General features: G+C 32.0%; 3 protein-coding genes, 2 long non-coding RNA genes and 2 pseudogenes across 5 annotated transcripts; 4 read left to right on the forward strand and 3 right to left on the reverse strand.

Moving 5' to 3' along the window:
- Positions 1-16,592: 16,592 nt before the first annotated feature.
- On the forward strand, positions 16,593-43,321 carry LOC143071211 (alpha-L-fucosidase-like). Its single transcript, XM_076245382.1, has 8 exons — positions 16,593-16,957; positions 24,341-24,447; positions 31,916-32,046; positions 35,331-35,464; positions 38,696-38,793; positions 39,326-39,458; positions 41,253-41,423; positions 42,235-43,321. Exons 1-8 carry the CDS (start codon positions 16,617-16,619, stop codon positions 42,491-42,493), a joined length of 1,374 nt encoding a protein of 457 aa, XP_076101497.1. The 5' UTR covers positions 16,593-16,616; the 3' UTR covers positions 42,494-43,321.
- A 6,748-nt stretch (positions 43,322-50,069) lies between these two features.
- Positions 50,070-60,888, reverse strand: LOC143074205 (uncharacterized). The gene is made up of 5 exons (XR_012977750.1): positions 60,385-60,888; positions 59,407-59,535; positions 57,720-57,794; positions 55,111-55,246; positions 50,070-52,647 (listed from the first exon to the last, which is right to left on the reverse strand). It is a non-coding gene; the product is annotated as an uncharacterized LOC143074205 (long non-coding RNA).
- A 31,606-nt stretch (positions 60,889-92,494) lies between these two features.
- Positions 92,495-124,129, reverse strand: LOC143076016 (putative ATP-dependent DNA helicase RecS; annotated as a pseudogene).
- A 2,332-nt stretch (positions 124,130-126,461) lies between these two features.
- LOC143071219 (putative methyltransferase-like protein 24) lies at positions 126,462-220,993 on the reverse strand. The gene is made up of 13 exons (XM_076245394.1): positions 220,887-220,993; positions 219,356-219,421; positions 217,970-218,067; positions 213,478-213,603; positions 203,015-203,089; positions 199,582-199,687; positions 186,814-187,083; positions 178,118-178,171; positions 161,649-161,731; positions 160,430-160,558; positions 144,439-144,513; positions 143,775-143,910; positions 126,462-126,804 (listed from the first exon to the last, which is right to left on the reverse strand). Exons 6-13 carry the CDS (start codon positions 199,681-199,683, stop codon positions 126,529-126,531), a joined length of 1,125 nt encoding a protein of 374 aa, XP_076101509.1. The 5' UTR covers positions 199,684-199,687; positions 203,015-203,089; positions 213,478-213,603; positions 217,970-218,067; positions 219,356-219,421; positions 220,887-220,993; the 3' UTR covers positions 126,462-126,528.
- LOC143058759 (uncharacterized) lies at positions 170,399-173,426 on the forward strand. The gene is made up of 3 exons (XM_076232238.1): positions 170,399-170,493; positions 172,383-172,576; positions 173,077-173,426. The coding sequence occupies exons 1-3, from the start codon at positions 170,432-170,434 to the stop codon at positions 173,424-173,426; spliced, it is 606 nt and encodes a 201-aa protein (XP_076088353.1). The 5' UTR covers positions 170,399-170,431.
- Positions 220,994-237,834: 16,841 nt separating the features above from the next.
- On the forward strand, positions 237,835-240,317 carry LOC143074279 (uncharacterized; annotated as a pseudogene).
- Positions 240,318-246,354: 6,037 nt separating this feature from the next.
- On the forward strand, positions 246,355-248,279 carry LOC143071224 (uncharacterized). The gene is made up of 3 exons (XR_012976824.1): positions 246,355-246,393; positions 247,187-247,314; positions 247,912-248,279. It is a non-coding gene; the product is annotated as an uncharacterized LOC143071224 (long non-coding RNA).
- Positions 248,280-284,339: the final 36,060 nt, after the last annotated feature.

A 284,339-nucleotide genomic window follows, 5' to 3' on the forward strand; every position in this document is an offset into this window, starting at 1 on the left:
ACATAAATTTCTCTCGTTATAATCTAAAACATTGTTACATACACGAGCGAATCGTACAAGTTGGGATATATAAGCACCGTAAGATGGTGAAAAGCGAACTTCACCATCTAAAAATGAATAATTAACGATAGGAAATAAAAAATCATATCTTTTATCATAAATTTTAGTATTAAGCTTTCCGTTACTGATATAGATATCAAGATCGAGGAAAGGGCGGTAGTAATTGTTAGTATTAGCTTTATTTAAAGTAAGTTCAACAGGATAAATTTCTTTAGTATACATACTGAAGTCGTCATTATTGAGCGCCAAAATATCATCCAAATATCTAAAAGTATTATTAAATTTGTTTATCAGATGTTGTTTCGAAGGGTCTTTGATGATTTTTTTTTCATAAATTGTAACTCATAGCAATACAAAACCAGGTCCGCAATAAGTGGTGCACAGTTGGTCCCCATTGGAATTCCGATAACCTGACGATATACGGAATCTCCAAAGCGAACAAAAATATTATCTAGTAAAAAATGGAATGTACATGGTTTACATTTTTGCTATGAAGACAATGGTTTTATGAATTCTGTAAATACATACGAAATTCTGTTTTATGTGAAACTGGGTTGCAAGAAAAAAATATTATAGAAATAGAAGGTTTTGTGAAACTTATATGTTTGAATAGAAATGTTACAAGAGGTACTCGAAGTGAAGGTTGATTATTTTTTGTAAATTAAAGTTATCAGATGGTATTTCTATATATAGAGAGATATACTGTGGTATTATTATAATTAAACTAAATCATGAATTTTTTAATACTGCAAATGATATCTACATGTGTTTTTCCTATATTCCAAATGAAAAATCAAACTCTTTAATGACCTGACAACAGTATCGTAACTATATCCCTTCTTAATAAGTTTAATAAAGGATTTATTAGTTTCTGAGGTGAATACTGACATTTTTGTGCTTTATACAGAATATTTCCATAAATATTGGATGTGAAATACCTGAACGTATAAGAAGTCTGCATGTTGAGCAATATTTACGAATGATGTCCTTATACCGATGATAACATTTAGTAAATATTTTGACTAGTTTGTGATATCAAAAAACCTGGTGTAAAAGTTTTTCAGTAATACATAAATTTCTCTCGTTATAATCTAAAACATTGTTACATACACGAGCGAATCGTACAAGTTGGGATATATAAACACCGTAAGATGGTGAAAAGCGAACTTCACCATCTAAAAATGAATAATTAACGATAGGAAATAAAAAATCATATCTTTTATCATAAATTTTAGTATTAAGCTTTCCGTTACTGATATAGATATCAAGATCGAGGAAAGGGCGGTAGTAATTGTTAGTATTAGCTTTATTTAAAGTAAGTTCAACAGGATAAATTTCTTTAGTATACATACTGAAGTCGTCATTATTGAGCGCCAAAATATCATCCAAATATCTAAAAGTATTATTAAATTTGTTTATCAGATGTTGTTTCGAAGGGTCTTTGATGATTTTTTTTTCATAAATTGTAACTCATAGCAATACAAAACCAGGTCCGCAATAAGTGGTGCACAGTTGGTCCCCATTGGAATTCCGATAACCTGACGATATACGGAATCTCCAAAGCGAACAAAAATATTATCTAGTAAAAAATGGAATGTACATGGTTTACATTTTTGCTATGAAGACAATGGTTTTATGAATTCTGTAAATACATACGAAAGTCTGTTTTATGTGAAACTGGGTTGCAAGAAAAAAATATTTTAGAAATAGAAGGTTTTGTGAAACTTATATGTTTGAATAGAAATGTTACAAGAGGTACTCGAAGTGAAGGTTGATTATTTTTTGTAAATTAAAGTTATCAGATGGTATTTCTATATATAGAGAGATATACTGTGGTATTATTATAATTAAACTAAATCATGAATTTTTTAATACTGCAAATGATATCTACATGTGTTTTTCCTATATTCCAAATGAAAAATCAAACTTTTATAACAAATGTGATGTTGAATTTTATGATATTATAGAACGTATTTGTTTAGAGTATAAATGAAAAGGTTCATTTTTAGTGTGTGGCGACCTTAATAGTCGTATTGGTGAAATTGCTAATTTTTTATCAAATGATAACTTAGATCTGTATTTGGAAAATTCACATTCTGTACAATGAATAACAGGAGTTTCAACGACTACCTACTTGTTTCCCCTAGCGATTATAAACTTATTAAGCATTTTGATGTGCGGAATTTCAACGAATTTTCTGATCACACACCATTATTATTTGAACTTGAATTCCTAAATTTTAGACAAGAGTTGTCGTTTCCAAAGATTCGCAATTACATAAAGTGGGATATAAAAAGATTTAATGAATATATAGATATTAAACAACAAGAACAAAAAAAAAATATTGTCTATAGTGAATAACATATTTACCAATACAAATAACTTAAATCAAGCTGTTAAGGAATTTACAAACATCTTATTTGATAGTTCTAATTAAGATTTTGGTAGATTCTTGTTAATACGCCAAGATGAAAGTAAAGTTAGGCCGAACAACGAGTGGTTCGATAACAATTGTGCGATTGCACGTAAAGATTTTCAAGTGGCTAGAGATCTTTTCCAACATCACCCGTCAGACTTCAACCGAAAGGCATACTTTATTTCACGAAACAACTAAAATGAAATGAAACGAAAAGCACAATATAAACGTGAAAATGGTATCAAACTCTGCGACTTAGCTAGTACCGAACCGCGAAAGTTCTGGTCGTCATTTAAACGAAAAATGAACAACAAGTGCAAAATTGATAACGAAACCATGATGAAACATTTAAAGTCAATACTAGGAGATAATTCGCAGGATCTATGTGAAGAAGTTCGTAATCTCATAGACAATACGGTATTTGGCGATATAAATGTTACACAGTTAAACTCTGATATAACTGTAGACGAAGTAGTAGCATTAATAAAAAAAATGAAGTCCGCTAAAAGTTCAGGTAACGATGGACTTATAAGTGAAATGTTTTCTGCCTGTCCTGACGTATTTGCGCCAATATTAAAGACTCTATATAACTACATGTCTAGTTCGGGAATATACCCCGATTCATGGTCAGAATGTCTAGTAGTTGCTGTCCCAAAGAGTGGTGATCTATCCGATCCTAATAATTATCGTCCGATTGTATTGATCAGTGTTTTATCGAAGCTTTATACTACTAATTTGACATATCGTTTACTCAGCAGGTCCGAAAAAGAAGACAAATTGATCGATAACCAATTTGAATTTAGACCCAGCAAGTCAACTTTTGACGCTATTTTTATGTTACTTGTAATAATTTCGCATACACTTCAAAATAAACAAAAACATTTTTTCTTCGTGGATTTCCGTAAAGCGTTCAACAAAATTAGCAGGAGGATTTTCATTTATAAACTATTATTGAGTGGTGTTAGCTCAAAGTTTGTAACTATTGTAAGATCAGTATATGCATCTGTAAAAATGAGTGTCAAAACTACCGATTTACTCTCCGACTCATTCGAAAATTTTCTTGGTGTAAAACAAGGGGAACCCTTATTACCTCTACTGTTTTTATTTTGTTGTAATTGACTTGATTGAAGACATCAATGTTAGTCCTTCAGCTGACATGGTTAATATTAATGAAGTTCTGATATTCTTAATACTATTTGCAGACGATATTATATTATTTTGGAAATCTCCTGAAATTCTACAGGAACTAATTGAAAAACTACTTATTTATTGTAATAAATGGGATATAGAAAAAAATATTAACAAAACGAAAGTTGTTGTATTCAAAAAAGGCTGGCAACCCGTAACTGCAAAATTGTTCTACAACAACGAAGAACTTGAAATTATTGAGTCGTATATATATCTTGGTATGCTGATACACTGTAATGGAAAACATTTTAAAAACACAGAAGCGATTAGCCTTACAAGGTTCACGATCTTTGGCAGCTCTAAATAATTCTTCAAATGGTTTATACTTGACGAAGAAAAAAAAATGTGATTTTTTCTGTAGTATGGTTGCGTCTGTGATAAATTATGCTTCTGAAATTTGGGGTTTCCATCGTGGAAATGATGTTGAAAATTATCTATAACCGTTTTTGTCGATCTATTTTGAAACTGGGTAAAAAAACGCCAAATGTATTTTTATATGGCGAACTAGGGCGTTTGCCAATGAATGCAATTAGAAAACATTTTTTGTTAGATACTGGTAACACATTGTAACTCATAAACCACTTATTGTGTATGATATCTATATATTGTTTCTCAGAGATGCAAATACTGGTAAAACTATTTGGGTTTCTTATGTTCGGGAACTTTTGTTTAGTATTGGTTTAAACTGTGTATGGTATCAGCAGTCTGGTATCAATATATCATTAGATGTAAGAAAAAATAGGTTAAAAGATCAATATATTCAAAGCTGGTTTGCATCTATACAGAATTGTGAGAAACTAACTATGTACAGAATTTTAAAATAAGATTTTTGTTTTGAAGATTATGTAGATTATAACTATAATTCACATTTTTTTACAAAGCTACGTAGTGGTACTATGAAGTTTAATGTTGATGTGGGGCGTTATACAAATATACTAAGAGAAAACAGATTATGTATTTGCAGTTTTTACCAAATATTACTGTTCGTGGCTAAATGTGACAAAACGTATGTATTTGTATTAAACAAAATATAGATCTTTAGTAGGATAATTATGCAATTATTTGAAATCTGCCTTGCAGATTACATCACATCTTTTAAATCGATCATTTGTCTATCGTAATATCTTATTATATTATTCTCTGTTGTTTATTGTATGTCACCATGTTACTATGTTTGTGTTGTTATAGCATGTATCTACTGCTTTGCAAATAAAGAATTTATAAATTTAAGTCGGCTAGACGAGGGGACAATTTGTTTTTATTGAAATGCCGACAGTTTGTTGAAAAACACGTCCCCCGAACGTAACACTTATGTACTGACTTTTCAGAATTATAGCTTAAAGGAAAACACTGCATATACTTTGAGTTTTCTTTTACCGTACATTGTATACGCCCTCCCCTGTTTGAATTTGAAAACAAGACTTTATTTATTGCCAGCTTACTCTATTTGCATGTTTTAAGATATAAAATGCCTAGAACTGGTTTAAAACTCTTCTGATAACATATTTGAAAGCATTTTAGAACACGGTAAGTGAAATGTTGATCAGTCAATCATTCCAACATTCAAGATTAGCACATTATCCAATCCTGTCCCTGTCTCTAGTCCACATCTTACTGTATGCCTATTTGTCAATAAAATTCTTGGCACGGCAGTGTCATATGTTACCATATATTTGACACAATTTAGTAAATATACGTACTAGAAGTGTTAAAACAAAGCCATATGCGCAATAGTTGTATGAATGCAGATACCAGTCTGATGTATAGAAATGCACCTAAAATGTTACAGACATTAGTTCTAACATCTGCGTTTTGCATAACCTCCATGCACAATTATTGTTTTTCTATATAAAGACCTTTAAAATCATAAAATCATAGCATTTACAAGTTAATTATTTGTTTTATGACCCAGTCGGTAGGGAATTTGTGTTTGTTTCCCCCTGGGACCTCAAATTTCATAAATTGTTCTGCTGTTTCTAGCAATACTCATGATATAATGCTGAGATATTTTTTTATATTTCAGGCTTGTATTTTTATGCCGCGGTGATAAAAAGCAGATTAAGTTGTTACGGCTTACTTTTATCGACAGACCAAAAACACACCACTTATATTATTCAGGATGTATCTATGAGTTCCAATGACTGCGAAGTGTATATATAAGCCCATCTAAATAATCAAACCTACAAATATGCATATATTATGAATTTATTTTGCAGTCAGACCTTTAAGTAAACTATGCACACTAATACTTCTGAATTCATGATGAGTCATCATTTGTAAGGCCCAGGATTTAATCAATCTTCATGAAATATTTATAAAACCTTATATTTGAGTTAATTTCATTAAAATCTGTGAGATAAACGAAATTTGGTTAAATTCTATATGTTCTCTTATTTCACCTTAGAAAGTAGCCATTATGCACAAAACTGCCTTGCTAGTATTAATAAATAAGCATTTTCAAAAATGAGCTGAATAATTATTACAAATAGAAAAAGAACTGCAGGTGTATTTTGAAAAAAATGACTGATGATGAAGACTTGTAAAAGTATACATATCACATAAAAATTCAGAAATTAATTTTATAATAAATAGATAGATGTATACGTCTGTATTCACCCAAAATGCGAAGAAAATTCTGAGAATACATGTAGGATAAAAGCATGGTTACCATTACTTTTGAGTTAAAGACATAGCTGAAATAAGCCGTCTATAAAAAAATACCAAAGCTCAATCAAGCAGAAAATGTATCTCTATAAATGTAACGTTAATACACTAATTTGTTGGTTTTGTGAGTCACCCTCAAACAAATTCATGTTACAACATACTTATTAGAACTTAACCAGGTAAGCATGCACTAACAAAGCATATCAAAAGTAAATGACTTTACATTTGTCATACAAATATTGTTTCTTTTGTGGTTTTACAGATGTGTTCATATTATGGTGTATAACTATCCATACAGATTCAAAAGGGTGATTTCAAATAACAAATGGGTGTCTGTCTCCTTCAAAGTGTTATTGTAATTGGACAAAAGTGTCCGTTGTCCTCCTTTATTTTTGTTTTTTTCTGTTAAAAAAATGGCAATTAAATCAAGGATAAACAAGGAACTTAAAACTCAATGGAAAATCGTGCTAAATACAAAAACGTTTATTGGCAGAGGTGACTCAATTGTTTTTAAAGACACGCCATGATATAATTTAACATATAACATTATTAGGGAAGATTATTAGGGAACAGTAGTAAAGTCGAAATTTATTAAACTTACTTAGATATAGGAAGATGTGGTGTGAGTGCCAATGAGACAACTCTCCATCCAAATAACAATTTATAAAAGTAAACCATTATAGCATACATTGCATCCCGTATGATAATAACAAATGAAATAATGCAACAGTTCAACAATATAATATGTAATTCAACACGGAGTGTAAACACAGATACAGTAAAACGTAGTTAATTATGTTGAAGACTGATTACAAAGGATTGATTGATATTGCTACCAAAAATCATACAAATATGGTGGTTTTAAAAACTTTAATAGAATTTTAATAATAACAGGAAAATTATTTTAATATTTTACCTTCAATAATTTGTGAAATCTGAATGCATTTCACAATTGTTAACATGCTTTTCATATCTTTACCAGAATTCCAAAAACAAGTTATTAAAGCATGAGTAGGAGTTAACGGGATTCAAACATTCATACAAAAACACTTTCTGGAAGAAAACCACTTAAATTTGGAAATTATCTTATCAAAAAAAGTGGGAAAGTTCTATTCTTTTAAAACTTGTGTGAAAGTTTTATTTTGTACATTGATACTTTATTGAATGAAAACGGATACCGTCGTCAGAAATTGTACTTAAAACTTTCAAAAATAAACTAAACTGGTTTAGAGAATTTTCAAAATTAAAAAAGCCATATTAAAGCACTGGCAAAATTTTTTAAACAAGAATGCTCTAGCAAAACTCTTGTTAAATTTGTTTTCGGAAAAGATAAATATCCACATAAAACATGAAATTACAACAGGTATAAACAACACAGAAGTATTTACTTACTAGCAATGTCAACTACAAACTAAAAACCGATAGGACTTTAAAACAGAAAAGAATACTTCATACTACAATGGCTACAAAATTTGAGTCGACATCTTTTCTTATAAAAATAGATAATTACTTGTTTGAAATGTAAAAATTGAAATTAATACACTATTTAAGCAAGACTAACTTCCTAGCAGTGATTTAGTCGGTTTGCATTTTATCTATGATTTGGAATGTCCATCTTGTGTCTTTCGCCCCTCTTTCATAATGGAAATAAAACCCAATAGTTCGTGCTTCCATTGTACAGTTGGGTGCATACCAATCATAACATTAAGGAAACGCATGTTCACTTTACGTTAATAAAACTTGCTTCAACATATGAAAATACAAGAAAATATATATCCATTAAATTTTCAAGTTTCGGAAAACCTTTCTTAAAATACAATACACATCATCTTCTATTAAACATTTACATGTTACCCAGGAACTAATGATTTCAAATGAAAGGCACCCCAAGCTATTCTAACTTGTTATATGCCAAATGCTCATATATTTTATAGTCTGAAACAATGTTTTTTTCGTTTTGTTTGTACATAAAGATTTACTGTGCACTATAACGTACTGACCTAATCAATCAGAACGACAATTGGCGGAAACAAATCCCCAAATCTTTGTAAGAGGACGGTTTGTATGCAGCATTACAACCATTTATAAACAGTCTGAACACTATATCACAGACCCAGCAGCCTAGGCTTCTCACAATGTTGTCTGTCTCTTTATGTAATATGTTTACGTTTTATAGTTACATTTTTCAAACTACAATAATTCTACTAAATAGGCAATTGTTGGTTTACGAACATTTGGTGTATGTATGATTTGAAATCGTTTGTGTAGCCAAACTGTTTTTGTTTTTTAGATATACATAGAACCTTCTCGAAGCAAAAGCAGACATCATGCTTAAAATTATGCACAAGAAGCGGGCAAATTTTCAGACGATAGTTGTACGTCTGCTTCCGTTTATTATTTCATTCGGAATTGCATTTCCAATGTTCTCTTACCTTTACACCAACGTCAGATCACTTGCGTTGCATGTAAAACCATTTTTGAAATATGATGCTAAAGACAGCACAGAATTTTTTCTTCAAAATATTAAAACTTTCACAACTCTACAAAAATCATTCACTAGTACGCAAATAACTCTTGTATTAAATCAAACTGTGCATATAAATACCAAACCACCTGTTAAACGAATTGTTATGCAACATAACTGTACTGGGTGCTTTTCAGAAAGCATTCATTTAAATATCAATAATGAAGAAATTTGTAAACCTAGTAACGAGTCTATCGATATATTAATTATGATAACGTCTTCTCCTCAACAATTAGAGGAAGAGAACTTACAAACAATGGATATTATTTTGGGAAGCTTTTCAGGACACATACAATAATCTAACTTATAAAACATTGATGAGTTTTCAATGGGCAACAAAACATTCAGAAATGCAAAGTTCGTTATGAAAACGGATGATGATGTGCACGTGCATATTCCTGGACTAAAAAGAGTCATAAAGGAGAATATGAATGTATTAAGGAATGCCGTTGGAGGAAGATGTCAACGTGTTTCAAAACCTATAAGAGATAAAAGATCAAAATGGTATGCTTCATTTGAAAGCTTTCCAGAAAAAACATATCCGGGATTCTGTTCTGGTACTGGATACGCCACTAGCTTGAACGTTCTTTCACAAATTGTAAAAATATCAATAGAAGTTCCGTTTTTTCATCTTGAAGATGTGTATGTTGCTTTGTGTATTAAAAAACTTGGATTAAGATTACATCCTTTAAGCGGTTTTATGCTAGCTTATGATTTTGGCAATTGTAAAAACAACGATAATATGTTAGTTACTATTCATCAAGTGCCAATCAGTTTTTGTCATTTTTGACGCATTATCACTTTAAATGTTACGATTAAGTGATTTTTTACCGTATAAACATTAAAAAGTATATGGAAAATTCCAGCTATGATTTGACACGCCAAATAAAGGCAACAGTAGTATACCGCTGTTCAAAACTCATAAATCCATGGACAAAAAACAAAATCGGGATAACAAACTAAAAACGAGGGAAACGCATTAAATATAAGAGGAGAACAACGACATAGCACTAAAATGTAACACACATAGACAAAATCCCACGAGAATAACAAATATAACATATATATATAACATCAAAACCAAATACATGAATTTGGGATAGACAAGTACCGTGACACTTCTTATCGCAATGTGAATTTACACTCAAAAATAAGAGAAAACAAACGACACAACGTTATAATGTAATACACACAGAAACGAACTATAATATAACAATGACCATATTCCTGACTTGGTACAGGGCATTTTTAAAGGAAAAAAAGTGGGTTGAACCTGGTTTTGTGGAAAAGTGCTGCCACTTGTTTTTATTAGAGGTTTTGTAATAAAAAAACAATAAAACATATTTCGAGTTTTATCCATTTATTGACTTTTTGGCACTTTGGGTTGTGAAATTTCTTTTTCACGAACGCTATATAACTAGTAGCAGCACTTTTTGAAAAATTTGAAATGTGACCTTTTTTCCAAAACCAGAATGGAGTGGGTTGGTATAGCTCTTGTACCTTCACTTTTCAATTATTTTAACATGTAGTAGCATAATCGCCCTGAAATGCAAGAAAAAAACGTTTGAAAGACCTTGTAGTAGTATAATGATGGAAAATAGTGTGTTAGAAAAGGAAAATAAAATGAAGTAAACTTAGATAAATAAACTAATAAATAAATAAAATTGAATTAAGTTGCATTGCTAAAGCTCCAAGACAATGTAGGTGACGTAAGATTAAGTTATAAATAGTTCCGTCTTTTTGTGAGTAATATAGTTAATCTCATTTCTAGAGTTCTTTTGATCATAGCTATTAATTTGACGTTGGGAAATAAATTAAATAAAGTGTCATCTTTTAAAAGAATAAAAATGTTTGTAATTTGCCGTTGGAAAATAACCATAAAAGTGTTTCCATTGTCCACTTAATAATGCTGTAAAGTAAGTAAAAATTTGTATAATCCTTTAATTGTTTTCACATATTACTAACTAAATAAAATATATGTCAATCATATAAATTCATAACATAAAAAGAGAATAGTTGACCAATAAAAAGTAACTTTAGAAAATTCAAAATTGACGCTAAAATTTCATAGGTGAATAAAATAATTCCAATCAGCACGTGATGTTGGGGTTAAAAAGGGAAGACCGCATCCTTCCAACATCACATATCACACTTCAATGTAGATTGCTGTTTGGAATAGATAATTAAAACATCATTGTATTTTATTCAACAGGTATGTAAATTGTTAAAGAATAAACTATTTTCAATTGAATTTTAAAAGTTAGAATTTATTTTCTGATTTAATAACTTTAATATTTAAAATTTTTATTTTAACTTGAAATAATAAAAGATTTTCATTAACATAAATAAGTTAAAACTAAGTTTACTATATTGAAATCAATAGATCACATATCAGATATCACATTCCAATGTAGATTGCTGTTTGGAATAAATAATTAAAACATCATTGTATTTTATTCACCAGCGCCAGGCCTCGAAAGAACAAGTGTCCGAGATGAAGGACATGCTAGAAAAAGGTATAACCTAGACCACAGTGAGCTAGAGTATTCCCAAGATTCTCCGAAAAAAGCTAGAATCCCGTATACATAATGGCGAGTCTGAATAGTCCCTATGTGAACGATGGCAGTCCCCCGATATATAGGTTTATTAACGTTTTAAAGGGAAACGGGAGACAACCTGACAGAGCAGCGATTCTGCCCCTTTTTCCGGCATTACAGAACTTTTCCCGCATTACAGGTGGTTGAGCAAGAGGAAAGTCTCAAGTGAACATTTTAAAATAAAATCTTTTTGAGGATTTTGACAAGAAAATGTGTTATGAACCGAAAAATTGTTGTTTTTTTTAAGTTTGAACCTGGAACATTTTACCTGTTTAATTTGGATTAGCTTTTCGCAATTTACATGACTAATCGTTAATCAAATTTGAGTGGAAGACAGGAAAAAAAATCGGAACAATGCAGAAACTGGACTAAAAACGAAATTATTGGACCATTGTTATTATGTTTTCAAAATATTGTGTGAATTGATAATGTATAAATATATAAATATTGTGTGTGTGATTTGTTTAAAAAAAAAGATTTGCTAAATTTAAAAATAATTCAAATTCTTTGAAAAAAGTAAGTAAGTAAAAATAAAGGAAAATGATTATATGATATGTTGTTTTCATTGTCATATCGGGGCCTTGTATTGCTGACTATGCGGTATGGGCTTTATTCATTGTTGAAGGCCGAACGGTGACCTATAGTTGTTAATGTCAATGTCAATTTGGTCTCTTGTGGACAGTTGTCTCATTGGCAATCATACCACATCTTCCTTTTTTTACTTAAGTGTTTAAAAAGTGTTTAAAATCTTTCCTTAGATGAACCTGAAACTTGAGGCCAAAATAAGCCCTTACCGGGCCTACTCCTTTCAAGAACTTTCAAAACGGCTTGTGTTTGTACAGGCCGACAAAGCATCAAACAATGTGTTGTTGTATGCCGTAAATTATTATCAAAAGTACCAGAATTATAACTGAATACGTCAGACGCGCGTTTCGTCTACACAAGACCTATCAGTGACGCTCAGATCAAATTAGTTATAAAGCCAAAAAAGTAAAAATGTGAAGCCCATTGAGGACCCAAGATTTCCAAAAAGTTTTGCCAAATACGGCTAAAGTAATCTATTCATATATAAGAAAATCGTTGGTTTTTCGAAAAATTCAAAGATTTGTGACAGGAAATTTATAAAAATGACCATATAATTGATATTCATGTCAACACCGATTTGCTTACTACTGGGCTGGTAATACCCTCGGGGACGAAACGTCCACCAGCAATGTCATGTAAATACTACACGGACGTTCTTAAGAATGATATTTTAAAATTCAACTACAATCAAGTCCGTGGACTCCACAGAGAGTCATATAGTAAAGAAACATATCATAACCACATTACAGCTTAAGGCTTCTTCAGAACATTTGAAAATTCTTTTGTATTGGTCAGTTTTTTTTTTTATCTCGGCCTCTAGTAAGTGTTAAGTTTTCGGTTCCTTTAACAAGTTCATTAAATACTATAAAGTTTTTCATAAACTATTGTTGTAAAAAAATATATGAAAATAGTGGAATTAACTATTTTTGGAGTGTAAAACAAGTCTGAATAATTTAGATATATTACGTAATTGTGTGGTATTTTTTATTCTGTTGACAGTATTTACTGTTCTGCTCTTCACACTACAGTTCCACACAATCTTATCAAACAAATGCTTTCCTTTTTATTTAAATGGTCGTTTGGTATATCTGTATATTGCAACTATATCTAACGCCTTCTTCTCGAAGGAATAAGGTAAATAGGCTAAATATACTTACTGGAGGTGTGATGAGATGATTGAAGCTGCTAAATTTCTCCATGATAATATTTATGCACGTTTAACAACAAACAAGGTTGTAATATTTCCAATGGGCACTAATTGCGCGACTTTAATGGTCGACTTGTTTTTGTACTGTTATGAATCACAGTCTATGACCAAATTGCATTTAATTGATAAATGAAACAACCCGTATTACCATTATTCTTATGTACATGCTTTGTTTCGTTAAATGATCAAGAGTTTTCTAAATATACTGCCGAAATTTACCCAAAGGAAGTTACATTGAATAAATCAAAATTAAACGGTAATAACTGTCTATGTCCAAGATAATACTGTTTTACACGGAAAACTCCACACATATATTTATGACAAAAAGGACGATTTGTGGTTTCCTTTTGTTAATTTTCTCTTTTTGGATGGTGATGCTGCTTTGCCACCATCTTACTGTGTTGATATTTGACCACTCGTTCGCTATGCTCGTGTTTGTTTGATTATAAAGTGTACTGATTGATACTTTAGTTTAAGATGCATAATTTAAAAAAAATGTATCAGTTGTCAGTGTCTTTGATCTAGCTTTTAGTATCTGCGAGTACTCTCAGGTCTGGACTGTGTGTTTAATTAGTAGTTGTATCTATTTCATGAGCTTAGCCTTTTACAACTAATTTTTATTGCTCGTTCTTATGTTTAACTGTTACAAAACTTTCCCAGGTTAGCTATATAGAAGGAGGGTTGCGATCCCGTTTACAGGATTAACATCGCACAATTATGTTTGTATGTGACTGTACCAATAAACTTTGATCATTGTTGAAGGCCGTAAGGTGACCTATAGTTGTTAATTTCTGTATCTTCTGCATAGTTTTATCATTGACAATCATATCACATCTTCTCTTTTTATATGTGAAAGGAATTAGCAGGCATCATGTGTAATAACACTACATGGATAAACGAGAGAACTATGATAATGATGAGTATCTGACAAGAAATAAAAATACAAAAGAATTAGAATTGCTATTGCAAGGAATAGGGGATGTCATACTTCTTGACACTTAACATTTTTTTAAAGTGTCAGCAAGTTTGGAGCAATATTGCCTGTCGTTCCACACAAAACAGACAACAATTCAATACAGTTTAGTTTGCATTGGTACATTAAGAATGTTCACAACTCTGATTTCAAATAATAATTGTGTTTAAAGACTGTTATAAATTGATAGTACATGTATATGAATAAAAAACTAAAAATGTACAAAAAATGGAGGGTCTGTGTGCTTGTCTTCGAGATATGATATATTGATAATTTGGTGGAAAATAATCATCCCTATACTTTTAATAAGAATTGGTACCATTCTTCATTGGAAAACGATGAAAAAATAACTAGGTTACAATATTATCAATGGTAATATCTTTCTATATGTAATCACATGAGATTTCACTATATGTTATCAAATTCAGGAAAGAAAAGTTGGAGTCAAAGGAAAATTTAGCAATTGCACTACATGGTTAAAACCAGAGGATTCCAAATATCTGGCAAAATTTCAAAAACAGGAGCGAACATCCTTGATAAAGATTTACATTTTTTTTTTTACATTTTTGCAGTTTCCATGGTAACGATGGCCATTTAAATAATTCCTGGACGTTTCTACAAATCTAGAGTTGGTTGTTCTCATTGTGGTTCTCATTCTTTCATCCCATTCTGAGTTGGAATAAGACATGTAAGATTTATAAGAAAACAAGAATCGTACAATAACAATATATCACCCCAACTCACACGTTTTGGGTGACTTAATTAAGAAACAGAGGTCTTTGTTGATCGGATGATACAATATCGAATAGTAATAAATAGCAATTACTACACTTATAGTTACCAAATCATTGCTGAAGAGAATTTCACCCAACTGTGGCGTCAAATTTTCCGCTGTAACTATAATTTTCCGCTGTTACTTAGTTTACTATATCTTAAGGTATATTTCTATTTTTTATAGTAAGAATTACAAAAACTAACATTAATTACATAATAAGAAACTAAACAAAAAGTTACATTTGACTGCAAAAAAGAATGAAATTAAAATGCTTTATCAAACTGTAATGTATATGAAATACTAGAATAAACATGCGAGCGTACACGATTTCAACAAAATTATTTATACTTATAAGTCACATAAACTTGATATTTAAATAGACCTTATCACGTTTATATATTTCATAGTTGTCGTATCTTTATTGCAGTAGCACAAATTGTGCGCCTTATTGAATTATTCGTTAACTATGTTCACTATTATTAATACGAAAACTGGATAATAGTTAAGGGATTCTATCTTTGGCACGGATTTTCAAACAAAAAAAGACAACCGACTGGAAAAAAAAAATATAAAAAAAGCTTTTCTAAAAAAGTAGATTATACTAAATTGTATATGTGTTAATTTCGATGAAATTCATATGTAATTGTTTATATTTATATTTCAAAAAAAGAGCTTTTCTAAAAAAATAGATTATACTGATTTGTATATGTGTTAATTTCGTTGAAATTCATATGAAATTGTTTGTTTTGTGCGTCCGTTGAAGTATACTTTGTATAACTCCTTTATGGTGTTTACCTGTTACGAAAATAATTAAATGTTAACTTGTTTAACAAACTATCTTTGTCTCCACATATTCAACTTAGTATAGATAGTTCTGACACTTAAACATTAAACATTTTTGCTAATACATAAAATTGAAAATGGAGATGGGGAATATGTCGAAGAAATAACAACCCCAACCAAATCTCAGAAAAGAGCAGAATGCCTCCAATGGATCTTCTACACAATGAAAAAATCCCGCATCCGGAGGCGGACTTCACCTGGCCTCATAAATAAAAATGGGTATTAGTAACGTGAGTATTGTCGTAAAATTAAATTCCAAAAATACATAACTTAACGTTAATTAAAAAATAAACAGGAATTACAAAAGACAGCGGTTACTGACTTGGGACATGTGCTAAAATGAAAACAGTTAAATATGTTTTGTGATCTATCACACCCACCCTTAAACCTCTCATTAATGTAGAATACACAAACATAAAGCAATACTCACAGCAAAAATTCAGTTTAAAAGGCTAAAAATTCACGTACAACTTGTACAATGATTTATAGAATGGATTTTCATTAATAACTAGTATTGCTACACATTAAAGAATGTTAATACAATGACCACCCAACCAAATTAATTTACAAAATGAAAGATAGTCATTTAATTTGTTCAGATGCGTCTAGATATTAAACATAACTTTGGTGTGCAACATATACTCACATAAGCGTGATAATACTTTTTTAAAAGCCAATCTAGATATTGATATATTTTAATACATCTCGACTCGCACCTGTGCACACAGTATCTGCGTATACATGTCAATTGACATAGCTTATGTCTTTATAAGATAAATAGACAATGGCTGTCTACCTGATTTGTGTTTTGTGTTTGTTTTTCTGTGTAAATTCATTAAAATACGACCCAACATGGGATTCTTTAGATACAAGACCACTTCCTCAGTGGTTTGATGAAGCTAAGCTTGGTATATTCATTCATTGGGGTGTTTTTTCTGTACCATCTTTTTCAACGGGTGCTTGGCTGTGGTGGGCATGGAAAGGCAAACCATTACCGGCTATTGTGGATTTCATGCGGAAAAACTACCGTCCAGACTTTACTTATGCTGAATTTGCACCTATGTTCACAACAGAATTTTTTTATCCAGAGGAGTGGGCGGAAATATTTCAAAATTCTGGTGCAAGGTAAGAGTACATTGAACATCGAAATTAAAATTTATTGTTATATACTGTAAAATGAAGTTGTGGTGTGTGTCAAGAGACTCCATGCTCTTCGTTCACATTAAGTTTGGTGAAAAGACCTATCGAGAAAAGAACTGCCGGCTAGTATTTTACCTTGATGAGTTAAAACACAAATGCTTGATTTTATGTTATAATATAAGCATTGAGCATTTTAAAAGCCCTATGAAATGAACTAATGTAAAAGTAGCCTATAAAACGTGGTTGTATAGTTGCTAGGTATAAGTATAACAGATTAATATGTTTTACAGAGGGCATAACTTTTCCCTATGGTGGAATCTGCTAGACTTGAGTTTTGTGACTAGTGAAAAAAAACTAGATATCATGCAACAATGACTATTTCTCTGTTGTGTTATACCCGTTACGCATACAAAAACGTAATAAACATGTGACGTTACAAGACGTTACGTGTACAACATAAGTAAGTGTTTTTGTATTGGGGTTAATTCGTTACACTGCATATTGTTTACATTACCTTGTCGTAGCAAGAGTGTTTCAAAATGGAAAATTTACTCGTGTTCCACAGCGAACTCTTGTTGATAAAGCAAAGCGATACACTAGTTCCTAGTGCGTTTATGTCTACAGAACATATTGTACAAGGTTTTGAAATTCTAAGTTTTATTTTGCAAATTATAATCCGTATGGAAAATAATTAAACATATTGAAAGATATGATATAACTAACAAATAAGGGGCAGCCAATTCATCATCGAACGCCTTTCATGACGTTTTGCCTTTGCCCTTGCATTAATATGGATAACAATTGCCGTGTTTGTTTTGGAATTTGAGACTTAGAGCAGTGTAATTTTACAGAGCACATACAATCACTCGGTCAGCCGTCTTTTTTTAATCTTTTGTTTTCTATAGTGTGCTTTGGTGTAATGATGTCCGTATTTTCGGCGTGTTGAATATTTATCATGACATTATCAATTTGTTGTCTGTTTATAAATATGAATATCCTTGATACATTTCGCTTCTATTTTGACAGACTATGGAAATATAAAATTGGGTCAACAAAGTACAAATCTTGAGTTAACTTCTTCTAGCTGAATTGATATATTCAGATATTCTTTGAAACTAATTTTAATGATTGTTTAAGATATTAATAGTACAAGGATAAAAATACATAAACTTTAGTTTTTTGTTAAATACGAATCTAATTATGTCTCGAGTATAATAGAAATTATTGAACGCCTATGGCTTTTTGTAGTTTGTATGGTAAAATAATTGCTTGTGTTTAAAAAAATTAAACAATCATCTGATTTGAGACGACTATATGTGTTCGCATAACTATCAATTTTCTTCTATAGATAAACAATACTGCAACATTATTTGTAACTAGTTATTTTAACGTCCCCCTATAAGATTTTTTTTGAAAGAATGAAAGAATCATAATACTTAAACGTTTGTTTTGTTTTGGATAAAAAGGCATAAATTTCCTATTTCGATAGTAATGATTAACTGTCATTTGATTTTTTTGTTGTTGAATACAAATGCAATCATTTCCTAATTAGAATGGAACTTTTTGGCGGCCTATGATTGTTTAACATCATAATTGGTTGTTTTCCACAAAGTTAAATAGACATAAGAGGAAAGATACTGCAATGCATATCATTGTATAAACATTAACAAATGACCTATATCTCTATATTTTATTTCCTATTCAATTTTCCTTATTTCGGTAAAGGGCTGTAAATAATTTTATTATGAGGTTTAAGATAATAAGGATAAAAATAATGATAAATATTAAAAATAATACGACGAAATTGCATTAAATGATCATTGCATTTCACTTTTCAGAGCATTTTTGGGTAATAAAAAAAATCACTATTGCGGTAAATCAGCTTTGGCACTAGTCGGGTTTGACAGTCCTAAATAAAGACGGAAATTACCATTCCTGCTTAGGAATATTTAATTTTAGTTTTATCTCATATTTCTTTGTTTTAAATGTTAAAACTTTGGTGAATAATTGATACAAAAATGTTGATCTTCTGTATTTGCATGTTTTGTATTTTCCATGGCGCCATTTTAATTTAAAAAAACGATTGATTCGGTAATAGGTATTTGTTCATCATGTTACGTAGTAGAGTTCAATCCTTCAGAATGGTCAATCGGTTCGATCCGCCTGCTGAGTCACATATTTTAACTATTAGTCTGACGGATTGATGAAGTGAGTTGGACGCAAACTTGACTGGACGGTGGCTGATCAATGACCGCTCATTGCTCGCTCAAATAGTAACGACTAAGGTTGCAAGTACTATATATTCTGATCGGACAGTTTCCACTTATATTTTATAAGATATCTATTATATACAATTAATGCGTAGTTTAAAAATCTATACATTGCCGGTGGTATAATGGGTACAATCGTATATTATTGACACTCTAAACTTAATATATGTTTTTCAAATTCAAAATATTATAACTAAATTCTTTTGTGTAACATAGTATTCGTTTTCAGGTAAATTTTGTATTTAAATATTTTATGTGGTTTGAACATTACGAAGACCATACATTAGGAAGAATCCACTATGTGTTACTAAGCTTGTTTCCTTGATCAAATGGGTTTAATGAAATCGTCAATCACCTCACTATAGGAATCGTTGTTTTGACCGAAGTATATTTTGCTTTTCATTGTTCTGCCGTACGATTTGAAAACTATTAAAGTATAGATATTCTGAAACCCTATAGAGCATAAAAACTTTACTCATAGTATGGAATTGTTATCTTTCGTGTGGTACCAATTTTCGTTGACCTCATGGGTACCGATCAACCACGAATCAAAATGTTACAAAAATTACAAAGTTGTATGCAGACATTGGCAAAACCACGTAATCAAATATCCACGAAAAAGTTATTGTCAATTCACGAATGTTTGGTATCCACGAAAACAAATGAATCCACATTAGGTCAATACGCTATAGTAAGTCATCAAAGTTTAATATGTATGTCAGTGTTGGTCACTATTAAATAGACATGTTCACCATAAGCCGATACCGAAACCGAAACCAATACCGAGACCGAAAGCGATACCGAAACTAAAAAAAGGTAGTGAGGTAAATGATAAATGTTCACAATGTTAATTAACTCAACCATTTGAACTACATTGTATTGTTTGAAAGTTGAATACACTAGATTGAGTACTAGTATTACTTCAAAGTATTAATTATTTGATATACTAAGAATTTTCTTATCCCTGGCAAAGATAACTTAAGTCGTTTTTGGCACAACTTTTTGGAACTTTGGGTCCTCAATGCTCTTCAACTTTATACTTGTTTGTCTTTTTAATTATTCTTATGAAGACGAAACGCGCGTCTGGCGCGTAATCAAATTGTAATCCTGGTACCTTTGATTACTATGTATTTCAATTCATCAATTGACATGAATCTATCAAAAAAGCAAACTTAAATTCAATCATTATTGGTATCGTCGTAGGGAAAAAGCTGCACATAGTTTACAATAGGTGCAATATCGTTCCGACTATGTCTACAAAGAGAACCTATTATTGTATAAATTTCCATTCGTCTGATGGAATGTTCTACAATAACTCTTCTTGCACGAATCTTTTCATTAAAACTTTTGTGTTCATCTCAGATTTTTTACATTTTGATTGCGTAGCTGCCTTGCAGTATATGATGATGACATATTATTTTTAGATCGATATCGCCAATTATAGGTTTCCCGATTTGCTACGTAGTAGGTACGGTTGGTGTGTAACACAACCGTTGGTGCTGTTTTGGAGATATCATTTAATGCATGAGATTATTATATTCATCCTGATGAAATTAAAGAAATCAAATTGCATATCAGCGATAAAAATCTTTTATCTTTTATTTATTAACAATTAAACAGCTTCTTGAACACTTTGTTCGTGATTTTAAACGAGAATATTTATTTATGTGTATAAGAGAATGAATCAAACAGTCCATACTAGAACTGAGTTGCCTCGACTTTTAGATTCTGAATATAGATTTGCGTTTCTGGTTTTTTTTTTTTGCTTTGATTTTGTTATGTATATATTGAGCAAATAAATTAGTTTAAAGAATGTTTTATAATACTTAAATATAATTAATAATATCTTACAGGTATCGTTATAACAATTTTACGTTTCAATGGCAAAATTGTGATCAAAATTGTGTTGACTTGTCATTAAGGATTATGTACCCTTCTGTTGATTCAATGCTAAACATATGGACAGTTTATAGAAAATCCACAGCCTTTGTCCTTGTACTTTGGCAGTTTTGGCAGTTTGATAACTGATAGATATAGGATTATTGCATGCAGTGCTAGTATTGATTTCCTTAAAACAAGTTTATTAATGTAGTTATTGGTTAAAACAAATGAAAATATGGACCAAATCAAGTACACCATTCAGGGTGCGCTCGACTTTAGTGACTCTGCACGAGGTTTTTTGGAATTTAGAGGTTGGTTAGAAATTTTTGTAAACAATAAACACTAGCACATCATAGAAAAGCAAGTGAGTTATCTATGTTTCAAATATTATATGAAAAAACTTTGTATTAAAGACTGTGGATTTTTTATAAAAATATTGGTTTATCTGCCACAAAGTATTCTTTTCTATTAAATGCAATGAAACAGTAAATGAAAATGCTTTGCATCAAGTTTCCCCTGGTATATGTACAAAATGGCCTGTCTCAATTATTCATTATATCTGTAGTTTGATAGAATACTTGTTTGAAAAATTCGTACAAAAATGGCTACAGAAGGGGTCATCAACCTTAAAGGGTCACTTGCTACGAGATATTAAAAAATCTAAAGTATGATTTTTTTTGTTCAGGCATTAATGAAAATGAAATAATGAAATAATAATTCACTTTTAGCAGCTGAAATGGGTCAATTTTGTCAAATTAAGCTAATAAAAATTGATAATGACTTATTCACTTGCAAGTGAATAACTCGACCTTGTTAAACCTGTATTCAAGTGAACTCCAATTTTACCTCGTAGAAAGAGATAGAATAACGCATGCATTGTCCGAGTACGGTTATTTAAAGAAAAATAATGTCAACATTGAAAGTGAAACAAAGGTAAATAATTTGATTGACTGATTCGATCAACAAAAAAACACGACGATAAACATAAATTTTTAATCTATAATATAATATTTAGTAGACCTATAAAAATCTAACTGCACGAGTTGCTTAATCCATTTATATCTATGTTTATGTTTATATCGCTTATATGGTCATAGAAGGTCAACTCGAAATTTAATCAGATGGCGTCATTGCTTAAATTCACACGAAACGAAGCTTAATCTTATTGAGACAATGGCCTGTAAATTGTTTATTTTTATACTTTTGACAGTTTGAAAAAATGTTTTACATTGTTATAAATAAAATATGACAATTTGAATCAAATTGGTGAACATGAATCTGACAGCTAGTGCCCCTTTAAAATCAATTGTTATTTATTAAGTTATCATTTCGATCATTGCAGCAACATTTTTCTTAAACGCAACACACATTATAAAAAAACGGATCTACCTTTTTCCTTATAGTTTGTCACTGAACTTTTCGGGGTGGATGTAATCATTAGAAAAAAAAATGTTGATTACTAGTTAATTATTTAAATAATGAATATAAATTGTATGACACTTGCGAAAACCATTTCTTGAGTCGAAATATTTATCATTATGATATAATTTCATCTTGTTCGTTGATCATTATATCATTAAATATTGTTATAACAGCAAGATTTGTAAATTTTATCGCGAGTAAATTTGTGTACTGCACGGGCTTGCGAGTATTACATATAATCTAAGAGGGGATATTGATAACCAGTATCCCTCCATTAATCCTTTTATTGTAAAGCAATGCTAGAAAAACTCCTTACATGATAACGTATTTTGATTACTGATTACGGCAATTAATTTGATATTATATTTGCAATAATGCAATATGAATATGTCTTTCTAACTCTTGGTATTGTTCTACGGGAAATACTATGTTGCTATACATCGTCTTTTTCACCATTTATAACTGCTTTCCGGACTCAAAATTAAGGATTATTTTCATCGGTTGGTAAATGTTTCTAAATATTTTGTTCAGGTTAATATGTATCATGAATACGGTTTTACCAAAAATATTTTTACTCTTTGTTTTCTTATTTTTCTCACTCGGCTCACTGCGAACAAAGATAAATGAACTGTTGTGTTTTAAAAAAAGGACATGTTTCAAATATTTATATAGCATAGTGATTTAAGAAGTTTTTTTCAAAGAAAAACTGTAGTCCGAGGGTACAGTTAATTTTCAAAAAATAAAGATGCCAAGAGAATACGATATCAGTTGATGTATTTTATCATTGATTTTGCCATTTGATTAGGGACTTTCCGTTTTGGATTTTTCTCGGAGTTCATTGTTTTAAGGATTTTACTTTTTACTAGAGAGACGTCTAGTAATGGACTTCTTGTTATATGTAAAGCTCTATGGATAATTGCTCAAAGGCAAATTATATCTTTGCTATCAAGTTATCAAAATTAAAAGTAACTAGAATTAAAATAGAAAGACTTCAATCTAATGCATGACTTAAATCTCATGTTTGTTGATATTTTTCTATTTCGATTTCTCTCTATCTTCCATATTTTGCCGTACACTTGCAAAAGTATAAACATTGCCATTTAAGGGCAATAACTTCCATATATAACAAATGACAACGCCATATACACTAACCTATTTGCAGATCTGTATTTTTGATTAATTAGCTATCCAAAAGGAGTAGGTCCGGTAAATACCGATTTTGGCCTCAAATTTCAGATTCATCTGACAAAAGATTTTGACCACTTTAAGTGTCTATTTCATTTGATTCAATTAATTTATGTGAAAGATTTTAACTAATTTAGTCATTAAAAACGTTCCGATTCAACCTTAAATATGACAAATCTACCAAATATGCCACAAAATGTAACTTTTCAGATGGTTTTTGTCAAACATGAAAGTGGCTGTATCCGTGTTCATCCTCAACCTTTATATATGTAATGTATTATCATCAGATACAACTCACACTTCAATATTAAGAATCATCACAAGTGCGGCCACTTTCATTTAAGACGAAAGTCGTCTAAAATTTAACTAAAATACTAAAATTGTGAAGATTTCGATAATTTAGCATGACTGTATGATGCTAGTACCCGATAAATGTGCATTGTATTGACAAAGATAGCCCATATTTATCATGTTTATGTAACAGAACCATTCTACTTTCCAATAAATAACTAAATGTTTACATTTTAACAAGTTTTTAAAACTGCTTTATTTTGGGTCAAAAAGGGATCTTACCGGACCTACTCCTTTACCATTTCATCTTCTATTATAGATATGTTGTACTAGTAAGTAAACATCATGAAGGTTACACCAACTGGCCATCCAAGTATTCATTTAACTGGAATTCGAAGGCTACGGGTCCTAATAGAGATCTTGTTGGTAAGATTTTACAACATGTACAAGGAATTTAAAAATAAACCTTCCTGATAAATCAAAGACATTGAATTGAATTTGTCAGTCTAGGCCAGGACGGCACGCGGACTACATATGTATTTATAGTTCGCAACGGAATACATACTAGGCAAAAAAAAGAAACGTTACATTTTTGTAAGATCATTTATTTTTTTTTATAACAAAAAAATGATAACAATAAGTTATGCATGTATATATTTTTAGAAAAATCTTCCATAGATTTGATTTCTTATGGTCATAATGGTGAAATATATCCCCTTTTTGGTGTAACCATGGCAACAATCTGCATTTCTTTGATACAAAATATAGCAAAAAAAGATAAATTGCCTATAAAACATGCTAAACAATCTAAATGTTTATATAAACCTACTAAGAAGGCTATATTATTCTTCAATTATCTAAAAATCTATTTTAATGTACAAACACGTTCATACTTAAAAAAATTCACAGGGGCCATAATGCGAAACTAAACTTCTAACTGTGTATTGCCACCTTAAGGATTAACATTTTTTTTTTACCAATTCCACTTTAAATGAATTTCTGCTTTCTGCTAGCTAAAACGAGCAAATTGGCCTGCTAGTTTTGAAAATCGGTTCAGAAATAAATACTTTATGAAGGTTAGCAGTTGACACTGAAATGAAACAAAAAAGTGATTTTATGAAACATGCAATGTCAAAGTGCATTTTCTCCTTTTTCAGTCAAATTTCTAAAACTGTACCTTCTGTGCCTGTCTTTTCTGGTTTAAAAACTTAAATTAACCTTAGCAGTAGACAAATTTTACAAGTTAAAGCTGTTTCAAAGCTCTAGAATGTCAATTTTGATGTGTATTAACATACCAAAACCTTGGTTAAAATTTAGTAAATACTGAATTTATTTATAACAGCGGGGAAAAATGCAGGCTTAGTTCATGCGAAATAGTGACTTTATACTTGCTAAAATAATAAATTTGATCTAGTTGCATGAAAAAATATAAAGCGTTCCCTTCTAAGGTTTCTACATAACGCGCAATCTTCTTTTCCAAGGTGTAGCCAATAAAGTATCAATTTATGACAGACCAAGTCTTTGTGTCAAAATGTCTATATTGGTTGCTAAGGACAATACACAACAAAACTAACATTCAAATGATATATTGTAATACTAAAAGATGTTTCTCCCTGAGAATTGTATCTTTAATCTAAATATCAATAGATTTATGGTACGATTTGCTTTGTCAAATGCCATAAGGTAGCAATACACAGTTAGGAACAAAACTTAAAATTGACACTCATAATTTTTAAACACCCTCTTTCCCCTCCTGTCTAACAAATAAGGCTTAATATTTGTTTTATGTATGTATATATCTATAGAAAGAGAATCTTCCATAGATTTGATTTCTAATGGTCATTATGGTGAAATATATCCCCTTTTGGGTGTAATCATGGCAACAATCTGTATTTATTTGATACAAAATACAGCAAAAAAGGGGGATGAACATGTCACAATAGTCTCCAAAATTTGGTCCAACGGAAAACTTCAATCAATTTCAGTAATACCTTTCCTGAAACCATAGGTTTATATCTATCAAGTGGTCCAAAAAAAATCATATGCATGTCTGCTCGTTTTTCCATAAAATTGAATTGAAAAGATCGAGCGCAAAATCTTTGTTGATACACACTACCATAAATTATGGACCTATGGGCGGTAAGGATAGGGAAGTACGGATTGTCAAACAGATAAAATGCATATGAAACATGCTAAAAACAATCTAAATGTACATATAAACCTACTAAGGAGGCTATAATATTCTTCAATTATCTAAAAATCTTTTTAATGTACAAAATTTTTCATATTTAAAAAAATTACAGGGGCCAAAATGCGAAACTAAACTTCTAACTGTGTATTGCTACCTCAGCCCAATACCACGATTCCGCCACCACCAAACCGATATGTTTCCTGCACGCACGCATCAGAAAATCGTTCATTGCGCCTCATGTATACCCTGCCTCTGCCGTGGCTAAATTTCAAGTTGAATTTAGATTCATTGGTTAAAAAAAACACGTTTACATAATTACCTATTCCATTGAATCCGTACCTGAGTCAATTGAAGTCGCGCAATCCTGTGACACTGCGTAAGGATAGGTCCCCAAAATAGACGACGAGCTCTAGACCAAAGTAATTGTTTACGAACTGTTTGAGCAGATACTATGTTGTTATGTACTTCCGTGGGTTTGTCGTGCAGTTTGTGACGCGTTTACAAATCGATTCCGGAGATGCATGATGCGGATTTGCCTGTCTTGACGTAACGTCGTTTCACGTGGCCTGTCACTACGGGAGAGATAATTTTTTGTGTGCCAGTATCTCTAAGAAAAGTCCTGAGCCTTGCAATAGTCATTCTAGAGTCATTAAACTAGTTTGCAACCTGCACTTGAGTCATTCCTGCTGCCAACATCCCAATAGCTCGTTCTCTCTCATTTTGGAGAAGATGGGACAATGACCTACGTGTAACTTTTTCAATTTTTTAATGCGAACTCTTGTTCACAATCGTGTTCGTCACAATTATTGACCAAAAAAACAACTCGATTCCTTCTCTGTACAGGTAATTTAAAAACAAATGGTTATTTGTTTGAAAACAGTCACGCCATTTCCGATATTTTTAGAAATGAGTAAATTTGATAGATAAATCATTCAGGTTATTAGTTTTAATAATGAAATTATTTGAAATTAATAAATGTGATATTTTCAAATGAAAAACCAAATTGAATGTAACGTTTCCTTTTTTGCTTAGTATATATATATTGATTAATTTAAGTGTACACTTGTATCTAAGTGCTGCCATGAATATTCATGCATTACAGGTAGAACAAATACTGTTGGTATACTAAGAAAACAAAACATGTATCAATCTTTGTTCAGGTGATACAAAAATGAAGCAGAATTTTGCAGTCATGGATAGTGTACATACAACATATTGCATTTTAGCAGGTTATAAAGTCCATAGGACTGGAGGTTATTTTCAAAGTTGAGACCAGAGGATATGCAACGAGAATACTCTAGGTCTATATGGCTCATGATTAATAAGTAACACAAATGACTTATTTGACCAGTGAGGGTAAACAATTCTGGTATTATTTAGTGGACCGCTTCAATCAAAAGAAGCCAACAATTCCAAAAAAATGTAACGAACAATACAAACGAAAAGGTTATCGCAATCATGTGTGGTAACCGCACAATAAAATACAGTGTTTGGGAGATAACTTTTACAACAACAAAAAATTTGCTAAAAGAACCAACTGTTGATATTATATCAAGTTTGATACTTTCAAGGATTTCAATCATTTGTGTGTATAATGCAAGATTTGCATCACACACCGAAAGAAATAATTTACTAAAGACAAAACGTCTCCAACTTATAAGAAATATGTACTGTCTTAGCGAAAGTATGCATACAGCAACAAATAGAACATTGAACTGAATACCGTATTAAATATGTCGGGGTCACATAATCAACTGATCAAGAACCAACAAGGGTAATACACCAACCACATTAGCTTATCAGAACACACCTTAAATATAAATAAAGGATCATCAGCTACAATAAACAGTCGTTAAATTAACATGACATACTTATGGTCGAAAAGAAAAATTATAATTTTTCGGAATATCAAATCTAGAATCTGTACTATCATAGCGGTAAACCGATTATAAAGACGCAGACCTGGATTAACCATTCCACAAATGATATCGGATACGTTCCTTTCGTCGTAACTAAAATACCCTTCCCTGTCATGATTGTGACTTATCGAATTAGACTGTTTACCGGATTTCTTATCACATAAGCAACACGACGGGTGCCACATGTGGAGCAGGATCTGCTTACCCTTTGGGTGCACCTGATATCACCCCTAGTTTTTGGTGGGGTTCGTGTTGCTTATTCTGTGTCATGTGTACTTTTGTTTGTCTGTTTGTCTTTTTAATTTTTAGCCATGACGTTGTCAGTTTGTTTTCGATTAATGAGTTTGACTGTCCCTCTGGTATCTTTCGTCCCTCTTTTGAGATACATGAAATATTGTCTCTATACATATTATATTTAAGCAAATGTACCAAATGTACATCCCCGCCCCCTTCTTATCCCCCAAATAAGTTTGCTCATTGATGTGTATGATTATTCTCTAAAACTTATCCCAGAGTCTACATTGTAATGAATAAACACTAAACATTTACTTTTAAAAAGAAGGATTTTTATTAACTTCAAAAAATTTATTATAGTTTGAACAACTTTTCTAAAAGAGGGAGCCACTTACTTTTGAAATTAAAGAAGATATCAGTCCTGGAATAAAATAAAATTATTTGACATGTTTTGGTCATTAATAGCAGAAATATGTACACTTCTTTTGAAAGTTTTTTTCACAAGAAAACAGGTGCCCTTTTGGTCTAAGAAAACGCTTTTATCACTTGAAATTGATCCCTCATTGAACGTGTAATCATCACATTGAAGGGTTACTTCCCTTTGCGGGGTTGTTCCCAATCTTTTGTATAGTTTTCTTCATAACGACAGTTTTCTTTCCTAGAACATCGTAAATGGAAAAGTTGAGATTTAAAACTATGCTTGAACCACATCCTGTCAATCAAACGACTTTAAAGTACTCTCTCAAATCAATTATCTATATCAAAGTCAAAGGATAAAGTTTAAAATCGGAGATTTTTCTTGGTTTTAAACATTTTTCGTCATAACATTAGTTTTCTTTTTTGGACTATCAATAAAAGACGATGAGGAGACTTCAAAACACGTGCGTCGCAAAGAAGTTAATAAATCCTGATATGTGACGTACGCCATTTAACCATATCATTTTGTCAAACAATGTAAGCAACACCTTTATTAATTAGTCCTTTGTTGTCGATAGTTATAAAATGCAATCAGCTGATTATTGATTTCCTGTCGAAATCTTAACGATTTCAAGGTGAATTCCGAGTATTGTCTGATCAGGTTAAGCCCAAGAAACAGAAAAAAGTAAATTAACAAGATGGATGAAAATAAATCGCTACATGTATATTATATTTCTTTTGCTAAATTCTTTCGCAAATGTCGAATTTTAATCGCCACAATTATCATTTTTTTTTCATTTTGCGACCGCCAGCGGAAACCCTTGGGGAGGGTATTTTCAGGTGGTACCGTTTGGGTAAACAATAGCAGTCTCTTGATTTGTTTTCCTCTTTATTTGTTCATAATCATTATATGTTTGGAATGAAATCGACTACAGTGCACTCGATATGGTTCAACAAGAACCTGTCTTCGTATACTATTCTTTTTTTTTCTCATTCACCTACTAAAAAATAAAACCGTAGAAGAAGCAAGAAACTAATGGATAAGGATTACATTTTGAAATATAATATATATATAAAACTTGCCATTATTAGCTGCTTTGACTATATCCTCTTTGTAATCCACACTGAAATAATGTATCTAAATGGATTCTGAATACACATTTGATTGTAATCTAAAGTTTGAAACAACACTCACTAATAACGACTTCTCTTTCTTCGTGTTTGTACTAATTACGAATATACTTTCATCACTATGAGTAGTCCTTGCGCACGCAAAAAACATGATTAGCATACCCTGTGTCTTATTCATAATGTAGCAAGATGCGTTATTTACCTTCAGCTGTACTTTCTATGTGTCTATTATTTTAAGTTGAGCTACTGTTTAAAAGGGCCAACATGTAGAATATATTTAAATGTAAAGAAAATGTATTACCCCAAAAATGTTCATACTGGATGAACTTAAATCTTTGATTGCTTTTTCTTTTGTATTACCTTTTTCGACGTGTTAAACAATGATTTGAGTAAAATATACGCCTCTAACAGTCCATTCTGTATAATATTGGAAATTTATATTGTCCAATATTTTACGGCTTATATCCCTTACGTAAATTTGTAATGTTCAGCTGGTGCTTACTTTTTCAAATCAAATGCATTTGAAATCAATATTTTTTTCCCAAATAAAAAGCATGAAATGCCTGATATGCTGTTCGTCTTTTTTTTAACTTGTTCTGTTTTAAGAAATATTCATTGACAGGATAAAATCAGGTGACACTACTAGTGCTAACGCCTAGGACGTTACAAATATTAAATTATATGACTAAAAGAGGGACGAAAGATACCAAAGGGACAGTCACACTTATAAATCGAAAATAAACTGACAACGCCATGACTAAAAATGAAAAAGACAAACAGACACACAATAGTACACATGACACAACATAGAAAACTAAAGAATAAACAACACGAACCCCACCAAAAACTAGGGGTGATCTCAGGTGCTCCGGAAGGGTAAGCAGATCCTAATCCACATGTGGCACCCGTCGTGTTGCTAATGTGATAACAAATCCGGTAAATAGTCTAATTCGGTAGGTCACATTCATGAAAGGGAAGGGGATTGTAGTTACAATGTAAAGAACATATCCGATATCATTTGGGAAACGCTTTTTCCATAACGGTCAACCAACTCGTGATGGTGTCCGTAAAATTTACAAAGGGATGATTTCAACTTCACCATTTGTAACTCTTGGTTTAATAGCTTCCTTGTGAGCAGCAACCCTCTATCATGTCTATCAAGAAAATCATGTTAGAAAATGCAAGCACAGGAATATCGTATCAAGGAGATATATCTCCCGTCTGCAGGTGCTGCTGGAATGTTGCTACTTAGAAAAGGAAAGTTCACAATTGGAAAGCTGAAATCATCTCTTGTGTCGAAAAGTTTTGTTTTCATCCGACCCCCATTGTCAATCTCTATATGTAAGTCAAGATATGATGCCGACTTAACTGTATCTGTAGTATCCTTTATCTCTAGTTCGATGGGATAGATGCGTTCCACATAGTCACCAAATTTAGTGAAAGAACATCATCTATATGGCGGAAAGTAGAGTTAAAGGATATCACTTACTTCGTATCTTTCTTCCTAAAAGTTCCTGCATGAAGTCAGCCTCATAATAATAGAGAAACAATCCGGCAAGCAGAGGGGCACAAATTGTTCCTGAATAAATCTATCAAAAAAGACAAAAGTCCTTGAACATCGTTAATGATATACATGATAATGCAATAATACAAGACATGTTCACTCGTTGTATTTCCAAATATGTTATATTTCGAGATAATGAAACGACAATCAATTTGAATATTAACGAAATATTACGTTCTTTATAGCAGTTATAGTTGATCAATGATTTGGAAACGAACTTGATGTCGTTTGTTCATGAAGTTGGGAAAGGAACAAACAATATTTTTTTTTCCAAATATTGATACGGTTGGTTTTATTTTTGGACAATATTGAGGTCAAATTCGATAATGATGCAATCACATCTATGTTCAGGTGTGAAGAATGCAATAGATGCCTGGTCTTGTATAATAAAATGTAGGTATACATGTATTACTTACCACTGACATGTTGTCATTACAGGTGAGTTGTCGGCTGCAATCAGAGCGAAAACACAGATGAGGTTTGGACTATATCATTCACTGTTTGAATGGTTTAACCCAACATATTTGGATGACAAAAATTCAGAATTTAAGAAACGCAACTTTGTCAGGGTAATGTATTTAGAAGCTCATTATTAGTGCAGTTTAATCAATTATATCAATTACCGGACAATTGTTATACAGTTAGACTAAGGCGTGCTGTTTTCGGAAGAGTGTGTGTTCTAAAACGTTTGATAAGATTAGGTAAATGAAATGCAAATATGGCAATACAACACTATTTGGTAAGCAGTTGTTTAGCATTGTCATACGTCATCTCCATAGACATTATTTAGGCTATCAGCTCATCCATAATCGATTGACTTTGAAACTCCTGTTTATATTAAGTGTTTAAGAAGAACCCCTAAAAGTTAGCTAGTTATGATTGAAGTGCACTATTAAGCTAGTAGCAGCATTAAAACATTATATAACATAGATGATAATGTAGCAGTGACCTGGGGTCATGGTTAATTGACTTTCAAATGTTTGCTTTATTCAAATGATCAGTTTGTGAACAACTTAGTTAAAGGCAGACATCATTGAAATTTATCTTTTGCCAAGCAATTAATAATCAATAATTTATTGATGTCTTAATTTAATTAGCTTGAATGTACAGTTGAGTGCAGAACTTCAATCTATGTAGACGTGGCATATACTTGCGTGCAATTCATGTAAACGATGTGCTAACTCTGCGTTAACTCCAACATTTTAATAGACATATTAAGTAAACGTGCGTTTTAAGTTCCCGATCCCACTGTGTTAAAGCAAGGCACCTCTGTTAGCTTTTAACATAGTAAAAAGGCGTTCCTTTCCACGTATACTTCCGCTTTAACAAGAAAAGAGCGTGCCTTATATGTTTTGTAAAAGGTTAGCGTACGATTATGACTGCATGTTTGGTTAAACTAATGAGTGGACCAAAGACAGGAACAAAATTAAAATTTTAATAACTGTGTTATTCTTCATACGTTCTATTTCAAATTTGAAATAAAATAAGATATCATCATTTAATATTTAAATCTAAAAACAACAAAAAAGAAAACAAACTGAATATTATTTTTTTCAAATCTTGCAAAAAGATATGACTGAGCAATGTTGAAAATGACCGGACACACAATGACAAAATAAAAATGCTTTATTTTATTTCTCAAAAGATTCTATGCAAAATTGAAATATAAAAACCCTGCTAATTAAGTATGTTTTATACCTTTGCATGGATTTTTAGACATACAAATTAAGAAATTTAACTTTAGAATTGCACATTTGGTATATCATACAAAGGGTGTCAAAACTTATACAACGACATTCTGTCCTTTTTTGTCACTAATGATGTATAGTTTAACACAGACTGTGAGCTTTATAAGTCTACGGTTTCTAATATCTTTGTTGAAATCAATAAAAAGTGACAATATTTTTCTTGTTTATATTTTTGTACTGCATGATAATTGAGTACTTATTATACATTATAACAGATTGTAAGACATCAAAGTGAAGAAATTGAAGTTTAAAATCGAAAACATACGTGTCGCATCAATCACATGTGCTTATAATGTTTCTATTGATATAGTGGTATACAACGGCTCTAACATTCTGTTCTTTTTTCGTGAAGGATAAACAGTTTTACTCAAATTGAGACCTATATAAGTCAGAAATTATTAATTTTGATATTGATCACAATAACGTTGTATTACTATTAATATTGTACTCATGTTTGAGTACTTTTTTTACTTCATAATTTATTGTTAGACACAAAAGTAAAGAAATTTGTCTAAATAAAACAGAATGCCACTTTGTTTTCATTTAGTTAAAATATCAGGCAACGGTACTTCAAGTTCTGTTTTTTTTTTGTCCAAAGTGATCTCTATATAACTCTTTCGTTTATAATATTTATATCGTTAACAATAGAAAGTGATACCTCTTTTTGTTATTCATATACTTGTTCCGGTTCGTATTTTAGAACTGTTTGTATTTCAGGATGGATTGTTAGACATGAAAGAGTAGCAATTTAAGTCTAGAACTGCAAAAGTTATCAAATCATAAATACAAAATGCCAAAATAGTAAACCCCGGCAAGAGAATTCTGTCGCTAAGAATGAATAACTTTACACTAAATAATAGTTATATAAGTCAACAGTTACTAACATTTACATCGAAGATAATAAAAAGTGACATTTTGATTTTGATATTTTATTTTTTTTATGCTGATTAAGATTATAGTACAATGTTAACTGCTTAACAGAAAAAAAATACCTGTTACCTCTGCTTGTTTTGTTCGTACATGGTTGTCAATATAATGATAGTGTTCGTGACTGTTACACAAGTGAGATTTTAATCTAGCTAAAACATAAGGTTTAATCAACCATATGTGTACATCAAAAAATGCCTGTACAAAGTAAAGAATATGACAGTTATTGTTCATTTGTTTCGTATGTTTCAGCTTTTGATTATTTTTTTTCTATTAAAGGACTTTTCGAATTTATTTTTCCTTTGATGTCGGTATTTTTGCTTATGTAGTTTTACTATCAATAGTAAAAACAGACAAGACACATCTCAGACTGAACAGAGTTTTTAAAATGTTTGTGTATTTAAACCATGTTTGTTTTAAAATAACGAAATGCGTACCGCAGAAACGTTAAATATCAAGTGATTTAGGACAAACCAAATAAAAAGAGACAAAGTAGAATTTTTATACGTTACAGATAAAAACAGCATTTTTAAAAGGAAAACTCAAATGGTGTTTATTTCTGAGGTAATGTTCTCAAATAAACCTTAAAATCGAAGCTCGAATGTTTTGCAAATCAAATTCATAAAGACGTTTATGATCATTCAAAATCCTAACGTTCGAAGACGACAGTCAGATGCAATCTTTTGTAATGTCAGCTTTGTCTGCTTAAATTTTAATACTATTAAATGCATGTTCTTAAACTAAACATGTGTTATTTGATTAAACGTAGAACACAGATGCACCTTTTTAGCCAAGATCCTAGTAAAGTTTGAATAAAACACAATATCCACGCTAGTCGAACACAAATAAGAAAGTACATGTAGTTATCAAAAGTACCAGGATTATAATTTTATACGCCAGACGCGCGTTTCGTCTACATAAGACACATCAGTGACGCTCAGATCAAAATAGTTAAAAAGCCAAACAAATACAAAGTTGAAGAGCATTGAGGACCCAAAATTTCCAAAAGTTGTGCCAAATACGGCTAAGGTAATCTACTCCTGGGGTAAGAAAATCCTTAGTTTTTCGAAAAATTCAAAAGTTTTGTAAACAGAAATACACAGACGTTTTTAGGCAAATATATTAGTTTTCAATTAATTTTGATAATAGTTTTTTTCTAATGGATATAAGATTTTTAGACGAAGGCAATGCCCGAGTTATATGAACTGGTGAATACTTACAAACCTGAAGTTATATGGTCGGATGGAGACTGGGAGGCTACTGATGCATACTGGAATTCCACCAATTTCCTGGCTTGGCTTTATAATGAAAGGTCAGTAATACTACGGTTATTTTAGTTTCTAAAGAATAATGTCAAAACAAGTAATATGTAGTTATTTTACATGGCTCACAATACGAGTTGAAGGTTCTTATTTACCTTTTCAGAAACATCATTAAAACAAGTTTGTATCGCCCTCAATTAAAAAAAAATGAAGCCCGCAATGACGTCCGTCTTTTTTTCCAATATTTTTTTCGTTTAGTTATTCAAATTAACTGGGTTCTGACAACAATAATAAAACAAAAACCAGGAAGCTGCAAAATGACTTTAACATTACTATTTCAAGGGCAGCAACCAAACAACGGATTGTCTGAATCTTACAGGGCAGATAAAACAATACCTTATAAACGCTTTATCTTAATGCTTTAAGTTCAGAGGTATAAGCATTACTGTTGTTTACAGTTTATCTTTATATGAAATAATATTCAAGATGATGACAAAAAAATGCAAAATTTCATAAAAATTAACAATTCAGACATGTCAGAGGGAACAAATCAACAACCGTATGTATTAATCGTCTGAAAATTTCAGGACGGATAGATCTCAACCTAATAAACATGTTTATCACATGTCAGATTTGCTATAAATGCTTTAGTTTCGGCGATATCAGCCAACAACTGTATTTCGCCCTATGTTTTATTATTAGCTGTGTCGGCCATCTTGTTTTGGAAAAGAATCATATGACACATTTTTTAAACAAGATACCTCAATAATGATTGTGGCCAAGTTTGATTAAATTTGGTCTAGGAGTTTCAGAAGAGAAGATTTTTGTAAAAGTTAACGACGACGAACGAATACGACGTCGAGGACGGATGACGTACGCTAAATGATGATGAAAGCTCACTTGGTCCTTCTGAATAGGTTAGGGCACACAACTTCAAATAAATATCATTGATTGTCAGTAACTCGTAGAAGATCTGTCATTTTCAACAATTAAAAATGACCACATTAAGATATAGAGAGCATGGCACGACTAATAACATGTGTTTAGCATTTTTCTCAGAACCATAATTTTATGTACTAATCCCTTATATTTTTATCCACATTTAACGACATGCATAACAACAGAAATTATCCTCCCAGAGGAATACGGGAAAAAAATCGGCAAAATATTTAATAATATTGTCTCTATTGGCCGATCCTAATTTTTGAAGGCATACAACTTTTGATACACATATTGTTTGCCTTATGTCTGTTTCATATATATGAGTGTGCGAAATATGAAACAAAGTTTGCTTTTCCTACCCCATGTATTCTTATGTCAAACCACTTATTTGAGAGAACTATTCAATTAAGTCAATGCAATAAAATCAAAATAAATTGATGCATTAATAGTGAAAACCTCTGCTTTTTCCTCCCCTGTCATTGTGAGGCCCATGTAAGAAAGGCTCTTGTTGATTGATGTCAAATTGTCCTAAATATTTGAAGACATAACTCAAAACATGAGATTCGATTTTTAAGGATGTAAATTCAATCGGGATGGATGCAATTTGCGAACTCTTAATTATTGAATTTTCACTTGTTTGAGTCTGCTCATTTTTTATGATTCAATATGAGTTTAAAATCAAATGGCTGCAACTATATAGTAAATAAAGATGCGTCTAAAAAATTAACACAGAAATAAAGAATGGTTTAATTTTGTTTGGATCGTAAAATAAAACGCGTAGATACAAACCGTCAAAATAGGCGCAGTTTAGGTACCATTCCTTTAAACATATTGAAGGTTTATCTACCATTGTAGTTCTTTTTATTTATTGTCCTGTTACATGTAAATCTGTCTAAATGAAATTTGCCCTTCATTTGTGTCAAAACTTTTCTTCAGTTTTCATAGCATCATTTTCACGTTCATCTTGATTAGCCATATTACTGCCGACCTTTCAATCCCATGTTGTTAATGTAAACAACCCCCTCTTTCCGCTTTTTTCTGATATTTTGATTCAAATATGCAATAGTAAAATCAATAATACGTTGCAAGGTCAATTGGGAATTATCACGTGCTAATCATCTATATCTCCGCGTAAAATATTTCTGTAATAACCAAGAGTTTTAGTGATAATTCTACACTGAATATTTTATTTTAGGTGAAAATCGTTGTCAATTCAAAAAGAATGTCTTATGTCTAAAAACCTTTTTTTTTTAAATCTTGTATCCATAACTACTGGGTATATTGTTTAGCCAATGTTGACTTCATGCTGGTATTTCAACACAATAAATATTCAAAACAATGTTGAAACAATGTACTAATTTAAATGTTGGTTGTCAACGTTGAAACAATGTACTAATTTAAATGTTGGTTGTCAACGTTGAATCAATGTACTAATTTAAATGTTGGTTGTCAACGTTGAATCAATTTACTAATTTAAATGTTAAATGCCAACGAATGTTGAATGTCAACATTGAATCAATTATGATTATTTGTTGATTAATGTAGCAACGTAAAATCAACAAAGAATTAACGTTGATCTTACAATGTGTGCCTGCAGGATTGTTATATTCTGTCAACCAATAATATGTCATGAGCTGTTAATCAGACACATATGGTCAATTTGAAAATTGAGCTTTGTGAATTGAAATGATTGCATGTACTTTCAACTTCAATATGTATTTTTTCTTTCGATTTGATTCACTAACGAAGAAATTGTTATTGCTTACCCTTCTGAAGCACATAAGATGACTAAGATCACTTTTGTTTTGGCGTGGCTCGTGTTGCATAGTCTTAAGCTTTAGTTTTACATGTTGGTTCATGTGTACTATTATTTGACTGGTTGTCATTTCCTTTTTTAACCAGTGCGTTGTCAGCTTTTTTTTCGATCTATGAGTTTGACTGTTCCCCTCTTTTAGTGATGATTAGATATAGGAAGATGGGGTGTGAGTGCCAATGATTGTTTATTTATAACCGGACGAACTTTTTGAAATTCTTTGAAATAAATCAAAGAGTGTTTACATTTAACAACAATATATCATTTTTGTATGATAATCCTAGCCTAAAAGCAAAATATATTGTTGATGAGTCTATCGCTAAATGCATGTCTATACGATTAAGTATTTTTCATTTTTGTTTATTTCTCAGGTTAACAAATTTCAAAAGTATCACACAACACTAGTTTATTGTAGTTATATAGTAAGGATTTTTGTTATTTTTGCTGATTATTGGTGACTTAAAACCTGTGTAAATAATGTTGTCAGAACTTTACTACTTAATTCAACATTTGCTTAACTTTTCAGTCCAGTAAAAGATACAGTGGTTACAAATGATAGATGGGGATCTGGAATTCCCTGTAAACATGGTGGTTTTTTTACATGCACTGATAGATATAATCCAGGTATATACAATTTGATAATTGCTAATTTTCTATTAAATATTTGTGTTTGCTTGCCATTTTTATAATTGTTTTGCCATGTTAAATTTTATTTTTAGTATAAAATGATTATAGATTTTCCGCTGAAATATTTTGCCACTTTTCCAACAGGTATAATGTGTATTCCCTTTATACAATTGTACACTGTACAAACGCTACTAATGAGGCAAGAACTACTTCCTTGGTTAGAAATAATTTAAATAGTAAACATAATGTTTTATGCTTTATGTTTCAATCTTTGTCAGAAATACAAGAGAGTATAACATAGTTGTCTTGTAAGAAGTTAAAATCCATTTTGATATTCTTGAAATAAAAGGATCAAACATATTGTGCTATAAAGTTGACTTACTATTAAACAATATGAAACCGTTTATTAGGAAGACAATAACGATATTGAATGATGTTGTATGCAGAACCGTTTTTCAAAAGCAAAAGAACGATAGTAATAAATTCGTTTCAAATGTAAATAGATGATTTTGTTTCTGTAATTTTAAAGGCAAGCTCCAGACACACAAATGGGAGAACGCTATGACAATAGACAAATATGCCTGGGCATACCGCAGAAATGCTAGGTTTGAAGATTTCCTTACAATAGAAGATCTGTTATCACAGTTGGTATCTACTGTTAGGTAACTATGTTTTGATCATGGTCATACGGAGTGATCCTAAACTTTATTGTCAGCTTTAATTCTCAACTGTTATGTTCGTTTGTAGAAAAAGTATTTAAGGGGTCTCACGGGTCTAAATTAACTTTTTTTTTTCTAATATAGGATTTTGCTATTGTTTTCTATGATTTAACTTTATTTCATACCTAATAGAAATTTAAAATAAAGATATGGGGTCCCCATTCATTTAAGCTCACAATCTGCCTCTGAAAGAAGCATACCTTTTTGTTAATGTCCTTTTTTTTCTGTTGAACTAATAGGAGAAATATTGGTAATATCGAAATAAAAAAAAAGAACTTAATTACAGAAATCGCTAAAATGTTACAATTATATAGTTTATGTACAGCTTGTTTGAAAACAATATAAAAAATATAGGTCACAGATGAGTTAAAAAAAATATTTCTATTTAAACGTCAAAAAATTACATTTTTGCACCAAAGGGAGTTAATTTGGCGCTTTTTAATGATTTACACATTTTTAAAGTCAACTGTGGCCAAACCAAATAGATTTGTTAAGTCTTAGATGCATAATTTTTTTATTAGTTGTTAGTGACTTTGAACTAGCTGTCAGTTAAATGCGAGTACTCTCAGATCTGTTCATTGTGTCTTTTTGTGTCGGGATGTATAAGTACCGGGCCACGTCCACTTGTATTTTTTGTCCATCTGATGAGTGAAGCCTTTTTCAACTGATTTTTATAGTTCGTTCTTATTTTGTACTGTTATACCACTGTCCCAGGTTAGGGGGGTGGTTGGGATCCCGCTAACATGTTTAACCCCGCCACATTATTTATGTATGTGCCTGTGCCAAGTCAGGAGCCTGTAATTCAGTGGTTGACCTTTGTTTATGTGTTACATACTTGTTTTTCGTTCATTTTTTTTTTACATAAATAAGGCCGTTAGTTTTCTCGTTTGAATTGTTTTACATTGTCTTATCGGGGCCTGTTATAGCTGACTATGCGGTATGGGCTTTGCTCATTGTTGAAGGCCGTACGGTGACCTGTAGTTGTTAATATCTGTGTCATTTTGGTCTTTCGTGGATAGTTGTCTCATTAGCAATCATATCACATCTTCTTTTTTATATTGTCTCCGGAATTTTTGTTCATATTATAAAGTGATAAATAATAGTGTAATAAACACAAATTATAATGAAAAAACAAATGTTTAATTTTTTGCTGATTTTTTTTATACCCGGAAGCCTCCTTAAGACATCAATAACGTTATAAAACTTAAAAGGCATTTGAGGAATCTGGAAGAGGGACATGTTTTCAGCTGAAGAGAAAACGTTTACAGCATAATTGAATACATGCGTTTTTTAGTTGTCTCTTTTATCTGATAGATGAAGGTTTTTTTTCTTTTTCAAGTATGAGCCTGCAGTTATTAAGACGTCAATGGTATTGACAATTGTCTGTCAATTTTACAATGTTTGACAGAAATGTCTTCATAATCAGAATATTTTTTTTTCCTTTACCAGTTAAATGAAATTTAACTTGCATATGTACTTAGCATTTATGCAGTCACTTTTTTCTCTGACACTGACAGCACAAGTTCAATTGAAGAAGAAGGTAGTGACTGTTTTGTTCTTTTAGAAGCTACTTAAATATAAGTAGATCTTTTCAATTACCAAATTCAATGTTTATTTATAGGGCGTTTAAATGGTATTAAATGAATATATTTGCTCCAAATACTGACATATTTCATATAGTCTAAATGCGTTTACATGTATATTACATACCATATATTTTTCAATGTTTGTAATAAGCTGTGGAGGAAATATGTTGATGAATGTTGGACCAACTAAGTATGGAAAGATCAGTCCTATTTATGAAGAGAGATTACGTCAGATGGGACAATGGCTGCGTGTAAATGGAGATGGAATATATGGAACAAGGCCATGGGTTCACCAGAATGACACTGTAGTTAAAGATGTGTGGTATGTAGTACATACGTACAATCAACCATGACCAATTAATAACTTATATAAATAAATAGATTAACAACAGATAAATGACATTAAGCAATGTTTGAAATAATTTTATATTTTTGAGTTTATCATTATATAACAAGTCTATGTATTCGAACAAGTGATATATGTTACGCCTCAACGAAGTAAGAAACTGTCAAGCCTTAGTCGAGCTATGTGTGGCGTCTGCCATTACTATATTACTTTCTGAAAAGGCCATATTAATGGAAATGGAAAATCAGTATAGGTAATTCACGAATATGTATCTAACAGTTGTTTTATCATGTGTACATTGTATGGATACTAAGGTCAATGATATTAGGTATGCAGTGTCATTTCTATGGAGATTGCATGGCACTGCAAACTCATCTTGGTTAATTGATTATGAATCATTTGCATATATTACATAGTTATGTGTGTGAATATGACAGTAATTGATAACCACTGATGATAAATAAATGTAGTTTTATAAGCATTGGCATTTATAGATTAATTTGATTTATTTTGTACATTTCTAATGATTAAGTGACTGTACTGGTTTTGCACAGTACACAACTTTTACCGTTTATTATTATTCCTCACAAAAATAGTAAGTAATCTAGCCGGAATAACTACGTGCAGTCTATACACTAGTTGATATGCTAATCAGTATGTATTAAAGATACCAGTTATGGTAGCAATTAAAAGACACAAAACAATTCCATATTTTTAAATGTTGTGTTTATGTCTTTTGCATTCTTATAAATAAGTAGCATACACTACTGAATACATTATTTAATAGGTATACACTGAAGAAGGCGGTCACAGCAACTGATGTATTTGCGATACTGCTGGAATGGCCAGATAATAACTTGTTAAAACTTGGAGCACCTATACCATCAGAGGACACAACTGTCAGCATGTTGGGATATCCTGAAATGTTTACATGGACAGCTGGAACTGGTGGGAAAGGAATCAACATACAGATACCACACATGTCTGTGAAAACTATGCCATGTCAATGGGCATGGACATTTAAAATGACAGGATTACAGAATTAAACATGACTGGGTTTGAGATATATACTATATATTTTTTTACGCCCCGACATTCCTGAGGCATTCTAACATTATTTTAATCAATTCAACGAGGATCAAAAACAAAGCTGTGTTAGTATCAGGACTTACTAATCTTTAAAATATAATAACCAAACAACAGGCTTTTCAATATATATATATATTGCAATCCATATGCAAGAAGGCTAGGCACATAATAATACATTTGTCCATATATCATACCTTTACAAAGTATTACTTGTTCTGTTGTAAAAATACTCAAACATTTTAATAAAAAATCAAAAAAATAAAATTACTAGAAATACAGAATGCTGCAAAATTTATATTTACAAAATTAATATTGTATAGATTTGTATGGCATTACAAAAAGTTGCCAATAGTTTTACCCGTATATCGATTATGGATGATGCAAAATTATAAACGATGATAGCATATAATTTTAGCTTTTGTTTGAGGTCGATACAAGAAAATGTTGACCTGAGAAAAGACTTAGGACGAAGTACAAGACCGATTTACCACTTTGGGTCGATATATCCTGTATTGACTCCATGGAAAAACTATAATTGTTATAATACTGATTTCCGACCATATTTGTATTTACATCGTCAAGGATTAAAGTCTCTGTTTTCGATCATTTGTTTTTGTTGAAATATTATAGATATCATATTCTCACTTTGACAATGACAATATATTACTTGTTATTTTGATTATTTATTTTGTTTGTACAGATATAATGTATTTGAGTAATAAAATAATATTGTTAGAAATGTATGTCAAAGTATGAAATAAACGATGTTCTTAATCATTATCTATTACGCTGGTTGTTTTTATGTTATTCTGTATACTACATTTAAAGTGTTTTCCACTATTTAAACAGCATTCACATAAGTATTCTGAGATAATTGCATTGCAGTGTATACAGCGAACCTTGTAATCCGACACTGGGGGACCAGAAATGAATGTCGGATTAAATAGTGTCAGAATACTCAGGTTTAACTGCAATGATAATTTGAGATCATTAACATATGTCGGTTAAGGCATGATATTGTAAAACCTAGGTGTCGGAGTAGACTGTAGTTTCCTACCGGTTAAAATGTTAGTGTCCTGGAACAAAATGCTATCTTGATCAATAACTTGTCATGTTGGAGACTATTCATCAATATCTCCAAGCATAACGGACGTGTGGACTACAGGTTTTTTCGTATAAATACGATTTGTCTACCTACGAAAACTGTAACTCCGTAAATTGATCATACGACGAAAACAAAATTCTAACTCGAACTGTAACTTGTCATGGAAAACTTATATATAAAAATCAAATCCATAATGAAAAGCTATAACGTGTGAAAAACGTGTTATTCATAAAAAAGATGAGGTTGTATGATTGCAAATGCGACACCTGTTCATAATAAAACAAAAGACACAAACAATTTACCAACTAAAGGTCACCGCATGGCCTTCAATAATTATCAAATCCCGTGATGCAGAGTCAGCTATAAAATGCCTCGAAATGATAAAAATAAAACACCTAAAATGAAAAAAATTACATAATAAATAATGTACAAAACAATGAACAAAAAACAAATATGTAACAACAGCAACCACTGCGTAACAGGCTCCACATTTGGGACAAGCACACACATACAGAAAGGGGTGAGGTTTATCATGTTACTTGGAGCCCAAAGAATAAAATCCACACCTCATACATTTATTAAATTAGCAGACTGGAATAACATTATATCTTGATCTGTAACTGGTTATGATAAAAGCAGACTTGCGATACCTTGTGAATCCTCATATTGTAGTTATATTATTTACGTATGCATTAAATGTTCATAATGCGTCATTGTCTTCTAAGGGTATCGTGAAACTATATGTTCCATTCACTAAACTTCTTGAATTTAATGTCAAATATTCTATTCTAACTGTTTAAAAAAAATAATCGATTTTGCATATGACCTTTAAAGCATTTCATTCGAACAGCATTCATATGACAAAATGAAATCAATAAAGAATACAACCGAGCATCTTAAATATAAAAATTTCAGGAATAGTATTTAGCGAACGCTTTTTCTGTCGTTCACGTTTGCCTAACCGGTTACTGGGATAATCGGTTGACCGATTAACCGTTTAACCGGTTGTTAAAATTGATGTTTGAAGGCCTTATATGTAGTACCCTACATATATATGTATAAGAAGATGTGGTATACATATCAATGTGAAAACCTTCCATCCAAGTCATACATTTACGCTTTTACAATAAGATTAATTGAAGTTTGTCCATTGGTATTATCAGGCTTGTATGTGAAGATTCCTGGCGATATTTTACTTTTAATAATTGAATACACCGTATCAACTATGGCGTTTGTACTACCTTCAGATTGAAAAAAAAACACTTCTTGATCTCACAGAATATAAGATGTCTGAAACCGATAATTCTTTCATTTTCTCTTGTTGTCTCTTAAAAAATGTGGATTGTTTCAATTTGAAAGGATTAAGCCTGTTGCTCTGACTATAAAGGATACATTTATTACATTTACATTGGTTTACATTGTACAATTTTTGAAGTAGCATTTCGTTTAAAGTATGACAAAGCCTTGCACGATGGAGATTGTAATTTCAGATGTAGGTCTACACAATATAAGAACAAAAATGTAATAATGAAGTAAATCGTAAAATTTAAGTGTATTACTGATTTAACGTTACTGTTAAAAACATGTACACTACCTATGTTTCCTTAAGATCTTGCCCCGAGCGGAGAGACAAGTTCTAATTAACTTTATAGTTTTGGATTAAGCATAGCAATCGATATACTGGACAATTGATCTGTCAAATTACTTAACACGACGACAATTCTAAAAGAAAACATAACTACTTAATGCTTTCAAAACCAATGTATCAAAATTGAAAAAAAAGTCCGGTTAACTGGTTAGCGTTTTTGGTATTCGGCATCCGGTCGTTCAAACGGTTAACCGTTGAAAACACTAGTATTAATAGTTTAATTGTCTTATTAAAAATGCAATTTAGAGCTCAACAGCATCAGTTGTTTCTGTTATTTGGTTTCTGTATGAAATCCAATGAGAGAACTATCCACCACATGACCAGACTCAAAATGAAGTGACAAAAGCAATACTTAGACTTCATATAGTCTTTCATAAGTGTCGATAATATAAATTAAAAAAGTCGATTCAAGATAGGTAAACCAGGAGTAAATGTAATATAAATAACATGTACATGTTAAATCAAGATGAAAGTTTACAACCATAAAAAATATAAAATTACAAAGCTAAACAACATAACTAATATAAAAAAAAAGGACAAACTATAAAAGTTTGCTCAAATAACTGTGACATTTTAATAGGTTGGTAGTCATCAAGAAACGGCTTAACATATATCATATATTAAATGTACGTGTATATATATGGTCCTTATTAGAGCTTTCTTACAAATTGACGAAAGGTACGTATGCTTGACGAATTATATGTAATACTTGTTTTAGGGATCCTTTATTTTGACATATTTATATAATAGTCGTGGAACTTCGGCCAATAATCGTGCATGCTACGACACTTATTAAATTGGATTTTTCTTGAGATATATTAAGGATTTCGGGACGTACGATAGGTTAGAATATGATTATTGATACCACCAGGTCTGAGGAGGTAACACTACAAAGTATTCTAAATATAGAGTTGTCAGACGAAAAAAATGTCCCCTAGAAAACTAAAAACCGACCCCTCCCCCACTTTAATATCACAATGTTGCCTTCCTTGATTCATAATATGCAACGCTCAAAATAATAAAATGAAGAAAATAGGATGATCTTTATACTATGTCATATGCTGGTGCTCATTTCATAACTTTTGAATCATCGCCTTAATGTGATATATATGATACACCGGAGCAATGGAACGGTTATTTTAGCGTATAACTGCGTTTTGCCTAAGTCCTGAACATTCATGAAATATTAGCCACTGGACTATCTTCCAAACATGTGTTCTGTTAAATCGTCATTATAAAATCCACAATATATACGGTGCAAAACTGTAGATTTATTTCTTGATATACATAATCTTTTTTTTTTTTTTTTTTTTTTAGATTTATTCAAAATTTCTTTTTAAAATCATTGTATCATCATTTTATAGCAAATCTCGATATTCCACTTTGACAATTTGCTGAAAGTGGACTGTAACAAATAAAAATAAATGTGAATCTTGTCGTTAAATTTAGACTAGCGATCTTCAATAATGTCATTGAAATGTTAATCGTGAAACTCGTGCTTAAAAAATTCCGGCGGAAATGTGTGTATTCGTGGTTTACGTAAATAACGTATAGGACGTAAGTGTATTTGACACTATTTATCTCTGTTTGATTATATTAAAATCGTGTATTATTTTCGATATTATTTTTTTTTAAAATAAACTTGATTTAGAAAGGAATGATGTTTTACTGGATAAAACAAAGACTCTTTTAACTGTTTTTGTAGAAAAGGAATACGTGCTTCTTTTTGGTTCGTTCGTACCTTTCGTCAATTTGTAAGAAAGCTCTATTGAAACGTACATGAACATGTATGTATTACACTCACAGCTAACATGTTCACACAGTTAGTTATAAAGGTTTCATGCTAATTGCTTGCGTGTGTTCAGTTATGTGGTCGGGTGGTTGTTTCTTTGACACATTTCCCATTTCTATTCTCAATGTTATCTTTCTTTCTCAGCTGTTCCTGATTTGCAATTTCTCGATAAAAAATGGAAACATTGTACCTACATGCAATTATAATGAAAGGACTGGAGCTCTCCGTCTAAAAGGAACACTGATAGGGACATCATGATATACCAATCAGATATTTCTATGAAGTTGTGTAGACTAAACTGACAGGGAACTACTAACGTATATATCTGGCACATGCCTTCCTTTCTGCTAAATAGTATTTTTTATGTGCGTTTGTGAAAATTCATTCAATATAAAATGACTCGCATTAAAAAGACATTACGTATTTAAAGCAAATATGTCCGTTTTGTATGAACAGTATTCAAGCCGACTACAAAGTGTACACAAAACTGTCGCAGCATGTATTTCAATTATTTTTATTTTTTTAACTATGGTACCTGTGTAACATGTTCACAAAGCAGACTACAGTGTATACATATATACAAACAAGTTGTAAGTATATCATCATCGTTGTTAGGACTACAGTGCATGTGTAACATGCTAACTAAGCTGATCAAGTAGTGTTTAAAAATCTGACATACATACATCTAAAACATCGTTATCATGCATGGCTTCCATGCAGGTGTAAATGGATGTTAACTTACATAATAATAACAAATGAATAAGTGTTTACACATCTGTCGTATGAGACGTCAAAGTAAAAGTATCAAGGGTCTCACATATTATTAACAAGTGGCTAGGGTACAGGTGCACACGTTTCCTGATTTTGCGAGTAGACTTATTGCTATTAGAATATAAATGATAGAACAGGCTTAGCCACCAATGCCCCTTTCTCTGTTTAAAAAGTAACCCCTTTGCGTTCTTATCGTAATTTTTAGATAAGGCCTGCGTTTTGCAAAATAACATAAACATTTAAAGGCTTTCAAATTTTTTAATGTTTTCGATATTTAAGTCTGTCATAACGCCTCTAATATGCTTTGCGGAACATATTGACTATATCAAGAGCCTGTAATTCAGTGGTTGTCGTTTGTTAATGTGTTACATACTTGTTTTTCGTTCATTTTTTGTCCATAAATAGTTAGTTGTCTCGTTTTAATTGTTTTACATTGTCATTTCGGATCCTATTATAGCTGCCTATGCGGTATGCGCTTTTCTAACTGTTGAAGGCCGTACGAAGACCTAAATTTGTTAATTTCTGTGTCATATGGTCTCTTGTAGAGAGTTGTCTCATTGGCAATCATACCACATCTACTTTTTTTATATATACCTTGTGTTCCTCTTCACAGAAGCTTTCGAATGAGGTATAAGGTCTATAATCAGACTGTAATTAGTGACTGAAGGGTCACAGCAGTCCATTCCATCATTTAAAATATCAATTTCATTATTCAAAGTTGGCAATTTCTTAATTTTCACGCGTGTTTTGGCATTTAGGTCCTTCGTAACCCCTCAAATGGTCATTGCTGCACAATCGGCTTGTTATATCTATAATCAGAGGATGCAAAATAGCGAAGGTCCAGTAAAAATTAAAAAAAAGACAACGTAGAGTATTCAATAATGAATAATAAAATAGTTCACTATTCACTATTTAACGTTAAGTGATGAATAATGAATAATGAAATAATTTATGTTTCATTATTCAAGTTGAAGCGGTGAATAGTGAAATAAATTAACTATTTTATTATTCATTATTGAATACTCTACGTTGTCTTTTTTTTAATTTTTACTGGACCTTCGCTATTTTGCATCCTCTGATTATAGATATAACAAGCCGATTTGGTAAATATAGTTTAGAAAACCCACTAGTTAATCCTCCGAAACTAGAGAAATAAATCAACTAAATATTTAAAGTGTGTTTTTACTTTATTTTTTTCTGATATATCTTTGAATATTTGTTAGATAGCACCAAAAAGACGAATGTAGAAATACGTGATATATAGCTATAGTGTCAGTCATTTTAAAAAAAAAAATTATTTCACTATTCACCGCTTCAACTTGAATAATGAAACATAAATTATTTCATTATTCATTATTCATCACTTAATGTTAAATAGTGAATAGTGAACTATTTTATTATTCATTATTGAATTTTGAATAATGAAAAATGAATAATTGACGTACCGTGCTTCAGCGCGGTTGAAAACATTTATGTTTTGATATATCATTATTTGAAGGTGTTCAAAAAAGAAATGTTCATCCCTGATTTCCGTACTCAAACCGAACGGTTATTCCCGTACCAACATTAGACAGTAACGATACTATTGGGTGACTATAACAGTCAGGGGCATTACTTAAATACGTCACTTTTTAAATTACCTATATAAGTAATGTTGAAAACGAGGCTATTTTAAAAATTACTTATATAAGTAACTTTTCTAAATATTATTTTTATAGTTGACCAATTATACAAATTTTACTAGTTTTAACAAATTGTTATAGACATCTGGTTATTTTCCCCATGAAATATAAAATATAATCCTTCTGAAACAGTAATTGCTTTTCTGACGCACTTATCTTTGATATCGACGCTTCTTGGTCAAAGATTGGTCTCTTGGGACTATTAAAATATCCTTTTCCTTCAAAATCTTGAAGGTAGAAAGATATAAATAGATACAAAACTTATGAATTAATTAAGACTTGAAGTTATTTATAATTTGTAACCCAAAACAATTACATATGTTCCTAAAATAACTGTTATTACTAGTTATTTCAAAGATGTACAAAATAACTTATTCAAGTAACATTGTTGTCATTATTTTTAAAGTAACCCTTTATGTCTATTCTCCTCTCAAATCTTACAAATTCTTAAATTTGTGATATAAAATGATGTAAAAATTCATAAAAACTACATTTAGTTCCTCCTTTTATTGAAATTTAAAATAACTCTATTGAGTAATTTTATATCTTTTTAAATAAAAATAACCTATATAAGTAACTAAAAAAAAGTTACTTGTTTAAGTAACGCCCCTAACTGTATAAAGTGCGATACGACATAGAAACGAATGAATTAACAGAAATAAACGAAACAAAATGAAAATTAATCAACAATATAATAACATTGATGCGATATATATATATACAATATCCCTTTGAATTTCAAGTCTTAGGCTGGATTGTTCACGATTGAAAATAAACAGCTGCACAAGAGCGTATGATACGCCCTTCGTCTTGTGTGTGAAGTTTTATGCAATAATCATAAATAGTTTCTGAGATACGGTGCGACATGTGATAAAACCCTTTTTTTTACAAAAATAAAATTTTGAATCATCACCAAAAACTATACAGATCTTTAGATTAGTATATCTAAGAAGTGTGTTAAGTTGTAAAGTTTAAAGCAATAATCATTATGTTTTGAGATACAGTGCGACATGTCCCCCCTTCCTTTATTGTCAAAAACTTAATTACTCTAAAATAAAATGTTGAATCATCACCAAACATTATACAGATCATTAGAATAATATAACTAAGAAGTATGTTAAGTTTTAAGCAAAACTCATAAATTGCTTTTGAGATACAGCGCGACATGTGAAAAAAACACACCCCTTTTTTTGTTATAAAGTCCCGTAACTCAAAAAGTTTAAATCCTATTTTCACCAAAACGTATATGTACAGTTTGTTTGACCATCATAAGAAACAACTATGTTAAGTGTCATGAAAAAGTTACGGTGCGACATGTGGACATGCGAACAGATAGACAGACGGGCGGACAGACAGACGGACGGACGGCGAACATTTGTATACCATAATACGTCCCGTCAAAATTTTAGCGGACGTATAAAAAATGGATTAAAGTGAAGAACAAGTGTTTATCGTCCAGTAACACATATTACATTCATATTGGAACAGAAGTACAGGGGCGGATCCAGTCATTTTAAAAAAGGGGGTGTTGTGTTCCAACCTAAGGTCCCCACTCAAATGCATTGATCGTCCAAAAAAAGGGGGGTTCCAACCCCCGGAACCCTCTCGATAGATCCGCTACTGGGAATGAAGCTATCGTGGTTTGAATATTAGCATGTTTTATACAAGATATACATGCTGAATATGTGAATAGGTAATAGATTATATCAGAAATATATGATATGATACAAAATTGTTCCCTTGCTTGTTAAATAAAGAGCCTTGTATTTTCTTTTTTGTTCACAGCCGAAAGTCTTGTATGGTTGTTCATAGCTGTGTTTCTAGCCTCAAATTTAACCAAGATTGTTTTTTAATTGATAGATTGGCAAATCACAGATATATTTGTGTTACAAGCAACGTTTTATGCGTACTTTAGTTTCAAATATATGTATTTAATCCTGTTTGTATAACGGAATTACTAATTTTACTTTATTTTCGATGTTTATACTACGAAACAAAGATATTAAACACTATTTTTTTTTAAATCGATGTAGAGCGGTCCTGGTTTCAAGTTAACTCAGTATTGAGCAGACCAGTCAAAAGTTAACTTGGGAACAGGCCTGGTTTCGATCGAATTTGATTTGTCAAAGCAAAAGTTAACTTATGTTCATTTTGTGGCAGGACGGGTTTCGAAGTAAACTTATGTTAACTTATGACAGGACTGGTTCGAAGTTAACTTATATCAATAACGGACCTGTGTCCAATTTAACTTTTTGGCAGACATAAAAATCAGTCCTAGGACCAAGTCCGCTTATCTAGTTAACTAGATTTTGGTCCTAGGACTGGTCAGAGCAGTCCTAAATCCGGTCACAGGTTTACGTTGACCAGTCCAAATGACTGGTTATCAAATTAACTTGCTGTACAGGTTAGGACTGCACCCATCTGTATTATCTTATGCATTTTCAAAATATAAAAGTAAATAAATAAAGTGTTAATTATAAAAACAGACGATTGAATGTAATTATTGACTTCCCAGTAAAAGCTCGATCAAATATAGTATGAAAAGTCGTAAACAAGGCAATCAATTATACGCAGACTTGACCAAAGGTCTGGTCAGTAGCAGACCTGTTCACAAATACATTTTGGTTTTAATGACGCATTACCTGTTATAAATATTTTTCAAGCGAGATTATATAGAGTGTTGTCTACAAACTTTGATATTTCTAATAATGATGACATCAACATATGATAGATTACTTAGAGTTCTTCTCAGCACAATGGTTTAAAATTCTCTCAAATGTTTTATATCACATTTTAAAAACATGATTTATAGGATGCTTATATACTAATATAAGACATTATTTGCGAACAAAATATACTTCATAACATGCAGAGTTCTGGACAAATGTGCCTTGAATTAAATTTCCTTTTACGGGATTTCTATGATACCAAAATATTCTAAATCCTTCATTGTATATGCCTCTAAGGGTTTGTAACTTTTCCACTGACGCTGATGATCCATGGAATTCTACTAACAACTGGCTGGTATTTCTAAGAGCTCCGGTTTTTATAATGTTTGGAAGAGATTTCCATTCTGAGAACTCAATGTCCATTTTCACAATGTTAACTCTTCTCTGAAACATAAAAAAAAGTTACAGTGACAACGGTAAGCGATTGATCAGTTAATTTATTTTATGGACGGATCGAACGAATACGTCTATTATTGATTTTTTTTATGTAAAACAAACCTTTCAGCGTTAACATACAATAAACACGGACCTCTACGAAGACACCTTTACTCGTGTTCAACTTGGTCGCAATAACACATAAAGAAATATAAATTACTGTTCATGCTTGCTATTTTTACTTTATACTCTCTTATTTCAATTACTGCCAAATAAACATATGTGCAGAATTATGTCATGCTCAGGATATTTGTGCACCACTTACAACGGATTAAATGTTATCGTTTGAAATAAGTACTCTACTTAGCAGTTATGCATTTTAATGTCACTAGATGGTGAAAATAAAAACAATAGTAAATCAATAAAGATACCTAAAGCTTTAGTTGGGTTGATTAAGAGCTTTTTTAAAACTATTTTTAATAGCCACTTTTTTATTTGAATAGTGGAATGTTTTTTGTAATAATAGTTATCAAAAGTACCAGGATTATGATTTAATACGCCAGACGCGCGTTTCGCCTACATAAGACTCATCAGTGACGCTCAGATCAAAACAGTTAAAAAGCCAAACAAATACAAAGTTGAAAAGCATTGAGGACCCAGAATTTCAAAAAGTTGTGCCAAATACATGGCATAAGATGAATATGACTTAAGGATACATATCAATACACTTTTGTTTGTATTGAATAATATTGCAATCGTTTCTTAATTGCAGTTGAACGTATTAAACGTCATTGGATTTTTTTTATATTTTATAGTTTAAGATTGTTTTTGTTTGTTGTTTTATCAATTAAAAAGAATATTAGAGAAATTATACTAAAATGTTGTTCGTATTGTTTTAACTTATATTTTCTGTTTTATGAAAAAAATTTCTTTGTAACTAGTTTCTTTTTTATAGAATTGAAATATAATAAAACTTCAAATAATTAATCTTTTTTGTGTTGAATATGATTGCAATAATTTCTTTATTTTGAAAGAAATTATGAACCATCATTTGGTTTCAGAAAAGCTGTGGTCACACATTACCAGATAGCAGGAACGGACGCCTAAAGGATGAAAGAAATAAGTTTTCCGTTTACAAATTTGTTATCCGTTGGTGTGCTTACCAAATAAAACGGACGCGTAACGAATGCACAACGGACACACACAAAATATGCAACGTACAAGAACGGAAACGTACCGAACAGACCGGTTGTCGAACGTACATCCAACAGACTAGTACTGAATAAAACGGACATCTAACGGTTAAAACGGATTAGTCTTGTATTATTTTAATTTTAGTTTCTTGTGTACAATTTGGAAATTAGTATGGCGTTCATTATCACTGGACTATTATATATTTGTTTAGGGGCCAGCTGAAGGACGCCTCCGGGTGCGGGAATTTCTCGCTACATTGAAGACCTGTTGGTGACCCTCTGCTGTTGTTTTTTATTTGGGCGGGTTGTTGTCTCTTTGACACATTCCCCATTTCCATTCTCAATTTTAACAAGATATGCGGAAAAATTAAAGGCGACAATAATAATAATACACATGATAAATGTAAATATTCAAAAAGTTTCCGTGTAACTAGTTTAGGTTTGTTCTTCACAATACCACCAAAAGGGTAGTGCCTACAAAGAGCTGATTGATAGTGAAGACGTGCTCTTACTCTAAGATCAATTATAGATAATAAGTATTCAAGGACTTCAAGAAATCTGACATGCAAGTACCAATAATTGGAATTTCTATCAATTTTCAATCGGCATTTATCCGTTTCAGATCCGGTCATCATCCGTTTTATCCGTTATGCGTCCGCTAGCAGTCCATCGCCGATTTGTCTACCGTACATCTAACGGATGAAAGACGGACAAAAAATGAATACAAAACGGAAACGGAACGGAAGAGTACCATACAAAACGGATGACAACCGGATGTACAACGGCCACCTCATCCGCTGAAGGTCTGTTCACAGTTTTGAACATGCTAAAAATTTTCCATCGTACAGAACGGACGTCGACTGATAAAACAGACACTGAACGTACAAGGAACGGACGTCTAACGGATAAGGACGGATACGGACGAAATGAAAACATGTTATCCATCCGACGTCTGTTCCCACTATCTTCTTTTCTCCTTTCTATGACTTTATGATTTTTTTTTCAAATAGTTCCTGCATAAGGCTTATGGTGTCCACACTATTATTTTTTTTCAGAAATGTCTACAAAATGTGCCATGTATTTGGGTAAAAATATGTGTTTACTATCTTACAATTTTGTTAGTTTTTCATGTCAGTAAAATAAAAGGTAACAGTATATACACCATAAGTAAACAGCGTTTCACTTATCGTAATCCAATAAATTTTAGTCTCACACAATCTAACTAGACCATGGTGTCTGTATTATCCGTTCAAATTTTTCACTATAAACATCTACTTACCGAAGTATGGTTCAAATTATCAATTATATCTTTTAATGTGGAAACTTTCCATTTTCCTAATTTGCCCGTTACACCGCTCAATCCCAGGTTATGGAACCATATCTGTTGTCCTCGTCTAAAATCTAGTTGCCCTGTACTAAAATAAAAAGAGGCATGTACAATTCGGCAATTTTTTCAATATAAATCGACATATCGACATATGTTTTTTACACGTGTGTTAAATATTCTTATCTATATCGGAAATGTTCGAAACAAATACTTATAAAATATTTATGTTTGGCAGAAATTGGCAGAAAAAAACAAAATCATGTCATTAAGGTTCCACTTATCTCGTAGAGTTCCATCCATTAAAACACAGAGTACACATTTCTTACAATTTTCTTATAGATATAGAAATGTGAACATTATGCAACGTTATGCTATTGCAGGTTACCAACAATATAAAGGACAAGGTACGATAAGGCCCGTTTTGCCCTCCCCCCTTTTTTCTCATTTTTCACATGTTGTTTTGAAAGCTACTATTTACGTTCAAATATTCCATTAGGCTTGAAGTTTGTTTGGATAAATTTCAAAACCATTGATTTCAGAATATGGCTTAGTGGAGGGATGTAAAGGGCATCAAAAACGTCCAAAAAAGGGAAAAATACGATTTTTGGCCGTTGTTTCTTAAAATTTCATTGCGTGCGCCTACGTGGCTCGGAGAAAATTATTGCGATTTAGACAGCAAAAACAGTTCTCATGACATTTTAATAAAACCAATCTTGGGTCACGTTGGCGCAGGCACTTCAAAACTTAACATTCGTTTTACGGAACTCCTGCAAAGTGAATAATAATAACAATTAATATTCGAAAATAACAGAAAGTTTACCCCTTCACCTCAACCAGTTGCTAAAATTAGTGGTTTTGAAGTTCATTCAAACAAACTTCAAATCTCAGGGAATTTTTTAACATAGTAAGTAGGTTTCCAAAACAGATGGAAATGCAAAAATAAGGGGGGGGGCAAATACAGGCCTTATCGTACCTTTTCCTTTGATGCACTCAACCCGTGTTGGTAAGATATATGGTATAGCTATCATGTGACGCCGCAGTGTTTCAGTGCAAGATCATCCCGATAGCCAGAGGCCGAATGGTGATCTTACACTAGCACACCAAATCGAAGTAGGATAACTATTTTTCATCCCAGCTCTTTTATACTTTATGGAACACATTGACGCTTCATAATATATAGTTAAGAATGAAATACAATAATTATAATATACTTGATATGCTATATTACTGTTTGGTTAATACCCTGTACATTCAAATAAGAAAGTCCTTAATCAAATGTAAAAATCTAAAGATCAAATGTATCAAACGAATGGACAACAACTGGTATTGTCCTAACTTCGTACACACAATTTATAATGTACACATTGGTGGATTAAACCTGGTTTATAGCTAAACCTCTCACTTGTATGACAGTCGCATTTAATTCCATTATTTTGATAGTGAAGTGTGAACAGAACAAATAGACGAAAATAATGTCAAAAATAGGGGTTAAGCAGTCAATATTTTGTATCAGTCTTAGTCTTTCAAAAAATGTAACAAAGGAGTACAAAAAGGCATGCATCAAATTTAACTTCTTCATTTTGCTTTTGTATGATACGATTTTACTTTTCTGTGTAACAAACGATCGAAATATATCAGAAGAACAGTCAAGCTCATAAATCGAAAATAAACTGACAACGCCATGGTTAAAAATGAAAAAGACAAACAGACAAACAATAGTACACATGACACAAAACAGAAAACTAAAGATTAAGCAACACGAATCCAACCAAAAACTAGGGGTGATCTTAGTTGCTCTGAAAGGGTAGGAAGATCCTGTTCAACATGTGACAACCGTCGTGTTGCTCATTTTATATACAAAAAGGTAAATAGTAATATTCAACCATAAAGGAATGAACGATTGTTTTTAAAGTATTGGCGTAGAATCGCTCGTTTAACGTCACACAGGCAGATATAAAATAATGTTGTTCAAAGTATGACGGGATACAGAGTCACGTCAAATGAATGTCACAAAAAGAAAAAAAACAGACTTAACATTAAAAGTAATATTTAAAGTTAGTCTTTATTCTGCGTAAGTGTTTTTACCGCTAACAAGTTACAGAATACAATAAAGCATAACAACAAACAATTGAAGGTAGGGGTCCTTGAGAGGAATGATCTGACTCGGATTACTCCAGTTGGAACAAAAGTGTTTGGATGTGAATAATTTGAAGGACAAATGTGATTATTAATATGCCTTGTTATTTAACTTTGAAGACCTGTAGGCATTTTGAAAACAAAGAACTGATAACGATGTTTAATTGATATTTCTGTAAATAGCTCCTTGTGTGTATCAACCAAATAAATGTTCCAAAAGACGTTGGACAACTGCAATTATATAATTATTAGATAATGACAAACGGCAAAACAAAATTACTTCTGCCATAGATGGTTGTATGTGCCATTAATTTATTGATTCTTTTCTGCTGCTTCTCTCGAGTAAACTGAAATTATAGAGTAGATTATTTCAAAAGTATTGTTAAAATATATTTCGTCGATGTAATGTTATTATTAGGTCTTACCTGGGATCAAAAGAGTGGACGTCACATCCGTAGGTTTTTACTATATAATCATCAAAACTGAAGTCCACGTTTATTCTGCAAGATAATATGGTTGGTTTCATAAAACTGGTTTGGCCTTCGTCCAAGTAGACGAATTACTGTATTTCTAGCCTGTAAACAATGAGCTTGGGAGTTCGATTCCCGAATGTTGCAGGTGCACTCGAATCTAATCCTCATTGAAAAGATTTTCGTATACTGATTAAACTTGTGTTTTTTTTATGTGTTTGTCATTATATTGCTTCACATCAATATATTAATTACTTCTTTTTAGGGATGTAAACTCGGTGAAGATTTACTTATCGATTACTCGTTTGATTTACAGAGCGATACTCGAGTACTCGCTCGGTCAAATATTTACCAAATGAAAACAATAAGTCGTTGTCCTTTGAACGTAAAACCCTCATTAATATAACCTAGGCCTAGATAACAGTCTAAGGAATTATGTACCATAGTTAATAGCTGATTTACTATATGTACTAATTATGTAATCTGGCAATGATCTAATCAATTAAATAATTAATATCTATAGAAAAATGATTACTTAAACAACAATATTTGGGAGACCGTTAAAACATTTAATGAACAACAAAAGGGTGCATGATGATAATAACTTACTGATGCCTTAAATAATTGTTAAAGTGCTAAATAGGGTGCAACGATTTTGTTCAGATTTAAAACTATTATTTTGTCAATTTTTTCTAAGATGAGGCGATTTTCTCAACTTTGTTAGGTTACTATAACAGTCCTGCTGATGAAAATATATGCTCTGACGGTACAGAGGCAGGGGAATGACTTATATTAAGCCTTGGAAAAGTGATCTTGTTCATCTATTCAACATCGGTTTAAAGGAATTTAGATGATAGTCAAACACCCAAATTTAAACATTCCAACTGCTGTCTTCAAAAGTAAAAATTTGTTTGGTCATAGAAACAACTGTATCTGTTGCAATTCTGCCGACCAACATTTTGTTTCTTTTCCAGCACAATTGCAAAGGGACGGGACCAAGATTACCATATATTTAGATCTACATTATTCCATGGCTATTTTATAACGGGAAAAAAAAGAAGAAAAGACCAGGGCACTGGGTACGCATTCTATAAAAAAAATATTTATCTAGATTAAAGAAAAAATATACATAAGCAGGTACTCAAAATGTTACTCATTCTGGTATTAATTACAAATCACTATTGCTTTCATATATATTTTTCTAAATTCATCTGAAAGATTTTCCAATTTTGTCTTTGTATTTTTTAGCCATGGCGTTGTCAGTTTTTTTTATCTATGACTTTGACTGCAACTCTGGTATAGTTCGCCTCTCTTTTCCATAACACAGTTCAGATATAATGTATATCATTTGGTTTGCAAATTAGCTGGAAACGTGTCAGCAATTATTGTAAGTCAGATGTAATTGTTAGAAAACACATTTCGACGGAATATTCAATTTCCATGATGTAAAACAAGACGTCTACATAATGTATTCCTTGGTACTGCAACGGCTTTGTTGTACACTGCTGTTTTATTGCACTGAGCTGCACATTTTCAAAACTATAATAGCAAATATCAAAAACAAAGAAATTGTTCAGCGTTATGACATGTCAGTAAGTTTTACTTTAAGTTTACCAGAAAACTCAATTTCACTTCGACTCACCCAAATGAATAAACCAAACATGGGAAAGGAGGCCTATAAGGTTTGTCATGACAAACATTCCACCCACCATCGGTCATATCACCTATCCGTATGACCTCTTTACAATGTGTTTGTAACGATGTTAGATATCTACAAAGTAAGAATAGAGTGGTTGATTGTACTAGGACATTTAACCAAATTACCGATTTATCAATGCAGACTGATATGAGTTAAATTCGAACTTAATGCATTTTTCAAACATTAATGTGGGATCATTGGTTGTTTAGTTTGAGTTGTTGTTTGTTATTGCTTGTTTCCGTTTTTATATATTTTTCTGTTGTTTGTTATCAAAAGAGTCGGAACGATAAAATAGTTTGAGATAACGACATTCAACATGAAAAAAATCAGACTTCAAAACTTCATAAAAAATAATGTGAACGTTAACCAATTATAACTACAGTCTTGAAATTGTTCTAAGTTTGTATATGAAATCAGTTTGAAGTTTACATTAATTAAGAATTGTGAACATATATTGTGAATTGTGATCAGTAGATCTACAAATTAAAACAAAATTGATATGCAAATACTGTAACTAATAAAGTTACGGATCATAATATATCTTTAATGACTATTATATATCTATTTTACTTCAATATCCATAAATAGGTGTAATATTCAATATGTTTGCAGTTTTCGAACTTTAGCACATGATTATGATAATGTAATAATATATAAATTTTCTAACATCATATATTATAACCAATGTTTTTGGACTCGTAATAACCTTGGCATTCTGAATTTAAAAAAAATAATTATCTAAACCTTGAACAATATTGTATTCATAGTTTAAATATATCAAGGGTTTTATCAACGCAAACATGAGTTCTTTGATGCATTCATATTGTACATGAACGTTTCTCAAATATCAAACAAATAAAACCTCATTGCAAAAAATAGGAATCATTTGACGTTATGCATATTTACACTATCACAATATACCTCGTGTATAACTCCAACCTCTTTGTGTTGCTTAATTGTTTTAACACCGTGTCCTCTGGGATAGTTAAGTGTCCATGATGGCTCTAAAAATGTTGTAAAATGTGAAAAAAACGAAAAACAAATACAAACACACTATCTTCTCGGAAAAAGAGGGCTGCTTGTTCGTAATCACATACATTTGAAAATAACCATAATTAGATTTTTTTTAAAACCCAGTAATTAGATTTGCAATGTAGTCAATAAAACAGTTAGAATGTCTATTTGGAATTTGAATATCTCAACAGAAAGACAAAACATATGAGTAGGGCACCAACAACGCTATGTTTGTAATATCCTATACTGATATAAATGGACGCGGTACCAATACCCAAAGTTAGATATGTAAAATTAAAATTGAGTAAAACTCGCAGCACATAACACATTTATTTGATGTTAATATTGAACACATATTGAACACATCCTTTCATAGTGGTTACACTATGTATCAAAAATCATAGCCACAATGAGAGTGAATGTCTGGTAGATGTAACGATCGCAAACAAAATCTAATCAAAAAGTTGTTGCAGAAAAACTTCAGCAGTTTTATTTTTAACATGAGTTGACAAATAATTGACAAACAAATGGGAGGTCGGCGATAGAAACAATAAGGTGGTTGTAGTATGCTATCTTCTAAACAAATGAAACGGAATAGGAATGCATGTTGAATTATACGTTCGACACATCTGTAAAAGTGTTTGAAATTCTAATTAATCCATGTAATCGTAAAGAATAGTAATGCATCATGTACTTTTATGTAAAAATGTCTTATAATGTTGTTTGATAATTGTGTATTTTCGTTCTGTTGTGGCTTGTCACTTTTCTTTGTCAATCACGCCACATCTTTTTGTTATGTACACGCATCGACTCAGTTTAAAAGTCAGATGTCAGAACAGGTAATACAAGTAAATAAGTAAAAAAAAAAATAACACATTAATTTAAGCAGTTACTAACATGCCAAATCCAGACCTCAAATAAAATGATTGAAAGATTACGTCTTTATCATACAAAAATTAAGCACAACTTTTCCGTTAGTTGTTAAGTATCAAATAATCAAACAGTGTATCAGAAGAACTAAATCCGTGTCATGCCAACAACTAGTTTTTGAAAAAATGTTTTTTTTATTTACGATGCAAAGAATCTATGACATGAGTGAATAAATATTTTCCATCAAAATATTTATCTTTAATGACCTGACAACAGTAGGTTAACTATATCCTTTCTAAATAAATGTATTTTGAATTTTGGTTACCATTTGATATAAATGCCAACACTTTTGTTCTTTGTATATAATATTACCATACATGATTGGTAATGAAATACCTGAACGTGTAAGATGTCTGCATGTTGATCTATTTTTTGCGAATGGTGACCTTCCTTTTTACCATTGAAAACATTTAGTAAACGTGTTAACTAGTTTGTGAAATTCAAAATCCTGTTGTAATAGTAACATGTATTAGTAATGCTAAGACTTATTTCGTTAAAATCAAATACATATTTACATACACGAGCGAATCGATATATAAGATAGGGCCCCAACTTAAAATTAATATTTAACAAAAGGAAATGAAAAATATTCTCTTTTATGATTACTGTTGGTATTAAACTTCCCGTTAAAGATATATATATTCAGATCCAGGAAAGGGCTGTGTTTAATTATAGTATTACATTTATGTATAATCAGTTCAGCAGGATAAATCGTTTTAGTGTATAAACTAAATTCGTCATTTTTGAGAGCCAACTTATCATTTAAATATCTTAGATGTGTATCATTTTTGTTTCAAATTGTTTTTGGTGATCTACTCACAGAAACAGTTTCGTAAAAACTGGTAGACAGTTAGTCCCCTTTGCAATAACCTGACAATATACGGAATCTCCATAGTGAACACAAATTGAATCTAGTAAAGTGCAAAGGCGTATATAATATCAAAGGAGATACAATTGAAATAGTTATTTTCTTTGTTATTACTAACATATGACCTTAAAGAGTTTATGCACTGATATGTACAGATACTACGCATTCTGACGATTTGTATGCCCATTGCATAAGACGTGTACACTGCTTTATAATTAGATTGCGAGGCTAGTTGTATTATGTAGTAGAAAATTCAGAACTTTAGGCAGATTCGAAATCACCAATATAAGCATGCGTTTTATCAATTACTTTTGACTCTCCGAAAGTAAGTGATTCAACTGTTTTCGAAGGCCATATTGGAACAATGTTTTACCAGTTTTTTTTTGTATGGTACCAAGTGTACTAGTATGCAGAATAAACATTGAGTAGTAGAACAATGGCTTAAAAACGAAATAAATCTACATGTCTAAAGTGTTTTGTGCAATTTCGAATTTCAGAACATAGGTAGAATGATTATTGCATTTGGTTCTGCTTGTAAAGAGGTGGTTGAACGTTTATTGTATATGAGAAGATGTTGTATGAATGCCAATGAAACACATCGCCATCCAATCACAATTTATAAAAGTAAACGACTATAGCTCAAAGTACTGTCTTTAACAAGGAGTCTTGGATCATGTCGAACAGCAAGCTATAATGGGCCCTAACAATTACTATTATAAAACCATTCAAACGGGGAACCCAACTTATGTGTAAGAATGGATGTTGATGAAGTCGTGAGAGACAGAGTGACAAAGCACCTTATTGATTTAAAGTTAAACTCTTACCCAGGTACAAACTGATATATAAGTGTAAATGTGTATTTTACCGAAATTTGGTTAGAGTTGTTTGATTTCCTTAAATTGAAATATAATATTAGGATAAGAACATCCTTATCATTTAGAATAATTCCTACTTTTACAAACAGTGTGCGGGTGCGGGAATTTCTCGCTACATTGAAGACCTGTTGGTGACCTTCTGCTGTTGTTTTTTTTCTACGGTCGGGTTGTTGTCTCTTTGGCACATTCACCATTTCCATTCTCAATTTTATTAGTATTGACATGATTTAACAAACTTTACTAAAATTGTCCGTTTTTAAATTCTGAAATTATTAAGAAGCAAAGGTTTCAACTCCCTCAGGCAAAGTTGGCTTTAAATGAATTTGGCTATTTATTTTAGGTATTTTTGACATATAGGTCTTCAACGGTTTCGGTACTTTTACATCTTCGGATTTCAAATGTTTGGCTTTGTGCGTTCCTGATGAAGGTAAATCCAGAAAAGCGATTCGGACGCAAGAAACTATTCAACGTGGTGTTTCCATTTATTTTTTACATCACAGGGTCGATACTTCTGTTGGTGGACTATCAGTCCCCGAGGGTATCATCAGCTCAGTATGAAGTACTGACATGATTTAACAAATTTTACTAAAATTGTCCGTTTTTTTATTTTTTAATTATTAAGAAACTAAGGTTTCAATTCCCTCAGGCAAAGTTGGCTTTAGATGAATTTTGCTATTTATTTTAGGTATTTTTGACATATAGCTCTTCAACGGTTTCGGTACTTAAAAACATCTTCGGATTTCAACTTTTTGGCTTTGACTGTTCCTGATGAAGGTAAATCCAGAAAAGCGTTTCGGACGCAAGCAATTATTAAACGTGGTGTTTTCCATTATTTTTTTTAAAGATGTGATTCGAACATTTTTTCATTGGGTTATTATAATACTTGATGAGGTCAAACCATGTGATTTGATGGAAAAAAACCAGTTCTCTTGTTAAACCCGATTTTCATGAATTATGTTCCTTGTATTAGTGTGGCGACATATATTAATATAAAGCTATCGAGTAAAAGTTCAAGTTTAATTTTGACGTACTTTTCGAGTTCAATTACGAGTTAGTTTTCGATTTCAAGGAAGAATTTAGGCCAAAATTCCCCTTTAAAATAGCCGGCAAATAAAGGCAACAGTAGTACACTGCTGAATGAAATTCCTGGCAAAACGTGGATTATGGAAAACCTCCTTATTACCGAAATTATTTTTGGTGCGTTTTTTTTTCTTTTATTCCAAGCAAGCTGAACAACAACTAAAAGTGATTTTGAACTGAAACTTAATGAAAAACTTTACCCATTCAAAGCATATTAAACAAACGAAACATGAAAAACGGTGTACAAATATAACTTTAGATTCCAAAATAGATACGGGGTTGTACCTCATGAAGTAGTTGCTCTTCAACTTCGTACTTTATTTGGCCTTTTTAACTTTTTTTTATTCGAGCGTCACTGATGAGTCTTTTGTAGACGAAACGCGCTTCTGGCGTATATACAAAATGTAGTCCTGGTATCTATGAAAAGTTACTTACAACCACTAGGTCGATGCCACTGCTGGTGGATATTTATTTCCCCGAGTGTATCACCAGCCCAGTAGTCAGCACGTTTTGTGCTGACATGAATTATCATTGATGTTGTTATATTTATAAATTAACTGTTTACAAAATTTAGATTTTTTGAAATACAAAGGCTTTTCTACCTCAGGCATAGATTACCTTAGCTGTATTTGGCAAAACCTTAATGAATTTTGGTTCTCAATGCTCTTCAACTTCGCACTTTATTTTGCCTTTTTAACTTTTTTCATTCGAGCGTCACTGGTGAGTCTTAAATTTTGAAATGTATGTATTTAAACTAATTTTTTTTATGAATTCAAACAATTAGCACATCACAATTATGAAATAATATCACTACATCATTTAATGAAACAGCAACATAATGCTGACCCGCGTACTCATCAAATACTGTTAAAAAAACTTAACCTTAGGACAAAATAAAATTGAATTAAGTTGACACCTCATAAAATAATGACAAAACCATAGTTATTAATGACAAAATCAAATTAAATTATATCAAACGTCATTAAGTAATGTCAAAACCATATTATATACCACCATCAATAATTTAAAATAATTAATCACATTAACGTTATATCGGATACCATATACGTGAACTGCGGCATTTGATACTTAATTGACTGCTGTACCCCTATTTTTGACATTTTTACTCTTTGAGTATGTTTATTTTGTTCACGCATCGTTGACAATGTAATGGAATTTGATGCGACTGTCATACAGGTGAGAGGTTTAGCTAGCTATAAAACAAGGTTCAATCCACCATTTTCTACATTAGAAAATGCCTGTACCAAGTCAGGAATATGACTGTTGTTATCCATTCGTTTGATGTGTTTTGCCTTTTGATTTTGGACTTTCCTTTTTGAATTTTCCTCGGATTTCAGTATTTTTGTGTTTTTACTTTTTAATAACATTAACGGTACCAATTTTCCTGCACCAGATGCGCATTTCGACAAAACATGTGTCTTCAGTGATGCTCGTGGCCAAAATATTTGAAATCCAAAGCTTATATTAAAGATAAAAAGCTATGATCCCAAAGGTCCAAAAAGCATAGCCAAATCCGTGAAAGGAATCAGAGCTTTGCATGAGGGAGATACAGTCCTTAATATATGATAATTTCTAATATATTATAACAGCAAATTTAAATAACGCAAAATTCCGTATGTCCATGACAGTACCGAAGTATTGGCAAATGGCCTAGTAATACCTTCGGGGACTAACAGTCAACCAGCAGAGGCATTGACCCAGTGGTAGTAGTAATAACATCAACTGTACAATTGTTCCTGTACCAGACGCGCATTTCGACAAAACATGTCTCTTCAGTGATGCTCGTGGCCAAAATATTTGAAATCCAAAGCTTATATAAAATATGAAGAGCTAAAATCCAAAAGGTCCAAAAAATATAGCTAAACCCTCGAAAGAAATCAGAGCTTTGCGTAAGGGACATCCTTTCCTTAATTTATAATATTTTCTAACATATTGTAACAGCAAATTTAAATAACACAAAACTCCGTATTTTCATGCCAGTACCGACAAACTGGCTACTGGGCTGGTGATACCCCCGGGGACTAACAGTCCACCAGCAGAGGCATCGACCCAGTGGTAGTAATAATATTAACGGTACCAATTTTCCTGCACCAGATGCGCATTCCGACAAAACATGTCTTTTTAGTGATGCTCGTGGCCAAAATATTTGAAATCTAAAGCTTATATAAAAGATGAAGAGCTATAATCCAAAAGGTCCAAAAAGTATAGCCAAATCCATGAAAAGAATCAGAGCTTTGCATGAGGGAGATACATTCCTTAATTTATAATAATTTCTAACATATTGTAACAGCAAATTTAAATAACACAAAACTCCGTATTTTCATGCCAGTACCGAAGAACTGGCTACTGGGCTGGTGATACCCCCGGGGACTAACAGTCCACCAGCAGAGGCATCGACCCAGTGGTAGTAATAATATTAACGGTACCAATTTTCCTGCACCAGATGCGCATTCCGACAAAACATGTCTTTTTAGTGATGCTCGTGGCCAAAATATTTGAAATCTAAAGCTTATATAAAAGATGAAGAGCTATAATCCAAAAGGTCCAAAAAGTATAGCCAAATCCATGAAAAGAATCAGAGCTTTGCATGAGGGAGATACATTCCTTAATTTATAATAATTTCTAACATATTTTAACAGCAAATTTAAATAACACAAAACTCCGTATTTTCATGCCAGTACCGAAGAACTGGCTACTGGGATGGTGATACCCTCGGGGACTAACAGTCCACCAGCAGAGGCATCGACCCAGTGGTAGTCATAACATTAACGGTACCAATTTTCCTGCACCAGATGCGCATTTCAACAAAAGATGTCTCTTCAGTGATGCTCGTGGCCAATAAGTTAACTGTATGCAGTTTTTTTTTATCGCAAATTAACCAGCAAGAATACACAACATGGATGATGTATGCTCACAGACAATATGATATATTAATAAATAACGTATCAGAGCATATTGTACTCACCACGTGCTTATGTGTGCTTTTGTCTTTTGATAAATCTCTACACTCATGGTAAATCTAAACAAAAAATATCAAGCGTTTCTAGTTAACTGTAAATAATTTGCACATCGTTGAAAATATTAGTCGTAAAATAAAAATAAACACACCAGTTCTCTCTAGTTTTGCTAGATTACTTTGTAGAATTAATCAAATAAACTCCACGTCGTTTGATAATGCATGACTTTTTAAAATTGATTTTTACCAATTCAATTGTCACATTTATCTAAGAAGGTACTGAATGTAAATTTCTATTGTCAAACACCAACTAAATAAGTACTGTGTCAGTATTTGATGTCTCAACATACCATATCTAGATAAACACAACTTGTTCTGTCCTTGTTATTAGCAATAATACACGACCATTCAGGTCTCGCCCAGTAAATTCTAAAACCTGCCTCAAACATCTTTCTCAACTGTGTAAGTGCTGTTAAATAATCAATTCCAGACGCTGGATCTCCGTAACTGATCCGAATAGAGAACTGTTGTATTACATTTAGTACTTCACTCTTTATAATGTGATCAACTACACTTTCGGTTAGTGATTCCACATCAATAATAAGTATGTCCTGGCCATTCTACAGATATTAAAGTAAAAATTGATGAGAATTTTCATTAAACGTCAGCTGATAAACATGGCATTCACATTAATAACGTTATTTCACATTCTGCAATGCAAATAAAAAACAAACTTACACTGAGTGTGCCAATGTCAGTTCAGAGCTAAACGTTCACATTGTTTGGCCTTATGTAATGTCTAAGTAAAATGAGTTAGTCAAATCGTAGAATATTTTTTTGTCAACTGCTTAAGGTTTCGTTACTTCACAATATCCCGTCTTTACTAACATGTTGCAATGGGGCCTAACGTTTAACAGATAAAGATTATCAAAACTATTTCTTTTTTTATCTTACGCATATGTTTATCTAATGATCAATCATACGATATCCTAATTATAGAATAGTACAATTAGAAAACATCACTCACATGAGTAAGTAGAAGTATGAGATTTATAGAGACAAACAATAAACAACCTATGGGTTAGACAAAATATCTTATACGGTTTTAGAATGGGTTTTTTCACCATCACACGTCAACAAACTGTACTGTGAGCATCGGCTCAAACTTCAAAAATGTACTGGTGTAGTGCGTTTCCTTTACTAAGTCATTTATATTCTGTGAAGTGTACTTGCCGAATGAATATTGTTTTAACCTAAGGGAGAATGGTACCAAGAGTGAAAGACAGTCAACCAGGTGATTCGTCGATCTCATCTTAGCAGATATGAATTATGACATAACATTGATTTATAACAGTATGGCGATTGTTACCATGGTACAATTACTATCTCAATCTGAACGTCTTTGATGAGTCTTCTGTGGATGAAACGCGCGTCAGACGTATCAAATCATAAACCTGGTACATTTTATGTAACTATACACCACTGGGTTGATGCCACTGCTGGTGAACGTTTTGTCACCCAGTGTATATCACCTTCCCTCAGCACTACGTTGTTGACATGTATATCTATTATAAAATTCCTGTTTAAAAAAGAATGAATTTCTCGTAAAACTAAGATTTTTTTTATCCCAGGAATAAATTGCCTAAGATGTATTTTGAAAATCTGGGTTCTCAGTGCTCTTCAACTTTGTATTTGTTTGTCTTAATAACTATGTTGATCTCAGCGTCACTGATGAGTCTAATGTAGACGAAACACGCGCCTGGTTAATAATTTTTAATCCTGGTACCTTTGATAACTAAATAAAAAATACTCGATGTTTGGCGAACATAGATCTGCATATTAAAGTATGTATGTTTGGTTTTATTTCTTAAAATATCTGAATGGTATTGAGTTAATCTTATGTTTGTTTTACACTAATTTACTATACCGATCCGTGTTTCACTGCATCACTCCATGTATCAAGATTAATAGACTGACCTCCAAGGTTATTTTTATTCTTTTGTGAAACATATATATCTGTTCCATCCATTATTCTAAAATGATAAATAATACATCGAGGTTGATCTTTTTTGTAGTTTGATATGGTATACAATAATAATTATCTGATGCATACTGTATTTTGATTTGTTAACAGTTTCAAGATAACGAAAACAAATAAGAAGATGTACAAGCGAATGCAGTTACCCCCCAACCAAAAAAAAACAAAAAAAAACAACTTATTATTCAATATTAATAAAAAGTTGTTTTTTCTATATGAATGGGAATTTGAATGAATAAGCATATACACCAAAGGAAAAGTATATCCACCGCGCAACACGCCGCGTGCTTTTACCTGTATAATGACCCTACAATGTTTGACGTTTATAGTTAGTTTTGGGAAATAACTGTTATGTTATACATATTTTTTTCTCCTCGAGCAGGGAATAAACAATTACTACCTTGTGTTTTTGTAAATATGTGGTTCAATTGACGGCCTCGATGAATATCAGTTTTTCAAAAGTCAATAAAACCACACATTTACCTCATCAAAAGACAGTAATTGTATAGTATTAGTCGGGTAATATAGCTTAGGATGTAGATGTACATTTTTAGATTATTTAAGCAAACATTCCAAACTTCGTATTTCTTTAACTTATTTTATAAACCTGCTTTTTTCAATTTTACATTTGACATGTTTTACATGTTGTATTAGAAAACTAGAAGACTAAAAATAAATAAAACAGAACACTCAGTAACGATAATAAGCCTCGCATTATCAAAAAGGAGAGATTCATAAAAGCTTAAGCTACATTCCTTGATATATTCTTTCCTGACATTTATTATGTTTAAAATAATTTGTTTTGAAGAAAGTGAATGTGATAACATTGTACATGTTGTATTTACATGCTTTGTTTAAAAATAAACCTTATTTACATAAACAAAAAAATCTAAACAATATGTGAAATTTGTTATTCCATCATGAAATGCATCATTTAACGAACATGTTTTCTAGTAATCAGTTTGGTTCTGAGACCGTGTTGTTTACTTTGATGTCAATTTCTTCAGATTACTTTGTTCATTACAATATCCTTTATATAGATTTTCTGATTACGTTAACTAACATTTTAATTGTCTGGACCTTGTCTAATGAGTACAGTTGAATATCTGTTTGTCATATTCACGTTTGTTTCTGATCTTGTTTAGTTGATTATTTATGCTCTATAGATTCTGATATATAATTTATATGTTATTATTTTAGAACAACAGCGGTGTAAGTAGAGTGCGGTCCACTATTACACCCATCTTTGACGGTTAAAAAAGTAGAAGTTGATCTTTATTAAATTCTACAACTACTGTTCATCACATGTTTGTTCAAAAAATTAGTATAAACGGGCAATAACCCTGTACAACATCAATCGATGATCAGTCATAGTATTTTGGCAGATAATCTGGTGTAGATAATTTCTACAAGTTTAATGCTCATCTATATTATTTATATAATAGAGTCCTCATATCAAAATGAAATCAATACAATAATTAACATGTCGTATCCAAATTTTTGTATTTTAAAGCTTGTTGTTTTTCTCATCCATCTTTCATTTTAGGCTATATGCATATGTTGTGATCATACTATTCTTAAAACATGTGCATATGTTACACTTTTAAAGAATGTAATTTATTATACAAAAAAGAAGGCATTAATAAATTGATTATCAGATTGTCTGATTATCAGATTGATATCTTGAAACACCAGTTGCGAGTCAACATGTCTCAAAACTTGATTATATGTACATACATGACTTAGGGATTAACAATATATCAGACTAACATCTTTATTGGGTTTGTTTGTGCAATAATCTTTGTTAAGGAGTAAAGGGGAATTTGAATGGTGTAATACATAATCATAAGGTTTCTTTTCTTTCAAATAGTTATAATTTGAAAACAGTATGTAATAGACACTATTTTTATAACCACACATGTTCTACCTGATAAAGCATATCAAATGAATAGAAAGGGTTAGTTCCTAGGGGTCACTAGTGTTTTATAAGTTATTAAGATCCCAACCTTTAATTCATACAGATTATTTCCTGTCACGGTGAAGCAAATCAAATGAAACACATGGTTAGTCTCAGGGGTTTACAACAGCCCTGCCATTTGAGAAGGCTATAATATGGAAAAAGTTTTCCAACTTCAAACCAAATATATTTTGGTCTGTCATGCCATAATGGTTCGAATGATATACATGGTAGGACTCACCCAATCCCCTCACATGTTAATATATTCAAATATATTGCAAATAGGCGAAATCACCCATACATCATATATAATCCTATTTCTCATTCTACAAATATTTTATTTTTTGAAAGGGTCTGTTTCAAGGATGCGTCCAACCCCAATGATCGTACAACTTGTAAATGGTTTAGGATCCCAACCCACAAACCATATATTCATGTTTGTCATATCAGGCTAATTTGAAAGATAGACCTTACAGAGCCTGTTTTTGGTAAAAAGTAAAATAAAAAAAATACTGAACTCCGGGTATAATTAAAAAAAGAAAAGTTCAAGTGCAGTAACATATGTAAATTGTATGTCAAAAATGCAACCTCTCAGACCCGTGCCATACATATCAATTTTATTTCCTAAAGAAGTATGTTTTTCAGTAAAATAAAACCCATAATGTAAATCTTAAGATTAAAGGAACAGGATCAAAAAGCAAAATTAAAGTAAATGGTTGAAATCCCGATCCCTTAACCATTTATACCCTTGTTTATCATATCAAACTAATTTGTATGATATACAGGATAGTCTTTCCTACTCTCTGTCATTTAAGTGATGTTAAAATATCTTATAAATGGTCAATATAACTACTCATAAATCAATGTTTACTGGACTTTTGACTGCAACCCAATGAATCACTGCAATAATGGGAGCCTTTTTTGGAGATTTAGCAACTGCAGCATTTATTATTCATAAATCTGTTGAAACTAATCTTAGTAGAAATGATAACTACATGAAAAAAATGATATACTCTGAAATTTAAGTACCTAATTATCACTTTGACACCTTATACATGCTTAAAATTATATAATGAATAACAATTGTAATGTATATTGTATTCTTTTATGACGTGTTTTTCGCTACATAAACAACACACCTTGATAGTATTCTGTATTTATCTATACTTAGCGCAGACTCCGAGATATACATAGTAATAGCTTTTGTAACATACCTCCCCTGTTAATCCAGATATATCACAATATATGTGAAAACGCTATGTCGGTGTCGCTGAGTTAAATTTTCAATTAAACGAACTATACAGAACATTTAATTTCATGTTGAGGCATTACAAAAATAATTTACTCATGAGAGATCGAAAAACTGTACAGCATCAAAACAAACAAAATTCCATCAATGTGTTCGGCGCTTAACGTCATTTCATCATCTCAAAACATGATATCACACGAATGAAAACGCCACATATGAGGTTTTTTTTTTGTTACGGTCACCCTTCAAAATTAGAATGAAGTTTCGAAGTAGGTGTTGCCTTTTGTTCTATTATATTGCATTATTTGTATATATAATAATTTTAGCCAGTCTTACATAAAATAAAATGTCCACAGTGAATTTGACGATGGCTTACGAATCAATAATGTTAATTAAAAATGGCAAATGTTGGGTTTGTGAATTACAAGAACTAAAAAGTTATTTAAGACATACTTCAGGCAAGTTACAGATTTATGAGGTATGTTTTAGATTTATTTAATAGGGGGAAATGAAACAAAAACTCACACTGCTACCCCCCCCCCCCCCCCAGCCAAATCATCCCCTACTTCAGCTTTTAAAATGACCGTATTAATCCTACTACAATCTAAATAATTCATATAATAAAAACAAAAGATGACGTGGTATGATTGCCAATGAGACAACTATCCAGAAGAGATCAAAATTACACAGACATTAACAACTATATGTCACCGTACGGTTTTCAACAATAAGCAAAGCCCATATCGCATAGTCAGCTATAAGAGGCCCCGATATGACAATGTAAAACAATTTAAACGAGAAAACTAACGGCCTTATTTGTATAAAAAAAAATGAACGAAAAACAAATATTTAAGCCAGGATAAAATTTGAATAACATTACCTAGGCCATGCCTGAATGTCGAAGAAATCTATGGTTTCTATAAATTATTTCTTAACTCACTTTATTATATTTGTATTATACCTCATCTAGCAAATGAACGATAATGCCTTGCCTAGTAATTAAAAAAAAAAAGGCCAGCTCTTACAAAAAAGGCTATTATAACTTTGTTAGTATAGTCTTTTGTAAAAAAAGGAATAGTGTGAAGCCAAAGTGAAAACCAGAATAACAACCATTAGAATTATTTATTGATAATATAAAACATTTTGGTCTTGTGAGCACCTGAAATATGACAATGGGTAAATATATAATTTTCAAATTGGACAGAAATGTTGACTTTGGTATGTCTCGTCCTTGCGATTACATATGATAGAAGAACAATACGACGGTTTGATCAAAGCCAATATAGATATGTAGCATTGTACAAACAATTGCTGTCAGTACTTTCAAGAAGTGTACATTTCAGACATCCTGGTGAGATTTTTAGAAGATGCGTATTTTTTTTTTTTTTTTTTTGCTTTTAAGAAGAGTTATTGTAAATACATAAATTCAAAGCTTTATTTCAATGTCAGAATAAAGTTTCGTCTGTGGTCGTTTTTTAGTTAATTAGCTTAATAACCTTCAACATGAATGTGACATCTTCATTATTAAAGTATCATGCCATTGAACTGCTTTATGAGATAGGTATTGAAAAATGTACCTGGTGTTTAATTATTGAGTCTGTTAATGCTACAGATTTTGCAATTTGAAAAAGATAAAAAAAAATCTCAACGGATAAGCAATGAACGTGTGATAAATTAATATTGATGTATGACTATATGTATATATGTGTCATTTTACGTGGAAGGTACGTTATTTTATGACTGTTCACACTACGTCGTGAAATTTGTAATTATAAAAGTCGTTTTGAGAAATTAAGTAGGCAAATATAATGTATTGGTGATTCAAACAATATTCTACCATTGAGGATGCCAAACTAGTAAATATTAAAAAGAAGATATGGCATGATTGCCAATGCGACAATTGTCCACAAGAGACCAAAATGACACAGACATTAACAAATATAGGTCACCGTACGGCCTTCGACAATGAGTAAAGCCCATACCGCATAATCAGCTATAAAAGGCCCCGATAAGACAATGTAGAATGTTATTTAATATAAACAAACAAGTTTCTAGTTTGACTGCCTTTTGAAAATCTTTTACAACTGAAATATATTCACTATTAAAGAAAGTTTTACATTCAAACATTTAACGTCGATGTTTATGAATTGATTTTTGTTTGTTTCACTAAATGTAGTCGATATCATAATTTGTCATATCTTTATCCGACGGTTTCAATAGTTTTACTGAATACGTATTGATTTATTATGTATATTATAATGGTATTATATCTTGTGGATAAATAATTCAAACATCAACTTGACTAATTATTTGTAAATATCAGTATTTTCTCATCTGTAAAAATGACAATTTTTTTAGAGATCTGTATATTTAGGAATACCAAAATAATGTATTAAATTACCTTGGTTTGTGTCTGATAACATTAATTCTATATTGCAGGCCTATACTTTGAGAACTTTCATAATCATTCACTGTGCTACAAAAAAATAAAATATTACAATAAAATATTGAAATAAAGTGTTAACGTCACAGTACCCAAATTGCACACATTCAACAAAACATCAATTTGAGTTTTCGAGGTTTCACACAATATTCGTCTTTCAACAAAGATAAATTCTTTTTAGATATACATAAAAAAAATCAACTTAAATCAACAGGTAAACTGTCGACCTACATATTTAAGCAATACCGTGTTTGTACACCCGGCGAATTGGATCTATAAGTCACTGAAAAATATGAATCTAAAAATCATTTAGCTGTTCTTTATAGTAAGTATGTAAGCAGTTGTATCACAATGTAGTTATTCACAATGTGGTAATGTTTGTAATATGTAGCCTTTTTCATAAGATATCATAAAATTGAGAATGGAAATGGGGAATGTGTCAAAGAGACAACTACCCGACCAAATAAAAAACAACAGCAGAGGGCACTATGGATTCGTATCTAAAGTTGATAATAACGTACAACTTCCAGAAAACTCTGATTATCCAGTAAGATAAAACGCAATAAAAGTAAGTTTATACAAACAGTTATGAGTGTTCGATGTGATAAAAACTAGTTTTGCGATTTCAATTCACATTTTTTGCCTTTTGTTTAAACACCGTACATTTCATCAAAATGGTACACAAAATAAATATGTGTGGTTAAAACTATATGCATTACAAAAATTATGTAGTTAAAAAAACCAATAGCTTTAATTAGTACTGCAACCAGAATTCATTTTTTAAAACTGTAATGGTCCGGAAGAACACACACCTAGATTATATATCGATGGAAAGAGGTAACGTGTACAATAAGAAAAGTTGGGTCGTAAAAATCCAGAGTGGTCACAATTTTGAGAAATTGAGGTCAAAGGTCAGACCTAAAATTATCAACATTTCAACCGCAAGGACAAAAAGGAGAATTTATTCTGATATTTATTCAATAGAATGCTACAAAAACGATTCAATCATAAGCATATGCTATAAACGATGTTAAAACGACAAATTTGACTACTTATATGAAAATCTGCCATTACAAAATGGCGTTGATTTGGAACCTTCTGATTTTTTCCCATTTAAGACATAGAAAAAGAAGAAGTGGCCTTGACCTTTTCACATCCATAAACTTTCATATTGTGTATAGTATTTCACTAAAGTATATAACAGAATTATTTTCTAAAGTATAAAACACCAGTTTATCAAATTATTTCAATATTTTGTTTATCTTTGAAAAAAACAAAATTCAAGCGCTGAAACAATGTTTTTAATTTTACATCTTAAAGGTTGTGTATTTTGTGAAAATTAGTACCTCGTTATAGATAAATACACATTGTGTATTTTCAAAGTCTGGACAGAGCAGTTATAACACAAAATATACTATAGTCACCCGAGGCGAATGCGAGGTTTAAAAAAAAATTGAGTGTAAAACAAAGTCAGTTTGGTGCATGATCATTTTTTTAGTGGGATAATCCTGGTAAAAAAGTTAACTGATTAATTTTTTAAGGGAAGGATGAAAAATTATACAATGCAATGCCAAATTTCTAATGTTGTAATTCAAAATCAGCCATGATCCTTATATAACTTTTAAAAGCGACACACAATAGCTCAAGTATTCATAAAATAGGGACATGAATCAATCTCTTAGTCATCATATGCGGATTCAGTACGCGTATTAGCATTACAAGACACTTCCCTTTTTTATAAGAACAAGTTCGGCGCAGGACAGAGTTTGTTCAAAGAAAACACAGTTTTTGAGTACAAATGCTATCTGGAGCGTAAATACCGTCATGATTCGGTCAAACTCGTCAGATATAGTCTTACCTTTGCATAGGAAACACAAAATAAATGTAAGTACAAGTTTCGATCAATGTTCGTGACCAATATTCCCATATGCATATGCATGATGTATCTGCACTGCCAATACCAAATGTAATGGGGCGAATGTTGCTACAGAAACGATTGATTTTGTAATAGCCATACATTTACGAATTTTTGTTATCTTTAAGGACAATATACGGTTCAGAAACGCCTTTGTGTTATTTTTCATCAATAACTAACAAATGAACTTTTGAGCCTAGGCTCCGTGTTGAAGACCGGACTGTGACCTATAATGGTTTACTTATATAAATTGTGACTTGGATAGTGTGTTGTATCATTGGCACTCATACCACATCTTCCTATATCTATTAACAAGCTATGCGGGCATCATTTCCATAGAAATACCAAAACAAGGACAAGCACTGGTGGCAGGGTGAAGTAATTGTTCTTCTTTTAATGTATCCTTGATATTTTCAGACACACCTTGGTGTAATTCTGAAAGTCTTAACATAGACTTCAATTTTTCTGCAGCAGATATGGCATCCCCTAAATTGAGTTCAGAGCTAAACTCTATATTTCATATCCCTTGGCCCCACAGTGTCTGAACTGCGTAGTTTTCTGGGTTTGTCTTTTACACAAAAACACTGTTTTCATATCCAAACTACAAGGAAGAAACTGAGCGCGAAATCGTATAAAAGTGTCAGGTTGTGAGGATACATGTCGATCAGTTTGATCACATATATGGATTTTTGTTGTTTCTGATTTAAAGTTCCCCAAGGGTGACTGGGGAAACGAAACATGATCACTTGGTCTTCTCCCGACCGGCAGTAAAACGAAGTGGGGCGTCCGTTAGGCTATGCGGGATGTATCAAGTTCGCAGTCACGTCCGGATTGCCTCGTGTAAAGGGAGTGTCACGTTCTTTGCACGTTAAAAATCCTTGCATCAACTCTTTGAGGAGTCCGTAGGTTAAACATTGACATACAATGTATTTTCTATAGTCATTATCCGGAAAAACCTCTTATCCGAAGGATTTGGTTAACTTTTATATAAAGTCAAAATTTAATAACAAAAATATAACTTATTTACAGAAAATACACGAAAGAACTACTATATATATTCAAATCACTCAAAACTAAATTAACTTCTCATACAAAATCTACATAATCACATCGAAACTATCAAATTGATGGTTAAGGAAAAAATAAATGGTGGAGCTGATTGACGGATAGGAAATTTCCGTAATTAAAAAAGGTACAAATTGATGTTTTTATTTTCGAGTTTTTGACAAAATTGTTTGGAATTTGCCCAACAAAATTTGCATGCTGTATCGAAATAATATGTTTTGTCCTCTCAAATGTCAAATGCTATTTTTGAATCATATGTTTTCTCGTTTTCAAAGAAAAACGCGTTAAATTTCTATCTAAAAAACAGCCAACTTTAAGTTTGAAAGTTTTACTTGGAGATGGTATTATATTTATGTCTTCATCATTCCGATAATCCTTGATGATATGTGCATTGAAAATATTTACGAAAATAGCGGGAAATTTAACCAAAAACTATATTTTTGGATTTTAAGGTAACTACCCAAAACCGTAAATTGAGGGGTAACCCCCATTAAAGGGATAAAATACAAAAATATGACCATAGAAACTTTTTACGACCCGACGGAAATTAAAATATAGATATTATTCTATCATTTAAAACAATTTGCAGCCGTGTGTTATTCCGGACCATTTAACTCGTTAACTAAGCGTCTTTTTCGATGTCAGTTGCAGTACTAAATAGAGACATTGAAAAAATTAAAATCAACATTCACTAATAGCAGGGAACGTAAAGGGCGTGCATATTTTCAAAGCAAACACAAATCATTTTTTTCCGCAATATGAGAAATAACAGTGATATACAATGAAACTTTTATTCTTGTATTGTCAAAAGTAAAATTACAACAGACTGTAAGTTCCAAAATAAACAAAGTACTGCCCAATTGCATAATTTATAGTTATTTATAAAATAGAAAGTAAAAAAACTGTCAAAACTGATACATGTGTTTCAAATTTGTTTTTCATCAACGGTATTGTATATATTATATCGCCTTTGAATTGTTTATAAGTTTCGTGTCATGGCCTTTTTATTATCAAATGAACTATGGTAGATTTTGACTAAATTGGCAGTCGTACCACATCTCCGTCTTGTTTGTTAACATTTTTTAAGAGAGCTTAAATAAATTTGAACCATATAAAGGACATACATTTCTTGGTATCATGAAGGTATTCAAACAGTTTTTTTAATGTTTCGATTTCCTAGCAAAAATGTTAGTTATTGATGATTGCCTTAAAATAAGTTGTGCGCGTGTTGGAATCATACAATATTATTTTGCAATATTTATGTACATTTACTTAAAATATTTCTTTTTAAATGTTGACTGTGATATTAAAACTATATGCAATGAATAACTTATGTTGTTAAAAAACACCAATAGCTTTAACAGAGACTTTGACAAAACTAACATGAACATTAATACATAGCGAAGAATATATAGAGGGCTTGCTAGTTATTTAAATAAAAATGTTTGAAAAAAATCATGTTTACTTGCAATATAAATAACAGCAATGACTATGTTTTTCTCCTTTTTTAAATAAAAATTCTTAGTTTTCTTGCATTATTGTATTTCGTAAAATTACAACAAATTGTATGTTCAGAATTTGGAACTTAATAGTGAAAGTGGCTGCAAAAAACGAATACAAGTTTTACTTATTAATGATTGAACCAAATAAATCAGATATTTTTTTCATAACAGGTAGCAAGTGCCCCTTTAATGATTGTACCTAACCCTAAATAAGATGATCCTCTACCATCAGACATATTTAAAACACGCAAATTTCTAATCTTATAGTATCTGGTGCACAGCATGACAGTTAGTGTTCGTTACGAAAAACATATATGACAGAGTACCAACAACTACAAACAGATGAATCATTTGTACAAATTGTGTTACTTTCAAATTTTATGAAATACTATAAATTATTTTATATGTTTTTTATGATTTGTTTTCCCCAATCATTTTATTTTGTAGGCTGTCGTGTACTACGCAGTGGTATCATAATGACATCGGGACATCATTTTTGTTTTAACAAAATCATAACATTGAGCTGCACATGCTGGCGAGCTATTCCTATGTAACACATGCTTGTTTTTATTTTATAAATACGTTATATATCGAGACATATTTTAGACAATGTAAATGCTGTCAAGACATTTGTCAAGAAAAATCACGAACATTATTAGACAAATTCATGCTTTGTTAAGAATTATATTAAATAATTCAGACAAAGACAGAATGTCGAGTAAAAATTCAGACAAATTCAGACAACAGTTTTTAACTGTTGTAGTCCTTAGTTTGATATTATCAAAGATGTTTATAAACGTCGCTGAGAATTTTTTAATTGCACATTTTAACTCCATAACTAGAGACGGGTTACGCATAAATAGGACGAATTCATAGATTATCATTTTTCTTGATGTACCGAATGACAGTCGTGTGTATTTGAAAGAGGGACGAAAGATACCAGAGTCAAACTCATAGATCGAAAATAAACTGGCAACGCCATGACTAAAAATGAAAAAGAAAAACAGAAACAAAATATAGTATACATGGCACAACATAGAACACTAAAGACTAAGCAACAGGATCCCCACCAAACACTGGAGTTGATCTCAGATACTCCGGAAGGGTATGCAGATCCTGCTCCACATGCTCCCTAACCTATTATATAAAATCGAACAGACGAATACAAATTCAATTGCACGGTTTGCTAGCTATTGATATCTATATGTATATACTGTTGGCAGTCGTATGAGGTCACATCGATGATTAATTAGATGACTACTAGACTAGAATACTCACGAAATGCAAATACATATAATCGACGTTATACATTTCTGAGTGTTAATTGCAAACCTTTTATTATTTGAATATACGTTTTAGTATGTTAAAAATCAAATAATGGTGTGAATTATAAGTGAACATAAACATGACAATTATTGCTCCTTTAAGCTCGTAAAACAGTTATGCATTTATACCTCAGTACATATACAACTGTCTTGTTGTTTGGTTTATAACATCCATCCGTACATATATTCCATCCATCTTTTACAGATCCATGTCGACTTCGTTTGGCACAAAAGCATTGTATTGTTGTGGTTATTCTACAACGAAACAAAATCAAAGAGTGTACAACAAAATATTCAAGAAAGATATGTTAGGAATGGCACACTATTATTTTCTTTCTCTTAAAATGTGACACCTACATAATAATAGGACGCATCTCTCTATATAACAATTCCTGCCCATGTTAAAACGCATTTTAAAATCATGTACCAATCTATAATGAAAATTATAAACGATATAATCAAATAGTCTTTTTCAGAGATGAAATTAAATACTTTTAAGGTTTCAATCAGTGTGATCGGTCCTCGTTGCTTTTAAAATACTCCTGAAAGGCAAGCTAGCTGATTTCAACTTAATCTTTAGAAACCCTAGATTCAATATCGTATTGTAACCCTATGTCCACGAAATTTGTCTACCGTATTGAAAAGAACATAGCATTTTTTAAGTTTTCTTTAGTATTTCCATCATTACGCCATACTTCCTAACTATTAATTGAATAACCAACAAAATTACTTAGTTTCATTAATTTATTCAAAGTTTCTTAAATCTATCTGTTACATTATTCATCTTGTAATTTGTACTTTTTTTTCTAAAAATGTATGTACGAATATAGTTTATGACAATGAGCCCACTAATAAAACAAATGTATGACTGTGTTGATCTTTTTTGATGTGGTAATTTGTATCTCCTTCTCCGGTTTTGGCTTTGAGTGTGTTAATTTTTGGCATGAGTGATTTACGCCAATATATTAGTGAGTTTGGAAGCTTCCATATGCCATTTGGAAACAATATTCTTGGAACCTAAGTAACCTTGCAATTTATTTTCGAATATGCATACATGTATGGGTAATTATATCTGCTGTGTTCTCTCTAAGGATATACAAGTCTGTGATATTATTTTCAAAACTCAAAGTTCATTTGTAGATCTGATAGATTAAAATGAAGACTAGGTTGCAGTCAAAATTTATATACTGAAACCGTTTGTTAAAAATGTGTGTTTTTACTGAATCAATGCAAATTTTAATTATTTATACCAAGGATATTTATGACGCAATGATATCATTCATTTTTTGAGACGGTACCCGATGTGTTTTCTAAAATGTACTACAGCGTTCTAGTTAATTAACATATAATGTATAAGAATAAACTGATACTATTCTGAAAAAGTGGCGCAATATATCAGAAGAACATTCAAACTCATAGATCGAAAATAAACTGACAATCCCATGGCTAAAAAAAAGACAAACAGACGATTAATAGTACACAAGACCCAACATTAAAAAGTAAAGATAATGCAATACAAACCCCACCGAAAAAAATAAACGTTTACCAGGTTATATTTTATACTTTATTCATAGCCTTTTAAAATTTCGGAAATTACGAAGATAAATAATAAACGGATATTGTTGTTGAACATATTTATCTTAGGTCGGAAGCACACTGAACAACACGCAGAAAGATATTTCTGCAAAAGAATATTTGTGTCAAAAAAATAATCATTAAAAGATACTACCAAATCCAGAGAATCGAAGGCCGTGATAACACCACACGTCAGGTATTGTACACTTTTTAAAAATATGTTTAATGTAATGTACACTGGTTTCACATTAAATTTGTTCACATCTTTACAGCTTGTTTAATTACCTGTACCTACGATTTGTTCACAGTTGTAAACTATATGTAATTTACATTGAATTAAATTGAATCGAAATCAAACTTCTATGACAACTTTTCCAACAATTGTGAAAGCAATTTGGACGATTTGCAGTTCTTAAGAGGTACTTAAATAATTGTAATGATTACGCAATAAAAAACGAAGGCTACGGCAGCGTGCTTAGTAAGCAACCAATTTAGAGCAGGAAAGTCGGTTTATGGTTTTTGTCCAAGTCAGAGATTTATTTCCAACGCTTTCAATCAAATTATTCTTTTTTTTCATATTCAACACTATCAGGTTTTGGGAAATCTGGATTCAAAATTCCTTTTTTCTGTCATTTGCCTGATCAGAGTATTTTTTTCATCAAACTGGGGATCATTTTATGTTTAAAAAAAAAACACCACCCCCTTTCCGGCTTCAAGTGAAATGTTCGTTCCCTAACAAACGAAAGAGAAGGATTGAAATGTTTTTGATATTCGGAAAGTGAAAACGGAAACATAGAATTGTAGAATTAAATACTGACTGACTTTAAAAACGCAACACTCAGTTTGTGGCTTGTTCTGACAAAATCATGTTTGACCCTCATACACCTACTTTTTATGTTTTCTGTACTTCTTCCTCTTTAAATAAAAACGTCTGGCTTTTCTGTGGCTTTTTGACATACCGGAGTATTAAAGTCGCACGAATTTCCTAAAGTGTAATGTGGAACCCATAAAAAAAATGAGATTTGTTTCCCTCCGTTAACAAAGTTCTTTCAATCTATGGCCACACTTAAAACGGTTAAAACATGTTATCTCTCTGTAATACGAAGACTGAGGAATTAAAAAAATGAATCAATCTATGAGACCATTGCAAACAGGGAAACGTGAACGCACTAGAACCAAACGATTGACGTCAGAAACTCGTCTTACAGTCCTTCTGACAACGATATAGGCAGACGAGATGTGTTAAGGAAGCTGGCTTGTCATGTTTTGGAATTTTGGTCAGATTTTCGGAATCCTCTGGTTTTATGGATTTGAATGCCTTAACAAAATTTGTCCGGTGACCCCCATTTTACTTTTTATAATTCTTTTACATGTATAATGATAAGCTGTCTGTTAAAGTCTTATAAAATTTTAATTACTTTTTAATAGTTTTTGAAGACTTAAACTTGTCAATGATAAAGCTATGAAAAGTCAAGAGAGAACATTTTCCCGCCAAAATTTCAATGGCTAATATCTCGAAAACAAGCACGGTGACCTATATATTTTTTTTGCTCTTTTGATTCCTTTATCAATCCCCTATCAATATATGCTAGTGTTTTGAAAAGTTAATTATTTTGAAACTGAGGAGCGAACTCCCTTAATGACCAGATTAAAATATAGTTACAATGCAACGTCAACATAATTTGATTACGCAACGTCATTTGCAAGACATGTATACTACCGCAACGTCAACTGCTAATCAAATTTTCGAATCAATTGCACGCTTATTCCTGCCATAAAAGTTTACCATAAACTGAAATGCCAAGGAATCGACCGCAGAAAATTAATCAAAGTCCTAAAGTTGTTACCGCATAATTGCCAAACCACACTGAGATGGATCAAAGGCAGTTCAGAAGGTGCAAAACGGAAACCAAAACATGCCAAACATTATTAATTGATCTTTCTGACAATCATTTTTTGCGTTTGTCACAGGCAGTTATTGCATTCGACGGTGACATAGCCATTGGTAAGGGGAAAACCAGGGTTTCAGTGTATATCACATGATTTAAACATTAAAAGTGACGTACTAGTAATTAAATCTTTTGAACGGCAAATTGCTAATTTTGTGTTAAACAATGAAGTAATGAATGAAAGTTCTGTTCATAAGTTAGTTTAAGAAACTCTGCATATTTTAAAATGGGAATTAAAAAATAATAATACAGTGTTGCGTTTCAAAAGTCGGCTAGTATAGGATATATTAATTTGAAGGAAGAGCAATGGTCCAATACAACGTGAAGATACTTCTTAACAACTAGATACTATGTAACAATTAATTGATGGAATTTATGGAGTTTTTAAAAGAGAAAAAACTAGATACCAGCCAAGCAATACAAGACCAGTTAAAAGTATTTCATCCATATTTCAGACGATGTACAAAAGTTTTCTTTTATTGGTCAATTGAATAATAAGGAACTGTACTTGCTTTTGTTCCACACACTTCATTCAGTAGCTCAGAAAAGGGACAGATTCGGAAAGACATTTTCAAATGAATTATGTGATGGGCAATAATGACGCTTTAAGGGCATAGACCTAGTATGTGGGAAACAACTCTTTCACATGTATTGAAAGTCATTATTGCGTTTTAACATAGCAGTAAATTACACAGTGATCAAGCATTCATGTTGTTTACATTTAGCTGTGAGAATGATGCAGACAGATCCAGTAAGCTGTACATGTTTGACACCACCAAACATTAAAATAAAGAACATATTTTTTAATGATGTGGATGAAAAGGTAGAAAATTACCATTCATACATGAAATGCTTAAAAGAACAATAATGAACTGAGTCTGGAGCAACTATACTGACTAAAGAACCTTGTGGCATCATTTAGAAAAAATCTTGGAAGTTTTGGGAAATTCGATTTGAACATATAAATTAAATAATAAAGTGATAAGGTTTTATTGCAAAGTCATTGATACAGAGTTCGTACTTACTGTTTGTTTGTGTTTGTTTTTTTATTCAAATATAAAAGGCACTATTCTAGAAGATATGATCTGAACATTAGTTCTAGTACAAGCTTATGCTAATAGATAATCTACATTTACACAAAAACAGTACTTAGATAGTAACAGACAGTCAAAACAATGAATTATGATAGTGAATGGACAAAATAGTTTCTTCTGAACTGAAATGGTAAAATTCATCGTTCCTTGGCTTGTGTACACGTAACCCACGCAAGGCGTACAATAAGTATCGACTGCATTGTAATGTCAACTACATGTAAACATTGAGTGCTATCAATGGAAACGTACTGTGTTTAGTTTGCGTGTGAACTAAGCTTAAACAACACCACGTTTAGGTCAATGTAAACACGGCCGAATATTTATTTAAACTGGCATTAAATTATTTCTTGTAATAGTTAACTACACAAGTATAACGTCCAACAGGTCAAACAAGGAATACATTAATGACAGTTATATGCGTTGCGCCACTTACAATAGAAACAGGACGATATGAGACTAAACCAATAAACGAATGATCTTGTTTTATGGGTAAAACTAAAATTGAAGATGGAATACTGTATGTCCTTTATGGCACTATAAATTGATGTAGACAATATTTTGTAATTATTGTGTGTCAGTATTGCTGTCATCTTTATCAAACAATTCATCCTTACATAGAAGTTAAATTGAATTTATATATATTTATATTATAAAGTGCAAGTATGGTCAGTGTTGCTTGATGCAGACAAATGCTTTTGTTATATGAGTCATTCTGAGGTACCAAAATTACTGAAATTTGTTCACGATTCAATAATTTGAATGAAAAGAGGACACTTGATGGTTTTCTAAATTGATGCAGAAATGTTTTTGCAGTCATTGTTTTCCAATATAGCTGTACTTTTTTTATACAAGTATAAAAAAAGTATATAAAAGTATTATTGATTTACTTGGCGACTATAAGATTTAAATGATAAAGTGCAAATATGATGCCGTCAAATAATTCTGTTATACGAGTCACAGATATAAAAACTACTGAAAGAGGGACGAAAGATACCAGAGGGACAGTCAAACTCATAAATCGAAAATAACTGACAACGCCATGACTAAAAATGAAAAAGACAAACAGACAAACAATAGTACACATGACACAACAAAGAAAACTAATGATTAAGCAAAACAAACCCTACCAACAACTGGGGGATCTCAGGTTCTCCAGAAAGGGTAAGCAGATCCTGCTCCACATGTGGCACCCGTCGTGTTGCTTATGTGCTAACAAATCTGGTAAATAGTCTAATTCGGTAGGTCACATTCATGAAAGGGAAGGGAAGGGGATTATAATTACGACGTACGAACATATCCAATATCATTTGTGAAACGGTTATTCCATAACGTCAACCAACTCGTGATGGCGTCCGTAAATTTTACGAAGGGATGATTTCAACTTCACCATTTGGAACCCTTGGTTTAATAGCTTCCTTGTGAACAGCAACCCTCAAGAAAATCATGATAGAAAATGCAAGCACGGGAATATCGTATCAATTAGGAGATATATACCCCGCATGCAGGTTCTGCTGGAATGTTGCTACGTAGAAATGAAAAGTTCACAATTAGAAAGCTGAATTCATCTTTTTTGTCGTATAGTTTTATTTTCAACTGACCCTCATTTTTTATTTCTAGATGTAAGTCAGGATCGATATGAGACCGACTTAACTGTATCTGTAGTGTCCTTTATATCTAGTTCGATGGTATAGATGTGTTCAACATAGTCACAAAATTTTGAATTATTTAGTGAAAAAACATCATCTATATAGCGAACAGTAGAGTTAAAGGATATTGCTACTTCTTATCTTTCTTCCTACGAAGTTCCTGTATGAAGTCAGCCTCATAATAATAAAGAAACAAATCGGCAAGAAAAGGGGCACAATTTTATTTCTGACTTGGTACAGGACATTTTTAAAGAAAAAAATGGTGGGTTGAACCAAGTTTTGTGGCATGCCAAACCTCGCACTGTAATGGCAATGTTAAATATAACATTAAAATAACAACATCATATTACAGGAATACAACACAAATAAATAGGAGAACATATTAGACAAAGAAACACATGAATGATAGCTAACAAAAGGCATCCAGTTTAAAATTCAAAACGCCAGGAACGCGCCGTCCACACAAGACTTACCAGCGACGTCCAGATATAACAGTTCGAAAGGCAAAACAAGTATAAAGTTGTACAGCACTGAGGATTAAAAGTTCAAAAAGGTTTTGCCAAATACGGCTAATTACAGAAAACAATATAAGAGGTTACAATTAAGCAGTTTTTTTACTGTCAGGAAAAATATACAAAACCTTCATAAAAGTTGCATGTAACAGGGTTTAATTTGACACGGACAATGGACTTACGATTTATCTATGCATCGTGTAGCATGAGTAAAAACAGTGTCAATAATGAATATTCAAATAATTGAAGGCATCTAGAAACCAAAATATGAAGATATGATGGATACATTTAATGCATCTAGATTATGAAGCAAGCTGATAATTAGATTTTATTTGCGTATGGTTTGTGCAATTTCATTATACATCATATTTGCTGAAACTGATATTCGCAATAGGATAAAGAAAAAAATGGTGTACACTCCAAAGTAATGAGTAAAGTTTTAAATGGTAAATTCAAATAGTTACTCTAGCTGTATACATTTTTCTATTCACAACTAAAATCAAACATTGCTAACAATTGACTTGTACAAAAAACTACACGCAATTACATATTACCAATACAGGTGTGTTAAACTCATTATTACCTTTTTCTATTTATAGTAAATTATTTCAAAACCAAAAACATATTCAACAACAATTGTTTGACCAGTCAGCGTGACCGGGTTCACGTTTTGCTTTCCTTTTTTTTTTTTTTAAAGAAATCATCATGTTTTCCTGTATCAGCTCTTCCACGCTTGAATACTGATTTGGATTTTTTTTAATTTTGTTTACCCATTTCATAGCTGCATACAAATGTACTGTCGAAATTCACACCTTGTGCGTGACATTTAATGCCGTCCATGTAATAATACATGCGTGCTTTTCATATAATTTGGAAAGAAGTTTTTTTTTTTTAAATGTTCTATTTTTTTTCAAACCAGGACTTTAATTTGGATCCCATAATATATTTAACGACAACAAATAATTGGCAATGCTTTATCTTTATATAGTATCATTTTTGTTTATAGCATAATATTTGTCAGACATTTTTAAAATTATAATTTTGACTTCTTTGCATGTTTAATTTGAGTTTTTTTTTATATAGATTTTACGTGTTTTTCTAAAACCCAAAACTAAACTACATGTATATATAAATGAAGTGGTAATTAAATTTTGGTTTTTGTATATATCCTTTTATTTAGTTTCTCCCTTACGTCAAATAGTTGTGGGCGTGTCCAGAACAAGTGTTATATGAGTTTGTACATAAAGTACATGTATTGCTTGTAAAGCTTTAAATTTATAAGAAATCCATATGTCCTAAAATGTCTGTGAGTGATCCTGTATTGCATCAACTGTACTTTATATTTTCTTACCTCCTGTACATTTCTAGGAATATGATTGGTTAAAAGCGTCCACGTGCAAACCCTGTATATTTGATATTAGATTGGTAGGGAGGTGGGTCTTATTTCATACACGGTTAGTAGTGACGTGTTACGTCCCTTTATATTCCATATTAGATAAGGATAGAGGTGGGGCTTATTTCTACACGGTTAGTAGTGGTGTAACGTCCCTTTATAAAAACAAAACGGTTCTGAGAAAAAATTTGAAAGGTTTCAACAGACGAAAAAATTGATGATTAAGATGGAAATAAATTCATAAAACCTATTTAAACCTTACAAGTTGTTATTTTTGGCATCTGTTTTTGTAGGATCAATGCAAGCGGTTTCTTAATGCTAATTGTAATGAAGACATCCTCATTTTGATAGGTCACTAGTCTAAATTTCACACGTTCGAGCATCGCTCTCATCCCATATGGAATTTACTGACCACATAAATACCGTATTAGTTCACTATCACACTGTGTAACTAATACTTAGTTAATTGTATGTATTTGATATAGAAATATTTTAGGAACATATTTACCTTAAAATAATTCAGAAACCGATATTGTATTAGCTTGTCGGTAGATTATCTGAATTGTTTTACAATTTTGTTTACAACTTTTTGTTATGATATATAACTTATACATAAATATTCAACATTTCAAATCAAAGCTTTCTGAAAACTTAATTATGTTTTTTTCTTGTATTCTTTTGTCTAGGGCTTTCTGTCCTACATTTTAAATGCATCCTCCAGATAGTAATACTAAAGTTATACACTTTAGAAATCAATTAGAAGATGTCATTTGATGCAAATGAGAAACTAGCCACAAAATACCTATGATAAGGATGTTAACAACTATTGGGCACTGTACAATAATCAACAATGATCAACATCGATACGGGATCTTGTCAATAAAAAAGATCCTTTATGCAAAATGTTTACAATTTGAGTGAAAATAAAAATGACCTGATTTAAATCCTGATGTTTATAAAGAAATGAGATGGATGCAATACGGTTATCAACACGACAATTTATATATACCAGGGCTCAAGTGTCAAAAAATATAAGCACGAATTGATCACTGAACGGCATTTAACATCGAAAAAAACCTATATCAAATGAAAACTAATATACCTGTTCCTTAATCTTAATGAATAATAAAATAAACGTATTCATCAAATATATGCACTGGGATCTAATTTACCACGTGTGCATACTATAAATATACAGGATTTGAAAAAATCAACAAGAAGACTTTAGACTATAGATCATACCTGTATATACAGAGACTTCTCTACATGGGATCGACAAAACAAATGTCTTGCGAAAATCCATGTTTTGGAATGTCGGTTAAATAATCTACCTAAAAAAGGTGACAATTGAACAATGATGGCGTTTTGTCTAGGTCTCACTGCCTCTTCTCGCAATGCAGAAATAACGTTGAACTGTATATATATTCCTATTCACAAAGACGACAACTCAATTTTACTTCAAAACTTATATTATGTTTTATATGGTCACCCGATCATTATACTGAGCCAATTACTGAAATACTTTATATATTTGATAATACCGTAAAATTGGAACTCACATTTTATTGGTACAAACCTGCTGATGGATCTAACCATCAACCTAGACATTTGTATTCATTGAAAACGTCATTACAAACATTCGTAAACACTACAGTCGTATTAAAAAAAAAAACACAAGCGACATAAGTATCTACTTTATACATTAAATGTAACTTAACAATGGTATTTGTACGTATGAAGCGTCAACTTCATGTTATTGATACCTTTCAAGCGTCATTGTAACAAACATTGTACGTATGAAAGTGAAAATTGTTAATTTGGATTGTCTGTCTTTTCCCAAAATCATTTCTAGACTGTTAAAAAGGTGAAAACTTATGTATTACGAACTTAATCACTGACTGCATGCGTAAGATGGTAAGTCGGTGATTGTTTTTACAGATATATGTATTTTTTTGACAGTAAGCTGAAAAAAAATACGATTTTTATAGATAAAATGAAATTTATCAGTATCTTTTAATTTCAGTTGCATATGTTATGACGTTACGCGCGATGTCCGTACCTCATTGGAAATACGGTGTAGTTGGCAAGATGTAAGTCCAAAATATATAATTTTGTGATATCATATTCATTGCTATTGTACGTATTTTGAAAAATAACGATCTTTAAAATAAAAACGAAAAAAATAATTGTTGAAAATATGTTTTATGCTGCATGCAAGAAGCTTCTTTTAAACAAAAACGGCGATTTTTAGGTTGTCCCGCGTAACATATTTCATTTATTGTAACCACTAAACTATGATGTTTGTCAAAACTATTTGAAAAACGTTTTTTTCCATTATTAAACAGAATGGTTCATTCAGTCTTTGATGCATTTTTTATGACGTTATTGATATTTTGAAAAACGTTTTTTTCCATTATTAAACAGAATGGTTCATTCAGTCTTTGATGCATTTTTTATGACGTTATGATGATGTCATAGAAAAAAAACGCGTTCCATACTACAAGGGTAAATCTGTCCCACGGTGAAAAAAATGGGATTCCAGATTTGAGAATCAAAAAACATTTATCTAAAATAAAAAAAAGTTTAGTATTTGTATTTACTACATCAATGTTAATTTGCTTAATTTTATGAATTTAAAGACAAATATCCTGAAAAATGATATATGGTAATTTATGAGCGATTTTTCAAAGGCTTACAAGGTTGTCTCACCACCATTTTTTGACGTAAAAACGAACTCAACTTAAATTTACGTCAATTGTTTGCTTATCACTGCTCTTATAATGGTAAACAGTGCTTGTCGTTTGTTGGTAATATGTGTGATAAATCACAGTAGAGCCTTCATTAATGAGCAAAGCCCATGCCGTATAGTCAGCTTTAGAAGGCCCCTAAATGACAAATGTAAAACGTTTTACAATTCAAACGAAAAAACTAACGTCCTAATTAATGTACAAAACAAATGAACGAGAAACAAATATGTAACACGGCACCAAACGACAACCACTGAATTACAGGCTCTAGACTTGGGACAGGCACATATGTACATTATGTGGCGGAGTCCCAACCCTCCCCTAACCTGGAACAGTGGTTTTATAGTACAACATAAGAACGAACTGTAAAAACATTTGAAAAAGGCTTATCTGTAGATATTCGGTCTCAACAGTATTTCATGTACCCACAAATATATTTGCTCTTCTCTTTATTTCATAGCAACGTTATGTTACATATTTATATATGACTTTTAAAGCCAAGACGCAAAAATATGCTGATTTAGTTTAAGTCTGGTTAAGTTTAATTGGTAATTAAACTAAATTGATTTGTGTGGGACTAGTGCCTAATTAGCTATAAAATATTTTGTTGATTGATATAGATCGTTAATCATCTAGTGTTAACTAGATATATAAGTCCCTGACCTGTCAAGTGAAGCTGTAGGAGACTTTATTATATTTGTTTGTCTGTCTGTCTTGTAGTCTTTTTTGTCTGTCTGTCTGGTGGTCTTGTTTGTCTTGTGTGTCTGGTGGTCCTCTCTGTATCTCTGTTTGGTGGTCTTGTGTGTCTGTCTGTTTGGTGGTCTAGTCTTGTTGTCTTGTATATCTGTCTGTCTGGTGTTCTTGTCTGTCTGTCTGTTTATCTGGTGTTCTTGTCTGTCTGCCTGTTTATCTGGTATGTCTGTCTGACTGGTGGTCTTGTCTGTTTGTCTGTCTGTCTGTATGGTGGTCTTTTATGTCTGTCTGGTGGTCTTTTCTGTCTATCTGGTGGTCTGGTCTTGCTGTCTGTCTGTCTGGTTGTCTTGTCTGGCTTGCTGTCTGTCTGATTTGTCTTGTCTGTCTGTGCCTGTTTGGTAGTCTTGTTTGTGTGTCTGTCTGGTGGTCTTTTTTGTGTGTCTGTCTTGTGGTCTTGTTTTTGTGACTGTCTGGGGGTTTTGCCTGTCGGTCTGTCTGTCTGATGGTCTTGTCGGTGTTGTGGTCCTATTTGTCTGTATATCTGTCTTTCTGGTGGTCTGATCTGTCTGTTTATCTGTCTTTCTTGTAGTCTATCTGGTGGTATCGTCTGGCTGGCAAATGTCCATGATAAAATCCAGATCAAGTTCGAATTTATTTGGGTCTTATGAGTTTGACCGAGTAATTCTCTTATATGCTGGATACTGTCCACGCTAGTCTGTGTCCACACTTGTTTCATTCGATATTTCGTATAAAGGAATTTTTCCCAAAAAATAACTTCGTTATTTATATGTTCAACCTTACTGTGGATTCTCGTTTAAAGAGATATTTGATAGAATATGGCAAGGAGATAGCAACTCAGATGCAGACTTGGGGTAATTGTAATTGTAATCATTAATCAGCTGTAATTGATAACAATTTTTCAAGTAATCATTGTAATCATTAATCAGCCAAAAACATGATTACATGTAATTTAATTTAATCAATTACTTTTCAAAACACCCTGTAATCCTGATTACTTTTAGATTACATTCTGATTACAATACATTTCTTTTTAACTGTGTTTATGGTCAAGAAAATAACCTTTTTGTTATTCTTATTCAATAAATATTAAGCATGTTAAGATAGTTTTGTTTACTTTATAAAGCATGTATTAATTTGTATACTTCAGTAAAAAAATTAATTGTTACAGCATTAGCCTAAGAAGAGACATATAAATACAATTATGTCTTTGGCCTTAGTAAAAGATATTGTACATATATTGACAATTTAAAGATGTACATATATATTTCTTTGATAATAACTGTTATATTCTAATAATACTTCTCTTTAAACCTGAATTATAATCTTTTGTTAATATTGTGATTTTTGTCAACTTTGAATTGACAGGTAGGAAACCAATTAAGGTTTGTTTTTATTGCAATTACCAATTGAGTATAGCTGAAGGACAAAAAATTCTCAAATTAGCACAAACAAAATAATAAGTTGGAAAAATATTGTTTAAAATAAGCAAAATTTTATATGTATTTGGACTGGACATGTAAAATGCAATGATGTTTATTTAGTACTTGTATTTTATTTACAATTTGAATAAACAATGTTATTGAAATTTTACATAGATTTTTACTGCTAACTTTATTTCATCCATATTTTAACTTCCATAAACTGCACCTTGAAATACATACAATTCTGGAAGAGGTTAGAAGACAAAAAGTAAACTCTTTATAAAGTTTTATTCAATTGAAGTCAAAATAATTCATAGATCAAGGATGACAAAGTGTAATGGATTAAAACATGTGACACAATGTTCATGTATGTAGTGAACTTTTGTACTTTATTAGATAGATGAAGTTAAAAGTTATCATTTTATAATATATGAAACATAGTCCTTTCTAAAAATGCTATAACATATAAAACGTTTATTCAATCAAAATGTTTTGTTTTTAAAATTCATTGTAATCAGATGTAATCATGATTACTTTGCCAATGTAATCATTGATTTAATCAGACACTTTCAGAAATGATGTAATCATTAATTTAATTTAATCGTACAAATGACAAAGTAATTGTAATTTAATCAATTACATTGAAAGTAATCGAACCCATCTCTGCTCAGATGTTCCGTTATTTTTCTTTCTAATGTTAACATCATAGAAGGAACGAACCATCGTTTTATGTGTTTAAATATTTGGTGCGGAGGGGCATTTTATTTCGTACAGACAATTTGATGAAGTATATATATGAAGCCAAAAAAAAATAAACTTTAAAAAAAATCCTTTGTTCAACCACAAAAGATGAATCGTCGATATCTAACAGTATTAACAATCAGATAGCTAACTACATGTATCAGGGGAAATAATGTTAATTTTTAGCAACTATTGGTTACCGTATGGCCTTCGTTTTTTAGCTTTAGTCCAGACCCAGGGCTCAATTTCAGATTGCCTTAATTATGTACTGACGACAATAAACAAACAAGAACTATCTTGATACAATATATACGACACATGTATATGTTGGCGTGAAGTTTTGTATCAACCATAAACATTTATCTTTTTGATTTTTTATAATTTCACACATATGTTGATTCTGACTAAAACTATAAGGTATATCTGAAGGGTTTTTTTTCCGGAGAAACTATACGTCAAACACAACTTTAAATTAGAGATACAACCTATTTTGGTTTGAAAATCGTGAATTGACGGTCAAGAAAGTGAGATATTTGTATTTTGAGATTTTTTATTTCAATTATAATAGTTTAATGATAATATGCTTTGACTTAATATTTAACCCTTGACATTTTAAACAAAGTACAACAGATGTATAGCAGTGTCTCCAGTTATTGAATCCTAAACTGGATATCAGCTCTTTATACCTTCCTTTGCTTCCATTAATTACGATTATTTTTCTTAAGGTTTAATGGTCAATAATTTTAAGTTACCAGAAACACTATCAATACTAAAAAATCGAAACTGCTTTTTCAAGTTGAAGACGTGCATGTACGCTTGAAGATCGATTAATTATGCACTGACAAAATCTATATTTTGCAAAGGGAAAGGCAAGGGAATTAAAACGAGAAAGCAAACATGTGCGAACCAAAAAAAAATATTATAAACAGCAACAAAGTCAAGCACTGAGTAGCATATGACCGAGCATAAATTATGGCGGTGGAAAAACATGTTTACCGACTCAAAATGCTCTCCTAAGTTTAGAAAGTGATGCAACAGCAGTCGGTAAAAATCAATTTAAACATTTGCAACAATTTACACTAAATAACTCGTAAGAAATAGTCTAAGCTAGGACATAGATTAACAATCTGAGATATTAAAGCCCGGGATGACGAAGTATGAAAAAAAAAATGAAAGACGAAAACATTCCAAAAAGACCACACCAGACCATAAAGCATAAAACAGTCCATTAATGGCATTGGGCTGTATCTGGTTTTTGATCGGTTTGTTTCTTGTAAACAAAAAGACTTACATGTACAAAATGTACAGTATCAAGATTGTTTTAATTGTCCAATGTATTCATGATTCCCTAACTGAAAATAAACGTTTTTCCTATGTACAACAATGTTGTCTCAATTCAAATATCCTAGTAATTAGATTAAGAAAAATATGAAGATAATGGCGAAATTATAGCTGAATGCATTTTGATATGGTTTTTTTTTTTGGAAAAAGGGAGACAATTCAATCTCAAATATAGTCTTAATTGTGATTTCTTACGTATACTTTATGTATGACGTTAGTAAAGTCAATTATCGAGAATTCTCTAATATGTGATACCGATATTCAGAATATTAATGTTCCCTGACTAAAAGCAGAATATCCCTCCTTCTTAATTTTAGTCACGCAATGTTTTAGAAGATATATGTAGCTACAAATGCCATGTAATAAATCCATACTTTCTATAGTTAAATTGTTAAAGTTGAAATATTCAGTAACTTAATAAATTGATATTTAACAATATAATTAGACAGTCTAATCATACTGACTTTTTTTTGTAAAGTGTAAGATAGTATTACCTTTGATAAAGACAATCAATAACATTGTTGGATAGTACTGCTAACTCAACGTCGGTTGGGATGACAAAAATATCATCTTGGCTTCTGAAGTGTTCAACCTAAAATCAACAGAGTAAATCATGCAGGTAAAACAGTATTGTAAAACACATTGTGTCTTCATGGATGTTCCTGCTAGGAAATCAATGCCTCTAAAAGCACCAGGTCTCGCACTATTTAGTTGATGGGATTTCACCATGTCTTTAACTATGATTATTGAGTCTTAATTGATATCCTGAGATTAGAACATCCAAAATAAACTACTGTTTACTTTGAATGTTATATGTTTGACTTTCCAAACGTTTTTACAAGTGTGACTCACATGAGTTGGTATCATGCACGATGTCTTAACTTCTTCTTGCTTATAACCTTAACCTTATTGATAGCAAAAAATTGCCTTTCTTCGTACCAATTTATAATATAATTTTGAGTGAAATTGGTCATGGAAATGGGGAATATATCAAAGATACAACAACCCGACCAAATATTAAAAAAACCAGCCGAATTCCATCAATAGGTCTTCAACACATCCAAAAAACGGACTTTAGCTGGTACACGTGTTCTCTTGCAGACTGACTATTGATAGTGGGTATATTACAAGTGTTTAGATCGATGTCATATCATTTGCTTGATGACAATGCAGTCGATGGATGGTACTATTTTGTTATATAATGAACTACTTGTCTATAATTGTTGTAACATATCTTACAGTTCTTATGCAATACACGTCATTTTTGGGTTTAAACTCTCCCCTGACTGTGCCCTTCGTGTGTTTCAACTCTCTTTGAGCTGAGTCTTCATTCTCCTCCTGAATAATACAAATAGCATTGATCCCATAAAGTTCAACGATGTCTGTAATAGAGCTTACATGTAGTCACCAACAATTAATTTGTTCACCTTAAATAGGAAATACATGTGCTATGGAAGTTATTGCATTTTCTATTATATTATTGTTAACAAAGAATATATTTCACAAATGAATGACATTTACAACAAAGATAACAATTTACAAAAGGAGCATACGCATCCTGGCCTCAAACACCAAATATGTACTTATAACTTTGGGTAAATGTGAAATTTAAAACGATGTTTTTTCTCTTTATATTTTTTGAGAATTCGTTATTCAGAATGCAATATCAGGGGCTAAGATAAGTACTAAGTAACAAAATATGTCTTAAACCTTTCATTTGGTACAGTATTGAACTTCATTATGTGTTGATTAATTTTATCCGCTCTACCGTGTATTCAATCGAAATTAAGGTATTTCGATGTTTCGTAATCAAATCAAATATGGATGTGTTTTGTTCATTTTTAACACGACTTTCCTTTATTTTCACTTGGCGACGATCGTCCATCGGCGTCCGTTAGCTTTAACAAAAGTCTTCTCCTATGACTACTGGGTAAAATTTAAACAAACTTGACCACGATCATTATAAGTTTATCAAGTTTTAAAGATGTATCCTCGCCTGCCAACCAACATGGTCGACATGGCTTAAGATAGAACATAATGGTTAAATTTATTTTGAAAATTGGTACAAAATAGAGAAAATCTGAAACAGCAAAAATTGGTCAGAATGTTGAGCTCTACCAATTGTATTCATATGTCAAAACTGTCAGACGACTTATTGAAGGAGTTGTTGCTCTTAAATAACAACGAAACTTTACAATACAAAATTTTTCAGTAAGACAAATATTACAAATAATTAAACCTAGTCAAAATCGTCAGCTGACGATTTTAACCATTCGTTTGCCTAATATTTAAAAATTTAAAATAGATAAGTAAAAACGAAGTGTTCAGATAACAGTTTGAGGTTTTTTAACCTGCACATACCTATTTTGATATGCAAAGTGTAAAATTCGGTTTAGAATGTTAATTCCAGCGTTACATGATAGTTTATTGTACGCTCATTCCAAAATTATATGGTTTCTATTTAAAAAGGTGATGGGGGAAATAATTATTTACCTCCGGTTTGAAAAATGTTACTTCAGGTATAATTTGAATGGTTTTTTTTTACACTGATTCCAAAAATATCTGGTTCTATATACTTTTATATAATTAAGTACAAGAAATAGTTTCTTCCGGTTGTAAAAAGTACATTTTCGGTTGGCTTTTCCGAGAGTGAATGGCTTGAAACCTAATGCAAAGATTCTTGTGGTTTTATCTTATATACATTAAAGCAAAAGTCAAAATAGAGAACGTCAAATAAACCTATGACCTTGAGCTCAATTTCGAGTCATTAACCAAGGACCTCAACTCAAATTATGTTTGGGGAATGAGTTATATCATCATACGCGTATTTTAAAATACTTAAGGAAAGGAAAATCGTCATTTAATGTTAGCGTACCCTTCAAACCAAATAGTATGTGACGACATGTCCAGACTAACAATTAAGTGAACATATGTTCTCGATATCTTATATGGTGTTTTACCGGTGAAAAGAAGCCGAAATCAAAATTTTCAGAATGACTTTGACCTACGTTTTATTTTGTTAACTAAGTCTCTATCATAAATGTTTTACCAATGACAATTAAATTTCACTTATTTTAAATGCAGAAGTGGAAAGAATGTAGAGTTTCTGGACCGCTTCGGTCAAAATTAGAGTTAAGATATCCTGCACAAACTCTAAGCGACATCTTGTGAAACTGCTAAGCACTGTATATTGCGGAAAAAGACAAAAAAAAAATAATCAGAAGAAAACCAATAGGTCTTTCAACAGAAAAGTGGAAAGACCTTATAGTGATAATACTTGATAATAAAAAACAAAAGGTTTTTCCACAGAAACGTGGACCAACCTAATAATCAGGGGAAAACCAACAGGTCTTTCCACAGATAGGTAGAAAGACCTAATAATCAGAAGAAAACGCAATTGGTCTTTCCACAGAAAAGTGGAAAGACATTATCAAAAAATAAATACGAAAAATGCTATCAGCGAGGCAAGATCTACAATTTAGACAGAATGGTGGAAATCGGCTGATGACTCTTAAATGGAGGTTTTTCCCGTTCATGACAAGTTTTACAATTTTTTTTGGTGTTTTTTTGCCTTAAATTCAAAAAGAAATTTATAATTACAGATAGATAGTAGGAACTGAAATTGGACAAAATTTTTCGCAAGAGAAGATCTACAATTAAGAGAAATGATGTAATGAGGACTCCTAATTAGAGATAATGCCTTTGAATAATAATGTTTTCCGTTTTGTTTCGCGTGTTGCCACATACATGTATGATAAATATTGCAATAGATACATAGACACTTTAAATCTCCCAAAAAATATTAATGCCAAATATAGTTAGTACATTGTAACATTTTTGTATTTAAATGATTTGCCTTCAATGAGGATTTATTTGCCCTCTATTGTGTTTTTAGAGAAATGTAAAGAAGACAGAGAGGAACAACAGAATAAATGACGAGATATACAAATACATCTAAACAGAGAATTGTGTTATGCATTATATTCTCATTGGTTCACTTATAGGGTCTTTGCATCGGAATTAAACATATGTATTATAAAACCAGTTGTTGGCATAACACGAGTTATGTTTTTCTTATATATTGTATGATGGTATAATATTAAATCACTAACGGAGGTAGTGTGCTTGATATTCATATGATGAAGACATAATTTTTCAATCAATTTAATGTAGGTATGCACTATGGAGCTGGCATGTTAGTAACTGCTGATGGTCTTTTGTTAATTTATGTATTTATTTCATTTTGTTTAATTTTTTTTTTTTGTTACCTATTCTAGCATCGGACTTTTACTTCTCTTCAACTGAGTTTTACTCTGCGTATTGGTATGCGTTTGATTTTTTCAACCTTGGCTAGAGGTATAGGAGGAGGATTGAGATCTCAAAAAACATGTTTAAACCCGCCGCATATTTGAGCCTGTCCCAAGTAAGGAGCCTCTGGCCTTTTGTGAGTCTTGTGTGATTTTTAGTTTAGTATGATATCTATCATTACTGAACTAGTAGCATGTTTGTTCAGGGGCCATCTGAAGGACACCTACGGGTGCGGTAGTTTTTCGCTGCATTGAAAACCCATTGATGGCCTTGGGCTGTTGTCTGTTCTATGGTCGGGTTGTTGTCTCTTTGACACATTCCTCATTTCCATTTCAATTTAATTGTCTATACTGTTGTAAAGTATCCTTTATTTAATATGCACATATGCCATTGTGATCGGCACAGGCTCGTTACAGCCTCTAGTTAACATCTTCTACCTGTTGGTAATATCTTTTATAAAAAGGGTATGGTAAGGTAATGATAAAACAATGGATACATGTACCAAATGGCCGAATATCAACCATAGAGATTAAGGTTTATATTTTCAAGAGAGAATAATTAATACTAGAAAGCATACGCAATATTTTACTCGTAATATTATTGCCTCTGTTCTCAAAGCAATGTTATATTATTGAATGTTTTTATTGTACATTTTCCAAAAGTTTGTAAATTTTGGACCGATACATTTTATGCTGGATAACATCATGTAACTTTAAAATAGTTTACAAAAAAGGCTCCATGTACAGTGCCGTCATGTGGTATGCTTTTGTCAAAGCTATAAACATTGACATGTTTGATTGCCAGTTAAAATGTCGGAGCACTCAGGTTCAAAGATGTTTCATGTTATGTATATTTATAAACACAGAGAAAAGTTATTGATTGTGTTAAAAACAACCTCAAATATTTTTTTTTTAATTTTGAGCACATGAAGTTTTTAATTGGGTGTGCGTCACTTGGTCTCTGAATTTTATGGAGTTCGATATTTCATTTTATTTTACCGTTCGTGTGGTGTGGTTTTGCTTTTTCGTCGTTTTCGATTTTGGCCATCGTTTGTTCAAGTATTTGAGGTGACATTTAAACTTTTTCGATAAGCCTTTGATCCATTGATTTCTTTTCTCACTTACTTGATTGTTATATTGAAATAGCTTCCGTTTAGTATTACCGTCATCACTGGAGGGAATGAAATTCGTATATACTATATAAGTCAATGCTCCAAGGAACAAACATGGCAGGATAAGCTTGCTATTAGTCTTCATGTCCTTGAAATTTAAACAAAAATAAAATACTTCTTTTGATTTGCTTTCTTGATTCATCTCTCTTTTAATATTACTATATTACTTATTTTTCACTGATCAGGGATTTGTCAGCAGTTTGTGTGTTTTTATTCGTGTTGTATTTAGTCATTTGACATTGACGGCATCAAGTTATCTTTAAAGTCTTTAAAATGATACTGTTAATTTGAATTTAAAATATAGAAAAACATAATAATACTGATCAAGAGACAACAAGTAAAGAGAAAGAAAGCTAATAATCTCTCATTGTATTTTTTTCATTTTTTTTATTTAATTGTAATTTGTTTACAAACTCTAATACAATTTCCGTTAGCAGTTATTGCTACTGTGAGCCTTCTCATTCCAAAAATTGGAACATTGAAATATTTTTGCTTTTTAACCTTACCTTTGCGTATCAAATTCTTCATTTTGTCTTATTTTACATCTTTAATTACATTCGCATTTTAACCACTCACATTTAAAGGATATTTTGTTCGAAATTGAAAAAATAATATAATGTATCAATCGAATAATCAAAAAAATTAGATGTGGAAGGATTAACAATAAACGACTCTTCACAAAAGAACAAATGATACAGAAATTAACAACTATAGGTCACCGTACGGCCTGCCACAACGAACAAAGCCCATACATAATAGTCAGATAATAAGGACCCAAAAATCATAAATGCCAAACAATGCAATCGGGAAAACAAACGGCATTATTAATGTACAAAAAAACAAAAAACAAATATGAAACATAGCAACTTTCGACAAACACTGATTTACAGGCTCCCGAATAAGGATATTTTAATTTACCTGAGTGTGACAATGCCTTCTGGTGATAGTATTAATAAGAATTAATAAGAATACACATGATGTCTTAATCAGTTGGTATATATTTGAAACAATGTATAAATATAGAGTATACCAAAATAGCAATAAAGAAAATTCATTGGATGAACAATGATAAATTTATAAATAAATCGTCAACCAAAAACACTCACCACTTCAGTAGGTTTTCAGAAAGTTATATCCACGTTTAATTTGAATTTAAGAGTTACATCCAAGTTTTCTTGAATCAGGTATATTCATTTATTTACCTGCAAATTTCCTTAAACATTTAATGTTGAAGCCGCAAATTAGTTGTAATTGATGACCTAATGCCATGAGAATCAAAACAGACAACGCATAGGTTTACAGAATGGTTTAAACAACAACAACACAAATTTAGATTATCTGCTCTGTTGAGTTTGTAAAAGTGTTGTATCGTGATTATCAAATATATAATATAACAATCGTGTTTCCTAAACTTATCAAATACTGTCGTGTTTTGCAGGATATCTGCATAAAGATCATGCGTCACTATCAAATATAAGTCGAACATAACACACCTGAATCAAAACTAAATGATTATACTTGTTCTAATTGCATGCTGCTAGCAATATGTGTTGACCTTGCACATGCACACATTATAACTAATCAAAATGTGTTGTTATCATAATAAAAAAAATAACCCTGCCGCAATCATAACCCAGTGTCTGTTTAGAAATAGGAAGATGTGGGGTGATCGTCATTTTGTTTATTTTCAACTAGTTATTATTCTTTATATTCATTGATATTCATATGATGAAGACATAGTTTTTCAATCAATTCAAGTTAGGTATGCACTATGGAGCTGGCATGTTAGTTACTGCTGATTGTCTTTTGTTAATTTATGTAATAATTTCATTGTGTTTATTTTTTTTTGTTACCTATTCTAGCATCGGACTTGTACTTCTCTTCAACTGAGTTTTACTAATCGTATTGGTATGCGTTTGATTTTTTCAACCTTGGCTAGAGGTATAGGAGGAGGATTGAGATCTCAAAAAACATGTTTAAACCCGCCGTATATTTGAGCCTGTCCCAAGTAAGGAGCCTCTGGCCTTTTGTGAGTCTTGTGTGATTTTTAGTTTAGTATGATATCTATCATTACTGAACTAGTAGCATGTTTGTTCAGGGGCCATCTGAAGGACACCTACGGGTGCGGTAGTTTTTCGCTGCATTGAAAACCCATCGATGGCCTTGGGCTGTTGTCTGTTCTATGGTCGGGTTGGTGTCTCTTTGACACATTCCTCATTTCCATTTCAATTTAATTGTCTATAATGTTGTAAAATATCCTTTATTTAATATGCACATATGCCAATGTGATCGGCACAGGCTCTTTACAGCCTCTAATTAACATCTTCTACCTGTTGGTAATATCTTCTATAAAAAGGGTAAGGTAAGGTAATGATAAAACAATGGATACATGTACCAAATGGCCGAATATCAACCATAGAGATTAAGGTTTATATTTTCAAGAGAGAATAATCAATACTAGAAAGCATACTCAATATTTTATTATTATATTATATTATTATATATTTGAAACAAATGTCTAAATATAGAGTATACCAAAATAGCAATAAACAAACTCATTGGTTGAAGAATGATAAATTGATAAATAAATCGTCAGCCAAAAACACTCACCACTTCAGTAGATTTTCAGAAAGTTATATCCACGTTTAATTTGAATTTAAGAGTTACATCCAAGTTTTCTTGAATCAGGTATATTCATTTATTTACCTGCAAATTTCCTTAAACATTTAATGTTTAAACCGCAATTACTTGTAATTGATTAACTAATGCCATGAGAATCAAAACAGACAACGCATAGGTTTACAGAATGGTTTAAACAACAGCAACACAAATTTAGATTATCTGCTCTGTTGAGTTTGTAAAAGTGTTGTATCGTGATTATCAAATATATAATATAACAATCGTGTTTCCTAAACTTATCAAACACAGTCGTGTGTTGCAGGATATCTGCGTAAAGATCATGCGTCACTATCAAATATAAGTCGAACACAACACACCTGAATCAAAACTAAATGATTATACTTGTTCTAATTGCATGCTGCTAGAAATATGTGTTGACCTTGCACATACACACATTATAACTAATCAAAATGTGTTGTTATCATAATAAAAAAAAAAAACCCTTCCGCAATCATAACCCAGTGTCTGCTTAGAAATAAGAAGATGTGGTGTGATCGTCATTTTGTTTATTTTCCACTAGTTATTATTCTTTATAATGAACTAGAAGAAACAACCGCTATCGCAGTTTTGAAGCTTGCTTGAAATGACTATAGTGGTACACAGCATGGGTTCATGTGTCTCAAACTGTTTTATACACTGATGCATTATGTTTATAGCTTGTCACTTCTGTTACCTTAGGAGTTGAAAGTCCAATGTGTAGCTTCTGTATTTGTAATACACAGTTGCTCCTAGAACAGAAAAAAATAACTCAGAAATGAAGAAGACAACCCAGAGCACAGATGATTAAAACATTTATCAGTGGTGCTAGTTCGTACTATTTCACATTTTTTTTTTCGAAAGGTGCGAGGCCAGTTTTGTCTCTTTATGATACGGAGCTCACTGAGGATTGAAAACATTTCTATAGCGGTGCGAGTTCGTTATATATTTTAAACATTGACCAAGCATTTTGTCTGATGCTTGGTCCGTTTCTGTGTGTGTTAGTTACATTGTAGTGTTGTGTCGTTGTTCTCCTCTTATATTTATGCGTTTCCCTCAGTTTTAGTTTGTTACTCCGATTTTGTTTTTTGTCCATGGATTTATGAGTTTGAACAGCGGTATACTACTGTTACCCTTATTTATATCACTATGGGTCTCCTTAGCATAATGTAAGAGGGGTGAATTTTCATGGGACATTCCAGAACATCAATGTTAAATTTATTCTAGAGAATTTAAAAGTTATATGAGTGTATATAATTATGGAGATAACAATATGCAGCAGCAATTTGACATAAGAATTTTTAAAATGGCCGTCGTCACCATGGAAATAGCAAAAATATAAGAAAAACTTCAAACTGCTTCAAATTGGATTAACGTGATGGTGGACGTTTCGTCCCCGAGGGTATCACCAGCCTAGTATTCAATACTTCGGTGTTGACATGAATATCAATATCAATATCACTCTTACAAAACATTGAATTTTTCGAAAAATTAAGGATTTTCTAATCCCAGGAATAGAATACCTAAGTCGTGTTTGGCACAAAATTTTTTAAATTTTGGGTCCTCAATGCACTTCAAATTTATACTTGATTGGCTTTATAACAATTTACCTCTCAGCGTCACTAAGAGTCGAATAAATGTAGACGAAACGCGCGTCTGGCGTATTAAACTATAATCCATGTACCTTTGCTAACTATTGATGAAACTTATAACAAATAGTACCCAGGTTATGTAGATTGACATATTAGTTTAGAATTTCCAAAATTGCTGCTGTTACCATGGAAACTGCTAAAATGCAAAACATTTCAAAACGCTTCAAAATTGATGAAACGTTAAACAAATTCTACCTAGTATATGACGACATGATGTTTGACTTTGGAATTTCCAAGCTGGCCGCCGTAACTATGGAAACTGCAAAAAATGTGACGAATGCGAAATGCTGTTAATAAAATGAAACGTGGATACCGCAGAACAATACTTTGGGGTCTGTTTTGGCGACTTTTGTGTAAGCATCCTAACACAGACTTGCTAGTTATGTCACCAAAACGGAGTTTTGGAGATTATGTTTTTGTCCTGCTTCTTATTATTATGGCACCATCAAGTCCACGATAATATTCTTGAGTATCACGTGTCACCTTCTTTCTCGCGCGTGTGTTCTTATTATGGCACCCTCAACGGAGTTGGGGTCACATATTGTTATTGTTCGTTTCTTTTTTTTCTTATTATGTCACCACTATGGAAGTAGAGGTGTTATATTGTTATTATGGCAATATCAACGGAGTTGGGGTGACATATTGTTATTCTACGTTCGTTTTGGGGACTTAATGTTTTTGTCCCGTTTCTTATTATTATGTCACCCCTATGGAAATAGGGGTGATATATTGTTATTGTTCCGAATATTTCTTAAACAATTTTTGTCTAGCTTAGTTCTCGGAGATGACTTGACATACATTGATAAAACTGTACCATAATGACAATCCCCATGTGCAGATGTGCAGTTAGGGTCTGGAATTTTCAAGATGGCCGCCGTTACCATGGAAACAGCAAAAATGTGAAAAACCGAAAAATGGTCCAAATTAAATGAAACTTTTAGACATTATAACTCATCATTCGAAAGCGTGAAATCAATCTTAAAAACTTTCAAAATGGCTACCGTTGCCATGGAAACAGTCCAAACGTGAAAAAAATTAAAATTATTTTTTTAATTTTTTCATAGTAAATCAACTGTTACAGATACGACCCCAAACACACCCCCACGTTACAGAGTATGAACTGTAGAATTCATTGCCGTTGGAATTTTTGAGATTGCTGCTGTTACCATGGATATAAGGCTAAAAGTGCAATATTGACTCATATGGAAAAAAAAATCAAAGTACCATTTTCTTGCAAGTTTTAAGCTCATTCACGGTTAAATGATATTGAAACGTCATCTGTCCTTGAAATTTTCAAAATGGCCGCCGTTGTCATGGAAACAGCAAAAAACAACAAAAAAAATCACAAATTTCAGGCAAAAATCAGTAATCATGAGCAATCACTGCAAAACATCTTCTAGAATATGCTTGAAGAAAACTAATATATAAATTAACGTGCCTCTATTCTATACATAAATCGTGCTTTGAAGAGAGAAACACGAAGAGTACACATAAGGGACATTTCTGCACTTGCACTAAAGTACACATCCGTTTATCGAACACCTGCTACAATATACACATGAGCTAAAAATCAATCGATAAGCGTGTAATTAAATTATACAAGATAAGATACATGTATCGTCTGATACGCGAGTAATTGAAGAATAACATGAACAGTTAGTATGCCGCTTAGTCAATATATACACATGTTGTCTGTCCAAGGTCCCCTCTAAAAAGAATATCAATGTAGTAAGTCCGTGATAATATACTTCAGTGGCACGTGACACCACATTTCTTCCTCGCGCTTGTGTCTAATTTAAGATTTTAAAGAGTTCCCCAACTATATATAGGCATCAGTCTTATTCAGCGAGAAGAGAAAAAAATGGGTGGGGGGGGGGGGGGTTAAAGGCATGTATACAATTTACTAGACGTGCAAAATGGTTGCTGCTACTGTGACAATGTCCAGAACGGGGTGACATCCTCAGCTAATGCTTGCAATTGCAAATCTAGTTATGTCACCCGATCGACAATGTCGGGTGACATATTGCTTTTCCTCTGTTTCTTTTTCTGTATTATCATGTCACCCGATCGACAAAGTCGGGTGACATATTGCTTTTCCTCTGTTTCTTTTTCCCTATTATTATTATGTCACCCGATCGACAATGTTAGGTGACATATTGCTTTTCCTCTGTTTCTTTTTCCCTATTATTATTTTTCTTCCACCTAATTTTGTCCGACCGCTTTCTCGGAACCAAAGGGACCAATCTAAATGATAGTTCACTATAACAAGGAACCCTGACTTTCGAGTTGCAGTGCAACTTTGGAACTAAAAATGGCTGTCGTTACCATGGAAACAGAACAATTGTGAAAAAATCCAGTTTTTGTTTTAATGAATTATTTGGAAATGCTTAAACTCAGAATCATTATATTTTGATACAATGTAGGTGCCCACTATATACTGGTTTTGGAGGATTTTGGCAATCATCGGAACTACTATGTTGCCATGGAAACTACACCAAAAATTTCAAAAATATCAGAATACTCCAAATTTAACGAAACTTTACAGTAAGGATGAGCAACATTTGTACATGTGGAATTTGGCGTTAGAATTTCAAAAATGTCTGCCGTTACCATGGAAACAATGCAAAACAGGTCAAAATGGTTCAAAAACCTTACAGTGCCATATACTTTCTTAAAATGGTAGTCAAATTGATCGAAACTTTGATGGCATGGTCCCTCCTATGTACCAATGTGGTATATGCCATTAACTTTTGGGAATGGTCTCTGTTGCCATAGGAACAAATCAAAATGTCAAAAATTTCAAAAGTTCCAAAATGCTCCAAAATTGATGAAACGTAATAGAATTGTTATCTGTCAAGTCTGCATGAGACTTTTGAAGTTGGAATTTCAAAATTGGCTACCGTTTCCATGGAAACTGGAAAAATGTCAAATATTTTCGAAATGCTCCAAACTTAATGAAACTTAATATTATTGTAAACTGGCATGTATAGATGAGACTTTTGACTTTGAAAATTTCAAAATGGCTGCCGTTGCCATGGAAACAGCAGAAATGTCATGTTTTTAAAAATGATCTAAATGAACTGAAAATTTACAGAAAAATGTAAAGCCATGCAAATATGTGCATTAACTGTTAAAAGTTTTTGAAATGGCTGCCGCTTAGTGGCAATGGGGGGAAAGGTGACATCCGCTACGCCCATGCCGTAACCCGTACAAACTTGTTCCACATGTACAGTTACAAGTAGATAAAGTATAACAGATATAACAGAAAACAAATATAACAGAAAAGAAATCAATCTGATCAAAATTAAATTTCCTCACTCGCTCATTTTGTTTAGAAATGAATGAAAATTTATCTTCCCCGTTGTCACGATTGTCACATGACAAGTATTTTGAACAAACAGTTTATTACATATGAATATGCAGATTTATTTAATCATGTTTTGAAACAGAAGCTCAATTAATTTGATAGTATTATAAAATCCTATGCTAATGTTTTAAACTTGGATATGTAATCTTTTTGTATATATTATTAAGACATTTGTTAACTTTATATCTGATTATGTATGTGGTTAAACAAAAAAATTCAAAACACTTAGTTCTTTGGATACATTTAATCATTGTTGATAACTTCGTAGTTTTTGCACCTTCATGACCTTTATTCTATGGTCCACTTCCATAATAGAGAACAATGTTTCACAGTTATATTTCAGAGTTACGTTTCACAATTAGTTAAGTATGACAGCCATTATCACTGACCCATTGTTGGACTTCAACTGTTGTCTGCTTTTTGGTTGGGTTGTTGTTTTTTGACACGTTCCCTATTCCCATTCTCATTTCATAATAGAGAACGTGTAATGAGTGCACTAATTTTCAATAATATTTCGGAGTTTAGTATGACGTCCATTATCACTGAACTAGTATAACAGTAGACCTGGTATGGGCCATATGCGGGAGTTTCTCACTGCATGGAAGACCCATTGGTGGACTTCGGCTGTTGTCTACTCTTTGGTTGGGTTGTTGTCAAAATGACACATCTCCCATTTCCATACTCAATTTTAAACGGTTGAAAATTGAAACATGTCCAATATCACTACACAGAGATTGTTTATTTACGCACAACTTTTGTCGTCATCAATTAGAGATGCTATACTATGGCATATTGACAAAATCATTTTATTGCACTTCCATAATAGAGAACTATATTTCGCAATTATATTTCGGAGTTTAGTATGACGTCCTTTATCACTGACATAGTATAACAGTAGGTAGACATGTTATGGGCCTGCTGAAGCACGCCTCTGGGTGTGGGAGTTTCTTGCTGCATTGAAGACTCATTGGTGGACTTCGACTATTGTCTGTTCTTTGGTTGGGTTTTTAAAATGGATATAAATTTTAACATGTCCAATATCCATGATATCACTGCACAGAGATTATTTGTTTCACACAACTTTTGTCCTCAATAAGATGGGATATTGACCCAAATACATCTGTTATGGAAGTGCAATAAATTAATGTTTTAGGAAAATGTTCCTTCTCTTTATGTACAGCATCTATTAGCCAGCACATAGCTATTTCCAGTTCAGTGCTTACTTTATTTACCACAATTTTTATATTGTCTTTGTTTGGTGATAAACAAATGTCAACAATATCTGAGCTAAGATTTAGTGCACTCATTACACGTTTTCGTATTTTTTAATGTACATGTTGCACTTAAGGCAAGAATACTAGCACTTGGACAAATGAATCTTACTTCTCCAATGTGTTGGAACCATTTCCGAAAAGCTGGTTTCCCATCAGTGTCTTCTCCCGTGAAATATATATATTCACAACATTAAGTGATTACTTAAACCATGTGAACCGATTTGTAAAGTTTGTTCTTATGTCATACTGCAGTTAAACTACTATCCAGGTTAAGGTGATGGTTTGACACTAGCAAATATGTCTAATCCCATCTCATTTTGTATTTACATTGTAAACGTCACATGTACTAGTACTGCCCCAAGTCAGAAGCCTGCAAATCTGATGATGTCTTATATCCATTGTTTCGTACAACTTTACTACAATCAGTCCTTTATTTTCATTTGAAAAGTTTTACATTTTTCATTTTGGAGTCTTTCAAAAGGTATAGATGCATTACATGTGGCCTCACTAGTTCATTTATTGATTTGCTCATTGTTGAAGGTACTATAAGCAATCATATTACATCGTCTTATTTTTATTAAAGTGAATGACCCTCTAGAGTGCATTAAGGTGTATTACTGTCACCTAGATTTCCATTACCTAACCTTTGTGTTGGGTTTGTAACTGATCTATAAACATGATAAATACATGTAAGCGAACATAATATATATATAACAAAATAGAGTATACTGCTGTGTATCACTAAAATATAATAGTTATTACACTAGTGAGATTGAATTTCCTGTCATTAATTTATCATCCACACACGAAATTGTGTTAAATTTTAATACTATATATAACATGTATAAACTTCACTTTCAGGTGTAGAGAATGTGATTTTTTATTTGAGACTAGTGTTTGTTATCATCCACAAGAACTTGTGGTACTTCAGTACTATGATATTAATAAAAACTATTATTTAGTTTTTCTTACCAAGTAGCAATAGTGTGGAACTCATCAATGACATTTGTAGTCACATTTAAAGTCTTCAAGACTTCTCTACAGATAGGGTCTCCAACCAGTGTCTCTGGAGATGCATATATTATAGTTACATCTGTCATGACCTCACTGATATCAGAACTGGAGCCTTCAACAAAAAATATTTATAAATTAAATAAAGTGTATGATTTTTTGTCAATATTGGACAACACACACTAGTAGCACGATTTCAGTCTGAAACGGTCATTTTGGTCTGATCACATCTTGATTGACTGGATTTACCGCTAGAAAAAATCGTCAAGATATTTAAGATAGTTAAGTCGCCGTTCAGATCGATAGCCTCATCAGGTAAATCAGTTCGTTAAGGCGTGTCAAGACGGAAAAGACTGAAACGTCTAGCGGGTTGTTTAGACCCGTTAAGACCGTGTCAGACCAAAACAGACCATGGATACAAAAGAACGTTCAAAATTTTCAGACCCTGTTTTGATCCGTTCAGTATACCGGTTTGATACCACGAGTTGCGCCCCTTCTACTCGATAATGTATTTTAGATTAATACATGTATATATGTATTTTATTATTACAATTTGAAGTATATTTTGATTAATTAAAAAAAAAAGATTAAATCTTGTGTTAATTCTTTATTTCTTTTCTTGTTTTGTTGAGGAACTAATAAATTATTCGTCTCTATATATCTTGTTTATTTTTTAATAAATGTTTATTTATATAAATATATATTGATAATTAAATGCAAGGACGTACGTTAATTGTATACACATCAGAATGTATGCCATAAATTTAACCTTGAAATGTTGTGAACACCGGTAAAAATGTTTTTTGTATTTGAAGATTAGTAACGGAAAATCCTAAACGTAACCTAAAAAAGTTAAGGAGATGTGGTATGATTGCCAATGAGACAATCCACAGAAATGCAGCGGAGGCAAATTAACACAGTCATGCATATTTTTGTTTTATGCATGACAGTTTCTTTAATTCGTTTTCTGTTGATATATGTCCTAGTTTACCGTTGAAGCTGTTGCTTTTTTGGTATGTTTATTTTTTTTTTCGTGCGAGTTACTCTATTAAAGCTGGAAAAAAATATTCCCGACATTCGGAAATTCGAAAAAAGACTTCCCGGATCCCGAAACCTGATCATATAATGCATTCAGTCTCTGTCGGGACGGTGTTAAAGTATCACCGTATAAAAATTTTCATTCAAACAATATATCCTTATAATATTTATTTTCTTATCCATATAATATGTATATAGTACTTTGTATATACTTTGTATATATATATATATATATGGCGTTGATTTAAAATAAAATCTGTTTTAGTTAAAACGGTCGAGTTCAATGGCACGTGCTAGTAATCAACCGGATCAACAGGTAACAAAATCAATGATCCATAACGTAAGAAAGTACATGCCTATTATATTTTACAATTACTCTCATCATCATTCTTGATAAAAAGGTCTAAACTTTAATAAAGAGTGAATGAACACGTATTAGTGATGTCTGACCTTCAGTTTTTAATATAAATTAATGCTTATGTTTTTTTTATATTGAGCAAAGTAACGAATGTGAATATGTCTAAACACTATACCAAAAGACCATGCAAAATATTTGAGCGCCGCATGTAAAACCATTAAAAAAACATGTACTGTTAGGAAGTTTGTTTAGTATTCAAAAGAAACGTTTCGCTTCTCTACTTATATAGTTTAGAGAGTATTCCTTTAAATTGTGTCAGTTATATAAAGTAGTGTGTATTTGTATTCTATTTATTCATCTAAATGTATCATTATAATATACATTTTGTATTTCACAACTATATATACTATAAGTTGTAGTGTGATTGATTGTTGTTTAAAGTCCAGTGGCAAATACTTCATGCATGTTCAGGACCAGCTGTAAGTTTATGACATGTATGGAACTCACCGGTGTAGTTTTCACGTGATATAATAGACAAAGAATAATTAATTTTTAAGATATCGAAACATAAAGGAGGCAAGGCGCATGGATTACCCGCACTTATCAGTTCTTTTCTCTTTTTTGTCTTAAAAAAAAAATCGATTTTTTTTTATATGTTTATATAATTTACGATAACTGTGGTGTATACGTGCTGTCAGACGAAAGATACATATGTGCCCTCTAAATATCTTTTTTTACTATCATGGATTGTTTGCTTTCGTACTGACGTTTAACACACAACTTTAATTACTGACTGTGATGTATGTAGAAATTCAAACGTACTGGAGAATGAAGGATGCAAATCCAAGCTTTGAATTAAAATGGTCATTAAATTTGCCACACAAATAAAAGAACAAGCGTAAGTGTTGGACTGACATATACAATATATCAACATGTGCATTGTCGGAGAATTTAATTTTGATTTTACTTTGGTAACTGGACAAAATTGAAGAGAGGCAGCCCAATCTTTTCTCCTTTTTGTTACGAGTACAAATAGATTTTATTTGCTTTATAGACATCGAATAGAATTCAGGGCATAACATTACGGAATATGATCTTCAAAATATACAATTTAATACCAATAACGTAACAAATACATTGTTTTTTTATATATATATATAAAAGTAATTTTTTGATCATCAGTGCAAGCAGTAGCGTTTGTTTGATTTTAAAACACGAATCGATCTATACTATTTAAAATTACAATACGCAAGCTGAAACCGTAACAAGTGATTATTATTTTTGCACACGACATCTAGGCTGTCGTCCCACCTCTAACAGTAGACGGTTCTCTTGGTGGGGATGTTGGGTCCGTGTATATCTGCGTCCATTCGTTTTTCGTTTTGAAATATCAAAAACAAAAAACAAAAAACGAAAGTGTTTTCATTTTTCGTTTTTGATTTCATAAAAACCAAAATGAAAAACGAAAGTGTTCTTTTTTTTCGTTTTTGATTTCTTAAAAACCAAAACGAAAAACGAAAGTGTTTTCATTTTTCGTTTTTGATTTCTTAAAAATTAAAATGAAAAATAAAAGTGTTTTCGTTTTTCGTTTTTGATTTCACAAACAAAAAAAGGAAAAACAAAAGTATTTTCATTTTTCAATTTTGATTTCTCAAAAACTAAAATCGAAAAATGAAAGTGTTTTCATTTTTCATTTTTGATTTCACAAAAACAAAAAACGAAAAACGAAAGTGTATTTATGTTATCTTTCCAACACAGTTTAATTGTCATTCAAAAAATGACAATGTTGTCATTTGTCATTCATTTAAAGGTCGTTAAAGTATACATGCACAGCGGTTGTCAGATCAATACTACTTTAATCGAAGATAATGTCGACGGATGCAAAAGCCTTTAGCAATCGGAACAATATGGATGCGTGAACTTTATTACTTTTAAGTTTAGAAAGGTCGATCCAAGATTATTAGGATCCATCTGCCAGTATTTTACGAACTACGAGGACGATAATGTATTTTGCTTGATTTAATTTTCAAAATTTCCGCAATTTCACAATTCAAACTGGGATATTAAATTGGTTTGTCATTAGGAGCCTATTATGTATTAATTTTGCTTATTTGTGAAGACTATATTAATTTAAGGTGACATTAACTAGAGGTCGTTGATGGGGGATTATGGAATTGGGAATAGTGGACAAAAAATATAAACAATAGAGACAATGGACCAAGTAATAAATAAAATAGCTAGAATAATGGTGTTAAAATGTAATGATAAAAGAATAATTGTCAAAAAGTATAAAGAATAGAGAAATATGGCATAAAATATCACAGAATACAGAAATTAAGAACCTCGAATCCAGACCATCATACTAGTTGCCTTAATGAACGTTAGTTTGTCTCTGGGAGATTGATATTGGTTATCATATGGTTTCTCTTTATTTCTATGTCTATTAATTCAGAAGCATGCTTTCATTATTTACCAACATTTTACATATCACATTATAAAAAAGACTATTATTTTGCAAACTACCATAGATTTCCGGTAATTGTTTTGCATAGACCACACCACATTGGAGTCCCTGTAAAAAATTTTTCAAGTGGACCGCAGTTACCCACCCTACCCCATCATTACATAAAAGTTAATAAACAAATGTCTACGGAAATACTTCTGTCCGAACAATGTGTAAAGGGGAGCTTGGTAGCTGATGTCTGCTTGAGAAAAAAATCAAGGTTGCTGTTTAGCTTATTTTTTGTCAAAGATAGGTCCAAAGTTGGGATCGAACACCGAACCCCATCCTTACCGAAAGTGTAATAAAAATTGTCCTCACTAGGTGCAAAGGGAAGCTGGGTAGCTGGGGTCTACAGTAGAAAAATCCAGGGTGTTGTTCTGCTTAGTTTGTTTTTCTAAAGTAGGTCTAAAGTTGAGGTTGTATACCCTACAAAAACCCTTACCAGACAGTTAATAAAAAAATTCTGCGGCAATACTTTTATCTGCTCTAGGTGAGAACGTAAGCTAGAGATCTAGGGCCTACTTGATCAAAATTACAAGTTAATTTATAGCACGGATCAATCTTTTTTCAGCTAATAAATAATTTCCTTGCCCACCATACTTTGAATACAAAAAATAAACCTTTTGTCCAGTCATATTTAAGCGAAATCCACTAGTTCAGGGGTAGAATGTTTTGTAAAAACAGTTTTGTGTGGCAAAAAAAAGTTAAAGCGCGAGTGCAACTTTCTTTTCTTTTAATGCAGAATTATTATTACTTAGGTGAAAATTTCATGAACTATTTGACAGGATGCCGATAATAAGGAAAGCTAAATCACCCAATAGTGCAATTTTGCCATCATTAAAAAAAATCATAATTATTTACGATTCTATAAACACTCCAGGTGTTGACTTTTTAAAATGTAAAGCGGGCAGTACGCTGTGTAATATATCGAAAGCGATTGATTTTGGCTTTATATAACTAATAATAACATAAGATGTATGTTTCAATATAATTCTACCTTTTTGGAGGACTCCTAAGTGGGGATGCGTTGCATGTGTGCTAATCTAAAAAAAAATCAAATCTTTTATTTTTCTAAACTGCGTTACATGCAAATGCGAAATAATTGGTGTTGTTTGTTCAGTCCAATTTATTTATAAATATTAATTTATTCTTTTGAATAAAAAAAACTACGCATGTAAACTTCAATGAATACAATAGTATTTAATACTAGTAGCCTAAATGTAAAACAATTGCAGCAAGATTTGAGGTTGAAGCGGCTCGATCAAAACGTGAATAGATGAGAAATTGTCATCATTCTTCTAATTAATTACAAAGTATTTTGTGAGAACAAATACTTATATTTTAGTGATGGTGATTCATTGTTGTTTGCCTCAGTCACCTCCAGTGGCAAATATTTCATTCGTGTTCATAACGAGAACACAAGTTTTAAATATAATAGGAAGCACTTCAAATAGTCGTTCGACAATAAGATTAAAAGTAAACTTGAAATACCAATGAATAATGAGAGAAGATTTAATAAGGATAGAAATTTAGCCTTGCAACAGCTCGCTACAATGGGACCACTAACATCATTGAGGAAGAGTTTTCAATTTGCAGAGAGTGATGGTCCTCTCAATCTACTCTGATGTCGGCCATCTCTATTCATACGTGTAGATACCAACATCACATAACGGTATCTAATTTAGATAAGATCATGACTTTAAAATCGCATTAGTAACGGTGATAATTCTGTTAAACTGTATTGTTTATTATGCTCGAGTTTTTGGTATGACTATGCGACCTCTCTCCTGGTTGGTCTCGTGAGAATAAGTTCACCTCGACAGCGAGAGGACTTTAGTCCGAATCCCAAACGGGTCTAACAAAGAGTTTTTTTTCTTTCTTTCGAACTGTTAGCTTGTGAACTTACACGTTAAAAATCCATCTCAGTGTGTCGGTCTAGTACAAAGCAGGCTTAATTTTCATATTATATTTCCATATTATAGTTTTGTCCTAAATCTACTGATTTATATCACACCTGCTATAATTTTCAACGATCGAAATAAAAAAAAAATGGTATGTGAAATATTTCTACGGAACACTTGCATTTTTGTCTAAAAAAAATCACTGCTCCCGTATTATTTAGTCTTGTTGCGGTTTAGGCTTTTTATTCTGTATAGGTTTCTTTCTATAACAAAAATCTGTGTGTTGACTCTTAATGTTTTGATTGATATGTGTCGTTGGGTTGATGTCGTATTAATGTATACCTTTAAAATTGTTTTCAAAACCAAATGATGGATTGGGTATAGAAATATTCACATCTCCCGTTCGACAGTATATCTTTGCTAAAATTGGTTGCAGACGTTTGGTTGTTCGGTTGTATAAATAAGCAGCCGCATTTGGTCGAAAAAAAAAGTCTATGCATGGTGTAGTGAGAGTTTCGCGCTATCTATACGTTAAAAAAAATTGAATAAATCGTTGAAGGGATATACGAACTTTGATTGAAATTTCTAAAAAACGAAAAAGGTCACCTGAATCTCCAAGTAAGCCAGTCGCATGGTTGAATTTAACACTTTAGAAGAAACGAAACGGCCAAAATAAGTTTAGTCTTATTATAAATTGTTGCCAACTTTTTCGTCCGTTTTTGCTTTTATGACAACTTTACCAGATATATATATATAAAGATTTGACAGTAATTGATTCACCAAAACGAGCTCAACTACATGTCGTTGTTTTACGCTTCAACATAAATGCATATGTATGTATACAATGGAGACTGTTTTCTGTTCTACTGCCCTTGTCCTAGATTGGCTGTATACAATCTAACCCCTGACATGGACTACTTTATTAAATGTTTACAAACAAATAAATGCAAAGAGAAAGATTCGGACAGAAATTCTAAAATTTATGCTAAAAAATAAAATACACAAAAATGGAAACAGTTTTAGACAATTATCATTTGAGAACTATATATAATTAGCATGCATCACTAAATGAAACTGATAAATTGATTGCTCCCTTAATGTCCAGTGGCAAATATATCACGCATATTCATGACGAGATGCGAAATGGATCGACCTGAAGCAAATGATTGATACATCACCAAGACAGAGAGTTCGCTGAGGTAAAACGTATGCCGTACTAGAATGCTGTATGGATTTTGCTCATTGTTAAAGGCCGTACAGTGACCTTTGAACGACTTTGACCCCCCCCCCCCTGCAGAGCTATAGAAAAACAGTACATTAAGGGGTGTTACACAGACTCTTTTTCGATGATACACAGACTCTTCTTAATTGTTACACAGACACTTTTTATGAATAGAATCACTCGTGCATGATCAGTGAGTTCATGGGCACTTTAATTTTCAATTAGATTTGAACTTTTTGGTTCACCGACTTATTTCCTGTCTTTTTATTGGATAAAATATTTACGTTAGCATCAATATCTATTTTCCGAAACATTTTCAGTAAAATACTATTCATATCAGTACACCAAGGGATTAGACATTTAACTTCAAAGGAGGGGGAGGGTATGGTATAATAAATCAAATTGTCATCACTGTTGGGTTCTCGTCTGAATATTTTACATTAACTGTGTCAGATGCCTCATTACAGGCTGAACCTTTTATAGGGTGCTCATTATAAAGTTTTAGTTTTTGGTCATTGTTGAAGGGTGTGCAGTGACCTATTATATAGTGACTAACAAGTAAATCACTTGGTCTACATGATTTAAATGGTTGATAGTCGTCTCACCATATCTCCTTAGGCCAAAATAAAAATTGTTTGTTTCCCCTCCCCACACCCAGGTAAAAAATAAGCCCCCTGGGATGGGAAACAGACATTCTTTTAAATGTGGCCTTATTCATGATCTTTTTATTGAAATTCTGTAATAAGAAGATTTTACTAGTCTATAAGTATCACATAAACTTTACATTATCAATAATCCATTAAAATGAAGTCCAGTCAAAATAACCATGCCAGACAGATATATGACAGATAATTTCATGAATTTCATGAATTTTTGAATTTCACAGTTCTTCCATACCCCAAATTTATGGTTAAACGTTTATAGTAACCATAGAAACAGAGAAAAAGACTAAACATAAAAACCATGAAAATGGTGTCATTGTCAGATGAAATAAGCCATTCAAAAATGTCAAACATGTACAACTTACATTTATTCCATAATTATGCCAAAAGTAGTGATCCTATACATGTACAATGTAGCTTATAGCTTATGAGAAACATTGATGACCTTCGGCTATTGTCTGCTCTGAAGTTGGGTTGTTATCTTTTTTGGCACATTCCCCATTTCCAGTGTCAATTTTATTAGGAAGTATAAACTGAGAAACAAACCTAACCATGTTAACATTGTATCAAACTGAAATAAGGGTTGAGATCTCACAAACATGTTTAACCCCGCCGCATTTTTGCGCCTGTCCCAAGTCAGGAGCCTCTGGCCTTTGTTGGTCTTGTATTATTTTAATTTTAGTTTCTTGTGTACAATTTGGAAATTAGTATGGCGTTCATTATCACTGGACTAGTATATATTTGTTTAGGGGCCAGCTGAAGGACGCCTCCGGGTGCGGGAATTTCTCGCTACATTGAAGACCTGTTGGTGACCCTCTGCTGTTGTTTTTTATTTGGTCGGGTTGTTGTCTCTTTGACACATTCCCCATTTCCATTCTCAATTTTATTAATCACTTAAATTATCCATGAAGGTCAAGGTCAGGTCAACCCAACCTGATAGACAAGTAGATCTTTCAAGATACTCATATACAATAAAATGTATCCAATTACATATATAAAATATACAGTAGAGCATTTCATTGATTAAGTAACAGTATATTTTACATGCAGTCATTGAACCATGAAAATGGGGTCAGGTGCAATGTACATATAATGGCAAACTGAAACATCATAACATATTAATTAGCTACCAGCATCTGAATACAAGACAAAATGTAAAGCTCTATAAAATAGCTTACATCATCACCCCAAGACTGTAATACAAATTTCTTGTATACAACCAACTTTCATGACTTTTGTGTAAGGCGAGACAAAATAAAATGATACTTTGAAGTACACGTATTGTTTAATATGTTTGACTACTATTATAAAATGCCAGTTTCAGAATGAACAGTAATTTAGAAGATTATTAAAATACATGTAGATACATTCAGACTATTATAACTATACAGCAAGCTGTCATTCGACTCTAACCAACAACCATGCCAGGGCTGTAAAGCTTGTCTAGGTTGGTAAAAACTTCCATCATCATGCATATATATGACACTAACCAATAGTGATGGACCGTGACAGACCCTCATGGAAAGTAAAGGAGGTTTAACACTCCCTGGTGGTACATGTAGCCAACAATAGCAATGGCAGCATAGAAACTCTTATTATATCCAAATTCTTATTTCAAATGAATAATTATCCAAGGTGAATCAGATGATGTATGATCATGATGCTGCACTTTTAGTATTGACAATGATTGATATATATTCACTGAAACTAGAAATTTCCATTATTCCAATTTTCTATTCTTAATGATATAACTATCCAAGATAATCATGGAATTAAGATATGATGCACTACTAATATTCCTAGAAAAGTGTGCTATTTGTTCAATTCACAATTCTCTTTTTGTCCAATCAGATCATCCCATCAACTGTACATCATGACATAATGCTGTTAGCTCTATCAACGTTATTTCCAAACCAATAAGTAACACAAAATTATGAATGAATCCACCATTTCACAATTTATAGCTACAGGTACAAATGAGGTACCATATGAGAGTAACTTAGTGACACTATATATTTCCTATATATACATTGATAGACATGATATATGCCGCTTCATAATCTGGCTGGGAATCATACATATATTTAAGTTCTACAAAATTAAGAGCACAACAAATCATTTATAACAAAATAATGAGTCATACCCGGTAAAATCTTAAATTTCTTATCACAAAAGATGAAAAGTGTTAAAAATTGTTGTTAAGGACGCAATGCCGTCTCATCATTTGGAATCAGGCATGTCAGGGCACAATATCAATATACTCTTTTTTGTGCCCCGGGCAATTTTGAGGTTATTGCATATATACAAACCCAAGCCTTGAACATGTTGAAGGTATTCATAACACATATGTGACAAATTATAATTATTGTACATCACCCACCAGTGGCTATATAAATAGGTATATCATCGTCGTAACTAGTCCGAGATTACTCTGACGTCCAAACGTAACTAGTCCGAGATTACTCTGATGTCCAAACGGCTGTTTTGCCAGACAAGCTTGTCTCGGACTACATCGTAACATGTGAAGATTGGTTGGTTATTGGTTAATAAAAAAAAAGTGACAAATATTTCATGCAAATTTAGGACGTGACAGTTATCAATACATTAACATACAATATGTAGGATTACTCGATCAGGGGTTTAGGTCTTGTAACTGTTGTATAGCCTATAGGCCATCCCGCACAACCATACCATTGTGAATACCCCACATGTCAATGCATGTTAGGCAATAAACAGGGGTGGATCCAGCCATTTTTAAAAGGGGGTTTAAACCATACTTGTTTATATGTAACTTTTTAAATCATGCATGATTAAAACTAATTTTATTACAATAAACGGAAAACGATAAAAGACAGAGTTATATCTATATATTTTTTCCCTGCCTCAAATTTACTCAAATGCAATTTATATAGGTAACATAAAAAGATAAATGATAATGCATTCATTTACAATATTTAAAAATAGTTACATCTTAAATTTAATTTAACATATTAAGATCACGTTTTCAAGTGTTCACGGCCGACATCCGTTATTATTAAATAAGGGTGTAAAAATGAATGACAAATTCTTCACCACGTACGGCAGTCTGTAATTGCATATAAAACGTATTGCAATCACTTGTAAACCATTAAATATAAAGGTTCAGGTGCTTATATTCAATAATCAAATATTATTTCGGCAATCTGTTGATTTTTTTTAGTCAATTCGCGGCGATTTGTGCAGCAGTATGACTTTGAGCTACTTTTTTTATTTATATAATTATAAAACAGTGTTAAATAATTAAATAGGAAGAAGTTATAATTCAAATTGAATATTTGTTTTATTTAAATAACATGATTAAGGGGACGTGGTAGACTTTCAGTTAAAAAAATCGTCTTCTTTCACAGTTTTATTTTATTCTTGAAAGGGGAGCAACCCCTGATAAATAATGGGAAAGTTTCACTCGTTTTGTGTCCAAATTATTAAAATCTGAACACGACTGGACACGGTCTGACAACATCTTGACGTCAGTTTGTATCCATGGTCTGTTTTGGTCTGACACGGTCTTAACGGATCTAAACAGCTCGCTAGAAGATACAGTCTTAAATATCTTGACATGCCTTAACGGGACTAATTTACCTAATGAGACTATCGATCCGAATGGAGACTTAACGAACTGACAAATCTTGACGTTTTCCTCTAGCGGTAAATCCAGTCAATTAAGATACGATCAGACCAAAATAACCGTTTCAGACTGAAATCGTGCTACTAGTGACACTATTCCAGATATAATTAGACTTATATTTTTGTAGGAAAGTATGAAATCTAGATTTCATATATTTGTTTTTCTTAATTGTTTTATACATAAATATGCTGTTAGTGTTCTTACTTTTGTGACTATTATTTAATTTCAGGCAATGCATATATACAATGTAACTTACTGCATGCAATAGAGTATGCGCACTGAACATCAGACCAAACTTTGGCTTATAAAACTTATAAATAAACTCATCATAGATACCAGGACTAAATTTTGTATATACATGTACGCCAGACGCGCGTTTCTATATATATAAGACCTGTAAAAATCATCTCCAGAGGCCAAAATAATAACATGACAAATTATATGTTCTAAAATTCAGCTTTGGTCTTTAAATTCAAAACCTTATTGTGAAGATGGAAAGGTTTTGCTCATTGTTAAAGGCCATATGGTGACCTGTCATGGTTCACTTATACCATGTATACATCAATTGGCAATCATACATTATTTTGATACTAGTCCTAGAGCAAAATTTTTACTAATGGTTATAATTGGTTGGGATTTAACAACCTGGGGCCCTGAATGAACTATTAAGGGTGCTGGTTTTCACCAGGTTTCATTCAACATTGTAGCAGCTACATGTACATACATGAAGATCTACAATCTCCAAGGATTTCTTACTACAGAAAGTGTGCATGTACAAATGTACATGTAGCTAGCATAGCGGCTAAATAGTTCAAGATCTCTGCTAGGTTAGATACAATTCAGTATTTAAAAATTTATGTAGCCCTAAGAAGTTGCTACTATATTGTCAGAGGTTTCCACCAAGTGCAGATGACTTAAAATCAATCAAACCCATATACATGCAGAGCACTAAACATGATAAAGACGGTCGAAACTAACCCTTAGCCTAAACCATGATTATACCAGTATGACTAGCTTTAACTATAAAACCTTGACTAATTAGCCCACATGGAATCCTTTATTACCCTTAATGCCTTCATAAACATGTGAATAAAGTGAAAGAAGACCAAATCATGTACACATGTCATATTAAACAACACAAAACAGAAGTGTGCCCCATCACAAATATTCATGTTTAGCTAAAGCAATATTATAATTACCTATATACGCTGCTTTAAGATTTGGTATCTTATGAAGCCTTTCAACCTGGTCCTTCATGATGGAAACTAGCGGGCAACACACTATTATTTTCCCAATGGCATTGACATTGTTGACATTCAATTCCCGTTGCACTGGAATACATAATTGAAAAGGCAAGGATTTGCCTAAACCTGTTGGAAGTACGGCCAAACAGTCATCTTTCGCTATTATGCACTTCAGAATTTCCAATTGCTCTGCTTTTAATTCCTCAACGCCAAACTAGGGTAGAACTTTACCGATTGCTCCTTCTATTTCGCTGGACGTCGCCATTTTGGTTGTTTAACCGAACAACAGTAATAAAACGATCGTTGATTGGATAAAAAGAAGGATTTTCATTGGTCGAATAAAGGTTATAACCTTATTGAAAATTTGACCTCTGACGTGAACTTAAATTGGATGTTGTTAGATCTCCCACGCAGCGACCAAGCATTAAAAAATGAGCGAGTGAGAGATTTAATTTTAATTAGATTGAATTCGGAAAGTCCATAATCATATGGTTTAATCAAATAATAAAACGCATAAAAAACGAATGGACAAGAACTGTCATTTTCCCTGGTATGCCTAGATGTTTTGGCAATATTAAGAATTTAAAAAATGGCCAACATTATCATGGAAACTGGGAGAAAGTTTAACATTGGCCCTATTGGAAAACACATTGAAGCTGTTTTTCCTGCAAGAATATAAGATCAAACCTTCTACAACTTAATGGAAATGTAACATGGCATGTCCCAAAGTGGCACCTGTCTTTATAATTTAGAAAATGGTACCCGTTACCATGGAAATAGCAAAAATGTCAAAAAATCTAACAATGCTCCAAACTTAATGAAACTCATTATAAATGGTTCATGTTAAGTAAAGATAAGAATTTGGACTTTGGAATTTCCAAAATGGCCGCCGTTGCCATGGAAACTTAAAAAAAAAAGGAAAAGTTGAAAATGCCCTAAACTTCGGGAAAATTTACAGACGGATGCGTAGTAATGTAATTTTATGCATTGACTGCTTCAAATTGTAAATTGGTTGAAGTTAAGTGGCAGTGTGGGATGGGTGCCATCCGCTATTGCTTGCAATGGCAAATATAGTTGATGTTATTCTTCCACACATTTTGTCCACGCTATTTCTCGGAATTGAATGGACCAATGTTGATGGAATTAAGTTCAGTAGTTTTGTGATTTTACTTTGTATACCATAATGTGAACCACGATGTGAAGTTGTTCACCTGACTTTGGAATTTGCAAGATGGCTGCCGTTACCATGGAAACAGAACGAATGTAAAAAAAATCGTTTTAGGTATATAACTTGAGTATGCCTGAACTGAAAATTATCAAAGTATATATATTGGTGGTGTCAACTATATACAGGTTTTAGATGATTTTAAAATCTTTGGAACTGCTATATTACCATATTTAATAGTAACGCTCATCATCTAGGTAAGAAGAATATTCGATTTATGAAATGAACACTATTAAGTATTAAGCCTTGGCTGTATCCAGATAATCGACAGTTGTACAAAACCCAGAGTAAAGCAGTTACATACAGATAGTACGCAACACATGTTTAAACCTCATACAAAATGAGTTTGCATTTGTAACATACATCGAGACTGATCGAATTTCTGTGCGTTGGTACGATAACGTCGTCTGATTTCCTTGCATTCATTACAATATAAGTTCAGACTTACCACGTTGACAACAAACAACCATAATACCTTTTCAATAACATAAAGAATAACCCTCAAACATTTTTTTTTGGGGTGTGTGTGATTATTTAGTATAACCAATTCATGTTGAAGAAATGTAAATTATTACAATGTCTACAATCTTTGGTGTGTTTTTGCGATTTTACGATCGGGGTTATAAGAAAGTTATAAACATGAACTGGTGTCACAGAGATAATTCTCGCTTATTTGCAGTTGAAAAAATGTAAATGTTAAAATTAAAATTTTCCAAAATATTCGAACTCTATGGAAACTAGTAGTGCCAATGTTAATACAACTGCATACCAAACAATACCACTGACTTTTCATGAGAAGTTCACTTTAAACAAACCTAAATACAAACCTATACAAAAAAAAAACACAATTTCACAGTTAATAAACTATAACTGAGGGGCCAGGTCAAATTATGTGCCAATGATAATAGCCTATATCATTGACCTACTACTAGTTATTCCCCATAAACTGATCTAATCACAAACTAGTACATGAAAACTAAGCAAAAATTTCAAAGTCAATAGACCATGACTGAGGGAGTTGGGCCAAATAATCTCAATTGAAATAAAATATGCCAATGCTAATACAAATGCAAACCAATTATCATTAAATTACTTCTAGACTTAATCACAAACTAATACATGACAAATAAGCAAATATTTCAAAGGCAATAGACTATAACTCAGGAGGAAGGATCAAATAATTTCCATAATATTGGGATGTGTAAATGCTTATACAACTACATACCAAATATTATTGACTTACCACTAATAGTTCACCTTAAGTTAGACAGAAACAAAACATTGTTGACGCCACCACCGACGAATGAAACATCATACCTATGTCTCATTTTTTGACTCCGTCAAGCAAGAAAAAGTCGAAAAGAGATCAGTCTGAATTAAGTCAGTTTTAATTGATAATATTACAGATACACGTTGTTTATGAAGTCTACTATATCATATTACATTCGCACAAAATAGACTTCGTAACAAGAAGAGTGCTGGACAAATCTGCCTTGTATCAAATTTGATTTTGCTGGATTTCTGTGATACCAATAAATTCTAAATCCCTCGTTGTATATTTCTCTAAGAATTATAAGTTTTTCCAATGAAGCTGATGAACCATGGAATTCTACTAACAGCTGTGTGGTGTGTCTGAGAGCTCCGGTTTGGATAATATTTGGAAGAGACGCCCATTCAGAGTTTTCTATGTCCATCTTTAAAACGTTTACATTTCTCTGAAACATATAAAAACCACCTACTTGAAGATGTATTATCTACTTAAAGAAGAAATTACAGAAAAATACATCAATAGTATTTCTTTTTTTATTTATCAGTCAGGGGCATTACTTAAACAAGTAACATTTAAAATTTCCTATCCAAGTAATGTTGAAAACGAGGCTATTTTAAGTATTACTTATATAAGTAACTTTTCTAAATATTATTTTTATAGGTGTCCAACTATACAGATTTTACTAGCTTTAACACATTTTCACGGTCATCTGGTTATTTTTTCCCATGAAATATAAAATCTAATCTTTCTGAAACACTAATTGCCTTTCTGACGCACGTATCTTTCATATCGACGCTTTTGGGTCAAATATTGGTCTCTTGGGACTATTAAAATATCATTTTCCTCAAAAATCTTGAAGGTAGACAAATATAAATAGATAGAAACTTGTGAATTAATTAAGACTTGAAGTTATTTATAATTTGTAACCCAAAACAATTACATATGTTCCTTAAATAAGTGTTATTACTCATTCTTTCAAAGATGTACAAAATAACTTATTCAAGTAATATTTTTGTCAATATTTTGAAAGTAAACCTTTATCTCTATTATTCTCTAAAATGTAATGAATTCTTCATTTTATGATATAAAATGATGTAAAAATTCATGAAAACTACATTTATTCCATGCTTCTATTGAAATTTAAAATAACTGTAATGAGTAATTTTATAATTTTTTAAAACAAAAATATATTAAGTAACTAAAAAAATTACTTGTTAAACTAATGCCCCTGACTGTTTATTACAATCTACTAATTTAGATAGGTCATAACTATACACACATGGTCCAAAAACATACTGTTGGGTGCAAACCAACCATTACATAAAGTAAGCGCAAGTAGACGCCACGTGCACATTTTCATGTTTTCGATAATTGTCAAAATGTAATGTATAACGTCTACCTGAGTAAACGCGCGTTTTCTCTGTGTTTGTTTAGTCAGAATTTAACAAGTTTATTTTTAACGTGCAATTAAAAGTAAACAGGCGTTTACTACAGATTTCACAAGTGTATTTTAATGTACTTATATATTATGGAGTAATATCATTGACTGTAATCAAATATGCAAATCGAAAATAAACTGTTGGTAATTTTGAAGTACCTTATCATGTGATATGGTAGGTCAGTGTATATAGGATACGACGAACATCAGCGTTAACGCGGGGTTACTACAAAATGTGCGTTTATTTTAACCAAAATAGAAGTAGAGTTTTTCACGTTAACGTAGAAGAACACGCGAAAGTAAAAACCAGTTTATTCTTGACACCATTAGAAGACGCGCCGTTTTCATGGAGGTGAACGAGAAATGAACGCCCGTTTCTATAATACTAAAATTACGAGGTCCAATTTGTCAGCCGTCATCACGTAAAAACGACGAATCAAAGAATTCAACTCTATATTTAACTAATATAGTACAAAGGTATAGATTAAAAATTACACCACTCCAGGCCCTTTTGTTTTCCACGTAATTAATATTGCCAATAATTAAGAAGTTCCGGGTCGAGTCCGATACCGATACCAATAGTATATTCACCTGTTACCTATTACCTTATCTATACGTTCCGCATCTGACAGGCGCACCAACAAACGGTGTATTCAGGATTAATATGCTATATACACGGGTCATAATCACAGGGTGGACACTACTAAATTGTCGAATTGTTACCTATTGTAGTATTTTAATCATTAAGACTTTCTAAGATAACAATACGAATACTAAAAAACTGGACTAAAATGAGGCGTATGGGTACAGTTTCCAATTTGTTAGCGGGCATGACGTAAAACAGCGAATCAAAGAATTCAACTTTATTTATAACTTATATTATATAGGACAATGCTGTTGATTAAAAAATACTCCATTCCAGGACCTTTTGTTTTCCAAATAATTAATATTACCAATAATTGATAAGTTCCAGTTTGGAGGTTCAAACAGAAAGATTTGAAAGCACAGAAAACTGTGTATCTTATAATCGGCATGACTTTATCAGATGACAATACTAATACTAAAATAATGCTTGCGCATAGTTATATACTTTAATTCAGTCACGGACCCGCGATATCACGGGTGTGTTCTAGTACTTTCTATATCTACAGAAATTTCGAAGTTAATTCAGAGTTAAAGTTGAGTTTTCCTATATAACTAGCAATACGGTTTGAAGTATACATGTTCGCTTAAACTTTTCGCAGTGTGGAGCAGGATCTGATTATCCTTCCGGAACACCTGGGATTACCCCCAGTTGTTAGAGACACAACATATTTCAGTTGCCCGTACGTCCTATTATTTTTACAGAAATAAATAAAGTGCATAATTTCTTATTTTTTCCCCAAACAAGTACAGCTAAACCAGTTTTCTCCAATATTAATTTGTAGTTCTTAGATATCATCACACCAGTATGAGCTTGTTTTGTAGTTTATGTGTCCTTACTTATTCATTTATCACTCATATATTTAGCTGAAATAGATATAGCATTTAGAGTTTCTTAACATTGACAAAACAATTTTTGTGAAAAAAGAATGTGATTGTGATTGTATTTCAGCAAGATTAAATAGTCATCTTTCCATGCAAATGTCATAAATATGTTTATTTTTCTAGCACTGATAAGCACAATCAAGGAAACTAGATTATGTATGGGGATATTTAACTTAATGCATACATAAGATATAGACAAACAGTCAACCTCGAATTCCAAATAGTAAAGTTGACTTCATCTCTTCTCTTTGCTATCTTTCATCCCTCTTCTAGTACATGTATAGTCAAAAAGTTTTTTTAGGATAACAGTTAACTTCCATCTAAAGAATCTTGTTATATTGCCTTTATAACATGGAAATGCTTGAAGAATGTTAGGCAAGCTGTAAAATGTGGAATGGACTGTACTCTCATTTGACATAATTTGGTGTAAAAACTGTTTATTTCGTTTAGATTAATAATAAATAGTCAATTCACTTTCCATGCAAATGTCATGAATATGTTTATTTTTCTAGCACTGATAAGCACAATCAAGGAAAATAGATAATGTATGGGGATATTTAACTTAATGCATACATTGGAAATAGACAAACAGTCAACTTCGAATTCCAAATGGTGAAGTTGACTTCATCTCTTCGTAAATTTGACGGACGCCATCACGACTTGGTTGACCGTAATTGAATAACTGTTTTATATCGGTATGTTTCCTTATTTCGTAACTACAATCCCCGTCCCTTTTCACGAACATGACCTTACGAATAAGACGTTATACCGCATTTGTATTATCACGAGCAACACGACGGTGCATATGTGGAGCATGATCTGCTCAACCTTCCGGAGCATCTGAGATCAACCACAGATTTTGGTGGGGTTCGTGTTGCTCTGTCTTCATTTTTCTATGTTGTATCTTGTGTTCTATTATTTGTCAATTTGTCTGTTTTCTTTTTTTTTTGCAATGACTTTGTCAGTTTCGATCTAGGAGTTTGACTGTGCCTTTGCTATCTTTCACCCCTCTTCTAGTACATGTATTGTCAAAAAGTTAAAATAACAGTTAACTTCCATCTAAAGAATCTTGTTATATTGCCTTTATAATATGGAAATGCTTGAAGAATGTTAGGCAAGCTGTAAAATGTGGAATGGACTCTCATTTGACATAATTTGGTGTAAAAACTGTTTATTTCAGTCAGATTAATTATGAATAGAGTTGGAAATCCAATAATTCCGCCTGAATCTTTATGTTTTACTTCTGTGTTGATTTTAATTATCGTGTATTTAAGTTTCGTTCACTCCTTAAGTTAATGAAAGATTTAAAAAAAAAAAGGTGAAAATCTGACAGCTTGGCTTGGGTAGGTGTATAATCTTTAAAAAAAAATGTTAGTAAGAAAAGTGCAGACTTTTATTCTTTATTGTTATATGTTTCCTAGTAACAGTTCGATGCATCATTGATGTAATGACAGGTTTCAAGTTTGAGAAGTCTTTGTTAAGGTAGTATTTGCATTCTCGAATTTAGGTTACTCTTTGTGTTCCCTACTTAAGTCAATGTATCTGAACAGTGTGATAGGACAAAAAATACAGTATCAACTAAACATACTTTTCCAAACTGAGGGATGAATCTGGTGTAAAAAAAATATGAAGTAAATTTACATACAGGTGAAAATAAATGTTTGATATTTTATTTTAATTTTGTATTCACTGCAAGATAAAAGACATTAACACACTAGCGGCCATAGGTTTTTAAGGATAACAAAAAAAGTAATCTGTCATTATACATACTTAAATTCATTTCTAAATATTATATTAAAAGTACTTCAGTAAACTGTGTATGTAGAATGTTGGGCATTGATAGAAAGTGATGAAAATTCTAATAAGGCTATCTTTATCCCTTATGGGCCAGGAAATACTATCGGGCCATCTTTACTCTTACATATAAATATGAGGTTAACAATCGCATAGTATTTGAATGAATGCAAAAAAATGAAGTAGTGGGTTTATTGTTCACACACATATCTATAACAGGTACTTATTCTAAGCTATACAAAACATCGATGGCACGATTATCGGAGACTACACTAAAAAAATTACTTGAATTTACTGAAAACAAGTATTAATTTTACTCAAATTAAGTAAAAAACAAGTAAAAATGTTTGACAAAGAATGAGTAATTAACGTAATGCCAAGTAGTTACCTAGTAATTAAATTTAAGTATTTTTTCAATGTATCTTAAATAATTCTTTAAATAAATACTAAGTAATTCTTTGAATTATTAATTTTATATATCTATAAATAATTTACAAATTAAATTTTTTTTTTATCATAAATGCATATAATTTGAAAAAGTAACATATCGTTTTTAAGAATGATCATGTACTATATCCCTTGTTATAATCCATTTCTATTCTTGTTTGTTATATAAGTTAACATGGGCTACCTCCCGGCAACTCTTTGTGCTACATTTTCATTTAATTGAAATAGTACACAAAGAGAAGCAGGAAACATGAATACCCACAAATTGTCTTTTTTGTAAGGTTCTCCTTTCCTTTCTTGCTTTTCAATCGTGCAAGTATTTCAGCAAACTCAGTATACTTTTGTTTAAATTCAACTCTGAATGAGTTCCAGCCAATTTTCAAAAATAGCTAACCAAAGTCAAAAGAAACCTTAATTCTGTTTGGCCGAATATTTTTTCTGTCTAAAATCAAAAACTTCTTATTAAAAATACAGGACATATTATAAAATTTTGTACATTTATAATAAATATATAATTATAAATTTTAGTAAAACTAAGACATGTAAGTTTACATTATAAAAATTATATAAAAAATGAATAATGATAATTTGAAGATATTTTGATATGAAAACAATTCAAATAATGAATAGTAATACTGATACTAAGTAATTCCAATCATTTTTTTTAAGCATTTCAAAATATTATCTAAAAACAGTCTTTTTTTCAATTTGGAATTATTTTCAAATATGTAATTTGCATGATTTCTTGGGTTTGAAATTCCTTGTTTATTCTGCACCACAATTTTTTTTAGCATTGCATTACACTTTCCATACAATATACTGTGTATATATAGTGTTGAGCCCGGCACAGTGCATTCTATTGAAACTGTGTTATCTTCTTTGTAATAGAAAGTAGTAGGCGCCAAACGAAACATTAAAATACAGAATAAATATGGAATTAATAAAACATTTCAAGCACAGGAAATTATGCAAATTCCATAATTAAAAATATTTCCAAGTTGACATAATAGCCTGTTTTAAAAAAAAATGTTATCCAAACTTATATATGATAAATTGTTAAATTATGGAGTCAAATTTCATAGGAAGCATTTATTATTATATATAATAAGCCTTATGCAAGCACACAACATTATGTAGTGCCTTAACCTACTTAGTAATAGCCAGTTTTTTATCCATGTTATCAGAAGTAATTCTAGAAACTTTCATACTGCATTTTAGTATACTATAAATAAAAAAAAATGGTTAGTTCTTGAATATATGACTTAATCTAAGTTAATTCTTTCTACTAAACACAGTAAGTTATTATTTAAATAAGTTCTAAGTAATTCTTTAACTCAAGTGAATAAAATTAGTATTAATATTTGTTTTAATTTAAGTATTTTTTTTGATAGACACACATTTTCAGTAAAATTTAAGTAAAATATAATTACTGAGTAATTTTTGTTTTGTGTGTACATGTGAACCATACCAATTAAAGAAAAACATAATATATAGTTTACAGTAGATAAATCTGTTCTTCATATAACTGCGTTCTACACAATTGAACATTTTGAAATTCATTTACAAATAAGAAGTTAAAATTAGATTTGTCGTTGCAAGCAATAGCGGATGACACCCTTGTTCCCCAATTGCTATTGGTTCATTTAATTCCGAGATCCAGAGTTGACAAGAATGTGTGGAAGAAAAATTAAAAAAAAAAACCAAAGAAAAAGAAACGAAAAATAACAATACATCACCGAAACTCCGTTACGGGTGCCATAATAAGGAAGTAAACAGTAAGACACAGTAGGTGTTCGCTTACAATGTATTGTCTTTCTCAGAATTCTGTATAACATCAAGATAGAATTATTCATCTTCTATTATATCTTAGCTTGTATATGTCTAGTCTTTTAATATATATTAGTTTTATAGAAATAAAAAACCGATATATGCTACTATTATATGTCTATAGTTTTTATACTGATGATTATGATAACATTAAATATGGGCCACTGAGCTATAAATAAGAGACCAGGATTAAATGTTGTATTTACGCCAGACGCGCGTTTCGTTTATAAAAGATCCATTAGTGCTTTGGAATCCCCAAAAAAGGTTAAATAGGCCAAATTTAGTACGAATAAAGCTGTTTTTCACTTTGAATGCATCAAATCACATAAATTTAACCAAAAAAAGTTTAACAATAATACCGAATGTAATGCAAGTTTTTAAAAAGGGAAGAAAAATAATCAAACATTATCCTTTAATAACTTACAGTATGTGTATGGAATATTCATAGTCATGGTGACAAATCAAACGATGATCTTTTTTATTTTTAAACAGTTTTAAGATGAGACATGTATATTTTATCAGAAACCAAGAAAGAAAAATGTAAACGATACAATATCCAAGTCTTTAACACCTTTTCAATATTAAGACATAATAGAAAAACAAACGAGATGGGGTATATATGTAACACTCCCAAACGTGCCTTCCCCCCAAACTTGTCCGATTCCCCCAAGCATGTCCGTAATATTCAAGTTTACCCAAACGTGTCCGATTTCATAACCCCCAAACGTGTCCGATAATTGTTATTGGCGTGTTAAACGTGTCCACTGTTTAACGCAAAAAAGTCTCACGCTAATACACGAACGTCCTAAATGACATCAATAACCTTTACGGCAATTCTATGATGGGGGTCGCAGTTGATAAAGTGGTCCAGCTGCAAGTATGTATGTTCAAAAGGAGCAAACGTACAAATAATTTGAGTACAGTTGAATTAACCGTCTACTTAATTAACCATTTTGTACTAATAAACTCCAATGATGCCTTTTATATTAATCCGAATATTGCACAGCGGACTTTTAGTAGAATTGACTTCCCTTCTTTTCGATAGTTCTTGCATTTTAAAGCTCTTCAAATCATAAACTGGTTATCATTTTCTTAAATAAATTTTAGATTTCTAGCATCACTATATAGACATGAAGAAGATTATTATCATACCGGGAATTTCGGATTGGGCCTACATTTTAATGGTTATCCGGGTTTACACTATAAATGGGGTTTTCATCTTAAAAATTAAAAAAAAAGAGTTTAGACCGATTTTTTTTCACTTCAGTAAGAAACTACTTCAATGTCCGTTTTGTAAAATAGGCCGTTTTAAATAAAAGTTTCGGAAATTAAAAAAAAATATGTTGCCTCCCAATACACAACTGATGGCACAATGAATGAGTAAAGTTTAACGACCATAACTGGCTTCACTGCCCTCGCACGTTCAGAATGAAAGTTTTTTATGCGCAGAGAATAAGAAGTTCATCTACTCGAGGTATTTGATTTAATACACACAATTAAACAGAACATAGCTGCTTCATTAAAATTCAACATAACTGAACGGACACTTTTACCAGGGTTATACAGCCTAAAGTAATGTATATCTGATTTCTTAAATGAAATAGTAAAATGAGTATACGTTAAGGAAAAACACTTAAAAAAAATAACCTTCTTATCTATAAAAGGGACACGAATGATGGTTCCAGTAAAAGTAAAGAAGAGCTTGATATGGATACGTGTTGGGAATTGGACACGTCTTGGCGTTTATATAAATGACACGCTGAGGCGCCCTTTTACATTTAGACATTTTTTGCAGTTCAGTGACGTTATGTGGATACGTTTGATGTAATCGGACACGTTTGGTTGGAAGGACACGTTACGTTTCAGAGTGTTACAAATATAAAAAAAAGAAGATGTGGTATGATTGTCAATGAGACAACACCCCACAGAAGACCAAATGACACAGAAATAAACTTATATAGGTCATCAAACGCCTTCAACAATAAACTAAGCCCATACCACATAATTAGCTATAAAAGACCCTTAAATGACAAATGTGAAACAATTCAAACGGGAGAGCTAACGGCTCAATTGTATACAAAAATTGAACGAAAAACAAAAATGTAACACATCAACAAGCCACAACCACTACATTCCAGACTCCTGACTTTGGACAGGCACATTATACATAATGTGGCGGGGTTAAACCTGTTAACGGGATCCCATCTCTTCCCCTTGCATGAGGCAATGGTGTAGCAGTACAATATAAGAATGAAGTATCAAACTATTTGAAAAAGGTTTAACTTATCAGATGGATAAAAATAGAAATACACAGAGTGGACAAGGCCAGGAACTTGTATATCCCAACAACAAAAAGACACTTATTACAGATTTGAGAGAACTCGTAGTTACTGACAGCAAGTTCAAAGCAATTTACAACTGATAAAAAAATTATGCATCTAAGATTAACCAAATATTACACACCCGACATCCAATGGATTTAGTAGAAAGACGTCACAAACAGGCAGAGAAAAATAAACACGACTTTGTGCAATGACATATTTTCGAAAACAGTTGATTAATAAATAATGTTATTACACGTTTTTAATTAGTTGAAAACTTATCATAGTAAATTTCCTTTTCCTCACAAACAAATAGTTCAAGTATGTCCTTTTATTAAAATAGTTTAATCATCACCAAATTCAAACAATTTTCACATCTCAGGCTGCCTGACTCAGGATGACTCGTAAAATAATCTATTTCATCCCATTAACCAAAACTACGGTACCACGATTTCCGAAATACAAGAACAACGTAACATCTTAAAAACAAACTGATATGTCAAAATAACAAGATAATTTATGGTGTTATGCTACTTTTTATGGTGTTATACTACTTTTAACAATATTAAAGATCATGGTTGCTCTTCTCATGTTATCTATGTAGCCGCATAGTAGTTCTCTTAAATTTAAATGTAAGGATGGATTGTATGATATAAATGATAGCAATATTGGAACACAATGACTAAACAATGTTGTTGGCATCTATTTAGAATGCTAGCATGTCCTCTTTTTATTTAAAATATTGAATCCTAAAGAAAATTCAGTAGTTTTCATACCTCAGACTCACTCGTATAATAAAATTATTTGTCTGCATCAACCAAAACTGACCATAATTTCACTTTATTATGTAAATCTTATAGTCGCATAGTAAGTCAATAATATATTAATGTTTGAGCATATTAGTATATTATTATGTTAATATTATAGTCGCATAGTAAATCAGTAATAGATTCATGTAAGGATGGATTGTATAAAACAAAGTATAGCAATATTGGAACATAATGACTATAAAAAAATTCTGCATCAATTTAGAGGGGCAACATATCCTTTTTTTCAAAATATTGAATCGTAAACTTTCAGTAGTTTTCATTCCTCGAACTGACTCATATCATAAAGTTATTTGTCCACATCAACCAAAACTGACCATATTAGCACTTTATTATGTATTTCTATATAACCGCATAATAAATATTAAAAAATACTAAAATTTGTTGAGGATTCAATATTCTAAATAGAATTTTAGTCATTATTTTCTTATATTGCTATCATACGTATTATACAATTCATCCTTACATGGAAATATAACTCATTTACAATGCGGCTATATAGATTTACATAATAAAGTGCTAATTTGGTCATTTTTGATTGATTGAGTCAGGTATGAAAACTACTGAAATTTGTTTAAAATTCAATATTTCAAATAAAAAGAGGACATGCTGGCACTCTAAATTTATGTGAAAAAAATGTTTTAGTCATTGTTTTCCTAAATTACTCTCATTTATGTTATTCAATCCATCCAGATGACATTGTTCTATTGGCGCCCGACGAAGAATTACTTCAGCAAATGTTAAATATTGTTCATAAATGGTGTTCGAAATGGAGATTATGTATAAATTTTGACAAAACTGGTGTAGTGGATTTCAGATGTGGATCCTCACCTCGATCTGATTTTGGTTTCACTTGTGGAAATACCGTTGTAAAAATACGACAGCAAATATAGATATCTTGGTATGTGGATAGATGAACACCTAGACTGGAGTTTTACGGTTAGAGAAGTAAGAAAATCAGCCAGTCGAGCTTTGTAGGCACTTTATACTTAATTTATAGCCTGTGGCGGGATGGACTGTTATATATACGAAATTTTTTTTTATATGAAAACCTTGCTCAACCTGTATTGTTGTATGGATCAAGTATCTGGGGTATATCGGAACATAAGCAACTAGAAACTGCAAAATAGGACATGTCGATACTTTTAAGGGGCCTTAAAAACTCCACCAATCTAGCCGTTCGTGGAGATATTGGATGTACAACAGTTAAAACAAACAGAACATTGAAGTTATGAGATTATTTTTCAAAACTTTCTAATTTAGAGGATGATATAATAGTTCGGACTATCCATTGAAATAGTAAGACAAAACACCCATCGTGGCATTCACGTGTAGTAGCTTTACTGAGAAAATCTGAATTGAACTTTTTAATCAATCTCAACATAACAAGCAAACAAAAGCTACGAACGGCTCAAGACAAACAGCTATAGATCAGGAGAAATGGTTAATTGATGTTTTTGACGATAAAAATTCTATAAATGGAAACAAGTTAGAACATACATGGTTTAAAAACAATTGCAAAACTAGTTTATTTGTTAAAACAATCAACTTTCGTGACCATCGACGCATTTTATCAAACTTTCGATGTGGATCGCTGCCGCTTACGGTTGACACCGGACGTTACACCAAGCCGACCACTCCATTAGGTGATAGACTTTGTCTTTTATGCAATGACAATTTTAAAGAGACAGAACAATATTTTGTAATAGACTGTAACTTTTATTCACATATAAGAGAAGAACTTTTTAATTATATTAATGTTTTGAATAATACTTTTAATGTTTTCAACTCTGATGACAAATTTGATTTTATTATAAACTGTGATCATGCTTCAGTTTTATTAGCCAAGGCATTGCATCTTATGTTTAAACGTAGGAAGAAAAATTTGTACAATTTATTTTATAAATGAACTTAAAGGAGTTTTTTTTAGAATTTTTAGTAACATGAAAAGTTTTATTATTTAATATTTCTTTTACATTATAGTCTATATTTTTTTTAATTTGAAAAGGATGAAAGTGTCTCATATGTTTAAATGGCAGGGATCTAATATGGTTTTAATGATTTTTATATGGTATATGATGATGTATATTGGATTGTAACACTATAATAAAGTATTTACTTACTACTTACTTACTTACTTACTTACTTACTATTAAAATCTCATTTATCTAATATTAATAGATACGTCACCTATATATCAGTGTTGTTTGAGCGTCTTTATATACTATGATCATACGTTACTGCAAGCATGTAGCTGAACTAGATCAGTGGAAAATATGAATAACAAAAATATCTACGAAACGCCTGCTTTTATCCAGCTATCAACTCGTTGTTGTATAAATAAAAAGTTCAAAAATAAAGTTTTGATTATTTTTACTTGTAGAAATAAAGCCTCTAGTACTCCACCTCCATATTGAGCAAACAGTATTTTTGAAAGAAATTTTGAGAATATTTCTGTCTCTGACGTGACAGTTCCATTTCGTGTCTAATTCGTGGTCATCGGTTAAGCTATGTAGATTTCTTTGAAAAATGTTTTTAAAAAAAGCAGATTTGGATTTCAAAACTAAACCTTAAAGCGTCAGTTATACATTGTAGGATATAAACAATAAATGTACTTTGTCGGAAATACTAAATGTATGTGTACTCGTTAAGAAAGGAGAGAAACCCTGGACAAGAGTCGCTTTTGCGTTCTGTTTCTAAATATTGAACAAAAAAGTATTGTTTTTAACAGGTAAATGTAATTACAGGTCACAATCGCCGCGATATAGCCTTTTTGTGTTAATGCGGCGTAAAGCAACCAACAATCAATCAATCAAATTACAGGTCACCAGATTAGCAAAGCTTTACCTGTTATATTGCTAATATTTGACAAACGTTTAATTTCCAAAACAGTTTACTTGTTTCTTTATTATATTTAATTAAGAAAGGAATCATCTTTTTTAGACAATCCTTTGATTTTTTTTTATACTGAAATCTATAAAACTTTTTTTAAGAACAGTTCAGTGAAAATTGACTTCACAATAAATTCCAAAACATATAAATGAACTAATGTTAAAAAGCATACAGGACTAACAAAGGTCAATGGCTCTTGATTTCGGGCAGGCGAAAACATGCGGCGGGGTTAAACGTGTATCGTAAGATCTCAACCTAGCCAATGTAGAATAAAGAAATATATGCAAAACATACAAGTTTTCTAAGACTAGACCACACAAGCGGCGACCAAAGACATTGGTCATCGTGTATTGATGTGAAAAAGGGAGAAATAGAAACCATTTCATCCAAAAGGTATAAAATAAGAGAGTTTTATTATAAATACATTTTTCAAAGCCATACATTTTAACGGCATGATGATACACTTTTATCAAAAGTACTTATCGAGATATAAGACATATAAGACATAAAGCTTTTATTTTTATTTAGAGTCGGTATATGCAGAACAAGTGCAAACATAAGCTCTGGAGAGCTTTTAAAACCGCGGTTATCTAGACGGCAACAGGTATATTTTCAGTTTCATAAAAAAGCCAAACGAAACATATACCCAAACGACAGCTGTGCAGTCCTTTTTTCTGCACCTTTTTCATTGAACCATGTGTACTTTGTGTTTCTCAGAGCAATTTAAGACTTGTATTAAAAGTAAAAACATTCTATGTTTTTTTTTCCAAATTAATTTGATAAAGAAAAGCATATATTGACATTTCTTAAATAGAGAATTAAAAATATATAATTTCCTTTCAATAAAATAATAATAAGGTCGTTTGTGCTCTTATAAACTCCGTTTGTGCCCTATGCGCTACATTGTGCTTGTATGTGCTCAAAAGGAGGGAGGTCCTTTGTGGCGTTTAAGAGACAAAAAAACATGTCATAGTGAATAGGAATGTAGAAAAATTAGTCTCAGGATATAATAACTGTGTGAGATTGTTTTTTATATTTCTTTTTTATAATTTTTAAATGTATAAATAATTTGTTCCTTGTTAGAGGTCATGCTTTACCTCTACCTCTATAACCATTGCTCATGGGGTAAAGCACTTACTTTGTCCAGCAGGTAATAGTTCAGGTGGTCTTTGTGACAAACAGACACCTCCTACCCTATGCTTCAAAACTTTTACAGGTCTATTGTTATTTTTAATTTTAAAAACATGCCTACCTCTATTTCTGGTTACCATTGGCGTGAGGTAGTGGTTACCGCATTGGACTACTTACACAAAGGTTCCTGGTTTTGTTTGTAGCATAACGTCCGGTGGCAATACATGTAGTTTTTTCATGTTCAGATCAAGAATATTTTCGAACGTCCCAAATATTATTTATAATCGTTATGGATCAGTCTGTTTAAATTGACGAGATGGTAAAATTGAAAACATACTTATACAACACTTTATCAATATCCCTTTCAGGTTGCATTTCTGTAGATATTAACAATGCAATTTTCCATAGGAACTCCTTTTACGGCTAAAACTGTACAACTTCTACTATGAAGTTTTGAAAAAAATCTTTTCCTAGAATTGAAAGTTCATATGCACTTCAATTTTTTTCAAGGGTCAAAATATAGGTCTGTGCGGCATATTTTCAACGTTTATATGCCCTGAACTTTTCATAGTTTAAACAAACACTAATTTTCTTAACTGCCCTACCTCGAAAGAAGGGTTACCACAGATTTCAATGTAAACAATATGCACATGTGTATTTACTGGTTACATTCCCAAGTTATGTCTCTATGAGATGGAACACAGAGAGCATAACTGGGAACCAGTATGTAAACACAATTAATGTTATATGAATATTCTAGATCTCCCAAAAACAGGCGTGTTTTGAGAAACAACTGTATTTACAACGTGCAACCTATACAAACATTTATTCAAATAGAAACATACTTGAGTTAATATCTTTAAAATCTGTGAGATAAATAAAATTTGGTTAAATAATGAATGTTCTTTATTTTTACCCTATATACAAACATTTATTCAAATAGAAAACACTCTAAAATCAGTTTTTTTCACATTGATACTCAATTATCAGAATTATAGCCTTTACGGAAATCACTTTGTATACTCAAAGTTTTTTTTAACTGAACATTTTAAACCCCCAATCCCTGTTTCAATTTTTAAAGGAATTTGAAAACAAGACTTTAATTATTGCCAGCTTACCCTATTTGCATATTTTCTGATATAAAATGCCTAGAACCTGTTTAAAACTGTTTTGATGACAAATTGAAAGCATATCAGAATACTATTATACATGTAATGTTTAGAAGTCAATCATTACAACATTCAAAATTATATAAAGTATCCAATCCTGACTCTGTCTCCAGTCCACATCTTACTGTATGCCGATTTGTCAGTAAAAGTTCACATTTTCTGACTCAAATGGTCGATTTAGAATTCTTATCACATAAGTATCATCTGTTATCATATATCTGACACAATTTACCTAATAAATATTCTAGAAGTGTTCAAATAAGCCATATTTGCAAAGTTGTATGCATGCAGATACCAGTCTGTGATATAAATTCACTTGAAATGTTATAGAAATGACTGCTTACATCTGATTTTTGCATAACTTCCAAGCATAGTTATTGTTTTCTATTTCAAGAACTAAAAAAAAATCTTAAAATCATAGCATTTACAAGTTAAATTATTTGTTTTATGACCCAAGGATAGGCAATTTTCTATGTTTTTTGCCCCTGGGGCCTCAAATTTCCTAAATCATTCTGCTGTTTCTAGCAATTTGGAAAATGTAGTACAAATTCAGGATAGAACACACTATTGTAAGTTTTGTTGAGATATTTTTGTATTTCTAGCTTGTATTTTTTATGCCGTGATGACAAAAAAGCAGATTTAGGTGTTACGGCTTACTTTTGTGTTATCGACAGGACACAAACACCCCATAAATAATATTCAGGAAGGATCGATGAGCTTCAATGACTGTGAAGAGTAAATATGCGCACTTCTTAACAATTTAACTCACACATATGCAAATATTATGAATTAATTTTGTATTCAGGACTTTAAGTAAACTATGCGTACTGTAAACTGTGAATTTATGCTGAGTCGTCATACCTAAGGCCCAGGATTCTACCAATCTTCAGAAAATATTTATGAAACTTCATATTTGAGTTAATTTCTTTAAAATCTGTGAGATAATCAAATTGGGTTTAATTCTGAATGTTCTCTATTTTCACCCTAGTTAGGTTGCATTTCTGTAAATATTGACAATGCAATTTCCCTCATGAACTCCTTTTACGGCTAAGACTGTACCACTTTTACTATGAAGTTTTGAAAAAAATCTTATCCTAGAATTAAAAGTTCATATGCACTACAATTTTTTGTCAAAGGTCAAAACATAGGGCTGTGCGGCCTATGTGCAACGTTTATATGCCCTGATCTATTCAAAGTTTAAACTATAACTATTTTTTCTAACTACCCCTACCTCGAATGAAGGGTTACCACAGATTTCAATGTAAACAATATGCACATGCTTATTTACTGGTAACATTCCCAAGTTATTTCTCTATGAGATGGAACACAGAGAGCATAACTTGGAACCAGTATGTAAACACAATTAATTTTCTATGTATATTCTAGATCTCCCCGAAAGAGGCTTTGCAAATTCTCTAATAGAGGGGGCATTTCAAGAAGTATCGTTTCCGTATCTGATACGTTGACGTATATGAACGTATTTATGGGTTATTGATTAAAATTGATGATTTATGTGTTTAGATAGTACATATTTTATATGGGTTTTTTTGGTTAAGTTATATGTCTTTTGGTCATTAGTAAAAACTTTGTATTACACGATAGTTTTCAATCAATTGATTTTTACTCGTTTATACTGAAAGGCTCGATATTCAAACCTTTAATCATCACTTTTCAGACATAAATTTAAATAAAAACGCTGAAAATATTAATGCTTGAGTAAAAAACTGTGATAAAAATTGCGAGAATAGAGAAAAGAGAGATAACAAAAAGAGAAAGGGTAATGACAATTTCTGTTCTCTTTCATTTTTAATATTTGAAGAAAAGTATTTCCTGCTAATTCATAAATATTATTGGTATCAGTCATCAATCCGACTCTACTGATGTTTCCATTTATCAGCAAATTTAATGTACTCGTATAGATATTGTTAACGTCAAATTCATTAATATTCAATTTCAAGGCTAGGTAGTTTCAAGGTTTAACCACCATTAGTGTCTGAATTGTCCTACTCGTTATATACATGTAACTAGACAAATCTACTCACTGAAGTATGGTTCAAATCCTCAAAAATATCTTGCAATGTGGACACTTTCCATTTTCCTAATTTGCCTGTTACGCTGCTTAACCCCAAGTTGTGGAACCATAAACGGTCACCACGTCTCATGTCTGGTAGATTGATACTAAAATAAAGTGAGTCATGCTAATCTAGCAAAGTTGTTACTATAAATAAGCTTACCAACAAATGTAAAATACCTATTTTAATATGGGTGATAAATATTGTCCCTGAAATAATCTTTACAGGGAAAATGTATTGTCATTTCTTTTGAAAACAGTACTTTCAGATTTGGTACAACATATTAGATAAAAGAATAATGTCACCAAACTTTCCATTAATCTAGAATTATTTCATATACTTCAAGCTCATAATGCACACACATATACAATTAGTATTACTTAATAACGGTAAAGATGTATAAGTGAACATTAATATGAATATAAAACACATACAGACAGCAAACGTGATATTAGTTACATTGTAAACAGTCATATTTTTGTAAGTGGTGGTATATGCCATAGATTGATATATTAATATGTATTTGTTGATTGTGTTGAGTATTGAAATGGTGGTAGTGGTGGTTTTTTTTTAATAGAATACTTACAATATAAGAATTTATGTCTTTGATATCCATATTATTATTTAGGCTTACCTTGGATCAAAAGAGTGGACTTCACATCCGTATGTTTTCGCCATATAATCATCAAAGCTAAAGTCATTGCTTATTCTGAAATATAGAAATATAATGTGAATCTATCATTATTTTTCTTGTTTTATATAATGACTCGCCGTAATAGTAATAATATTACTAATATTTTCCTCAACTATTCATTTATGCTGTTCTATTTATGATGTAGTCTTAATCATGTCTCAAGTTAAATAGTGCTGTATCATATGCTACCGATTTTCTAAATAACAGCCCAACAATGTTAGTTCTGTAAAATTAGGAAAGCATTTTTTTTTCTTCTTCCCTGACTTAGTTTCGACTACATGCTATTGATATATCGAGATACAAAATTGTTATGTACTGTGACCGACGTGCTAGACCACTTGAACACATAGGCTCTCGGTGGCCGGTTGTGTCCTTTCTTCGTCAGTAAAGGAGTCTAAAAACAGCACAAAAAGCATTTTACAAAATACATATATACTCGTTCGGTTTGAACATACGCGTTTGGTCAGACCGTACGAGTATACTCATATGGTCTAGTACGACCTGCACCATACATACATTTAGAACAGATGAGTTTATTTTAGACAAACATTTATCAAAAATTTGTTATCAAGTATTACAGATTAATAGTATTACAATATATGAATAAAGACAATAAGAAAATATTAAATCAATTGAAATTAAATAATTTTGTATTTAATTTTAAAAAGAAGATGTCGTTGAATTGTCAATAAAACAACTCTCCAATAGAGTCAAAATTACAAAGAAATTAACAACTATGGGTCACTGTATGGTCTTCCACAATGAGCAAAGCCCATACAACAACCACTGGATTACAGGCTCCTCACTTTGGACAGACATGTGCATACAAAATGTGGCGGGGATATACATGTTTTCTGTCTAAATCCTCTGTTGGAACTCTCGCCCCGGGTGACACTTCCTGCCACAAGGAACATAAGGTTTCTTACATTTCTATGTTTCAATCATACATGTCCCTTTCATGCGAATATTTTGCTTGCAAGAGACAATATTGCTTGTTTTGCAGAAGCATGCAATACAATTCCAATGTGCAGCTTTAACTTTGTGTGTCAAACGTTCTATATCACCGATTAGATAACAAAAGTTCAATATGCCAAATTCACATGATAATTTGTACAAACTAGAATCCTTACCAATAATAATTATCATCAACCCCGATGTTTTTCTCACAGTAACAAAACTACCTTTTTTAATCTTTGCATTATTTTTTCGACACTTTTTATTATATTGTCTTATTGTGTTTTGAACAGATTTTTTTATAATTTCTGTCCAGTATCTTCCATTTTCTTGCGTGATATGCAGGAGATTAACTTTTAAATAGTTAAAACATTAAATTTGTATTCCAATTACAATTCAACTTTTTAAATCAGTTATGTTGAGCCTTGTATTAATTTTGCCCCCGGGTTTATATCATCCGTTCATTATATTTGTCTCTTCAATATTCAAGAGTTTATCCTGAGGTAGCACTTCACAGAAAATCAAATTAAAATTGAACCACAAAACGTTTTATCATCTTCCATGCCTGGCTTTGTAAAACATTAATCTAACTGTTTGTGTCATACATGTTCATTCGTCTGTAATAAGTGTTGTCCATGGATTTGATTTTCAGTAGTTAAAAGGGTGAAATATAATTCCTTTTCTGTGTATCAATTTAATATTGCAAAAAGGGGGGATGTCAATTTTTCCTCCACAAATTGGTTCAAAATAATATTTCAATGCCTTTGATGATACCTTTTCAGAAACTATTGACATTATTCTGTCAAATGATAAAATAACAAATTGGTGTGTCTCGCTTTATTTTTTCGTAAAATATGATAAACAAACCAACATTACAATAATTGCCGGACCAATGTTTAGTATTGATATGAAAATACGAACTGCCATATAGTAAAACAGCTCATAGTACACACATAACAAAATCTTGATGTTCAAGTAAGCCCCTACGAAGGCTAGTTTAATCTTTAGCTATCCGAAAATGATATTTATACAACTCTTCCTCTCATATTTGAAAAGTCTACAGGAGCCAACATGCGAAATATCGCACATGTGATGTGCTTCTTGAATTAAGGTAAATAATATGGCCTTCGAAATACTGTTTATATTCCTTACATCGTGAAGAAAGATTATTTGTCGAAATCCGGATATGGTGTACAAATTTTTGCACTTGATGTTTGCCATTTTATTTCTGTTTGTTATTATATAAATTATCATGATCAATTTGTTTCATCTTGTGATCTTTTTATTTGGTTATCGCCAATGGCAGTCAGCAGGGTTGATGAACATCTGTTGGTCGACCTGCTAGTCAAATGCGTTTTGTTAAGGTATACCTTTTCACTTTTTCTTTTTTTTTTTAAATGGTATTTTTGATGTGTTTACATATGTTAGATCCCTCTATCGAGAAATTTGTTGTGCATGGTCACGTGTAAAAATTGCGTTTTTTATCCAATGCATCCATATGCTTGGACGTTGTTTTCAACTAACACATGTTAAAATGTTGACATACATATAGAGGCTGCATCTGATTGTTATGGAAACATCCCTCACCCAGAGACATAATGTAACAGTCAAAATCCTGACGTCACTACACACCCTTTAACAATGATAAAATCCTTTATCGAGTAATAAGCTATATGAGTCCCTAAAATTAAATAAACATACCAGAAAACATTACAAATTGCTTGATATATATACACAACAATAAACCGATAAACAAATATAATATATAACTACAAACAAACACCACTGGATTAAAGGCTCATATTTCTAGATAGGCTTTTTATACAGAAATGGGATTAAACGTGTGTTCTGGTATCAAACCCCCTCCCTTACCTGAATCAGTGGTGTAACATTCATTTCCTAGACAAAACTATGAAAATCAGTTGCAAATGCTATGCCACATTATATCGATACATAGCGCATATTAACCCTAGCACACACACTACGTTTTAATCTAAGAAAACTCGTTGATACTAAAAGTTGTCCAAAAAACGTAAGGCTAATAAAAAGTAATGTGATTAAGTCGTAGTTATCACGACCACTCTATGGAAAGAAATAACATACAAGAAGTATTAGATTTTAAACATTGCTACCAATCACTTCCTAAGCAGTATTGTTTGAAAAACCCAGCATTTACTATCTACGCGGCAATGATATAGATCAAATCGTCATCAATAACAAGCCGCAGCATTCACATCAAGAGATGTATGACTAAGCCGTCGTACACAGTAAACTTAAGAAAGAATTGATGCAAGCTATACTTTCTTGTAGTTTTAACATGAGTAGGCATTATATTAGTGATTTTTTTTGCCCGAGCGATAGTGATTATTTCGATTCTGATTAGGACAATTTAGGTAATTTTCATGTCCGATGTGTATAAGTGTAAAGTGTTTGTGAAGGCTCTTCCGTGAACATCCCTTTTTTGTAAGCAAGCAAACGACTAGCAATGAGTTCTTAAGAGGTGGAGTTTTGAAGAGCCAGCATGAACGGTTATCGTATCTAGGTCAAATATATCAATTTCGAATTGCTACACAATTACAGACATAATAAATGATTAAGTAACAACATGTACATCATTTAAGAGTTTGGAAGTGTTTTAAGTTAATGAAATATATAAAATGCATGCCAATTTGATAACATTCCTTCTTGTACAATGGTCAATATACGCAGGAGTAAACATTTTTGTATTGGATTTAGAACATGGGTTTATTCACAAAGCGAAAGAAGCACGTAATATTAGAATTCTATTTTCTGATTAATGTGGATTTTGACAAATAAATAAAATAAAATGGGTAGACCGACATGCTTTTGGTATAAGCTTGGGATGTCAACTTGTACTCGAGCACTCAGGTATCGCTCGTTGGTACCAAGTATCGATTACCAAAATCATGCTCGACTAATCGGTTTCCTGTTTGGCTTTTGATTAAACACAAATATTTTTTCTTGAGAAAGCGTCCCGGAAAATTAAATTGTAATCACAATAAATGCAAAATATGATACGATTCGAATGTTTGCGTTTTACTGTTATCTAATATCCCTCAATAACTAGGTAGGCTATGAACAAGATCCCCTTTCAAAGGTTTACACTTTACACTAATTGTGTCTTAGTTATCCCACCGCCTCTGTACCACCAGAGTTTATATTTCCATCAACGATACTGTTAGTTACATACCAAAGTTGAGAAATCGCCTTATCCAAAAAAGGTTGATAAAATAATAATTTTGATCAAGAACAAATTCGTTTCACGATTTGTCAACCCTCAGGAAATGATTAAAGGCATCAGCAAGTTTTAATCATTACCCCTTCGTTGATTATTGTTTTTCTATTGTTTGGAGGTTACAAAATAATATTGTTTTACCAATAATCATTCTATAGATATTATTAGTTACTTGATTAGATAATTGCAACTTTACAATAGTAGTACATATAGCAAATATTAAAAGCCATTAATTTTAGTACAAAAGTCCTAGGACTATTATCTAGGTAATTATGTTGAGGTTTCTAATTTGAAAAAAAACAAATGATTCACAGTACAAAGATGTATATGTATATCAAAATGGGTATCATTTTGCGTTTCCATTATGTAAATATTTAACCGAGCGAGTTCTCGGTAAGTACAGTACATATATTGATTTTAAAAGTCAAATATATTCCCATTTTAAAATCGTAATGAAATGTGGAAATGACTTTGTTCCTTGTAATATCTACCTATGCAGATCTACATGCACTTCATTGTTCTTTTCTTTGCTCTATATCAATTTTAAATGTTTCTTGCACTTTCCATGGCAACAGTGCCCATTTTGGAAATTCCATAGTTAAAAGTTTCATCTAAACTTGCCAGTTAACAATCATACAAAGCTACATTAAGTTTGATTTTTTCACATTTTGCTGGTTTCCACGGTAACAGCAACCTATCACAAAACTGTAGTGAAAGATGACTCATTGGTACATGGGAGGGAATCATAATAGTTTCAAATGAGTTTAGCTACCATTTTAACAATGTTTAAGAGATGAAATGTTGCTTTAACGTTTTTGGATTATGTTTTCCTTTTTGGCATTTATTAAATGGTAACGGCATATAAAAATTAGACAATATTAGCGGGCAAACGTTTAGTTTAAACATATTTGCAAAAATATCAAAAGGGATTGGACAGAAGTTATAACAACATTAGAGACGTCCTCTCCCAATATAAATATAAACTCAAACTACATTAGATAATGGCGAAAAAAACAACATAGTAGTAATGCATGTAATACGTACTTCAAAAAAAAATTAGAAATAAAAAGAAAAAAAAATACAATATAATAAGGAATAATAATGAAACAACTGGACTGGAGTGAAAGGTTGTAAAGTAGAAATTTAGAATGTTAATTGATTGCTTTGAATCTTTGTGTTATTCTGATATAAGATTGTACGGACTCAAAAATGTCTTTGTTTTGCTGAAAAGAAAGGTCACCGTTACCAGCTAATAGAAGCTCAATGGATATAGCATAATTTTCTAATTTGGAAAACAGTATTTCTCTTGCTTCATTGTGAAAAGCTCATTCTAAAAAAAAATGTATACTATCCTCAACAGGGTGGCCACAGCTGCATGCGGGACTTGGTTTAATATTAACACGATGTAAATCTGAATTTAAAGAACCGCACATATTTCTCAAACGTGCATAAATGATATTAAGTTTTCTATCCCCACAACTAAAATAGGAAGGTGGCTGTATCAATTTGGACTTCATCTTTCGTTAAAAAATATTTATATTTTTGGACGTACGTATGTCGGGGGTAAGGCCATTCCATTCAATAGTAGTGGATGGGAAAAAGGATTTTCTAGTAATGTCTAGTCTATAACCGGGTACTTCATAATTATTACTGTTTCGCAAATCGTAGTTAGATACTTGACCAACAAGCGGGGGCATTAAATCACAGAGATAATCAGGGGCAGTCCCATTATGTAAAGAATAGAACATATTGAGCTTTCTGGTTTTTATTCTGTCCACAAGCAATTGCCAGCCAGTTTCAAAATATATAGCTTCCCGACTAGCAAACACGGGCAACCCAGTTACTAACCTCCCTGCTTCTAACTGAACATGTTCTAAATTGTCGGCTTCTTGTTGAGTACAACCATCCCATAACTCACATGCATATTCCATAACGCGTCTTATAAAAGTTAAATATATACGAGCAAGATAATTTCTATTCAATACATATTTCAATTTTTTAAGAACATTTAATCTTGTGCTTGCACACTTTAAAATATTTTCTATATGTGTATGGAATTTACCATTGGAATCAAAAGTAATCCCTAAGTGTTTATGACAGGAGACAAATTCTACTAATTGGTTTTGAAATTCTATTTCAATATCATCTGGGGAAGTATGGCAGGAGAATATCATAGCCTTTGTCTTATTAGGGTTAAAATTAATAACCCAATCTTTAGACCATACTGAAATTTGTTCTAAATCGCTGTTTAAGACATCCTCTATAGTGTAAGGATTATTGCTGGAATAAAAAAGAGATGTATCATCAGCAAACAATCGAGTAAGACTTGTCAAATTATCAGCTATGTCATTTAAATAAATAGAAATAGTAGGGGACCTAAAATAGAGCCTTGCGGAACTCCTGCATTAGTATTATCAAAGGCGAATAGGCATTGAAACAAAAACGCTTTGTTTTTTATTTGAAATATAACTTTCAAACCATTCATACAGATTTCCATCAAAACCATACGCTTTTATAAGAGATGTTATACAGCGATCATCAAGTGACATGCATATCCTATAGTAAATTTCTATTAGCTGGTGAACGGTAGAATGACCTGGAATAAAACCTGATTGAGATTTGTATAATAACTTGTTTGCAATTAAGTGATTAAATACATTTTTAAACACAATTCTTTCAAAAACTTTACCCACTGCTGATAATAATGAGATTGGTCTATAATTGGAAACCAGTGATTTGTCTCCGGTTTTGTATAACAGCATGACAACGTTTAAAAAAAGCAACGCCAAACGGCACAAGTGCACATGGCTATTACAATTTTGACATGACATTGTTACAATGTTTACGGAAGCCATTTATGAAAATTCAAATGCCAAATGCCGCATCTAAACATGTTACTCAAGATTATTGTAAAGTTGAAAGCTAGAAGAATATTTCATTTTATCAATTGTTTGCTTTCATTTCAATGGCAACACAGTAGTTTCGATGATTGTCAAAATCAACTTAAACCTGTATTGTGTGAACAATTAGATTGCCAGCAATAACACATATCACCCTCGTTCTTATATTGCTAGGGTAACGGCAGTCATTTTAAACATTTCATAACATATAAAGGAGTTAGTCCAGTCGACCCCTTTTTGACCCAAATTGCAAAATATAGCAGTTTTACAAGATTGTTAAAATGTGAACTTTTAGCTATTCATTGGAAAATATAATACTTCTTTTACATAAATTTTGGCTGATTTATTTAGATCCAATGCACATATATCGGGTACTAGCATCATTAAGTCATGCTTAATTACTGAAAACTTCTCAATTTTAGCATTTGAGTTCAATTTCAAACAGTTTACGTCTTAAGGGGGCTCGCAGGCATAAATCACATTTTGATCTAGTATAGGATTTCTCTATATTTTCATATGAATGATCTCTATCTTATACTTAATAGAAAAATAATATAAAAAAGTGGGGTCACCGTTCATTTAAGCTCACAATCTGCCTTCGAAAGAAGCATACATTTTTGGAAAGGTACTTTTTCTGTTGAACTAATAGGAGAAATAAAGGTAAATCGAAATAAAAAAAAAGAACAAAATTACAAAAATCATCCAAATTTTACAATAGTTTAGTTTAAGTACAGCTCGAAAATAGTGACAAAAAAAATTGGCCACCGATCAGTTTCAAAAGATATTTCAATTTTAAGGTAGATGAGGTGTCTAAATTATAATCTATAGAATTTTTTTATAATTTGCCGAAATGTAGTTTATATCATGCTTTTTAAAAGACAATAATAAAAAGAATTTTTGTCACGTTACACAGTGTTCAAAATTGACAGAATTTGTATAGATTATGCATAAATAAAACATGTTTTCCGCAAAAAAGCGTAAACTACACGATAGAATGTTCAGATAACAAATGAGAAGATAGCTTTAATAGTATGCTTTCAGTTAAAAAAAAATGGGGTCACCGGACCCGTTTTCCTGCTACATAATAGAATAGGTAAATTCCTAACACATTTTATGGTAAAAGTACCTTTATCTAAATTATCTGCCCTTGCATTTGAGTTGCCTCCCCTTATGTTGCAAAGTTCGGAAAAATTTAATCAAATAAAACTTTTCTGTTTTTTGTAAAAAACAACCATAAATGTGATAAAACACGTCATTTTCTATATTGAAATATTGAAATGAAAGTGATTACACACGAATATCCTACTTCTCTCAACATTTGCACATTCTATTAAAGATCTAGACCTTGTTTTCTGGTATTTCCAAATCCAAGATAAAGGAAGACATCTATCTACTTTAATGCAAAAAATGGCATGTTTGCAACAAATGGAGACCATTTGGAGCTTTTTCAATGATATATACATTTTAACAATCATCTGAGGCCATAACAAATTGATTTTTTTTAATGATTCTTGTACCGTATGATAAAAAAACAACTAATAAAGTAATGAATAAAATTTGTAATGAAAAAAAAAATGTTTATTTTTTTCTCAAATTGTTATACCCGCGAGCCCCCTAAAATGGAAGAAGCTGCATTTGTGTTTATTCATAATATTAAAAGTAAGTTGTATCTGATGATAATACAAAACATATATAAAAGGTTGAGAGTGATCACGGATGTGGTCACTTTCATGTTTGACAAAAACCATCAGAAAAGCGACATCTTATAGCATATATGACATATTTATTCTTATTTCAGCTTGACGTTGAGCGTCTTTTGTGACTAAACGAGTTCAAATTTTTCACATACACTATGACTGAAGCAGACATTAAAGTGTTTAATACAGTGTTTTAAGTCAGATGACCTGACATTTTGTCCTTACCGGGGTTACTCCTTTTGGAATTTTTAGTCTGGGTATTATCAATTTAATTATCAAACCTAAGTATTCTTATATTTTTACGTTTTTCGAACGTCAAAAGAAACAGTGGCCATATTGTTAAATTCAAAATGCAAAAATTCACATTGTTCCATCAACATTTGTTCATTCAATTTCGAGAAACAGCGTGGACAAAATGTGTGGAAGATTAATAAAAGGGTAACGGCAGCTTTTTTTTTTAAAATACCAAGTCAAACAGTTCATCTACACATGTTTATTAACAGTTTGTAAAATTCCGTCAAGTTTGGAGTATTTGTTTTTCATTTTGTTTTTTCAATAAAAGTGATCATTTCAATTCTTTTAAACACAGATGTCACATTGGCACATGCTATTGTACGTACCCTTAACGTTTTGCTTGATTTGTTGTTATAAACTTCCAGAAAATACTGCTTTAAAGTTTTCCCTCCGGATACATTTTAAGTTTTCGCCCTCTATCCATAACAGTATCAGCCATTTTGGAATTGCTAACCACTGTCTGCACAACTAGGCATACACAGTAACATTTACGTAGAGTTCATGTAGTTGGGTAAATTTAATAAAAGAAAGAGAATTTTTTTTTTTGCATGTTTTCTGATTCCATGGAAATGGACCGTTTTTGCATTGGAGTAGTTCAAAGGACAACTTCATAACCGATTCCTAATCTGCACATGGTGGTAAACATTATTATATAGTTATCCTTATGCTATCTCTTTTACAAAAAATAGCTTATTATTTAAGAAATGTAAAATAAAAATGACCCCACCCATCTTAGAGGCCCCAAGTAATTGGAAAGTGGACACCCTGGTATCATGAGCATTAGTTTCTGCAACCCCCACGATGCAGATTCATAGCATAAATAATTATAAAGTTTCACCCTTCTTCCAATTGTCACTAAATCAAGGGGGAATCTACGTCATCACGCAGGGTGTCGGCGATTGAAATTGGACCACCATTTTGTCGCTTCAAGGTAAGAATTTTACTTATTATGCCAGTTATATGAGGGTTATGATTATACAAAATAGTCCACCAAAGACTATATAAAGTAGGAAAATAAATGAGCCACTGCTCAATATTATTGGTTATCTCAATTTTGCAAACACTTCGATACCAGGTTTAGGAATTAGGTCAAACATGCAGGATATCGGTAAAATTTTTCATAACAACATCTTGATTATCAAAAACCGCCTACTTTATCAACAAATGAACATGTCCGAATTCTTTATTGTACTGGGAAAAATACTTGTTACTCACAAATATCAGTGATTATGGTCGAAAAACGTCTTATTTTTAAAAATTAGAAAAAGGATGTCGGCAACACATCGAATATCGAAGGATGTCGGGGACACACTAATAAATTATTAATGTAATTGTCCTTTGATTTTATCAACCATTATGAAGATACGATAAAAAAAAAAACCCAGGATTAGTGTTCCTTGCTTGCTTCCATTTCATGCACTCAATTTCAAGATTCAATTTTTGTATATATTCGAGAAAAAAAAAGTTTTAGAAGGTGAAAATCTGATTTACTTTCAGTTATGCCAGGGGTTCCACAGGGATCATTTATTGGACCAAGTCTTTTTGATACTATATATATATATATATATATATATATATATAGATTACTAAAAATTCAACATTTCCGGTATGAATAGTTTTAATTCACTAGTACTTTCATGTTTAAATAACAATCTTCAGGTGAAACTATACATGATTAACGTAACTATGTAACGGTGACATTACACGAGAAGTAAAGGAAAAACATTTTATTTCAAAATTTAAATCACGATTGAATGCAAACTATGCATTTTCTATTGTGTAATAATGACGCTCCATACTTCTATATATAGACTAAGTGTAATACGATTTATCTCCCTTTATATACTCAACGACAACTATGACGTTACATACCTACCGTTACATAGTTACGTTAATCATGTATAGTTTCACCTGAAGATTGTTATTTAAACATGAAAGTACTAGTGAATTAAAACTATTCATACCGGAAATGTTGAATTTTTAGTAATCTATATATATTTCTATACACAAGAACATTTATTATAGTGCTCTTTATATATATATATATATATATATAGATTGCCTAACAATGTAATTTTAACACACTATTTAGTATGTAAATATAAGAATGTTTAAAATATTTACAAAATGATGAAAATAAACGCAATATTTCGCTAGACCAACTAGCTTTATTAAGAGTGCATCTATCCAGGTGAAATCGGATGTAGATGATAAGAAACTTTTGCAGCTCAACGTCTGTGTTGCACTGAACTGCCTTCAAAATAAGAAAATTTTGCAGCTCAATGTATATGACCTCTTGCATTTAGCTGCTTTGAAAATAAGAAAATTTTGCAGCTCAATGTACATGTTGCACTTGGATTTAGCTACCTTAAAAATACATAATTGGTAGTTGAAGTTAGCAACGTCCATTGGCCAATATTACGGGATAAAAAGGACGATGCTTTGTTTTAAATTATTCTTTATCTTTCCTGTATCTTTTTTCGTCTTTTTCGTTAAGACCATCAGGTTCTAAAGTGTGGAGTTGGTGGATCCAAAAGTTTTCTCTTCTCCTTCTCGCCGTGGTGTCCCATTCGGTGTTGACTTCTATAATTTGGAAAGTGACATTATCAAAAGGATGTTTCGTTGAACGAAGATGTCTTGTGAGAGGACAGTTTTTGTTGGTTTTGTACGATGAACGATGGTTATTGAGCCGAATATTAAATTTGTCCATTGTTTCTCCCACATACTGAATGCCACAAGTGTCACATGTTAATATATAAATTGAGTTCTCCGTTTTACAGTTGGAATTAGAGTAGATGGTATAATTTTGTTTAGTAACGGAGCTGATGAAAGAACTGCTTGTATTGGCAGCTTTACAACACAAACAATTCCTTCGACCACATTGTTTGTAGCAACCGGGCGATGGATTAGGCTGCTTGGTTAATACAGATGTCACTAATTTGTCACGGATGTTTTTAGGTCTTCTGAAGGCCATGACTGGTGGTGAAGAAAATACTTTTTTTAGATTTAAATCATTTTCTATAATTTTCCAATGCTTCTGAACAATGGATGACACATTTTTAAAATCAGGATGGCAAGTGAGTACAAGGGGTGTTCTGTTAGCTGCTTTATTCTTATCTTTAGTTTGTAACCCGGATTTGTTTTTATTTCTCGATTTATGAATTTCGAACAGCGGTATACTACTGTTGCCTTCATTAAACACCCGATAGATGTAGGGCCAGATGAAATGTCATTACCTGAAGATCCACCAACTCCACACTTTAGAACCTGATGGTCTTAACGAAAAAGACGAAAAAAGATACAGGAAAGATAAAGAATAATTTAAAACAAAGCATCGTCCTTTTTATCCCGTAATATTGGCCAATGGACGTTGCTAACTTCAACTACCAATTATGTATTTTTAAGGTAGCTAAATCCAAGTGTAACATGTACATTGAGCTGCAAAATTTTCTTATTTTCAAAGCAGCTAAATGCAAGAGGTCATATACATTGAGCTGCAAAAGTTTCTTATTTTGAAGGCAGTTCAGTGCAACACAGACGTTGAGCTGCAAAAGTTTCTTATCATCTACATCTGAAATCACCTGGATAGATGCACGCTTGATAAAGCTAGTTGGTCTAGCGAAATATTGCGTTTATTTTCATCATTTTGTAAATATTTTAAACATTCTTATATTTACATACTAAATAGTGTGTTAAAATTACATTGTTAGGCAATCTATAATTTTATTTGTGTAATTGAATTAATCTCTGTACTAATTAATCCACACTACCATAGATTTGTATGTCATGTGCTGCTATTTATAGGCACATTATATATATATATATATATATATATATATATATATATATATATACAACTCGTCTAAACATCAACCCAACAATGTTAGATCTGTAAATTTGCTTTCGCAAATTTTTGGTTCTTCCCTCGCCGGGATTCGAACCCATGCTTCTGTGATATCGTGACACCAAATCGCCTGCAGTGCAGCCGTCCCGCTAGACCACACGACCACCTGGGCTCTCAAATAAAGAGCTTTTGCTGGCCGTGTGTTACCTTTCCTCGTCAGTTTTAATCTAGCGGCGTACTACAGTACATGATATATAAGGCATGAAGATGGCCAATATATATATAATAAAAAGTTAAGTAAAGTCCGTATGCTGGTAACATATAAGAAAATTATTAAAAGATAATAACGGTTTCAATGCATCACTTTTTTACTAGTACTTTCACTGCTTCCGCAGATCTTCAGGTAATGACATTTCATCTGGCCCTACATCTATCGGGTGTTAATGAAGGCAACAGTAGTATACCGCTGTTCGAAATTCATAAATCGAGAAATAAAAACAAATCCGGGTTACAAACTAAAACTGAGGGAAACGCATAAAATATAAGACGAAAACTACGACACAACAGAAATACAACATTAAAATGTAACAAACACAGAAACTATTATATAACAATGGCAATTTTCCTGACTTAGTACAGAACATTTTAAGAAAATAAATGGTGGATTGAACAATCGTATGCATGGCCCTGTTGGTCCTTTATCGTGACCTTTGCTCAAGTTTTCTGGCGGTTTTGTTGAAATTTTTTCAGTAAGGGGACGACCATTTGATTTTCGGGGGAGGTGGGGGGAGGAGGATTTTGAAAATAAAAAACTCAGCCTTGATAGTATATGATGTGTCCCCGACATCCTTCGATATTCGATGTGTTGCCGACATCCTTTTTCCATTTTTTAAAAATACGACGTTTTTCGGCAATAATGACGGATATTTGTGAGTAACACGTATATTCCCGAGTACAATAAAGAATTTGGACATGTTCATTTGTTACTAAAAGAGGGACGAAAGATACCAAAGGGACAGTCAAACTCATAAATCTAAAACAAACTGACAACGCCATGGCTAAAAATGAAAAAGACAAACAAACAACAGCACACACGACACAACATAGAAAACTAAAGAATAAACAACACGAACCGCACCTAAAAACTAGGGGTGATCTCAAGTGCTCCGGAAGGGTAAGTAGATCCTGGAATAACCGTTTCACAAATAATATCGGATATGTTCCTTACGTCGTAACTACAATCCCCTTCACTTTCATGAATATGACCTACCGAATTAGACTATTTACCGGATTTGTAATCACATAAGCAACACGACGGGTGCCACATGTGGAGCAGGATCTGCTTACCCTTCCGGAGCACCTGAGATCACCCCTAGTTTTTGGTGGGGTTCGTGTTGTTTATTCATTAGTTTTCTATGTTGTGTCGTGTGTACTATTGTTTTTCTGTTTGTCTTTTTCATTTTTAGCCATGGAGTTGTCAGTTTGTTTTAGATTTATGAGTTTGACTGTCCCTTTGGTATCTTTCGTCCCTCTTTTGTATAATCATAACCCTCATATAACTGGCATAATAAGTAAAATTCTTACCTTGAAGCGACAAGATGGTGGTCCAATTTCAATCGCCGACACCCTGCGTGATGACGTAGATTCCCCCTTGTAAATGGCAGCCATTTAAAAAATAACATTTAATTCACATGTTTACATCACAATACATCGTTCTGCTAATTTATAAAAAGTTTCAAGAGTTTTGATAATTTTGAATATAATTGGTCTTTACAATTTTGAAAAATACTCTTTTCAGACAATCTGGAAAAATAATAATAAGGATAACAAATGGAATGGAAAAAAAAACAATATGTCACCCGACCTCCTTCAGGGTAAAATAAGAAGAAAAAAAGAAACGCAAACTAGCATATGTCAACCCAGCTCTGGGTGCAATAATAAGAAACGGGACAAAAAATAAAGTCTCAAAAAATCACAAAAAGGTAAAAAATAACAATAACAATATCTAATCCGAACTTGTTGAGGATGTTGTAAAAATAAACGTAGAATAACAATATGCCCCCTCTCCCAACTTCTTTAAGGTTGCCATACATAAAGAAACGTAGATAAACATTATGACACCCAACCTCCGTTGTGTAAGCCATAACTAGAATTACCATTACGAGCAATAGCATGTGTCAACACCCTCCGTGGGGGGGACGTACTTCCTGTATTTTTTTGTAGTATGATAGTGGCAAAACAGGGTCTCTTTTAATGTCCTGCTGGTTAGAATAGGGTTCCTTTTTCATGTCCTGCTGGTTAGAACAGGGTGTTTTTTTAGACCCTGCTGGTGCGAACAGGATCGCTTATTTAATCATTTATGATATGGTCTTGAACCCAGGTCATTTACAGTATCTATTTTATACTGTCTAGAACAGGGTATACATTTTCAGAGTGTTTCTAGAACAGGGTATGTTTTTCAATATTTTTGTTTAAAATAGGGTATGTTTTTCAATATTTTCTGGTTAGAGCAGGGTGTGATTTCGCAAGTGCTGTCGGCACAGTTATACCTAAAAGGATAGGCAGTATCCCCACCCCACCCACCCCCTCCCCCCCCCCCGGTGTCAACCAAGCCTCATTCTCCAATTACAACTGAACAGCAGCAATTTTAAGTTGTCAAACAATGAAACAATGTATGTAGATATATGCTTGACAACAAATCTATCAGTTATTTTTTAAAACCGTCGGAGCATTCTTCCATTTTAAACAATTGGACTGTTTTGTGGTGACAGTGGTTTTTTTTAAATCCACCAACAGCTGTAACATTGGCGTATGCCATGTGATAAATGTGAATTCCATTTTCTTCTCGTGATTCAATTCTGTGCATACGTTATTGAAACAGTACGTCAGATAAAAAATGAAAGTCGGTTTTATAGAAATTTTGATTCACTTATTCTGTTATTTAATATTGGTCATCTTCAGTTAAGCTACAGCTTCTCAAACTCACCCAAATGAATAAACTAAACATGGAAAAGAAGGTCTGTATTGTTTGTCATGACAAACGTTCCATCCACCATCGGTCATATGACCTATTCGTATGACCTCCTTACAATGTGTTTGTATCGATGTTAAATATCTACAAAGTAAATTAAGATGTTAATTAATTTGACTATGAATCTGTAATAGACCAGCTAATTACAATTTCCAAACATGAATGTATTGTTTATAGCTCGTTTGGACAAATTAAAGTGTGTTTTTGTAATATTTTTTTTTGTTGCTCCAAGTTTTGGTAACGACATGATCTACTTAAACATCTGCTGAATATTTAACCTGCAGTCAACTTCGTTGTGTAGAGTCTGTAAACTGCAATTAATAAAATCTTAGTCTATTACAACAGTAATGACCAAAACATCTGTGTTTCGATACTAGTAATCTATTTCAGTTTTTTAAGTATCAAACTTTAAGACCTTATTATGCATTAATTTTATTGGTTATAGAATATTACATTAGTTTTTAATTTGTTGAACAATTCGTTTGTTCGTTTGTTTCTATCAATTTCTTTTTCTTTTGATTAATGATGTGTTAAAATTTGTTCATCATTCGTATACACATAAGTCGTGTTGTGTTTTTTTTTTATTTTTCCTTTTATTACATATAAATTTTCGTTAATGGCTGTCACATACGTACAGCAATACATGACCTTAATATATTTAGATGTTTCGTAGTTTTAAGATATACATGTGTACCTGTATACATGTGCAAATAGACACTAACATGTTTTTTTTTTCTCCACGTATCATGGAAGACTTAATTTTAATCAAAATGATCAAGGTTCTGTTGAGTTATAAACCATTAACTGAACATAGTTTATATGTAGTCCATATAAGGGGGACGAAAAAAACCAGAGGTACAGACAAACCCATAGATTGAAAATAAAGTGACAACGCCATGGCTACAAATAAAAAGAGAAACAGAAAAATAAAAGTACAGAAGACACATCATAGAAAACTTAAGGTATAATATTTTATTTTTACAAAAAAACGGTTTACATTTTCTCTTGAACCCCACCAAATTGCCCAATTGATTGGTTTATTGATATTGAATAAAAGTTGTTTTATGCATGCATACCATAGAGAACTGTTTCGCAGAAACGAAAAGGAGAATGGTATTGCAACTTATGCATTCTTCTCCCCACTACATATCAAAACGGTTCCATTAGAACATACCTTCTATACAGCTCCAGCATTTCTACGTTGTTTAATTTCTTAAGCATCATGTCCTCTGGGATTTCTAGGTTTCCAGAATTGCCCTAATATACGTGATACAATTTGAGATGAAATCAATCATGAATAAATGTCGAAAGCAACAGGAACTACCTTATCTTAAAAAAAAACCATATCAGTACTGTTTTATGATTATTATAATTGCTGCCTTGTACTTTAGACAGCAATTGCTTTTATAGTAATGTACAATAAAATCCTAAATATATATACCGACCTTTGTGTGTGAAGTAATTACCTTATCTACAAAGCTGGGTTCAAATTCAGATCATAATACAATGACAAATCCCCTTTGTTTACGCCGATCACACAATGTGTCGCGTTGTAGAAAATAGATCGTTAAAGTTAAAGGTTACGCATGAACTTTACTGTCAATACGTAAATAAGAATGGGTTATATAGAAACCATTCACGATTTCATACGTCTTGATCAATAAAAAGCATGTAAAAACAGTAACTAAAGAAATTTAGGATTATAAACAAGCTATAAACAAAAATAGTTTTCGAATGCCACAATTTAGCGGAATGCTGTGACTCTTAATAGCAAACAATTAATTTTGCCGGGATAGACGTTAAGCGCACACACAGGTTATACCGCGTGATTAATGTTTACATCAATTGTTTATGTAGACTTCTACCCTGATACATGATGCGTTATCCGTCTTATTGTTTACGTCATTAAGGTCAGTGTACATGGTCAAACAAATAGCGATTTGAGTGTGCACTTAAGGATGTACGCTGGTCATGTTTTTGGCAAGGTTGGCGCACCGTAAATGGGGTGTAGTCGTAATATAAAAGCAAATAAATATTTCCTAGGATTTGTTTTAAATATGAATTCGTTGTTATTAATCAATAACAAAATTATTTATAGCAAAAGAATTTCCGCGATAAGAAATTGTTTTAACTAAAAATACACGATTTCCGTTTCCGGAGGTGTCGGCTGCAGATGTTTATATTGAAAATTCTTTTTTTATACACATTTTTAACCTTCAAGATCGCTTTTATACATCTTTATACGTTTTACTTTTTATATACATTTATAATCAGTAATGGCTAAGCGTACGCCGGGTTTTAAATCTGTAAAACAGCAGCAAAAATCGGAGGCAGTATCTGAAGCTCAAAGAAGACGATGGGACAGGGAGACTTCAAAATTATTTGACACAACATTTGTTCAGGACCATCCATACGCTGCTGGGACTAAGCGGTCATCCCCAGATATATCTAACTGTGTTCACGAGGAGATAATTGAAATTGACAGCAGTAACGTAACCGCAGATTTTTCAGAATGGAGAGTAGGTCGTAGGGTTGTAGAATTGGGAGTTTTGGCTGATGGTCTAGCAGCTTGCAAGAAATATGGTCTTCCCCTTTCTTTGCAAAACTGCAGAACCATAACCTCTCACGGTCTAGCTGCCATTTTGAAGATAGTGTGTGCCAACACAGCATGTCTCTTCACTAACTTAGTCCCCATAGGAAAAAGACATGGAAAAGTATGGGATGTCAACTCCAAATTAACATTTTGTTGTAGTAAACATGAACAAGAGAAAGGGGTATATTTAAGAGGGTGTTAAACATGCTAAAGGGTTATTTTCTTGCAACGTGATCACTGTTTTTTTATTTCACATTCAGTCCTGCAAGACTAGTGCCTCATTCAATGTGTTCTGCTAATTTAATTTAATGTATATCATGATTTTCAAATGCGTAATTTGCGTGCTTGGGATATATTTTTTAAATAAATTTCTAACACTAACCAGGGATCGTCAAGTAAAAAAATGATTGAATTTTGTTTTTTGATAAAGAGTCAAGGCCTATAAAGGTCAAAGTCTTTATTTTTCAAGCAACATTCATGAATAACAGAAATTATTTTATATCTTATTACCATGCAAGCACCCCTTTACCATCATCATATATATAACACCTTTTATCCCTAGGTGTGTACAAAAAAAATCTACCTTGATAGCTTGGTAATCATGGTAATATCATATTTACAAGTCAGGTAATACATGTACATGTATGCTTCAGTGTCATTGAATAAAATGGGGTTTGGGGGTATACATGTATTTACCATCCATGATATCGATGCAGATAATAAATTTGTTATTCAGAATACTACTACTACATTGTAGTACAGAAGTGAACTTATGTCATTAAACAAATTATCTCTAACACTAGGCATGCTAGGTACAAAGAATATATTTTTTACATTGTATATTCCATGATATAAATCAAAATAAGTAAACATTGAATTACTGATATATGCATATGCAATACAAATACATGTACAAAAATGTACTTGTAGTGTCAATAGAACAACTCAGCACATATCATGCACATAGTAATATTTAAGAGTGATCACAGTGATTATTAGGATAAAATGTAGGATGCAACCTCATAATTAATTATCATTTTATATTTAAACAAATCATTATCCCACTATGTGGTGGAAGTATGTATCCTATTAAAAGCACAATACAGATCTATATTTAAGTTTTTTCTAGATACAATATACATGTACAAATGTAAAAGTATTACTCTTGTATTTATTTGACCTGGTGGGACAGTGTATAATTGTATAATTAATGTAGTAGTAATCTACTTTAACTTTGATAGTGTTACAAATATTTCTTCCCAATTATGCTAGTTGTAGGTGTATAAAATGTATGATATGATCAGTATATTGATAAATAAGTAATGTTTCCAATTATTTCTGCCTGCCAATATTATTGCTTAAAGCAAAATTATATGAGCATAAGACAAACATATGTGGCATTAGGTGTTACCCTTGACCGTCTGCCTTTATATTGGTCTGTCCAATATTTAGTTAACATATGAGTTTTTCATATTTTAATACAATGTTTATTTCAACTAACCACAGATCAATATAATAAACAAGATTCGTATGATTGCAAATGAGATCCACAATAGACCAAAGGAGACAGAAATTAAAAAAATATAGGTCCCTTCAACAATGACCAAAGCCCATACAGCATAGTCAGCTATAAAATGTGAAACAATTCAAATGAGGAGAAAAAATATATGTAACACATCAAAAAACTACAACCACAAAATTACAGGCACCTGCATTTGGTCAGACACATAGTACATACAGATTATGGCATTGTTAAACATGTGAGGGATTACCAACTCCTCCACCTGTTGTCAGTGATGTAACAGTACAACATGATAACAAACTAAAAAAATCAGTTGAAAAAGGCTTAACTCATCAAATGTATTCATCGAAATAAATCAAACAAAACCATATAGAGTGGAGGTGGCCAGGTACTTGTTTATCCCAACAACAAAATGACATTAAGTACTGATCTGAAAGAACTCACAGTTACTGACAGCTGATTCTATGCCAACATTAACTAATACAAAAAATCAGGCATCTAAGACAAGTTTGCAGTTCAGTGGTGTCACTTTCACTTTCTTAAGTCATGTCCCTTTTCTGTTTCACCAGCTGAAGCATCTGTGTTTATAGAGATATTCATATTTATTTAACAGGGCTTTGCTCAATGATAGGTTCTAAAACCGGGAAGATTTTGGGTTATCAAAGTCCTGTAGAATATGCCAGAAAGCTGAACATGAAGGTAAGATAGTAAGAAAACATACATGCAGAAAGAACTTTACTGGGAGTGCAAAGGCCATGGAACCGGACAAGGTGGAAGAAATGGTCACCGACAGTATAGAAAAGGGGGCAAAAATCACAGCCATTATTGGAGACGAAGATACCACCACTATTGCAAGACGTAGGGCTAAAGTTGATCCAAGAATAAAGAAACTCTCAGACAGCAACCACATTAAAAAAACCTTTCAGTTCCAGTGTATATGATTTAAGAAAAAAACATTCCTGTCTCTCTCAAAAAGTTATTAACTACCTGATTAAATGCTTCGACTACCTCATAGCTAAAGGCAAAGGCAAGCCAGAATAAATTAAACAACATTTAGATGCACTGTCAAAGCATCCCTTCGGAGACCATAGTGGTTGCAATGTCAGTTGGTGTAGGTTTATTGAGGAGTCTGGTCTGAAATATAGGTCATTGCCATTTGGTAAACCTTTACATGACAAATCTTTTCAAACTTCACTTACAACTTTATTAGAGAAATACAGAAAAAATCCAGAAATGCTTGCTAATCTAGGAAGCACCCAGAGCAATGAGAGCTTTAACAAAAGTGTTGCCGCTAAAGCACCAAAGAATAGGTTTTATGATGGTTCTGGAAGTTTAGGCTACCGTATTGATGCTGCCGTAGCACAGAAAAACAATGGTCACCAATACACGGTAGATGTAAGGAAGTGTGTTGCCTGTCAGTGATATCCCACTTGTAAAAATGATTATTTTTTTATTCAAGGGTTTAAAACTTTATGTTATTTACTCGTCAGAAATTCTTAGAACAAGTTTTCAAGGGATAGATAACTACATGTAGTGATGCTAGTATTTTATGATTTTTTTTTATCTTCTGAGAGTAAAAAAATATTTACATGTACAAATGGGTTATCAGACTGCATGTTCAGTTTTATGATTCACAAGTTTTATGTTTTCAGAAATTTGATTTATTATTAAACTGTTACAAATTTTAGAGACCAAATTTTATGGTGTACTTTATACACATATAATCCCTTTTTGAGGGAGAGTTTAATTTTGCATGAAATGTTGGATACCCTCTCACCTATTTTAGTTTTTTATTCATTGCTAATAATAAAAAATAGGGCGGCTGTTCTAAATTTTAACTTATAAAGGAGGATAAAGGCTGCACTCAAAACAATTTGTTTTGGTAAGCTATGTTTTCCTAACAATTATATATATGTAAGAATTGTATGTGAAATTAAAAAAATATGTCATGGTATAATCTTTGTATAAAAGTGACACCTAACATCCACGTATTCCAACATCAATCTGAATTCCGATAGCAAAAAATCTTATTCGGAAGACTCCGTATACATACTATAAGTATTTTATTGTAATTATATTACAAAATATTGATCACATGATGCTAGTATTACTAGACTTGCAATTGCTTTAAATCAATCCGACATTAATATAATGTTTCGGCGGTTTTTGTATTATATGCTAATGATAAATGTATAACATTTATGAAGGGGTTTAAGCATTGTAGGCCCGCCATCATCAGGGATTTACCTATATCAATTTATTTTAATTTTGTCGTTGTCAATAGATCTGCAATATTTTTATGCTTTTTATAAGCTATAATTGGTTTGCTTAAAAATATTTCGTTGCAAACTGCATCCTGTTTTAGTAGGTCCCAATGTTTACTAATGCATTGTTTTAATTTATGAATGCATGGATTAAATTTCGTTTGGATTGATTTAAAGCAATTGCAAGTCTAGTAATACTAGCATCATGTGATCAATATTTTGTAATATAATTACAATAAAATACTTATAGTATGTATACGGAGTCTTCCGAATAAGATTTTTTGCTATCGGAATTCAGATTGATGTTGGAATACGTGGATGTTAGGTGTCACTTTTATACAAAGATTGCATTGGGGACTGTGTCCCACTGGCACCTTCCCTTGTATCATCATTTAGTTGGTGATCCGTGTTCCTAATCTTTCTGGAATTCGATACTAATTAACCTTGTTTCTATAAATAATTTTGGCAATGCCATCACGACGGAAAAGCCTGTCAAACATTAACATATGTTAAATGTCACTGAAACAATTCGCTTACTCAGTTCAAAAAGTAATTTATTGTTTCGGGAAAGGAAGTAAGACGCCTATGGTCAATCCTGTCTGATTCACATAATTGGCATTACTGTAACATTAATACTTCTAACATGTTGTTGTTGAAAACAGATTCTGAAGAAAATGCATAAATCATCACCTTTAAAGAGAAACACTAAGGATATTCCACATGTGAAATCTTTGAAAATATAAAGCACAAAGATAGCTCTTTCCAACGAAACATTTGATGATTAGGACACATTAATAGAAAGCTATTTTTGCATTTTTTTGTGATCAGAATTTGGAATAAACAATAAATATTTTATTGGTTTATTTGAAATAACCAGTGCTTGGCACTTGATACCTAGTGAAGAAAAACAATAATATTTATTGTTTTAATTTATAATGTAATTTTGGAATTTATATTTTCCATTAAATTGGTATGTATTGAAGTACGTGTTACTCTTAACATAATTACAGAAGTCACAGAGCCAATGAAAATCAGTTTAGGCAAATACACCACGCCTCCTAACATTTCGTTCGGTTGATATTGCATTGATAATAGTCTTTCAGATATTAGTCTCTGTGATCACAGATATGGCTAGACATTATAAGAAATATGCTAAAAGAAATAAACATAAACGAAGGCTGAAAAACAAAGCTGCAATGCAGCAAAGTAAGCTAGAATTTATGCTATCACAAGCTAGAAAACAGGTTGTTAATCTTTCGCATAGAAAATTAACTGATGACGAGTATTTGGTTTTATCCAGAGGTTTGAAATTCATTCCTTCACCGTCAGTCAAAAGGGCAAAGCAGGACTTATTACATGATTTTGATGAATTAGCCAGAAAAATGAGATGTCGTTACTTATATCATGGTAACTTTGATGAAATTCATCCCTTCAGAATTAAATCTGGACATACGCCACCTTTAACCTGCAACACCCTTGAAAATTACCTGTTTAATACAAAGCATGAACTATCTTCAATGCAAATTCGAAAATTTCGAAACAATCTAAGCCTTTCACAGAGGTCCGGCATTTCTTCTCTATTAAATGATGAATCATTAATCATTAAGAAAGCCGATAAAAGTAACAATGTTGTTATTTTAGATAAGGTCAATTACCTTCTTGAAGGCGATCGCCAATTAAATACACAACATTACACCAAATTGGAAAACTTTGACCTAAAAGCACTTAGATGTAATATCAATACATATGTCAAAGGCATGTACACCAAAGGTGTTATAGATTACTCCACATTTAATTACCTTAATAATGGTAATCAAATTGATTATGGGCCTGGGTATATGCATATCTTGCCTAAAATACACCGATTAAATGAATCGGAATTAGTAAAAATCAATAAATATGGGTTTAACATTGATAACATAATGCCGCCATGTCGGCCAATCATATCTCAGATTGGTACTGTCACAGAATTTATTGGACGCTATATCGATTATTTTTTAGTACCTATGGTACAAAAACAACACACGTATATAAAGGATACGTCTGATCTAATATACAAGTTGGAAAGAATTAAGCCTAATGCAGATTGCTGGCTGTGTAGTTTTGATGTAGTATCAATGTACACTAATTGTCCAATTGATGAATTATTATCGGCAGTTAAAATTTCGTATGATCAGTTTGATAAATCAGATTACAAAATCATATGCCCACCGACGGATGATTTAATCCATCTCCTCAGATCAATTTTAGAGAACAACATTTTTGATTTTAATGGACAGCTATATAAGCAAACAATAGGAGCCGCAATAGGAGCCGTGCCTAGCCCGGAAATCTGTGATATACTTATGTACAAAATTATGAAAGAAATTCTTTCTAAGTTTGAACATAGAAAAAAAATATTTTTCTATGGAAGGTTTCGTGATGATATTATATTAATATATCACGGCAATTCGAAGGAAATAAAGGATTTGCTAGAGTTAGCAAATAATCATCATCCATTCCTGAAATTCACACTAGAATTCTCATCTAAAGAAATAATATTTCTTGATGTTAATATTTTCAAAGGAACTAGATTTTCTAATGAAAATATTTTGGATGTGAAAACACACTTTAAACCGACAAATGCCTTCCTTTATCTAGATCGTAAAAGCTGTCACAGTAGACACGTGTTTGCAGGGTTTATCAAGGGCGAAGTAATCAGATACATTAGAACAACAAATAATGATGTTGATTTACAATATATTTTGTTACAGTTCAGATCGAACTTAATAAAGAGAGGATACAAGGAGATTGAAATCGAAAAGTACATAACTGAGGCATTATCATGTAATAGATCTGATTTAATAAGAAAAAAGGCCAAACAAAACACAAAGGAAATTCCTTTAGTATTGGCAACGAAATTTAATCCATGCATTCATAAATTAAAACAATGCATTAGTAAACATTGGGACCTACTAAAACAGGATGCAGTTTGCAACGAAATATTTTTAAGCAAACCAATTATAGCTTATAAAAAGCATAAAAATATTGCAGATCTATTGACAACGACAAAATTAAAATAAATTGATATAGGTAAATCCCTGATGATGGCGGGCCTACAATGCTTAAACCCCTTCATAAATGTTATACATTTATCATTAGCATATAATACAAAAACCGCCGAAACATTATATTAATGTCGGATTGATTTAAAGCAATTGCAAGTCTAGTAATACTAGCATCATGTGATCAATATTTTGTAATATAATTACAATAAAATACTTATAGTATGTATACGGAGTCTTCCGAATAAGATTTTTTGCTAGCGGAATTCAGATTGATGTTGGAATACGTGGATGTTAGGTGTCACTTTTATACAAAGATATAAGTGTGCATGTATAGTAAATCAACTATGTTTCTAGTAATTTTGTCATCTTCTTGAATCAAATGTAAAACCTGCATTGTTTTTGAGAATCAAAATGACTTTTATTCTCATTTCTTTAATATCATTTTCATTGCAGGTAAATGTATCAACAGGTCTATCTCCCGGGATATATACCCAGAAGCTTGCTACCCTCAGAGATCTTCAGGCTAGAAAGATGAGAGCTGTTGCCACTACCAAAGCAGCAAAACTACGCAGAATTACTTTAAAATCAAACCGGTAATTAAGCCTTAATTTTCGTCAGCACACTATTGTTGTTTTTAGCTCACCTGGCCCCTTGAGCCAAGTGAGTTTTTCTAATTACTATGTGTCCATTAACTTTTACAAAATCTTCTTCTTTGAAACTACTCGACCAAACTTAGCAACAATCATTATGGGATATTTTGTTTTAAATAAGTGTGTCGGTTGACCCCACCTACTAACAAAAATGACCCCCATGGCTAAAAATAGAACATAGGATAAAAGTGCAAGTTTTGTCTTTTATTTTGAAAACCATTATGAATGGGAAAAATCTGACTAAGCAAAAGGGTTTAAAATGTTGCGCTCTACCAATTGTCCATAAACATCAAAATTCATGTTGATATGGACTTGCATTTCAGTCTTAACAAATTTTAAAGGAATTAATAAAATTGTGACCCGTCTTACAACTTATTTACTACTACTGTGGATTCATTTATTTTCGTGGGTATCAATTTTCGTGGATAGAGAAAAAAAGACGTTTCGTGGTATACGTAAATTCGTGGATCGCTGATTACAACAAAAAAAATTAGATACGTAATTCGTGGATTTCTTATTGATTTAGATCATATAACATCCTTGGTTCGATCAACAATAAAAAAAAAAAGAAGGAATTCATTGAAAAAGTTTTGAATTGTCAAAATCCTCGCTTAATTGTTCATTGATAACTTCGATTACAATAATGGGCAGAGACAACTAATTATTTGTTTGTTTTACAATTTATATAAATTTTTGTCTGAATTCTATAAGGCATTCTAAACTTTGATTGAAAGCTAATTTCCCTAATCACGATATAATAAACAGCGATATAAGTATAAGGTGTGAAAATAAATGTTCCTGTCATAAATAATATTACCTAATATTACCTACGGGCAATATCCCCGTCCTTAATCCTATCGATTTTTAATCACAGGTAAACCAAACTATGACACGGTAATTAACAACTTTCACGTGTTATGTTACAATGTTTATCGCTAGTCAACACTATACTAGAACTGCATAACATAACAGGAAATAAACATCCAACTCCATACACATTTCTCGGGATTATTCTTCGTTGAATTCTTAAATTCATGGTTCGCTGTGACCCACGAAACCCACGAAAATTGGTATACCACGAATAAAAATGAATCCACAGTAATATAAAAAAGAAGGTGTGGTATGATTGCCAATGAGACAACTATCCACAAGAGACCAAAATGACACAGACATTAACAATTATAGATCAGCCTTCAACAATGAGCAAAGCCCATACCGCATAGTCAGCTAAAAATAGAACATAGGGGTCAAATGCAGTTTTTGGTTATATCTCAAAAACTAAAGCTTTCAGAGCAAATGTGAGAAAATTGTTCAATTGATCAAGATCTATCAGCCATGAAATTTCAGACGAATCGAACAACTCATTGTTCAGTTACTGCCACTCAATTGGTAGTTTTAAACGAAATTTTGCAGTTTTTTGTTATTATTTTGATTATTATAAATAGGTATAATTTGTAAACAGCAATAGTGTTCAGCAAAGTAAAATCTACACAAAAGTATATATGACCAAAATTGTTAATTGACCCCTTAAGGAGTTATTGCCCTTTAAAGACGATTTTCGCAATTAGTCCATCAAGTTTGCTTACATTTAAAATCTTCTCTGAAAAATAGGTGAGCGATTCAGGCTCTTGAGAGCCTCTTGTTTTCAAAACACCCATCTTATCTGAGTGAAAAAAGGAGAACACTGACTTCAATACCATGTAATCTTACATCTAACAACAAGCTGAAGTAGCCCATATGACACAAGCATTCAGTACATATATACCGGAAGAGCATCAAGCAAAGTGAATTCATATTTTGAAATTAACCATTTGTTTTTCTTTGAATTTCAGGAATCAGAAAACATCTGCGTGTGAGATAAGAGAAGGTACAACTTATAAATCAAATGCAGCCCTTTGTGACTTGAAGGAAGAAGATATAAATGAAATACCACCTCCATCATCAAAACCTGAAAATAATGCCATGTGCTTGGAAGATGCAAAAGAATATACTCAAATATATTTTGATATTGAAGCTACAGGTCTCAGTAAGTTTTAAGCCATCACATTGTATCGATCATTTGTTGCGATTTTGCCTTTTTTGCATCATTAACGTTTTGATATACCATCTGGAAAACTATAAAAATTAGATGTTAGGATTAAAAAACAAAGAAATTATATTTCACTCTTGATGAGATACAGATATATTTTTTATTATACAAGACAGTTGACGGTAACAAACATTTGCTCTTTATTTAATTTGAAAGTAATAAAAATTCATCCTAGATTCTTTTGTTATTATTTTGAAATTAAGTTAATATCCAGCTCACTAATTACGAAACATATTAAACGATTTTATGTTCGTTTGACATGTACTTCCTGTTTACACCGGCGTTTTATATATACAGTGCCAGGTCATTTTCTATTAAAGGTTGGGAACAGGATTATCAGATATAAGCATTAAATTCACTGACCCACTTATTTGTTTTTCACTTATTTAATGACAAGAAATCAATCATCTACATTTATTCTTTGATTTTTTTTACAGGTCGAACATCACACATTACTCAGCTATCAGCGATTAGAGGAGACGAAATGTTTTCTACAGATATGTTGCCATCTTGTGAAATTACCTCAAAAGCAGCAGAAATAACAGGATTAACTTTTCAAAACAATTCTTTATTTTTTCATAATGAAATTGTGCCAGCATTAAACATGAAAGCAGGTCTTATTAAATTTATCCAATTTTTAGAAAAATCTGAAAAAAATGTTCTATTTGGACACAATATTTTCAATTATGACTGTCCTGTGTTGTATAATGCTTTAGATAATTGTAATTTACTTTCTAGATTTGAAAGCAATATTTTAGGTTTTGTTGATACTTTGAAATTGTTATAAAATGTATATCCAGGTCTGCATTCATACGTTAATCTAAATTATGTCTAACACTTCTTGATTTTACTTATGGTGCTCACAATGCTGAGGAGGATGTAACTGCATTGCAAAAGCTTGTCAAAGAAAAAATTCATAATACATGTCAAATGAAATCTGCTTTTTATTCAAAAAATTGTATTTTGTATCAATAATCCTGTTTGAAAAAACTACATCAAAATCTTCTATCATTGAAATTACTTAAATCCTGTTTGAAAAAACTACATCAAAATCTTCTATCATTGAAATTAATTAAATCTTGTAACAGTATTAAAACATTTGACTTCTCTACTCTTTACACAAGTATTCCACATTCCAAACTTAAAGACAAATTAAAAGAGTTGGTATTACTTTGCTTCATAAAAAAGAATGGCCAACGTAGATACAAGTATCTTGTCTTAGGGAGGGATAAATCCTACTTTGTAAAGAATCACTCTGATTCAAACAAAAAATTCTCTGAAACCGATATTATCAAGATGCTTGATTTCTTGATTGACAACATATTTGTTACGTTCGGAGGACGTGTTTTTCAACAGACTGTCGGCATACCAATGGGAACAAACTGTGCCCCTCTACTTGCTGACTTGTTTCTTTATTATTATGAGGCTGACTTCATGCAGGAACTTCTTAGGAAGAAAGATAAGAAGTTAGCAATATCCTTTAACTCTACTTTCCGCTATATAGATGACGTTCTTTCACTAAACAATTCAAAATTTGGTGACTATGTGGAACGCATCTATCCCATCGAATTGGAGATAAAGGATACTACAGATACAGTTAAGTCAGCTTCATATCTTGACTTACATCTAGAAATTGACAATGAGGGTCGGTTGAAGACAAAACTTTACGACAAAAGAGATGATTTCAGCTTTCCAATTGTGAACTTTCCATTTCTAAGTAGCAACATTCCAGCAGCACCTGCATACGGGGTATATATCTCTCAATTGATACGATATTCCCGTGCTTGCATTTCCTATCATGATTTTCTTGATAGAGGGTTACTGCTCACAAGGAAGCTATTAAATCAAGAGTTCCAAATGGTGAAGTTGAAATCATCCCTTCGTAAATTTTACGGACGCCATCACGAGTTGGTTGACCGTTATGGAATAACCATTTCACAAATGATATCGGATATGTTCCTCACGTCGTAACTACAATCCCCTTCCCTTTCATGAATTTGACCTACCGAATTAGACTATTTACCGGATTTGTAATCACATAAGCAACACGACGGGTGCCGCATGTGGAGCAGGATCTGCTTACCCTTTCGGAGCACCTGAGATCACCCCTAGTTTTTGGTGGGGTTCGTGTTGTTTATTCTTTAGTTTTCTATGTTGTGTCATGTGTACTATTGTTTTTCTGTTTGTCTTTTTCATTTTTAGCCATGGCGTTGTCAGTTTGTTTTAGATTTATGAGTTTGACTGTCCCTTTGGTATCTTTCGTCCCTCTTTTATTAATACTAAAGTCATAACCTTTAGAACAGCCACTGCCATAGCTAAGAGTGGGCTTAATTTTTATCATTTAAAGTTAGCGTTTACAAGAAATGGTATATCTGGAATTAAATATATTTTTACAGAAAAGTGTGGATCATCTGTTAGAGTTACAAAATCATCTAAAATTATTTCAAGTGTATCAGATTTTTTTGAAAAAATGTAAGGAAGCTTTTTTGTGTATTATTTTATCACATGTTTATACTGTACGCTAATTTTATGTAAGGGAATTCAATGTTTGCTATACCACTCTTCTCATACAAATCAATTTATGGCAATACCATATATCAATCAGAATGAAATTTTAGGAAATGATTTTACTTTGAAATCAAGTATTATTTGTGGAACATTATATGGACAAATTTTCTATATAAAGTAAACAATTATGTGCACTTTTGAAGCCGAAACTTTTTATCGCCTTAAAGTAGTTATGCAAATGAATGATCTGAAAACTATACCAATACAAAATGACCAGTTTTTGCAATTTTAGCAAAACTGTTAGTTTACAATTTTTTATTTGTTATGGCTTGAATATTTACTTGGAATATCTGTCATTTTCTTCATACCCAGTTAACCCTCATTATGATGTTGTGATCCGTGCATTGTTATTGAATCTTGTGCAATTGTATTGGATCAATTTATTATTAATTTACCTTGAAAGTGTTTATGCTTTTCATACAAGTATATTGACTTAATCAGACCATGCTGTTTGGTGTCAGCTAAGGCTCCTAGTTGAAGACTGTACTTTTACCCCTAATATTTTACTTATATAAAGTATGACTTGGATGGAGACAGGATTGAATTATTGTTATAAGTTCTGTTTATTATTAACTTTACATGGCAGGTCAATGCTATTTGATCTATGCAATCAATTGGAGGTGAACATGTCAGTCTGACATCTGTAACTGACTAAGTTAATTTTTTGTAATGAAGTCTGTTTCCTCAGTTACCATATATGGTAGGCCAATGATACTTAGTCAATAGATTCATCCAGAATGTACTTGTCAGTCTTGTGTACACATGTCACCCAACCATGACCTCATTTGCATGGTCCAAACGTTAAAATTTCGTGATCAGCCTGTTTTTCAATATTCTTCATAATAGGTCAATGATATTTGGTCTACATGGACAAATGTATGAGGAAGATATTCTGAAAAGCTTGTGAAATTGTATTTATAAAATAAATGTTTAATCTAAGAAAATAGAGCAAAATCAGACATTTTCCCGTACTCTTCTTTTTTTTAAGCGACTAGCAAAAAATAAAGCGCATGATGATATATTTTTTTTTATTGGAAATTAAGGACAAATGTATGAGGAAGATATTCTGAAAATATTGTGGCGATGTATGTATTACAAAGATGTTTATTTTAAGAAAATAACAAGAAATCATGAGTTTTCTCGTACTTTTTCAAATTTTAACTAAACTGCTAAAATAACACAATTTGTTGATTGGTTTTATAGAAAAAAATATTGAAAAATGTAACACTGATATGTATTCTACTTGTTTTGCCACCAATAAAAATATTTGTACACTCTAAATGTATTGTGCATCATTTTTTTATAAGAAACCTGTTTCTCTAGCTTTTCACAACTATGCCATATATGGGTATATTTAAAATGAGTATACCGAAAAAAAGAGCGCATGAACCCATATTTGTTTTTACATTTTTTTGAACATCTATCTATACTGAATGTAAAAAACCTGAAAAAGAAGGATCTTATTTATTTTGAGTTTGAGCAGCAATCATCATTAAGTCTCAAATACTGTTCGAATATCTCCCTAAAATATGGACACTGCACATATCTAATAATATGATCTGCACCCTGACTAAAAACATGTATAACTTATAAGTTGTGTCTATATTTCTTTAAACAGTGGTGTAGTTAGCTTAACATCATTTTACACTTCTGTTAAAGAAGTAAAAAAACTGTGCATTGTCAATGTCGTATCAACTATTAACAAAGGCTATTATCGTACACTTGACAGCTGGTAGGTTACTCGGAAGCATGTGTATTAAAATAGAAAATCGAAAAAAAAGTTTGTCTTGGATTACCTTATTACCATTTTGTAAAAAAATATTGATATGAATTTGAAAACAACAAATCTTACTATTGAGCGAACCATGTTATTTGTATGTCATGTATGATTGAATGAAAGACCAGCCGTAGGAGGTCTTTTTTTTGTTGGGAAAATCCTAATTCCTCCTAAACATTTTTGAAATCTTTAGCAAAATCTTTTGAATAACTATACATGTTAGTGCATGAAGCAATTTACAACCCGATGACGGTGTCACTTTGTTAGACAGTTATTGTACCATTATAGTTGATGAAAGGGATTCTTTGGGGGAAGGTTTTGTTTTGTTTTTGTTTGTTTGCTTTTGTTTTCTGTTGGTTGTTTTTGTTTGTATCTATTCTTTTTTTTTTTTTTGGGGGGGGGGGGGGGGGTCATGCCATTTCATCACGGAAGAGCAAATGATTGTATATATATTTTTAACAAATGAAACTAATCAGAATAACATTCTTTTGAATGCCAACACATGTGTTCTTAAACTAAGAATCATGATTAGTTCTATACTCTTCAACTAGTTATAAATTACGCGAACATAATTGTATTTGGTCATTTGATGGAATAAAAAGTTAAGAACTGACACGACGAAGAGAGCACGAATATTGATACATGTAGAAGTAATACAGATAGAAAATAAAATAGTCATACATGTAGATATTGCTAATGAAGTATCCTATACATGAATGAGTCTAGCTTGGCTGGTTATAAAAGTGTAATGAACAGTTTTGCATTATAACATGCATTTCATATAATGTTTTTTTTATCGTAGCTATACATTTTACAAAAAAAATGACATCATCAGTAACGAAATATAAAATGTTCCTCGATGAAGATTTTTGATATTTCAGTCTTATAACTGGAAAGAACACACGATAACCATAAAACGAATTGTATGTAATTGATAGTTAACATTTTAATTATAGAATAGAATGATTTTACAAATATTCTTTTTATATGCCGTTTTATGCCGTGAAAGCATATATTTTATTGAAAATTTGTATCGTTCCAGTTGATTCTTCGCAATAACGTTCTGAAAGAAAAATAACTCCATATATGTATCTAAAATATGGTATTACGATTTCATTGCATATTGTACTTACCAAGTTTTGAGGAGTTGTGTCATCTGTTGGTAAACCTCTACACTTATGGTAAACCTAAGAAATTGATGGATTGCTGTGTATTAAATCATACATATTTCATTACATTTGTTATGACTTCTGCTTATTAGAGTTAAAGTAAAGCCAGCGGCTTAACAGTAACGTCATTAAGTTGAAGTACTTCATATGCATTCATCAAACTAGTAAAACGTCTGTTCTGTAGTTCATGCCACTATACGATAGCTTAGCCAATATACGCAATATTGGTGTCTTGACCAGACGAACTAATAGAAGTTAAAAGCGGGATACAAATGTGTAGTGACAACACTCCTGCATGAGGATATTTTACCACAATAAGTAAAGTTCTGACTCGGATTATGAGGAATTTTTATGTAACTTAAAGCTGTCACACAGAAGACAAGAAGTTAAGAGAGCACCAACGAGTAAATCGTAGAACAAACTTAGGATATACATTGGAAACACATAAACTTCACAAGTTACCAAAGTTAAACTTACCTATACTTACTAAAGATATACTAGACTGACATTCATTTTGACTCCTATGAAACAGCAATCTACTAAAACTTACACTTAGTGATGTACAAAAATTGAACTACTTAAAGTCCCTTCTACAAAGACACGAGTTAATGACTATAGGATTTTTTTTAATGACGACAATAAATCACGATAAAGCAATCGTCCAAACCTACACGCTCGTCCTTCTTGATTTACAGTCTCCAATTTATACAATCACTAGCATCTGTAGTAACTATGATAAGACTTCTGTAAGAGGTTTCGAGCCCCTCGAACATACAGACGATACATGTACGTATTGATCACCAATAGTCCTGTCATCTAAAGTTAGGTAAGTAGTAGATACATAAAAATTAAGCAATAGAACACCGATCCACAAACCCGATTATATATGATTTACGCAAAGCGCTTTTAATACGATTTTAATAGCAAGGAAACTTGAGCAATACCGGACAACGTAGAATGGCCAATCAAAATATCATATGTTATATTGAAACCCGTGTTTGTTAACGTGAGCTTAGGAACTCATGCAGATGCAAATATTTTGCTATAAAAGGGAGTACGTTAGTAATTCATAATAGAATTTGAACCTTCTAGTTTTTATAAAATTGAACTGTTGAGGTGATGGAAGTAGAGGCTCTAAAGAGCCTGTTTCGCTCACCTGTATTTACAGATGCTTTGGAAATCATGTAAAATAAGGTTAAAACCATTATTTATAGTATAAGAGATCATTACATACTATAATAATATCTAAGATAATAGCAAAACACTGCAAAATTTCCAAAAAAATTACAAACTCAAGAGTAGCAACCCAATAACTGGTTGTCGGATTTGTCTGAAAATTTCAGGGCAGATATATTTAAATCTGGTAAATATTTTTGCCATCAGTCAGATTTGCTCTAAATGCTTCAGTTTCAGAGATTTAAACTAAAAACTGCATTTTACCCTATGTACTATTTTAAGCCATGTCTGCCATCTTGGTTCACGGGCAAGGTCATTGGACACATTTTTAAACTGAATACTCTTATGATGATTGTGGACAAGTTTGGTTAGAGTTTGTCTTAGTAGTTTCAGAGGAGAAGATTTTTGTAAAAGATAACAAAAATTTAAGAAAAATTGGTAAAAATGACTACATAGGGCAATAACTATTGAAGGGGTCAACTGACCATTTTGGTCACTTGACTTATTTGTATATCTTACACTTGACTTATTTGTATATCTTACTTTGCTGAACATTATTGCTGTTTACAGTTTACACTTATCTATAATAATATTCAAGATAATAACCAAAAACGGCACAATTTCCTTAAAAATACCAATTTAGGGGCAGCAACCCAACAACGGATTATCCGATTCATCTGAAAATTTCAGAGTAAATAGATCTTGACTTGATAAACAATTTTACCTCTCGTCAGATTTGCTCTATATGCTTTTGTTTCAGAGATATAAGCCAAAATCTACATTTTACCCCTATGTTCTAATTTTAGCCATGGCGGCCATCTTGGTTGGCCGGGTCGTCTGATACCGTTTTTGAAACTAGTTACCCCAATGATGATTGTGGCCAAGTTTGGATTAATTTGACCCAGTAGTTTCAGACGAAAAGATTTGCTATTATGCACACAAAATGTACTCACTTCACGTCTGATTAAAAAATGCTATCCCTCTGAGGTATAAGCAAATAGATGCCTCATAATAGACAATATTTACAATACTTGTCATCTCAATTCTTTACTTCGAGAAACTTAAGTCCTTGATTCATAAACATTTAGAACGGAAAACGAAAATAATTCGTTATCAGATGATCAGACATTATTTAGTATAACATAGATGTTAATTCATTTTCGAGACTAGAGCGTTTTACAGTTAATTTTTCACGTATTATTCAATAAAATTGAGAATGGAAATGGGGAATGTGTCAAAAAGACAACAACCCGACCTTAGAACAGACAACAGCAGAAGGTCACCAACAGGTTTTCAATGCAACTAGAAATTCCCGGAAGCGTCCTTCAGCTGGCCCCTAAACAAATACATATGTATACTAGTTTAGTGATGATGAACGCCATACTAAACTCAAAATTGTAAACAAGAAACTAAAATTAAAAATAATGCAAGACTTACAAAGGCCTGAGGCTCCTGACTTGGGCCAGGCGCAAACATGCGGCGGGATGAAACATGTTGATGAGATCTCAACCCTCTCCCTATACCTCTAGCCAATGTAGAAAAGTAAACGTATAACAATACGCACATTAAAATTCAGTTCAAGAGAAGTCTGAGTCTGATGTCAGAAGATGTAACCAAAACAAAAAAATGACAATAATACATAAATTACAACAGACTACTAGCAGTTAACTGACATGCCAGCTCCAGATTTCAATTAAACTGATTGAAAGATTATGTCTTCATCATATGAATATCAGGCACAATCCGTCCCGTTAGGGATTTGTATCGTACCATCATAACATATATGAGTAGAACATAACCCGTGGCATGTCAATAACTTGGTTTTGAATAAATGTGTTTAGTTCCGATGCAAAGACGTCGATTAAAACTACTTTTTTCGTTTAAAACGGATTACTACCCTTGTGAGTCCCCGGCACAGTGGATGATATTGATATCCATTATCTTTCCCTTTTTTTCTCACTGTTTAATCTAATAACTTCTCTCCATTAAGACTCGGATAACTTGACCTATTCTTACTAGTTGAAATCTTAAAAAAAACAAACTATAAATAACGATAAAATCCATGGTGAACTTTACTAAATTTTATCATGAAACAAAAATGACAATCTTTGTATATCCGGTTATCCGAAATGTCCTGCAAAAGCTGTAGTTGCTTAAATTCTTGGTTGTCGGAACTTCAACAAGTTTCTTTTAACAAACGCCATTTTAAGAAGAGGACAATGCCCCCCCCCCCCAAAAAAATGAATCAATGAGATAATAATAATAATAAGGTTTGTGTGATTGTTAACTATTAAAATTTACCAGTAAACTAATTTGACTGTCTAACAAAGAACGATATGTATGCGTTTCATTAAGATATGATTGAAATTAGTCTAGATTAAATTATAATCCTGGTACCTTTGATAACTAATTTCGAAGTTTTTGACCAATTGCAAACATAAAATATTAGACACGAGCAAAAACGAGATCAAGTTTGGCATGCTTGTGAGTGACGCGAACTGACGAAAACGATACACATTGTGTCGAGCAAATGATATTTTACGATACCTATACTGTACACAGGGTAATAGTCGCAGTAGTTTTATTTTCGCTTTTTTTGCGATAAGAATTGAAACACGAAAAAGTAATCACCGCGAAAATATCAAGGAAACTCAATTTATTACATTTACTTTTACAAATTGTAACTTTGATGGAGAGTTACCTCATTGACACTCATAACACATCTTCATATATCTACGTATATGAATAGAATATATATATAAGACTACTGTATAACACTGATTTTATAGACGACCCATATATAACTGAAATCATAAATGCATCTCCTAATGAAAAGCAATGTTAGAAGTTATGAACTTAATGCAAATCAGTACACCATAAACATGGAAGCAAACATTACGGATATTGTTATGTAAACAACACGCATTACAATTATGTTAATGATACATGTCAATCAGTAACAAAAGTATCACCTCGTTGACTCCACCACACAGAATAATCAGCATTATTCATGACAGCATTCTATTTTAATTCACTCCTAATTTGGTCTACTTTTCTGTTATTGTTTATGTGTTTTACAAGCAAACATGACAAACTTGTTATCTTCTATAACATTAATGAACCGAAAAGAAAAGATTTCTGATTGATTTTATTACTTGATTTAAGATATATGTAAAGCTGATTACTTTCAAAATCATTTATGAAAATATTTATATGGGCCACTGAGCAATCGCGAATTTAAAACGGCTCGAATTTAAGCTTGTGTTAGTTAATCGCGAAATAAAGACGGCACGAAACTTTCCAGGTTTACAGAAAGAAGAAGATGCTCTACGATTGCCAATCAGATCTTACATTTACATGATAAAAGTTAAAAACTAAATATCAGCGTACATCAGTCAGCAATGAGTACAGCCTATACCACTTAGTCAGAAAAGTAGAAGGTTCTGATATGACAAACATAAAACATTTAAACAGGAAATATACAGAATGTATATACAAATCAAAAATGATATTTCAGTAGCACAATGTCCGCCAATTTAAGATCTGACATTAAGGGGCTGATATTTAGACTGATATTTAGAATATATATAGGGTACAACATCACCATAAAATAACAAGAAAATGAACTTATATTATATATTTCGGTATATCCTTCATCAGTATGATCACGATGTAAAATGAATCATGTTAATCTATTCAAATTATAAAACTATCACAATCTTGAAATTTATACCCCCCTAAAAAGAAGTTTAAGCGAACATCAGATCTAGAGACGCTGGTAAAATTTTTAATTTCCTAACACAACGCAAAATAATGCAAAGATATGCCAAAATACAAATAGTGATATGAACTGGCACAACTCTTAAATTCCAAAGGTGACGACAGTTAAGATGTTACAACAACTGCGTGGAAAAACAGTCCCAATAAACCGCCCTTTCCGATCTAAGTTAGTATAACATTTCAAATTTGACAACGGTAGAGCATTGCAACAGAGACTGCGTATTAAAGTCTCCCAAATTAATCACAATTTAATAATGATTAGAAAAATAATTAAATTTTATTTACTAAATTAAAACATTGAACGTGACTGCGTACTTGTACATCCTTCCCAAATGAATGGAACCCTGTACTTTAAACTGGTCTACTTTTTTTTAAATCCTTAAAACTGAAAGTCAAGTACGGAAGTTTGAGTTACTGGAAACAAGTGATGGTAGGAAAAACAGTGATGAAAGGAAAAGAAGTGATAGTAGAGAAAATGAGTGACTCATTCTATGTTTTTTTTCATTTATGACCTCTGGGGAAATTGTCCTTAGCTTTCTTATCAAAAATCTTTCACGCGCAAATCGTTGTGGTCTATGATTGTGGTGGTTAGGCTTTTGAAATCAGCTTGAGTGCCCAAGTGATCTCAAATGACGACTTACGAGGAGGTCGGGCTTGCAAGTGTAGTCACTTTGATGATCATTCATGCGTTTGTTGAACGGCTGTTCTGTCTCGCCTACATACTGCATTCAACATAGACACTGGAGAAGGTATACAACATTCTGGGTTTTGCAAGTTACATGCAAAATATAGTGTACACAGACCCAGTGGAGTGTAAAGTAAATGTTTAAATATTTAGTATTTGTTGACATGTCAGACATTGTCTGTTGCCATATGACTTGCACCATCCTGCGGTTGAACAGCTTTTATTTGAGGAGACGTCAGCTCTTTCAAATAATTCTTTCAGACTTGCTGATCTCCGAAAAGCTAAGACAGGAGGATTGGGACAGATCTTGGATAATTTTGAGTGCTTGGTGATAATTTGCCAGTAGGCACAGATCAAACGTAAAAGGTCAGTAAAGGGGGAATTGTATGTTAGAACAAACGGAACTATTTTGCTGCCCCTCTTCCGTTTGTGCTGTAACAGGTCGATGCGGCTGTTATTATTAGCACGTCCAAACTCCTAACCTATGTCCTATTTCTTATAACCTCGTTTGGTCAGAAATCCACGAAGTTCCTGTAACAGTTTAGTGACAGCCTCCTCAGAGGAGCAAATCCGCTTTACTCTGAGAGCTTGACTGTACAGGATACTTTTAGTACAGTGTTTGGGTTGACTGCTTTGGGGAGAAAGGTACTGATGTTTATTTGTAGAGGTCTGTTGATATGACACCGTCCTTTATATATATAGTCGTGCTAAGAAAGATATTTTATAGTCGAAAATTTCATATGTAAATGTAATTGATTGTTTGGCACTGTTTGCATGTCTGATAAAATCATAATTTTGTTTTGTTGGGATTCAATCTATTCCATGTCAACATCATCAATGAAACGGAACCAAGACAGAGGTTTGGATAAAGATGTTGAAATAATTTGTTTTTCTAATTTGCCCATGAAAATATTGGCGTAGGACGGTGCCATTTTCGTCCCCATCGCTGTCCCATTTATCTGAAGATAATGATCACCATTAAAGGTGAAACTGTTGCATTTCAGAAACAGAGTAAGCAGCTGGACTACACATTCTGTAGCTAGGTGGTTCTAAAGTGTTGCGTGTGTCCAATACTTTCCAACACGATTGTATTCAATAATCATGAGGTATGTTGGTTTACCATCAGGTGACATATAAAGTGACAGGGAGGGTTTCCTGAGGAATAGGATTCATGGATTCACTATTAAAAATATAATCTGTAGTGCCTTGAATGTGGTAAGGAAGATTTTCTACATGATATCTTAAATGAAAGTCTTCGAATTCCGAGACTTTCTCTGTCGGGTGGCCGTTTGCAGATACAATGGGTCTACCAGGGTTGTTAACCTTGTGTATTTTGGAGAAGATACCATCGACCAGGTTTGACGTTCGCTGGTTTTAAATATCCAATGGTATCCTAATATATGTGGCCGTCCTCGTGCTTTGTTTGTAACGCAGTGATAATTTGGAACTTAACTCGGAAGTAGGGTCATAGTCAAGCTTCTTATAAAATGTCTCTGCCTCTGCGATGTAGTTAGATTTGTCCATTATCACAACGTCACTTCACTTATCTGCTGGTTTTATCACAATATCTTCTCGGTTTTTCAGCGATTGTATGGCTTTTTCTTGTCAGAAGAGGTGTTATAAAATGACGAGTACTTGTTGCTAATTAGATGAACAACATCCGATTTGATTTTGTCGATAACTTCTTCCAATGTAGCAGATTAACTAGATTTTGAAATCCAAGAACTCTTCTTTTAAAAATGCGGAATTCTGATTTCTTCCTTCTAGTCAGACGAATCTTCCTTATTATCCTCCTCATTATCCTTGTTACCAAAATATTCACTGATTCTAAGGCTTCTAGCAAGGTTGTTAAGGCCATATTATCTATGTTACTGGGAGTTGGACACAAATTCAAACCTGAAGACAAGACTTTAATTTCGTTCTGAGTCAAAAAGACAATTTTGACATATCTTTGTAGTTTTTATGTCGTGTTTGGAAATTGCAAAATTTTACCAGCGTCTCTGATGTTCGCTTTTTTTTTCGTATACATTTCAAGATTGTGATAATTTTATAATAAGAATAGATTGACATGATTCATTTTTCATCGTGATCTTACTGATGAAGGATATATGTTATCCGAAATATCTAATATTTGTTCATTTAATTGTTATTTTTTGGTGTTGTTGTACCCTTTTAGACTTATATCTTATGTAGTGTACTGTATCATAATTATACGATCCATCGCCCCATGTAAGATATATCGTTATCTATTATTCAGTCATTATATATATGTTTGCCAATCGCCAATGGCAGTCAGCAGGGTTTAAGAACATCAGTTGTTCGACCTGTTAGCCAAATGCGTTTTGTTAAAATATACCCTTTTTAATTTCGTTCTTTTGGAAAAGGTTGTTTGTGACGTATTTAAAAACTTTTAAAACGAAATTTGTTTTACATGCACACGTATACAAATTTTGGTTTTTATCCAACTCAATCATATCTAGGTTTGAACGTAGTTTTCAATTGAGACTCGTTTTTATTTTTTCGTTTATATGTACATATAACTCTAAAAATTTACACAACGGTACTTATATAAGATGGTATTATACGAAGATGGTGTTATTTAATCGTGCCTGATGGACTCAAAAAATTGTATGACCGATAGTGAAAAAATATTTATAAAAAAGAAGAAAAACGCGGCAAATGAACCTCATACTAGTTATTAAAACGTAATATATCCAAGCGATGTAATTATTGTTTCAATGTTGTAATGTATTCCAATGAAAAAGGCCGTAATGGTCGAAACGTACTTCCCCTCTTTTAAAACGTTTTCAACTTAACCAAAGTAAGGTTGATCGATATAATAACGAACATTTTGACGACGTTGATATCTTTTCACAAATTTTGTTTTCGTCGGTAATCTTGTCTGATCACGTAATTAAGCTTTGATTTTGGGGATTACGGGCCGCCTTAGTAGAGCAATTCAGATAAAGAGAATATTGGGAATATAGTGAAATAATTAGAAAATTCAGTTTCAACATACCATATCTAGATAAACACAACTTGTTCTGTCCTTGTTAATAGAAATAATGCACGACCATTCAGGTCTCGACCAGTATATTCTAAAACCTGCTTTAAACATCTTTCTCAAGTGCTTAAGTGCTGCTAAATAATCTATTCCAGATATTGGATCTCCATAACTGATCCGAATAGATAGCTGTTGCATCACACTAAGAACTCCACTGTGAATAACGTGATCAACAATTCCTTCTGTGAGTTTGTCCACATCAATGATAAGTATGTCCTGACCATTCTATCAATATTGAAATAAGTATATAAATTTCATGTAAATAAATAAAGGCAACAGTAGTATACCGCTGTTCAAAACTTGTAAATATATAGACAAAAAACAAAATGTGGGTAACAAACTAAAACTGAGGGAAACGCATTAAATATAAGAGGAGAACAACGACACAACATTAAAATGTAACATACACAGAAACGGTATAAGCATTAGACAAAATAAAAAATATAACATCAAAACCAAATACATGAATTTGGGATAGAAATGTACCGTGAATCGTTTTATAGTAATGTGAATTCAAACTCAAATATAATCGAAAACAAACGACAAAACGGAAACACAACGTTAAAATGTTACACACACAGAAACGAACTATAATATAACAATGGCCATTTTCCTGACTTGGTACAGGACATTTTTAAAGATAAAAATGGTAAGTTGAACCTGGTTTTGTGGCATGCCAAACCTCGCACTTTAATGGCAATGTTAAATATAACATTGAAATGACAACATAATATTACAGGACTACAATACAAATAAATAGAAGAACGTATTAGACAAAGAAACACATGATTAATAGATAACAAAAGGCATCAGGTTTAAAATTCAATACGCAAAAAACACGCTTCGTCCACACAAGACTTACCAGTGAAGCCCAGATATAAAAGATCGAAAGTGAAAAACAGTACAAAGGTGTACAGCAATGAAGATCAAAAGTTGAAAAAGGTTGTGTCAAATACGTTTTTATGCTTGGAATAAGGACATCCTTATAATTTAGAACAATTAATGCTATGCAAACAGTAAATTTTATCAAATGAATAAAAAAGATATACATAATGAAACTGAAGTATTAACTAATTACAGAAAACAAAACCCAAATACATAATGCAAAGACCAACACAGAAAAATAGACACACCCGACTTAGTCCAGGCCTCAACGCAAAAAATCTTAAAAATGACGTCAAATACGAAGTGGTGAAAAGACACAAAAATTACGTCACATTTGAATTTCTAAAACATCAAAAAAATGACGTCACATTTGAAAAACTATATCTCAAAAGTAAGATAGAATGAGGATTTATTTAAGATTATAATAGAACTAAATACTGATTTTACATTTAAACACAATGCACATTGCAATACTTATTAATATCAATTAACTATAATATATATATGTATATGTCCAGTTTGTTTTGAATCCAACTTCAAACGTAAATTATCGTAGATTACCTTGAACAAAATCAAATCTAATAAATGAAGGCGGTGATTTATTTTCTTTACCATAACACATGAATATAATAGAAAAGACGAATTTCCGACGAGAACCACAAATACAACATCAAACTTAACACATGAATTTGGGATAGACAAGTACTGCAACACGTCTTATAGTAATGCGAATTCACACTCAGCAAAACAGTCACAATCGGGAATAAGTCACGTTAGGTAATTAAAAGATAAGACGACGTTATGACAAACCATAATCTACCATGTAGTAAAAATGTCCTTAGCTAGTTTGGTCAAAGACACATTGTATGGATTAACTAATGCGTGATGTCAGGTTTAAACATGACATGAAACTATAACAAAATGATTTAACTTTGTAGAATCCTTATGATAATGATATACGCTGAATAATCTACTGTCATGTACATTTATATGCAGATCAAGCATAACGTAAAGACAAGGCACGTTAACGCGTCGTGCATATATGTCGTTTGGTAATTCCAATTATCGCGTTTATTGCAATGACGGGAACGCGTTCAAATGCGATTCTTTTTATATCATCTACTTTCGTAAATATTCGTTTACTCTGTGTCCGTTTACTCATTAGTTAATGGACGTGTACCACAGATTTGTAAACAAAATTATCTACTTATGTAAATACTAGTATGCGTTTACTCTGTGTCCGTTTACTCATTACACTACAAACCAGTAAAAGTCTGAAATGGCCTATATCTGTACTCGACTGTACTGATTTTTACTCGACCAGTCTAAATTGGTCTGAAATTGACTTGATAATACTCTACTGTAGTCCGAACCATACTTCACAGTCTGAATTTGTACTTAACCATTATATACGAGTCTGAACCATTCTCGACTTAGACTGAACCGTACTCGACCTTGTCTGAACCGTATTCGACCTAGTCTGAACCATACTCAACCAAGTCTTAACAAACCTAGACCTATTTTTTGCATCTATCAACTGAATGTTATCAATTTAGGAAATATTTTTAATAAAAATGAATTTGAACAACAAATTGAAATTAGAAATGTATTCAATAGAGTATTGAGATTAAAATTTCACAATAATCAATCATAAAATATAACTTCAACACGTGATCATCAACACTTACATAATTATATATATCAACTTTAAATATAAATAAAACAATAAAAAAATCTTAAAAATAAATTCTGACTAATATTTTCAACGTTATTCAAAATTTATTGAATGTATTAGAAGTATTTTATGGCCGTTACTGGACTATTTTCACCATTAACTTAAGCCTATTTTAGATTTATGGTGTCAGTTGAGTTTAGTTAATAATACAGTGAATGTTTTTTTTTATTAATATATATATTTATAAAAAAGTATATAAAACAACTTTAATCTAAAGAAATGAGACCTGAATTGTTTTGTTTTATGAAACCAAGAATCTAATATAATCATGATAATAGAATTTCCATAGCAATCCTTGATAACCTTTTTAATAAAGGAAATGTGTTCCAAAGAAACCGTAAAAATGAATTTCAATTAATTTAAGTACTTTTTGTCAAATTAAAGACATGGCATATATAAAGCACTTTAATGTGGTCTAATTACCTCAATACATGTATGTTTTACAGGTAAACAGAAAGCCCTATTTTCTTAAATTCGTGTATAACTTATCTAGCACATGTATATTTGAAAGCCCTTTTATTCAATTGAACAGGATGTTGCAATTTCGAATCGATGTTATTTAGAATTTGATACCTCTGACCAGGTGTGATCTTATTTATTAGTTTGCCCCAAGCAGTGGTCATACTTTAAATTTCACCACTAATCAGAAAAAACAATTTTATTTATGTCTTTAATTTTATCCCTTTTTGAGATAAATTATATATAATAATTTTGTTTTTATTCTAAATATAATAATAGATATATTTCTAATATAAAGATTATTTGATCTAGTATGGTTCAGACCTATGGTTAAGTAGGGTTTAGACTGGAAAAATAGGTCGAGTACAGGTCGAGAATGGGTTAAGACTGTTTCAGACTGGTCGAGTAATAGTTCAGACTATTTTCAACGGCAAAGATAAGGGTCAAGTACGATTCAGTACAGTTGAGTATGGTTCAGACTGGGGTCGAGTAATGTCAAGTAAAAGTCAGACCAATTCAGACTGGTCATGTAAAAATCAGTACATTCGAGTACAGATATAGGCCATTTCAGACTTTAATGGTCTGTAGTGTTAGTTAACGAGCGTGTTCCAACGATTTGTGACCCATATTTGGTTTTGCTAAATAAATGGATGACTATTGACCATCGGTATTGTTAGCTTTATTTGCAAATTATAAAAAAATGAACTATAGCTTGACAAATATGTGCATCTTGCACAAATAGTCTCCCTGATGGTCAGAGTACACAGTTATTTCGTAGTGCATTTCTTTGAGACAATAAATGAGAATACAAAAAAAAAACCTGCAAGTTTTCTATGTTATTTTTACAGTGTGTTATACTACTTTTGGAACAAATTATATCAAAATTATAGAAAAGTTCCTCGGCCTTAACTCAAAATACGGACAATTCTATTTTAAGGGGGTCTTGAAATCTAAAACATGAAGAAATACATTTGGAAGGGGTAAAAAAAAAAGGGCAAGCAACACACTGTCCACACTAGGGACTTTATTTTTTGAAAAAACGATGACTGTGTACTCGGACCTGGTGTACCAAAAGAACATAATTTAGTGCCGGTACATTTTAAGCAGGAAACTAGTAAAGTATCGAAACCAAATATGGATACTGACAACAAATGTTGCAGTTCAAACTTACATTACATATCTTCATTTTTATGTATAACAATTCAAAATAGCACCCAATTAATGGGTTAGTGAATATTAGAAATAAAAAAAAAAAAAGCATTGTCAATTTGTAATATGTAATATGTTGAAAATTTATATAAGTTTACAGTTCAAGCCTCAAATTGTGTTTAGCAATTCATTCTGATATACCAAAAAAAAAAACAAGCTTTTAATGCAGTTATAATATATTCTAACAAAAAATGGAAGTCATTGGCACCAAATGTTATTGCGACAACAACTTTTGCAATTATGACCTGAAATTTGTTCATTGAATGTCTAACTATCCATTCTGATGTATTTCTAAGTACTCAATAATTATAGGTCAGTACAGGAATATTAAAAAAAAACAATGTTCACTTGTGGTTGATATAGAATTGAATATAATTAAATGTAGACTAATAGGGCTCTCGTTTTGTGTAAAACTCTTCATGAGCATAGAACATGATATGATAAGATTATTTGATTAAAGATTTGAAAAATCGAAAACTTTAAGTCGGTCACCGATATATTTTCCGAGTTCCAGACATTTGCAAATGGTAAGGAAACAACATAAAGTACATAGACATAACGTCAAATTAAAACATAAAATAAGAAATTTCAAGCTTACTTATTCTGCAGTTTAAACAAGTCCTACGATTTTTCTATAAAAATCAAATGTTTTTAAGGTATGATTTTCCTTTCTTTTGATAAATAATTTTCATGGGGTTACCGAAATCAGTCGTTGAAAGGGTGTTGCTGACCAGAAAAGAGAAAACAAATCATGACGTCGCCAAAGGGATTACGAAACGTCAAGGCTATATCAGCAGAATTGTACAGACCTCTTCTTTATAATTTGTTTGGCTTTACAAATGTGCTATAGAGCATATTATCCTGTCTGAAAAAGGATTGAGACCAATTATTGTTTTTTTCAGTGATTATACGAGATCCTATATATTTAAAACGTATTTCTGAAATGATTGAACACGATGTTAAAGGACATCTTAAAAAAAATTACATATGCGTATAAACATATTAACAGAAACAATAATAGATCTATCATTAAAATTGATTTTCCGAATGTCGATATACATTCAATGTTCACATGATCGACCACAATTTTGCTACTTAACATAAGGGAGGCGAACTGAAATTAAAACTTATAAGTCGAAGCCATACTGACAATGCCATGGGGAAAAAAACGAAAAATGGCCAAAGACATCCAATAGTAAATTAATGGGGAATGTGTCCATGGGACACAGATGATGCCCCCGCTTGCATATAATGTTAACTTGAAAACTGTGAAAGTGAATCTACCAAAATTTGTAAGTGATCTTAGTTTTAAGGGAATAAGCATATTGTATCCGTTTCATTACGTTTGGTTGAGGCAAACTATAAACTTATAGAACGGAAACGAAAAAAATGTAGCAATTTTTTAAATTGTTATTAGGTATAACACTAGAACGGTAAAAGTGACGCCACCAAAATTTAAACTAGATCTGTGTTTTTTTTTGTTTTTTTTTGTGGCAATAAGCATTGTGTTTACATTTCCTAATATTTGTTTGAGGCAAACTTAAGTAGGAGAAGGAAAACCAATTTTGGGACGGACGGACGGGTGCATAATAAAATACAACAGTAAACGTTTATTCCCCCGATAGTTGCAGAAGGTCATGCATATAAAATATATAAAATCATGTTTCAATGGCACGCGAACGCAACACAAATATGAACACATACTTTGATCCAAATAGAACTGGTCATTTGCAAACTTAAATGGTGTGTTTATTATGACACGAAAGGAGATGTGGGATAAATGTAAATTGTAGGCAAAAGACCAACAAAAATAATGTTTTAAAGTTTGTTTCATAATATCCCTACTTTTTACCTATCGTTGGTTTTCTTCCATTATCATAGTGAGGACAATGCATAGATGTGAACATTTAAAAACAAATGTATATAAATTCCAACTTATGTATCTTTTGTTTTTTTGTTGATCGGCTTCGCCGCTGTTGACAATGTTTTCTCCTGGTACCAATCTGCTATATCCCCTACTCAGCTATGTGTTATCTATATATTGTTCAACACGGAAATTATATGACGTTCTGATAAATGTATCCAGTCTACATTTTATGAGCTGTAATGCTCAATCTAACAATATAAAAGAAAAGCTGCATGTGATTTTGGACTCTAATTCTAAATTTAATTCTAAATTTTTAAAGCAGCATTTGCACATGTATACAAACTGAATATCAACTGAATTCGAAATAACTGTAGTTCCGAAATGTTGCGCATGTTAAAATGCATTGACTGATGCACGCAGAAATATCTAAATCTTCAGTATAATATATGTACTTTGGTAAATATTTTGTTTTTGAAGTGGCGGTAACTTGAGTAATTTTCATGTAGTGGATCTCTATTTTTCCCTCGCCGCATTTTCGTGCTGAAAGCTTGTAATTCACAATGTTCCATTCAATTCATATTGACTGAAAAGCAACATTCTTTTTTTTATTATTTCTTTCATTTTGAAGGACAGTTTTACTTCCCGTTTGTCCGTGCATAAGGCTTCTTACCCTTTTCGATTCTCGTTCAAGTTTGTTGTCCATTTTTCTTGCTTACCGGTCTGAAGTAATTTCCGACATAATATTTCACAAATTTATGTCAAACAGGCAGCAATTAAATGAAGGCAACAGTAATATACCGCTGTTCAAAACTCATAAATCCATGGACAAAAAACAAAATCGGGGTTACAAACCAAAACTAAGGGAAACACATTAAATATAAGAGGAGAACAACGACACAACATTAAAATGTAACACACACAGAAACGGACCAAGCATCAGACAAAATCCAACGAGAATAACAAATATAACATCAAAACCAAATACATGAATTTGGGATAGACAAGTACCGTGACACGTCTTATCGCAATGTGAATTAACACTAAAAAAATAAAAGAAAACAAACGACGCAACGTTAAAATGTAACACACACAGAAACGAACTATAATTTAACAATGGCCATATTCCTGACTTGGTACAGGACATTTTTAAAGAAAAAAATGGTGGGTTGAACCTGGTTTTGTGGCATGCCAAACCTCCCTCTTTTATAGCCATGTGAAATATAACATCAAAAAGTTAAACTTTTTTGCTTAAATATTCTTTTGCTATACATTATTTGTTTTGAAATAGTACTTATTTTTTGTCTAGTACTTTTATTTTCAAATTCTATTTATAGACCATATCGCGGACTTGAAAGAAAGCACTGTAAAGAAAGGTTTTTGTTTGTATGAATATCCATATGTTTATATTTAAATGAGAAAATAGTTATTATAACAGGAATATCAAATCAAGAATATCAGTATTAACCTCTTTTTTGACGAGGATTGAATACGTCCTACACCATGTAGACGTTTTCACAGTTGTTTTGAGAAATACATTTATTTCTGTGAAAGAAAATGACTGAATGCAAGTCTGTGGCTATTTTTGCTATGGAATTTCAATATATAAAATGACAATATATAATGTAAGCTTAAATTTCTTATTGTGGGAGTGTATGTGTGTAATGAATTTACGTGTTTATAATATTCTTATCAATACTTCATTTCGTTTGAAATCACGTTTCATATCAACATATCCGATTTTCAAGTTAAGTCTCTGATCTGTTCTAATTACCAGCGTATACACCTTATCGCTAATCCCGGCTGACCCGGCCGCTTGAACTTTTGACGTCAACAACAATCACTTTTCCATTGTGGCGTCAGATATTTTGCTTTATGACGTCAAAATTTTACGGAAACCTGTGCGATATCCATTAATGGCGGACAAATAGCGATAAGGTTTATAGTAAGTTAATGTATGGACAATAACTCCAAGGTATAATACTATAGGCAAAATACTTCCAGGACCCATTCTTTGTACTTTAAACAGTTTTGTAGAAACATCGTGTAGAAGTTCTTGCAAGCATTATGTTGGTCAGCTAGTAAACCCAACTCAATAACTTTCCGACCATCACGACATGCTAAGTTACTTTCATTTTCATAGAAGGGAAGCACTGTTCAACTGTTACAAGTTATTTCATTTTACATACTTCTTTTTTTGTTTCATTTTATTGAGATGCATTTAATACTCTTCTTCCAGATTATTATTAACCATTATTCCGACGAAGCGGAATATATTCCAACATCTTGAAAATATTGTTTCTGTTGTACGGGAGATAACTCCCATAGCAACAAACGTCGATTTTTCCGTTTTCCACTTAAGGCGTTCATTTACGTACCTCTACCCTTCAGAGTAAGCCGCTGTGTTGACTTGCTGAAACCGACAAATGAGCGAATAACGCAATAGAATAAAAAAAAAACCTACCTCAAAACTCCTTATTCGTAACGGAAAGACGTCTGCTTTAGTTGGAAAGCAAGTCATTGAAAACGTCCGCTGTCGTCAAGCTCTATCCGCAACAATCGCAAAGGGAATTAATTAGGTGGCACTACAGTCGTCCGTAACGTCAAAAAGTCCGCCAAATCAATCGGTTAGAAGATTGACGTTAAAAGTATTTTGTTCAACTTGTCATGCTTTTATTATAATTGAATTTAAAAATTTGTAGGTTTTGCAACCAATATAGTATCCAAATACGGATACTAACAGCAATAATCTTAAATGAAACCGGGTTTCCTATTACATATTTCTACACAATTTTGAAGCCTTCATTTTTTACTGTTATACATCAATTTTAGTGAACACTTGTCGTGTCAATTTGTACCTGGTTTTGGCTGCGTTTCTACTTCTTACAGTAACGTAGATTTTTTTTTCATTGTACCTGTTTCCAAAGTGCTCTTAAATACTGATTGGATTATAGAGATAAATAAAATTTTGATTAAAACTTGTTGTTTTTCACAATTCCATACGATACTTTTATTTTAAAGTAATTAAAACCTTTTTTGATCCCCTACATACATGTAAATTGACGGTGACATTGTTTTCTTTTTCTACATAACGTCAAGTAACGCTAACAAAATATGTGTCAGGGTCATGTGCATAGTTCGAAAAGTGTAACACAAACAAAGTTTTTCTTTATTTTAATGCGTTTGCAACTATTACTACGTCTTAAAAAAAAATCTTTATACTGAAAATTCATATAAGACTAATTAATGATAGCATATGGATAGACATAAGCACAAAAAATAGAAAATGTCTGGTAGAAAACTCATATTATATGAGAAAAGGAAATGAAGGTCAGTTAAAATTATAGTTATATATTAAAGTTAAAAGCCTTGCTTATGTAATTATCTCTTTACTACATGCAAGTAAGCAACAGTAACAAGAGCAAAATCTAGCTTATCAAGTCAAACAAGAAGTAAATTCATAGAGATGTGTTCTAACAAAATTAAATTTATTCAAATGGCAATTTCTTGTAAAATTAAATCATCATTGATCATAAGGTTAAATGCACAAGATTTGTCCAAACAACTTTCATTTCATTACTAAGATTAATATCCAATTATTTAGGCAAACTATGCAATACTTTGTTTATCAATTTGTAAAGCAGCTGAAGCCCCATTTTTCTCTCTCAAAAGTATACTTTCAACATTTAAAAGTGCTACTAGCTGTGCTAGATATCCTAATAATTGAGTTTTATAATAATAATGATTATAAAGTTAAAAATTATGTCATTTTTACTTATAGTATTATTTTTGATAGAAATTTGTGTAAAATTTTTGGTAAACTTATGCTTTTTCTGTAATATTAGGATATTTTCTAGGCAGTACTGTAATGTTTAACTAAAAAAGAAAGGCTTGAGTTAAAAGGCATATTTTTTTACTTTGAAGAAACTTATTTTTTGACTCTTGGTCCCACTTTATAGAATATAAAATAATAATGATGAGTATAATTAAATATTTTCATAATAGTCTTTTTCATTAAGATTTTTTTATTGGTATAAACTATGTTTTATTGCAGTAAACATAATAAGAAGTGTTTTAAAATAAATTCTACAAGAAGTGAGTCCTTATATAAACCTTTATAAAAATTGCAAAGTAAATTTCATCAGCCAGAGCTAACTAATATATATAAAAAAAGCTTAATAATATAAATATCTTCATTTTTACCCATATTTTGTCTTTTAATTTTTAGATTTAATCTATCTCTGAAAAGCAGGGAAGTATTTCTTTTTAATATCATAATAACAATTTTGCAAATCGAATTTAATTAATTTTCTACTTTTTTTTTGTTGCTTTTTATTCATTTTGCTAGGTTTTAATTTTTGACTTGTGATATCAAGGGAAGGTAACTCCATGCACAAATCGGCAATAAAACCACCGCTTCGTGTCGAAAATAACTTGACGTTTGCGTATCCAATATTCAATTGGCTAGATATTCATATCGAGTGTTTGTCTTAATGAGAGGCTTCATTAGATTTAAATTCAGCCCATCATTTTTAGTTTCCTCGAAAATATTTAAATTTGTTGATCAGGAGACTTGACAATTTTCACACAAACTTCTAGGTTGAAGATAAAGTAAAGAATGAAGGACTTTGATTTAATGTGACGAGTTAAAACTATGAATATTTAAGATTAGTTGGATCAATAAGTTTCTACTACGACAGTGGTATTTAGTGGGTAAAAATGAGGTTTGTCTCATACGTAGTTTTACTGAACTTTCACATTCACGTGACTCTATTGTTGCTGATAGACTTGGGGTCAAATTGACCGCCTTTCCAACTGCTTGAGAGTTTTTAATTTGTACGACGTCATGTTGTGACATGACGTTAGTACACCAAGAGCATTTATGAATTTCACGGATTTTCATTTTATTTCTATTTTATTCATTTTTTAATTTGTACGACGTCATGTTGTGACATGACGTTAGTACACCAAGAGCATTTATGAATTTCACGGATTTTCATTTTATTTCTATTTTATTCATTGATCCAACTAATCTTACATATTCATAGTTTTAACTCGTCACATTAAATCAAAGTCCTTCATTCTTTACTTTATCTTCAACCTAGAAAGAAAGTGTACAGTATTTCTTTTTGTAATACATCATTAAAGAAATAACGGTTCTGTAATGTATTATTCAATTTCAATTTGAAAAAAAAGAAGTCGACATGTTTGCAAATAGGTCACATATGGAATGACGTGTTAGGTTATTATAAACGGCCTCCGCCATGCACATCTATGCATCTGCGCTCAGTTTAGAAATACCGGGAATTGTAGCACGCCGTTATTCACTTAGCGAAAAAAACACGTCATATCAAAATCTATATTAACCGTAGTTTTGTAGAGCTCTCAATTACTGTAAAACAATTCATCCATAAAAATTAAAAAAGAACAGAATTAGAATATCGTTTGCATAGCATTCGGTAACGCATAATAACAAATCTGTTATTAAACAATGGACATCTAAACAATTTTTCAAAAGAGTAAGGTGTCTTAACGTCGATTGCTGTCCTGTGTAATCATATTTGCTATGTGGCTTAGCATTTGAAGGTTGTCAATATCTAAATTTTCGTTGGGCCGGTTATAGGTTACTACAAATGTACGTGATATGGATTTTTATCATATGCGTGTGCCATGCTTTGATCTGTATACTTTCATAAGGTTTTTCTTTTGTCTTACACAATATTTGTATAATTGTTTATCTTACGATATCCTAATTCTATTACAAACATGAAAAAAAACACTTACTGATAAGATAGAAGTATAAGGAATAGTAAAACAAAAAGATGCATATACTTAAGAAAGACTGTATAAAATAATTTGACACTGGACAGTACGAAGAATACGAACGCATGACATGATGGTGTGAAAATAAAGTTTCCAAATGGAATCGAAAGAAGTCATATTTTATCAATGACTTGTAATTACAAAATACCTAAATGTATTTCGAATTATCAACCTCTAAGAACATGATATTACATGTGCAAAAAAATAACCAAAAAATTATGAATCGACTCGATCGTAAGAAAGATACATATTGACCTGCCCCTTTTATATTATTAGTTCGATATTTAATAAATACTCGTAGCATGGTTTTTCTTGTATTTCCTTGTTTCAATGTCCAAAACATTTCAATGGTTTTGCTTAGAACATATAATCGTGTATCCTCATTAGAGGGGGGGGGGGCAATACCTTTTTGTGTTAACCTGTTTTGGCCCTTTTCAAGGTGTAGTTACCTGTTATCTGAGATCAATTAAAGCTGTTAACTGTTTTCAACCAATTTTGTTAACTGTTATCAGCATTTTTGCATTTTTGGTTAACTGTTTTTGTCAAAATCTAGGTGTTGTTAACATGTTAACGGACCCCTGTTGCCCCCTATCATTAGAATACAAAATTTCTTTTTGCTACATCAAGTAAAAATAGATATTGGATGGCACTGGTCCGTGTACTTCAAAATTCCTTATATATAAGAGAATAAGATATTACAATTGACCTGTTTACTATCCAAACGTAAAGTATCAATTAATTACTATACCGATCCGTGTTTCACTGCATCACTCCATGTATCAAGTTTAATAGTCTGACCTCCAGTATTATTTTTGATCTTTTGTGATGTAAATATTTCTTTTCCATTCATTGTACTTAAAAAAAAATATAATCACGGTTAAATGTGTGTGGTTTGATACGTCTCGTCCTTTTTCTAAAAAAGTTAATCAGAAGGTACCAAGACCTTGTTGATAAATATTGCGTATCAACTTCACAAATAATACATGATGGTCTTGATGTATAAATTCTGCGTACTGATGTTGTTTATCATCTTAACAACGTGCTATATTTTTCTTTCATGTGTCTGTGTTCTATAATTAATATTACTTTTACTGTTGGATTGTTTTCTTTGATATACATTTAACGTGGCACGGTACTTATACATCCCATCAATGTGTTTGTATTATCTTTCATTTGTGCTGGTGTGTTTTGTAAATGCGACTTTCTGTGGTTCTTTGGTTTTTATAACGTGACTCTTTTGGGAATTTTGGGTTCTCAATGCTCTTCAACTTTGTATTTGTTTGGCTTTTTAACTATTTTGATCTGAGCGTCACTGATGAGTCTTATGTAGACAAAACGCGCGTCTGGCGTGTAAAATCATAATCCTGGTACTTTTGATAACTATTTACACCACTGGGTCGATGCCACTGCTGGTGGACGTTTCGTCCCCGAGGGTATCACCAGCCCAGTAGTCAGCACTTCGGTGTTGACATGAATATCAATTATATGGTCATTTTTATAAATTTTCTGTTTACAAAACTTTTGAATTTTTCGAAAAACTAAGGATTTTCTTACCCCAGGAGTAGATTACTTTAGCCGTATTTGGCACAACTTTTGGGAATTTTGGGTCCTCAATGCTCTTCAACTTTGTATTTGTTTGGCTTTTTAACTATTTTGATCTGAGCGTCACTGATGAGTCTTATGTAGACGAAACGCGCGTCTGGCGTATAAAATTATAATCCTGGTACTTTTGATAACTATCTGTACTTTAAAAGATCCTGTCAATATGTTATTGCTCTATAATATATCATTATGTTATGTTTCTATTATAAATTAGAAAAAAAACGTTAAACCACAAACATCAAAATTATTTAATCACGCAGTGGAATGAACCATTCTATAGAACTTATGGACTATTCTAAATCTCGGACTATTTTTTACATTATTTCTTACATACTTTTGATGTTTTAACCCTGTATGCTTACATTGCCCACGTGAAAATTTAAAATTGTTTGTATAAACATTAAACGACAAAAATATGTGACGTATAAATTTTCTGACATCAGACACTGCAAGAGTGTGTTTTTTATTTGATAGATGCTTTTGTGTTTTGTTAAATTGTTTCTTTTAAAATTGTAACACGATGATGACTTCTGTATCCATATTTTAACTATTTTATTTGTTATGTCTTTTTAGTTCACGCATCATTGTAAATATAACGGAATTTGATGACGCTGTTAACAAAGTGAGAGGTTTAGCGCTATAAAACAGGTTTAATAAAACATTTTCTATATTTAAAAATGCCTGTACCAAATCAGTAATATAACAGTTGTTGTCATTCGTTTTTGATGTGTTTTGTCATTTGATTTTGCCATGATTAGGGACTTTCCGATTTGATTTTCCTATGAGTTCAGTATTTTCATGATTTTGATGTATCATCGGTCGTAAATTTGTATTTGTACACTATTTATATACAAAATGCATAACGTTTAATACAATAGAGTAATATACAAATAGGACATCAAATGTCAGGATAATTGGTCGTGAAGAGAAAATATGTGTTTTTGCCTCATAAAAACTTTTGTTATTGGAAACGATAGAGTCAAATACATTTTCACATAACTGCCTTTACGCTTTTTATTTTTCTCATTGTTGAAGGCATACATTTTAACTATAATTGAATGCATCCAATTCGTTTGAACGTTGGTTGATATTTGTCTTTTTAGCCATCATTCTTAAATTTCTTTATTTTGATATATCATATTGTTTCATTTTCAAATGATCGACCAAACACGTGCTTTTAAAATAACTCATACACCGTCTACTGTAAATTCAGAAATTAATGCGAAGTTTTTAATTTTTGCGAAAAATGCGTCAGAATTTTAAACGCAATAACTTAAACTCTCATTTTGAAATATTTTATATGAATTTTACAGAATTTGTTTCAAAATCGTAAAAATTAAAATTGCATTTAAGTCTAAAATAACAAAATCGCAATAATAAATGCACGCAATCATTTCTGAAATTACTCTATATGATTTTCGAAACACCCCATAGTATATTGAACGACAATCAACTTAAAATGTGTATCATTTTGAAATATTGCAGTAAGTTCTTTGAAACTTGATTTTCTGTCCTGGTAGATCATTGTCTGCAGCTGAGAATGGTATATATCTATACTATTAAACTGAAAGACCTCATTTTGTCTGTCGTTTCTCTTCCTATACAATAAATTAATCATCATGCATCTATGTCCATTGGGTACTATGCATAATCGCATTTGTAATTTATTCTGATGATTGAGTTATTTTGGGATAAAAACGAAAAGAAAAGGCGTCCGGATATTGTTTCCGTCATCAGACCAACTTTTAGCCTTAGATTAGACTTCTGGTTTTAAACTTGCACATGATTTCCATAACTACTCGCAGAGAAGACAATTATTTTTGCGTTTATCTACATACATGTAAAAAAAATAATTGTTGAAAGTGAAAGTAATGAGTTGTCCAAAATGAAACTAGGGTAGAAATTAGCATTTGTCATTTATACAAGATTAAAATCCTACCATTGTCATGTTAATAGGGCTCTCAAAAGAAAAATTACCGATGAATTGTCTTACAAGTACATTTTATTAGAATAATAGTGGTATATAAGCAGTTAGTTACATTAATTTCATGTTTGAATCAGTGCATTTTTTTAAATTTAATTTGATTTTTACCAAAAAATGCGTTGTAGCAAAGGGGATAAGTGATTGTTGTTTGAGGCTTAAAACGCGAAAATAATGGAATTTACAGAAAGGAAACAAATCGCTGACTTTAGAAAAATGGGAGAGGGATTTTGATAATTTTTCTGAAATTCTCCAGACATCCCACATTTTGCGAGCTGTAAATGCCCGCGATTTCGCTGATGTGTCATAGTGTTTATGATATGCCGTTTGTAAACATGTTGCTTCTTTTTATATATTGAGTCTTTAAAGTAATTGAATTTCATATTTCGTACCATCGTTAACGGACGCTACAAGATAAAATAGATACACTGAACAATTTTTTATATAGTTATTAGTTGATATATCCTGTTGATACTTAAGTCAGACATTTTGTTACAGGACTTAATGTTGGTAAATATTAATCTAACAAAAACCTACAATATTTCAGGGGTTGCACGAATAATGGAAAAAAAACCAATTGTGTATCAACTTATAATACCTTGGTTTCTGTCTGTGGACATCGATCTTATAAGTCAGGTCTACACTTTGGACATTTTCATAGTCATCTACTGTACTACAAAAAAGAAAAAAAAAATTTTCTTAATTGCATTGCTTTTAATAAATAATATATGAAAAGAATATTTTACACGATTTTTAGTTTCTTTGCAAAACGTTGCATTTCTCTGATAATGCAAAGAGAAAATGCAAACAGTTGTGTTCATGTTTTTTTAATGTAACCGTTATAAGGTGTATATGTCATATAATTGGTGATTCAAGGAGCATTTATTTCTAACAGTAATTCATCAGCACTGATTTTCGAACTCGTCAATGACATTGCTGCTTTAACCTACGCAATAGGTTTTAGAAAAATCTGGAAAGTACAAATAAGAGCGTTGACGATGCCATTTTTCATAAATTAATTTTTAGAATCACAACCTTAATCATGAGTTAATGGAATAATTATAGGAATCTTGTAAGCAAAATTTAAAAAAAAAGCTATTTTTTTTCTGAGTGATCAAAGATCAGTTCCTTCGATAGTGTAGACAGTAGATCGACAAAATGGGTTGATTTTATTTACCAACTTTGTAAAAACATGAGCAAGCAACACGATGGATGCCACATGTGGTATAAAAGGGGTATAGACTGTGGTGAAAAAGACGAAACGTGTTGTGGATAGTTGATATTTGACGTAGTAGCCGTAGATGTTTATTGACTAGAACTATGCATGTCGGTGATTATAAAATGATTGCCTTTACTAGTACTAGAAATGAATTGTGTTCACTATTATTTAAATGTACTTGGTCTTTTACTTGTAAACAAAATCTGTTATCACTATTACTTCGTTGATCCGGCGATGAAGAATCACTAAAAAACTTTTGAGCTTTCTTGAACGTTTTTTTTTTCCAGCGTGGCATCACTGATAACCATTCATAAAATCCAAAAATCACTATAAACTTCAGCCTCAAATAACACTGCCATATCTGTTGGTAATACGAAGACGAAGAATTGTTTTCAATTTATTTTAGTGTAAACAAGGTTTGATTGTGAAAATAATAAAATATACCTTACAAATATTAGATTTTGTTGTTGTTGTTTTTTTTTGGGGGGGGGGGAGGGAGAGGGGCGGGATGAACAAACGACAATCCCTAAAATATTCCATACATGTTAATGGTTGATTGGTAAATGTTAAGTTTGTGTTTTGCTCTGTTTTGCAATAACTACAAACAATAGAACAATTGTGTTCAGTACTTTTAGTAATACTAATGAAAAAAAATGTCTCTCTGACAGGGTATATTATACATTGACCTCATTGCATGAATATCTTAAATGTTAAAGTTGTGTGAAACTTGCACATGGTGTAATACAGCCTTCATCTTTAAGAATTTCAACATAACACTAATGGTTAGTAAAGCATTCTTGTTCATTCTAGGTTAGTAATTAATCAATGTTTGTGTTTGATATTTTTCTAGAATATGACGTAACTTATTACGTTTGAATATTAATTTCCTTAACACTATTATGTAATTATTTCAATTTGTATACATTCGCCACCTAATTTGTTCAGCCATATTGAATCTCGATGTAACGTCATGAAAAAAAAATAACTCTAATATCATCGATCTCCTATGTTGGAGGTGAGGAACGCCTACGAAAAACAAGAAAAAATAACTCTGTTAGGAAAACACGTGTTGGTGTGTTTACTTATTTATCTAGTTTTTTAAAGCCTTTACAACATTAAATTCCTGCGAAATATTTAAATTGCTTGAAAGAATTATTATACTAGTTAATAAAATAAACGATACACGACTTTGGATATATTTTTTCAAAAAGTATAAATATACATGTAAAACAAAATAAGATAGACTATTTAAAAAAAAAGCTTTCATTTGCAATATAGGCTTATATCATACTACAAATCAAAACCTGTCGGAAAGTCAATAAATTCCTTGTCAAAATTTGGTACAATTATTGCTGAAAGTTTGATAAAAAATCTACACACAATTTTCAAAGCACTAAATAGATATTCAACAGTTAATCAAGTTATGTGCATGTAGTAAATAATGGGTCGAAATATTTGTTTTACTATTTTTTGTAAATCTCAAAAAATGCACAAACAAAATGGTTTACGTCATAAATCAATGTTTTAGATCACACTGTGAATTTGGAACCTTTACGATTAGTTTTAAGATTGTTACCCTTTATTAAATTTCTCTTTACACATACTGTCTATGGTGAATCAATTGATAACGTATACATTGTTCCACTACTGAATTATCTATTCTTCTCACCAGTACATTTGATACAATTAAAAACCTGATAATAAATTGTTCAAATAAGGCTTTCGAAAATAGTGGAATTAATTACCTTTGGAGTGTCAGAACTCGTTGGAAGTACTTGATAAATTGCATGTATATATTGGTGATTTTGTATCTTGTCAAAGTTGTGATTTTTCTACCCTATATACCACATAACCTCACATTCTCATTAAGAAAAAAATCACACACCTAAATAAATGGGCATTTAAAAAGTCAGAATGTGAATATATAAGTTCAAACTCTTTCAGGTCATTTTTAAGTAGCAATAAACAAAAAAAAAACTATGTCAATTGGACATGCTTTGATACTATATATACCCTTGCATTTTTACTAGATAACTTTTTTGTTTGCTTTGGAGATTCCGTATATCGTCAGGTTATCGGAATTTTAATGGGGACTAACTGTGCACTACTTATTGCGGACCTCTATTTGTATTGCTATGAGTTATAATGTATGACAAAAATCAGCAAATACCCATCAAAACAACATCTGATACACTAATGTAATAATACTTTTAGATATTTGGATGATATTTTGGCTCTCAATAATGACGACTTCAGTATGTATACTAAAGAAATTTATCATGTTGAACTTACTTTAAATAAAACTTATACTAACAATGACCACTGCCCGTTCCTCGATCTTGAAATCTATATCATTAACGGAAAGCTTAATACTGAAATAAATGATAAAAGATATGATTTTTCGTTTCATATCGTTAATTATTCATTTTGAGATGATGATGTTCCCTTGTCACCATCTTACGGTTTTTATATATCTCAACTTGTACGATTCGATCGTGTTTGTAACAGTGATTTATATTTTTACGAGAGACATTTATGTATTACTGAAAATTATTACACAAGGGTTTTCAATATCACAAACTAGTCAAAACATTTACTAAATTTTATCATCGGTATAAGGACATCATTCGTAAATATAGCTCAATATGCAGACTTCTTATACTTTCAGGTATTTCACATCCAACTTTTAATGGAAATATTCTTTAAAAGCAAAAAAAAAATTCAATATTCACCTCAGAAGCAAACAAAACCTTTAAATATACTTATTAAGAAGGGATATAGTTGTCAGGTCATTAAAGATCGCATATGTCGGAGTTAATATTGATTCACTTATAGGGTCTTTGCATCGGAAGTAAACACATTTATCGAAAAACCAGTTGTTGGCATAAAACGGGTTATGTTCTTCCCATATATGTTATATCCAATTGATATTTTATCGTGTGGTTTTCTATGTTGTGATGTTATGTTATTATTTCGGAAAAAGGGAGAAGATTTGGTACCATTAAAACGTTTAATCCCGCTGCGAATGTTTGCACCTGTCCTAAGAGAGGAATCTGATGTACAGTAGTTGTCTTTTGTTTTTGTAATGTGTACGTGTTTCTCGTTTCTCGTTTTTTAAATAGATTAGCCCGTTGGTTTTCCCGTTTGAATGGTTTTACACTAGTAATTTTTGGGCCCTTTATAGCTTTTTGTTCGGTGTGAGCCAAGGCTCCGTGTTGAAGGCCGTACATTGACCTATAATGGTTTACTTTTATAAATCATTATTTGGATGGAGAGTTGTCTCATTGGTACTCACACCACATCTTCCTGTATCTATATGATGGCATGATACTAAACCCCTAACGGGAAGGATTGTGCCAGATATTCATATGGTGAAGACATAATTTTTCTATCAGTGTAATTGAAGCCTGGAGCTGCCATGTCAATTAACTGCTAGTAGCCTGTTGCTATTTATGTTTTATAGTCATTTTGTTTATTTTCTTGCGTGAATTTTTTCGCTGCATTGAAGACCTGTTGGTGACCTTCTGCCGTTGTCTGTTCTATGGTCGGGTTGTTGATTTTTTGACACTTTCCCCATTTCCATTCTCAATTTTATTTTAACGATTTCTTGTGTGGCCGAACTTTGCTTTACAAAAAAACGGAGAAACTGTGTGATTTAAAAAAAATAATTGATGGCAAACATTATCTTTACCTTAAAAGAGAGGTTGACATCATTAGTTAGAACTTCTGTTTTAAAATTGTGGTATTATGTAAATTTTGTCCAAAAATTTGAATTTTGACAAATAACGTCAAGAAAGGAAATATTTATTTTAGTAAACTAATTTATATTTGCGTGGTTCTTATCACCTTCAATATAAGTCGTATAAACGGAAACCTTCATCTTTTATTCGAATAAAAGTCGTGTATCGTTTCTTTTGTTGACTAGTATATTTCCGTTAGTATTTAACTATAATTAAACGTTGTTTCATTCAAAAAGTCATACAAATGAATTAAAAAACAACGTAAACAAACAAACACGTGTTTTCCTATAAGCTAGAATACGTGTTGCTCAATTATATACTTGTTATTAATCTGCTGACATCGGGCAAGAGGCTTTATATTTAAGTTTTGATCAAATATTTTATATGATTCCATCAAAAAATAACAGTTCTCTTAGTGTCCGCCAAGAACCAGGAATTGAAGCTAAAACCTTTCCATTACACATCTGGTAAATATCCTTGTGTTAAATGATGAAAAACTGACAATTGGAAGGTACTTTAATCTTGATGAAAGTTGAAAATATATTTGCAAGAGATTCTTCCTTCCTACATATATTTTATTCAATATGTATCAGAGCTCAATAGTGTGATTTCAAATGTACAGATATCTCCCAGAAAACAATGTCCTCTTTCAAAAATAAGAAAATAAAGTTACAAGAGAAATGATGTGCAACAAAGACACCTTAAAAATGCAGCTATAGAATATTTCAAAGAACGCATTATTGACAAAAAAAAAGATATAGTTGAAACAATAAGACAGTAAGTACCCAAAATTCATTATTTTTTTTTTCTTTTGATTTCAGATGGTTAGAAAATGTGAACACAAAATTGAAACAGCAAGGCGACATGGACAATAGTGTACATATGACATGGAATGTTCAATCTAAAGTTCTTTGACGGCATCATGTTACAGCAGCAAACATGTTTGATCAGCAATTCCATACATTTCTGATGATTGTTATCCTGTCAGAAGCTTTCTGTGGGATTTCATCTTGTCAGAAGCTGAACCAATAGGAAAATTTAACGACTATTTCTATCCAGTTGATTTCAACAAAAAGGTTCTCTCAACACTCAAAGTTTATTTTAGGTAGAAAATGCTTCAAAATTTGAAGAGGATGTTAATGAAGAAAGTATCACGTTTATTAACAAATACATTACATGTGAGATACCGCATCAAAATAAAAACAAACAATTGCATAACAATGATATAGCAGTACATCAACGTAGCCAAAAATTTTCAAGAGGGATTGCAATAACAGCAAAGCAGTTAATTGATTTGGCTTAAAACAGATAACAAGAAATTGAAAACGGACAATAAAAGATAACAGTAAATGAGATATTGAAATCAGTCCGATCCAGGACTAATCCAGTTAATCTTATAATATTACCGGTTGTATCGATCTATACCTAGACCTTGACAGAGACATATTATATATATATTAAAATATAATCTTCATTAGGTATCCTGGCCATATCATTATGTATTAATAATTGAATAGTTTTGAATTTAATATGTACGCATGTACATACAAGGACCATATGCATTATTCCCATATATTATAATAAATAAAATTAAAATTTGAACAATTCTTAATATCAAGAAAAAGGAAAACATATGGCTAGAGATACCTGATGAGAACAGGCCTAGGTCCACACAACCTTAACCGAAACACCTGTTATATATATGGTGTACAAGTTTATCATTTCGTATTTATTATAATTTGTATTTTGACTTTGTACGACTTGTAATGTGTACGTAAAGAGTATATGAAAATTGCAATGTGTACCAATTTCGACTTAAATTCCCTTAAAACGTAATTGTATAATAATTTATAACATGGATGTCGAATGTTTCTGAACGAAGTTACTAGTTTCTGTTTTTGTTAAAAATAATATATCAAACGCACAGGCATTTGATAGATCACTTTTGTGATTTTTATATTTAATTTTCTAAGAAAATGAAGCCAGTGACAAATAATAATTTGATTTTATAGGATGATTTTTTCTGAAGAGCAATATCAAATGTATAGTATGGATTTTGTTTAAAAAAGAATGATGCACACTATTAAATTTGTATTCAATTAACCCATGATAAACCTTCAAATACCCTCAGATCTGTATCTAGTGTCTGTTTGTTGAGCTATGCAAGAACCCGACCACGTCCTTTCTGTGTAGTATTTCTATGTGTATCCATCTGCTGAGTTAATCCTTTTTCAACTGATTTTATAGTTTGTTATTATATTGAACTGTTATACCACTGTCCCGGGTTAGCGGGAGGGTTGAGATCCCACTAACATGTTAAACCCCGTCACATTCTTTATGTATGTGCCTGTCCCAAGACAGGAGCCTGTAATTCAGTGGTTGTCGTGTGTTCATTTGTTACATATTTGTTTTTCGTTCTTTTTTTTTACAGAAATTAGGCGGTTAGTTTTCTCGTTTGAATTGTTTAACATTTGTCATTTCTTAGCCTTTTATAGCTGACTGTTCTGTATGAGCTTTGATCATTGTTGAAGGCCGTATAGTGCCCTATAGTTGTTAATTTCTGTTATTAAATTAAAAAGGATTAAAAGACTTCTAAGTTTATGGACCCGACAGACGTTTCTCATATACTCTACACATGCAGAGGTTGATAACTTTAACTAGGAAATGATATTGTAGCTATGTTCATGATTAAAACTAATTGAAGCACACTACTTAAAAAAATACAAAATTTCAGGAAAATATTTAAGCTTTGAGCTGCGGGAGCAAGAGTATGGCTTACCAAGAATTAGGACACATCAGATGGTTTGGTAAATAGAGTAATGGGAACAAAAGTATCAATCAAGGACTACTCGCCTAACTGTCCCCAAACTATAATATATGTTCACTTTGAAATTGAAAGAAGTTGAAAAAATGCTAAGGTACAAAAGATTATCAGTGGAAAATGTTGTGTTGAATTGAAACCTTTAAGTTAAGACATTCCGTTACGCAATTGTGTACAAAAACAGGTTCCATTGAAGTTAGATTGGGCATACACTATTTACAAAGGTCAAGGATTAACAATTCAATGATGTGTTGTTGATCTAAATAAATATTTCATGTATCGTCAAGCATATTTCACGCTTAGCAGAGTTACCTCTAAACTGACAATTACATTGAAAGTATAGAAGCTGACAAAAATGACAAAAAAATCTTCTGACCCACATATTGTAAGAGTTGTTTCAGAAATGACAAGATTTTTGCCTGAAATTGTTGATGAAATTGAGTAACACACAAGATTATTATAGATAGTAAATCACAATATTCAAGGTTTACAGACTCATGCAGACGATATGAAACACAATCCAAACATGAGAAGTTCTAATCATATTTGTCTTACTGGAAAAAAGGGGTGAACGATACCAAAGGGGCAGCCAACCTGGTTCATGATTTCATTTTTTTCTGGAAAGGGAATGCAGCATGGAGGTGTACGTGTGTTGTACAAGCTTTCAACAGAAACTGACATATGCGACTTGACATCAATTCTAGAATATATAGTTTTCAAGAAAACAAGTAAACAAGTGAAAATATTATGGGAGCTACTGTATACAGAACTCAGAAGTATTATCTAGAAAAAAAATGAAAAACATGGAGATCTTAGACAGTAAGTTGAAAGAATTGTTAAAAAAAAAGTTGTAATTTGTGATTTTAATCAAGTATTGTAAAAGGTAGTTGTACATAACTCAAGTTCATGTCATCAAAGGCTTCAGACAGCTTGTTAGTATTCCAACAACAGAAGGTGTGGAACTCTTGAATATTTTGTATGTAAAAGGATGTTAAAGTGACGGAGTGTTTTAGAATAAAGCATATTGTATTGTATTGATACACATGTAACAATGATTGCAGCTATCATGAGGCACTGAAAACATTCATTCTATATGACTAAAATGAGTAATGTAAACGAATATATTGAACCAACAGCGCCAATATTATGAAACTAATATACACATATTAATTTTAATTTTGATTTTAGACATACCATAAATTAAAAAAATATATACATTATGAAGTCCAACCCTACGTTCAAGTCGTAGGATGCGGATATCAGCACTGGAACACGTTTGAGCGATACTCACAAACAAGGCCCTGGCAACAAATACCATAATGATCACTGGACTTGTTAAGGAGTTTGATCATCTGAATGGGCATGAACTATTTGCCACTGGATTTAAATCGAGCAAAATCCAATCGATTTATTAAAAGTGACTAAAATCAGATTAAATTATTGAGCCGGACGTTTATATTTTCCGATTAAAGTGTGTGCATTTGAACTTAAAAGGCCTTCAATTGTTTTATGAGCAATTGGTGCTTAATTATATATTTCAATTGTTTATATATATATTTTTTTAAATGATGGATGGTTTTCATTCAAAACAATCGTTAATGCAAATGGATAATTCCGTTTATTGTAACCAAATGTGTCAATCAATACCTGATCATTTTACTCAACTCATATTTTTAGTTCCTTTGAAAGTAGAAATTGTAGAAGCTACTACACGTGGTGCATAATTAACTACTTCAATATATTTCAATAGATTACTTTAAGATATATGTTTTTGGTCAGACACTAGGTTTCTTTGAACATTTATCAGATATCACTTTTAGGTCTCTGCATTATTTTACCATCGGAAGGAAAAATACATATCTTCAAGATGAACATGTATCACACTTTAATATTTTTTTTTTTAATTATTTCTTCATTCGAATAATATTGATCGCCGTGTGATAGACATAGTCTGCATATGTGAATTTATATTGTAGAGCACCAATTATTTATTTAATTAAATAAGGTTTGTCATACACAAATTCGTCGAAATTCAAATCTTATCTTTTACGATTAAATACTAAAGAACTGTTTGTCATGGTACCTTTGATAACTTTTTTGTATCCGGGTTCAGTGGTGTAATGAAAATGTTAAGCGAGGACACGATGTCTTATGTTTCATTTAATCTGAATCCCTGCCAACATAATACCAGTATGCATTCACATATAGTGTGGATTAAATCCCTATGTATGTGTCCAAAAGTAAATTACATGATGTAAGAACTTTGACATCCCTTTTTAAGTCACATTCGTGCTATTTTTGTACTATTTGTTTGTTCCAGAAAATCATGTGTATGCATAAGTATTCGTGCATTCCATTCATGTACATAAAGATACTATACATTTTAGCACATCACATAAGCGGACCAGATCGCAAATTTAATTAAATTTCATTATGATTTATGAAAATATACATTTCATTTTTTAATACTTTGCATGCACCTATCTACAATGTGGCAGTATTTTGTTTTAATTTTCGTTTTGCCTTTTAGTCGTGCTTACTATACGATAAGGACAATGTTCATTGTTGGAAGCCCGTTTGTCTTCTTAGCTGCTTAAATGTGTGTGCACTTAATCAAAATCTGTGGGTGATTCTTATCTCAGAGACTTCAATAAAACCTCTATAAGCCAACATTAGGGATGTAGAACTTTAAACACTATGGACAATTAAGACCATAACTATACAATCACATCTGAGACAAGTACAGCATAGATTTAATTACGCTACCAGCGACATGAAGTTAAAACATTTATTTTGTAATTAGAGTAAGTTTGTTTCTAACTTTTTTTAACTGTTCTATTAGACAATCTGTGAACAATTGATATCGTGCTTGACCATGTTTTCATCTAAATTTGAACTATATTTGTGTATTTATTTTTGTTTTCAATTATTGAACATAATGTGTATTATATCATGACAGTGCATCATAGGCCTATTTGACTGGCTGAAAGTTACTTTTTTTATATAATTGTTTGTTATAATTCAGGTTGCATGTTAATATTAGAATATACATTCATTCATTAATGCATTCATATATTTCAAACTGTACATCGCTCAATAGTACGTTACAGCATTCCAGATGCAATACAATTAGAACTATCCATGTTGCAGTCCGTTGTCAGATGGTAAACGACATTTCAGTCAATACTGATAACAGTTGTATTACTGTGCTGTATTTTACAAACTATCTTAGCTAGGATTGAATATTTAAAAGATTAAAAAAAACAAGAAATATAGTTTACCTTAGAACATGGATAACTGTCTTGCTGTTTGGTTTATTACAACCATCCTTACAAATATTCCATCCGTTTTTTATAGACCCGTGTCGACTTCGTTTGGCACAAAAATGTTGTACCGTTGTAGTAATTCTATCAAAAACAAAACAATATGATAATGAAGAGCAAACAATGAAATATTTCTTTTGCTATAATTTTGCCTTTTTCGAGATTTTAATTCAAGAAAATTGTTCAATATTTGTGTATGCTTTAACTTCCAAAATATTGTTTTGCGACATTTTATATATTTTTGATATTCAAACTGCTCATCACAGACCGGACATAATCTAAATACGCAGAACTCTTCTCACAAAAGAAGAAAGGAAATGGGGAATGTGTCAAATCGACAACAACCCGACCATATAGCAGTCAACAGCCGAAGTCCAACAATGGGTCTTCAATGTAGCGAGAAACTCCCACACCCAGAGGCGTCCTTCAGCTGGCCACTTAAAAATATACTTAACATATATCCATTAATTCTTAGAGAATATAATTCATTTCTTCAGTTTATCTAATGTAATATGTTTAGGAATGAAATGCTAAATGATGCATGTATCCGTGTACATGTTACAAACATCACAAAATCTGACATTTATCATTTTCCAAATTCGTATGTTTGTTTAACATACAAGCTTAGTCTTGTTGTGTGAAAATATTGCTCTTCATATAGAAAAAAATACTCGTTTGGCACAAACATATTATCAACTGTAATTTTTCTATTAAAAAATAATTAATATCATTATAAAGAGTGAACATTGAAATATCTTCTGCTAGTATGTTGACTTTTTTTAAAACTTTGATTCAAGAAAATTGATCGATTCTTGTGTATGCTTATGCTTTCAAATGATTGTTTTGCGGCATTTTATATATTTTTGATATTCATAATGCTCATCACAGACTGGACATAATCCATTTACTGATATGATTGATCAATTTGAAATATACTAATAAAATGTTTCAATTAAGGTAGATCATTATTATAGACTTTTTGAGACAGAATTTTCTTATAATTTGCCAAAATGAAGATTTTACTATTCTTTTTTCAACAATGTAATAAAAATATGGGACACCGTGCTATTTTTCATGCTATAAGGTTTTATGCTATGCTTTACGAAAACAAAAAGAAAAAATGGTGTCACCGAACTTATTTTCTTGCTACAAGTGAGAAGAAAAAATCCTATTAGTCCAGTATATTTTTTTCTTTTTGTTTTCTTTATATACATAAACAATGTAACCGTTAAATTGCAAATCTATCTCAAGATGTGCAGAGTTGGGCAAATAACTAGACCATTTTTTTACTGTGACTGTGCAATTCAATATGTCGGTTTACCATGAATCTACCTTAAATAATACTTTGGATGAATAATGTTCAAAGTCATCATGTGAAAGATTGAATCGTCGATGTTTAGTGATTTACGACTGTCTTTGCTTTATTGTTCTGGTCAATTTCGTTAACAATATTCTATCCCTATGCCATCTCATAATGTAAACATAGTTACACCTAATAATCAAAATTAAGTATCGTTCGGTAGAAACGAGTATCGAATACAAAAAAGTTACTGGACTAATTGGTTTTCTATTAAAATGTTGTTGTGTTCTTAAAAAAAGAATTTATTAAAGCGGCGCCCGGGATATTTAATATGAACCAACATCAATTAAAATTCTGAAAGTATTGCGTTCATTTACTATTGCGATTTTGTCATTTTAGACTAAAATGCAATTCTATTTTTTCATATAAAAAAACCAAACAAAATGTAATGCAATAATAACCTTGTCGCATTTTTCACAGTATTAAAAACATCGCAATAATCCTTAATTTAAAATAACTGTTTAAATCATTGCCAGTTTATATAATTAGTTCTTGTAGTAAATGGGAAATTAAGTTTGTTATAAAATTAAATCATAGTTAATATAAATGAGTGTTTTTGTCCATATCACATTTTGAGCACGATCTGCTTGCCCTTCTTGAATTCAGCCCATGCGTTTGTCAGGGTTCATATTGCGAGGATACAACAAATCCTGGTATTTTTAGTGAGTTTATTTATAACCACTAGGTCAATGCCACTGCTGGTGGAGTTTATTTTCCTGAGGTTATCACCAGGCCAGAATTCAGCACTTTTTGTGCTGACATGAATTATTATTGATATAGTCATGTGTTTGGCAAATCTTTAATGACTTTTGGTCCTAAATGCTCTTAAACTTCGTTCTTTTTTTTGCCTCAGTATCTGTTTTTTTTATTTGAGGTTGACTGATGAGTCTTTTGTTGACGAAACGCGCGTCTGGAGTAAATACAAAATTTAAATCCTGGTATATATGATGAGTTTATATACATGATAAAGTTATAGACAGAAAGAAAACAGAATCGACCACGGACCACAAAGTGGACAATTCAGCACAGTTACAAACACAAATGCAAGAGCAAAAATTACAGTTTCGACAGTAACAACTGCAGGAATTAAAGAGAAAAGGTCAACATTCAAGTGCAGTTACACTTCCTTAATTAAACATAGCTACGTACGATGGAGATAGTTGAAATGGACAGAATTTTAGAATTTATTTGAAGCAGTAGTGCACTTGAACCAAATAGAGAATTTTTATTCCTGTTCATGCAAAAGATGGGTAACTCTGGGTAGAGTGGTAGAGGTGTATAAATACAGCACAAAAAAATATTTTCCCAAATTCAAAAAGAGTCAAACGGTATAATTCAACAAAATAAATAAAGACATATATTTCTACTCGTGTGGACGCATGATTCAATTTTAAGAGTAAATTCATTTATTTTTGTCATATATAATATGTTTATCCTGTTTCGACTCTTTAAAATTCAAGCGTCTATCCTAAATTGAGGTAAATGATATGGCCATCCAAATACTATTTCGATCCCTACCATCACTAAAGAGACATTAGTTGCCGAAATCTGGATATAGTGTTATAATATTTGCACATCATGTTTGTGGTGAACCATCTTTGCCGAAAGTTTATTGTTTTCTGTTTGGTAGTTAAATGTGTATATAAAGATCTATTCTGTTACATCTTGTGATATTTTCTTTTGGCATTCTTCAATGGCAGTTTAATTTCATCAGTTGTTAGTCAAATGAGTTTTGTTAGAATATACTTTTTCACATTTTTTGTCTTTTGGAAAATATCGTTTATGCTGTATTTAGACCACTCTACAACGAATTTTTTTAAATCGACACGTATAAAAATTGCGTTTTTTTACCAATGCAACGTTTGAACGTTTGTTTTCAATTTAGACTTGTTTATCATGTTTATATTTTTGCGTTTGGGCTTGTATCATATTTTCCCTCCGCTTTATATAATCCGTTCATCCTATCTCGACTTTTTAAAATTCAAGAGAATATCCCTGATGAGGTAAATTATATGGCCTTCCAAATACCGTTTTGATCCCTGACATCACTGAAGAGACATTAATGGTTGAAATCTGGACATAATGTACTAATTTTTGCACCTAAATTTTGGGGATTATCATCTGTGCCGCAAATTTATTGTTTTTTAGTATTAAATAAATATTATGATCAATTTTGTCTTCGGCTGTAAATCAAGTTTCCTTCCGGTAATTTTTTTTCCTAGTTTCACTTTTATATAGAATCGGAAGGTTTCAGCTAGATCAATTATCCTGAAGAGTCCCAATGGATGGATGAAATCGATTGAACTAGAACTGTTAACTTCCTATTTATTTTAATAATATATTATGCAAAATACGATAGCACATCGATTTAATTTCTATTCATGTACAGCTTTTATAGGTTTTCCCGTATATATATTCAACTATCTGACTATGAATATATACTCACTATATGAGGAAAAAGTACACGAGGTACATATCGATAACGAATATTTGTTATAATACTTAATGAGTTAACTTTGTAGTCATGGAAATACGTGTACTAGTATCTATTGTTCTAACGTTTTTTTTTTTTTTACTTATTAGCTGTTGATGACACCAAAGCTAGTGTATTGCATGTTGGCGCAATGACGATGCAAAGGTGCATGTTCATGTGTTCGTGTTTACAAAATATACATCAATATGTCAATCGAATAAACAATGTCAATAAATAGTTTTTTATGTACCTTTTGATGTTATATGTTAGGTCAGTGTATGCAGATTACGATGAACATTTCACCTATGCACAATTACTACAAACAGTAAACATGCGTTTACCTTTTTTTTCAAAAATCGCAGACGCGCCATTGTTGACTTAAACGCGTAAGTAGACTTGATAGTAAACGCTCGTTTACTCTTTACAAAATTGAAAAAGCGCTATGTATGTGTAAACGCGGAGGTAAACGAGAAAGTAAACGCCCTTTCACTTTGTAGATCTACTGTATTTATGGACCGAAACTCAAACTATTTCTATCCGCCAACATGTAATTCTTGGTCTGCACCCTTGTTTGACAAAACAATACTTAACATTGTTATTTCTTAAAATGTTACTACCTGAGATAAAGGCAATCGACTATATTGTTCGGTAATGACTCTAACTCAGCGTCAGTTGGAATGATAAAAGTACCATCTGCAGTTCTGTATTTTTCAATCTGATACGAAAAAATTCATTTAAAGCAATCTACAAATATTAACAGAAAACTATGTTCCATTATTTGATGGTATTAATGTAAAACGTATCATTTGGGTGTTTTGATACGATTATTTAATAGAACAGCATCTTGTCAGGGTTCATATTGTTAAAATGTATAGTAAATAATAATTGAATTCTTTTTAATGTGTACATATATTCCAAACAAAATACAATCAAATTACCTGTTCTGTATAGAAGGTCGCCCTCTTATGTATTGGACTGAATGCTACACTAATGGTTTATACTAGTGCTTTTTTTTGTAATTTTTAATACAAACGTTCGAAATAGACCCGCAGTACTATATAATTTTGGTTGAACAGTATATTGTTTTGTCTTTTTTGAGTTTTATTTTGTGTTTTGATGCTGTTTGCGTTGTTGTTGATTAGAGGTGGATGGTTGTGTCTTTTTTGTTTGTTTGTTTATATTACAAATACGTGTTTTACCAAAACACACTAATCATTGTGCTATTACTCTTGTGAATTTGTTAAACAGCATGTAGTACGTTACTGGTGCCATGAACCAATTGGCATTATCATCTGCTTATTCATAACAATGTATATTCGTAACTATATCAAAGCTCATATTGCAAATCCTTGAGATGTATTTGGTCTAGGACTTCTTAAATACGACTCTTGTGGTTATTAAGCACAAACGCGTTTTTTGTTTTATTTATTCGAAGGGTGACGCTCATGGTACTCGAATAAGTTATCTTGAACAAACATGCGTCACGATCACATAACGATCAAGTTTCTAATGGCTGTTTTTCGAGTAGCAAAACCTAGCCATAGTGTTTTAGTTGGTCATGTTGGTTTAATTTAGTTAGCTTTTTGTTTTAGCTTTATTTGTGAGTTTTGATTGATTAATAGGATTTGTACACACACACACAACAAAACAAATGTGTATCTAGTGGGAAAAAAATCCAAAACGTTTTACCCGCTGTGAAACACATAATTATAAAATATGCTCGTCGGGAATGCAAGCTTAAAGTAATCAGTAGCTACTGTTTTACGTTTCTTCGTACACAACTTTACATTTTACAACGATTCACATGTTGTTGTTTTCAGGAGTGAAATCATAAAGGCTATAATACCAGAAATTAGTACGTATATTTATTGATTTAAGTTAGTGGGGTCATTTTTTGTTTTTTGTAATACAGGAAATTAGTACGTTTTGATATCTTTTGTTTTCTGTTAATGTGGTCGATTTTTTGTAATATTCTAATACATGTCTGAAGTAATCAATCTTACAGTGCCGATGCAATAGACGTCATCATTTGGTTTGAAATCTTCTTGAGCTAAGTCTATATTCCCATCCTTTAAAAAAACATAGCTTTTTTGAATAGATTTCTAGTATCAATGTCACTTTAAGAGAGAAGTAACATATTTTAATATACACTTAGATTTTTCAGCAACAAGTAAAATAATTATGCCAGCAAATATAACTATTTTAATTGAATTGGACAGATATTGTAAAGTAACAAAATATTGATTGATGTTGTCAAAAGAATGTCGATCCTATGTAATTGACATTGGATACTATTTGTTAGCTGTATTTGGCAAAAGCTGTTTAATTTCTTACGTTATTTGGCATTTGTTTATGTTTATGTTTTTTTTTTATTCGGGTGTCACTAATGAGTCTGTTTGTACTTTTTGGTCTTTTAAACTTTCCTGATTTGAAAGATTGTAATGAGTCTGGTATAAACTAAACGCGGCGTGTCTTACATTTAAAATGTCAATCCTTGTATCTATGGTGAGTTTATATAGAACGCTAACTAACTTTGTATTGTTGATAGAATCATATTCAAAACAGTGTAGCTATGGCCATTGATTGACGACCTTAAATTATCCCATTGACTGGGGCAGATTATGTGAACGTGTGTCTGTAACGACCGCTGCTCACTATGTACTTGTTAAAGACACTTAAACTGTGGGGTCACAAAAGGTTCTCAACTCCTAAATAAAGACATTCGAAAAACTAATCAGGAATAACACGATGTTTCGATTTATATGAATAATATAAATCAAAACATAAAGTTATTTCTGATTAATTTTTCGAATTATTTTAATATTAAAGGCGTTAAGAACCTTTAGTGACCTACAGTTTAAATTCTATAATAAGTAAGTAGTGAGCAGTTGTCGTTACAGACACACGTTCACCTAATCTGTCCCAGTCAATGGAATAATTTAAGGTCGTCAATCAATGGCCACAGCTACACTGTTTTGAATATGATTCTATACGCTCGCCTTTTCTTAAAGATATTGATATATTTTGTATTGCACCGTGGAAAATGGTTTTTATCATTTACAAACAAAACAAATACAGAGTAATATTACAGTTGATAGCAAATAAACACCAATAAATAATATGTGCTCTTTATGTGTTTGACGATTATCAAGTTTGAAACTTCTCAAAAACTGAAAAAGCTTACAACGTGATAAAATTATGTACTTTTCAAATTTTCAAATACAGAAAACAGGTAAAATACTGTTTAGAGTCATAAACAGGTCCTGTATAATTTCAACTGTCACCATTTGAATAGTAATAAATTGTATCAATATTGAAAGGAAAAAACTTTATATATCCATAACATCAGTAACATCAAGGTTTTCGGTTTGGTCTGTGTCGTTTGATATCTATTTTTGTGTGGTCTATTTTTTTTTTCTTCTTGGTTTTCAGTTTCAAACGTTTCTCGTACTTTTTTAACTGACTGCGAGTTTAGACATATGGCATTTCATTTGCTTGTTACATCCTGTCCTAACTTATGGATTTATCACTTACTTGTTTGATATACTCATATTGCGTCCGTTTATCTAAACCTTCACTTCCAGGGACAATGAATTTATATACAATATAGGTCAGTGAACCAAAAAACAAACACTGAACGATTTTTTTCTTTTTGGGATTCATTCTCCTGAAATTTAAAATTCCTAAGTTTTATTTTGTGTTTCTATGATTATTTGTTTAGTGTTTTTATGGTATTTTTTTTGGTATTTTTCAAGATGAAACATGTGAAATTACATAATACAGTATTAGACACCAAGTAAAAAGAGTTAAGTAACACTTGTAAAATCGATCATAGATAATGGTGTAATAAGATATAAATATTACAATTGATTTTGTTAATGAAAGCTGCCTCTAACAATTGCGTCTTCTGAACCATTTTTAAATTATTTTTTTGAGCAGCGGTTAAGAAACATACAGAGTATTTTTCTATATTAATTCAATATTTTAAATATTCGATCTCATCATATTTTGTGGGCAGTATGGTCTTAAATCTACATTTGTATACATAGTATTTAAATAACAACGAGATATTATTCACTGTTATACTGTTGACAATATCCTCAGACACATCTAACATGACCTCTTTTGCACAGAAAGGCAAGAAGATGTCATAACTTCTAATCATATCTAAAATTGATAGCCAACCATTTTGTGTTACATTACATTCCCAAAAAAAGTGAAAATAGTTTCCCTAATTTCTGAACAAAATGTTCATAGTTCAGGTTCTTTTAATTTACATGTGAATAAAAAATAATTACATGGTAGAATGCTATGGACAATCTTAAATTGAAAAATTTGTAAAAGCGAATTGCTGGTTATAATGAATGGCGTTGAATATATAGCATTCCAATCTTCAATTTGTATATTTAAATTTATTTCCCATTTATTACGGAAAGATGATAATAATACTTTGTTATCCTGAAATAATTGATAGAAACATTTACAAGATTTTGCTTCTTTTTAAACTTTACTCTACTAATTTATTTTCAATATTATCAAGTTTAGAACGAACTTCTATCATACTTTTCCGTCTACTTGGAATAGCACTTATAATACCATAAAATGTATAGAATATGCAACATACCGCACTAACCATTTTTTTTTTCTTTTTGATATATCTGGCCTTTTATTTTTATGTAGACTAACATATCAGTCTACTGGCATTCAAATATTTTTCTGATCGGATCCACGTGGTCATAAATTTGACAAATTCCAATGAAAAAAACGCACATAAGAGTACAATTTACTATAACGCATTAAATCATGACTGAAACACTAACCGTGTTTTTCACACACGATAAGAAGGAACAATTAAAGGATAAACACTTACTGCATGGAAAATATATATAATCCTTTACTTTAATGTAATGGTGCTTGCTGATCAGTGCTGGACTGTTCATGTATTTATACCGCATTTATTGATATGTAGGTGAATGTTAATATAAACAATTCAGTGTAGTCTTCTATATACTCTGCTCCATTGAGTTTTAAAGTTGACAGATGACTAGATATCATATTCAAATAGCTGGCTTTGTAGTATAGGTCCATGGCAATTTTCCTTAGCATTTTTACATCATACTTAATAGCTTTGTTTTTTAAGTCAAATTTGTAACGATTCAAAAATCATATCTAAAGCTGCAGACAAAAAAGTTTTCGCTAGAACGAATCATATCTCAAGTTTTATCCGACAAAAGAAATGTACTTTTCAGTCATAACTAAGATTTTTTTTATACAAACTTGTTACAACAAGGCTAATAGATAAACTACTGTGGACTCATTATTATTCATCTAATACCATTTTTTGTAGATTTTGTGGATACATATAATAGTTATCAAAGGTACCAGGATTATAATTTAGTACGCCAGACGCGCGTTTCGTCTACATAAGACTCATCAATTACGCTCATATCATAAACCACGAAATTAAATTTCAACTAATGACCAATTTTCTAAAGACTTGTATGCAGACATCTGCAAAACCGCGAAATTAAATATCCACGAACATACAAGTTGTTCCTTATCCACTAAAATCGGTACCCTAAAAGATAAATGAATCCACAGTATATCTTTTAACCAGACTTGGTAAATGGTCGAGAAATTTAAAATATTCCCGGACAAATCTTGGTCCAAAATGATAAAGCAGTTTCATAATAATAGCAGATCAGTTTTTTTATCAAAATTAGAAGACGCGGTTTGATTAAATTTGAATAACTCTCCGCTTGAGGTAAAATAACAGTGATGTTAGCAAGTATAGGTCTGTAATTGTTATCTTACATTTCGTTATGTGTGTGTTGCAGTGTCGTTTGGTTTTCTGTTGCACTTTAGGGATTCTGTTGTTAACAACAATACTTGATGTGTTTCTCTCAGTTTTAGTTTGTAACCCGAATTCATTTTCTCTTAATCGATTTATGATTTTAGAACAGCGGTATACTACTGTTGCATTTATCTGTAACAATAAGCAAACACCATGTATCACATACTCAGCTGTATAAGACCAAACATGACATAACTTGTAATGTAAAACAAATCACACGAGAAAACGAGCTGACAAAAAAGCAAAATTTTTAACAAAAATCAAACACGATTCAAAAAAATACAGATGAAAAGGTCTTAATTCATCAGAATGATACAAATAAGAAAGACATCTAACAAAAAGAAAAAAACGGCCCTGACAAGGTACTCATACAAACCAACAACCAATGATTTGAAAGTACTCTCAATTTCTGACAGCTAGTTCAAAACCAGTAACAGCCAATGCAATGTCTAAAAACTTTCACTACAAACCAGTAAAAGTCTGAAATAGCCTATATCTGTACTCGACTATATTGATTCTAAATCGACAAGTCTAAAATGGTCTGAAATTTACTTGAAAATACTCGACTGTAGTCTGAACCATACTTAACAGTCTGAACTTGTACTCTACCAGTACTTAACCAGTTTATACATGTGCAAGTCTAAACCATGCTAGACCTAGTCCGAACCATACTCGACCTAGTCTGAACCATACTTGACCAAGTCGTACCCAACCTAGACCTATTCTTTGTATTTATCATCTGAATTTAATCAATTTAAGAATTGGTTTTACAAAAATGAAAGGAGTAGGTTCAGTAAGACCACGTTTTGGCCCCAAAATATAGCAGTTTTACAAACTTGTTAAAATGTAAATTTTGAGTTATTTATTGGAAACTAGAATGCTTCTGCTACATAAATCTGAACAGTTTTTGACCAAACAATGTACATGTATCGTGTACTAGCATCATTAAGTCATGCTAATTTACTGAAATCTTCACAATTTTAGCATTTTAGTTAAATTTTAGATGGTTTCCGTCTTAAATGAAAGTGGCCGCATTTGTGTTCATTCTTTATGTTGAAATGTAAGTTGTATTTGACGATAATACATAACATATATAAAGGTTGAGGATGAACACGGATGCGGCCACTTTCATTTTGGACAAAAAAACATCTGAAAACAGACATTTCTTGGCATATTTGATAGATTTTTCACATTTAAGCTAGAATTTGAGCATTTTAAATGAGAAAATAAGTTAAAATCTTTTCCATAAACTAATTGAATCAACTGAAATAGACACTTAAGTGTTTAAAAAATGTCTAAAATCTTTCGTTAGATGAACTTGAAATTTGAGGCCAAAATCGGCCCTTACCGGACCTACTCCTTTGAACAACTTGAAATTAAAAATGTATTCAATAAAGTATTGAAAATAATATTTAACAATAATCAATCATAACATAACTTCAACTCTTACATGATTATATATCTTAACTTTAATATATAAATAAAATAAGCTGATCAAATAATCTCAAAAATTAATTGTGACTTATATTTTCAATGTTATTCAAAAATGTTTGAATGTTTCAGAAGTATTCTATGGTAGCTCGACTCTTTTCAACATTAACTTAAGCCTAGTATAGAGTTGAGTTTAGTTATTAATGCAGTGAATATATGTTTTTATTAACATATATATAAATATAAAGCAACTTACAAAAAATAAAAAAAATGAGACCTTTGTCTTGTTTATTGAAACCAAGAATTTGATATAATCAAGATAATAGAATTTCCATAGCAATCCTTGATAACCTTTTTAAAAAAGGAAATGTGTTCCAAAGTAACAGTAAACATGTATTTCAATTAAATTTAAGTATCTTTTGGCAAACTAAAGACATGTCATACAAAAAGCACTTTAATATGGTTAGATTACCTCAGTAAATGTGTGTTTTAGAGGTAAAAAGAAAGCCACATTTTCTGAAAGTCGTGAATTACTTATTTAGTATATTCGAAAGGCCTTGTTAATCAGGATGTTGCAATTTTGAATAAATATCATTTAGAATTTTTAAAATACATCTGACCAGGTGTGATCTTATTAATGACTTAGCCCAGAACAGAGATAAAACTGTATACTTCACCACTAATCAGAAGAACAATTTTATTAATGTTTTGAATATATTTCTTATTGATATAGATTATACATAATATAAAAAAATGATCCGAAATTATAATAATAGATGTAATTCTAATATAAGGTAAAACAACTCATTGATTTTGTTTGCTGTTGTTATACAATATTATATATTTCAGTTAAAACGAAATTTATGTTAACAGTTAAAAAAGTAAAGGTTATTTGTTCCAGTATGGTTCAGACTGGTCGCGTATTGTTCAGACCTTTGGTTAAGTATGGTTTTCGACTGCAAAAATATGTCGAGTACAGATCGAGTACAGGTCAAGAAATAGTTCAGACTATTTTCAATGGCAAAGCTGAGAGTTAAGTACGATTAAGTCGAGTATGGTTCAGCCTGGGGTTAAATAATTTGAAATAAAAGTCAGACCAATTTAGACTGGTCGGGTAAAAAACGGTTTAGCCGAGTACAAATATAGGCTATTTCAGACTTTTACTGGTTTGTGGTGTATTGTAAAGCTAGCCGGAATTAAAATTGATGTCAATAACATTCATCGTTTCATCTGCGTTTGATGAAGTGATGTGTGTGATTAATAGAACACGGGCAAAAGATACCAGAGGGACAGTCAAACTCATAGATCGAGATTGTGACACTATATAAACTTCTGTGAATATTCAATATGATTCTGCTATTTATAGCAATAAACAATCTTATATAAATAGGTGTCTTCTGTAAGTTCCATCTCTTTTTTAACACTATTCAAAATTAAAATTTTAAAAAAAGGTTACATGTAATACTTCACCAGACTCAATCAGCAAATCAAAATAGCAACCACTTGTGTTCCAGCAGCCAATTTTATTGAAATGTTTAAAAAGCAAAAAATCTGTATAAGATTCTAAAGTTCCAAAAATCTCAGAATCTTGGACAAATATAATTTATCAGCGGAATTCGACAATTTGACTCCCAAAAGATTTCAGCCCGTTTTGAATACCAAAAGTTATAGTAATTCCTTTTTTCGGAGGACACATTTGTTTAATGAATAAAAGTACAATTTAAAATCGGGTTTTCGTTCTTTTACTCGTGTTTTGATTCCTCATGATTAGGAGGTACAGAAACAATGTTGGAATATAAAATAAAAAATAAATGCGTTTTTTTTCTCGAAAATACGTTATTGGGCAACTTTCAACCATTATGGTGGACAGACCAGTCGGCATCCCAGAACGATATTGAAGTGACGAACTGCCTAGGTCAATACCTTTGAAATGAGCCAGGTATAGTTTAGAACTTTACAGTAGGGTTATGCTAGGGAGTACCGAATGTGTGGTGTGTATGTAAACTATGTCATTGGGCAACTTTCAACCGCTGTACGGTACATGTACACAGAGAGAGTACTGATTATCATACTCCAAACACTGTGTAAGAACTTGGTGTCACACCAAGAAATTACAGCTACTGTCTACAAATATGTGGAGGAAATTGAAAAAAAACTTGGAGTATTTCCTCCATAAAATCCCTTAAGTGTGTAATACCTTGGTGTGGTTTCTCCGAAAATATGATTTTAAATGCTATAAGTACCTTTGAAGTGTGCCAGTAGTTGTTAACTGCAAAAACATACCTGCGCGTTCTCAATAAAAATTTTACAGTGTGTTGTACTACTTTTGGGACAAATTATATCAAAATTACAGAAAGCTTCATCGGCTCTATCTCAAAATATGGATAATTTTATGTTAACGGGGTCTTGAAATCTTTTGACAGCTTCTGAAGTGCTAATTTTTAACCTTTTTCAACTGGACCAAATCACTACTATCTTTAAAGTTCATGACCCAAATATTTTGACATTGTCATTTCATCCCTTGACTTGTTATTTTAGGCATAAAACATGGAGAAATACATTTGGAAGGGGTATAAAAAAAAATTGGCAAGTAACACACTGTCCACACTAGGGATTACATTCGTGAACAACGAAAATCAAGGGACGACAATTGTGGTCTCGGACCTAATAATGTACAAATGAGGTAAGAAAGTAAATAATTTTCCAATCATTTTTTGGAGAGAAATCTGCTGCACAGTGGGATACTTTGATATACCAGAACCAGAATTGGGAGTATATGAATGTGTCCTCCTTGTGTGTACTGTAGTGGTCAGATGGGTCTGGATTCCAGCAGAATATTAAAGTGGCGAATAGCCTAGGTCAATGCCTTTCAAATGAGTTAGGACTGGTTCATAACTTTGCCGTAGGAATACGCCATGGTGTAGCGAATGTATGTGGCAATTTTGAACCCCTGTGTAAGCCAGACGGGCCCAGATTCAAGAAATATGTATGTAGCAAATTGCCTGGGTCAATACCAGTACTGTAGAAAAAGAGGTCTATTAAAAAAAAGTGAAAGTGAAAGAGAAAATGAAAATGACGTCATATTATAAAGTTAGGGTAGTGACGATATTTAAAGGTAGTGGTGTAGAAGTGAAAGAAGTATTATTTAAACCTGTATCAAATTACGAAATCACATTACAGTCGTTTTTAAACTAATGTTGCCAAAGGCAGATAACTTTGTTGAATCTCATTAGATATTCATGTGTCATTGTACCCGCGACTCCATGATCTAATAGCTTAATTTATACATTCTTTGGGTTAACAAGTTATTCACACTGTTTTCTCATTATTGTTGATTTAATGAATGTGTGATGCATTTACTTTACAAATGAAGATAGGCACAAAAGAGTTGAATCTATTTGCTACAAAACGGGGAAATTGTATTTAAGCAATTAAAGTGATATATTTAGATCAGAGTTGGTTCAGTTATGCAGACCAACTTGTTGCATGCGTGGTCAAGGCTATTTTGATCATTATTTTTGTGAAATGTGTACAAAAAAATAAAGCTTCTCACCATAAATTATCGTACCTTAGGCGTAGCTCAATATTATCCTCGTTTCATGGGTTTTCGTGCTTTCAAGAATTCGTTGTGACGTCACATATTCCATTGAAAAAGCATGCATAATACAAATTAATATGACATACAAAAATATAAGACATGACAATAATAATATTTAAGATACTTTGCTATTTTACCATGGCGCTTTCTTACGACCGATTTGTAGAGACTCCATGATATGTTTAGTTAGCATATATTCAAAACCTGTACGATAGCCCAAACGATAATGATATTAGAGATACATTGTACATGTACAGTCACATGTGATCAGCGCTGTTAAAATGGTACACCTGTACCATAGTTATGCTGGTGCCAAACTGTCGTGTTAACTTATCTACAAAGCGGTAAGGTTTGATTCCGAGATAGTACGTGTTTTATCTGTTAAAAATAATTTGACAAAGATCCAGTTATAAATTATCGGTTGTAAGTAAACATATCATAATTTATTAATTGCTTTTATCTTCTTTTGTTGTTCTTTGTTTATTACTTTTATCGTCAAAGTTGGATATAGATTATTTTCTACAGAATGATTTAACTTGTCCCGTCGGACAAGCTGATGTGGTTGTTACTTGTGCGACTTTTTTCCCCTTAGGTACCAGACAAATCGACACGCATCAATGCTGAGCACTGCAGTGATTAAAAGAGATAAGTTTTTTTTACAAAAATATAATGGATGACGGATGCAAAGTTATGAAAATAAATAACTTGACCAAACCAATCAGTTGAGCAAATAATGTGAGACAATTGTAAAGTTGATTGATGGACAATTTCGAAGTTTAAATGTTAAGTAATCAGAAATTGTTTTGATAGTATTTTATATGTGAAACAGTATTTTTTGTTAGAAATAACAAAATTTTGCACACATACAAACTTTCAAATTTACCTTTCACATCTTCTCATATATTGACTAAGAAAGACATTGAACTTCACAGAGAATTAAACAGAAACATTTCTCTTCATATTTGTCTAGGCTAACTGCATGTCCTATGGATATATCACTGTGAAATAAGAACAGAATGGCCCATACCTTGAGCTGGAAATGTTTATCATCTTTAGGGGGCCTCGGTAGCTAAGTGGTTTAAGTAGTTACTACTGTAGTCAATAGCCAGTCAATACTGAGGTTGCAAGTTCGAACCCCGCTCGTGTGGCTGCACTCGACTCCTATCTTAATTGACTCAGATTGTCAGTTTTCCTTTCGAAGGTCGGTTGTTTTTTTTCTGGGCACTCCGGCTTCCTCTCCCAATAAAAACTGGCCACACCGAAATAGCCTAAATGAGGTGCATAAAAGTGGCGTTAAAACACCAAAAATCAAACATCTAATCAATATAATATTTATTTTGTTTGCCAATATTCCCTATTTATTTGTTTATACCTTTATTCTGTACATTTTGCCTATTATAATCTTTTTTGTAACCCCCATATAAACCCTTATCGATGCAAACACTATTGTACGATGGTTCACATGTATGCAATCTTTTTAAATTGGAAATTGTTGTTGTCAACTCATGAATTTCAGAAAAAAATATATAATACTTAACATTTAAATCAACAACAATAATGCGTCAATAGTCCGCGGAAGTACTTTTTATTACGCTTCTGAATAGAATGTATATGCCTAGGAAAACGGTATTATTATATTTTCCCAAATTTAGGTTGGCCTTTTGTGTACCCACGGCAGGTGAAGGATTTAACAATGAATAACTGCAATGTGCCATTATATTTACAATATAAATTGTGAAAGCCATTGAAATATTTTCTAGAGAATTATTCAAAAAGACTTCAAAAATTTCATACATTTGGTGTAAAATGACGATGGCCTTTTTGTTGTTTTGGTGTACAAACCTTTTTCGACTGATTTTTATAGTTCGTTTTTATGTCGTACTGTTACACCACCGTTCCAGGTCAGGCGAAAGTTGGGATCCCGCTAACATGTTTAACCCTTTCACATTCTGTATGTGTATGGCTGTCCCAAATAAAGAGCCTGTAAGTCAGTGTTTGCCGTTTGTGTATGTGTAACATATTTGTTTTTCGATCATTTTTTTGTACTTGAATTATGCCGTTTGTTTTCTAGTTTGAATGGTTTTACATTGTCATTTCGGGCCCTTTTATAGTTGACTATGTGGTATTGGCTGTGTTCGTTGTTGAATGCCGTACGGTGTCCATTAGTTGTTAATTTCTTTGTCATTTGGAGAGTTTTCTCATTGACAATCATACTACAGATGGGTGCGGTCCTAACCTTGACAAAAGTTAACTTAGAGTTAACTTGTTGACTGCTTTCTAAGTTAACTTGAGAATTTTTAAGCAGTCAAGCAAGTTAACTTCGTTGTTGGTGGACCAGACCTACGGTCTGCTTTTTTAGGACTGCTGCAGACCTATCGACAGGTCTGCTCCAGACCAGACCTGTGGACAAGTCTGCTTTTTACCAGTCCTAAGGACAGGTCTGCTCCAGACCAGACCTGTGGACAAGTCTGCTTTTGACCAGTCCTGAGAACAGGTCTGCCTCAGACCAGACCTGTGGACAGGTCTGCTCCTGACCAGACCTGAGGACAGGTCTGCTTTTGACCAGACCTGTGGACAAGTCTGTTATTGACCAGACCTGAGGACAGGTCTGCTTATGACAGTATATCGTTATAAGAGTTTTCATATCAGACTTGAACTTTAATTAAAATACGTAAACAACATTCGCATTGTTTTTCCACAGATATCATTTATTATTTACTCGCTAGACATTACTAGATATTATACAAATTCTCTTTTTTTTATTTGATATACATGTATTCTTAAATAAATAAAAAAAATGCCTATACAAACACATAGAGTGTTTTTTTTATTATAAGGCGGATAGAAAGGTTGTCCAACGCTTCGGAGCAATATTCACGGGATATCAACAACATTGTCGACGTTGCTTCGTTCCCCGTTTTTTACCTGTCCCTTCCTTAATTTTACTTTATGCATAAATTTGTACACGCATGGATATTTCATTGTTATTTAACTTGTTTGCATTGGATCAACTGTTCTATTTTCCGCAGAATATTCTAACATAAATTGTACAGTGTCCGTAAGCATACGGTGTGGTAAAACTATCAACAATCTCGTCAAATTCGTCAGATTGATCAAGAGATTTGTCTTTGCCGATTAATTGAGATATGGGACGTCCTAGAATTATACTCAATGCACACTTTGATGAAATAGTTGCCACTTGAGGTTTAACTATAAGCAAAATCAATCAACCGACATAATAGATAAACAGTATACTATTTCCAGAAGAGAACCTTTTTTATTCAATCATTGTAACTAGGGTAGTATTTACAAATTAATACACCTTAATATTGCTATTTGTCCGCCATTGCTTGATATCACACAGGTTCCCGTAAAATTTGGATGTCATCAAACAAAATATCTGACGCCACAATTGAAAAGTGATTGTTGTATGCGTCCAAATTCAATCGACTGGGTCAGCCGGGATTAGCTATAAGTTGTATTCAGACATGTCAATGTTGGACGTACTTTGATGATGCGGCATAATAGTTTTGTTTTACACACCATCATGAACTACTATATATATGTAGTGACTGTTAGTTTGAATAAAGAGATGAAATGCTGACACTCTCATTTTATGAGGATTTTTTTTTGCATTTATATAGTTTCCCAATATTATTGATTACATGTACATTTATGGTCCTACTAAAAACTCCTGATATCAAAAACATTGCTGATCAGCTATGCAGGTATATAGATTTACAAATTAAAGTGCACATATGGTCAGTTTTGGTCAATGCGGTCTAAAAATTTTGTTGTACAAGTCAGCATTAGGTATCAAAACTACTGAAATTTTGTCACGTATCAGTATTTTGAGTAAAAAGAGGACATGCTGGCACCCTAAATTTATGTGAACAAAAATTTGTTTTTATGATATTGGAATATTGCTGTCCATTGTATTATACATTGAATCCTGACATAAAAAATATGGCTGATTTACTATGCGGGTATATAGATTTACAATTTAAAGTTCACATATGGCAGCATATGGTCAGTTTTGGCCGATGCGGTCAAATAATTTTGTTGTACAAGTCAGCATGAGGTATCAAAACTACTGAAATTTTGTAACATATATCAATATTTTGAGTAAAAGGAGGACATGCTTGTATCCTAAATTTATGCGAACAAAAATTTGTTCTTATTATATTGCAATATTGCTTTCCATTGTATTATACATTGAATCCTGACATAAAAAATATGTCTGATTTACTATGCGGGTATATAGATTTACAAATTAAAGTTCACATATGGTCAGTTTTGGTGAACGCGGTCAAATGATTTTGTTGTACAAGTCACATGAGTCAGCTTGAGGTATGAATACTACTGAAGTTTTGTTACGTATCAATATTTTGAATTAAAGGAGGACATGCTGGTATCCTAAATTTATGCGAACAAAACTTTGTTGTTATTATATTGCAATTTTGCTGTCAATTATAATTGTACATTGAATCCCAACATTAAAAATATGGCTGATTAACTATGCAGGTATATAGATTTACAATTTAAAGTTCACATATGGTCGGTTTTGGTCAATACGGTCAAATAATTTTGTTGTACAAGTAAGCTTGGGGTATGAAAACTACTGAAAATTTGTTACGTATCAGTATTTTGAGTAAAAAGAGGACATGCTGGCACCCTAAATGTATGCGAACAAAAATTTGTTCTTATTATATTGGAATACTGCTGTTCATTGTATTATACATTGAATCCTGACATAAAAAATATGGCTGATTAGCTATGCGGGTATATTGATTTATAAATTAAAGTGCACATATGGTCAGTTTTGGTCAATAAGTTAAAAAAGTTTTGTTGTACAAGTCAGCATGAGGTATCAAAAATACTGAAATTTTGTTACGTATCAGTATTTTGAGTAAAAAGAGGACATGCTGGCACCCTAAATTTATGTGAACAAAAATTTGTTTTTATTATATTGTTATATTGCTGTCCATTGTATTATACATTGTATCCTGACATAAAAAATATGGCTGATTTACTATGTGGGTATATAGATTTACAAATTAAAGTGCACATATGGTCAGTTTTGGTCAATGCGGTCTAATAATTTTGTTGAACAAGTCAGCATGAGGTATCAAAACTACTGAAATTTTGTTACGTATCAGTATTTTGGGTAAAGAGAGGACATGCTGGCACCCTAAATTTATGCGAACAAAAATTTGTTCTAATTATATTGGAATATTGCTGTCCATGCTGTTCCTTGTATTATACATTGAATCCTGACATAAAAAATATGGCCTATTTACTATGCGGGTATATAGATTTACAAATTAAAGTGCACATATGGTCAGTTTTGGTCAATGCGGTCAAATAATTTTCATGTACAAGTCAGCATGAGGTATCAAAACTACTGAAATTTTGTTACGTATCAGTATTTTGAGTAAAAAGAGGACATGCTGGCACCCTAAATTTATGCGAACAAAAATTTGTTCTTATGATATTGCAATATTGCTATCCATTGTATCATACATTGAATCCTGACATAAAAAATATGGCTGATTTACTATGCGGGTATATAGATTTACAAATTAATGTGCACATATGGTCAGTTTTGGTCAATGCGGTCAAATAATTTTGATGTACAAATCAGCGTGAGGTATAAAAACTACTGAAATTTTGTTACGTATCAATGTTTTGAATAAAGGGAGGACATGCTGGCACCCGAAATTTATGCGAACAAAAATTTGTAGTCATGTGTGTAAATGAATTAAACTATTGCAGATTGTGACTTCATAGTTCAAGGATGTATTACTAACAAGGGCGTATACAACTAACATCAAATATACTTCTTTCCAAAGATATACATAATAAAGTGCAAATATGGTTGAATTTGATAGGTATTGGAATATATATATTTAGTGCCCTTTATCATTGTAACCAAGATCGTTTTTATAATTGATTGATAGTCAGATCACAGATAAATTTCTGTTACAAGCAAGTTTTATGCGTACGTAATTTTCAACTAATTCATTTTGTATTTAATACTGTTTATAAAACGGAAGTATTAATTTTACTTTATTTTCGATGTTTACACTACGAAACAAAGATATTAAAAATATTTTTAAAAAATCGTATAGAGCGGTCCTGGTTACAAGTTAACTTAGTGTTGAGCAGACCAGTCAAAAGTTAACTTGGGAACAGGTCTGGTTTTGATCGGATTTGTCAAAGCAAAAGTTAACTTATGTTAACGTTGTGGCAGGACTGGTTTCGAAGTTAACTTATGTTAACTTTATGACAGGACTGGTTCCGAAGTTAACTTATATCAATAACGGACCTGTTTCCAAGTTAACTTTTTGGCAGACATAAAAATAGTCCTAGGACCAAGTCCGCTTTTCAAGTTAACTAGATTTTGGTCCTAGGACTGGTCAGAGCAGTCCTAAGTTCGGTCACAGGTTAACTTTGACCAGTCCAAATGACTGGTTATCAAGTTAACTAGCTGTACAGGTTAGGACTGCACCCATCTGTACATCTTCTTTTGTAGTTGGTCATGTTACTTTTTGGCTCAAATTTAAAAAAAAGAAGTATCAAGTATTAACACCACATATTACTGTTTTATCCGGGTTTTTATTATAAAAAGTCGTAAATTTAAAAAATGTTAGTATTGTCCAAAGTAATAAATTTACCAAACACTGTGATTAAATGTTTACATCTCACTTGTACCAGGGTGAAAGGGTTAACACTTACACAGTTGTTAGACTATTTTCACTATCATTCCTTTGAACACAAATAACATTTTCTTTCCATTATGTCCATCTAATGGTTAGCCATATTCTCGTCAAAATTTTGAATAGTAAGTTAACATTGAAATATGTTAGGCATATATGTCAAATAGCGAGAAATTAGTATTTAACTTTAAACGAGCTCACTGTTTTGTAATTTTGTACTAAACAGGTAAAAATATATCTAACCCTAGCATGACAACTAAAATATTGAACAAATAATGTGGGGCTGACTTATTTGTTGATTCATAATAGAGAAAATTAAATACCAACTTCGACATTAACCTAGATTGAAATATATATATGCCATATGAATTTTAAATCTAATGTATTGACTTTTGTATTTCATCCTGTGGTAAAGGAATTTCCGTTTTCGAATTTTCTTTCGAGTTCAGTATTTTTGATAGAAAATGTATTTCGCTTTTATCAAATGAAAGCACATAGAAACAAGAACAAGAAATGTCTCAGCTTCGAAACGAGCCATCATACATATCCAAGTTAACGATATGGACTGAGATACAAAAGAAAATATTACCATTACCGCCTATAGATAAACAATTTTGAACATTGACCCAAGATACAACAAGATACCTAGCAGCTCCTAGACTGATAAATGAATAATTGCACCTTGTACACCTGATAAAATTGTGAAAATGAAGGTCTTTTATATATACATAGTTATTACAGCTAGTTTAAGATAAACAGTATCTATAAAGATCAGCCACTATTTTCACTTTTGCAATGCATTACTGGTACAATCCTGGACACTTCTTTCAAGGTTTGAAAATTTATTCTTCATTGCACTCTAGCAAAGACCCATCAAAATAACATGACCAAAATGACACAGACATTAACAACTATAGGTCACCGTACGGCCTTCAACAATGAGCAAAGCCCATACCGCATAGTCAGCTATAATAGGCCCCGATAAGACAACGAGAAAACTAACGGCCTTATTTATGTAAAAAAATGAAAGAAAAACAAATATGTAACACATAAACAAATGACAACCACTGAATTACAGGCTCCTGACTTGGGACAGGCACATACATAAATAATGTGGCGGGGTTAAACATGTTAGCGGGATCCCAACCCTCCCCCTAACCTCGGACAGTGGTATAAAAGTACAACATAAGAACGAACTATAAAAATCAGTCGAAAAAGGCTTAACTTATCAGATGGACAAAAATAATGACCACGATCCTTTCCTCGATATTGATATCTATATCATTATTGGAAAGCTTAATACTAAAATTTATGATAAAAGAGATGCTTTCTCATTTCCTATCGTTGATTATCTATTTTTAGATAATGACGTTCCCTTGTCACCATCGTACGGTGTTTATATATCTCAACTTGTACGATTGGCTCGTGTATGGTGTATGTTAAATGTTATCATCGGTATAAGGACATCATTCGTAAATATAGCTCAACATGCAGACTTCTTATACGTTCAGGTATTTTACATCCAATTTTTTATGGAAATATTTTTTACAAAGCACAAAAATTTCAGTATTCACCTCAGAAGCTAATAAAACCTTTTACTTATAGGGTCTTTGCATCGGAACTAACCACATTTATTTAAAAACCAGTTGTTGGCATTACACGGGTTATGTTCTTCTCCTATATGTCATGATGGTATGATACTAAACCCCTAACGTGAAGGATTGTGCCTGATTTTCAAAAGATGGAGACAATAAGTTTAATTGAAGTCTGGAGCTGACAAGTCAATTAACTGCTAAAAGTCTGTTGTTATTTATGTATTATTGTCATTTTGTTTATTTTCTTTGGTTACATCTTCTGACATCAGATTCGAACTTCTCTTGAACTGACGTTTAATGTACGTATTGTTATGCGTTTACTTTTCTAAATTGGCTATTGTTACCACATGACTTGCATCATCCTGCTATTGAACAGCTTTTATTTGAGGAGACGTCAGCTCTTATAAATAAGTCTTTTAGACTTGCTGGTCTCCGAAAAGCTAAGACAGGAGGACTGAGAAAGATCTTGGATAATTTAGGGTGTTTGGCAATAATTTGCCAATAGACAACTTTCGAGTTAATCCATTCCGTCAATGTTTCTTTGATTCTTTTGTACCTGAGTCACGTGATATCAATGAACTTGGGGGCATGTCTATTTCCGGTTTGTATTGTTTACATTGGAAACCCGGGAAATTTGCAATTGAAAAACATGCCCAAGTCTTACTGTGCAGCGGAGGGCTGCAATGCAGACGAAAGGAAACGAGGAAGATACGGATTTATGGCAGGCATACGTTTTTTCCCGTTTCCCATACCTGCTTATCAAAAAAAGAGATGGACTGACTTGATAAGGCGAGATAATTTTGTTCCTGGCAAGTTCTCCCGTCTGTGTTCTCGTCATTTTATTGATGGAGAACCAAGTGTGCTGCACCCGTATCCAGAGCTTTTCGCTTATAATAACTATAAGGAAGTTGATGACCAAAGGGGAAAATCTTCAATCTTGAAAAGGGAAACCACAGTTACACCACATTCACACAGCAATGATACTGATGTTAGAGAGGCTCCCAACATAAAACAGACAACTTCAAGATCATACCTGGTAACTACTTTCTTTAAAGTTTCAAAAATTTTAATACAAGTTTTTTCTGTTCTTTGAACAGTTTGAAAATAAGACTCCAGGTAGAAAATTATATAATTGTTCTTATCTTTTTGGGGCTTATAAGATAAGATAAGATAAGAAAACTTTATTTTGTTTCGGCATGAGTACAAATAAGCAACACAAGCTCTAAGGAGCTTTTGACCGAATATATTAAATAATATGTATTGCTTATTGCAGATTGATGAAGAAGGCAACTGTCATACTATATTTTTGCCAGTTTCAAATGAAGTGACTGTAGAAACCACCAAGAATCAAACTAGCAGTGAAACAATGTTTCGTAAGTTTATTTACATGATTTAAGCTATTAAAGTGTACCCAACATTATATCTAACTGCAAGAAAAATGTATGTTTTTCTTCATGCTGTCTAATTTTATAGCTAGAAAAATACATTATTGTTCTTTGGGTTTACTTTAAAGAATTAAGACTTAATTTAGTATACAATATTTTTCAGAGATGCCTTTACATCATGAGTACATAAATCCAATTCCTTATCGTCCTACATTTTGTGACAGTGAGACCCAAACAGATTTGTCAATGAATGATATATTTGAATTAGAGGCTAACATAAAGCAGATGAAGTTTGACCAGGAGAATTTAGTCAAGACAGAAGAAAAACCTTGTTTGACTGCTGAATTTGTAGACAAAATTACTTCTACAGACTAGAATGTGTCATCATACCTTGGCATTCCTTCAGTAATGGCTCTTCTTGGAATATTTGGTAAATACAAAATACAATAATTTGCATTAAACCATGTAAATTCAGGGTTCCCATCATCTTTGCAGTAAACAGTCAGACAGTTTTGAAAGATTTTAACGTCTCCAAGTCTCAAATACACTCTAGTGAGAATCTTTATACTGTTTGCAACTCAAATCAAATCATTCAACTGATCATAAATATAAAAAAACTTCAATTGAGCATTTGAAAATAATCTCATATTAACATGATTCTTGGCAAATCTTTTGAATCTTCTTGTAAGTATTGGCTTCATTCATTGTTGAAGGCCATACAGTAACCTACAGTTGTCAACATCTGTCATTTTGGTCTCTTGTGAACAGTTGTCGCATTGGCAATCATACCATATCTTCTTTTTTATATTTAAATGATTCTAAATTATGAAGACCATGTGGTATGTACATGTAATAACAAAAAATATAACTGAGGACTATACATTGTTGTTCTGTATATGTTTATTAGTTTATTTTGTCACTGTGTTGCTGTATAATTGACCTATACCAATCATTCTATATTGATACTTTAAACCTTTCACTTCCATATGAGCCTGTGTTAGCAAAATTCATTATCTTCACTTATTTTTGTAACAGGTTCAACACACAAAGACAAAGTGTAACTCATCATATTTATAACATCACCTTTGACCTTGTTCAATGTATTTTTATTGACTTTTATGGCTCTTTCTTCTTATTTTTAAGATTAATAATGTGTCATGCCATAGACTGATAAATATTATTTGTTTTCAGCTATACTTGACAAGGCATCCCCATCATTGAAGTACTGGAGGGGACATGAAGGAACACATCATGATGCAAAATACCAGTTAGAGAGCTCAACAAAAAAACCTGGTCCTTCAAGAAAACTGTCTCGGTACAATGAATTTTTAATTACACTTTTGAAAATCAGGTTGGCTTTACCTTCATTTCTTTTGGGAGATATTTTTGGAATTTCAGAGTCAAGAGTTTCACAAATTTTTTCAACCTGGATCAATTTTATGAATACTGTTTTTACTCCTTTATTAAAGTGGCCAAATTCCAAAAAAGTAAGAAAACATCTTCCAAAATCTTTTAGAACAACTTTTCCTAAAACAACATGTATAATTGACTGTACCGAGATATTTATTCAGAAGCCGACAACACAATCAGCTCAAGCCCGTACATACAGCACATACAAGCAGCACAATACATACAAAATGCTTGTTTCTATTACTCCTACTGGAGCATTTAATTTCGTTTCGAATTTATGGTGTGGTAATGTATCGGACAGATACATCACAGAGCATTCAGGATTTCTTGATAATATCAAAGCAGGAGATGAAGTTATGGCAGATAGAGGATTCCTGATTCGCGACTTGTTACTGGAAAGGAAAGCAACTCTGAACATTCCTCCTTTCACCAAAAAATGTGCTCAAGGAAAAGGCAGATGTCTTTTGAGTAGAGATATTACAAAAACTAAAAAAATTGCTAAACAGAGAATTCATGTGGAACGAGCCATTGGACGCTTGAAGAATTTCAAGATTTTATCAAATACTTTACCGTTGAGTCTTAAACCATTGTCAAATCAAATAACCAAAGTTTGCAGTTTTCTGTGTAACCTTCAATCACCTTTAGTAAAAAAATAATTATAAATTTGAAATTCACATTGTTTATTACAGTTTCTTCTTTTTCATACACATACATGTAATATACAAGATCTTCATTATTTGAAATATATATATGGTTTATTAAATCCATGTGTTTACTGGTTAAAAATGAATTTTTAGCTTTTAGTTTATCATTGAAAACTCTTTTTCAGCTACAAACATCTCTTATATTTCAGTTAAATATTTTTTGGAAATTCAGTTACAGTTAGGCAAAAGAATTGCTTATCTTTCCATGTTTCAAATTGAAAAAAAAATATTTGAGAAATTAATTTAAGATTGCACTTAAATGCCACTATTTCTTTTTATTTATTGATTGCTGTCTTACTTTTCATTAATTGTTTTTTGTATTACTTTTTCAATAACCTTTCACGGAAATTCAATTATACCCTTTATTTAGGATGTGTTTTAATATCAAGATGTACCATCAAGAGTAAAAATAATAATTTTCTTCCTCATTTTTATCAATTTAACAAAACTGGAATATTTTTTTGTATGCATCATATTAAATTTAGGTACATGTACAGTCTTGCTTGTGTTAAAAGCTTTTAAATTGAATAAAGTAAAAAAAACATGTTTTTTTCAAATGTAAAGTACATGTAGGACATTGTAAAGTTTTTAGATATATTATCTATTTAAACAGTTAATTATACTTTGATTGACGGCATCTGTTACTTGCACTTTTCTTTTTACATTATGGTCACTCAATGGTAATTTAGTCAGATTGTATAGCTTGTACAACATATTTATGGAAAAATTTCTCACATTTTACAATGATGTCATTGTATTGATTTTTGTCAAAAATAATTCTGTCGACTGCAATACCTTTCTTTGTGAAAAATACAAAATCACACCATTGCCTTTTACAAATCCCCATCTGACCTTGTATTTGGGTATGCCATGAAGATGATTCCTTTAGTCTTAGACAATTGTTCTCATCTTTGTACACATGGTAATGAGAGTCTAAGCAGGCATCTAGAGGGTTTTCATTTTGATGCATAAAACTGCACTTAATTTCCAATAAACCCTTCCCACAACAGCTGCAAGACACTACTCCATCAGGGGTGGCTCCCATGAATGGAAACTCTGTACAAACATAAAGACCACTATTGTCAATTTGAACATGTTTGTGTTTTGTCCTATACATTTCATTGTAAAATTGTCTAGCCACAGGTTCATTCCTTTTGCCAAAGTTAACTGAAGGACATGACAACATTTTTTCCTGTCCTAATAATTTCTTTAAAATATAGTTGGTAGGTTTATCATTAAATCTGAAATGACAGACAGAATGAAACAAAGAAGCTGTTATCCTACCCTTCCTATGCTCAAACCATGCATCATTGTCTGATTGCCCCCTTGTTAATTCCTCAATTTTAGAAATTATGCTGTCTGAATAGACAGTTTGCAAATAACTTGCCAAAGATTTCCCTTCAGACAATGAGCAAGATGATACAGCATCAGAAAGGGTAGGGATTTCAGCCTCTGCTTCATCCTCAGATGCATCACTTGGCGGGTCGAGGACTTGTAACACAAGGGAGTCTGTGCCTGAAAACAATTTGTACAAGTCTTTTTCAATACTTCTATGTTCCATTGTACTGGCTGGTTTGTAATTTTTGGTCATGGGGGTTCTTTTTAGCTTTGTTGAAGTGTCCCGCCTAATTTCCATTTCATCAATTTCCATTGGCTCTGATTTCTTCTTAGGTTTATCCCATGTGCATACCACATCTGTACATGCTTGTGTGAACCTGTCTCTGTGTCTTTCACTAAAACTCTCAATGGAAAACAGCAAAGCAATACAATGCTTGCATGCCCCATTACCTCTGAAATTTAAAGTGCATTTTGCAAACCCCTTTCATTGAATTCTACCAGACAAGACTAGTTTAATTAGCACGATTAGATAAACTTCAGTGAAAGAAGGTAATAGATCTTATATATAAATAATAAAATTTTATAACAACATAATGACTATTTTATCGGGGCCTTTTATAGTTGACTATGCGGTATGTGCTTTGCTCATTGTTGAAGGCTGTACGGTGACCTATAGTTGTTAATGTTTGTGTCATTTTGGTCTTTTGTGGATAGTTGTCTCATTGGCAATCATACCACATCTTCTTTTTTATAGACTCAAGAAAAGTGTTACTATTGGCACTGATTGACATGTATAATTTTATATCATTTGTGTATGCCCAATTTTTCATCAGCCAGGAGTTGCAAATAGTAGTTATCATAGAATTCAGTGATAGAATTGGAATAAATTTTTACATGTTTTAATTCTGAATACTGCTACCATAAAAAAAAAACCTGCATGTATAATGGAACCATGTATGCAATGAATACTATGAAGTACATGTGATTTTCATTTTTAACAATATTTATATTAATATTTCTATAATTGCTAGCTAGGAGTATATCAGTAGTAATGTGTCATTTCTTTTCTGTGCATTTGAATGACCATGATGACATGTTTAGTACTTTCATGTCTGTTGTATCTTAGTGTCCAATAAAATTTACTAGACAACAACTTCAGTTCTCATATTATTTAAGCCAAATTCTTACATTGAAAACAAATAAAAGAATAGGATGAATGTATATCATTTAAATTAGTATAAAATACATATTTACTTTTTTGTTCACTCAACTTAAAATAAATTTTACCACATTCTGCTACATCTGGTTCTCAAACTTCAACATATCCGCATCATGTCTGGCATTAGAAAATACAGAAATCATTCACATTGTTGAAATAATGAAACTAGTGAGAGAAACACAGAAATGACTGTTTTAAAAATAAAGTGCACTTCAATGTTTCTATCATTTGCCACAGAAACTAACGATTCAGATTGCCACTTTCTCCAGGTTGATTAAATTTTAATTGTCTTGTTAAGAAATGAGTAAAATAACTGTCTTCATGGTCTTCTAGCTAAAAAAAAGCTATCAAGAGACACTTTCAATTTAAAACTTTGTAAGATGAATCAGCTACAGAATGTGTAACATGAACTACATTTTGTACATGTAATCAGAAATGTACATGTACATGTAGAAGCAGTCAATCCATTCAACATGATCACTGGTTGATATGACTTAACTATTTTATATGCTTTAAATCAACATAGTAAAAGGAAAAAGAGCAAGATATTTATTGAGATCACTGATAAAACATTATACCTGTACCTTTCCATACATGTATATTCAAAGAGAAGGGGGAAAACAACAGTATTCCTGGTAGCCTGTATGCAATCTGATTCATGAAAACAACTGAACACAAAGCAACCTTGTTGAAAATATATTGAACCTTGAACAATGTGAACAACAATAAAATTCTAAACAAACTAGAAAGAAGAATCACTGCAACAAGGAGACACTTACGCAACACAAGAACAACCGCCAGAAACAATTTCACCAGAGGGTCTAACCAAAATCCATACATCATATGGAGATTCTTTCTGCCTTGTCTCTGGAACACAGGTACCACCAACATAATAACAGTTGCCATCAAATTGAGGACTAATCTTGACAGAATCAATATGGTTGGCTTGAAATAGTTGATAACCATTGTCCCTTTTGTAACTCTTTAGTTTGTCACCGGACCAACCACAATAATTCAGCATGTATACCAATATGTCCCCAATTTCAATGTTAGGAATAAATTTAAGATCAGCTGACCACACAACACTCGAAACCTCTGGAGCTATGACCTCCTTTCCCCCGATAACCAGTGTACGCCTTGTCAAACTTGAAATAGTGATGTCAGGTTCTACGTCGTTCTCCTCGTTCAATATAGGCAATTGAAGTTACAATGCAAGATCACAAAGTTTAACCAGATGATCTTTTCTATAAAAGTAACAGGTTACGCCTCTCTTTTGTAGAAAACCTTTCAAATTGTTTACGTTTTGAAGTTTGAAGGACATTTTCGTTTTACCGGAAATGAACATGCCCCTGTGTCACATGACTTAGGTACAAACTAAGTGCCGAAAATATACGGAATGGATTAACTCGAAAGTTGTCTATTGGCACGGATCAAACGTGAGAGGTTAGTAAAGGTTGGATTGTATGTTAGAACAAACGGGACTATTTTGCTGCGCCTCTTCCGTTTCTACTGTAAGAGGTCATTGCGGCTGTTTCTGTTTTATTAGCGCGCAAACCCCTTATCTAGGTCCAATTTCTTAGAGCCTCGTTTTGTCAAAAATCCGCGAAGTTCCTGTAACCGTTTTGTGACAGCCTCCTCAGAGGAGCAAATCCACTTTACTCTGAGAGCTTGACTGTACGGGATATTTTTGTACAGTGTTTGGGGTGACAGCTTTGGGGAGAAAGGTACTGATGTTTATATGTGGGTTTACAGTAGAGGTCTGTTGATATGACACCGTCCTTTATAGATATGGTTGTGTCTAAGAAAGATATTTTAGAGTTGGAAATTTCATAGGTAAATTTAATTGACTAATGGGCGTTGTTTGCATGTCTGATGAAATCTTCCAGTTTTTGTTGGGATTCAATCCATTTCATGTCAACATCATCAATGAAACGGAACCAAGACAGAGGTGTGAATAAATATGCTGCAATAATTTGTTTTTCTAATTTGCCCATAAAAATATTGGCGTAAGACGGTACCATTTTCGTCCCCATCGCTGTCCAGTTTATTTGAAGGTAATGATCACCATTAAAGGTGAAATTGTTGCATTTTAGGACCAGAGTCAGCTGGACTAAACATTCAGTAGATGGTTCTAAAATGTTGCGCGAGTCCCATATTTCCCTACAAGATTGTATGCCGTCAACATGAGGTATGTTGGTATACAATGAGGTGACATCTAAAGTGAAAAGGAGAGTTTCCGGAGGAAGAGGGTTCATGGATTCCATTTTACGAAGATAATCTGTAGTGTCTTGAATGTGGGAAGGAAGATTTTCTACATGAGATCTTAAATGAAAATCGACGAATTCCGAGATTTTCTCAGTCGGAGGGCCGTTTGCGGATACAATGCGTCTACCAGGGTTGTTAACCTTTTGTATTTTGGGAAGAAGATACAATCGACAAGGCTTGGCATTCTATGGTTTTAAATAACCAATTGTATCCTCATCTATGTGACCGTCATTGACATGGTTTGTAACGCAATGATAATTTTGGAACTAAACTCGAAAGAAGGGTCATAGTCTAGCTTCTTATAAAATCTCTCATCAGAGAGCTGACGCACTGCCTCCGCGATGTAGTTAGCTTTTTCCATTATAACAACGGCACTGTCCTTGTCTGCTGTTTATTTCACAATATCATCTCGGTTTCTCAGCGATTGTATGGCTTTCTTCTCGTCCGAAAAGGTGTTATAAAATGACGAATACTTTTTGCTAGCTAGATGAACAACATCCGATTTGATCATGTTGGTTTAGTTGATAATATCTTCCAGTGTAGCAGATTTACTAGGTTTTGGAATCCATGGACCTCTTCTTTTTAAAATGCGGAATTCTGATTTCTTCCTCCGAGTCAGACGTGTCTGAGTCTTCCTCATTATCCACCTCTTTATCCTTGTTACCAAAATATTCTTTGATTCTGAGGGTTCTGGCAAAGTTATCAAGGTCATCTCCCAGTTTCATATTATCTATGTTACTGGGAGTAGGGCAAACATTATAAACAAGACTTTAGTTTGTCCTCAGAAAAAGAAACTGTTGATTAAATTGACAACCGTGTCGTTGGGATTGGTCGGAACTCGAAATTTTCTTTGAAATCTACGATTTCGAGGCTTCTTTTATTGTTTAGAGGGTCTTATTAAAGGGTGCTTAATTTGCACACCATCACGTTTTTTGTTAATCTGTTTGACGTGAAGCTTATATGATTCAATGCGTTTGATTTCACCAAGACGTAATTGAATTTCGTCAAGTTATATATATCCGTCTGAGCAAGAGACAACTCTACAACAGATTTATCCATCGAATCACCAGCAGTGATGGTGATACATTGCAGTGTACATTATGTATATACAACTCGTCTAAACATCAACCCAGCAATGTTAGATCTGTAAATCGGCTGTCGCAATTTTTTTGTTTTTCCCTCGCAGGGATTCGAATCCATGCTACTGATATATCGTGACACAAAATCGCCTGCACTGTAGCCGTCCCGCAAGACCACATGAGCACCTGGGCTTCATTAAAATGAAGGTTTCGGTGGCCGAGTGTAACCTTTCCACGTCAGATTTAATCTAGCGTCGTACTACAGTACATGATATATAAGGCATGAAGATGTTATCCTTACAAATCAGCTAAATTACCTATAGTAAAGTAACCTCATTGGTTGATATCTTTGGCGGAAGTACATGTGATACATCCTTATTCTTTCAATATCCAAGGTTATATCCAAAGCTGTGGGAAGGTCGTGCTCCACGTGTTGTCGGCAAAGTAACTATATTCTTTAACTTTTACTTACATTTGCCTTGGTGGCAATATAGCCTTGGTGGCTTTAAGACCTTGGTGGTCATTTATATATGCCTTGGTGGCAAAAGACCTAGGTGGTCATTTATATATGCCTTGGTGGCAATAGACCTAGGTGGTCATTTTTATATGCCTTGGTGGCAATAGACCTAGGTGGTCATTTTTATGATTTTTTACATTTGCCTTGATGGCAACAATGAATTAAAAATACTAGCCTTGGGGGCGTCAAGACCTTGGTGGTCATTTATATTCGCCTTGGCGGCTTCTTGATAGAACTAGATGGTAATGTTTGACCTTGGTGGCAAACTGATGTTTTGGGATTTAGACCTTATGTAGTTATTATCAACCCAGATGGTCAGATATTTGTTATGCCGTGCGCCGGTTAAACGCAGGGCAAAGTGCTATCGCTATATAAAATATATGTGGAAATGGGGGCTCTGGCCATTTTGGAAAATTGTAGTTGAAAGGAGAATAATAAATTGTTTATAGGGTAAATAGTTTCTTTTGTTACTTTTGACTGTGTTGTGGACTTTCCATTTATTTTTACATCGCACATACTGATAGAAATGCTATTTAAAGACTTTGTTAGAAAAGAATAGAATTATTGAGAAAGTGGAATAATTTAGTGTGACATGTCACTTGATATTCATGTTTTTTATCGGAGTGATGTGTATTGAATTATAAGGTGTCTTCGTCGAGGTCCGCGTTCAGCGGTCTGTTTGATTGTACATATAATTGAATAGAATGTTTTTATTTTCAGATGGTGTTACCTACAGCTTTGACAGGGTGACGAATGAAGGAGAAGTAATATGACATTGCACGATGATTCATGTCAATGAGTTTGAACAACCTTTTTAAAAGGAAAGGAGTTTTTCTAATCAGAATATGGTGAGAACAAATTACAAATGAAGTAATGTTTTGATTTCTGAAAATAGGAAAATAATGCATGGGGAAAATATTGATACTACACTAAATTATGTATGTCTTCGTTGAGAAAGGCAGAAGATGCCAATATGGCACGGTACAAAAAAAAAAAACAAAAAAAAAAAAAAAATCTGTGGTTGAAGCAGCGTTATGTTCAAATGAACCTATTTTAAAGTAATGCTTATAATTTTTCCGTAATTTCATGATGTTTTCTATGGGATGTGTAATTAATTTCATTGATGTGTTGAAATATGTCACAAAAATCTTTTTGTCATGGGAGATTAAATAATGGTTGCAATATTTTTGTTTTGTTTCGTTTTATCTAAATTAATAAATAAATATAATGTTGAATGATTTTGTATACTAGTACAAATGTATACTTAAATTTAATGTATGGTTAAATTTTTTAATTTAAATTTCTTTGTCTACAGTTCGAGGGACACTGATTCCCTAGTGGTTTTCCACGTGGATTGTAGGCAAAGGGATTTTTCCTTTTCAAAGTGTGACTAATGCTGTCTTTAGTACAAATACACAATTTGTTATTGGTTAATATATTTTCAGTAGACATGTGAAGAATCGAGTGGAAATACAATTGTCAATGTTCCTGATTATGAAGTAAAGAGTGTGTTTGATTCAACAACAGTAAAGAAAGAGACAAGCCAGCATAGTTTACACTTGGAGGTTAAGTCCCTTTGCTTACAAGCTTTCCACATGCTGAAGATGTTATTAGAATAATGACAATGTTCATTTTGATATGAGTTCATTGCCTTAACTCAACTTTTAAAAGTCTGTATGTGGTCAAATTCATGAGAATTTATTGAATTATGAACGATTTATAAAGAACTGTTTACATGCATCTTTAAATGTTTAGAAGTGTTTTAAAGTAATTTTAAAAGGAATAATATTTAATGAAAGTGTTGAATTTGTTTTGAGTATTGGGAATACTATTCCTTAAGGGAAAGCCTTGCTAGTGGTATATTTTGAGATTGCCCTGCAAATATGCTGTATGGACTATAGAGTTTTCTATGCCCATAACTTAACATGAACTGGATGCAAGATTATATCAATCACTGAGGATATGTGTATAACCTCATTGGTTGATATCTTTGGCGGAAGTACATGTGATACATCCTCATTCTTTCAATATCCAAGTGGTGGTTGGTTTAAGGGCTATGTTTGGTCAGGCAATACATTCCTGATAAGTTCCCCCCTCTCCCACCCATAAATACCAAAATGTGGATATGTTTTTATATTTATATTTCAATATTGGTTTTACATGTATGCATTTTGGGTTGATGAGCACGAGACAACATTAGAAAAACATGAGCTTTACCATGGGATCATGTTGACAAAACAAACCTTCGCTTTAACGATTTTCAAGGGAAATGTCAATTAGGGCAAGTGTATTGGCATGTTTGTGTTTGCTTTTTCATTACAACGGTAAAAATAATTTTATATATCTCGGATGACAATAATGTTGATTATAATGCTTCATTTTATGAGCTCCAGAGTAGTTTTATAACTGAAAAACAACTGTGCACTATATCCAGTGAGCTCTTCTGCATTGCATTGTGCATGGTAGTCCACATTTTGGTTTCTGAAACGTTAAGATATTATCTTGTATTCGGTTCTTTCCTCTAGAGTTTTCTATGCCCATAACTTAACATGAACTGGATGCAAGATTATATCAATCACTGAGGATATGTGTAGATCCTACAAATTAATGTAAGATACAGTCACAGAAAATAATTATGTTTATAAGTACATCTGAGCCAGTGACAACTCTACAACAGATTTATACATCGGATCAGTGATGGTGATACATGGCTCTGTACATTATTTATATACAACTCGTCTAAACATCAACCCAATAATGTTAGATCTGTAAATTTGCTTTCGCAAATTTTTTGTTCTTCCCTCGCAGGGATTCGAACCCATGCTACTGAGATATCGTGACACCAATTCGCCTGCACTGTAGACGTCCCACTAGACCACTTTTCATGGTACAGTTTGTACACACATGTCCCGTATCAACTATAACTGGCTATTTCACCATTTCGGTTTGATAAACATGGCTTTACAATGAATTATCTATTTCGGAATCAATTTTACTTAAAAATTGTTTTAGCCAAAATTCTTTGTACTTCCGTTGCCAAAACCTTTTACGTATCCGTAAATGCGAAGAAAATTGCAACGTGGAATAAGATATAAGCAACGTTACACATTTATAATTAGATTAAAAATATTGCTTTATGTGTCCGTCTATAATACCTAAAACTTAATGAAGCATAGAATTTATCTTAATTATATTTTTTTTTTAATGTGAACACCGTTGTTGTAAAACACATACATACCAATTCATGCCTACTTCATTTAACGTTAAACACCAAAACCAGCTAAGTTCTGACCAACAAGTTTCGTCAGAACGTAAGTGTTTGTTCTTAAAGAATTAGGACATAACTTTATTGTATTTGGCTTATTCTCATTTCGCCTTAGCTGTCCAAATCATTATATAAACAATAAATGTAATGAAGTTACGTTTTGTTTGTATTGTAATTAGTAAGTATGAATGAATAAAGACAAATATTATACTACCATAACAAACATTTCATTTCTGAATCAGCACGAAATTCCAAGCATAATTTTTAATTTGCATACTAATAGAGGAAATGCTCATGTTATAAATAATAGCATGAGAAAAAAGCACTTATATATAAAACATAAGAATTATTTTCATATAGTTCATATTGTGAAAAACAAGGCACTGATTTACACATATGAATGTTCAAGGTTAATATAGTTTCCAAGTTTGAGGATGTAAGATGATGTATCACCATACTGAATATAATCATGCAGTTCGAGATATATAGATTCTTACACTGCAACAAGTGTATTACGATATTTCTCCACTCGAGAAAGTTAAATTTTATTATTTAAAGCGCGAGGCTTGCCGAGCCCTTTAAATAATAAAATTTAACTGTCGAGAGTGGAGAAATATCGTAATACACGTGTTATAGTGTCGGAATCTGTTTCTCTAATGCTTTTTATCGTTCGTTTTCAAAGATTTTCAGAAAATGGTGCTCTTTATATGCGACGTCATCAGGCAAGGTCGCTTTTTTCATGACGTCATAATAGGAAAATTGAGAAGAAAACAAAACATTTTGACGTCATAATCAAATTTTGACTAATCATTTGCCGAGAACAGATTTTTCACTAGTGAGGAGAAATATTTTTCTCACACCGGTCAGGAAATGTGAAAATAACACAAAAATTAGAGAAAAAATTATCTCCAATTACATTATGTTTATGCTGTTATAAAAACACATAGGTTTTTTTTTTTTTTTTTCATCTGAATTCTTATTTCGCCTTATTACAACTCCCATATCACCTTAGTATTTTTTTTACCTGGAATTCACAGTTAGAGTGAATTGGGAACACACCTTGTATTGTAAGTTTCGCGTTCGTAAAATGTAGATTTTACTGTTGCATATTAGCTAGCGAGGCGGAGTGTATCTAGGTAAACGAATATTATGATATAATCCGTAATCTCAATCGAACATAACAAAATTATCAATATAATACAAAATTCTCAAATGAGAGTAGCCATTTGCAAAAGTCAAGTGCAATTTCTTGTGAGTAGCCCCTTGTAAAGGTCAAGTGCATTTTATAAGTACACATAGGTTACTGAATATCAATGATAATTGTCTTTCTCAACAACCACATCAATATTTGCCACCATCTTAGACTATCAACCTGTCAATAAATATTATTTATTTGAAGAAAAAAAACCTCTAGCGCACAAGTTCACGATTACACTTGGCGAAATTGAATCGATCTAAGAAAAACAGGGTTGCGTCCAATATCGTGGCGGCTACGTAGTGCTATGTAGATGTTCGTCTACTTAACAAGAAGCTAGCCTATGTCAATATCCATGTAGCAACTATGCTAGCTACACGTTCAATAGTCATAAGTCTACATAGCCCTAAGTTTGAACACAACCCAGGGTTGTTTGCGAAATATAAGGTAATAAGTTGTGTTTTATTAACTTTTGTCCACCTTCCCGTATGATAACAAATCTGAAATATGTAAAACAAAATTAGAAAATAATTTATCTGGATAAAAAAGTTAAATCCATAATAAGCCAACTTACTATAATGTAAAGTGTAAATCTTTTGCAAATATGGCATATTGTAGTCAAGCAACATGCAGCATTCTAATGAACAAGCTGTATCAAGTAGGCAATCGGAGTATTTATTTATTTTTAATCAGCATACGTATATTGGTTTTCTGTCCAAGCGGCATTTTTATTTTTGTATTCTAGCCATACCTTCGAGGGTATTTTAGCCAAGCGGCAATCTGTATTGCTATACTAACCAAACGGCATGAATATAGTGTTATAAAACAAAAGATGTGGTATGATTGCCAATGAGACAACTGTCCAGCCAAGCGGCATATTTATAATGTTGTACTAGACAAAATAAAAAAAATTGGTTATAATGCATTTTTATTATTATTCAATAAAATCAATTATTTCAATATTAAGTCACAACCCGTACAGCAATTGCAGTGACTTTTAAGTCCTGTGAACCGAGCAATTTTTTTTTATTAGAACAATGTATTTAAATGTCTTTGGTATCCGTGAATTCAAGCATTTCAGCCACATAAGGTTGACATAACAAATTCCTCTTAAATAACTAAGGTAAAAATGTACATTAAAAGTATTTAAAGATTTACACGCAGTGCAATGTTTAATTAAAGTCGATTGTTCAGAGAACAATTGAAGGTCTTTCCACATCAATTATCAAAGTTATTGAAAAGAAGCTAGTTCCTGTTTACTCAAAGTTGAAATTGGCATCCAATCATAAGTGTCTTCATACTGATGCGATAAATTAATGGTTTCTTTATACTTTTGAGTAAAATAAGGGACCTAATGTGCTACTTCCGGTGAAGTCAATGTCACTTCAGGTCTCATGTGATAGCTTCTGTCAAAATGATTCCAAAAATATATAGTTTTTATATACTTTTACCTGTAAACTGTGTGATGATTAGCCCAATCCGATTTATCGAAAGTCACTTCTAGTCTTTAGTGATGAATTAATTTATTCAAATTACAAAATATATGGATTCCAAGTACTTTTTCATGAAAAAAATGCAAAAATTGCTATTTACACAAATATAAATTATTGACATCGCCAAACTATATAATTGCAGTTTATCAATACCTCAAATATACCTACACAATTCTAACTATCCGTAAACTACTTTAACACTTTCCTTGATAACTGACCCTGAAAAGTATTTCTACGTACTCACTTTTTGAGTCTCTCCATGTCGAACTTAACTCTTTCTTTCCATCAGTCCACATTTTATGAAAAAGCTAATAATCTAATTGACAAGAATAAGCACCACACGCAAAACTGCTTGCATCCGAATAGACATTTATGGATTGAATCTCGTACCAACATTTGAAATTTGAGCAGAAATGTTTCCAAAACTGTAATTCACCTATGACCTCTTGATCCCTCAACATGAAACTGTTATCAAATAAAACACATGACTGTATCAATCGATATAAATATCTAGTCAATAAACTGGTAGCATGCATTGCCTATGACAGATGACATAGCAAGTACTCTCCGGTATCCCTGGATGACATGTACGCACTGACAAAAGCCAAATAATCCATCACTTGAATAATACACGTAATCACAAAGAGTAGGAACATAGATACTGTGATTTAACATTTTCCAAATTAAACCTAGCTAAACAAGCTCCTGAAAAGGTTTGCATATAGATTTGTATATGTTGACTACAAAACCAGCATTAGATAACGTCTGTGACACGAAAACAGAATCTAAATAGGCAGATCGAAATCAGAATAAGGACCTATACAATCATCTAAATATTAAACAATGTGGATACCATTTTTCCTCCAAAACTAAACTTACGGCCATAAAAATTGTGTAACCACATATGAACTAGAAGACATGCCGAATGATAATACTGTAAAAATGTAAAAATTTTCTTCCAATAAAAAGCCTAAGTAAGTTTAACTTGCGGTTCGATATTAAAATGATCATTTTAACCGGACCTTAAATCAAATTAAAAATTGAAGCTATTTTTTTCTCAAAATATTGTAAAGCTACCTTCCAACCTTCAAATTGTATTTTGTTTTTGGTTATTAACTTCCCGTAAGTCTAAAATCACTCTCTTATCCCCAAATTTTACTGTTTTATAACATGAGGTCTGGGTTTAACTTCTCGAATACAATTATTGACCAACAGATCAGCAATAGCTTGTGATATAAATTCTGCATTATCAATAGCAGAGTTTTTTTTCTTACTTCATACACAATTCTGTGTTTGATTAAAGGAATAGCAAAACCGTTTTTAATAATGTCTAAACAACTTTTTATTTTAAATTGAGAATTGAAATGGGAAGTGTTTCAAAGAGACAACAGCCCGACCATAACCTGGAATTCACAGTTAGAGTGAATTGGGAACACACCTTGTATTGTAAGTTTCGCGTTCGTAAAATGTAGATTTTACTGTTGCATATTAGCTAGCGAGGCGGAGTGTATCTAGGTAAACGAATATTATATCTAATCCGTAATCTCAATCGAACATAACAAAATTATCAATATAATACAAAATTCTCAAATGAGAGTAGCCACTTGCAAAAGTCAAGTGCATTTTCTTGTGAGTAGCCCCTTGTAAAGGTCAAGTGCATTTTATAAGTACACATAGGTCACTGAATATCAATGATAATTGTCTTTCTCAACAACCACATCAATATTTGCCACCATCTTAGACTATCAACCTGTCAATAAATATTATTTATTTGAAAAAAAAACCTCTAGCGCACAAGTTCACGATTACACTTGGCGAAATTGAATCGATCTAAGAAAAACAGGGTTGCGTCCAATATCGTGGCGGCTACGTAGTGCTATGTAGATGTTCGTCTACTTAACAAGAAGCTAGCCTATGTCAATATCCATGTAGCAACTATGCTAGCTACACGTTCAATAGTCATAAGTCTACATAGCCCTAAGTTTGAACACAACCCAGGGTTGTTTGCGAAATATAAGGTAATAAGTTGTGTTTTTATTAACTTTTGTCCACCTTCCCGTATGATAACAAATCTGAAATATGTAAAACAAAATTAGAAAATAATTTATCTGGATAAAAAAGTTAAATCCATAATAAGCCAACTTACTATAATGTAAAGTGTAAATCTTTTGCAAATATGGCATATTGTAGTCAAGCAACATGCAGCATTCTAATGAACAAGCTGTATCAAGTAGGCAATCGGAGTATTTATTTATTTTTGATCAGCATACTTATATTGGTTTTCTGTCCAAGCGGCATTTTTATTTTTGTATTCTAGCCATACCTTCGAGGGTATTTTAGCCAAGCGGCAATCTGTATTGCTATACTAACCAAACGGCATGAATATAGTGTTATAAAACAAAAGATGTGGTATGATTGCCAATGAGACAACTGTCCAGCCAAGCGGCATATTTATAATGTTGTACTAGACAAAATAAAAAAAATTGGTTATAATGCATTTTTATTATTATTCAATAAAATCAATTATTTCAATATTAAGTCACAACCCGTACAGCAATTGCAGTGACTTTTAAGTCCTGTGAACCGAGCAATTTTTTTTTATTAGAACAATGAATATAAATGTCTTTGGTATCCGTGAATTCAAGCATTTCAGCCACATAAGGTTGACATAACAAATTCCTCTTAAATAACTAAGGTAAAAATGTACATTAAAAGTATTTAAAGATTTACACGCAGTGCAATGTTTAATTAAAGTCGATTGTTCAGAGAACAATTGAAGGTCTTTCCACATCAATTATCAAAGTTATTGAAAAGAAGTTAGTTCCTGTTTACTCAAAGTTGAAATTGGCATCCAATCATAAGTGTCTTCATACTGATGCGATAAATTAATGGTTTCTTTATACTTTTGAGTAAAATAAGGGACCTAATGTGCATCTTCCGGTGAAGTTAATGTCACTTCAGGTCTCATATGATAGCTTCTGTCAAAATGATTCCAAAAATATATAGTTTTTATATACTTTTACCTGTAAACTGTGTGATGATTGGCCCAATCCGATTTATCGAAAGTCACTTCTAGTCTTTAGTGATGAATTAATTTATTCAAATTACAAAATATATGGATTCCAAGTACTTTTCATGAAAAAAATGCAAAAATTGCTATTTACACAAATATAAATTATTGACATCGCCAAACTATATAATTGCAGTTTATCAATACCTCAAATATACCTACACAATTCTAACTATCCGTAAACTACTTTAACACTTTCCTTGATAACTGACCCTGAAAAGTATTTCTACGTACTCACTTTTTGAGTCTCTCCATGTCGAACTTAACTCTTTCTTTCCATCAGTCCACATTTTATGAAAAAGCTAATAATCTAATTGACAAGAATAAGCACCACACGCAAAACTGCTTGCATCCGAATAGACATTTATGGATTGAATCTCGTACCAACATTTAAAATTTGAGCAGAAATGTTTCCGAAACTGTAATTCACCTATGACCCCTTGATCCCTCAACACGAAACTGTTATCAAATAAAACACATGACTGTATCAATCGATATAAATATCTAGTCAATAAACTGGTAGCATGCATTGCCTATGACAGATGACATAGCAAGTACTCTCCGGTATCCCTGGATGACATGTACGCACTGACAAAAGCCAAATAATCCATCACTTGAATAATACACGTAATCACAAAGAGTAGGAACATAGATACTGTGATTTAACATTTTCCAAATTAAACCTAGCTAAACAAGCTCCTGAAAAGGTTTGCATATAGATTTGTATATGTTGACTACAAAATCAGCATTAGATAACGTCTGTGACACGAAAACAGAATCTAAATAGGCAGATCGAAATCAGAATAAGGACCTATACAATCATCTAAATATTAAAAAATGTGGATACCATTTTTCCTCCAAAACTAAACTTACGGCCATAAAAATTTTGTAACCACATATGAACTAGAAGACATGCCGAATGATAATACTGTAAAAATGTAACAATTTTCTTCCAAAAAAAAGCCTAAGTAAGTTTAACTTGCGGTTCGATATTAAAATGATCATTTTAACCGGACCTTAAATCAAATTAAAAATTGAAGCTATTTTTTTCTCAAAATATTGTAAAGCTACCTTCCAACCTTCAAATTGTATTTTGTTTTTGATTATTAACTTCCCGTAAGTCTAAAATCACTCTCTTATCCCCAATTTTTACGGTTTTATAACATGAGGTCTGGGTTTAACTTCTCGAATACAATTATTGACCAACAGATCAGCAATAGCTTGTGATATAAATTCTGCATTATCAATAGCAGAGTTTTTTTTCTTACTTCATACATAATTCTGTGTTTGATTAAAGGAATAGCAAAACCGTTTTTAATAATGTCTAAACAACTTTTTTATTTTAAATTGAGAATTGAAATGGGGAGTGTTTCAAAGAAACAACAGCCCGACCATAGAACAGACAACAGCAGAAGGTCACCAACAGGTCTTCAATGCAGCAAGAAATTCCCGCACCTGGAGGCGTCTTTCAGCTGGCCCCTAAACAATTATATATATATCAGTCTAAAGATGTGCACAACGGTACTGATATAAGATGTTATAATACGAAAATGTTGTTATATATATATATAAGTCTGAAATATACTCTAAACAGTGTTAGAGTTAGATTTCCTACTGACAATTTTTTTTTCGTCCCTCAGCGGGATTCGAACTCACACCTTTCATACACTACAGCACCAATCACTTAGCCTCATGTCCAGCGCTTTAGACCACTCGACCATATCCGCTATATAAAAATATAACTTCAATAGTCGTAGTGTTACATTGTCACGGAAGGCTAATCTAAAGATAGACATGAGACACGTTTAAAAAACACGCTTAAAAAACACGTGTCTCATATCTATCTCTCGAGTGGTCTAGAGCGCTGGACATGAGGCTAAGCGATTGGTGATGTAGTGTATCAAAGGTGTGAGTTCGAATCCCGCTGAGGGACGAACAAAAAATTGTCAGTAGAAAATCTAACTCTAACACTGTTTGGAGTAATTTTCAGACTTATATAAATATTTGTATTAACCATGTATCTCTATCACTCTGAGATCCAGTGGGCATATATATTGTATGGTTTGTCACTTGTTTAGACTTGTATATATATGCATATATAAGTATGTCTTAGTCAGTGACAACTCTACAACAGATGTATCCATCGGATCGCCATCAATGATGGTGATACATGGCTGTGTACATAATGTTTATACAACTCGTCTAAACATCAACCCAACAATGTTGCGAAAGCAAATTTACAGATCTAACATTGTTGGGTTGATGTTTAGACGAGTTGTATATATATATATATATATATATATATACTAGTTCAGTGATAATGAAAGCCATACTTAACTCCAAATTGTACACAAGAAACTAAAATTAAAAATAGTACAAAACTAACAAAGGCCAGAGGCTCCTGACTTGGGACAGGCGTAAAAATGCGGCGGGGTTAAACATGTTTATGAGATCTTAACCCTCCCTTTATACATCTAGCCAATTTAGAAAAGTAAACGCATAACAATACGTACATTAAACGTCAGTTCAAGAGAAGTTCGAATCTGATGTCAGAAGATGTAACCAAAGAAAATAAACAAAATGACAATAATACATAAATAACAACAGACTTCTAGCAGTTAATTGACTTGTCAGCTCAAGACTTCAATTAAACTTATTGAAAGATTATGTCGCCATCTTTTGAAAATCAGACACAATCCTTCACGTTAGGCGTTTAGTATCACACCAGCATGACATATAGGAGAAGAACATAACCCGTGTAATGCCAACAACTGGTTTTTGAATAAATGTGTTTAGTTCCAATGCAAAGACCCTATAAGTAAAAGGTTTGATTAGCTTCTGAGGTGAATACTGAAATTTTTGTGCTTTGTAAAAAATATTTCCATAAAAAATTGGATGTAAAATACCTGAACGTATAAGAAGTCTGCATGTTGAGCTATATTTACGAATGATGTCCTTATACCGATGATAAAATTTAACATTGTTACATACACGAGCCAATCGTACAAGTTGAGATATATACACATCGTACGATGGTGACAAGGGAACGTCATTATCTAAAAATAGATAATCAACGATAGGAAATGAAAAAGCATCTCTTTTATCATATACTTTAGTATTAAGCTTTCCGTTAATGATATAGATATCAATATCGAGGAAAGGGTCGTGTTCATTGTTAATATTAGCTTTGTTTAAAGTAAGTTCAACAGGATAAATTTCTTCAGTAAACATATTGAGAGAAAAATATCATCCAAATATCTAAAAGTATTGTTAAATTTGTGTATCAGATGTTGTTTCGATGGGTCTTTGCTGACGTTTGTCATAAATTGTAACTCATAACAATACAAAAAACATGTCTGCAATAAGTGGTGCACAGTTAGTCTACCTTAACAGATTGTACACTGTTGATTATATGAATTCAGTTGTAAAGTATTTAACTGTTCATTTAAATTACTTGTATCCTTGTCAAAAAAAAATAATACTTATCATTACCATCTGTATCTGGAATGTTATGGCTTGTTAAACTTTTGGAACTCTCGCTTCTAGTGGCCAATGGTATGGTGACCAAAACAGATGTCTATCGATTTTGGTCCCGTGTTGGTTTTTTTTTTTCGTAGGCATGACAATTACGTTAATAAGCACTTGAAACAGTGGCAGTAGATACTGTGCGGGAAACCGCAGGCATTTTCGATCCACAACTGTTGCCAAATTTACGTTTGATCCTGTTTTGTTCGCGATTGTTCTGTGCTTTGAGAGCAATTTTTTCTGCTGACCGGTTATTTTCTCATCGTCGGTATATGATGCTAAATCATCCGTAAGATAACCCTTTACTGTACCCCCCGGTCGTGGATTTGTCTGCAATCTTGATGCATTTGTGACGTTTATGTATTTTGTCTTGATCACAGCAACTTACAATCAAACTTGTTATGAGTACGGTTATTATATCATAATAACTTTTTCATCATCACGTGTTACATTTGATAGGTTTAGTCGTGTGCGCTTAAATTACTATTACCAAACAGATGGAATTTGAACAGTACATTGAAGTTATGGAAATAAATCAAAACACAGACACCGAAAAAGAAATAAGAAATAACATTCCTGATTTTGTTAAAATAAGAGAGTATGTGAATTTTCAAGACGCCTTTTGATAATAGATATGTGTGGAGAATTGTCTCAAATATGAGTCTTTAAATTACCAAACCAATTTGAAAAGGAACAAATTTATTGAAATTAACGGGTTCATTGCTAATAAAATGATATAGGTCACATAACTTTTTTGTGATACTTTTCAGGCAATAACACTACCCTTTAAAAGATATTTATATTTAAACCAAGTTACACTGAGTATTTAACTTATTGAAACTAAAACAGATTGCTCACAAGAGAAATGATAAAAAAGCTTAAACAAGATAAGTCAAATACAGCATGTACTTTTAAAATAATACGATAATTTTACGGTGCATTTGATATTTGACCTAATATAATATCGGACTTTAAATCAGAGTAAATTTTGCACATAATACTGGATTCATTTGCTTCTTGATTTTTCGACTAAATATCTGTTGTTGAAATAATTTTTAAATGTCACTAAAGCCGATGAAAATTTAAATTCCACACAAATAATTGAATTGTCCAGAGGACTATAAAGATTCCGGGTTATTATTGCCAACATAAGTAGTCGCAATGTCGCAGTTGATCGTTATGTTACTCTACATCACCTCAAAAATCAAACTAACAATGCATAGAGTAGATCTCATTATTTACTTCCTCTCAAAACAAAAGTAAGCTCTGTAGTTTTATAATTTAATGTATAAGAAGCCGTAGTTACAAGAAAATTGTAGCTGTTTTATGTGAATAAATGAATAGGTCTTTCATATTTTCAGATACCAGACGATGATACTTAACTCAGTCATAGCATGCGGTTCAGGTATGTTTGTAATTGCTAAAAAGTATGTACAGTTCTGCTAAAAAATCTTCATAGATTAGTTTTGAATACAAATTTACTGCCACCAATAACCTAAAGGGTACTACATGTACAAAGTACGAACTGAAGCAATAAATTACGTGGTTGCCGAGCTTTTAAATGCATCCATAATAAAATCATTTCAGATTCGTTACAAATGTAGTACTAGTGATTTGGGTGAACTAAAGATTTGTTTGATTATTTCCGGATATGACTGTTTTGCTGAGTGAAAATTCGCAATGCTACAAGATTTGTCACGGTATTTGTTATCCAACATTCATGAATTCAGTTATGAAGTTGTATCTTAATTCTGATCGGATATGTTAAACGTCTTATCGGTTGTAGATGTAATTTTACTTTTTTTTCTATTCGTATGTAAAAGTAAAGATGATTTAAATCACCAAGTTCATTTCCGAGATTTAATTAAAAAACCACTATATGTAAATGTACTATTTATTTTTTTACATTTTGATTTATTTAACATACCGGCATAGCTAGATGATACAATTTATTATCTAATTATTAACAGAATTGCATATTAATGTTCTTGTAATTGTTATAAAATACATCAAATGACAAAGTTAGAAACCAGATCTTGAACAGTATTAATTTTGTTTTAGAAATTTACCTGTGACGTCTCTTTTATGGCCGTATTTCAAAATCGGAGGTACTTTATTCATATGATTTGCATCACGTGACTTTGGCCCTCCTGATAAAATTACTTTCCTTAGTTTAAGATTGAAAATATAAATTATTTTTAAAATGCCGATAGTCCAGCCCTTTTCCGTCATTGATCTAAAACTAATGCGTCTTTGAAAACTTCCTTTGGCGGATACTTACAAAAACATTGTGTTATTCTAAGGGAAAATGCTTAAAACTCGATTTTTTACGAAATAGGAAGGTTGGAATCATCATGAATTTTGCCGAAGAAACTTAAGAAAGCAGAGAAGTTAGAAGTTATTTCAATTTAAAATTCAACGTACAATGTGTTTCCCTATATGCAGAGAAATCATGAATAATATCATCTTGCATATCTATGTCTGGTTTGAATCTAGGTTTTTTACGATTTACCGTCACTTTATATGATCTTATATAGCAATTAGTCTATTGTTACGCTTTCGAATTCCAAACTAAAAAGGCCAAAAGATTTCGAAGAAGACAAAGTTCATTTGTACACTGACAGAAGCCTAAAAGCATGTACAATATCACCTATATGCGAACAAATTGTTGATTCGACATAGTAATTGGCATATTGGTATTTTTATTTAAGGGGCATATATAATTCAATTGTTATGGCTGTTGTCATGATAAAGCAAACTAGCCGCTTTGAAAATTAGCAGAGTTTTGTGTGCTGTCCTAAGTTGTTGTACGTGTTCGTATTTATTCTGTGGTGAGCATGTCGAAATGTACTATGGTATTGTCTATTTGTGTATATCTCTGTCCTGAATGTTCTTGCATTTATTTATTCTTTATGCCTGTCATTTAAAAGTGTCATTTTAGTGTTATATTTAACATTGCCCTAAAGGTGTAAGGGTTGGCAATCCACAAAACCATGTTTCACCCACCATTTTTTCCCTAAAATGTCCTACACAGAGTCAAGCCAATGACAGCTGTTATCTCATAATTCGGTTATGTGTGTGTTGCATTGTCGTTTGTTTATTTTTTACTTTAGTGTTTCTGTTGTTTCGATGATTTCTTCTTATAGTTGATGTGTTTCCCTCGGTTTTAGTTTGCAATCCGGATTTGTTTTTGTCTCTATCGATTTATGACTTTCTAATAACCGTTTACTACTGTTGCCTTTATTTATCTAGTATGATGTATATAAATCTGTAATTTTAGAAGGTTATGTTAATTGTATAAATACCGACCACAAACATTATGCCATTTGTTATTGTTGACCAATCTCAACCATCTTCCGACCTTATCAGCAATAAAAGTATAGCTATTAACATATACCCATCGACCATTATTATGTACAGTTATATGGATATTCTATGTTATATTTCTTGACGGACAAGTCGATGTGGTCCTGATAATGGCTATTTCAAATAAACTCATCATAGATATCAGGACCAACATTTTATTACTTTGGCAGACGCGCGTTTTGTCTACAAAAGACTCATCAGTGACGGTCGAATATAAAAATATTAAAAAGGCCAAACAAATTACGAAGTTGAAGAGCATTGAGGACCGAAAGTTCATAAACGTTTTGCCAAATACTGCTACGGTAATTTATTTCTGAGATAGAAAAGCCTTAGTTTATAAAAAAAATAAAAGTTTTGTTAACAGTTAATTCTAACTATGAACATACTAATGATAACTCAAGTCAACACTGAAGTGCTGACTACTGGGGTTGGGATACCCTCGGGGAAATAAATCTCCACCGTTTCCCAAATTGAACGCATGTCTACAACTACCGGTGAATGAGTTTATAATTAATAACTACAACACAAAATGACTATCAGTGATGCTGTATAAAAAGATACTCGTATCTTTGGAAAGCAATCGCTTCTAACTAAGAGTACTAGTATTTCCACTGCTGACTTAAAATGATGTCGTCCAAAAATAAATATTGGTTGCTTTATTTTAAATAAAACTTCACCTAAACGTCTGTTCAGAATTCTAAACATATCTATGAAGTTATGTTTTGTTCGGTTATATTTTTTAAAGTTTTGCCATCAATTAAGATTAGGCAATATCTTGACAATTAGTTTTAATCGAAAACGATTTACCACAAAAGAAAATTGGCAAATTACAATTCGATTTCTTTTCGTTTTGAGATTTCTTACTATTTCTGCTGCGCATTACTGAGTAATTCGGTTTTCGGACTTTATATACTGTTTTACGCGCCCTTTTCATTTCATCGAGATTTCACACACCAAACTTGTTCGACAACTTTACGTACAGTGACGAGGAAGACCAACGCGATGTTACTAACCGAGATAAAAAAAACCGGCAAATCAACCAGACCCAGGTAATCAAGTAGGATTTTCTCCTGAAGACGGCCCTTCTTGGTTTTCCCGTCAACTGGATACTGCCAACCGTCCGAACCATTATTACAAGAACTCCGTTGAAGAAAAGGCTACTTCTGATCGTTTTCTTCGCCCCAGCGCAGCATATACAGAAGACTCATCTTGGAGCAGGAGCATGGCTGGTGGAAAAAGCGTTTCCACATCAAGCAAGTTCTTTAGTGGAAAGAAAGGAGCAATCTTTTGTTATTACTGCAATTATGAAGGTCATTGGGCCTATCAATGTCGCAGGCAAGTAGGCAGATATCACCAGAGAAACAACAGCAGTGAAACAGTAAAGTACCAATTTTATAATTTACACGAGCAAGATTATGAATATGAAAATTAACTCAAAACTAAAACCTCATTTTGAATTTATGTTGGTAGCCTTAACGAAAATTTCCATTTGAGAAAGATCTTTGAAAAGAGATCTTTAAAAGCAAGCAATTTTATTCTCAATGTAATTTCTAGTGATTATTTAACATCTTTCTTAGAACAATATTTCTGCTTTTAAACATTTAATATTCGTCGAGCGTGCCATTGATAAGCCATTAGAAACGGGGGCAGCTATTGAATGCAAAGATCACATTTCCTTTTGTTATAGATCATCAGGCATATTGAGAATTTTCGTTGAAACTAAATACTTAAAAAAAATCAGCTCTCTCATTGGGGTTATCAATAGCAGCACGTGTTTTTAAATGTTATACGTGCTGTTGTCAAGCAATGATATTCGCACGGCCTTAAAAGTTATATTATACCTTGACGACGGTTGGGGAGTAGAGTCTAATGCACAATCTTGTAAAATGTTATCTGATATCTTGCAGTTAGATATTAAATCCGCAGTTTGGTTTTCTTTTATCCAAGAGAAAAGCGTTTGGAAGCTTAATCAAAAATTAACTTGGCTTTGTTTTGATGGGATTTGCATTATTCAATTCTGGATCTTCATTTAGATAAAATTAGTTTTGAAAAAGTCATCGATAAACTTTAAAATACGCTGTCAGCAAGACAGTTAGCTAGAGATACCGGGAAAATTATTTCTTTCATGTCTAGTTTTGGTAATATTTGTAGAATCATGAGTAGAAATTTGATGAAGTTGGTTGCTACTTCTTGTTTTTTGGGACGGAAGAATATTTTGAACATTAAAAGCACAGCAGGAAATAATTTTTGTTCGAATAACAATCATATCTATTTTAACAAACCTTTCTACCCGACAAAATAGTGTATATAGGTATATAGATGCTAGCAGTTACGCATGTGCTGGTTTTATAGTTGAGTCTGTTCGCAAAGTTGTCCAAAGATGTGGTCTAACACAAAAGCATCTAAAATATCGACTTATAGAGAATTAAAGGCAGTTTTTATTATTTTATCTTTAGTTCAATGTTTTAGTTTAGTTAAAGTTTACACTGATAATTTTTTTTTTTTTTTTTTTTTTTAAATTCTGTATTTATCCAGAAATAGAATGGATACCTAGAAATTAAAATCAAATTGCTGATATTTACAGTAAATATTTTGACTTTGATGAATGGTTTATATCCAATTTGTATTTTAATTATTTTGATAAATTGTGGGATACACATGTGACCTATTTGCAGACAAAATTTAACTGTTGAAATGCACCATCTGTAAAATTAATTAGATCAATTTCATATATATCTACCGAAATAAATGGACATCGTGACCTTTTTTTTTTGCCTTTATTGTGGTCATTTAATGATCAAAGATTTAAATCCTTCGTGAAATATTTAATCAAGTAGATATTCTCATCCTGATGTTAGATTTTAGAAGATGAGGGCAATTATATATTAATTGTCCGGTGATTGGAGTTTATCTTAGACATTGCAATTACCCGTGATGGGTATTACGACTTTTTACCTGTTATAGATTTTTATAATCGAATAGACTATGTCCCGTGATAGGATTTTGTTCACGTTCATGTGCTGGGATTTTGTTTATTTTCCCGTGATAGAACTCTATATCTATTAATCTCCTGAAATGAGATTCTGTTTCCGTTCCCGTGATGGGATTTTGTTTTTTTCCCCTTGACGGGATTTCTATCTCCTGTGATAAGATTTGTCAACTGATCTCAAGTCCGTGACGGAGACCCTTGCAAGACTTTTTTAAGTCTAATAACAGGCACAATATGAGTCATCTTTTTAAAATCTGAAATTTTACAAAATGTTTTCGATAATTATGAAGATTTGAATATCATTAAGAATTTAAGAATATGTTGTTTGATGGTATTGGTTTGTCCTGCGTTTCAGTGAGCTTACAAATATTAAAGCTTTCAATTTAACTTTTCGCAAATCTAATCTAGATATTATGAAAGAAAGTAGTAAAATCGATGTGTATAGACAGGATAACACTACTTTCTTTTATTGCTAGAATCAACTCGGAATTGTGTCCAGTGACAATGTTAGAGAAATATTTAAAATTATCAAAATATTTAATATTTCTTTGATTTCCAGTGAATATGTATTTAGAGCAATTATGAAGTTAAAACAGTTATATATGTACATTATGCAAAATTAACCAACCTATATCATATACTAGAGCAAGAGAGCTATGTTTATATGCTTTGTGTCAAGCAGGTTTTGATAAAAGTAAAGTTGGTCTTCACCGTTTGAGGAGCTGTGGCGCGACTCCGGCAGCTCATAAGAGAATACAAGAAAGATTTGTAAAAGAACACAGTCGATAGAAGACGGATCCATCAAAAGACGGTTACATAAAAAAACTGTAAATAACTGGTTATCTGTTACCAATAATTTGAATTTGTAAATTACTTTTTTTGTATTTCATTTATACCAGCCTTCACATATTTCCTTTGTTTTGTCGAACTTCTTGGTGTGTATCTCCTGCCTTACTAGTCTTTGTTGTTTCTTTATATAGAGTAAGAAATAATGTATGTTCGGACGAGCAAAGCGAGGTAGAACATAATTGTATTTTTTTCGTTTTGATATGTCTTACTATTTCTGCTGCGCAATACTGAGTAATTCGGTTTCGGACTTTATATACTGTTTTACGCGACATTTTCATTTTATCGAGATTGCACACATCAAGCATAATTATATTTAGATTGTACTATTGTGCTTAGTATACATCCTAATTCTTTGTATTTTCTTTTTGTAGATATTAGTATGAACAGTTGAGATGAATAATATGACGCATGATGTAATATGGATTTGAATATGCAAGTTATACATATGTATTTAAAAAAAAATTGTTAAATCAAAACTGTTTGGTGTGTATCTCCTGTCATATTAGTCTTGGTTGTTTCTTAATATAGAATAAGAAATCATTTATGTTCGGTAGAGCAAAGCAAGGTAGAACTGAACATCGTTATTTGGTCTCTGCTTTTGCTGAAGAAAGCAATGATCATTTTCCAGTACATGAATATACTGAAATTGTTTTATTGGTTTCTACTATTGATGATTTGATAAGTAGATATTTGATAAAAAAAAAGATGGCGAAAAGGCTTCATTTACAAAAGGTGGTAAATGTTCATTCAGTCAACCAAGAAAAATGATTGAAAAAATAGCTTACAGAGGTCAGCAAGCTGCCAACATGGATATTGTTATGCATATGTATATGCAACAAGGTTTGGGTGCAGTAATGCAAACCTTACAGTCAGACAATTTAGATTCTGATAAAGCAATACAACAGGTTAGAGATGTATTTGCCATGTCCCAAAAATTGATCAAGTGAGACGTACAGGTACTTTTCATCACATTGTACGAAGGCAAGTAGCTATGACTGATACAGGTTGATATGAAATTGATGAGGCTACAGACTTGTCTGATTTACCAATATCAGCCGATGGTATGTTTGAATCTGACTTTAAAAAATTTCTCAAGACTCGTAAAAAGAAAAACAAAGCTCTGGATGACTTACTACCAGACATTAGTGTTAAAAAGTCCTATTTGGGTAAGCGACAGACTGTGTCTTCTTCAGAAGATTCTGGTTCTAAGAAACCTATGTTGTAAAGAACAAAACAGAGTCATCAGATCGTTCTGGTTATGCATATAAGCAAAATTTTAATAGTAGACAGATTGAGAAAAAAAGTTGGGCATAGTGAGACTAAAAAAGAAGTTCCATATTTTCGGATCCCAAAGTTTAAAAGACGTGCTAGTAACAGTAGAGGAAGAAAGACCTCATGTCATTTTTAAAGACAAGGTGAGAAAGGTGAAGTTCCCGGAGATACACATACCGGTCGGGGCCGTTTAACACATTTTTTACAATAATGGGAGCAGATAACTCAGGACCATTGGGTTCTGTCACTAATCAAAGACAGTTACAAACTGGAGTTTCTGCAAAAACCTCCTATTCATGGAATAAAAAAGACAGTAGTCAGTACAAAAAATGTGGATACTTTAAATTTAGATATAATTTTTTTTTCGAAAAAGGGGCTTTAGAAAAGGTACCAGTCAAAGAAAGGATGACAGGTTTTTACAGAACAGTATTTCTAGTTCCAAAAACGAATGGACATATGAAACCACTAAATCGGTATCTTCGGAAGCAACACTACAAAATGGACACAATTTCAAAAGTGTTAAACTAAGTAAAACAAGGAGATTGGGCAGTACGTCTGGATTTAAAAGACGCTTATGTTCATATAAAAGTATCACAAAATCACAGGAAATACCTACGATTTTCTGTTCAAGGTAAATTTTACCAATTCAAATTCCTTTGTTTTGGCCCAACATCGTCACCACGAGTTTTTACGAAGGTGGTGTCAGTAGTTGATGCCCATTTAAGAAAACAAAACATGCGTCTAGCAGTATATCTAGACGATTGGATGTGTGTCAATCAGTTTCAACAAAAACTTGTTATAGATCGAGAAATAATGTTGAATCTCCTTGATCGACTAGGCTTTATAATCAATCACGAAAAGTCCATTTAACACCAAATCACGCAATCACTTATTTGGGAGCGGTGTTCAAGTTAGATCAAGGTTTGGTGTTACCGACTCAGGACAGGATACAGAGTCTATTTCTATCACTACAAAAAGTAATGAATGGCAATGTAACATTCAGACATTACATGGAAGTATTGGGGAAAATGGAATCTTGACTAGAGTGGATTCAGAATGCCAGGTTATTTATGAGGCCTGCCCAATTACATATACTTCGAAATTGGACCCCATCAAAAATGAGTTTAGATTTTCAAATTCAATGTACTCCAAACCTAAAAGTTCATTTGAAATGGTGGATGTCTTTAGCAAACATTATGCAGGAAAAATCTTTAAAACAAAATCAGTTATCAGGGGTTACATGAACAATTTAACAGCTCAGGATCTTTGGACAGAGGAGCAAAAACTGTTACATATTAACAATCTAGAATTGGAAGCTGTGTTTCTGACTGATTAAATATCAGAAGTTTTTGAAAAACAAACTAGTTTTGATTCGGGCAGACAATTTTACCGTAGTCCAATACATAAACAAGCAAGGCGGGACTCGGTCACTTCAGCTATGTTAAAGGACTTGGGATTCATGGATGTTTTATCTGAAAGCAGCACACATTGCTAGAGTAAACAATGTGTTAGCAGATCAATTGAATCGGATAAAAATTCATGCGACAGAGTGGGAATTAGACAGTTCAGTTGTGCATCAAAGTTTTAAACTTGGAGGCATGTAACAATCGATCTTTTTTGCGACAAACGAAAACAAGAAAGCAGTTGTGTTTTGCTCATGGATAAATCAACCATAAGCATTAGCAGTGAATGGTCTTTCCATAGAATGGAACAGCATGTTTGCCTATGCATTTCCACCCTTGCACTAATTCCAAATTTTTACAGCACATACAAAACTTTCAGTGAGAGATAATACTGATAGCTCCGCATTTGTCAAGAAAACATTGGTATCCCTAGTTGTTACAACTACTAGAAACTTGTCCTCTTAAACTTCCACTAGTAGAAAATCTGCTGGTTCAGGGAAAGACAAAAGTGGCACATCTGAATCCAGAAGTGTTTCAGTTAACTGCATTTCTACTATCGACCAGCAGCTCATAACAAAATGTTTCTCTGAAAACGCTAGTAAACTTTTGTCAGCAACTTGGCGGGCATGTACTCTAAAGGATTACAAACTAAGGTAAATTTAGAAAATACAATAGCTGGTGTTCTAAGCGGGATATCGATCCCTATACAGCTTCTTTAGAAGATTGTGCAAAATTTTTTAACACCTTTATTTGACAAAGGCTTACAGTATAGGACAATTGCAGGTAACAGATCTATGCTGTCTGCATTATTATCTCCCATTGAAAAAATCCCTGTTGGTCAACACCCGTACATTATTAGATTACTGAAAGAGTTTTTTAATACGAGACCGTCTAAAAGAAAACTTGTACCCGAGTGGGATTTACCTTTAGTCTTAGACTTACTAAAGAAAGAACCTTATGGACCAATGAAAAATGCTAGTTTGAAATATATAACTTGGAAAACAATTTTTCTTTTTGCAATTTCTATTTTTAGAAGATGTGGGGATTTGCAATCTTTGATAATTGGTGAAGGTTCAGTTAATGTTGAAAAAAGGGGTGACTTTTTTACGTCATGGTTTGTCAAAAAATTGAATTTATCATCAAAGTCCAACTATTGTTGTTCCAGCTTTTAAGAACAACAGATAATTAGATCCTAAGAGGGCTTTGACACATTATGTGAGGAATACAGAAGATTTAAGAGACAAGAATGGCAAAGATGAACTAAAAAAACCACATAGACCAGTGTCTTCGCAAACTATTTCAAGTTGATTAGTTCAGGTGATTAAGCATGCATATATAGGAAACAGAAGAAATAAATTACTTCTGTGAAAGGACATTCTACTAGGTAAATTTGACCTTCTTGGGCCCTTTTCAAAGGAGCAAAAATGAAAGACATTTTAGATAGTGCAGATTGAAGTCAAGCCAACATTTTTGTGAATGTTTACTAAAAAGATGTAGAGGTAGATTTTTGAAACATTTGAATACTTTCCTGACGAGTTTTGGCGGAGAGAATGTTTTTAATATGTGTGTAAATATTAACAGTCGTATATTTTAAATGTATATAGAAAATGCTTACAACATGAAGTTGTTGGAGACATTTTTAAATGCAGAAAAATATTTAAAAAAATCATAAAACTTTAAAAACTAATGTCTGTGTCATTTTGGTCTCTTGTGGACAGTTGTCTCATTGGGAATCATACCACTTCTTCTCTTTATATGATATGAAGAAGAGAAAAATATTTCCAATTCCAAAAGATCTATAGAGGCAAACTTTCATTTACCCACATCCAGGAGGGAATTGCTTTGGAATCAGAGATAATCGTAACGGACATATTTCAGGTAGGTTTTTAATTTATGAAATTAAAATTCAAAAATTTGTAAACAAGTTAAAATTTTATGAATAAATTATACCTACCTGACATATGTACGAACCATCAAGGCTCCCCGTAAATGAGAAGTTTGATACGTGGTGTCTTTCAAGCGCCGTGTGAAATTTGATCTCGTTTACGTTTACCTGGACCGGATGTCATAACAGTACACCTAAGTACTAGTTTTTAACTTCCGGTTGGAAGCGAGTTAAAAACAACGAGAGAACGAAATCCTAAGGGGAATAGGTATAATTTATTTTTAAAATTTTAACTGGTTTACAAATTGTTGAATTTTTAGTTATTGTTTTCAAATTGTTGAATTTTTAGTTATTGTTTTAAAATTGTTGAATTTTTAGTTATTGTTTTCAAATTGTTGAATTTTTAGTTATTGTTTTCAAATTGTTGAATTTTTAGTTATTGTTTTCAAATATTGCTGTCATTTGTATTATACAATGGGCGAGTGACTTTCAAAATAAAATTAAATTTTTAATGTATCCACCTAGCAAACGGCTTATTTATATATCATTTTAAAGCTACACCTGTACTATCTGCCTTTTCCGGTCTTAAAAAATCGTACTGTGTAATTTCCGTCAAATCAAGATCAAAGGCCAAGGACGAATAAGTGCATAGTTTCTAACATTTCAGCTTGATTGCATAATATGACTTTTATATATTAAATTAACTCATCATAGATACTAGGACTAAATTTTAAAAATACGCCAGACGTGCGTTTCGTCTACAAAAGACTCATCAGTGACGCTCGAATCCATAAAAGTAAAAAAAAAAAAGGGCACATAAGTACGAAGTTGAAGAGCATGTTTTTGATAGACAGCATATGTTTTCTGAAATTCGAGTAAAAGTTAAAAAAAAAAAAACCCAAATTGTTCTTTCTGATGCAACTGCTAATCACTTAAAACTAAGTAAAACCTGTAATACCTATCAAAGAAATTTTAGACATCATAAATTTTCTAAAATAATGCTTACTTCTATTCAAACAAATAACAACTCATATTGCCAAAATGCCCCCATCTGAAAAAAAACAGCTTTTAAACATTTCTTCATATTTAAACATTGTTTGTGATCAATATAAGATTAATAAACAAATTCTTAAGAATCTGTAAAAAATTTAAGTAAAAAAATATGTGCGCAAATACTATTGCCATAATTGCCTGAAATAAAGGGGCGTTACTAAGAGATTGCAATCTGCATTGTAACTACCAGACTGAAATAAACATCTTTCGACTTTCCTAATTGTTTGATTTGTAGCTTCATTATAGATATTGATGTAGTGAAAAGACCTTTTATTTATTTAATGTGCACCATAAAAAAGAAATTGAAAATTTAAACAAAAAAAATAAAAAAATAATCTGATGAAAATTGAAATTTCAAAGAATTACAAAACCAGTAAATACATTATAAAACTTGACTTCTTGATCTAAAAATATAACTGTATTACTGCAGTGTGCGGCTACATGTATATAGATAAAACTTGACTTCTTGATTGCTTAAATTGCGTTGGTCATTGTTTAAATGCATTAATTCATCAAATAGGAATAATTTTGAAGATAAAAATCCATTAATACGCAACGATTCTAGATACAACTAGACTTCCTAAATAGCTTGATTGACTAGTTCATGTTTCATACGAGGATGACTTCATTCAAGAGCTTATGATGACGACTGAAAAGAAGATACCATTACTGTGAACCAACTTATTTTCGCCAGCGATTTATTTTCACGAATTTCGTGAGTAGAAAAATAACGCGAATATAAATCGTCGCGAATATGTAAAGCTTGGATCTTTTCTAATTAAACTTCTTCAAGTAAATCAGTCAATCGCGAAAATTAGATAGTCGCAAATTGGTCAAGAAAGGGTAAAACGCGAAATAAAGTATCCGCAAAAAAATTGGTTTACAGTATCTTGAAACTATATATTAGATGATGTCATCTAACAGAATAGTGACAAATTTGTTACATGGTTTTAAAACCAGAGTTCAAATGCAAAATTGAAATCATACCTTTGAAAATTTTATTGACGCTACTACGAGTTGGTTGACAATTCTGAAATGTCTGTTTCGCCAGATGACGACTGATAAGTTCTAATCAACGTCACCAAAATACCTTCATCTCTGCCTTGAATGTCAGCTATCGAAAAAGGCGTAGCACCGAGGTAGGACTTACATGAGCCACATGACGGGTGTCACATGTGTCACATGATCTACTTACCCTTTGGGAGCCCCTGAGTTCACCCAAAATATTTTTTTAAGGCCGGGGGTGGGGGGGGAGTTGCGTTACTCAATCTGTAGTTTTAGATGTTGTGTGTTGTATATTGTTGCTTGTCTTGTTCGGGTTTTTTTTTGCCCGGCTTTGTCAGTTCGTTTTCAATTATGAGTTTGATGTCACTTTGATATATTTCGTCCCTCTTAAAGTAGTAAAAGTTTTTAAAATTGTAGATCATTGTAGTTAAATGTATCATGATAACGATGTGGTTCTATATATACATGATATAATACCGTGAGAAAATTAAGTTATTTTCGGGGATATTTGTTTTTTTGCTTTGATCTTCTTTATTTTTGATAGCAAAGCACTTCGCTCGAATCCCCGTATGGAATTTACTGACCCCGTATATACCGTATTAGGTCACTAGCACACTATGTAACGAATTTATCTTACCGACTATCTTAAGGTGGCACAATACAAAGATTTTTTTACTTCCAATCACTAACTTTTAAAATACTGTAACTTTCTTCTGAATGCATTAAAGATAATAAAAGATGTATACATAGATAGATAAAAGATTAAACTTTTAAATGAATGCAATATTTTTATTATGCAATCATTATGTAATCAATTATTTTGTAATGAGTGGCAAAATCTTGGTCAGTTCACTTTAATGAATTTAGCTCTTTCATCTCTTTAACTATACAGAAAATTTTAACGAAATCTTAATCAACACATCATGGGCTTCAAAAGAGTGTCTCAAAAGATAATGTTTAATTAGATGTAAAATTTGTTCTATACATTTTATCTGAAATCTGAGACACTCTTTTGTAGATTATGGCCATAGTAACAACATATAATAAAATCAATCCTCTATGAATACCTATGAGGAAGCTAATTTCATTTGAAAGTGGAAATTTGAGGAAAAATATTTTAGACACAGTTAACATTATAATTGGTTACACAATTGTTGCATCATACATGTACTTACATTGCATTTATTTGAAAGAATAATCTGTTAGCTATCCATAACTACCACTTTTAAAAATTTTCAAGCATTATTAAGAAAGTTACAGCATTTTAAAACTTGGGAGTTGGAGTTATTAAATCGTTGTATTGTGCTACCTTAACGTGTGAAATTTAGACTAGTGACCTATTAAAACGAGAAAGTCTGCAATACTGTTAGCATTGATCCTACAAAAACAGATACCAACAATAACAACTTGTTAGGTTTAAATGGGTTTTTTTATGAATTTAATTCAATCTTAATCATCACTTTCTTCGTTTGTTGAAACCTTTACGATTTATTTATTTTTCAGTACCGTTTTGTCCTGATCTAAAAATATAACTGTATTACTGCAGTGTGCGGCTACATGTAAATAGATTTACATGATGAAGAACAGTTTGACTTAAGTTTGATTTAAAAACATATTTATTTATAATGGATTCGGAAACAAGTTATTACATTTGGTTAATGAGGTCAAATAATTTTGTTATACGAGTCATCCTGACTCCCGACATGACAAATATAAAACAATTCAAACGAGAAAAATAACGGCCTAATTATGAAAAAAAATTAACGAAAAACAAAAAAATTATGTAACACATCAACAGAAAACACATCAAAAGAAAACCACTAAATTACAGGCTCCTGACTTGGAACAGGCACATACAAGCATAATATGACTAGGTTAAACATGTTGTCTTGCATAAAGATCTGTAATATATAAGAACGGCAAAATATTAAAACTCTATATAAATCGCTATTTTGCCGAAGCCTTAAATTTAAGACAAAAAGTTTATCAATCAATTCTAGCCAGAGAATTTATAAATCAATTCTAGCCGTCGAATTTATTTTAAATCAATTCTAGCCGTAGAATTAATTAATCAATTCTAGCCGTAGATTTAAAAATCAATCAAAGCCGTAGAATTTATAAATCAATTCTAGCCGTATAATTTATAATAAATATTTGCCGTAGAAATTATCAATCAAGTCAAGCCGTAGAATTTATAAATCAATTCTAGCCGTAGAATTTATAAATCAATTCTAACCGTAGAACTGTTCTAGTCGTAGAACTGTTCTGGAAGTAGAACTGACAAAATATTTGGTCAGCTCTAGGTAGAATTTTTCTAGGGTAAAACTATCAGGATCAGTTCTAGATAGAACTGTTCCAATCAGTTCTAGGTAGAACTGACCAAATCAGTTCTAGGTTAGAACTGTTCTAGCTAGATCTGTCTTAAAGGTGTCAGACTGACAGTTCTACATACTGTCCTAGAACAGTTTTTCTGACAGATTCTGACAGATTTTATGAGAGGTTATTAGTGATCTCCAATTTAACTTATAGGTTAATGAAACCCATTTAATGTAATTTGGTCATAAGTAATCTTGTCAAGATGAGATTCTGATATATAAATAAACTCATAATCATGCAGTTCATTGTTAATGAGATCTTACTTGGGAAGTAAACTACACATATTATTGTGTACTATTTTCAAATTCTTTGTGTTACCCTGATCTGGACCTGTATGTTCCTCAATTCATGCGACCAGTAACAAAAACTGTATAATACTACTGAGGATAAAAACATGTTTTTATGATTATAAGGAGGATTATGATGTGATTAATATAATAGGTTACAAATTTACAGATTATTGTTAAAAACATTGATCAGTCAAAACTATCAAAATTAAGAATAAATATTTAGGGAAACATAAGGACGTGATTTACACTTTGGACATACCTTTAAAAACAAAAGCTGACATATGCATTGATTAACAGGACACTCAAAACTAAACGAGATAAAATACAAAACACAACATGCATGTAGTACATAACATATATACAAATAGAAAACCTTGATAAATAACCGATGTTACCGATATCAGTTATCACTTATCTTGTGATACTGTTATACTATTGAAAATAATTTAGCAAGGTCTGTGTTCATGCAATACTCTTTGTTTTAGAGTTACAAAGATGTGCTGTAGTAAAAGTAATGTTAAATGCAGAAAACGAAACAAAAGCAAAATAAATACGCAAAAGTAGGATAACGCTTACCCTGAATTTCAGACAAACATTGATTAATGCGCAGTGAAATTGACAAGACTATTATATAGAATATGCTTTACAGAAGATTATAAACTTAACTAAAGTTTAAAAAGGAATTATGAAAAAATGTATATCGTACTTGACATTATTATACTTCCTGTAAGAATGTCCTTCTATAGTAAAATTGCTCTATTTTGCATAGTTTTTAAAAGAAATATATAGCGTAAACTGCACTATGCTAAAATAGTATGCCTTGCTGTTTCAACAGACTATTGATTTTCACGTCAATCATTGTCAATTTCACGTGCAAAGGCGGAGCTTAGTTGCTTTGCCAGACAAGTGGGTTGGATTTATCAGCCTGACAATTAAGTAACTATAACAATTTAACTATAAGGGAAAATAGAAGATATCATTTAAATTTTTCTGACAATTTAAGAGACTTTAAATTACTGTACTTTCTGATAGAACATGTTTGTTCTCTGTTTACTTCTGCTAACTGCCATTAAAGCCAAAATTATTTGAATATTTTAGAAGTCATTTGTTACAGATAGGTAGATATGAACACATCATTGTTTTTATTGTAAGTTTATTGAGTTCTATAAAAAAAAGAAAGGAGTTAATGAGAATGAAATGGAAGGAATATGGAGTAAACCCTGTTTAGACAAAATCCAAAACAAAACCGGGCGATCAAAGCTATATGCCTTTTTAGGTTTTTTTCAAAATTTGCCATGCCTTCAAAAATTAGCAAAATATGGGTACTTCATATCAAGTTGAAGACACCCTCCAGCATCAGCTTAAGCAGAATTCTACTTGTTTAACTAGTCAAAAATGATTTACATTCAGATAGAGTTAAAATCCATCATATCATCTCAAACACATACTTTTGAATCTACTTATTTGTAACTCTTTCTAACAGTCAAGTAGACAAATTCAACTTTCTTTATAAGAAAGCATATATACACGCAGAGTAACGTAAAGGGCTTCTGTTCATACTATAAAGCATTTTGACATAGAAATATGCAATTCGAACTATTTAAAATAATAAATAGTCAGTATAATAATGATAATAATGTATTGTTTAACATTGACTATGGAAAATAGTAGACAGGGTGCGAAACAACAGTGCACTCCCCTTCAGGTCGTGCACTATTTTCTCTCACCCTGTCTACTTTTTTGTATAGTTAATGTTAAACACGACATTATTATATAAATATCAAACAAATATGGGAAGCATGTTAGTGTTCAAAGCGATTTACACATATATTAATTTTTCAGTTTTTTGGCTATGTCGTCAAATGTTCGAACCGGTTTCTAGTTCCGTCCTCGTCTAATCCATATTTATGACCATTAAAATACCACAAGCTTACAATATTGTCATGTTAGTACAGTCTATTTAGGAGACCTTGGTTGAGTTTTGTAATATCATCACTAATTAAAACTTTTAGTATTTCGTTTATACTCTACTTTTTACGCAGAAGTGTAAGTTTGGTATCAATTCTAATAAATTTTATGAGAATTGGTCTTAGACTCCCTTCTTTTCTTGGTATCATATGCATTGAAACAATTTAAGATGGCTTGATGTCTTATTTGACTTTGTTCTTCGGTTCGTTAAGAAGAGAATTTGGTAGGTCTTCATTTCGATTTTCTGGTAATTGGTATATTTTAACATTTTTCTGACGTTGGTATTGTTCGTTCCAGCTACCAAGTCGAACACTTTCAGTGGTTTTCTTGTTGTTTTCATCAACGCCATTCCTCATTTTTCTAAGATCGGAATACAGACTAGCCTTTTTTTTGCCAGGATATTTCCTTTTCCAAACTCAACAGTGTTTAATTTGTCATGTAGATGCGATATTTTGGAATCGTAATTGGTTTTTAATTGATCGATTTCTGACTTGGTTTCTGACATTATCTCTATTTTAATTTGATGTTTCAGGTTTTCGGATAATAAACAGATATATCATGTTTAGGAGGGGTATTTGCGAGAGAAAAAAACAGTCGAGAGAATGTTAAATTTCGCGAGCCGTAAGGCGAGGGAAATTCATTCTCAAGACTGGTATTGTTTCGCAAATACTCTTCAAGAACATGCTATATCTGTTTAAATACACCGAATGTTAACGTTCAAAAACACTTTGATAATCGTCACGTTACAAGCGTCCAGTCGAATAGAGTATTTTTCTGCAAATACCGCGGTAGGGTAAAAAAGGCATATCCTTTTTGCATATACCCTGGCGGCGTTAACAATATGAACGATATTCATTTGATAACAGTAAATTGGTGGAAAATACACTGGCTATCAACAAATCAAAACCCAGGATTCTTGCATAAGGTGTAATTATTGTTTAAACATCTCGGTGACAATCTCTGTAAGGTCTGAATTTTTTTCAAGGACTGCTTGATTTGGTCAAGTTCGTTTTCTATTCAAATACTATTGTCCAAGAAACTGTAAAAAAAATGGTGAACTTAATCTGTTTTAATAGCTAGCGCAACCTCGCATTTCTATTACAGTCGCATATCCTTCCATTAAAATTACAAACATGTTTGAAAAACTTCCAAAAATAGAGGTGAAGCAGTTAACCTTGTGTAGTTTCTTAATCACTATTAAAAACACACATCTATGAACAAATACTTCCTTTTAAAAGTTTTCCATCAAAATTTTATCCCACGAAATATAGCTCTGAATGTCATTGTAATGGTCTGTTCTTCGTTCAGTCAAATATGCATTTACATCATGCTGATAAGATTGGTAATGTAACAAACACATTAGGTACATGTCTTTTTTTCAGCCAAGAATGTGTACAAAGGTGTTCTAGCCTTTTTATTTGGAATATGGATGATATGGACGTTCGGACAAATAAAAGATTTTGAAAGAGCAGATTCAAATAATATCAAGACACAACCTCAGTCTGTAAGACCTCATGATTCTAGGAAAAATTTTACTATATTATTTTATGCAAAACCTGTCTGGTTTAATCCAAAATCAGTCACCTTTAATCTATGTAACTTCAAAAACTGCAAATTAACAGTAGACAAAACGCTTTTATCAAAAAGTGAAGCTGTCATCTTTCATCATAATTCTTTCTCAACATTACCTGTGAAGGCAAGCGGTCAAGTATGGATATTTTCTACTTTAGAGAGTCCATATCTTACTAGTAAAACATTTAATACTGATAAATTGAGAATGAAATTTAACTGGACATTTTCCTATCGAAAGGATTCAGAAGGGTTTTCACCGTATGCAATTCTGAGGCAACAGCTTCAATATCCAGTAACAAATTACACTGCTATATTCATGAATAAAACAAAAAACATTGCTTGGGTCGTTAGCCACTGTCGAACTCAATCAAAGAGAGAAGCTTATGTGAAAGAACTGGTGAAATATATTGATGTTGATATTTATGGAAGTTGTGGTAAACCTTGCTCATTCAAAAACAAAGAAGATTGTAAATCAAATTTGAGTAAAATTTACAAATTTTATCTTTCTTTTGAAAATTCATTATGCAGGGACTATTTGACTGAAAAAATACTAACACTGTACAGGAATGGTATGAACTTTATTCCAATCGTTCGAGGTGCACCTAATGCAGGAGATTATTTGCCAAAAAACACATATATCTCAACGTCTGAATTTAAGTCACCCCAGCAGCTGGCGGCATTTCTAAAGAAGATTGGCAGCGATAAAACACGTTATATTTCATATTTGAAAGAAAAAGACAAATATTTTGATGATAGATCTGAATTATTACAACCGGGATTTTGTGACATATGTGATCATTTAAATGTTAGAAATCAAAAGCCTAAAATTATAGACCTCAACAAATGGTTATGGGAAAATCAGTGTCATATGCCAAATGACTTGCCCACATAAAACGAAGATTTCTTTTAAGAATATTAATTGGAACTGCACATTACTAGAATGTTGGAGGCGAAATGAGAGATCAAAGAATGTATAAATAGATAAATTCTGTCTGTATTGTGTTACGCTAAACATTTGTATGTCCGTTTATAGCTAGATGGGTCATGTACCCAATATTCCGGTTGAAAGTCGTACTTTGACCTTTAATTTTTTATTTTCATACATTGTGGCATTGGTGGAGATATGTTTCGAAGGCACTCATACATTTTGTATCAAATCTTCTTATTTCTTCATACATGATAGATTATCTGCTGCAGTCGTCATATTGCCAAACAAAAATATGTATTTTTAATTCAATTGACCAAATAGTTCATGTGAGCTATAGATATAATCTTCGTACTCAAAGACTTAAAATAAAGTTCACCCCTGAAACAACAATGCTCAATGTGACGATACTTATCTTATTATCTTACAGGATAATTTTTCACCAGGTACAGGATTCATCTGTAAACTATGTGGCATTTTTTTAACATGAAACATAAAAATGAAACTGCAGTTTTTCATGTACATACAAACCTTCAACGCGAAGTGAGAACGAAGCAGGCATTTCAAACATGATAAGCATGTTCAAGTTTATTAACTTTGCAATTTGTCAAAAAATGTTCATTTATAACAAATTTGTTTTGTTTTATTTTGACAACTCTCATAGATAGAAGTATTTTAATGTTAATATCAACTAAAAAAGTCAGATCTCCAAAAAATTAACTCGGTTGAGTAATTGCAAGTGAATTGATGTGTTGGCTGCAAGGTCGTGTTTGCTTTTGCCATCGTTTTGGGTCGTCGTCCGGTGTGATAATATTCTCCTCTGAAACCGCAGAACGAATTTCAACAAAAAAACTGTTTTTCCTTTATTTGTTTTTCAATAGTCAGGATTTTACTAGTGCTTTTGTCTTTGAAGCCTTTTTTTACCCTCAATTTATAAACAGATTCAAAACATGAAAGTGTTTCCCTCAACCTTATGTCCCTTCCATCTAAGAATAAAAATTATTCATCATCATCTACAGTAATCCCCTTTTATCAGGATTACCTTTTAATGAAGTCTGCTGCTTAGTTTCAAAATAAATAATTTTTCATAAAAGTAGTATATATTGATAGGGGATTAATTGAGAAATCAAAAAATCAAAAAAAAATATAGGGGTCAATGTGCTTATTTACGAGATATTAGCCATTTGAATTGTGGCGGAACAATGTTCTCTCTTGATTTTAAATAGCTTTATCATCTCTTTGACACAATCCCCATTCCCATTCTCAATTTTATTTCATCCAACTTAACAACACTATTGCAAATAAATTATGAGTTAAGGCCAGATTATGAGTTTTAATGTATTCTAAAACTCTTTGGTAATTTTGTATTCTTCTCCAACAAGGTACCTTACCGTCATAGCTAAACACAAATGGATGATATACATCTCAAAAAACTAAAGCAATTAAAAGAAAACAGACAAGAAGTTAACAAAAGTAATTTCAACTGATGTGTTGAAAAAAAAATGACGTCACGAGTGACGACCTAGGATTTGAAGGCTTCGTATTCTAATCCAGTATGTTAGATCTACTAAAAAGTATGCACAGCTTTCTGAGGTAACGTACAGCTTGCTTTCATTTCATTGATATGACTTTTTGGAGGGAACAGAGTCGTTTCAGATGAAAAAAGAATGACATAAAAATGCCCAAATATGGTAGTCACATGACTTTCATTGATGATTCAAGAAATGGGGTCAAACAAGGGTCAGCTTTTCAATTGGAAGTTGCATGTAAATATCAACTGATGAATTCCGGAAATAATAACGAGATGCTTCAAAAGAGGTGTAATACGCGTACGTGGTATGCTATAATCGGTACAGGGGATGCGATACATGGTACATTTTGTAGATGATACAGACTGGAAAAAAAAGAACCTTTATCAGATCCACAAAATTTCTTTGTTTAGTACTAACTATAAGAAAAATGCAGATCCCCCTACTGTTATTCTTAATTCTGCTAGTGTTGTAGGTTTCTTTTCACATACATCTGATAATGAAAAAATGATATGGTATTTTATACTGCCAAAATCAGTATTGACATTTTAACAAAGCGGAAATGTATTTTTTACTCATGATTGTTGACTTGTAATTGTATTGTTTTTTTAAATGTTTGATAGTCTCCCGTAGCTTTTTATAAAGTGGCTCTTGTTGTTGTGTTTACCTATGCAGTGTATATTATATATAGCAAGTGCTAAATCTTTGATAAAGTATTTTTCTTCTCATGTCTTGCATAAAAAAAAAAAACAACGACAGCAATATTTATTTCCATAACAAGTGTAACCAATCGTCTAATATGTTAGTAAATGATTCGCTATCACCATTTTTTAAGTCAAGATGGAATATGAGAACAATACAGCAATACATCATAATCTAATCCTGCTAAATTTTTTGAAATGTTCGCCCACTGAAATCAGATTTGCTACATTTCTAAAAGTGGCAAAATTACAGACTCAAACCATCAATCAAGTTGAAAACAACTGTCACATTCATGACTTGGTACAGGCATTTTCTTATGTAGAAAATGGTGAGTTAAACCTGGTTTTATTGCTAGCTAAACCTCTCATTTCTATGACAGTCGCATCTAATTCCAAACTGACAAACATGTTTCAAAAAGTGTCAAAAAAAGGGGGCAGCCGTCAACATTTTATTATGATTTTAATGACTATAGAAAAAAACACATACATCAACAATGACTGTTTTTCATTTTTTGGGTTTACTATTGATTCACTTATATGACTTACAATTCATGACTAAAATCAGCAAAGAGCCATCAAAATAACATTTTGATTTACTTATCGGGTCTTTGCTTCGGAATTAGACACATTTATTCTAAAACCAGTTGTAGGCATGACACAGGTTATGTTCTTCTCATATATTTCATGATGCAATAATACTAAAGCCCTATCAGGAGGGATTGTGCCTGATATTCATATATGGAAGACATAATCTTTCAGTTAGTTTAATTGAGGTCTGAAGCTGGCATGTCAGTAACTGGTAGCAGTCTGTTGTTATTTATGTATTATTGTCATTTTGTTTATTTTCTTTCGTTTCATATTCTAACATCGAATTCAGACTTTTGTTAAACTGAGTTTTACTGTGCGTATTGCTGTGCGATTGTTTTTATATTGGCTAGAGGTATAGGGGGGATTGAGATCTCAAAATAACATGTTTAACCCTGCCGCAATGTTTCGCCTGTCCAAAGTCAGGAGCCTCTAGCCTTTGTAAGTCCTGTGTGATTTTTAATTTTAGTTTCTTGTGTATAATTTAGAGTTTAGTATGACGTCCATTATCACTGAACTATTATACATATTTGTTTAGGGTCCATCGCGTGCTGGAGTTTCTCGTTTCATTGAAGACCCATTGGTGGCCTTCGGCTGTTGTCTGCTCTATGGTCGGGTTGTTGTCGCATTAACACATTCCCTATTTCCATTCTCATTCTTATGGTATGCACGTTCGGACAAATAAAAGACTTCGAAAAGTAAGAAATCAAAGGCATAGAATTATAGATCTCAACAAATGGTTATTGGAATATCAGTCTTATATGCCAAATGGCCTACCCACTAAACGAAGATTTCTTTTAGGAACATAAATGGATACTGCACATTATTAGAATGTTCGAGGCGACATTAGAGGTCAATAGAGTTTTTATATGGATTCATCCTGTCTGTATTGTTCTACACTTGTCATTTTATGGCTCTTTATAGCTAGCTATTTGTTTTGAGCCAAGACTACGTGTTGAATGTCGTACTTTGACATACAATTGTATACCTTTTACATGTTTTACACATTGTGAGTTTGATTGAGAGTTTGCTCGATGGCACACACATAACATCTTCTTATTTCTTTTTACATGCTAGATCTACTACAGTGCAGTCGTCATACTGCTAAACAATAACAGGTATAGTTTTAATTCAATTGACCAAAACAGTCCTGTAAGCTTTTCTAAGTTGAGACTTTTGTTTACAATAATGAAAACAGTCATCTGAGAATCGCTTCCATTCCGATTCTATTTACACTTTAAAAGCTGTTTCTAATTCAATTTCAACTTGTTGATACATTGTATCCTCTAGAAATCCAATCACGAGAGTTGCTAATGTTGACGCAACTTGTGTTCCCATAGCTGTACCCTAGATCAGCAGATAATATTTTCCATCAAAGAAAAAGGTGCAGTTATTGTCCATTCAATCTAGCATAAATTTGACCCTGATCTTGAAGTAATTGCAACAGAAGACTGTTAAGTTTTAATCTATAGCATTATATTCCAAAGATACACAGAAAAAAGTCCAATAAAATCTAACTTGCGTAAAACTAAAACACTTGATTTTTAAATGCCTTTG

This window comes from Mytilus galloprovincialis, chromosome 1, assembly GCF_965363235.1.
Source record: "Mytilus galloprovincialis chromosome 1, xbMytGall1.hap1.1, whole genome shotgun sequence".
Lineage (NCBI taxonomy): Eukaryota > Metazoa > Mollusca > Bivalvia > Mytilida > Mytilidae > Mytilus > Mytilus galloprovincialis.

What these genes read in the sequence shown, in the direction of transcription:
- LOC143058759 (XM_076232238.1), top strand. Translation starts at nt 170,432, where the DNA reads ATGAGAGCTGTTGCCACTACCAAAGCAGCAAAACTACGCAGAATTACT. An exon ending in ATTACTTTAAAATCAAACCG is followed by an intron (nt 170,494 to 172,382) that starts GTAATTAAGCCT and finishes TTTGAATTTCAG; the next exon opens with GAATCAGAAAACATCTGCGT. An exon ending in TATTGAAGCTACAGGTCTCA is followed by an intron (nt 172,577 to 173,076) that starts GTAAGTTTTAAG and finishes TTTTTTTTACAG; the next exon opens with GTCGAACATCACACATTACT.
- LOC143071211 (XM_076245382.1), top strand. Translation starts at nt 16,617, where the DNA reads ATGGCTGTCTACCTGATTTGTGTTTTGTGTTTGTTTTTCTGTGTAAAT. An exon ending in TTTCAAAATTCTGGTGCAAG is followed by an intron (nt 16,958 to 24,340) that starts GTAAGAGTACAT and finishes CTTCTATTATAG; the next exon opens with ATATGTTGTACTAGTAAGTA. An exon ending in CAGTTGGTATCTACTGTTAG is followed by an intron (nt 39,459 to 41,252) that starts GTAACTATGTTT and finishes GTTTGTAATAAG; the next exon opens with CTGTGGAGGAAATATGTTGA.
- LOC143071219 (XM_076245394.1), bottom strand. Translation starts at nt 199,683, where the DNA reads ATGAATGGAAAAGAAATATTTACATCACAAAAGATCAAAAATAATACT. An exon ending in ATGCAGTGAAACACGGATCG is followed by an intron (nt 187,084 to 199,581) that starts GTATAGTAATTA and finishes CAATATTGATAG; the next exon opens with AATGGTCAGGACATACTTAT. An exon ending in AGGATTTGAACCATACTTCA is followed by an intron (nt 126,805 to 143,774) that starts GTGAGTAGATTT and finishes TATATGTTTCAG; the next exon opens with AGAAATGTAAACGTTTTAAA.